The sequence below is a fragment of the Streptopelia decaocto genome (assembly GCF_964273445.1).
Source record: "Streptopelia decaocto genome assembly, chromosome: 3".
NCBI classification, from domain to species: Eukaryota; Metazoa; Chordata; class Aves; order Columbiformes; family Columbidae; genus Streptopelia; species Streptopelia decaocto.
This window is the reverse complement of record NC_138656.1, coordinates 110,277,754-110,562,216: the sequence shown is the minus strand read 5'-3', so window position 1 is coordinate 110,562,216 and position 284,463 is coordinate 110,277,754. Positions and strand designations below refer to the sequence as shown.

The following is a 284,463-nucleotide window of genomic DNA, read 5'->3' as shown; positions in this document are numbered from 1 at the left end:
AAGGCTGCATTTTCATTGGCACAGGGCAACCCCTCTGCCACACAGGACATCTCTGCAGCATCCCCACTCCAAAACATTGTCAAGGAAAGCTCCATGCACAGGGAAATGAGGTGCACCTGTGGGGACAGGGGAGAAAATAGGAAGAACAATGGTGAGAATACTCATGTTGAAATAAGAGCAGAATTGTAAGGAACATTTAATGAAGGAACGTGTTTTCTCTAAACTAAGGAGCTGATGCCTGAGTCCACCTGGGGGGAAGGACCTAGAGACGTGAGACTATGAATCCTTAATGTAAAACAAAGTCTCTTCGAACTAATCCCAGAATGCATACTGATGCCTGTATTTACAAGTTAGTCTAGAAAGAGGGATAGCCGAAGAACCAGAAACCCATATTTTGAATAGATCGATAAGGGGAAGGGTATTGTTCGAATTAGGTGAATGAAATTTGTAAACTGAGGCAGGCATCGGGTAGCCTGTAAACCCTGCAGTACCCAACCAATGGGGAACAGGGGAGGGAAATTGCGGCCAGGATTTGGGGGGATATAAGCAGGGGCTTTTTGCCCTGTTATGTGTGCCTACCTTGTGGTAGAACATCTGATCTTGCAAAATCATCATTAAACTATGCTTCTGAGACATCCTGCCTGGGTCTATTGTATTTGCAAGGTAATTGTTTCCCACAAGAACAACTGCTGCCCTGTGATTGTTATTAGCAAAGGACCCTCAACTTGGGGTATTTAAGTTAATTTTAAACAAAGAATTACTGGTGCAGGTATTGGGAAGTGAAGATGATAAACTTTGGGGCTGATGGGAACCTCATGAATTTCAACAAGAAGTGCAGATTCCTGCACCTGGAGAGGAACAACCCCAAGCACCAGTATATGCTGGGAGCCACCCAGCTGGAAAGCAGCTTGACAGAAAAGGAGTCTGGGGATCCTGGTGGACACCAAGTTGAACATGGGCCAGCAATGTACCCTTGCAACAAAGAGTGCTAATGGTACCCTGGGCTGCATTAGACAACATATTGCCAGCAGGTTATGGGAGGTGATCCTTCCCCATTATTGAGCACTGGTGAGGCTACGCCTGGAGTGCTGTGTCCAGTTCTGGACTCCCCTGTACAAGAGAGACATGGACATACTAGAGAATGGGCCACTGGATGATGAAGGGACTGAGCATCTCACATATGTGAGCTGGGCCTGTTAAGCCTGGAGATGAGAAAGCTCAGGGGGTAATCTTACTTACGTAAGTACCGGAAGGGAGGATGCAAAGAAGGTGGAGCCGGGCTCTTTTTGGTGGTTCCCAGTGAAAGGACAAGAGGCAATGGGTACAAGTTAAAGCTTGGGAGGTTTATCTGAACATCAGAAAATATTTTTTTATTTGAGGGTCACCAGACACTGGCACAGGTTGACCAGGGAGGTTGTGGAATCTCTATCCTTGAAGATATTGAAAAGCTGTCTGGACACAGTCCTGGGCAACTGGCTCAAGGTGACCCTGGTTTCAGTAGGGGACTTGGACCAGATGACCTCCTGAGGCCCCTTTCAACCTCAACCATTCTGTGATTCTGTGGTTCTGGGATGCAACATCCAGATAGTATTTAGCATCATTTATAAGACTTGTACCGGCACCTCAAGCCCAACTGCTTTGTTGTTTGCCTCTTCTAATACTCTCCTATTATTGATCTCATCAAGCTACTCTCTAAATTAGGAACTTGGACTCCCTGAATGAGAGACTGATGCCACAGATCTGAATTCTGCGCTGACATTGCCTGTTGTCCCCAGCTGTGCAGGCTTGTTGGTTGGCTGGGTGCTCAGAGGTAGTGCAATTATTGAGGAATCCATAGATCTCTTAGTGATATATCTGTGCAGCTGTACTCAGGTTTTGCTTGGGCTCCAAATGGCCCTGACAGTATACGAAAAAAGGAATAGAATTTGCTTTATTCTGGATTTGCTGTTTTGGTTCAATAAGATTTGATGTTTTAAAATAACCAAAAAAATGTCCCTAGCTCTGCAGATGTGTTGGACGTATGTCTGTTAAGAAAGAGAGTGCCGCTTTTGTATGATCATTCTTGAGACTTATACCATATTGGAATAATTCTGTGAAGCAATCTTTAAGTCTTCATCTGATAGTAAGAAGGATAATACACATGTATGAAAATACGTTAAAACTACTTAGGTTGTGTAAAAATTCTGTTTTCTGTCCTCAAATCTACTATTCAGAGTTTGCACATTCATTTGTTTCTAGTGTCCTCTTACTACTTCCGCCTCTTCTCCTGTTCTTCACCAGTTACTCTTACTACTTTTTATTTGAGGATGAATATTCATCCTTTAGCACAAAACACTTGGACTGTTAAAAGTTCGAGCATATTGTGCAAACATCTAGGAATCTTGGTAACAAGGTATTGTTTTGAATCACCAACTATTTGGTCAAGTCCTTGACAGTGGATTGCTTGGGCATGTGTCCTTGGAGATTTGTGGAAAAAAATGACATTCAGAGGAAGCTGAGAGGTATCTGTTTGCTGAGTTTTGAAAGATCTGTAACTTGGGCAAGCCTGACAACTGTTCTAGCTCCTTTCTGGGTTCAGGGACAGTGCGCCAGAGTTGTATTTCATTAGTAAATACAGGCAGACTGTGGAGTTCCTTGCAGTTAAGATGCATTTAAATGCATTTCTCGTCTACAATAGAGAACTCCCATTATAACTGTAATAATAATGGTCTGATAGACTTGAAGAGAAACAAGTTTATTGAGAGAAATTTGACTGCCTCGTGAGGCCTGGCAGAGATGTGCTGCTCTCTGGGTCCGTGCCCCGCTGGGCGCTCTGCCTCTGGACATCTGACTGGGGAAAAGCACGGTCAGGCACCCAACAAGGCTGGTGCCCCCACTGAGGCTCTGCTTGCCATCCCCGTTGTCCTCTTCGCTTGGGGCTCCTCAGCTCTCCTGTCCTTTCTGCTGCTGGCAAATTGGGCCTCGCCTGGCCCTGGGAGCTTGGTGCAGGCACCATGGCAGCAAACGAGGATGAGGCTGAGCACCCAGCAGCTGCTGCCTGGCAGAGGAGGTGTCTGTGCCCCAGGACTCCAGTGTCTGGCTGCTGTCATGGCAGCGCAGCTGTGGTGGGAGCACAGTGCGGCAGAAGACTCCCATTCTCAAGCACAGCCACCTCCCCTGTGGCGCACCTACATGCATGCACCCGCTGTGGTTGCTGGGCAGCAGCAGCCCTCTCCTGGCCCTCCTGCCTCTTGGCCCTGTCCTTGGGTGGAAGGCTGTCTTCTACTGTCCCGTCCCTTCCTGCCTGCAGGGCAGTAGCATCAGATGGAGCCCAAGTGTGGGAGCCTTCCCTGCCAGACAGGCTGTGGTGTGGGGCTTTGCTGGGCTTGGAGCAGAGACTGCTGGAGCCGGCTGTGTCCTGGGCACTTCCTTTGTCCTTCTCTGCTCCTCTATGGCCACGGCTCTGCAAGTCACTTGGGAGCTCGGCTGCTGGATCTGTCATTTGGCTCCCCACGTTGCCTGGGGACTGTGCCAGCCGGAAAGGAAGCAGCTGGTTCTGCACGTCTTCAGTAGCTTTTCTAGCCCTGCAGTAATCAATGATGGTTGTGAGGAGCAATTCCAGATGGGGGATCTGAAGGCTGCTCCCTGTCGATTCTGGAGTTGGTGGCAGAGCTGAGAGTCTGTCCTCAGAGGAGGAACACTGTGTCTGTGGGGAACTTCTGATTGGAGAAGTTTCCAAGTCTGATCGCAGCCCAGGTGTCCCCACGTCCTCGTTGGAGCTGCTGTGGTCTTCCAGGGAGGGGTCTACTTGTCCCATGGGGAAACTCTTCACCAAGAGTAACTCTGGTGTCCCCACATCCCCATCGGAGATGCTGGAGCTCTCAGACAGCTGGCCTGATTGCTCCTGGGTATCTCCCTCGCTCTGTGGCAGTGCCTGATGTGCCTGGTTGGAAGGGGAATGACTGTGCACATCCCCTTGTGTCCCAGGGCCCTTCTCCTTCCCATCGGTGTCCCTGCTGGCCATGCTGCTGGACATTCCACTGTGCTCCCTTGTACATGGTGGTGTCTTCCCATGCTCCTGAGGCTTCTCTTGTGTCATCCCCAGGAACATTTCTGGCCCAGAGTAGACATGAGCCTGCCAGCAGGGAAGCACAGTTTGCCTCTGCAGATGGGGAGGCTGAGCAGCTTTTTGCCACTGTGCTGTGTCTTCAGAACTCTTCTCCATTTGCAGGACCTTGGTTGGCCAACCACGGCGCTTCTGTATCTGCAGTTTTACAATGTGACGCTCCAGCCGCCTTTTAACAGCCTCTTTCAGGAAGGCCAGGTCCTGCACCACAGGAAACACCGTTGCATCACGCTGTTCTGACCCCTGAGGTGCTGGAGGAGGTGATGGAGCCTGCATCACTAGCAGGCCTGTCTCCACAGGTTCTGGACACTCTACTTGCAGGAGAGGCAGCTGTCCTGCGGGATTCCTGTTGAGCTTTCTCTTATCCAATTGCCAGAAGGGAGGTTGGTAGGGCAGTCCAGTACGCCTCTGTAGATGGGGAGGCTGAGCCGCTTTTTGCCCCAACTCACTGTCTTCAGAGATCTTTTTCTCATATTGCAGGACCTCGGTTGGCAGCCCATAGCGCTTCTTAATCTGTTTTTGCACAATGTGACGCTCCAGCTGCCTTTTCACAGCATCTGCAAGGAAGGAGAGGTCCTGTGTGATGGGATTCACCATCACATCATGCTCTTCTGGTTGACGAGGTGATGGAACAGCCAAGTTTGGGACATCCTGCAGAGTCTCATCCACATCGGCTGGCAGGCCCAGTTCCCACTCCAGTTCTGTGGCTGTAATGAGGTCCTCCAAAGGATCCTGGTCGTTGTGACGTGTGTTGGGTGACTCTGTTTCCCTGGATTGGAAGTCGAGCACCTCTGGAAATGAACTGGGAGTAGCCGGCTGGATCTCCAGTTCCTGTTGGTGCTGTTGCACACCACTAACCTCAAGGCAGCTAGCCAGGTCTTCCCTGCAAGCTAAGAATGGTTCTGGGCCAGGCTGTTCCTCCGGGTCGGTCCTGGGATGCTCCAGATCAGGCTGGACACTGGAGGCATGAGCCACATCCCGCTGCTCTAAAGGAGAGCGGTAGGGCAGCACAGTGCGCCTACGGGGAATGGGAGCCTGAGTGGCTTTTTGCTGTAAGTCAATGTCTTCTGGGTTCTTGTAATTTTCCAGGACCTTGGTTGGCAGCCCACAGAGCGGCTGTACCTGCGTATTTGTAAAGTCATTCTCTAGTTCCCTTTTCACAGTCTCATCCAGGAAGGGCATGAGGTGCACAGTAATATCCACCATCACATCATGCTGTTCTGGTTGACAAGGTGATGGAAGAGCCGAGGCTGGGATATCCTGTAGAGTCTCCTCCACATCGGCTGGCAGGCCCAGTTCCCACTCCAGTTCTGTGGCTGTAATGAGGTCCTCCAAAGGATCCTGGCCATTGTGATGTGTGTTGGGTGACTCTGTTTCCCTGGATTGGAAGTCGAGCACCTCTGGAAATGAACTGGGAGTAGCCGGCTGGATCTCCAGTTCCTGTTGGTGCTGTTGCACACCACTGGCCGCAAGGCAGCTGGCCAGGTCTTCCCTGCAAGCTAGGAATGGTCCTGGGCCAGGCTGTTCTTCCGGGTCGGTCCTGGGATGCTCCAGAGCAGGCTGGACACTGGAGGCATGAGCCACATCCCGCTGCTCTAAAGGAGAGCAGTAGGGCAGCACAGTGCGCTTACGGGGAATGGGAGCCTGAGCGGCTTTTTGCTCTAAGTCAGTGTCTTCTGGGCTCTTGTCATCTTCCAGGACCTTGGTTGGCAGCCCACAGAGCGGCTGTACCTGCATATTTGTAAAATCATTGTCTAGTTCACATTTCACAGTCTCATCCAGGAAGGGCACGAGGTGCACAGTAATATCCACCATCACATCATGCTGTTCTGGTTGACAAGGTGATGGAAGAGCCGAGGCTGGGACATTCTGCAGAGTCTCCTCCACATCGGCTGGCAGGCCCAGTTCCCACTCCAGTTCTGTGGCTGTAATGAGGTCCTCCAAAGGATCCTGGCCGTTGTGATGTGTATTGGGCGACTCTGTTTCCCTGGATTGGAAGTTGAGCACCTCTGGAAATGAACTGGGAGTAGCCGGCTGGATCTCCAGTTCCTGTTGGTGCTGCTGCACACCATTGGCCTCAAGGCAGCTGGCCGGGTCTTCCTCGCAAGCTGGGAATGGTTCTGGGCCAGGCTGTTCTTCCGGGTCAGTCCTGGGATGCTCCAGAGTAGGCTGGACACTGGAGACATGAGCCACATCCCGCTGCTCTAAAGGAGAGCGGTAGGGCAGCAGAGTGCGCTTACGGGGAATGGGAGCCTGAGTGGCTTTTTGCTCTAAGTCAGTGTCTTCTGGGCTCTTGTCATTTTCCAGGACCTTGGTTGGCAGCCCACAGAGCGGCTGTACCTGCATATTTGTAAAGTCATTCTCTAGTTCCCTTTCCACAGTCTCATCCAGGAAGGGCATGTGTTGCACAGTAATATCCACCATCACATCATGCTGTTCTGGTTGCTGAGGTGATGGAAGAGCCGAGGCTGGGACATCCTGCAGAGTCTCATCCACATCGGCTGGCAGGCCCAGTTCCCACTCCAGACCAGGCTGGACGCTGGAGGCATGAGCCATATCTGCTTTATCCACAAGAGTGGAGAGAGACTCCCGGGAAGAGGAGCCAACGTTGCTTTTCATGAGGAAAGTCCGGGAGCTGTCACTCAAAAAGGAGAGACAGAGCTCTGTGGAAGAGATAGTTTCCTTTGCTATGTGGGAAGAGTGAGAGTCGTCTTTCAAAGCGGGCAGCAAGCCACTTGAAGAGGATTCAACTTCACTGTCTCTGATGGAATTAGTGGAGTTCTCGCTGCCATCAGATGTCTCACAGCTGAGCCTGTGTGAGGAGAAGCAGTAGGAAAAGCCTAAGTCCAACACGCCCCAGCACCCTGGGGCTCTCCCTCCTGCTCTGAAGGAGGCAGCAGGCTGCATCACGGACATGGGGTCCCACCCAGTGCGTGCCCAAAGCCCCCTCCCTGCCTCCCGGACACAGGATCTCCCTTTGCCTCAGGAAAAGCGGGGACACTGTCAGCACTGCGCCACGGAGGTGAATCCCTCCATAGGGGCATCATCCCTCAGGTTTTCGGCTCATGGATTTCCCCAAGTCCCCCTGCAAGTGGGAGACCCCAGCCATGTCCCTGTCTGTCTCTCTTTGTCAGCAGCCTCACTTGTCCAGGTATCTTGTCAGGTTCTCGACTGTCGTGTTGAACTGATCAGCTATTTCATATATGGGATCCATGTCTGGATGTACACGGCAGCTGCAGACGAGCAGAGGACAGTGTTAGTGGGACCTGTCATGGTGGGAGGACACCAGAGAGGGCTGTCACACTGCTTTGGGGACAGCTCCACTTACAGTGTTCTCGAGGGCCGTGAAGTCTCCGGGAGGACAAATGCTGCAGGCAGAGGAGACAGAGTGAGCAGATGGTGCATCCCCTGATGGGGCGGTGGGCTCGTGGGGCCAGGGGGTGTCTTTGCAGGGCACCTGCCCTTGCCCAGGGTCTGCTCACCTCTGACATCCCCCCTGTTGTCTCTGTGCTGGTGCTTCTTCGGTCTCCCTTCCTACACAGGCACAGAAAGCAGTGGGTGAGATGAACATTCCTCGCCACCTCAGCGGCACCAGCATAAAACCAGAGCCCACCAGGGGAGACCTGTGCCCAGCCCAAGGCTGCCGGCCCAGGCTGGCCAGGGCCCGGCTGGGAAACGGCTTCTCCTGCCAGGCTGGGCTCCTCCAGCCCACCCCTGGGGATGCTCCCGGGCCCCTGCTGACCCCCCACCCTGCTGGCCAGGGCTCCGCTCGGCCCCAGCACTGACTCCTACCTGGGGCTCGGCCAGGATCAGCATGAGGCGAAAGAGAAGCAGCACCAGCAGCAACCACAGCAAAGCCAAGAAGGCGACAAAGGCCTCTTGGCTGAGGAACCAGCTCATTTCCCAGAGCTGGACAGACATGTCTGTAGAGTGCCAGAGAGAACCAAGGAGAGCTTGAGGAGGAGCAGCCGGACCCAACTCGCAGTCCACTTGCTCTTCCTTCCCAGCTCAAGAGCCTCTCTCTTCACCTGGCAGGTCGCAGGCAAAGTGCCACCCAGCCTCACTCAGCCCCACCTATGTATGGGGCTGGCGTTTGTGATGCAGGCGTGACACGGGGCTGTCACCCTTTCACCAGCTGCGGTGTCACCAGCACTCAGCTGTCGCAACATTTGTGATGCAGGGACGCTGGCAGCAAGTGACCCTCTCCAAGCTGAGCCGAACCGAGAGAGGTGAGAGTCACCTGAGTATTAGACAATAGCAGCACAGCTGGAGCAAGCTCAGCTCATCTGGACCATGGCCAGCCCACCCCATTCTGAGAGCTGTCCCTGTGCAGGGCCATACAAAGGCTCTGGCCTCTCACTGGAAAGGGCCAAATTCCAGGTCCTGACCTGCACTGTCCCTCTGACACCCCATGAACTGCCTGCTGGTCCTCTTGAGTCCCACCCGGCCTCAGCTCGTCCCCGTCCCCAGGCTGGTGTCCAGTTTCTGTGGCTGGGGTTGCCCCCACCAGCCCCATGCTTGCCCTGCTCCCTTGCTGTGGCTTTGGGACAGGCCCTGGGTGCCAGGCCCTGCCTCTCCTGCCTCCCTGGCTCTGCCAGCCCTCACTGCTGTCTCCTGTCAGCTTGCAGTCCCTGTTCCCCTCCTCTTCCTCTTCTGCAGACCTGCACTGCCCCCAGCCCAAAAACACAGCCATGGTGTGCAGGGGTCATCCAGGCAGATGGAAGCCCATGCTGTCTCTGGAAGCCTGAAGCAGAAGACCAGTCCAAGGTCCCTTTCCTTAGGAACCTGAAGGGCCATCGTGGTCCCCTCTATAAAAGCTGCCATAGAGCTGCTGCCTGACTTGCCCATACAGGGAGGAAAGAGAAGCAGTGGCACCGCGGCTATGAGGGCATCTCCCTTGGGCATTGGCTGCCGGCATCCCCGACGGGCTCTGCTCCACATTGCATGGAAAGGTGTTATTGGAGCTGCTCCGTGGCTCACGGCACAGGACCAAAGGCATTTTCAAGAGGACTGCAAGGTGTTAATTGAAAGGCAGTAAAAGCAAAAAATGCATTTTGACTGACATGGGCCATTCCTACTGCACCTGTTGTCCAGTGACACCTCTAGTGTTGCAGTGTCCTGTCACAGTCTGTTTGAATTTCTCAATTTTACAGGGCAACGTAATACACGAACAAAAATTTACTTTATGAGCTCATTAGGAAAGGAAACAAGCAAAAATGGCGAACAAAAGCTCAATCCCCTTTACACAGGCTAGTCTAAAGTGAAAACACTGATTCAACGCTCTATCCATGAAGTTTCTGGCTCACACCTCTGTAATTCATAAACTGAATACATCAGAAAAGAAGAGACTCCCATGAATTCACATCAAGAGAAACAAGTTTATTGGGAGAATTTTGGCTGTCTTGTAAGGCCTGGCAGAGATGTGCTGCTCTCTGGGTCCGTGCCCCGCTGGGTGTTCTGCCTCTGGACACCTGACTGGGGAAGAACACGGTCAGGCACCCAAAGAGTCTGGTATCCCCACTGAGGCTCTGCTTGCCATCCCCGTTGTCCTCTTCGCTTGGGGCTCCTCAGCTCTCCTGTCCTTTCTGCTGCTGGCAAATTGGGCCTCGCCTGGCCCTGGGAGCTTGGTGCAGGCACCATGGCAGCAAACGAGGATGAGGCTGAGCACCCAGCAGCTGCTGCCTGGCAGAGGAGGTGTCTGTGCCCCAGGACTCCAGTGTCTGGCTGCTGTCATGGCAGAGCAACTGCGGTGGGAGCACAGTGTGGCAGAAGACTCCCATTCTCAAGCACAGTGTGGCAGAAGACTCCCATTCTCAAGCACAGCCACCTCCCCTGTGGCGCACCTACATGCATGCACCCGCTGTGGTTGCTGGGCGGCAGCAGCCCTCTCCTGGCCCTCCTGCCTCTTGTCCCTGTCCGTGGGTGGAAGGCTGTCTTCTACTGTCCCTTCCCTTCCTGCTTGCAGGGCAGGAGCATCAGACGGAGTCCAAGTGTGGGAGCCTTCCCTGGCAGACAGGCTGCGGCGTGGGGCTTTGCTGGGCTTGGAGGAGAGACTGCTGGTGCCAGCTGTGTCCTGGGCGCTTCCATTGTCCTCCTCTGCTCCTCTATGGCTGTGGCTGTTCAAGTCACTGGGGAGCTCCGGTGCTCGATTTGTCATTTGGCTCCCCATGTTGCCTGGGGGCTGTGCCAGCCGGAAAGCCAGCAGCTGGTTGTTTACGTCTTCAGTGGCTTTCTTGCCCTGCAGTAATCAATGATGGTTGTGAGGAGCAATTCCAGATGGTGGATCTGAAGGCTGGTGCCTGTGGAGTGTGGAGATGGTGGCAGAGCTGCGGGTCTCTCCTCATAGGAGGACCATTGTATCTGTTGGGAACTTCTGATTGGAGGAGCTTCCAAGTCTGATCGCAGCCCAGGTGTCCCCACGTCCCCATTGGAGCTGTTGGGGCTCTCAGACACCTGGCCTGATTGCTCCTGGGTATCTCCCTTGCTCTGTGGCAGTGCCTGCTGTGCCTGGTCAGAAGGGGAATGACTGTGCACACCCCCTTGTGTCCCAGGGTCCTTCTCCTTCCCATCGGTGTCCCTGCTGGCCATGCTGCTGGATGTTCTGCTGTGCTCCCTTGTACATGGTGGTGTCTTTCCATGCTCCTGAGGCTTCTCTTGCGCCACCCCCAGGATCATTTCTGGCCCAGAGTAGACACGAGCCCGCCAGTAGGGTAGTCCAATGCGCCTCTGCAGATGGGGAGGCTGAGCAGCTTTTTGCCCCACCTCACTGTCTTCAGAGGTCTCTTCTCATATTGCAGGACCTTGGCTGGCAGCCCATAACTTTGTCGTATCTGCGTTTTCACAATCTAACGCTGCAGCTGCCTCTTCCGAGAGTCTAACAGGAAGGACAGGTCCTGTGTGATGGGATCCACCATCACATCGTGCTCTTCTGGTTGCTGAGGTGATGGAACAGCCGAGGCTGGGACATCCTGCAGAGTCTCGTCCATCTTGGCTGGCAGGCCCAGTTCCCATTCCAGTTCTATGGCAGTAATGAGGTCCTCTAATGGATTGTGATGTGTGATGGGTGTCTCTGTTTCCCTGGATTGGAAGTCGAGCACCTCTGGAGATGGACTGGGAGTAGCCGGCTGGATCTCCCGTTCCTGTTGTTGCTGCTGCACACCCCTGGCCGCAAGGCAGCTGGCCAGGTCTTTCTCACAAGCTGGGCAAGACTCTGGGCCAGGCTGTTCATCCAGGTTAGGTCTGGGATGCTCCAGAGCAGGCTGGACATTGGAGGAATGAACCATATCTGCTTCATCCACAAGAGTGGGAAGAGACTTCCACGAAGAGGAGCCAATGTCGCTCTCCATGAGGGAAGTCTGGGAGTTGACACTCCAAAGAGAGTGACTGAGCTCTGTAGAAGAGATAGTTTCATTCGCCATGATGGAAGAGGTGGAGCCTTCCCTTGAAGATGACAGACACTTGAAGAGGACAGACAACTTGAAGAGGATCCTACTTCACTGGCTGTGATGGAACTACAGTTGTTCTCACTGCCGTCAGGTGTCTCCCAGTTGAGCGTGTGTGAGGAGAAGCAGTAGGAAAAGCCTGAGCCCTGCACTCCCCAGCACCCTGGGGCTCTCCCTCCTGCTCTGAAGGAGGCAGCAGGCTGCATCACAGATATGGGGTCCCACCCAGTGCGTGCCCAAAGCCCCCTCCCTGCCCTCCGGACACAGGATCTCCCTTTGCCTCAGGAAAAGCTGGGACACTGTCAACTCTGCGCCACGGAGGTGAATCCCTCCATAGGGGCATCATCCCGCAGGTTTTAGGCCCATGGATATCTCCATGCCCTCCTGCAGCAGTAAACCCCAGCCATGTCCTTGTCTCTGTCCCTTTGTTGGTGGCCTCCAGTCTCTCTGGAGCCTTCTCCAGGGAGGGCAACCCCAACTCTCTCAGCCTGTCCTCACAGCAGAGCTGTTCCAGCTGCTCTGGCCTCTCTCCAACACGTCCTGGCCTGCATTGCCCCTCCGACACCCCATGAACTGCCTGCCGGTTTTCTTGACTCCCACCCGGCGTCAGATCATCCCCATCCTCAGGCTGGTGTCCAGTATCTCTGGCTGCTCCTGCCATCTCCCTGCCTGCCCTGCTCCCTGGCTAAGGTGATGGGACAGGCTCTGGCAACCAGGCCCTGCCGCTCTGCCCCCGTGGATGCGCCACCCCCGGCTGCTCTCCCAGCCTGGGACCCGCTCAGCTCCTCCCTCCTCAGCCTCCTGCGCTGGGCCTGTGCTCTCAGGGGTGTGTGGGCTCCTCTCATTGGCTCAGAGCTGCCCTGAACTCCCCTGATTGGCTGAGCTGTGTGTCCGTTGCTGAGCTTTCTGGAAACGCCTGCAAGCGGCTGTGAGCAGCACAGGCAGTTCTGGGCTCCCCTCACAGCGCCTGGCCTGCAGCCCTGCCAAGCCCTGCTGTTAATGCCCAGCACAGCCGCCCACCCCTGCACTGATGCCAAAGCCTCGCTCCCTCACACGGGGCCGCACTGACCCATGGCAGAAGCCCCCACGTGCCCACAGCAAGGCTCTCTCCAGCCAGCGGTGGCCCCCCGGCTGTGAGGGCATCTCCCAGGGCAGTGGCTGCGGGCAGCCCCGACGGGCTCTGCGCCACCTTGCATGGAACACAGGGCGCTTTAGGTGCTGCTCCGTGGCTCACGGCACAGGAACAAAGGCAATTTCAAGAGAACTGGAAGGTGTTCATGGAACGGTGTTAATTCAAAGCCAGTAAAAGAAAAGGCTGCATTTTCATTGGCACAGGGCAACCCCTCTGCCACACAGGACATCTCTGCAGCATCCCCACTCCAAAACATTGTCAAGGAAAGCTCCATGCACAGGGAAATGAGGTGCACCTGTGGGGACAGGGGAGAAAATAGGAAGAACAATGGTGAGAATACTCATGTTGAAATAAGAGCAGAATTGTAAGGAACATTTAATGAAGGAACGTGTTTTCTCTAAACTAAGGAGCTGATGCCTGAGTCCACCTGGGGGGAAGGACCTAGAGACGTGAGACTATGAATCCTTAATGTAAAACAAAGTCTCTTCGAACTAATCCCAGAATGCATACTGATGCCTGTATTTACAAGTTAGTCTAGAAAGAGGGATAGCCGAAGAACCAGAAACCCATATTTTGAATAGATCGATAAGGGGAAGGGTATTGTTCGAATTAGGTGAATGAAATTTGTAAACTGAGGCAGGCATCGGGTAGCCTGTAAACCCTGCAGTACCCAACCAATGGGGAACAGGGGAGGGAAATTGCGGCCAGGATTTGGGGGGATATAAGCAGGGGCTTTTTGCCCTGTTATGTGTGCCTACCTTGTGGTAGAACATCTGATCTTGCAAAATCATCATTAAACTATGCTTCTGAGACATCCTGCCTGGGTCTATTGTATTTGCAAGGTAATTGTTTCCCACAAGAACAACTGCTGCCCTGTGATTGTTATTAGCAAAGGACCCTCAACTTGGGGTATTTAAGTTAATTTTAAACAAAGAATTACTGGTGCAGGTATTGGGAAGTGAAGATGATAAACTTTGGGGCTGATGGGAACCTCATGAATTTCAACAAGAAGTGCAGATTCCTGCACCTGGAGAGGAACAACCCCAAGCACCAGTATATGCTGGGAGCCACCCAGCTGGAAAGCAGCTTGACAGAAAAGGAGTCTGGGGATCCTGGTGGACACCAAGTTGAACATGGGCCAGCAATGTACCCTTGCAACAAAGAGTGCTAATGGTACCCTGGGCTGCATTAGACAACATATTGCCAGCAGGTTATGGGAGGTGATCCTTCCCCATTATTGAGCACTGGTGAGGCTACGCCTGGAGTGCTGTGTCCAGTTCTGGACTCCCCTGTACAAGAGAGACATGGACATACTAGAGAATGGGCCACTGGATGATGAAGGGACTGAGCATCTCACATATGTGAGCTGGGCCTGTTAAGCCTGGAGATGAGAAAGCTCAGGGGGTAATCTTACTTACGTAAGTACCGGAAGGGAGGATGCAAAGAAGGTGGAGCCGGGCTCTTTTTGGTGGTTCCCAGTGAAAGGACAAGAGGCAATGGGTACAAGTTAAAGCTTGGGAGGTTTATCTGAACATCAGAAAATATTTTTTTATTTGAGGGTCACCAGACACTGGCACAGGTTGACCAGGGAGGTTGTGGAATCTCTATCCTTGAAGATATTGAAAAGCTGTCTGGACACAGTCCTGGGCAACTGGCTCAAGGTGACCCTGGTTTCAGTAGGGGACTTGGACCAGATGACCTCCTGAGGCCCCTTTCAACCTCAACCATTCTGTGATTCTGTGGTTCTGGGATGCAACATCCAGATAGTATTTAGCATCATTTATAAGACTTGTACCGGCACCTCAAGCCCAACTGCTTTGTTGTTTGCCTCTTCTAATACTCTCCTATTATTGATCTCATCAAGCTACTCTCTAAATTAGGAACTTGGACTCCCTGAATGAGAGACTGATGCCACAGATCTGAATTCTGCGCTGACATTGCCTGTTGTCCCCAGCTGTGCAGGCTTGTTGGTTGGCTGGGTGCTCAGAGGTAGTGCAATTATTGAGGAATCCATAGATCTCTTAGTGATATATCTGTGCAGCTGTACTCAGGTTTTGCTTGGGCTCCAAATGGCCCTGACAGTATACGAAAAAAGGAATAGAATTTGCTTTATTCTGGATTTGCTGTTTTGGTTCAATAAGATTTGATGTTTTAAAATAACCAAAAAATGTCCCTAGCTCTGCAGATGTGTTGGACGTATGTCTGTTAAGAAAGAGAGTGCCGCTTTTGTATGATCATTCTTGAGACTTATACCATATTGGAATAATTCTGTGAAGCAATCTTTAAGTCTTCATCTGATAGTAAGAAGGATAATACACATGTATGAAAATACGTTAAAACTACTTAGGTTGTGTAAAAATTCTGTTTTCTGTCCTCAAATCTACTATTCAGAGTTTGCACATTCATTTGTTTCTAGTGTCCTCTTACTACTTCCGCCTCTTCTCCTGTTCTTCACCAGTTACTCTTACTACGTTTTATTTGAGGATGAATATTCATCCTTTAGCACAAAACACTTGGACTGTTAAAAGTTCGAGCATATTGTGCAAACATCTAGGAATCTTGGTAACAAGGTATTGTTTTGAATCACCAACTATTTGGTCAAGTCCTTGACAGTGGATTGCTTGGGCATGTGTCCTTGGAGATTTGTGGAAAAAAATGACATTCAGAGGAAGCTGAGAGGTATCTGTTTGCTGAGTTTTGAAAGATCTGTAACTTGGGCAAGCCTGACAACTGTTCTAGCTCCTTTCTGGGTTCAGGGACAGTGCGCCAGAGTTGTATTTCATTAGTAAATACAGGCAGACTGTGGAGTTCCTTGCAGTTAAGATGCATTTAAATGCATTTCTCGTCTACAATAGAGAACTCCCATTATAACTGTAATAATAATGGTCTGATAGACTTGAAGAGAAACAAGTTTATTGAGAGAAATTTGACTGCCTCGTGAGGCCTGGCAGAGATGTGCTGCTCTCTGGGTCCGTGCCCCGCTGGGCGCTCTGCCTCTGGACATCTGACTGGGGAAAAGCACGGTCAGGCACCCAACAAGGCTGGTGCCCCCACTGAGGCTCTGCTTGCCATCCCCGTTGTCCTCTTCGCTTGGGGCTCCTCAGCTCTCCTGTCCTTTCTGCTGCTGGCAAATTTGGCCTCGCCTGGCCCTGGGAGCTTGGTGCAGGCACCATGGCAGCAAACGAGGATGAGGCTGAGCACCCAGCAGCTGCTGCCTGGCAGAGGAGGTGTCTGTGCCCCAGGACTCCAGTGTCTGGCTGCTGTCATGGCAGCGCAGCTGTGGTGGGAGCACAGTGCGGCAGAAGACTCCCATTCTCAAGCACAGCCACCTCCCCTGTGGCGCACCTACATGCATGCACCCGCTGTGGTTGCTGGGCAGCAGCAGCCCTCTCCTGGCCCTCCTGCCTCTTGGCCCTGTCCTTGGGTGGAAGGCTGTCTTCTACTGTCCCTTCCCTTCCTGCTTGCAGGGCAGTAGCATCAGATGGAGCCCAAGTCTGGGAGCCTTCCCTGCCAGACAGGCTGTGGTGTGGGGCTTTGCTGGGCTTGGAGCAGAGACTGCTGGAGCCGGCTGTGTCCTGGGCACTTCCTTTGTCCTTCTCTGCTCCTCTATGGCCATGGCTCTGCAAGTCACTTGGGAGCTCCACTGCTGGATCTATCATTTGGCTCCCCACGTTGCCTGGGGACTGTGCCAGCCGGAAAGGAAGCAGCTGGTTCTGCACGTCTTCAGTAGCTTTTCTCGCCCTGCAGTAATCAATGATGGTTGTGAGGAGCAGTTCCAGATGGGGGATCTGAAGGCTGCTCCCTGTCGATTCTGGAGTTGGTGGCAGAGCTGAGAGTCTGTCCTCAGAGGAGGAACACTGTGTCTGTTGGGAACTTCTGATTGGAGAAGTTTCCAAGTCTGATAGCAGCCCAGGTGTCCCCATGTCCTCGTTGGAGCTGCTGTGGTCTTCCAGGGAGGGGTCTACTTGTCCCATGGGGAAACTCTTCACCAAGAGTAACTCTGGTGTCCCCACGTCCCCATCGGAGATGCTGGAGCTCTCAGACAGCTGGCCTGATTGCTCCTGGGTATCTCCCTTGCTCTGTGGCAGTGCCTGATGTGCCTCGTTAGAAGGGGGATGACTGTGCACATCCCCTTGTGTCCCAGGGCCCTTCTCCTTCCCATCGGTGTCCCTGCTGGCCATGCTGCTGGACATTCCACTGTGCTCCCTTGTACATGGTGGTGTCTTCCCATGCTCCTGAGGCTTCTCTTGTGTCATCCCCAGGAATATTTCTGGCCCAGAGTAGACATGAGCCTGCCAGCAGGGAAGCACAGTTTGCCTCTGCAGATGGGGAGGCTGAGCAGCTTTTTGCCACTGTGCTGTGTCTTCAGAACTCGTCTCCATTTGCAGGACCTTGGTTGGCCAACCACGGCGCTTCTGTATCTGCAGTTTTACAATGTGACGCTCCAGCCGCCTTTTAACAGCCTCTTTCAGGAAGGCCAGGTCCTGCACCACAGGAAACACCGTTGCATCGCGCTGTTCTGACCCCAGCGGTGTTGGAGGAGGTGATGGAGCCTCCATCACTAGCAGGCCTGTCTCCACAGGTTCTGGACACTCTACTTGCAGGAGAGGCAGCTGTCCTGCGGGATTCCTGTTGAGCTTTCTCTTATCCAATTGCCAGAAGGGAGGTTGGTAGGGCAGTCCAGTGCGCCTCTGTAGATGGGGAGGCTGAGCCGCTTTTTGCCCCAACTCACTGTCTTCAGAGGTCTCCTTCTCATATTGCAGGACCTCGGTTGGCAGCCCATAGTGCTTTTCTATCTGTTTTTGCACAATGTGACGCTCCAGCTGCCTTTTCACAGCATCTGCAAGGAAGGAGAGGTCCTGTGTGATGGGATCCACCATCACATCATGCTCTTCTGGTTGACGAGGTGATGGAACAGCCAAGGTTGGGACATCCTGCAGAGTCTCCTCCACATCGGCTGGCAGGCCCAGTTCCCACTCCAGTTCTGTGGCTGTAATGAGGTCCTCCAAAGGATCCTGGCTGTTGTGATGTGTATTGGGTGACTCTGTTTCCCTGGATTGGAAGTCGAGCACCTCTGGAAATGAACTGGGAGTAGCCGGCTGGATCTCCAGTTCCTGTTGGTGCTGCTGCACACCACTGGCCTCAAGGCAGCTAGCCAGGTCTTCCCTGCAAGCTAGGAATGGTTCTGGGCCAGGCTGTTCCTCCGGGTCGGTCCTGGGATGCTCCAGATCAGGCTGGACACTGGAGGCATGAGCCACATCCCGCTGCTCTAAAGGAGAGCGGTAGGGCAGCACAGTGCACCTACGGGGAATGGGAGCCTGAGTGGCTTTTTGCTGTAAGTCAATGTCTTCTGGGTTCTTGTAATTTTCCAGGACCTTGGTTGGCAGCCCACAGAGTGGCTGTACCTGTGTACTTGTAAAGTCATTCTCTAGTTCCCTTTTCACAGTCTCATCCAGGAAGGGCATGAGGTGCACAGTAATATCCACCATCACATCGTGCTGTTCTGGTTGCTGAGGTGATGGAAGAGCCGAGGCTGGGACATCCTGCAGAGTCTCATCCACATCAGCTGGCAGGCCCAGTTCCCACTCCAGTTCTGTGGCTGTAATGACGTCCTCCAATGGATCCTGGCCATTGTGATGTGTGTTGTGTGACTCTGTTTCCCTGGATTGGAAGTCGAGCACCTCTGGAAATGAAGTGGGAGGAGCCGGCTGGATCTCCAGTTCCTGTTGGTGCTGCTGCACACCACTGGCCGCAAGGCAGCTGGCCAGGTCTTCCCTGCAAGCTAGGAATGGTCCTGGGCCAGGCTGTTCTTCCGGGTTGGTCCTGGGATGCTCCAGAGCAGGCTGGACACTGGAGGCATGAGCCACATCCCGCTGCTCTAAAGGAGAGCGGTAGGGCAGCAGAGTGCGCTTACGGGGAATGGGAGCCTGAGCGGCTTTTTGCTCTAAGTCAGTGTCTTCTGGGCTCTTGTCATCTTCCAGGACCTTGGTTGGCAGCCCACAGAGCGGCTGTACCTGCATATTTGTAAAGTCATTCTCTAGTTCCCTTTTCACAGTCTCATCCAGGAAGGGCACGAGGTGCACAGTAATATCCACCATCACATCATGCTGTTCTGGTTGCTGAGGTGATGGAAGAGCCGAGGCTGGGACATCCTGCAGAGTCTCATCCACATCAGCTGGCAGGCCCAGTTCCCACTCCAGTTCTGTAGCTGTAGTGAGGGCCCCCGGTGGATGCTGGTTGTTGCGACGTGTGATGAGTGTCTCTGTTTCCATGGACTGGAAGTCGAGCACCAATGGAGGGGGACTGGGAGTAGTCAGCTGGATCTCCAGTTCCTGTTGGTGCTGCTGCACACCACTGGCCTCAAGGCAGCTGGCCAGGTCTTCCTCGCAAGCTGGGAAAGGTTCTGTGCCAGGCTGTTCCTCCAGGTCACTCCTGGGATGCTCTAGAGCAGGCTGGACACTAGAGGCATGAGCCATGTCCTGTTGCTGTAAAGGAGAGCAGTAGGGCAGCACAGTGCGCTTACGGGGAATGGGAGCCTGAGCGGCTTTTTGCTCTAAGTCAGTGTCTTCTGGGCTCTTGTCATCTTCCAGGACCTTGGTTGGCAGCCCACAGAGCGGCTGTACCTGCATATTTGTAAAGTCATTCTCTAGTTCCCTTTCCACAGTCTCATCCAGGAAGGGCATGTGTTGCACAGTAATATCCACCATCACATCATGCTGTTCTGGTTGCTGAGGTGATGGAAGAGCCGAGGCTGGGACATCCTGCAGAGTCTCATCCACATCAGCTGGCAGGCCCAGTTCCCACTCCAGACCAGGCTGGACGCTGGAGGCATGAGCCATATCTGCTTTATCCAGAAGAGTGGAGAGAGACTCCCGGGAAGAGGAGCCAACGTTGCTTTTCATGAGGGAAGTCCGGGAGCTGTCACTCAAAAAGGAGAGACAGAGCTCTGTGGAAGAGATAGTTTCCTTTGCTATGCGGGAAGAGTGAGAGTCGTCTTTCGAAGCGGGCAGCAAGCCACTTGAAGAGGATTCAACTTCACTGTCTCTGATGGAATTAGTGGAGTTCTCGCTGCCATCGGATGTCTCACAGCTGAGCCTGTGTGAGGAGAAGCAGTAGGGAAAGCCTAAGTCCAACACGCCCCAGCACCCTGGGGCTCTCCCTCCTGCTCTGAAGGAGGCAGCAGGCTGCATCACGGACATGGGGTCCCACCCAGTGCGTGCCCAAAGCCCTTCCCTGCCTCCCGGACACAGGATCTCCCTTTGCCTCAGGAAAAGCGGGGACACTGTCAGCACTGTGCCACGGAGGTGAATCCCTCCACAGGGGCATCATCCCTCAGGTTTTCGGCTCATGGATTTCCCCAAGTCCCCCTGCAAGTGGGAGACCCCAGCCATGTCCCTGTCTGTCTCTCTTTTTCAGCAGCCTCACTTGTCCAGGTATCTTGTCAGGTTCTCGACTGTCGTGTTGAACTGATCAGCTATTTCATATATGGGATCCATGTCTGGATGTACACGGCAGCTGCAGACGAGCAGAGGACAGTGTTAGTGGGACCTGTCATGGTGGGAGGACACCAGAGAGGGCTGTCACACTCCTCTAGGGACAGCTCCACTTACAGTGTTCTCGAGGGCCGTGAAGTCTCCGGGAGGACAAATGCTGCAGGCAGAGGAGACAGAGTGAGCAGCTGGTGCATCCCCTAATGGGGCGGTGGGCTCGTGGGGCCAGAGGGTGTCTTTGCAGGGCACCTGCCCTTGCCCAGGGTCTGCTCACCTCTAACATCCCCCCTGTTGTCTCTGTGCTGGTGCTGCTTCAGTCTCCCTTCCTACACAGGCACAGAAAGCAGTGGGTGAGATGAACATTCCCCGCCACCTCAGTGGCACCAGCATAAAACCAGAGCCTACCAGGGGAGACCTGTGCCCAGCCCAAGGCTGCCGGCCCAGGCTGGCCAGGGCCCGGCTGGGAAACGGCTTCTCCTGCCAGGCTGGGCTCCTCCAGCCCACCCCTGGGGATGCTCCCGGGCCCCTGCTGACCTCCCACCCTGCTGGCCAGGGCTCCGCTCGGTCCCAGCACTGACTCCTACCTGGGGCTTGGCCAGGATCAGCATGAGGCGAAAGAGAAGCAGCACCAGCAGCAACCACAGCAAAGCCAAGAAGGCGACAAAGGCCTCTTGGCTGAGGAACCAGCTCATTTCCCAGAGCTGGATAGACATGTCTGTAGAGTGCCAGAGAGAACCAAGGAGAGCTTGAGGAGGAGCAGCCGGACCCAACTCGCAGTCCACTTGCTCTTCCTTCCCAGCTCAAGAGCCTCTCTCTTCACCTGGCAGGTCACAGGCAAAGTGCCGCCCAGCCTCACTCAGCCCCACCTATGTATGGGGCTGGCGTTTGTGATGCAGGCGTGACACGGGGCTGTCACCCTTTCACCAGCTGCGGTGTCACCAGCACTCAGCTGTGGCAACGTTTGTGATGCAGGGACACTGGCAGCAAGTGACCCTCTCCAAGCTGAGCTGAACTGAGAGAGGTGACAGTCACCTGAGTATTAGACAATAGCAGCACAGCTGGAGCAAGCTCAGCTCATCTGGACCATGGCCAGCCCACCCCGTTCTGAGAACTGTCCCTGTGCAGGGCCATACGAAGGCTCTGGCCTCTCACTGGAAAGGGCCAGATTCCAGGTCCTGACCTGCACTGTCCCTCTGACACCCCATGAACTGCCTGCTGGTCCTCTTGAGTCCCACCTGGCCTCAGCTCGTCCCCATCCCCAGGCTGGTGTCCAGTTTCTGTGGCTGGGGTTGCCCCCACCAGCCCCATGCTTGCCCTGCTCCCTCGCTGTGGCTTTGGGACAGGCCCTGGGTGCCAGGCCCTGCCTCTCCTGCCTCCCTGGCTCTGCCAGCCCTCACTGCTGTCTCCTGTCAGCTTGGCGTCCCTGCTCCCCTCCTCTTCCTCTTCTGCAGACCTGCACTGCCCCCAGCCCAAAAAACGCAGCCATGGTGTGCAGGGGTCATCCAGGCAGATGGAAGCCCACGCTGTCTCTGGAAGCCTGAAGCAGAAGACCAGTCCCAGGTCCCTTTCCTTAGGAACCTGAAGGGCCATCGTGGTCCTCTCTATAAAAGCTGCCATAGAGCTGCTGCCTGACTTGCCCATACAGGGAGGGAAGAGAAGCAGTGGCACCGCGGCTATGAGGGCATCTCCCTTGGGCATTGGCTGCCGGCATCCCTGATGGGCTCTGCTCCACATTGCATGGAAAGGTGTTATTGGAGCTGCTCCGTGGCTCACGGCACAGGACCAAAGGCATTTTCAAGAGGACTGCAAGGTGTTAATTAAAAGGCAGTAAAAGCAAAAAATGCATTTGACTGACATGGGCCATCCCTACTGCACCTGTTGTCCAGTGACACCTCTAGTGTTGCAGTGTCCTGTCACAGTCTGTTTGAATCTCTCAATTTTACAGGGCAACGTAATACACGAACAAAAATTTACTTTATGAGTTCATTAGGAAAGGAAACAAGCAAAAATGGCGAACAAAAGCTCAATCCCCTTTACACAGGCTAGTCTAAAGTGAAAACACTGATTCATCGCTCTATCCATGAAGTTTCTGGCTCACACCTCTGTAATTCATAAACTGAATACATCAGAAAAGAAGAGACTCCCATGAATTCACGTCAATAGAAACAAGTTTAATGAGAGAGTTTCGGCTGGCTTGTAAGGCCTGGCAGAGGTGTGCTGCTCTCTGGGTCCGTGCCCCGCTGGGTGTTCTGCCTCTGGACACCTGACTGGGGAAAAGCACGGTCAGGCACCCAAAGAGTCTGGTACCCCCACTGAGGCTCTGCTTGCCATCCCCGTTGTCCTCTTTGCTTGGGGCTCCTCAGCTCTCCTGTCCTTTCTGCTGCTGGCAAATTTGGCCTCGCCTGGCCCTGGGAGCTTGGTGCAGGCACCATGGCAGCAAACGAGGATGAGGCTGAGCACCCAGCAGCTGCTGCCTGGCAGAGGAGGTGTCTGTGCCCCAGGACTCCAGTGTCTGGCTGCTGTCATGGAAGCGCAGCTGTGGTGGGAGCACAGTGCGGCAGAAGACTCCCATTCTCAAGCACAGTGTGGCAGAAGACTCCCATTCTCAAGCGCAGCCACCTCCCCTGTGGCGCACCTACATGCATGCACCCGCTGTGGTTGCTGGGCGGCAGCAGCCCTCTCCTGGCCCTCCTGCCTCTTGGCCCTGTCCGCGCGTGGAAGGCTGTCTTCTACTGTCCCTTCCTTTCCTGCTTGCAGGGCAGGAGCATCAGACGGAGTCCAAGTGTGGGAGCCTTCCCTGGCAGACAGGCTGCGGCGTGGGGCTTTGCTGGGCTTGGAGGAGAGACTGCTGGAGCCAGCTGTGTCCTGGGCGCTTCCATTGTCCTCCTCTGCTCCTCTATGGCTGTTGCTGTTCAAGTCACTGGGGAGCTCAGCTGCTGGATTTGTCATTTGGCTCCCCATGTTGCCTGGGGGCTGTGCCAGCCGGAAAGCCAGCAGCTGGTTGTTTACGTCTTCAGTGGCTTTCTTGCCCTGCAGTAATCAATGATGGTTGTGAGGAGCAATTCCAGATGGTGGATCTGAAGGCTGGTGCCTGTGGAGTGTGGAGATGGTGGCAGAGCTGCGGGTCTCTCCTCATAGGAGGACCATTGTATCTGTTGGGAAGTTCGCAGCCCAGGTGTCCCCACGTCCCCATTGGAGCTGTTGGGGCTCTCAGACACCTGGCCTGATTGCTCCTGGGTATCTCCCTTGCTCTGTGGCAGTGCCTGCTGTGCCTGGTCAGAAGGGGAATGACTGTGCACACCCCCTTGTGTCCCAGGGTCCTTCTCCTTCCCATCGGTGTCCCTGCTGGCCATGCTGCTGGATGTTCTGCTGTGCTCCCTTGTACATGGTGGTGTCTTTCCATGCTCCTGAGGCTTCTCTTGCGCCACCCCCAGGATCATTTCTGGCCCAGAGTAGACACGAGCCCGCCAGTAGGGTAGTCCAATGCGCCTCTGCAGATGGGGAGGCTGAGCAGCTTTTTGCCCCACCTCACTGTCTTCAGAGGTCTCTTCTCATATTGCAGGACCTTGGCTGGCAGCCCATAACTTTGTCGTATCTGCGTTTTCACAATCTGATGCTGCAGCTGCCTGTTCACAGAATCTAACAGGAAGGACAGGTCCTGTGTGATGGGATCCACCATCACATTGTGCTCTTCTGGTTGCTGATGTGATGGAACAGCCGAGGCTGGGAGATCCTGCAGAGTCTCGTCCATCTTGGCTGGCAGGCCCCGTTCCCATTCCAGTTCTATGGCAGTAATGAGGTCCTCCAATGGATTGTGATGTGTGATGGGTGTCCCTGTTTGCCTGGATTGGAAGTTGAGCACCTCTGGAGATGGACTGGGAGTAGCCGGCTGGATCTCCCGTTCCTGTTGTTGCTGCTGCACACCCCTGGCCGCAAGGCTGCTGGCCAGGTCTTTCTCACAAGCTGGGCAAGACTCTGGGCCAGGCTGTTCATCCAGGTTAGGTCTGGGATGCACCAGAGCAGGCTGGACACTGGAGGAATGAACCATATCTGCTTCATCCACAAGAGTGGGGAGAGACTTCCACGAAGAGGAGCCAATGTCGCTCTCCATGAGGGAAGTCTGGGAGTTGACACTCCAAAGAGAGTGACTGAGCTCTGTAGAAGAGATAGTTTCATTCGCCATGATGGAAGAGGTGGAGCCTTCCCTTGAAGACAACAGACACTTGAAGAGGACAGACACTTGAAGAGGGTCCTACTTCACTGGCTGTGATGGAACTACAGTTGTTCTCACTGCTGTCAGGTGTCTCCCAGTTGAGCGTGTGTGAGGAGAAGCAGTAGGAAAAGCCTGAGCCCTGCACTCCCCAGCACCCTGGGGCTCTCCCTCCTGCTCTGAAGGAGGCAGCAGGCTGCATCACAGATATGGGGTCCCACCCAGTGCATGCCCAAAGCCCCCTTCCTGCCTCCCGGACACAGGATCTCCCTTTGCCTCAGGAAAAGCTGGGACACTGTCAACTCTGCACCACAGAGGTGAATCCCTCCATCGGGACATCATCCCGCAGGTTTTAGGCCCATGGATATCTCCATGCCCTCCTGCAGCAGTAAACCCCAGCCATGTCCTTGTCTATGTCCCTTTGTTGGTGGCCTCCAGTCTCTCTGGAGCCTTCTCCAGGGAGGGCCACCCCAACTCTCTCAGCCTGTCCTGGCCAGATTAAAAGAACCAAATGAGTTAATTTCAATATTTCTGATTTCACGGGTTTAAAGGGTTTCACTCAATATATAGAATTTGCCTAAGAAAATAATCTGTAGTCTTGGTTAGAAATGCTAGTCAATAGCAAGAGTTAGTTAATAAGTATTACCTGATTCCTATAGGAAACAATTAGTCATTTTGTCACCAGTGACTTTAATTAGGCAAAGCAAAGCAACCAAAAATATTTAACAATTCTCCATTATCTTCAAGATGTGCCAAGTGATACAGAAAGGACTCCTAGCTCCTACTTTATTGTAAACAACAGAAGATCTGCAAACTCAGCCTGACGTAAAGACAGCTGTCACACAAAAGCTCTTCTGTTTGCACAGCCAGGTAAATAACCTCTCTGTAACTTGGAGAGCTTGCACTGTGCCCATAGACAAGCCACCACAACTTGCAGAAATGATATTAACACCTCAGTGATATTAACCCTCTACACATATCATCCTCTTCTTAACTTACTGTACAAAGTAATTGAGTTTGGAGGAAGAACTTCACCCTTGTCCTTTCACCTTGGGCCCTCATGCTCTCCTAAAACAAGGCTGCTTTTACATTTTTTTGGCAACTGTTTTAAACGTTAGGTCCAAAAGATGCTGTAATATTAACCAACAACTCTGCCTCTTTATTCACAAAGGAAATTTGGATCAGTGATTAACTGTTCACTCTACCCCACTGATGTTTAAACCTTTAGTCTTAAAAACTTCAGGACGGAGCCTGGCCATGCTCTAGTGAGGACTGTGAAACTTTGATCCTTGATGTGCCATCACCACAGTACTGTCAAAGATGAATTCCATCTCAGCATCTGCCTCTGGTGAGCTCCCAAATAAAAAGAAGAGGCAGAAGAGCTATATGATTCTGTGAGAGATATCACAATGTAGTGAGTTTACCCTTTGTACACTGGATACTGTGCTTTAAATGCTAAAAGTGCAGTGCCCAATTCTATCTTGGAGGAACTTTAGTCATGTTATAAATGGTTTTTCAGGCTTAAAAAGAGGGATTTGCAAAGCAGAGATTGCTTACAGTTCTGTCTCTTCCTTTGTAAAAAACTTAAATGGTCACACTGGAGTATTTTGTTCCTTAACATGTCTCACTTTGCAATACAACAAATTTGTGCTGAAATAGGTTTCAATAGCACAAGAAGTTTATGTATGGAACCTGGTCAGATGAAACTAGTCATGTCTGAAATCCTGAATTCTAGAGATGTGCATAAACATTGTTATCTAAGGGACAATACACAATAACTCAACAGAGACTCTTTTTCTAAGCGTCAGACTTTTAGTCCCCAGCTACTCAAGAAGCTGTTGGCTACTACTCAATCTAAAAGCATATTTGTTAACCAGTTTCCAGCAGAGCATAATGACAGCCGAGCCTCCCTGCCCAGCACATCCACGTGCATCTGTTTAAACTGCAGAAACATTGTCCAAAGCCCCACAGCTACCTTCTATTTTCTCCATACAGTAAAAAGCAGGCTTTTGTAAAACTCAGGTGCTTAAAACTCAAATGTGCCAGAACTTAAAGCACAATTAAAAGGTTGACGATTAGACTATTTATTTGTGGAAACTGGTCAAATGGAGCAAGACACCCTGAAGCATCTGTGGCTGTGACCTAATCTAATAATCAAGCATCTTAAAAGAGCTTTAGGGCTGATCTACCTAGTAATCAATTAAACAAATTGAATAGACTCTGAGATTTGTAAAGGTGTTCATTAGCACCAGTTAGGCAGATATCTTTATTGGGTAGTACACAACTAATCCATTTTGGATTCTCATATGTGGTTATGCTGTTCTCCACCAAGGTCATCACGTGTCTATCTAAGATCTTTGTTCAGGGAAAAAAAATAAGCTGTGCCTCACAGTACTGATTTAAGCGTTAATACAGGCATGGCTAAAATGTTTTTACCAGCACACAGTGAAACTCTGAATATATGACTATAATCGATAGAAGACATTTGTTTGAAAGAACCTGTGCTCAATCTTAAATATAGTCTTAGCAGTTGGCATCACTGCTATAGCAAAAAAGAGGATGAATGCCTGTTCCTACAAGGATTATTATTTAGGTACCAGTCCCCATCTATGGTCATTGTGAAACCAACAGCTGGGTTTTGGTGGATTCATCTTCCTGCCCTGCCTTCTGTCCACAGCAGAGCTGAGGTGCTCGGTCATTCCTGGAGATGGTTGGCTTTGCCCAGAATGGGCCATTTCTCAGATGCCCCATCCTGTGTGTCCTCAGAGTGTGGAAGTTTCTAAGGGGCTTGAACATCATACTTCTTTGAAAAAGGAATTCAGCTATACCCTGCCTGGTGCTTACGTGAGGCACACAGAAAACAAACAACATGCTATAAATACATAGATGGGGGTATCCACACCAGGACAAAAGTTTCATGGAACTTGCTGAACCTGAACCAAATGCAATTTTCTTGAGAAATAAGCAAATAACAATTGTGATGAGCCATAACCAAGAGAAAGGAATGCAAAACCTCAAACCAGTCATGCTCTGCTTGCAGTGTCTTTTTCTTTGGCTTATACATACCATCATGATGTACAAGTCTGCCAGCGCTTGCTGACCTTGTTGCTAGAAACTGAAACATTTGCAAAATGAAGAGTATCTGGTTAGAAAGAAAGAGAAAAAAAAAAAAATAGAATTGAAGTTCAGGATGGAACTCCTCTACTGGAATAAGCTAAGCAGGGCCACCAAGCAGGACAGTGCATGAAGATGAGAGTAGTTGGTGGTGATGAATCAGAAAAAGAGCAAGAAGGAATCTGCTGAGGGGGCAGGAGAGCAACCTCATGCCAGCAGCCACCGCACTTGGTGGCATTTCCCGTCTGTCTGTCTGTCCTGCAGCTGCTGTGTAGCGGGTGGCTTTTGAAGTCCAGAGAGCTCAGACTAAAGGAGTCTGTCCTGTGCAGGTTCTCATGTTCGTGTTATTCTTGCATGGTTCTGCTTATGCAAGGGAAGAAGGCCAAAAGGTTGTCCAGAGTCCGTCAGGAGCAAGAATCATGGTGAAATACACCACCAGTGATGAATGTCTTAATTACTGAAACCTGTGTTCTTTTTATGCTTCCCTGGGAACAGATCTCTGGAGGCAAAACCTGACTAATGGAGCAATTAATGTGTCTTCCTTCCTTCCTTCCTTCCTTCCTTCCTTCCTTCCTTCCTTCCTTCCTTCCTTCCTTCCTTCCTTCCTTCCTTCCTTCCTTCCTTCCTTCCTGTCCTGGAACACTTTGGGAGGTTCTCCTCTGTTAAGATTAGAAGTATGGCAAAGTGGATTAAATTAACATAATATACCCTGACTGTCATGGTAACCTACTGTTGATAAGCTGAGTCAAGTAGTACAACACCTGCATAAAACCCTGCATTCATATGGACAGTTAGGAGCCAATAGTACGTGGCAGTTGCAAAAGTCTTTATTTGCCATGGGTTTCATAGCAGTAGGAGAAGAAAGCGTAACTCATTAGTGCCTGTACTGAGGGAAAGGCTACAGTGAATTCAGCCCATATTGGATAACTGAATGACAAGAAAAACAACTTTTAATGTATGCTTCAAACATGGGAAAAGGCCAATTAATTGCAGAATCACAGAATGGCTGGCGTTGAAGGAGACCTCTGGAGATCATCTAGTCCAACCTACCTGCTAAGGCAGGTTCATGCAGAGCAGATCGCACAGGGATGTGTCCAGGCAGGATTGAATGTCTCCAGAGAAGGAGACTCCACAGCCTCTCTGGGCAGCCTCTTCCAGGGCTCTGGCACCTCAAAGTAGTTTCTCCTCATACTCAGAGCCTTCTGTGCTTTGGTCTGTGCCTGTTGCCCCTCATCCTATCGTTGGGCACCACTGAAAGGAGTCTGGTCCATCCTCTTGACACCCACCCTTTAGATATTTATAAACATTGATGAGATCCCCTCCCAGCTTCTCCTCTCCAGGCTGAACAGACCCAGCTCTCTCCATCTTTCCTCATAAGAAAGATGCTCCAGACATCCCACTGCTCACAGGATGACTTGTTTGTCCTGTCAACGCACAGAGAGACAGGAATGATTTGTAAAGAACAGATTAAACCAGCAGGCAGGTTATACTGCAGTGACAGCCCTGGCTCTGCTGCAGACCTGGTGAGGGGCAGTCTTGATGCGCATGGTCCCAGGTAAGTCCTGCACCGTGTTTCGCAGAGGCAACCCAGAAGAGACATGGTCTCCAACACCAGTGAGCCGGGTACATGGCTGTGTTTGTGGCAGGTTATGGCAGCACAGAGAGCTCCTGAAGCCTCCAGCTATTTTCTGGCCACCTGCATGGCAGGGAAAGCAGGAGCTTGATAGGGGATGCCACTCCTGGGGAATCCACATGGCAAACTGAGAGGCAGCTTATCTCAGCTCTTCTGACAGATGTAGTAGGTGCCATTTTAGCTAATGCAGAAGACATTTAAAAGTTGACTTTAGGGCTAAAATAGTGATGTCCTCGAGTTCAAGCTTGTGTGACCAGGCTAGAAATGCTCGTGTTTTTCATTGGCACAGGAAGGGCCTTGTATGGGATGCTCAGAAATCAGTGGCATAGACTGTGAATCACATGAATTGTAGTTTGGCTCTTCATTCTTTTTGCCAATTAAATAAATAAACTACTTTAAAACCCGCTTCTGCCACCACTGTGTAATTAATTCTCTACGTGGAATGCCAGCCATATTATAAATATGTAAATTCAATGTCTTTCTTTTTTTTTTTTTTTTCTGAATGAGAATTATGCAACTAATGACAGATACTACACCTCCAAGCTTTCAGTGTTATCAATTTCTGAGTCCTAAAAATGGTTACAGCTAAGAACTAATAGAGATACCCTGTACACTTCAAGTGTCTCTCACTTGCCTCAGGAGTAATGCAGCTTGTTAATTGCTTGCCAGGCTACAGGTGAATAAGTCCTATGGAAAAGGTTTTAACAGAGTAGTGTTTCATTCCTGCTTTGCTAAGTGCTTCCTGAGAGCCAGGCGAAAAGCCGTTCAGTGCTCAGTCACCACAGGAACCTGCCCATGGGCTTCGGCTGTGCAGGGTTGCCTGGGAAAACCTGGCCAATGTCACCTTCCCACACCCCCATTTGCACCACGGCTGAAGCTATCCGAGTCATGAAGATGTTTAGTGAAGAATAAATAGCAATAGTCTCTGTGGGCTTTTATTTCTTCCTGATTATTTATCAAGCTTATCTAGTCCTGTTAAACCTTTCTGGTCCTTGACCATTGGAGGATGCTGATTAACTTTCTTGTGTTCGAGGGTGCTGATGAGATCACCGATGAAATTTTTTAAAAATAGTTTATGATTCTGTAGGGTGAAAACATCAGTGGCTGTTTGGGTGTTGAAGTTCAGAATGACTTGGTTTTGGTTGAGTTTCCCTAGACCTTGTACTCTGAATGTGCTCTGTCCCCTAAAACATCTGCCTGTGTATTTCTTCTGGTTTTTCTCACCTTTGTAGGTGCAGTTGTTAATTTTTTTCAGGACAAGTTTGCACAGCTTGACACCCTGTTTGACCATAGCCATGAAGTATGTAAGTTGAAAATTAATCAGATAAATTTGGCATAAATTAAATAAATTTTCAAATGTTTACATCCATGCTACTTAGGAACGTATACTACAAGTACCTAGAAGGTGACAGGATTTAGAGGACTAAAACTGGACAAAGTAATTCTCACCGAGTACATCTACACTGGTAAATAAGGTGAGGTTGGGGTGGGGTTCAGCCATGAGCACACAATTGCAGGCATGATCAGTTGTCAACGTGCACCCCGTTATTGTTGGCTTGTAGCAACCTGCACTGTCTCAACAATACCCCAGCACCACCTGGAGAACACCACAGGCCAGTGGTTGGTTTTCGCTCAGCCACAGTGCACAGGAGCAGAAGGAGAGCTCAGCCATATGGACATGAGCTGTGTTGTGCCACTTTGCCTCGGGGCTAGCAAATGGTCCCTGACCTATTTTATTTTACAGAATCATAGAATGGTTTGGTCCAGAAGGGACCTTAAAGATTGCCTACTTCCAACCCTGCTTCCATGGACTGGGACAACTTCCACTAGACCAGGTTGCTCAAAGCACCATCAGTCCTGACCTTGAACACTTCCAGGGATGGGGCATCCACAGCTTCTCTGGGCAGCCTGTTCCAGTGCCTCACCACCCTCATGATGAGGAATCTCTTCCTAAGATCTGATATCTATCTACCCTCTTCCAGTTTAAGGCCATTACCCCTTGTCCTATATGCCCTTGTTAAAAGTCCCTCTCCAGCTTTCTTGTAGTTCCCCTTCAGGTAATGGAACGCTGCTATAAGGTCTCCCTGGAGCCTTCTCCAGGCTGCACAACCCCAACTCTCTCAATCTGTCTTCATGGAAGAGCTGTTCCGGCCCTGTGATCATCTTTGTGGCCTCCTCTGCACTTGTTCCTACAGGTCCATGTTCTTATAAAATCATAGAATTGTTTAAGTTGGAAAAGACCTTTAAGATCATCAAGTCAACTGTTAACCTAGCACAACCAAGTCCACCACTAAACCATGTCCCTAAACATGCTTCTGCATGTCTTTTAAACACCTCCAGGGATGGTGACTCAACCACTTCCCTGGGCAGCCTGTTCCAATGCCTGACAACCCTTTCTGTGATTAAATGTTTCCAAATATCTAATCTAAACCTCCTCTGGTGCAACTTGAGACCATTTCCTCTTGTCCTATTGCTTGTAACTTGGGAGAAGAGACCAACACCCACCTCACTACAACCTTCTTTTGGATTTTCACTTGGATATCCAGCCATTGACTGCAAGTCTTTGAATGCAACCATCCAGCCAATCCCATATCCACCAAGTGGTCCTTCTGTCAAATGCATTTAAAAACTATGAAGTGTAAGTTATTTCTATCCTATAAAAATTATGAAGGAACTGGGGTAGACACATTTAGGCACATGTTTTGGCAGAGGGCAAGCACAGCCAGGATAAATGTTAAGAACTCAAAGCTCCAGAGTCATCCTTCCACTTTGTGGCTGGATTCACAAAAGCTTTGTGCCTGGTGGAACAGGTTGTGGTGCACTGAAGTGTCCTGTCCCCTGCTGTGATGATGTGGCAGCAGCTGGATGGTGGCACAGGTCCCCTCTGCCCTTTCTGTGGAAGCCAGGACATTTCCAGGACACATTCAGCTGGGCCCATGAGTTCAGAGACATCGCTGGCTTCACCAGCCTACCCGAAGCCAGAGTGATCAAGGGAGCATTGTGTGAATTTTTAAAGCAAAGACAGATCTTAGTTTTCAAAAAAGGTTGTCCGCTGGCTTTTGCAGTGCCTGTTGAGGGGCTTTTTCATCATATTTTAATACAGTAGTCAGGCTGCAAAAAACATGCTGGGTCTGCTTATCTGCCCTCATATCTTCTGTAATAAATGCAAGCCTCATCTTTCCAGCAGCGTTGTTGGGAAGAAGATTTTCTTTCACAAAGTCAGTTAAACATCTTTCAATTAAGGATCTTTCAACAAACTGAGTTTTTTTCATCAGTATGAGCAACTACAAAAAGATGTGCCATCAGTCTGCAATGTGCCAGCAGATAGATAGGTATTTGGCAGGTGGGAAGGCTAAAAACATCATTAAAGGAGTGACAAAAATCCTGAGGAATGAATCATAGAATCACAGAATGTCCTGAGTTGTAGCCCAGGCACCTTTACTGAGGCAGTGAAGAGGGAAGAAAGTAATTTACTCTTTTTTTTCATGCACTTTCATCCCTCCACAATTCCCTCTCTGCAGCACCTGCTTGAAGTGTGCTCTGGTGAAGAACGGTTTCCTGGGACCACTGCTCCCCCTTTTTCTTCTGCTGAGACCTCAGCCATGAGGACAGAGTGGTGCCCCAGTGCAGGAGGGGGGAAGCTGGTTCTTCAGGGGTCTGTGGTCCACGCAATGAAGAACAGGAAGGCTTGGGGCAGAGAATGGGCCCTATGGGTTGCTGCATGTGAAGTAAGGGGGCTGGGACATCGAGGTATCAATACACAGGAGTGTTTGTGAAAAAGTCCAGGCTGGGGTTCTAGACCAGTACTCAGAAGAAGGAAAGGATGTTTGAGATCACGTCTTGTGCCATTTCCTGGGCCAAATTGTGGATTTTTGTCTAATCCTGGTGGGGTTCAGGCCCCTGGGGTACTTGTGCCAGGCCAGTTTGCACAAATACAGCCCAAAGGGCTGTCAGAGTGGATGCCAATAACCATCCAGCCTTGGTGGAGGGTTTTTTGTTTTCCAGGAAGCTGCAAAACCTGCCTGAGAAGCCAGGTGAGTGCCTGGGCCTCAGGCAGCCCAAGTGCTTCCTTAAAAGGTGTTTGGAGATGATCCATGGGTGGTGCAACACACGGGATTTTGCAAAGTGCTCGTCTCCATCCTCAAGTCTGTTCCTTCTGCAGTCAGTGCTGAGATTTCACTGAGGGTATGGCAGTAACTGAGAGAGAATCACACAAAACCCTCTACCTAAAACTTCACTGTCTCAGGAGCATTGCTCCATCACTGCCAGCCCAGATGTTCCCTCAGCCTGGAGCAGCCTCACAGCTCCCCGGAGGGCTCCTTGCCTTAGTGCTCAAAGGCAGAACACAGGGCGGGTCCTTCTCCTCCTCCTCCTCCTTCCGCCTAACGCGCTGAGCATGGCACAGGGTGAACGCCTCTCAGAAATGACATCTTGTGTCAAAACAGCAAATAGCAACCTACTATTTATTATGTATTTATTGATAACCTACTGTTCGTCCGGGATAGTAGGATAATGAGCTGCCAACAGACTTGGTCAGTGATTTTCCATCAGCACAGGTTTACACAGTGATTTTTTTAAGACATCAGAGAGGAAAGGGTGCTAATTATATAGTAAATGACATTCTGTCAAGGTACAAAATGCATCATTTTATATACCGTGTAAAAGAATATAAAAGATACAATATTTTATGGTGTGTGGGGAGGCAGGACTGAGGTAGGACTACCAAGCTCACCATCTCATTTTCAGATCAAGAAATCTCTGCCTCACTGCTGCCTGGTTTCTAGCTGTGTATATAGATTGACAACAGAAATCATTTTGGCCATTAAGAAACAGCATCTCTTTCTGAAATGCAGCCAAGTCCTGAGATGAAAGAGCAAACACTAGCAGGGTATGACCAGGCTCCCAGCAGTTCAGGAGAGGAAGTAATAAATATCTCATTTACCTGGAACTGCAGGAGGAACAGAGCATGCTGCATGCAGGGACCCATCTGGGCACTAGGAAGAAACCTTGAGCGAGTTTTCCTGTGCAAAAACTAGGCACAGGTACTCCTACGACCACAGCACTCAGGTGTAATTCTCATGTGTCATTCCTAAAACTTTCCCCTTGGCAAAACAGTGCGTTTTCATGGTTTATGAGTTCATTAGTGACAAACTGTTACCAGCCAAATTCCTCCCCTACAGCTATCCCTGACCATTCCGTGAAGCTAGGTTTACTTGGTTAAGTTTTGCTGAAATGAAGCAGATATTTTTCCCAAGAATTGTTCACCGAGAAGAGCTGTGCTGAGCCCAGATACAGAAGGAGCCACGCGATGCATGTGCCTACTGACCCGTCAGAGTCTAGGAAAAAAGCTGAGACCTCTTTAGGAGAACATACGACACCATGTCTCAGACTGTACTGGAGGTCGGGCTCCAAATCCAGAGCAAATCTACTGTTTGATAGCTTTGATTATCTCAGGAAATCTCACACCCCAGGAATGTGTATCTGAACTACATCTTTTAAAAATACTTTACTGCCTACTTAATGGGGTAGGAACTCAATGATGGGAGTTCGACACTCCCAAACCCACATTCCAACTTCACAGTATATAAATGTGCCTCAGTTTAATTCTCAGTTTAATGTGTTATACCTCTTTGTTGCCTCAACTTTAATAAAATATTTATTGTTTATAATAATAGTGAGGCTGTAACATAAATGAGCACTAAATGACTGGTGTGTTTTGAACTTTAAATAATGGTGAAACATTTTTAATAAAGTATATATTACATTCCTGTATACTATACACACTATACTCACCTTTAAAATGTGTTTTAATATATTAGTATACATGTTTTATGGTGGAAGTTGTATCATGACCAATTACTGAAGATGCTGCAGATCTATAGTTGCCACTAATTGATAGAATCACTTGTGTTCAATGTCTCTTAGGATTTGGTCTTCAGGGATCATGCAGTGCATTAGGGAAATGATAATCAAATATTGGCCTGCTCTTATTCCTTTTAACTTCAATTAAAATATGACTGACATCAATATAGTAGTGTGTCAATACATTTTGTTGATTAAAAATATTGTGTTCAAAATTCCTTCCTTATTTGTGGCTAGGAATTCAGTTTTTGTAATGTTTGCATAGCCAAAAAGCAGCATAGTGTCAGAGTGACTCATGAATGGGCGTTAAATACATTACAGTGGGTGATAATGCAGCCTGAAAAGGTTGGGTAAATATAACCCCCAGAAGGGAAATTTACTATATTTTTTCCACGAAAGATCAGATGAACTTTGTGTTTATCAGTCAGGAACGTTAACAAGTTCTGGCTAGTTCCAATGATTTAGAAACTTTTCATCCTGCAGTTTTGATGCTTTATTTCCAAGGTCCCTAGGAGAATTTCATTTGAAGTTTGACTTAATCTGGATTCTATTATGCTTTCTTCAGATAGAACCAAAGCAGAACTTTTATTTCAATGTGGTAAGTTTTGGTTTTTTTTTTCATGAAGAAATCACATGATAACAGTATAACTCCAAAGTGTTATTCTCCAAGCTGCACCAGCACTTCACTTCTGCCCTGACTTGCATAACCTACTCTTTGCATTGAACAACTGTCTTTAACAAGGGAGCTGTTAAAATGTACTGTGTTCCCCTAGTGGGGAGTGTGGCCAAGAAAAGGAAAGATTTTCAGTTCTCATTAAGAGAATTCTGGCTTCCTCTGACTTATTATTGTCTTTCTTTATCTTTTAAACTCCATATAATAAACCCCTTTGGCTGCTTTTAGGAAAACAGATGACATACCCATTCCCCTCTTTTTATTTCCATGTGTCTCAATGACAACCTGCTTACAAATATCCTCTGTAAGGGGAACAAAAGAAACAAGTTGATTCCTGCATCACGGTCACTTTTGATTTGTGCTCTATCCCAATCAGAATATATATCCACATACATTTATTTTCCTGCCTGTGCTGTGGCACTATGTGTGTTTATTCAGGTAGGGGTATGTTGTCCACAGAAACAATCTTCCTGGGGGAAAGTTTTCACTCTGCAGAATAAAGGGACACCTGGATTATCGATGTACATCTGTGAAAGATGTTGCATTTATTCTCGCTTTCTGTTGCAGTCAGCCTTGTGTAGTATACTTTGAATCATCTGTGGATGGAGGGGTGAAAAACCTTAACTTGGCAGCATACAAGAGACTGGGAAATTGGTGCTATTTACAACTTGCTTGACATTATGCAGAAGAAAATGTAAAAATAAAAAAATCTCCAGCATGTAATGGGCAAATAATTATACTTGTCCCTCCTGTACAGTTAACTGCAAATAATAAAATTACCTATAAATAAGTAGTCACACCCAGGAAAGGTAAAATGCTACTGTCTGTCCGTCTTCATGCATTACATTGACCTTTACACCAATACAGGTGTAATAGTTACAATTCAGGTTCCAAAAGGCTTTTTTCCCCTTCTGGGGGAAATAAACCAATTAAAGGTAAAGGGTCTTTGTGGTATAACAGAGCACACTGTATATTGTGGCATGCATATTGTCTTCTGTGATGCATCAGATGTCAGGTTTGCAAACAGATTTTCAGAGAATTATAGAAAAAAATAATTTGGAAGCAAGCTCTGGAAATGTCCAGCCTGCCCCCTGCTCAGGGCAGGGCAAGCTTCAGAGCTTGATGATTTTGTTTGGAGGGTTTGTCCAGACAAGTTTTGAAAAGTCTTGGAGGCTCAACAGCTTCACATTATCCAGGTTGTAAGTTCTGGAGGAAAAAAAAAATCGTGAGATGATCCCAGAGAAATATTCAGAAAATGTGTAATTAATTACCTCTCATGTGAACTAAGTGTGTATTGCTGCTATAGTGTGGTTTATTTTACTTTAAATTATTGTTATTGTACCTTTACAGAAATGCATTGTATTGCACTCGGTTGGGGCTGCATAAAGGTACACGCATGGAAAACATGAAGAGGTGTGATGAGTGACTGAGATAAGCTGGGAGCTCAGGAGGCACCTGAGAACTTCACCCCCACCCAGCAGATGGGTGATGTTTTGCAGGAGAGAGGTCTATTGCTTCTTCCTTTCCTCTCTGCTGAGCAAACTGAGATTTAGATCTTATCTGACTGCAGACTCTGTGTTGCTTTAATGACAGGCACAATCCCTGGGCTGCGAATGCAAGTTATAAAAAGAGCTCATTTCTTTGTACATTAAAAGTCAGCAGGAAACAGAATAAACTCTGCTGCTATACCATATTTTAATACTGGGGATAATATAGGTGTGCTCATGAAAAATAATACACATGTAAGTGGCATTATGACAGCAGCATGAAAAGAAACTCTGGATGAGAATACAGGTCTGTAATTATTCATTGTACTGAAACAAGTAGAGATCTACATTTAATTATTTCATGGACAATAGAACAGTTTCAGCCAGAAAGGTTGAGGGAGGCTTATTCCAACAATACAGGCTGTTGGTGCATTTACCTGAGAGGAAGGGGATAGAGGTTCAGCTGAACAAAGACATTTTCCTGTGAAAGTTTCCCTGTTTGTTGAGCAGGGACAACTCCCTCATCGCTACAAGCGGCAGGCACGGTGCTGTGTGGAGAGCCTGGGAAAAGCAGCCAACAGCTGCCACCTCAGCGTTCCCACGGAGCGTGCACCTCCATATATACATACAAATATCAATTTGCGTATATTTACATACATATTTGTATGTATATATATGCTCTCTAACTAGGCTTCGCAGCCTCCCTTTCACAGGAGCCCATCAAGGGTTACTTTGGAAGCAATCTTGATGTCTTCCACGATAACAAGAAATTCCATTTGTTCCCAGATCCCAATCCACTGCAAACACTTCTCACAATCCCTGAGTACTCAAAAACCCTTTCAGTGCATAAAGTACATACCAGCCACTGTAAGTTATCCTTAAATATCACATGCAAATGTTTACATATGGGGAAACTGAGTTTCTGCCTCTTCTTTCTTTCTGTCTTGGTCTCACAGCCATCACATTTTTCTGCAGTTATTGATAATGCTCATTAGCATCAAGTTTTATTGTGTGCCCATGGCTAGAAAGCCCGTGATAAATACCATGCTGATCCCTACCTGCTTTCTGTACTTCAGCATGGGCAAGAAGTGTCAAGTTAAGCTCAGCCCACCTGCCCAAGCTGGGCAGGACAGCTGTGGTTTCATGGGGTTATTCATAGCGTGGGGTGCAGCCTCAGTGGGCAGCTTTTTTAATAAAGTAATCCAAAAGTGAAAGGGTAATGTTTACCAAACCTGTTTCAAAATGGCTGATTAATCAAATAAATGGCTGTTTATTGAGGCTGTTGCTAGGTACTTACTGTTATTGAGATAATTGTATGACTCAGCTAAGCCAGACAAAGAGCTCTACTGTTGCTCTAAAGTACCGACCGGTGAAGTTTGGAGCATGACACCAGAGTGAAGGGGAGAAACTTTGCTCTTTCTTCTCAGCTTTCTCACAATGCTAATCACTTAGTTCAGTTATCATCACATCATCCACTTTTACAGCTTCAAATGCCTTCCATAAAACCAAGAAACAAACGCTGACCGTTCTGCAGAACCCCTTCATCCGCAGCGCGGTGGTGATGGGTTTTAATTACTGACACCAAGGTTTGGGGACAGACCTTGCTGTTATGTCTTTTCTATGTTACTATATTTTATTAATTTATCTTATTATTTTAACATAGCATTTTATTATTTTATTACAGTCGTTTATTATTTTATATTTATGCCTTTTTCTGTTAAGCATCTGCATAAACCATAAGGTCCTAGCCATTTAAAGGACTTGTTTAGTAAATAATTGGGGCAAGTTTTGTGGGGAGAGGTAATCTTTTATAAGAGCAAGTGATAAACATGGGAACAGCTGACCAGCTTTCAAGCACACAAGCCCTTCTTCAGGTCAGACTTGTTGCTTGAAAGGCTCTTCCAACCAGATGTGTGTTTCTTCCAATAAAATCTGTTGCCTCTCCCTGAAATTCTCACTGCACTTATTCTTAACTCTCACAGCTACTAAGACAAGGCCACTAATAAACAACAAACAGTACTTGATTAGGCAGGCTGCTAATGGAGATTTTATGATGGAAATTACATCATACAACTCGTGCCTCATATTTTTCATTTAAAAAATGGGAAGCATTTTAAAAAGTCAGCTACTAATGAGTTTAATTACGGAAAACTCTCCTCGCTTCTCAGAGGAAAGCATGAAGTACATGAGTGGTGTAGAGAAATAGATTTATATCTGCAAATTGAGGGGAACACTAAGAACATATATCTGCCCTCCAATTAAACTCCCTCTTGCTTATATATTGGTTTTATTGGTTTTTTTTTTCATTTCAAAGTAGCATTCTGTGTTCTGCTGATGATAGTTTGCATAGCTGAGTGATAAAAGATATTTGAAATCATCGAGGTATGTTTACTTCAAATGTTTCCAGTTCATCAGTCTCAAGTTGTACCAGTTCAAATTTGGAGTAACCCTATCGGCACTAGTGTTATAATCAGGTTTACACTGATATATCTGAGAATAGAGTTTAATGTTGACTAGTCAGATTCTGTAGCAGTATTTTTTTTTTAATCTTCAACAAAATAAATGATATATTGTAATGAAGCATAATTTCATTTGCATTTCAAGATTGCATTTTGATTAGAAAATCTGGTATATGTCAGATCGCTGCTTTTTAGCAACAAACACCTTCACTACCTGGAAATGCTCAACGTCTATTCAAAACACTCCACCAACACTTTCTTTACTGTAACATCCAGTCGTAGCTGATAAAATGAAGTCTACCCTTTTAACAAATTCTGGGGGCTCATAGATCAAGGTCTGAACCAGGCTTTGAACCGGGAAGCGGGCTTTGTTTGAACTGCCTAACCCTCACATTTGATTTCCTGAATTAATGTTTTACCTGTAACTCAGAGTGTTTTCACTGAAGGAAGTGAGCAATCCTGCCGCTGATTTAACACCTCTTACACACCAAAATATGTTATTGAAAAAAAATGTAATGCCTAAGGTGCCTTTTTGCTTTTACTGGTCATGAACATAAATCACATTAAGCGTGTATTGGAGTCTGGAGCCAGGCTCCCAGATATGAGGCTTTATTAATGCGTCTTTGTGGATATCCAGGGGGAGAAAAAGGTGAGAATTATCACCTGAGCGAGCCACTGTACAGAGGCAGGTTTATGGGTGATTTGTGAGTGTTAAAGGAAAGCAAGTGAAGGGTGGAACAGAAATCCCCTCCCGAATTCTGCATATGGCCCAGAGAGGAATAAGTGACAACATGACCCCAACCCTCTCTGTCAGCCCCTTCCAAACTCTGGGATATAACCTCTCATTGTTACACTGGTACATCCAAGAGCCGGTATTTTCTCCTCATATCATCCCTTTGTGCCGTTGGGATGGTCCCGCTCTGCCCTGGGGAAGGGGAGGATTGTTTCTGCTGAGATTGCTGATGATGGGGGGGTATGGAGCAGGGCTGGAAATCTAGAAGCGGGTCAGGACCCAAAGTCTCATGTTTATCTGATTTTCTTCAGAGGACAGAAGGACTTTACAAGCCATTAGCTGTCTTGAGTGATTCAAGACACTCTTTTGCAAGCGTATGTAGAGTGGCCACCATTGGAAGATGATAATGATGTAAATTCAAAAAGATACTTTTAATACTAGAAGGCAGCAGTTCTTCTTCAAGGTGTCCCTTTACACGTCAGAATTGGGCCAGGTCAGCTCCCTGCTGAAAGGGCAGCAAGAGCCTTTGCAGGGTCCCCTATTCCATGTCCCTGCTGTGGGGAGCAGCAGCCATGAACACCTTTCTCCTCTACAGCTTTGTACAGGAGAGAAAACCACCAACCTTTTGGATAGCAAATTATTTTACAGGCCAGATGCTAAATATATGTAGCCCTCCTTCCCCAGTGTCTGCTAACAACCTTCTTGGACAATGTAATTTACCAGCAAGTTCAGTAGTAAAAACTTCCCCTCAGTGCACTTCAGGTAGAAAATTGGAATTTTAACTGATTTTTTTTTTAATCCCAATTTTGATTACACTGCATTTTCACTGAAAACAGTGGGAAACCTATTTGGTGGAGAGGGTCTAAATACTGAAAATGCTTAGTCTTTCAGCCCCTTGAGGCCTGGAAAAAATTGCATACTTCATTTTATAGTTGATTCTTGTTTTAAATTCCCAAGGTAAGCTTTTTTGCCTTTTTTTTTTTTCTTTTCTGTTTGCAAGCAAACAAATGAAACTTTTAGCTAAAAGTTTCAGTTCTCCCAGTAAACACTTGCATTCACCGCCTAGATGGCCCAGCCAGACCTTGCTTACAGACTGGAAATCCTCAAGGGATTAATTCCACCAGAAGACACCGATTCTTTTAATTCCTTTTCCATTACCAGCTCATCGGACAGTGCTAAACAGAGCGGGAATGCGGCTGCATGCCCTTGGTCCTCCTGATCTACCATTTTCCCAAGGGCGAACAGCCTGTTTGCAGGCGGTGTCAATGTTACCGCTTTCAGTATGAGCAAGCACGACTGGCTGAACTGGTGAAATTCTTTTGGATTCAAACTGTCCTGTAGCAGCCTTATTATGCCACGCCTACATCATCTACAATATGAACTGTCTTGATGAAGGACAATTTGTTTATTTTTGTTTTCCTGTAATCCGTTGATGTCTTTGCACAATTTCAAAAAGTGAGTGGGAAGGAGGGAGCGTAAGAAGGGAAAGCTGTATCCAAACTTTGCCATTGCTGAATGACTTGTCTACTGGATGTACTTACCAGAAATAACAGCAGTCATAGGGAAACAAAAAACAAAGTATCTGGTATTTCGTGCCATCTGATTCATAACCTGAAGGTGGAAAGGTGATTTTTTCCTAGTTTTCTCGGTGTGTAGTGTGTGCATTCGTATTGTTTGGATTATATTTATACCATTCAGCATCCAATCTGGGAGCCCAGAATCGCAGAATGTCAGGGATTGGAAGGGACCTCAAAAGATCATCCCGTCCAATCCCCCTGCCGGAGCAGGAACACCTACATGAGGTTACACAGGAAGGTGTCCAGGCAGGTCTTGAATGTCTCCAGAGTAGGAGACTCCACAACCTCCCTGGGCTCTCCACTGACCCCAACCTTTTTAGGCGCCTCTGTGCTGCAGGGAGCACCTACACATGCAATAAATACATTTACTGGGGGCAGGATTGCTGCCTGGGAAAAGCCCGGAGAAGGTCCTGGGTTGTGTGTTCGGTGTCTGTGCCGGTGATGCTCCCGTAGCACCGAGACAGGCTGGTGAGCGGAGACCCCCTGACCCCGCGTAAAGAGCCTGTCCAGATCTTCCCCCAGACACAGCAGATAACTCAAGCATGTGGCTGTGATGCACTTTTGCATGTATCCCTCACTGCAGTGCAAAGGGATGCACTGAGCTAACATATTTCGCAAAATTCCTGTCTTTCGTTGGGACAGTAACTGTGTTTACAGCTCTAAGCTGCTCCGTCTGGCCGTATCCTCATATGTCTCACTGCAGTTGCGTCAGTTCGTCTGTTTTAACCCTCACCTACAATTAACAGTCTGAGCTGCCGTGCATGATATATAGTATAGTGAACTGTGGGGTAAAGTCTGCAATATGTCCTCATTTCAACTTTAAAATCCTAACCTCTTAAATAAAACCAGCTGCACAGAGCAATTAGCAAGCATAAAAAAAAAATAATAATCCTAAACAATTAGATTCAGGAAGCCTCTGAAGAGTGTGCTCGTCTTCCTGGGAACTGTACCCGTTACAAATTCAGTAAATAAATAACCTCTATTTTTCACATCCAGGCACAAAAGAGATTTTATTTCATATAGGAAGATTTTAAAATAAACTTTGGAGACTCATGTATGCATGCACAGAAACACACACATGTGTACACATGTCCTCATTAAGCTGCTACAGATGTAGCTGTAGGAAGCCACATTTAGACAATGGAGAGTCTGTTTTGCTGAAGAGTTATGCTTTGGCACAGTGTTAAACAGCATATATATTGCATGCTGGAGCAATGTAATGCCAAGGCGCTGCTTCTGTAGCAGAATTAGTGCCACTTTTATTTATAATGGCAGCGCATGCAGCTTGCGTTAAAGAGACTGCGGGGGCTGGGTAAATTGCAGAAGTAATGAAAAGAGAGTCCTCCCCAGGAATTTCACTGTATTTCTTTTTCACATCCAGAGGCAAACACTGTCCCTGGGGAGACCTTGTTGTGGCCTTTCAGTACATAAAAGGACCCTGTAAGAAAGACGAGGACAAACTTTTTAGCAGGGTGTGTTACACAGGACAAGGGGTGATGGCTTCAACTAAAGGAAGGGAGATTCAGGCTGGAGATGAGGAAGAAATTTTTTTACAATGAGGGTGGTAAAACACTGGCCCAGGTTGCCCAGGGAGGTGGTAGATGCCCCATCCCTGGAGACATCCCAGGCCAGGCTGGATGGGGCTCTGAACAACCTGATCTGGGTGAAGATGTCCCTGCTCATGGCAGAAAGGGACACTAGATGAGCTTTGAAGGTCCCTTCCAACCCAAACTAAGATTCTATGCCTCTAGTTAGTGATGAAGGAGCATGCTGAGACATCCTTAGAACCTTTCAATTGACCACAGGCGTTTTTCTAGGTGCAGCTATGGTTTGACACCGCTGCCAGGAGCACTACTGCTTTGGTGCTTCCTTTGCTGTCAGTGTGGAGGTGTCACCCCCATCCCCACCACCACAGCCTGGACACGGACCCTGGGGCTGAGGGTGCCCCTTGGTTTTCCACCACACCTCACTGTGTGTTCCATGACTTTGGGGTTGGATATGGGGACACCCCTACTGCTGGCCTCCTCCTCCCTCCCTCCTCACTTTTCTGTTTTCCTAAATCAAAAATAAGAATGTGGTCTTAAGCAGGCACCTAGGGAAAAGCAAACACTGCTTCTCCATCTAATGCTTCTCCAAGTACTTTCCCAGCCTCCAGCTCCTCCAAAATCAGGAGTTTTCTGAGCCTGTTCAGTCAAGCTCTTTTTCAAGCCTCTCCATGAAGCCCTGCAACCTCCTGAATCCACAGAGCCTTTTTGCAGGGGGTGCCACATATCACATATTCACGGAGGCAAAAAATCACTGAGACTTCTTTTTACCTGTATTGAACCTGTCTCCTGTTTATTAGGTGTCCCACTTGCACTCAAAGATGCAGCCAGTGACCCATCTCTGCCTGCCCCATAAGCCGTGCATGGCTTTGCACACCTCCAGTGTGTCCCCTTCTATAACGAAGAGTCAGGAGCCCTTTAGAGTCCCTGTCACACTGGGCATCCGGAGACCACACCATCCCCTGGAGACCCATGTGAGAGCTGCCCGGCCCCTTTCTGGCAAAGCTGGGCACACCAGCTCATGACACCAGCCCATCACTGAGCCCACACATTTGGGGAGCTCAGGGGACAGTGTGTGCCAGCAGCCCAGCAGAAGCCTTGATATCCAGTAATGGGCAACCAGTGCAAACCACTGGGGACAGTACCAGCCTCTCCTGGCAGAGCTGTTTGCAGCAGGAGCGTGTGTCTGTGATTTCATTGCTAAATCAGAAAGGGCTGAAATACAGCAGGGCGGCACATCGGCACATCAAACTAACTCATAATGATGAAATCCTCCTGGCAGGGGCTGTTTCCCAATCCAGACAGGCCAGGCTCAACCGCCTAGAGGTTCCTTACAGAAATATGCAGACACCTGGGAAATAAAATGACATGTGCATCTTGGTGGTGGTGATTGGCACTCACCAATATGCATGTAATGAGCCTGAAGGTTGAAAACAAGCTGAAATTTGTTGGGAAATGTCCAGTCCACTGCCTAGCCTCAATGGGGGTACCAGGGCTTTACTTCTGTTCCAGTAGAAGCAACCACAGAAGGCTCTCAGGTCCTGCTCCCACAGCTCTGAGTCCTCTGAGCTCTTCAAAGCTGCCATTTACCCTCCTAAACTATCTCCACCATCTCTGTTTACACTGAGTGGGTTGTGGTGAACATGTGTCACCTCAGCCCCTCCTGCCAGTCTCAGCTCTGGGCACAACCGCGTGTCAGTCTGCAATGTCCCAGCTCCGCAGAGAGGGATGAGCCAGGTTTTGGCAGAGGCCACACTGCAGCAGACCCTCCCGAGCAGAGCCCTTCACTCTCTGCGTCTTCCCGTGTTTTATTTCTCCCTCGTGCTCCTTTGCCCGATAGCCGCAGGCTACAATTACTAATAGTAACTAATAAAGAGGCAGAACAGCACCAGATGAACCTAGAGAGGTCAACCTAAAAGCAACGGTTTAAGAGCAGACGAAAAGCAATTGTCCTGAAAGCAGCCTGAAAGCAATTATCCTCCAGCTAACATTACTCCTCAGCATCAATAACCCCTCCTGACCTCTCCAAGCCTTTGATTTGCTCCGTTTGAGAAGCTCTGCCGCTGCCGTCCATCCGGTGGGTCTCACCTTTAAACAGCCTCTGGGGCTGGCGCTGGACGTCTGCCAGCACCAGCTCACCTGGAGCCGGTGACCTGCATGGCTCCTGCTCTTCCATGAGCTCCTGGAAGCTTTGTGTGGTGGCATCTAGCTGGCTCCTCACACTGCTCTGCAATCTCCCACCAACACTCTTTGGATTGCTTTTGCCTTTTCCCTGGGGCTCATAAATGTACAAATCATGGCTCGAAGCTTTAAAAACTCCCTTTTGGTATCCGCAAAGAGGAGCTTTCCCGATTTTTTCCAAGAATGCTGTAGAAGTGGAAGCGGTCCCTCAGCAAGTAGTTGAACAAGGTGCATTTAAGCAAAAAAACCCCTCCTTTCCATGGTACTTTATGCATGTTAAGCCTTTACATTATTTCAAAAAAGCAGCTGAACCAATTCGTAGAAGAAAAAAGTCCACAGTTGGTATTTAATGCAAAGTCACCATGTCTGTATCAGGAAGCCCCATGCCATGAGCTACAGGGGCTGGGACACCACATTGGGACAAGCTGGTTGCATGTTGTCTGCCTGGCCCAGATGGGGACAGTGACAGCGATGGGACACTGCCCAGTCTGACTAGATCTGGTTGTGTGCGGCCATCCTTACGCTCTCATGTAGTGTACCAGTATGACTGCCGCGGCAAAAACTTGACCTGATTTTAACACGATAATGGATACATTTGTAAGGGAAATTACATGCTGTGGTGACTACGATGCAGCGTCCTGTATTTTCTTATCTTTTAGACTCCTTCCAGCCCTTTTCTTCTCACTTCAGCTGGAGCCCTTACCTTTTTCCACGTGTCAGATTTGAAGGTGTGATCCACGTCATGTCAAATAAAAGCTCAAATCCCTTGTTTTTCCAGGAGCGGGGCCAAAAGTAAAACTTCTGTGTTTTGTCTGGATTTAACCTCAGTCTCTCACTGAGATTAGAGATGATACCTGAAATTTGGCCCATGCTTGTCTACATGGTTTACAAGTCTCAGGAGCCTTGAGGGAAGTGGAGAGGCCATGTCTAATTGTTCATGAAAGCCTATACTAGGGAAGAAACTTGTGGTTGTAGTTTAAGTCCATGCAGTTATCCCTATTCTGGATGAATCATAACAAATCCCTATCTTAACTGTACTAATGATTTCGTCAGAGAGGTCTCTGCAGAGATTATGATATAAGAGGAAAAGAAAGTGTGTTTGCAATATATGGGAAATGAAAAAGAGACTTTTACATATGCTTATGCTTTGTAACAATGGACTGTCATTGCCCAGATCCCCAGTAAATGTTCAGTGCAGTGTTTCCCTGCATTTTATAAAACCAAGAAGGTCAGAGAATTAATGAGAACACAATTGCTGGATGTTGCAAAGAATTTGGGCTAATTACATGAGCATCCTCTACCCAAACAAAAGGATGAAATGTCACATAAGGGAAGCAGCAATGAGAATCTTCCAAAGGAATGCCTGAATGTATGGTTTTGGTCTATAGTAAGAACCTAAGTTTGTGGTTTGATCTTCAGAAAAGGTGTTGATAAGCAGCGCTGTTATCCAGCATTTTTGAAAATCAAACCACTGTTTAAATACCTCACTGTGGAATTAGGAGCCTATTAAGGTCTTGTTATTGATGCCTCACCTGGTAAATATTTGAGGAATTTGCTATAAAAATATTTTTTTCACATTTTCTCAGTTGTGTATAAGTCAACAAGTCCTGTGAATGTTTAAAGGCAGATGTGTGTTCCTCCCTGCTGCGCAGTATATAAGAACTTCAGGTACTTTGTAGAAATGTTCAGAAACTATAGAGACTTGCATATGAGTTGTTGCTGCTTTTTCCTAAAACATGTTAGTTAGGTGTTAATGTTCTGATCTTGCAAATATTTATGCCAATAAATAACTTGAGTCAAAGGGGAAACATTGCTTATATGTGTAACATTAGTTATAGTCACAAAAATGTGCAGGACTGGGGTTTCATCTTGTAAATGTTCACTTGCTGAAATTAAAATCATAAGAGGTCATGATCCTGTTAACAGTGTACATTTTGGCAATATCATTTGGGATATTTTATCTCATAGGGCACCATCAGTAATTTAATGGCTTAATATTGAAGCAACTCTGTTGCAACCAGGTGGCAGGACTATTCATACCTTCTGTACGAAGGAATAACCTGTCTGACTCAGCCTCCCTTGTGGTTCACTGCAGTTGCCCAGAGTTGATCTGGGACCTCAACAACAAAAGTCTGTTGACCGGGAAATGTCAAAACACAAAATCCAGTGTTTTTCAGAAATATGTTAGTTTTGATCAAACCCACTTTGACAACTGCTTTTGAATTAATTAAAAAAAAAGTCTGGTTAAATTTAGAAAGGCCCATTGCAGACTAGCAGAGCAGACAAGCATTTGCCAGCTTTCAGGAGCCCTAGTTCCATTAACTGGTTTGGCTTGGACAGGGTAGAAACTTAAACCTTATTCTCACCTATACAGGGAGAACAGCCTGACCATTCCGTTTACCTGGCGCTTCACTTTCCACATTTTCTGGCTAGTCCCAAGTATAACGTGTACTCCTGACACATTAGTACATGTTGGGAGTTAAAGCAAAAGCATCCAGCACTGCAAGCTCTTTAGAAGGGCAGCAGCACCGCACAGCGAATACATCCATACACCGGTATTGAATCTAACCTCTTAACAGTAACATTTCTGAAGAACAAAATTATGCAAAATGCAAGCAATTAATAAACGGGTTTTCGTGCTAGGAACTCTTTGTGAAATGGTGGCGCTTTTTTCTTTTTAAGGCTGCCTACCAGGTTATTACAGCATCAGAGTTTCATCATTCCTAAGCACACTACAAGAGAGCACCAATATAAAGGCATTAGAACAATGAAAAATGACCGTGAAAATTATTATGTGGGATGTAACTCTTGCCATATTAAGCAATCTGTTTCCCACTCCTTTAGGGCAACGTGACTATGCTCTCAGCAATCTTGCTTCATTACCTGGCAAGACAAGGATTACAAGACTTTTAGAAAACAGCCTGAGATGGGAGAACCCTTTTTAAACTATTTAGGGACTATTTCAGTCCCCGGTGAAAATTTGTTTTAGGTAAAGACAACGTAAAACCAGATCAGCAGGAAATTCCTGACAAGGACTTAGAAACAAACAAGTGCTGCATAGAGCATCTTAACTTCAAACACCTCAATGCAATAATTTGTTTTTAATCATCCATGAGATGGAAAATATGAGGAAAATGTAATATAAATGTCCAAGAATAGCAGCGGTTAGTTGTTTGGGTTTAAAATCAAAGGAAGTCTCCATGCTGTTGAAGGTTTCCATACCAATGGGCCTGGGGGAACTCAGGGTGCAGTAGGTTTCCATCTGCTGAGAACAGGAATATCATAGAATCAGAGAATCATAGAACAGTTTGGGTTGGAAGGGACCTTCAAAGCTCATCCAGTCCAACCCCCTGCCATGAGCAGGGACATCTTCAACTAGATCAGGTTGCTCAGAGCCCCGTCCAGCTTGGCCTTGAATGTCTCCAGGGATGGGGCACCTATCACCTCTCTGGGCAACCCGGGCCAGTGTTTCACCACCCTCATTGTAAAAAATGTCTTCCTCAATCATCCTAACATCCTCCTGCAGCTCCATGTGCTGGGACAGCACTCCTGGGAGCCGTGTTCATGGGGCAGTGTGGCTTCGTACAGCACAGCAGATGTTCCTCGGGGTGAGCAAGCCTGGTTGGAATCATTCATCTTATTGAGATCCTTACCTACTGCTCAAGTTTTGCTCCGTCCATGCCTTGCAGCAGGATTGCCCGTACCCTTGTCAGTGTCCATGGCCACTGGCACCGTGCTGCCCTGGGCTGCAAGCGCCGGTACCGACTGGGCACTCAGAGAGGGAGTAAGCCTAGAGACAAAGTAGTTAGAGGTCCAGCTTGGAAAAATATCCTTTATTTCCATGGTGATAAAAATAAAACGTTTCTCTGTGGTCACTTCGGAGGAGCAGTTTCTCTCCTTTGCAGGGACTCTCAAGGCTGGTTTGGGATAAAAAGGAAATAAATTTTTATTGTGGGGAAATGGAACACAGAAAATCTCCTACGCACCTGTCTGCTTCTTTTGGTGCCTAAATACCTTTGAAAGTCCTGCCTTGAGTGCCAAAGCTATGATGGATCACACAGTATTTCCTTTTTATTATTGCACTGCATCCTTTGGGCCTCACATTAACATAATTAGGGCCATATGGTGCCAGAATATCTGTTGGTTCAAACTGATGCAGCTCCTTTGAAGTCAAAGAGCCTGTGCCAGTTTATACCTGCTGAAGATTTAGTTTATGGTCTGGGAAATAAGAGGGAGAGGGGTGGGGGAAAAACGGACCCAGCCACTTTTTGTAGCTAATTAAGAATTGCATAGATATATTTGTGCCCTGCTGTCCACTGGGAGCTGTGCCTGAAGTGGCTTCATGACTCTAATATCCTTTCCATTATTACCTCTCGCTGTCAGCTGCTGTGCCTCTCCTTGTGACTCAGGCTGTTTCAGTGGCTGTAGGTAAAACTGCTCACAGTGAGTCAGAGCCAGCCAGCCACCTCTGGGTAGCAATCAAAAACATCCCATTCCCATTCACGGGGCCATAATGAGACAGAAAAATTGCCTGAGCAACTTTAATCTCTATGCAAAGAAATAAAACTCTCATTTTTTTCCCCCTTGAATTCATTCTAAAACCACTTGATAGTTATAACTAAATAAAATCTTATAAAAATAACTGCTGGGTAACACCAAAAAGATATCAAAACTCTGTCGTCTTAGAAAGTAAGTAATCTAAGTCCAAAGCATAAGGCCTTGGATTGAGAGCCAGGGAGCAAGGAAATATTGCGATGGGATGAATTGCCAGACTCCAGGAGTAAAATTTACACTCCTGAATCCTTATTCAATGCACCCAGATAAAAGAAGCATAACTGTCAGAAACGTTGCAATGAACAAATACAACTAGAGTCACTGAAAGCTCTGAGCTGTCAGTACCTGGAAAACCCTGATAACTGGCACCCTGGAAAGTAGAGTTGTGTCTTTTGAACAAGTATAACGTGGGTTTGTGTGCCCACATTCTGCTCAGTTCCTGTAATGATCCTGAAATGATGTCTCAATCCCAAACCTTTCCCAACTTTGAGGCCATTGATACCAAGGATTAGGGCATTTCCAGTTGAATAAAGAACAGTAAATGCTAGAGGGTGGATCACCAGCCTGCTTCTCGCCTTGCAACAGCAGGGCTGTCCATGACGGTAGTGGGAAAATATCACGACAGGGATTGCTGGATGCTGCTCTGACCCGTCCTGTGATGCAGCAGCCCAGGTGACCACTGCGCATGTGAAATGCATCTCTGGGAATCCCACCAAAATGACCCAAATAACAAGTTTTTTGCTTTGTAGTGCTATAGAACACAGGGCAGGTAGGATAATCTGAGAGCTCAGCTGCAGACAGCAATTACCCAAGCCAGGTCTGCAGCCCAAACATGCCTTGGCCACTTTGCAAATGCCACGCTGTGTCTGTTAGCTGAGCCCCTCCATGGTCACTGCCTTCTAAAGAACACTTTATAACAAGGAAGGAGGGCGAACTTTCAGTCTCAGAGGCTCCTTGGGAGGTGAAGCAAAGCCATTCTGAGGCTGTACTATCTTCTTCTAGCTCTATCAGTTTATCTAAGAACATGTATTACCTATCCATGCAACACATGGCTCTTCCTGTGTCCTGGGGTGACAACAGCCACAGAAAGGGGCTCCTGCAGTATTGTCACCTCTCTGTGCCCTCAGGCACTGAGTTGATTGAAAACATTTGTATCACAGGCAACCAGATACAAAGGCAGCTCCTGAGAAAAGGGGGAATATCGGCTCTTCCCGTACGCTGGCAGGGAGAGAGCACCAGCGCAAAAGCCAGAGGATGCTGTACGGAGGTTGGTGTTCACTCTAGGTGTAGCTGATTTTGCAGACCCCATCTGTTCTTAATCTTCTGCTACTACACACGGTTAAATATTTAGCAGTGCTTTTATCAGCCCACCTCTCAGCTGGGACTGGGAGCTGGTTATTCCAAGGAATTTCCTGCTTCTAAAGTAGGCTATCATGGGGCAGAAAGAGCTCATCTCCAACCACAGCTTCAGCACATGAGGGCTCCTTCCATATCTCACTGAATGCAAATTGATTTTATACGGCCATTGCCCCTTTTTGGCAATGATGAAAATCAGCAGTTTTTTGTGGGAAGATGTTCAGGTAACAAACACAGCGTTAAGCTTCGATTGGAGGAAGGAAGGTGGATTTAGACAACGAGACCAAAATTTGGACTGTTACTTGTGTGAGAAAGTGACTTGACAAAAACAAATTTAAAAAATCTCCATCATCTCCTATTTCATCAGTGCAAATCAGTCTAATCCGAATAGAGAAAAATTGTACCATTGAGATGAATAGATTGCAAAATGGACTTGGCTAGTTGGGAGGACTTCTAATTAGAAGTGTAGGTCATCCTACACTTTGGAGTCACTCGTATTATACGCGGTTGTTCAGATTCTCATTCAGGGGAGGAGGGGAAGCTCTGGCTCAGGCGGGTTGGTGGAGTGAGGGACAGTACCTTCCTGCATCCTCTTCCTCCTTTATGTGATGCAGAAAAAGTGGAGACTCATGGCCCAGGGAGTCTGGCACACCTTGCGGAGATACACACGCAGAGTAATTACCAAACCGTGGCGATTGTTTTACCAGAAAAAACAGCAATTGATCCCTTGTCTTCTGCATACACAGTAATGTGAGTGAGGAGGCTGAATTCTTAGCACTTTTTGACATTTTTCCAGCTTGGAAAATCCTAGCTTTTGTTCAATGTTTCGGTGTTGCTGCTGCCGCTGTTTTAATGTGGTTACATAACACTCAGCAATTTAAAGCATTTCATTAAACTTGTTTTGCAGGTTATATATCACTTTATACTTCTCAAGTGCCTTCCATCAAATCATCTTTATACTTTTTGCAAGCATTCAAGCTGCTAACTCATCAAATCATCTTTATACTTTTTTGCAAGCATTCATTACACCCCGAGCCGCTCCGGCAAGGTCAGACAGTAGTGTCGCGACTGAATTGCAGAGCGGTTTGGCAGAGTGGAGAATCAACCACTGGCAGGTGGTGGAAGAGATCAAGAAGATTGTTTTGGGGACTTCAGCCTGCATAATTCAGACCTCTTAAGCCCTATCCCAAACCAGGACAGAGCTGGATATTGAGCTTTGACCTTCAAAAGCCTTTGTGCCTTCGGGTTTCAGAGCAAGGCGCTCTCCTGGACATGGATGAGTAGCAGAACAGGGATAACGCTGCTTAAAATGTAGGCGTTGGAGAAACTGGGAGTGAGAGTTGTTTTGCCTGACTGCAACAGGTCAAAAGATTGCGGCCCAACCCTCTCTTCTCCTGCCAGGGGAGTCTGTAACAACCCACTGCTGTCAGACAGGAGATGTTCTGCTGGGAGGAGGAAGAAATGAGTTAGCAGCAACTGGACACTGTAGGACACACAGCTCCAGGCAAGGAGACCTGGGTTTGCCTTTCTGGTCTAGCTTTCTGTTTTCCCTAATGCTGGGACGATATAAAATGCTCCTGGCAAGGGAAAGACGTGAGTTTCCATCTGCTCACGGTGAGGACAAGGTCAGACCTAGGCTGGTTTCCCCTTGCTGAGGGTGCTGCTGGCTCCTCCACAAGCTGTGGTGTTTCCACACTCGCTCAGGTGTTGAGGAAGCTGCTGGTGCTGTGGTGGGGTTTCTCCGGACTGTCTGCTGGCCTTCATGCCTTGTGTTAGGGCTGCAGACAAATGACCAGGCCCTTAAGTAGACCGTGGCTTTAGGGGAGGCTGACTGAGCAGCATGAGGGAAAGCACAGAACATGGCGTGAGAAATTGTGGAAGGCAACAAACAACAGTGTAAGGAGCTGACAAAAGGCAGAGACAGCGTCGTGAGGGATGGCTGCGTCTCACGGGTGGTTAAGGGGCAGTTGTGTGAGAGATGTCTGGACTCCACAGAAAGCTGAAGGGGAGCACTGGGGACCTATCGGGGAGCACAGCCTGCAAGGCCAAGAGTGTGTAGGTAACCATATCCATAATCCTATATAAAGTTTGTCCTGGCTGGCAAGGGAACAGCTGTATGGAAAGGTGGAACATTGTGGTGCATATTGCCATGTTGGTGCCCATGCCAGGCTGGCAGCATTGGCAACCACACACCAGTTCGTAACACCCAGGTCCTGCCCAAACCCACCACAGACACCAATGCCACAGAGTGCTCTGTGCTCCTTGATCTTGCTCCCACTCCCCTTTTCGGTCTTACAGCAGCTAGAAGTACCTAAGCATTTCTGAAATGCATCAGGGTCCCACCTGCAGGTGACCAGATACCCCAATATAAACTGTCACTACCTGTTTTTTGCTTAAGTCCAGACACACTGAGCTTGTCATCATTGACTCTTCCATTGTAATTTGGGCACCTCCTGAGCTCAGGTCCCTGTCACCTCACTGTCAGCACCAGGCAGAGGTGCATGATGCAGGAGCACAGACACCTTTGCCTCCTCAGGGAAGCACGATGGGAGGGGAAAACTGTCAAACCCCTTTGGGCCTTCTGTCACTGGTGGAATACTATTAACTGACTTGGCAGGAGTAGCATAAGGCTTAATTAACTGCTGTTTGTAAAGACTATAAAGACAATTTGAAGTGCAAGTTGATCTGTTAACCTGAAGAATGAGTCTATTTAAATGCTTGAAATTGCTATTGGATATGTAATGTTATTAGAGCTGAGGCTTTACATCAATATTTTAATGCAAGTATAGTTAAGGTTTGATTACTGTTTTGAAAAATATTAGCATAAAGTCAATTATAGGCTGGTTAGTTATCTTATCCCCATTAATGTAAGAATAGTCAGGTTAAAATAATGTTGGTTTCTCTATGTCTTCCATGCAGACATGACTAACGATGGTCTTTGTTTCTGAGAAAAGAATGCCTCAGCTGAAAACACAGGAACAGATCCAACTCTTTTTTCAAAGTCATCTTTCAAAAGACTGTATTAAGCAAACTTCACTCCACAGCAAAAAGTGGTAGGCACAGAGGTGTTAATGCTCCGTGCAGACAGATCCAGAGTTTTCTGGGATGAAGGTTGGTGTTGCAGAGCCAAACTAACAACTATAGCCCAAGTGTACTTCTGTTCGCCTTTCCCATCCACTCCAGCTGTTGCCCTGGAACCAGCAGCAGTACTCTGACCCCACTGTGAACCCACCCATGGGAGCAATAACCCCACAAAACAAGGAGTAATTTCTGGGGGACCGAATCCCTGAACCAGCTTTGAGGAAAACACCGGGGCAGGACAGACTTGGGGGGAGACTGCGCAGCCAATGATGGAGAGAGAGTAAAGTGAGAGCACTGTTCCAAATACCAAGTGCTTCCAAAACTGGTTTCGTAACACAAAGCCGCGCTGTCAGATGAGAAGGAGTCAGCAACCGCTGTGACACGCTACAGTCAAGCAAAGAGAAAATAATTAATGGCAAAACAAACTGGTTGTGATCAGAAATGCAGTCGATCTCAGTGATCCGCTGCAATATTGATTTGCCATGGACAGGAGCCAGGCACAACAACAGCTCCACCGAAACCTCCCTCTTGTCTCTATGTTCATGCAGTGCTATAAGGAAATGGGTCAACAGCCCATGTTTGATGGTGTAGCACAGCCAAAGCCAAGCAGGCGTGCACCTACACCACATGGGAATGGAAAATACTTATGCCAGCTCCAACTGGAGACCCAGCCAGCCTGTAATCGTGTTTCCAACAGGGGCCAAAAATGGACACCTAAGGAAAAATATAGGGAAAATGGCCGCACATGCTCATAGCTTAGGGACTCAAATACAGTGTGAAGAAGTATTTAATTCTGTGTGTTCAGAATTTATATCTCTTGTCTTTGTTTTGATCTTGTATTGACAGTAAAAGCAGACAGTTCCTCTCCGTTGACCCTCTTTCTTCATGATTTTACAGACATATATCCCAAAGTCCTCAGCTGCCTCCCTGCACAGACAAACTGAAGCACACGTAGGTCTTCCACACGCAGTGACCATCTGAGTCTTCACTCATCCCTGCCAGCCTTCTTGGGTGTTCCCTTTCTGTGGGGAGGAACCTGAATCCTTGATAAATGTGAGAAAGGACAATTTTCTGAAAGGTGCTAAGGTGATAAGCATGACATCAAAAGAGGAAAGCCAGTACTGCAAAAATATTAAGCACTAAACTCCAAGAGCAGATGCAGGTGAGAAGATCAGGGATCCTGCACATGTTCCTTTTCTGTATCAAGGTCTGTCAGTGAGAAATTCTTCAGTATTCAATGGAAAAATTCTGGTGGGTTTTTCCCAGTACAAGACTATTAAAGGAAAATTCTACTGTTGCTTTTATTAGTCAAATATTTAAAGACTTTCCATACAGTCATGGTTAGTCACTACTTACTCATCTCATTTACAGTGGCCTTAGAGCTGCATACCATGCCCACTGTGTGACCTCTAAGGGAGTAATTTAAAAAAGGTTTAAGTGACCTACAAGCTGAATTCCTTTTCTAGAGGTACTCTACATGCTTAAGGTCAGATATTTTAGGGACCTAAAGCTGCAGGTAGGGTTTTACCATAATCTGAATTTAAGGGCCACATGTAGATCACATGCCTAAGCACTACAGAAAACTGCACTAGAGCTGAAACACCCATGAAAGTGAGATCAGGCGCCTAAGATACTGTGGAGATTTTGGAAAACACATTCTATGATTTGTTTTATAAGTGTTTGTATTTCTACTTCTCTTGCCATTTTCTTAGTGTCTCCACCCCATAACAAGAAGCAAGAATATGTGTAATAGGGCATTTAAGAGAGAGAAGTGGGATGCATTGAGTGAAGCATTGCCAGCGAAAAAGGAAAATATTTTAGAACTGTTATGCAAAGCCTTGGGAAGACCTAATTGGTCATTCTAAGGTCAGGAAAGAAGAATTCAAACTGGAACAAGTTTGGAGAAGAATAGCTTGAATGGTTGGAAGAACAGGGAGTCTATTAGCCATGGAGAAATCAGAACACCTTGGCTCTTTAACCAATCACATCAAAGACTGTGTTGTATAATATGGGTGTTAAACAACACAGGAGTACAGGCGAAGGATGGAAAAGACTGCTTAAGAAAAAGGAAAATGTTGATGCAGCAAAATAATTATAAATTAGCCATGAATAAGGTTAGGCTGGAAATTGGAAGGAAGTTTCTTCCAGAGGAATGAGGTTCTCTGAGCCTTTCCCAGAGAAACAAACAATCCAGTCACTTTTAAGCTTGAACAGTTTGTGAAAGGGATTATATCATACAACCACAAGATTATATCACAGCAAGTCTCTGCCAGTCCTATTTGCCAACATGCTTATATCCAGATAGGGCTGAGCCAGACAAAAACACCCTACATGAACAGGGAACTTGGCGCAGGGACCAGACTTCGTAACTTCCTTGTAAAACTGCAATCAGAAACCTCTTTTTGGAGCTCCACAGAAGAAAGTGAAAACATCCGATAAATACTTCTGTATTGGCAAGAAAGAGAACAGTGGGTTTCTATGGCTTCCCAGTCCATTAACAGCACAATGGTGAACATGTTTGGGAGTCAGTAGGTCCAGGTAACTTGAACTCTGGAGCCATAAAGGATTTAGGGGAGGGGAACTTGGCACACTGATGATAAATGTTGGAAAAGCTGGAAAGTTCAAGAGGGCTGGAAATGGGCCCATGTGAAGGCAGTCACACACAGAAATCAAGATTATTTGCATAACTACAGTCCAGCTACCTTGCCACTCTCGGACAAGGTGATGGTACCACTTCCATTAGCAAGATTCAGTTAGGAAAGAAGGAAACAATAAGAACATAATTAATGGCGGACACATGGCTCACCATCTTTTTCAGACTGATTTGATTTCATTACTGGGGGCACTGCAGGGTTGAGTGGTGATGGTAAAAATAGGGCTTTTTAGAGCTTGGTACTCCTGTAGCATTGCAATTAAAAAGAACATCATACGACATCAATAAAGAACACTTTAATTAGATGAACACACTAATTGATAGGTCTCAAAAATGACTGTCAATGGGGAATCGTGATGATGAACTGCAGGGATCAGTATATACTCAATGCTATTCAACATTTTCTGCACTGTTCTGGAAGAAAATATAAGAAACATTGCTGAGGCAATTTACTGTAGATGACACAAAGTTTGGCAGAATGATAAATGGTGATGAAGATAAGGCTGTCATCTAGAATCATTTGGAGAGAGAGCTGAGTTGAGCTGATTCAAACAACCTGTGTTTTAAATCAAAGAGATGGAAAATTACAGATTTCATACCAAAGAGAGCTGACCATCTGCAGAATGAGGCTGCCTCTGAACAGCAGTAGTGCTGGAAGGATTTAGGGGTCCTATCTGACAAGCAACACATGAGCCCCCAAGGTGACAGCAGAGGATAAAGCATTTTTTGTCTGTACAAGCAAGGAAGTTGTTCAGTAGGAGCAGAGAAGACATTTTTCCTCTCTAATTGCCTGAAGTTAAGCGTGGAAAAATTCTTGCAGTTCTGGTGTCCTTTTTAAAGTGCACTGGCAAACTGGAGAAGTCAAGAAATGTGTCACGGGAATTAATTGAGCACTGGAGAAAAAAACACTTCCAATGAGAAATACGAGCTCAATCTTCTCAAATTATCAAAAACAAGAGTGAAAGGACTCTGATTACAGTACGTGCATTTGTTTTGCTCAAATGCAATATGAAAAAAAAAAGCATAATAAAAGCCATGGCTGCACACTGCATCTGGGCAAATTTTGAGGAAACAAAAGGCACATTTCTAACAGCATATGTGCTGCAGCCTTGGAAACAATGACCTGGGGTGTATGCACCTGATGGGCACTGGACACCTCTGCAGCCAGACACGAGCCGCAGGGCTCTGAGGAGGATGAAGTGGGCGATGGGGTGGGTGTGTGACATCTCTGGGCATGTGCCCTCCATGCCCTCATGAAACTTGACTAGTTTCTAGCTCCAAATCGTTGCGGGATGGAAAGAAACAATTTGTGAGTTAGGTCAAATAGCAGGACGGTGCGTAACAGTGATAATTGAGTCTGACAGCACAGCACACTCTAAATGTTGATGAATTCAAGCTCTTTAAAGTACGGGTCATTATCCTCATTACAGCCACATTGAAAATGATTGAAATCCGGTGTTTTCTGCTCCATGAGTGTTCAGGGCTGTGGGCATCCTTCACAACCACCACAGTGGCTGCAGAAAACATTTGTCCCCAGCCCCATTGTGGGACACTTGTGTCAGATCTGCCTCTTGTGTGGGCAGTCTCTACCCCCTCTCAGCCCCCCAAAAAAGCCAGACTGAGGGTGTTTAAATAGAAACTGTAACTTCAGGGGAAATAGCAGGGCTGCAGGTATAGGAGAGCCTGCTCTGGCAGCTGTGGGAAGGTTGGTACCAACTACAGGTGACAGGACACTGGAGGAGATGTGGCTGCAGCCTCTGCGGTGGGTCCCCAGCATGGGGACTTTGTTTAATGTAACTGTGAGATGCCACTAAGGTCTTTCAGGAAATCAGGAGCCTCAAAAGCCCAGTGTGAGCACAGGGAAAGGCTCTGATAACATGAGAATTTTTTAGATTCCGGTGAACCAATTTTACTGGGGATCATTTGGAATCTGAATGTGCAAACAGAGCAATGGGTGAGCCCAAGGCTGAGCAGTGGGGAGCCCCAGCCCTGAAGCTGCAGGAGAGGCAGGCGGACAGCCTGAAAAATCACAGCCACGTGCTGCTGGGGAAAGCGAGCAGGACAGAAACCTGGGAAATGCTCACAAAGTTTGGGAATTGCCATTAAAATAAATACACTTGTGCATGAAGAGTAACTTATTGCTTCTGTGTTCAGGGAAGTAGGACTTTGTGCTTTCTTGCAGCAAACCAGCTGGTATATTAATACAAATATTTGAGCACATCTTCAGTTTTCTCCCTGTAACTGAAATGTTTTACAAGATCCAGAAAAGGTCAATGCGTGATTGAGGGTTTTAACTTTGTGTCTATGTGTGAATGTGAGCTCAGGCACCGCAAATTATGTTTCAGCTTCCAATTGAGGGCAGTAACTTTCCCTGCAATGTCAGTGGCCTGACTGGAAAAGCATGTTTCTAATGAGAGAAATGCAAAGTATAGCCAGAGAGAATTTAGGAGATACACTAGAAAAAGACAACTTCAAAATATTGTTAGAAATGAGCTCATTAGAAGTGCTTGTTTTGATCTCTGCATCCCACACAGTACAAAGGGTCCACTGGCTGCATATCAAGGGGGATGGAAAGATCAATTCATATCAAGGACATCAGCAGAAGTATGCAAGGATATAGGTGTCTTGTTTCACTTGTGTTTTTTTTCATCTTCAGCTTATGACTACATTTCATTTTAAACTTTGAACTCAAGAGCAAAGGTGCACTGAGCGACAGATGTTGGAAGACAAAAACACAGTCAGGCGGCAGGGCCTCGGATGTCACACGATGTAAATACGGGCCATGGAATATAAACATGAGAGAGTGGCAGGGTCACAGGCAGTAAACACGGGCTGTGCAAGGAGATCCTGTATAAACAAGACATGTCTAGCAGGAGGTGCTGTGAACACAGGAGTTTTGGAGAAAGACTGGAGAAGTTAAGGCACTTCTCTCTGGAGAAGACTCATCACATTATTCCAGTACTTGCAGGGCAGCTACAAAGAGGATGGAGGGTCTCTTTTCACAGGGAGCCACATGGGAAAGAAAAGCAGCAAAGCACACAAGTTGCTCCAAGAAACATTTTACCATAAGAACAATTGCAGTATTTAAAGGGTGGCCACAAAGAAGCTGGAGAGTCCCTTTTTACAAGGAGTCACATGGAAAAGACAAGTGGTCATGGGTACAAGTTAGTGCTGGGGAGATTCCAATAGGACACAAGAGGGAAATTTTTCATTATGCAAACAATCAACCATTGGAATAATCTCCCCAGGGAAGTGGTGAATTCCCCAACATTGGACACTTTTAAGATTCAGCTGGACACATGCTGGGCCAGATTGCCTAGACCACACTCTTGCCAAGAAAGGTTGGACCAGATGATCCTTGAGGTCCCTTCAGACCTGGTATTCTATGATTCTATGAATCACTGGAACAATGTCCCCAGGGACGTGGCAGAGTCCCCATCAGTGGAGGTCTTCAAGATGTTTTTGGACAGGGTGCTAAATAACCTCATCTAGGTTCCTTTTCTGACAAAAGGTTGGTCCAGGTGATCTTTTGAGGTCCCTTCCAACCTGGGCACTTCTATGATTCTGTGAACTACACAAGTTGCAAGACAAACCCTGGAGAGTGGCAGGGTCATGAGATACCCACACGGAGAGAATGGGTGAAGGAGGATGCTCATGCATGTGGGAACAGAGCAGTTCGGGACATGGGACAACAGCAGAACTCCAGAAGGCAGAGATTTGGGAAAGCAGCCACCCCTGGTTATGAGCACAGAGGTCCTGTGTTGCAGCTGTAACGTACATCACAGCTCAGGGAGGAGGCTGCAGACCTCAGATCCAGTCAGGGTAGAGAAGCTGTGAAAAGCGTAACTTCCTGAGGATGTGTGTGTTATTGACCATCTAAAGCAGCACAAGACAGGCTGCCTTTTCACAGGGAGAGAGACATCGTGAAAACAACGTCATTATGGACGTAAAGCAGATCGTCTCCTGGAGGAAACTGTTCTGTGGAGAAAACTGAACATCATTCACTCAGTAACTGATGCTTTACTGGTAAAACTGGAATGGATCTCATGTTCTTCCGCTCCTGATCTCATTGTTTCCACTGGATTCCATTGGGCTGAGCATGGGAATCTGAATTCTGTTACCACATCCTTGAAGATGATCCCTACTGTGACAGTGATCCCATATACTGTGCCTGTGCTCAGGTCACCACATTTACAGTGAAGCTGTTCTTGTGCCAGAGTTGTGGGGAGTGACATGGGAAAAGTGAATGTGTCCCTCTGACAGCAGGAAGGGAATTACCTTAAACAGTGGTTAAAGAAAGTGACTGGGTAATTAGGGTTATAACTACAGCACCTCAATTAGGTGGCAGGAATTCTCTCCCATCCCCTCCTGCCTCCTCACACATGACACAAACCCACGACCTGTGGATACGTGTCTCACCTGCACCTCGTCCATGGAAAACACTGTGTAAGAGGCTGTGTGAAGTCAGGTCAGAGATGCTAATGGGCACAAAAACCATCGTGGTAATTTCACTGCTCCACCCACGAAGGACTACAGTATGTGTTTCTATTTATATAATAAGAAAAAAAGTTATTAAATGGGTTTCCAGCCGCAAATGTACTTGTTTGAAATTACATCTGTGTCATAACAGAGGTCATTGACATCTGAATCAAGGAAGATGAGCAAGAATTTAAGAAATCTGGGCATGTATTATTTACGGAAAGAGAGGCTCAGCAAGGAGCTGTGTGGCAATTTCTGGGGGCGGAAAGACTCATGGTGTCTGGGTAAGGAACAGTTTGTGTAATCTGTCTAGGAAGGGAGAAATCATCTGATTCAAGGAGAAAAGTATACAGATAACTAAAACAACTGCAGGAGGCTGCTGCACGAAGGCTCTGAGGGAGGTACAGAAGGGACATTAGGATGTGTTTTGGTAAACACAAAAGCTCTGCAAAACACTGAGCACACAGGAGTGGGATTTCTTTTAAAGACAGCGAAGCCCTCTGAGACATGAGACATCATCAAAAATCCAGTCAAATTCCATAAAAAATGCAGATATTAAGCAGTAGATAGAAGTAGTCTCTGATGTGTTCTATCGGATCCTGAAACGGCAATTGCTTAAAATGCTGGGACAGCTGTTTCGGTGTGTTTATATGCGGGCTCCTGACTGGTTTACAAAGAGCTTTCCTCCTGACCAATGAGTTAGTCTTCCTATCAGTGCATTGGGCATGATAACAAATCTGGCATTAGTATTTTTCTATTTCTGAGCTGTTAGAATAATGTGGTTTCTTGAAAGTCTTCAAGGCTTTTTTTCCCCACGAGTTTCTGATGACCTGTGCTGTTAGGTCAGTTCACTCACGTTCTTGGGTAGTTGCTTCTCGACTGGTTTTAGTAGCAGCAATCTGAAGAGTTTAAAATATGGGACTACAGTGAGTTGGCTCATTTTGACCGAAACCTCTCAGGGAGGCAGCACATGACACAGGGAGGCAGCACAGGTAAGTGCAGACATCGGTCGGAGCATCCGAGCCAGCCCCATCCTCAGAAGCAGGGAGAGATCCAGGGGTTCAGCACTATGACAGCAGAGGAGTTCTGAAACACAAGGACTGGCAAAGCCTCGGAGAGGAAAATGTCTCCTGTGTGTCTTGGGTAGCAGTCCCTGAAAGGGGAGGTTACAGTCCTGTTTTCTTCTGCACCTTCCTGTTGTCAGGGTGGGAACCCTATTTTCACAGAATCATTAAATCATAGAGTAGTTTGGGTTGGAAGGGACCTTCAAAGCTCATCCACTCCACCCCCCCTGCCATGAGCAGGAACATCTTCAGTCAGATCATGTTGCTCAGAGCCCCGTCCAGCCTGGCCTTGAATATCTCCAGAGATGTTTGCAGAGCCCTATTTTCTCTCTTACTCTTTCAGTGTCCCCCATCTCCTCCAAGTCCTGCCCTTGCCTCACCCCCTAACAGGCATTCAGTGCTGATATAAATCCAAACTGAATTTGGCTGATGTAATCCCAGCTTGTCTTCACAGTGCATCCCTACAAATAGACATATTCATTTTATGGGAAAATCAAATAGAAACTTAAAATACAAACTTTTTGGAGGAGATCTGATCCAGAACAAGTTTGAATCCAAGCACATTTTATGGCTGAAATGTAAATGCCTATGACAGGAAAAAAAAAATAAAAGCCAGTAAATCAAAGAGATAATTTAATGGAAATAGTTTTTCCCTTCCCAGTACAAAGCTTCTGGCCTGAGCCCTGGCTGGCGTTCACACAGATATGCTGGCATCAGGAGAACTGCCTACTTAGGTGAGGATCAGGCCCTGTGATCACATTTTATTGAGACATTGATGTAGCGCAAATAAATCAGGGCTGGAGCTGTGGCTGCTACAGGCAAGAGAAAAGAAAACGAGCCAAGTATGATGTCTTCCTACACTTGCAGCCTATAGGAATGTGTTTTGCTGGCCTTATGGTAATCTGGACTTTGAACTCCCGTTCATTCCCATTTCTCTCTCCCATGACAAGAAATAATTCCTCAGGACTCTCTGTAACTCCCAACCCCCCTTGTTCTGTGCGATGTTACACCACCGGGGCTTCTAAAACTATTGTGTAATGGAGTGAGATCACAGACTAGCTCAGTCCACACGGCTTGAGCTATCTTGCCTGCCTGATGGTTAGCTACAGTTAAAACACTAAAAAATTCATGTAGGATTACAGCCATCATTCTTAATAGCAGAAATCCAGATGTACAAGTGACCTTCCATAAGCAAAGAATCCACTGATGTGCAAAAGTTTTCCACTGATGTTTATGAGTTCAGTGACTGCTGTGGCTGCAGTTTGGGAAATCCAGCCTTTATTTGTCTTATGTGCTGTGCAAACACATATGGAAATGTTAATCATGTAGGCAAGGACGACAGCAGTGTCATGTTTTCAGATGTGATGTTTGGCCTCTGAACATTAAAGAGAAACCTGAACAGTATTAATGGATTTAACCTCTCAGCACATGCATCATGATGTTCAGCTTAAAGGGTCTCTGACAATCGAGAACTACCATCCCACGGTTGGATTTTCCTTTGAAATGAAGTCATTGGCCTTTTTCAAAATGTTGTGGTAAAAGGCTATCGACATGCAAGGTACAGAGGACAAGCACTTTAGCTTCCTAGGTTTTTACCTCATGAAAGCATTTGGAACAGTCAGGGGCCTTTGCAGCCCTTTTATTTACACAGAGCCTCTAGGAAATGCAAGATGAAGATGAGCCCAGTGTGTTTTGCTGCCGTGTATCCTGGCCAGGAGGTATGAACAACTGGGATGGGACTCAAAGCTGTAGCCTTGATGATTAATTTCAGTTTCTAACCAGCATGAAAATCACAGTGCACCATGATGTAAAAAGTGAGTGCACATGCTCAAAAATAAGGTTATTTGGGAGCTTCAAATAGTGGTCAGCTGGCTATATTTTATTCACTAGAATGAAAAGAACTACAATTGAAAAAGTTTTTGTGTGGATATATGAATACACTGATGCAGGATGGGCAAGTGAGAAGACACAGTGTGGTCACTAAAAATTATTTAGATCCTCTGAAATAATTTAGATCCTCCGGAGAGTGTGACATCTGCCCTGGATGAGGGGGTAGGACACCAGGCTCCCAGCAGCAGCCTGGCAGCACTTGGGACGATTTGCTTTCCTCCGGGGCCAGGGTGCTGGTTCACCCCTTCTGCTGCCCCTTCCCTGATGGCTGTACCTGTTCTTCACTGTTGACTATATGCAATTAATTAAGCGTGAAAATATGATTTGGAATAAATTATTACATCTGCTTTTTATCACCAGGTCATTTTCTTTTGGCCTGTGTGGCTATAAGCTAGAGGGAATAAATGCCTTTAAAACAAGCTGTTCAGACAGAGAGGTTGAAAAATGCCATGCACTGTGTAGAGCAGGCTGAGAGGAGAAGGTTGCAAATGCCCAAGAGCTTAAACATTTACACTTGAAGGTAAAGTTATGACATGGAGCCACTCTGCAGCCTGGTGCTGGCATTTGCACCTTGCCCTCAGATTATTCTCTTGCCTGTTTTTCTGTAGTGATGCCATCCCAGAGTGATTAGAGACCAAAACCATGCCAGACAGAGGATGGGACTGTGCCTATGGGTCTAACCTGAGGGCCAGAAAATGAAGATTTGATGAGAAACTAGTTTCCTGTTTGCTTGATTAAATGCAACTATGATATTGTGATAAAACATATCCACAGCCCCCTGGAGGTGTGTTGTGAGGATGCACCACTTAATGTTTGTGAAGTGATTTGGAAGTGAAAAATGCTGCAATAATGCAAAGCTTTGTTCTCTTGCAAGAAAGCTGATTGCGTCTTTTATAAGGTAACAAAGTCCAGAAAAGCAGAGTGGAAATCAGCATGTCTGCAGACAGCAACCTATCCCTAGTTAATGCCTGTGGCTGCAGCTCCAATACAACATGATGCTGCAATCTTCTGGGAAGAGAGAAAACAGAAGCCCTCCAGCACTGGGTGACTTCAGGACAGCTGCAGAGTCACTGTTGTTGTTTATACAGAGGGGTGCTGCTGCATCCCCAAAACCGGGAGTTCAGGCCTGGCTGTCACAGTGACTGGCATGGCTTGAGAAAAATCTCACCATCCCTCTATCAGTGTGTCTGCCACATTTCTGACTCGAGGCCTGCGAGCGAATTTTTCCTCAAAAAATATAGTAATTGGTGCCCCGTGCATTTTGAATACTGGAAAAACTGTGTGATGACAGAGCAAGTACTGTTCTTGCTTTTTCAGAAGCGTTTGTGCCATGAGGATCAATGTACACATTTGTGAGACTGTGGGACGCAGGACCATGAAAATCTTGGAAGGGCAAGACCATACACAGTGCCTTTCAACAGTTATCTTGAAGAAGGTTAAATCCTTAATTTTATTGAAGGACCTCTGTAGGATATACTGCCATGGGGACTGGTAACAAGCACAAGCTCCCCCTTGGAGATCTATACCAAGAAATCTTACTATGCAGTGAGGTGCAAAATATCTCCCTATTTTCTCACGTCCAATATCCAGTCGCCCACCGTATTATTTGAAACGTGTTTCTTGATTGAAGGGTTATTGCAGGGACCTACTGCAACTGCAAGAGAGCACCTGTTTATTGCTTCTTTGGCTTCCGAAGGGCCCATTGTCTGCATGCCACCCTCTACCTTCTGCCGCGGCTCACCACAGCTGTGCTGGTGCACAGGAGGGTGGTTTTATTTCCCGTGGGGATGCTTTCAGTGATGCTGTGGATAGGTGCAGCCTTGCAGCCGGGCTTCCACCCTGGAGCAGACAGTGAAGATGAACAAGCAGGAGACAGAGGGCTGTGGAGAAGGAACTTCTGCACCTGGTTTGCTGCTGAAGGAAACATGTCAGGTAATGCCTCTTTCTTTCTTTTTTTTTCCTATTCTATACTGGGTATAAAAGCAGGCATGGACTGACAAGGAGGAGAGATGCTACTTTAAGGGGGTTTTAGTCACCAGTGTGCTCACCATTCCCTTTTGAGCAGGGCCGTGCCCGCCACTGCAGGTGGCATGGCTGTTCATGAGATGAAGCCCTACACAGCCTGGTATGAAGACCACAGTCTAACCCACAGGAGTGGGGTTGTTGTGGGCAGTGGTGGCTCAGCCACTGGGAATGGGAATCCCCTGTACCAGTCCCAGCTCTGCTACACCGTGGGACCAGCAAGGCCCCAGGAGAAACAGGCACAGGGCAAATAGAATATAATAGTCAGCCCCTTCACAAAGGCCTCTCCTTTGTCATAAATACTTTATTGCACATCCATATGTAAAGCTGGGGTAGCAGTACTGACCCACCTGCTAGCGTGTTGGTTTCAGCAAGGAAATTGGCCCCAATTCCCGATTCAAACTTGCATTTCATGTTCATCATCAACCTATGCAGAACAAAACGCCTCCCGTCTCCCCTTTCTATCCTGTTAGTAAGAGGTAAAATTGCTTTTTAGGAAAGCTGTGTAGTTCCTGCTTGAAATTCTCTGGAGTGCTAGTTCTTTTTGGTTCCTCCAAGGTATTTTTTTTTTACAGTTTCATAACCCATAGATGAGAAAGAAAAAAAAAAGGCACAACAAAAATCCAATTAAGGAAAAGCCTTGGGAAAGAGAAAGTGCTTGTTGTTTAAATGTGAGCTGTAAAGAGAGCCAGGAAAGTTGGGTTAAATGCAGAACCTAAATATCCAGCAGCCATAGTTGTTATCTGAGCCTCTGCCCCATTAGCGATGCAGCAATACTGGTTTGGGTTTTCCCCTCCGTTCTCCAGGTTCACTGTGTGAGCAGGTCTCCACAAGCTCCTTGCTTATTGGTTTGATATAAAAAATAAATAAATAAAAAAGAAAATGTATGAAGAAGCAAAGGAGTGATCTCAGAGCTCTGGAAAAAAAATCTTGACTCTGAATTATTCTATATGGAGGCAAATTCATCACTTGCCAAGAAAAAAAAAATAGCCTAAACCAACAGGCTTGTTTTGATTCCCACCCATTCCAGCTGATCACTAGTCTCCAGGCTGAGCTTGTTGTTTTAAGGAGAGCTTCTTATTCACTGAGCCACAAGTTGTGTCTGCAGGGGGAAAGCACAGACTAGTTTTATTTAGTATGTTTCAACTGTCAATAAAATGACACTTCCTTCCTTGAATACCGCAAAACCTACTGACCAAAATATACCATAAGCGACACATGTTGCAAGGATTTCCTTGTGCTCTGTAAGATACAGACGACCTGAGACCCACTCACCCCGTTTGCCCATGGAAAGGGAAATGAGATGAAGAATTAGAAGAAGGTGCATAAGGACGAACATGTCAGCAGACGACACCCACCATTCATTCCTTACCTGTCTTTTGTTGCAGGATCTTTCTGGGGCTCTTGTACCTGTAAGTTTAAAACCTCTTTTGGTTTGCTTGTCTTGGTGGAAGGAAAATCCTGTTTTAGTAATTTAAACTGGTGATAGGCGTGTTTTCTCAGATGCTTGCACAGATGCCAAAGGCCACAGATCAAGCACTGCTGACCCGCTAGGTAAAATGCAGACGTGGTTTTATGGGAAGGAGAGGAGTTCTACAGAACTGACTGAATCTGCAACTATAAAATGCCAGAAGAAAATATATCAGCTCACTCTGTGGACTTAATGCTTTCAGTGACTCCAAAGGAGAGCACAGCTGTACCAAGGGCAGTATTGGGCCCTTTGTGTATATTTGCCTAATTAGAGATTTTTCCTTCTTCCCAAGCAACCAGTATAGCTTTGTTTTATGTTTGCACCTCTCTGGTCTATCCAGTCCCAACATGATGCCTGTTCCCTACTGCTGAAAGGCACAGGGCATGGAGGGATCCCTGTCTTTGGCAGAGAAAACAGGGAAAGTTGATGGATGTATGTGTACATGTGTGTGTGTGTATGTATACACATATATCACCTCTGCTGGAAGTTATGAGGCACTGACAGCCCTTAGTTCAAACTGAAGTAGCTCAGGTATATGCAGGGATCTGTTTGTATATATTATTCAAGTAAGTATGCATGTAGATGTATACAAAACATGCACATATGTCTGTATGTTCAAGGTAATGTATTTTCATATTAACTCACTTATCTTGAGAGACAGGCAAGGAGCAGTCCCTGGAGCAGCTTTCTGCTGGAAAATCTCCAGCCAAGAGTGATGTCCCTTTGGTCATTTAGCAAGTGGTGGGGTCAGATTGAGATCTCTGAGGCTTTGAACATTTAGACTTCTCCTTTCTCCAACCCATTTGCCTTTCTTTCTCATATTATGCAAGAGATGAAATATTCTGATAAAAACACTTCTTGTGGGAGAACGTGACTCAGTTTTCACAGGTGAATACCCCGTGAAACATAGCCAGCATCCCCTCACAGGTTTTCATATAACCAAAATAATATCAGAATTGGAGGCAGGAGAGAAGCAGGGTCAGAGAGGTGAAATGGAGGAGGAACTCATAAACTTCCTTTTGTATTATCTGTACCCAGCTCCTACAGCCACTGAATCACAACTGTGTGCACAAATAACTCACAGTCATCTGCAGGAAATCACCACAATTGTAATCATTGTCCTTTTTACTCAAAAATTTGCAGAGTTAAACTATTAGTGACACAATATAATATAATAGTACATGTCCAAGTTATACCTCTATTGTGTGGGGTATAGTTCCTCTAATCTAACTGTTGAACATATCTTGAATGTAGCTGGGGAACAAATCTAATGCAACAAATCAGACCTTTGTCCACCAGGGGATATGAAAACTCATCATTGCTTCAGACCCAAGACTGAATGTACCTAATTCAACCACAAATTACTGGTCTAAGCAGAGTTCACAGGACAGCCAGGAAAACTAATTCCTTCCCTTGCAGGAATTACCATGTTAAACTCCCTGACCTGGGTTACACAGGAGGTCAGATTAGATTATCGCTGTCCCAAATTCTGGTCTTGGAAACCAGTTTTCGGTGCCCATCTGGCTGCAGTCCCAAGTAAACATCAAGAACAAAATGCAAGCGTGTGGTTAGGGTGTCTTGTTTCTGTGTGCTGCGGTGGAAGGACTCTCATTGTTGTCGGTAAGGAGGCAGCAGACCTTCCTCAAAACAGGAGGTGAGAAAGACTTCAGCAGATATGAAGGAGGCTTTTTAGGGTCAGTGTTGATCAACACGGGGCCCTCCCAGCATGGCCCGTGGGTTCATGCAGGCAGTTCCTGCTGTTAAAACAGGGTTTCCAAATGCCCCAAACTCGGTTAAATACAGAGAAACTCCCCCATGGCATGGTGAGTCCCAGAGATGCAAACCGTTTGCAATGGGCAATGGTTGCCTGTTTGCTCTGTTCTCAGACTCCTCCCAGGGCAATTTGGTCACTGCTGGAGAAGGGGGTACCATCTTGACCTGTGTGGCTATTCAGTGACCTCTTCTGCCATGCCCAAGGGCTGGCCGTATAAGACCCAGAGAGAGAATGAGCAAGTCCCGCAGTGTCTCTTCTCTTAGCAAACAGGCCAGGAATTGTATCTTCCCGTGCCATGGATCTTGTCATGGATATATATATATATGCGCCATGGATATATATGCCATGATCTCTTCTATCTGGCAACCAGTAACAGAACCTGAGGGAATGTCAGGAGGATGTGCCAGGGGAAGTTTAGGTTGGACATGAGGAAAAGGTTCTTCACCCAGAGGGTGCTGGACACTGGAACAGGCTCCCCAGGGAGGTGCCACGGCCCCAACCTGACAGTGTTCAAGAAGAGACTGGACAACACCCTCAGACACATGGTGTGAATTTTGGGTTTGTTCTATGAAGGGTTTGTTCATTGAGTCTATGGATTCAATGATCCTTGTGGGTCCCTTCCAACTGAGGACATTCTGTTATTCTGTTCTATGATTCTACCCACAGCCAGGCCAGCCCCACACATCTGAAGGCCACAATATGGTAAGAGCCAGCAGCTCTCTGCAACCAACCTGAGAAGCAGAAATATGTTTCTCAAAGAGCTGCGTGAACATTTCCTGCTCAATAGCTCCTCATCTTCCAACACAGCCAGCAGAGCCTGTTTCCCTGGTGTCTTGGTGCTCACCTACAACTCACGCTTATCCCTAAAGCTCCAGGATCCCTTTTTAGCACCTCCTGTGTGAAATGCTTAGGCAAATGTTACCAGCAGAGCTGGAGCTCCCTTCAGAGGTGCCATGAAATCTCACGGTGACTGACTCTCCCCAGGGCAACTTGCCTGTCCCTTATTACCAAACAGTCACCTCCATCCGCTTGTCCCACCCCTGGAAGGATGGTGAATTAACATCAGGGCTGTGACTAACGGCAGCGTGAGCAAGCAAGGAAGCCATCGTCCATCTAAATCAGCTGAATCAGAAAGAGCAGGGGAAAGGCAAAAAAAAAAAACCCTATCTGAACAAGGATTAATGGCTTACAAGCTGCAACATGAACAGCCAGGCATGTTAGTGACTCACAGGTGAAACGTGTGACAGTGACTTTGGTGAGCAGCGGAAGGGGAGGGCGAGCGGTGGGGCCAGGAGCACAGCCAGCCGAGTGTTTCCCACGCACATTCCTCTGCTCCGTGTGCTATGAAATTTGGTCAGAAGATAAAGCATGGAAGCAGAAAAAAATTCCTAGGAGGAAAGTGAAAAAAAAAACATAACAGCATGGTAATTTCTTGCTTGCAAAGAGCGGTATTTCCATGTGCGGGCTTGCTCCACCTGCAATTTTACATGTGTACAGTGATTGCTGATATATGCCTCTGGTAAGAAGCTTGATCTGTCTCAGGAAAATCCCTTCCTTGTTAATTTATTATTTGATATATATGTAAAGCAGCATACAATATAGCCTCAATCCACAGAGACTCATGCCTGTAGGGCTGCGGGTAAAGGAAAGAGTACACAAGGGATGAACTAGAGAGACTGAAATAAGCTCACAGCTGAGCACCTGGATTCACAGGAGTCACTGGGGTTATTTTTGCCGTGATTGCCAGCACGATGGTAGCACCCACAGCTTAGCTGTGCGTGGTGCTGGACCTACACTCAGCAGGTACCAGCCACCGGGCACCCCTCGGCTGTACAGCCCAGCTGCTGAACACACACACGCACACAAAAATTCAGCTGAGGGATTTTCAGAGAAGGGTAATGGGATCCACGCCCTTTGGTGGCGCTGAACTGGGTCAGTCCCTCTATTAATGCTGTCATCTGAATTTGCCTTTCTACTCTGCTCTGGTGAGACCCCACCTGCAGTTCTGCATCCAGCTCTGGAGCCCTCAGCACAGGACACACATGGACCTGTTGGAGAGGGGCCAGAGGAGGCCACCAAAATGATCGGAGGGCTGAAACAGCTCTGCTGTGAGGACAGGCTGAGAGAGTTGGGGTTGTTCAGCCTGGAGAAGAGAAGGTTCCAGGGACACCTTATAGCAGCTTTTCAGTATTTAAAAGGGGCCTGTAAGAAAGATGGGGACAGACTTTAGCAGGGCCTGTTATGATAGGATAAGGGGTAACAGTTTTAAACTAAAGGAGGGGAGATTCACGCTAGAGATGAGGAAGGAATTTTTTACACTGAGAGTGGTGAAACACTGGCCCAGGTTGCCCAGAGAGGTGGTGGATGCCCCATCCCTGGAGACATCCCAGGCCAGGCTGGACGGGGCTCTGAGCAACCTAATTTGGTTGAAGATGTCCCTGCTCATTGCAGGGGGTTGGACTAGATGAGCTTTGAATGTCCCTCCCAACCCAAACTGTTCTCTTATTCTCTGATCTGGACCCTTTGCAGCAGAGGAGCATTTCTGAAGGAGCATTGTTCATCCAAGGGCCTGTACACTCCAGACCTCACGTTAATGGATAAATAGCTGAAAATAAACCACTCTGTGATGAGGAAACTGTCATTTGCAAATAGTGACCACACAGCCTGCCATACACACTGTGTCATTCAATCACCAGCATGCTCTCCTGATAGCATTTCAGTCACTGCACTGACCTGCAGGTACCTGTCAAGACATGAGCCCTGCACCCAGCCCTGGGCTGCTTGGTGCTCTCTAAAAATGGAGCAAAGAGCTTGCAGATGAAACAAAGAGCCAAACTGAGATTATGAAAGAAAAGGGAGGTACAAACAAACCCTTAAATAATACAGCAGTGTTGCAAACAGTGGCCCAGAGCTCCCCCAGCCGAATTGCTCACTGCTGTTATCATAGCCAAAAAAACTTTGGAGGTAGGAGTTGGGAAGAGATCACTCCCAACCAGCTTCTGCAGAGGAGGCACAGCCCCGTCCTGGCGTTTTGGAGCATGCAGCCCTTCTGCCAGCATCGGCACACATGATGAGCTTTACATACAGCAAGCTGGGATTGCAACACAATGACTTGCAGTGTATTAAAATTTAGTAAGTAGTTAAATTGTTTGCCAAATCAGGTCCTAACTTGAGACAAGATGCAACGTCAGTCTAGTAGAGGAAGCAGAGGGGGTGGGGGAGAAAGGGAGCAGCACTCCGGATGTGTTGTAAAATAAACCAACAGTACGCCTGACTTGATGGTGACCGATCTGGGTGTTTTTTTCAGACATACCACATAGAAGAGGTAAACACCAGAAGCCCAGGGATACCGAGAGCCCACCACAGGCCCCCACAATGACAAATCTACTGTCTGGTTCTCATGCATCTGCAACCTCTTTCCCACTTTGGCACGCGATGAGCAGCAATGCCTCACTGCAGCAGGGCTCCGTGGGGTTTGCATTCCACTGGCACGACCCAACCTAGAAACTTGCATATTCTGTGCTGTCCTGTGTATGGAGACTGCTGAGACATGCACGTGGTGCCTGCAGCCCCCTGCTCCCCTGCTTGCTGCCTGTGATATTTTCCAGTGGTTCAGCACATCTTCTGTTGTTTATCCCACTGACCTTTGTACAAAAAACAACCTCTGTTCTTCATAGGGAAGAGAACACTAGCACAGAGCTAATATTGGAAACCAGGTACCTCACCAGCTCCTGCAGCATCTTTGGATGCTAAAGGAGTGCTAAACAGCCTTGTGCACAGCTTGCACACGAGTGACTGGCTCTGGGGGATTTTTCGGTGGATGTGTGAGTTTTAGTCCACACTATCTCATACAGATGTCCTGAAGGAGTTGTAAGGGATGTGCAACACCCCCTCGCAGACCCTTTCATTACACACACACAGAGTATCACACAGTATGTTTGGGATTGGAAGGGACCTCAAAAGATCATCTAGTCCAATCCCCCTGCTGGAGCAGGTGGGGGTGAGGTGGAGCAGGCCTAGGTGAGGTCGCACAGGAACATGTCCAGGAGGATTTTGAATGTCTCCAGGGAAGGAGACTCTACAACCTCCCTGGGCAGCCTGTTCCAGTGTCTGTCACCCTCACTGAGAAGAAGTTTTTTCTCAAATTTAAGTGGAACCTCTTGTGGTCCAGCTTGATCCCATTAGTTACCGTGACCCTGGTTTCCAGGTGTGTGCTCAATCCACACCACTTCCTCTCAGGCAGCGTAGCTTGTGCACCTCTGTCATTAGTAACAGCATCTCTAGCACAAATATATACTCATTTTTATAGCAAAAAGATCAAGCCTTCTTCCATCCTAGTGTGAAGATGAAAAGTAACCACCATCCTCCTTTTCTCAGTCTTGCCTCTGGTCTCTCCACCATCATTGTGCGGCAACAAAAACCTCTTACTGTAGCTCCAGTTCTCTGAAATGTGTTTTGCCTCCCAAGTGTGTGCTCTTCTAATTTCCTCCCCGTGAAAGATTCTCATTGTTTCTTTAAATTGTGTTAGAGTGAGGTTGGCCCTGGGATAGATGGGCAGGAGCATGCTGGGAAGGTGCAAGGCTCTTCCTTACCATAATTTCCACAGGGCAGATTACACTTACAGTCCTGGCCTGGCCCCAAACTTAACTGCACAAATAAAATGGGGGGAGGGACCCTGGCCAACACCTGATGCCACCCTGCCATGAATGGCAGATGTTGGAGAGGCTTGAGAGGAGGAGAGACACCACATTGCTCAGCATCCTCTCCATGATGAAATGAGATTGCGAAATCCTGTGTCAAAAGAAGCTTTTGCTAACGCGAGCTGTATCTGGAGCCACTGTAATGAAAACTCCACTGAACACTGAGCTTCTGGTGCCAATGAAGTGCTCTGCCTTCCCCAAACTTCCTGGGAAGTGTTTTGAACTTTATTTTTAAAAGTGCAATTAATCACGGAGCAGAGCTTGAAATCAGTCCAAGTGCAATAAAAGCACCCAAGCAGAGCCTGCTCAGCCCAGCGAGCATTGTTTGCCACGGCCTGACTTCAGGCATCAGGAAACTTCCAGATGTGTTAACTTTGCAGCTCCTGGCTCCTGCAGGAATCTTAACTGCTACCATCTGTATGGGAGAAAGGCTTCAGAAAAGCAGCTCTCCCTCTCCTTTTACTGACATTCCTCAGAGTACCAAGACTTATTACCCCATGGCCTTTGCAATTTCTGTTGTCTTCAGCCTCATCGACTGAAAACTGCCACCCTGCAAAGGTGCAGTGTCTTTCTGCTTCCATCCTTCAGCAGGGAGCATCCTAGCAAAGCCCCTCCATGGGGCAGGGGACAGGCCCCCTCCATCTGCTCCTATTCTGCATGTGGTTTACAAAAGGCTACAGGAAGGCATTTTCTCACGCTATTAAGTTTTCACTAGATGCGGAGGGGGATCAGGAATGCCTCGGACGGCGTAAAAATTCCCTTCTCGGTTTGGTTATTAGGATCTAGTGGCGGCAGCAGGCAAAATTACAGCCTCCATGAAATCCGAGCATGCTGCTCTGCCACGGGTGAGGGGTGCACACTGTCCCCCTTCCAGGTACGCCTGTAGACCTCCTGAGCCAGCCCCAGAGCCTCTTCAGTTGCTCCTCAGGCCCCTAATCACAGCAGGAATTTGTACCTGTGCACACTCCTATGTTCATGTCCAGAGCACGTGGGTCAGGCATCTTTGGGGCTGAAATGCTCCAAAACATCACTTCCATCTTAGTCCCTGCCCTGGGGAAGTTCTCCTTCCCTCAGTCTGCCATGTTTTTCCAAAAAGAGGTTGCCTTTTGCTTTGTGTTTGTCACCTTTTTCGCTTTCCCAAAGACTTGCAAGTAACAACCTCATGCACAAGCTCTGTAGATGGTCTTAATCATTGTGATCACACTCAGCACTTATAAAGCACTCTGTGCATCAAAAGCTCCTCACACATGTAAATTAATTGACTTTTTCAACATCCAGAGGATGGAGATGAGAGGAGCTGTAAACTCCATTTTGCAGATGGGGAGACTGAAACATTAAGAGGTTCTTTGGTTCACCCAGGGCCACACAGGGGTTAGTAGCACAGCTGGGATCCAAAATCTCTGGCTCTTAAACTGTGCTCAAACCACCAGAACTCATTGCAGAGGCAAACTGGAAGGACTGGGTCCAAACCAGAAGCGAGCAGTGCCCAGGATTATAAATAATTTCGTCTGACACGGTTTTTATGAAGCTTGTGCAAAATACAGAAAAGGCTGGTGTTGTTCAGGGGTTTATGACCGTGTTCCCTTCAGAAGCCCTGCGGATCATTGGGCCCTCCAGTACCCAGGGGAGTCCAGGAAATTAAAAGCCAGTGAAATGGTTTGTGACATCAGAGACCTTGTCTACAGCCAGGAGCTTGGGTGCTATCACAGCAAAACCGATAACAAGGTGCGACTGCTCAAAGCAAACCTAAACGCAAGGCCCTGAAATAGCAGAGTAGCAAGTGGAAAAAAAGGAGGAGCAGGAAAGGAAAGGAGAAGCGTGACAGGAGGGACTTTGGTAACCCAGGCTTCCCTGGTGGAAGCTAAAGGAGGTTCTGCTTATCTGCCTGGTAGCAATTCGGCTGGATACGCTTCACTCAAATACAACATTGAACTTAGGTGTTCGAGATGTAACTTTGCCTGTCTCATGCTCCTTGCTGGGAATAAACCAAACAGTGTAAGGCTGTATGATTTTAAGAAATGATCACACTTTTCCATATTTTTCCTCAACACCTTGCAGCTCCAAAATATTTCCCCTTCTGTGGGTTCAACGTCTTGCCCTGCTCCTTGGAAATGTGACACACACACTGTCACACAGGTGAGCTCCAGTTATCCCACCAGCACAGCAGACCTGCTGTCATCAGGCTGTACATGCCCCAGGGCGATGTCTTCTGAGAGGTGGGACATTTTCATAAACACTGTGCCCAAGCACAATCAGGGCACAGAGACATCCAAGTTACTCATCCTGGCTTAAACCACACTGGTTGTCTCAAGTGACTACGTGTAGGCTGAAATAGAGGTTTAAACTATAAATCTGGGGATTTTGGCATTAGGTGACTGGCCACAGAGAGGTCCAGCATGAGATGACCAGGTAGGTAACCTCAAATGACAGCAGAAAAACTGCCAAACAGAGTTGTCCGTTCTCCAGGGGTTTTGGCATCACAAGTGGCAGCTGATGTCTAGGCTTTATTAAGACAGTATCAGAGCAGAGAGATTATGGTAATAGGGGGAACAATACCTATATTTTGCTAATCTGTGGAGGTCTTTTTTCAGCTGTTTAGAAACTTCTGAAATCAAGATGTTTGTTGTCTTCATTTCTCTGCCTGTGCAGCTTTTGTTTCTGAGAACAGTCCCCAAATGAGGAGCATTGGAAATGAGACGTGAAATGAGAATTGAGATTTCACATTAGAATTAGAAGTTGTGAAGAGCTGTTAGGTCACCTTCTCCACTTCCTATGCAGGACAAATTCACTCCCTCCAATTTTCAGTGCTTTCAGTGCTCTTTGCTTAATCTGATGGAACAGTTATTTTACTAGGAGATTGAAATGTTGTAGTGTCAAGATAAAACGTATTTAAGGAACATAGATCTCTCTAAACACGTTAAATAAAGTAGAGATTTTAGTATCTAATCTATACAGAGGGTTGTAAGGGATTTATCTGAGCAGCCATTCTAATGCATGTTAATAGTGGGTGTAATAATGGAAATGAGAAGCAAATGGCAAGACAACACCTGTGACAGTTGTGACATAGTAGAAATAATTCAGAGTCACTCATTAAAGCTGAGCAAAGGGAAAGGAAACAGAGAAGTCAGGAAGATGATACAGCATCAGAAGAGAAAGGGCTGTTTTTGTTTCAGAATCAGACATAGTTTCTGTCGTCTTTGCCATTTCTCAGCTCATTACCTCTAAATTAGGCTCCAGCTGTACTGCATTGACTTAGCAGAGTCAGCCATCGCTATCTCACAACAATCTTCTCATCAAGTTTTTCACTAAAAACAAAATCAAGACCCCTTGGTTCAACTGGCTGCATGTGATAGCTCTGTTAGACTGCTGACTGGATTTGGAAGCCATCACAGTCAAACACCTTCCCAGTTGTAAGGTTTTCCTCACTTGTTTGCCCTTTTCCTTGCAGTCCTACTTTGTTTTCACCCGAATGTCCAGCAGTATCACAGACATCAGCTCCTCCACAGTCGCATGGACAGCAGTCCCAAGTGGTCTCATTAATATCTGCGTAGAGCAGGCAGGATTATTGTGTTTCAAATGCTTTCTTGTGCTGGTTTTATTTACAATGCTCCTCATTTCAGGGACTGTTTGTGATTTCTTTGACTGATGATGCTACAGATGTTGCACAACAGCCGTGATGGCAGCTGGAGTGTACAATGTGAGAACTGAAACTCTGTGTAAAGCTTCTGCAGTAACCCAGGAAAATAATATTCATTCTTCTTCCATCCCATTCAAATACACACGTGTGGACCACTATGCCCAGATGGCAGCCTTTACAATGTTCATTTCTGCAGCTTTTCAATATACTTTAGAGGAGATTTTCTTTAGGATCCACATTGAATAGTGTTCACTAGACCAAACTTGCTCAGTTGGCCTGATGCACTCTGATCAGATGCATAAGGGTATGTTTCAATTGTTTGTTCATGAGAAAAAGTAAATTAGAAAGTACATCCCAGTTTATTGCTGCATTCTGCAATGGCCTGTGCTCTGCACTGTGGTTTGTTTTGGCAGACCAGGGTGTGCAGATCTGCAGATCTGGCTGTGGGTACCATTTCCAAAGATGTTCACTGATAAAATGATCAGCATCCGACCCTTTCCTATTCAGAGGTCAGGTTCCCAATGAGGGTGGTGAAACAGTGGCCCAGGTTGCCCAGAGAAGTGGTGGATGCCCCATCCCTGGAAACATCCCAGGCCAGGCTGGATGGGGCTCTGAGCAACCTGATCTGGGTGAAGATGTCCCTGTTCAGTGCAGGAGGGTTGGACTAGATGACCTTTGAAGGTCCCTTCCAACCCAAACTGTTCTATGATTCTATGATTCTTAGGTGCCTCTTTTCTTAGGGATCTTGAGATGCCCAAAGGTATACAGGGTGATAAGTGCTGAGGATCCAGACAGGAGTAAACAAGAGAGCTTAACTCTATAACCTAGAGCTCTACTGTGATAACACAAATAAATAATAACAGCAACCATAATAAAAGTTGTGAGCAGTACAAGGGTGTTGATTCATGCAAACATCCTCAGGATGCATCTATATATACACACACACATGCTTAAGCCTGCAGGTACCAAAGTTGCATAGATAAATATCTAGATAGTTGTCACATGCATTTTACTTATGTAACACTTTCCTTTCAAGGATTTCAGGGGTCTTTGTAGACATCAGTGAATTGCTGAAGCAAATAAATACTCAGCATGCATCTCAGACGGGAAAATCCTGACCCTGCTCTGAGCAGGGGTGTTGGACCAGACGGTTTCCACAGGTCCCTTCCAGCCCCAGTGATTCTGTGAAACAGCCTAAAACAGCACAGGAAATCTGGGGTAGGATCAGATCCTTTGCCTTCATTTAAGCTTCACGTATTCTGTCTAGCCTCTCACATCTTTCAGGGGATTGCTTTAAGGGCAGGTTGGAGACCACAGAGCTCATCAGTGCACATTGTAGCTCTTTACAGTTAAGTCTACATTTGTTGGCACGTCTCTTATTGCAGTGGTGTTTTTCTGCCTCAGATATGCAACATCTGAAGAGTCCTCCCATTGCTATGCAGAAAGTACTTCACATTCCCATCTCACAGAGGATAAAGCCACCAATTTGTTCCTGTTTGCATTTTCTGGAGCAGCTGAAGCAAAGTACCTGTCTGAATCATGCTGCTCTGAATGTCGGAAAGGAAGTACTGCTCACATGGAAGAGTCTAAATCCTACTTTGATTTATGGACGAGAGTTTCCCAGAAGTCAGAAATCCATGCAGTGTCCCTGAACACTGAATTCTGCATGTGATCCTCTGTCAGCTGACATAGGCTAATTGTGAATTCATGTACATAACAGGCAGAGAACAGCCTTTGTGCCTGAGGGGGTTCCTGTGTGGTACATACTCTGAAAAATGAAATATCTAATGCCTGTTACTGAGTGGGAATGTGGAGTGAAGTTAGAATCTGATGCATGTTAAGCCTTACCAATCAATTTGTGATACATAGACAGAAGAGAGGCTAAATCTGTATGACATAAATTATTAGTTCCAGGGACTATTTCTCCATGAAACTGTTTGAGTGGTCTCTGGCATGGCTTTGGCCAGGCCCATGAGTCAGGAGTCAGTATGGGCCAAGGACCATTCCCAGCAGTTTGGTTGTGGCACCTTGTTTTAGTGGCTACCAGAGGTTAATAGTATGGATGTGGGCTATCCCATGCTGTTGGCCTTGAGATTCCGGGGCATGTGCCGGTTTAATATGTCTAATTAAGTATAAATTGTCTAATTTATTTACACAGAAGTAAAATGAACCATGGCCCACATCAGCACATGTGGTAGATGAGTCTTCTAAGCATGTTGGCTGGACAGTATTTCAAGTGATATCAAAATGTAAATACTCTGCTGAGCTTGTGACACAGTTTTATAAAGGAAACAATCTTTTGTTTTATAAAGGTAAAAATCTAGAACCATTAGGATGAATCTTAACCTTGTTTCCTACTTTGAGTTCCTTTGCTTATATGTAGTCCCACGCTCCCCAGAGTTACGTGAGACAAGAGATGCTGCTGAACCCTCAGTGAGTTGTCCCCATCTCCTCCATCTTCATCACACACCACAGCTGATAGTATCTGTGTTGGAGGAGCTTATGACTTTTGCACAGAGCATGCAGCTTTGCTGCTAGAAAACAGTACTCTGCTAAATAAAAAATGCCTGGAGTAAAAGAAGGAGCAGATCCTCTGATTGCTGATGAGAGATAATGGCTCACTTACACGTCAGTGCTGCTCTGGAGCCCTCCAGCTTACTTAGCTGAGGACTCCAGGGCCACTAAGGCTGGTCGTGTACACACATACACCCATGGAGCCTGTCAGACATGGATGCACTCTCTGTTTTCATTTCCCATTCATGGCTTTTCTTTTCCTAAATATTCTGCTGCTCCACTTGGTCTCTGCTCTTCCTCTTTCATTGAAAACCTTGCTTCTCAAGGACTTCCACACTTACATCTGATGTTGGCTCATGCTCACCAACTCTCATCACCATAAACTCCTCTGTCAAGCAAGTGTGATTATATTGTGTCCTAAGAACAGAATCTGATCCTCAACTTTTTTAAGCAGTGAGTTCACTAGTATTTCTGAGATACTCTTCAAAATTGTCCATCCCACATTTTATTCTTCTCCTCTTTTCCAGAAAATTAACACAATTTTCATCCAAATTTCCTAAAATTTTGAATACTGAGGTAATAGATATTGTTGCGTTTTCATAACAACAATCACCTTCATCACCTTCCTTGACTATGCTGAAGATAAGTCTAAACCAAAACCCCCAAAGTTTCCTGTACCAGCCTAATACAAGCTCAGAAACAGCCTGAGCATCTTGCACAAATAGGTTTGGCCTACCTGCTCCTCAGTGGTCTTCACAGGGCTTCCTTGGATCTCTTCTTGGTCTCAGTTATGGAAAATGCCTTGAGGAATATTTTGAGGGCTAGTAAGAGGAAAGGACAGTTGGAAATGTATGTTTAGGTACAGTGTGTCAAAGCAATTTTAGCTCTCTTTGCTCCACACCAAACTTTAAGGTTACAATAATTAAAAATCTCTGAGTCCTATGTATGGTCAGTTTGCTGCTCACAAGCTACTTACTTCAGTGCAAATACAGAAACTGAATATTTAGTGCAAATAAAGGAATGGAATATTTAGTGAAAATAATAGAAAGGGCCAGCAACAACAGCTACCTGTGCATTTCCCTTATCTCAGTAACAAGTAGGATCTTGGATGACAGTCACAGAGGCAAAACCTCTCTTGGGAATAAAATAATGCTGAACACAGCGTTCAACAGACCACTTCTTAGGACTTGGATGGAAGAAGAACTTCCCATTTAGGAGTTCTGACATGAAGATTCTTATGCTGATCCCATCTATTTCCTTCTGAGGCTGCTAAAACTTAGTCTTTTTTTTGAGTCTTAGAAAAATTATTCTCAACAAGGCAAAGCTTCCTACTCTGGCTGGGTGTTTCCAAAGATCTCAGGCCTTGATTTGCTTCTAGTTGAATCAGTGGGAAAAAAAATAGCACGTTGATGCAACAGGGTGGAGTTAGGCTGGGGCGTGGAAAATTCGTCCATGTAGATTTTAGTGAATAATGAAACCAGTTAATAAAATCCACTTTTCTCTTTTGGTGCAATGATGTACTTGGGGAAATAATCACTACTCATTATGTTAACGGTTATAACAGAGGTACGTTCAGTGACAGGTCAAGTGGGCACAGGATCAGCAGATATTTTGCCTTTATGCTCCGAGTGGCAGCCCATAAATCCCTTTCACACAGGGACAGACATTCGTATGCACATAGCCCAAAATGACTTGATCCCATCAGCCTCCAAGCAGCACTAGTCCATGTTGTTGCATGGGATTATTCATGTTCTCCTTTCTCTCTTCTGTATTCAGAGCTTCCTCATTGCAAATTATTTTCCTTTGTACATTGTATATCTTGTTTCGATAAGATATTCAGTTTCGGATAACTTAGTTGGCTTTTATGGTACTTAACTCCATAGGACCTTCTGTTGAGGTAAATCAAGTCACTTGCCTTGGTGGTTTGGTTTATCCCTGCCATAAACCAGAAGCCTGGTGTGAAGGGTAGGTGTGGGGGTAGTGGGACAAGTTGTGAATGTGCAGAGCAGGACAGGGATGCCACTGCTGAGAATATTTCAGCCACCATTCATGGGAAAAAAGGATCACTGAGAGTGAGCCATAAAGTAGATGAATTGCCCAGGCAAGATATACAGACGCCAAAGGTCATACATTAAACATCTCTGGTTTGAACAGACACCACAAATCACCCTGAGAGCTCCCTGTGTATGCAGAGGCAGCGTGGGGGGGTGAGGTGCAGCGCTGGTTGTTCGATGGGTCTGGGCCTGGTGGGATCTGCAGGCTGGGTTCGCTTTCCAGGCTGTATTTCCAGGAGAGCAACATGGAAAATGGTTTTAGGAGGGGAGAAGCAGAAGGGTGCAATGTATGTGGGACACAGGGTTTGGTGGCAGAATAAAATGGAGTTGTAGGAGTAGGAGGGAGTACAGGGAAATGAGCCCTAGACTAGATGATCTTTCGAGGTCCCTTCTAATCCCTAACATTCTGTGATTCTGTGAGAAGAGAAGGAAAAGGCTGAATTTGAGGAGAGCAAGAAGGTGCTCCAAAGAAAGAAGTGATAAACACTGTGTAGCAGACAAGGAAAATACAGTTCTGCTGTAATTGTTAGTCTCTTTTCCCTCCAAACACAGATGTCTAAACAACTACATGCAAGTTTGTATACATGTGTATGTGTATGTCTATACATGTATATGTAAATAAAACACTCTTTTTATGAAACTCATTTAATGGGGGGTTCTGTATATCCTAAATTTTATTTTTCTCCTGACACGGGAAAATTCCCTTAGGCTACCAACATCAGCTGCTTTCTGTTATGCTGCCATCTGTTATGTAAAATAACTAGAATTCCTTTTTTCTCTTCCCCCAGTGGCTTTCCTGTTTTCCAGCTTTGGTCAGCTCTGGTTAGTCATGTCTTTTTAGCTTTCTTTTATCATGCAAAATAGCCTTTTACTTGTTAAACAAATAAAATATTGCAAAATAGGATAAAAAGGTTTACCTCTACATATAAAATGCATCAAATGAATTTATGTAAGTCATTTGAGAAATACCCTTTGCTTTGCTTTCTAGTTGCTGATTTAAAACACAATGTGTTCCAAAGTGTATGGGGCATTTATGCTGGGAGCTATAGCAAGTCCACTCTGGTGGTATAGCAGTATACTTCAGATCTGAATCCAGATTCACATTTTAAAACATCTTTGAAATGCAGATGTGATTATGGGTTTCAGTTTAGAATTCTCATTCATTTAAGAGCCAATACCCAAATTATTGTGCCAGGAAGTAAATATCCATAATATTTATACTGCCAGTACTTAATAGGGCACAGCACAGATGGCTTTGAAGTCTTTGGAGACTTCTTAGGTTGAGATGGACTTTGAAAATATGTGAAATGCACTGTAAAACAAACTGTACAGTTGTATTGTTATCTTATTTTAATTCTTTTCTTAAAACTAGAACTTTGGGGATTTTTTGGTGACCCTCTGATAAGCTTTTAGGCAAAAGCCTCTTCATGTCTTCTCGTGCAGCCTATACATTCACAGTTTCTTTGAACTGAATAAATATCCAGTATACATGTAGAAAATCCAGTTAGTGTCTGACCAAAGGGTTTTTACAGAATAATGACTTTTCTGCAGGTTTTTAGATGACTGTATTAAAACCAGGATTCAATAGTCCGTATTGCCCTCAGAACACAACAAACGCTGCAATGCCATGTCTATCCCTCTAGCTCACCTTTCCCCTAGGAGTTTGTGCACCTCCCTCTGTTCCCTCAGCTGGTGGAAATTATCTTGGAGACTACATACTCTCTACATCACAAATGTCATTTTATGAATGTAAGTGGTGGGGAGGCTTTGCCATTTTTTAGCCTTGATTTTGAGCTAGATTTCCAGGAGGAGAGAAAATGTGATGGCACTGGAGCAGCTACGGGGTTTTGCTGATGCTCTGCGGATTTAAAAGAAAGGGAAAATGAGAAAAAAGGTGTTCACTGCCTGGTGCAAACAAGTTCTTCAGCTGTGAACTTCTGGGAAGGGGCTCTGGTTGCCCTTCGGAGCTGATCAAGGAGAAGCAGAGAGGGAATGAATGAGAGGATCCGCTCTCATCTGGGACTCTTGTGTCTTTGTGTCTGCTGACCTCCAGCAGATGAGCTGGTGAAAACAGTGGAGCATTCATACAGTTTGTTTTCTAAACCATCTGAAGCTCTTTTTTTTTTTTTTGTCTTTGAGATGAAAAGCCACAAAACCCATGCAAAGCCTGCTTGTGTCTATGTGTAAGTGCTAACTTGCCGTATGCTCCTGCAGACCGTCTTGGGTCCACAAGCTCACCAGCTTCCCTGGATAGCTCTCTGTATTTATATAATCAAGATGTCCTGCCTGGGAGCTGTGAGCATCCTAAGGTCCACCAAAAACGGGCTTGTGGGCCTCTTCTTCCATGAAGGACTAAGAGACAGAGATGATGGATATAATGCCACTTAAATTCAGATATGTAAAATTCATAGATTCATGGAATCATTTGGTTGGAAAAGACCTATAAGATCATCGAGTCAAACCATTAACCTAACATTGTCAAGTCCACCACTAAACCACGTCCCTAAGAACCTACATCGCTTAAGTCTCAGCTGCTTTTCTGGCTGTCCTTTAAAGTCACTATAGGTAAAATAAGAAATCGCAGGACTCTTCTATTCTTATTTGACATTCCCCTTTGAATGCAAAAAATACCCACTCAGAGCAGTCCTTTGATACCACAGATGGCAGAAAGAGCCTAAAACCAGTTTTTACACACTGAAATTTAGATGAACCTGATTCCACCTGGGCCTGTGCCTGACATGTCCCAGGAGGAGTCTTAGTGAGACACAGCAAAGCTCAAAGCCAGTGAGCAGTGAGTCCAGTGGGCTGGGAGATGTCCAGATGTGGGGATGTTGACCGGCTCAGGGGCACCAACACAGACCCAACCAAACGTGATTGAATTCACTGTCTTATGCCACTCACATATGGGACCAAATGCGGCTCCACAGCAACCTTCACTGTCAACCAGGAAGGTCCCCTGGAGCAAATAAGCAGCGTGTTTTAGAGGTTCCTTTGCAAGAATATTCAGCATGAAGGTGTGCTCACTGTGTGGGGAATTACTCAGACTTCAGTCTTGTAGCAACATGACGGGAGACTGAAGACACTTCCCTCTCTTGTAAGAAATCGTGCTTTCTTGGATTACCTGAGGAATTTGGTAATAAATAGTGGCTTTGAACACTACACCCTTAAGGTTACTAAATATGGGAAAAAAATTACAAATATGCAGTTTTTACTCTATGCGAGCCCTCTAAGAAGGGACTACATATCACGTATTTACTGAATCATTTCACAGGAATTCTCCAATTAGGAAACTGCAGGAAAGCTGTAACTAGTAAGCTACTGAATCCACACAGCAGTGCAGTTTTCTCCATGAGATTTGACTTTTGGGGTGTTTAAAGGGAGTTTAGAGAGATTTGAATATTAGGAAATTTGAACTAGGATGGGAAGAGAAACTTTTCTGTTACATGACAGATGAGCTGAGCGCTACGATGAGTTGCTGAAACTCTTCAGTCATGACAGCATGATCAGTATCACTAACAGAAACAAGGGATTTATCAGGGGGAAAAAGACAAAACAAAAACAATAACTCATCTGTCTGACACTTTAGAATGATATATACTTGGATTGCTTCCTCCTCCACTGACTTGTGGCCACCTTCAGGGATGGGACAAGTGCAGCTGTTCAAACAGCGTGTAGCAACCCTAAACCATGCAAGGAAGAAGAGAGATTTATCATTACTCTCCATCTGCGTGGAATTCTAGGAAGACAGTTGAAATTGCTTTGCATCCCCAAAATGCTGTGTCTCTTCTGACAAAAATATGTCAAGGTATCTTTGGTGTCCAAGCATATTTGTCTTCTTTGACCACCAAAGCAAGGGCACATCATTGCACATCTCATGGAAAGAGCCATATTTACTTTTCAGCTCAGTTTTGATAAATTGATAGCAAGAAAGTGTTCTGACTGAGAAAACATCGTTTAATGGGAGTACTGAAAAAAACAAGTTCTGAATTTTATTTTTTCCTAATCTCTCTAAAAATGCAGAGAAGCTGAAAGAGCTTATGAAGAGATCTGGGCAAAAATCCTTTTGTTTATAGTCATTTCTGACTCTCTTGTCAATACCTTCTCTGCAAGCAATATTTTTTTCTCTCAAAAAGAAGGTGGAGTAGTCATTCTCATGTGATTATTTTCAGGAGAATATTTCCAACTTGAAGATACCTTCGGAGTATTTATCTAACCATGAAAAGAAGCTATTCTTCTAGTTGTGTTAAGGAGCCAGAACCATGTTGAGAAGTGCCCTACAAAGGAGATCTACATGATTATACAGATAACATATCTAGCGTTGTACCAGAAACTCTTGCAATCAATTTAGTTGAAACTCAGCCACCGGCCTGGACTGGCAGGGCTTCACTGATTTGTCCAGAGCTCAAAACATGAAGAAAATCACAAGCAGGATGAGTCTTTGCTGTGTCTTCATGATCCAGACATGTTGTACTATTGATACGCATTGTGAATATTACACCAGTAAAGGGGATGAACCAACAACTGGGCTTTGGATCTCTCACACAGGCTCTGCAACACCAAAGCATGGCAGCTGAAAGTGAAAAGCTATCTGAGGCTTCACACATCTTTGATTTCAGACAACGAAGCCTCCCTCTCTGGTTGACAGATCCAATGTTGCTCCTGGCATGGTTTTATGCAGCTGTAATGTCAAGGATTTACAAAAATTCAAGCAGTCAAGTATAGCCCAGGGCTCCAGCAAGAACAGTTTAAATGGTATAATTGGGCATTTACTGAGATGCTTCTTTCTGCAAATTATATTACCTGGTTTTCACACATACTTAGAGCCTTTGTTAGTGTAGGCATAAGATACTATCTTAAACCCTACTGAAGTATTTGATCTATGTTTAAAATGCTGTATTAGTAAAGCCAGTGATTCAAGCATTTCTTAGAAACACAATTTTCAGACCTTCATGTGCAACCAGGAGTTGCTTATTACTAGCCATGTCCATTGGACCTCACATGTTCTCAGAAGACCAGCCTGGAAGTGCAGGGCTGTCCTGGCTGACCAGCACACGTCTTTGCTGGTGACTTTGCCTCCTCCCTTGGCTTTCATCCCTCTTGTCTACCTGGACTGCAAGATCTCCAGAGGAGCAATTCTTCCTTAGTCACAGAAAGTAGTCCCAATGTAAATTGAAGTCTGTGGACAGTACTCTAACATATACATATATAACATTTTCAGAGGAATAACATGACATTTGGAAGCAGGAATTACCTGCTTTTCCTCTTTGAGCTCTCTGCAATGAGACCTGCTTACCAATCTACCAGGAGCCAACACGTCCTGTCATTCTTTTAATCCCCTCTCACCCTGAACTTCCTACAACTCTAAAAATGTCAGGATATAATATTCCTAGTTGTGTTGAACCTTCCTTTCTGAGAGACAAAGTTCTGAAAGTGTGACTTAGAGCAGAAAAACAAGCAAACAAACAAAACAAAACCCCCCAAAACAAAACCCCAAACAAACAAACACACACAAACAAACAAACCAAAACCAAACCAAACCAAACCAAACCAAAACCAAACAAAAACTCTCACAGGAGGTCTACTCTTCCAGATTAATTCCTCTTAATTCTTCTAATTCTTGAGGTCAGAAAATTGCATAACACAAACAAAACATGGTTTAAAGGGGAAACTTAGATTGAACAAGTATCTTTCCTGTTAGGATGCTCCTGATGAAAACTGCAAGCAGCTGTCAAGGGCAGCCCTTCACTCAGGGCTGTGCTTTCTTTCCTGGCTTGGGTACTCTGCTCCTCAATAATAGCTCACCTACAGCCTTAGAAAAGATGCTGAATCTGAAGCAGGTAGAAAATAGCTGCCATACAAATGTACCATGTGATTTTTTAAACTATTGTTGGTATATATTTCAATAAAGAACTGCAGATAAGATGGAAGTTACTGTATTAATAAAGGAAACCATTGTGTAGATCAGAAGCAGTTTCACTTCTGTCATTGGGGATACAAGAAGTAAATCACTTCAGCTTCTAGCGACAATATTCACCCCTACCTGCCACTTTTATGTATTAACATGGATGCTTAGGCTACCACTGTGTCTTCATTATCTTCAGGGATACATTCAAGCAAAACTTTGAGAAGCACCATAAGCACCACAAGCCGCAAGGCCGAGCAGCCGTGTCTGTGCTGCTGGGGGGTGTCCAGGCACTGCCCAGCCCTGGCCAGGACGCCAGAACCACCCTTCTGGTGCCCGGCTGCTCTGGAACAGCCACAGGGTATTTCTCACTCGTGACCAACCCACCCCAGTTTCCACCTCTGTGCAGTGTATGCTGCCCTCTGTATCTGCAGAATACGTAAATCAAGAATAACTTGTTCTCAGTTATTGTGGCAGATGAAAGATGCTGGAAAGTAAATCTGGGTTGTTTCAGTTCTTTCTGTGCAATTTTCTTCAGCTTCAGAAAGGAGAGAAACATGCAGCGGCAAGTCTGACTGTGAATGGTTTTAGGGAGGGTGAATCTGTGGGTGTAACTATGTCATCCAGTGTACCCAAGTTCACAGAACAGGCCTATGAGCCTGAGGAAAAAGGCAGAGAAATAGAAAGACAGGGAGAATGAGAGAAAAAAATGGGGATTGAGGTGAGAGGAAAAGGAAGAAAGAAGACAGACAAAGACATACAAAGATCAAAGAAATAAAGAAGGAAACAGAAAGAAAGAAGAAAGGAAAAATGAAAAAAGAGAAAGGAGAAAAGAAAAAAACAAAATTAAAAAGAAAAAGAAGAAAAAAGAGAAAGAAAAAATAAAAGTAAAAGGAAAAAGAAAAAAGTAACAAGAAAAAAGTAACAAGAAAAAAGAAAAAAGAAAAAAGAAAAAAGAAAAAAGAAAAAAGAAAAAAGAAAAAAGGAAAAAGGAAAAAGAAAAAAGAAAAAAGAAAAGGGAGACAAGGAAAAAAAAAGAGAAAGAACAGAGGAAAGCAGGGAAATTTATACATCTTGTTTATAAATTATGACTTACCACATAGCCTTATTTTCATCACTGAGTCAAAATATGAGATTTAAATTTAAAAATGTCTTTAGGAAGTAAAACACAGTAAATACCATCATGATGGAAATATAATCACATGCAGCAGCAAATTGAAATGTCTCCAGGGCAGGCAGACCAGCTCTGCAGACTAGCACCAAACAACACTCCATCCCCAAATACTGAGGAACAATATCAAGCCAAATTAATATCTCTGAACAACTTTTTCTCTCAAACTGTTCAAATCCGTATCTGACCTCTGCTGGCCAGGTTTTTCTAGTCTCTTTACATGATCCATTACAGAAGACCACACACCGGCTTCCTGAGCATGGCTGAGGCTGGTAGAAGTCACCATCCCTGGACGTTTGGACTTGATGATCTCAAAAGTCTTTTCCAACATAAATGATTTTGTGATTCTGTGATTTTGTGTCTGGTTATTTTGCTTGCTCTCTCACCGGAGCAATGACACCAAGTTCTTAAGCAACTAGAAGAGTCCAGCCACTATTTCTAACTGTTTCCCAAACCCCGAGCAGACACCAATACTCTGGAGGATAGTATTTAGTGGGATGAGGTGTGTGAGCGGTCTCCCAGCAGATACCTGGGCAATGTGGCCTTGTTTCTCTCGCCTGCCTGGGAACTCTCCAGGTCAGGTTTCCCACGGGCTCACACACCTTCTGCCACCAGCCATGGGACAGTGATGGCTGGGCTGGCAGAAAAAAACCCACCCTTTGCTGATAGAATACTCTGTGGCCAGACTATTATTAACACAGATTTTCATGTTCGCATTCTTGCTGTGTTTATGTAAAGCACAATTGACACTACTTGCTTGTGTTGAGCTTTTAGCGAGTGCAGGGAGAACGTGCCTGCATGGGAACAGGCTGGACTGGCCATCAAAGAGGGACAAGTTCTCTTTGGCTCAAACATGCACCCAAAATGCATGTGACAGGTAGCTGGCTAGTCTAATACATCACTGAGTGGCATTCTCATGCTGCAGTGATGGGTGTGCTGCAGGGATGTGGTACGACACAAATAAACCATGGTGAGATGCACATTGCAGAGATACAAGTTCCCACAAACACCCCAACCTTGTGCTTGGCCCTCACCGAGAGCCATCAAAGCCTCCTGGGGTTGGGGAAGCGTCCAGAGCACTGCGGGGTGCAGCCCAGCTCTTTGGGAATAATAACCATATAATTTCATGTGAACATCCAACAATGACAGATACATCAACACTAATCACAGGTGGTCTCTAAAAGTAGTTTCAGACACAAATTGCAGCATTCCTCAGAATGGGCAAGTCCCGTTTCAATGGCAGAGCTTGTGAGCTCGTTCGCTATGATATAAAGCATATTGTACACAGGAATCAACAGCTCCATCTGAATTTAAATGTACTTTCTTTTTTCAAGCATCACTATGTATTATAGTTGGGTTTTTACTGTAATCCTTGGCTAGCCACAACAATCTGCAGACTTTTAGTTGCTTGTCCCCTATTAATGAGCCCACAAGTCTGATTTCTTGGTGTTATAACATCAATGAAACTTCATATTTACATGGAAAAAATCACTGGCAAAAAATATCAGCACAAGTCAAACCCTGAAATCCTTTCCTGAGCAGAAACTCTCGTCAAAATCAGCAAGACCAAAGATGTAAGGATCACTCATGCAAGAGTTTCAGGGCTGTTCTTTCATTCTACATATCTAAAAAATACCTATTAAAATGCATCAGATCAGTTTGCTTTGTGTCTTTTCTCTCCAGCATGAAAAACGCCTTGATGATTGCACAATCACAGTCCTTCAAAGAATAGCTCTGATTTGACTTAAAAAACTTCATAATGCTGGCTTAGCCACATAGGCTACACTTGCCTTTGGGACGAGTGAGATACTTTCTGCCTATCAGGCTGAAACCCATGCAGCAATTCTCAGATTTTAATGAGCAGAAAATCTTTGTGGGAAAGACAGGTTAGACTTGATTTATTTTTTTTTGAAGATGAGAAAATACTGTCAGCAGCAGTGGGAAGCAGTTGACGTGTGTTCACTGGTTACGGCAGTTACAAAATCTTGTATATGAAAAAAAGGATTAGAGCAGCATGATTTTCACCTTTTGCAGACCTGGAAAATTTAGTTATGGGTGTATATTTGTGAATAAATGCCATGAGCCAATCCTACTCCTATCAACATTAAAGGGAATTTTGTCATTCATTTTCTAAGGAACAATTCTTAGTTATTTTCTTTATTTCATACCCAAGAATCTTATCAGGACATTATAACACAGACAGCACAGAAGATCTGGTGTCTAAGTTATGTCTTACTATAGGCACTCCTATAGGAACAGGGAATGGAGCCTATTGTGTAGAGAGCAGGCAGCCATGGAAATCACAACTGAATTTAAGGGCGGCAACATGAGCTCCTAATGTAAAGCAAAAGGGGATAATGTGATTCATGGATGTATGAACAAGGAAGCCGTGAGTAGGAGTGAGGAGCTGATCTTATCTCTCCTCACTGCTCTGGTAAGACTAATATTGGCATAGTGCAAAACGTTCTGGTGCCTGTATTTTAAATGGGAAAAGTTGGAGACAGGTCAGAGAGAGGATAAGAGAAAATGTCTCTCTCTAGTGAAAGCCTGGAAGGGCTTTGCTTACCTTATCAAAAAGACGGAGACATGACTTGATTAAAGTATACAAGTACCACCACAACAAGATAATACCATATGCAAAAGATCTCCTTCATCTAGTGGAGAAAGCATAGCAGGAATCAAGAGCTAGAAGCTGAAGCCAAACAAATTCATACAAAGAAACCCAGGCATGCATTATTAATAGTAAGAGCAATTAATCCTGGGAACTACTTACCAAAAGTAGGGTTGGATTCTCTGTCTCTTGATGTTTTCAGATCAAGATTGGATGTCTTCCTAGCAGAGATGCCCTAGGCAAACCCCTATGAAAGGGAAGCAAGGTGAGACATAATAGTCCATATACCATCAGACCAGTTGACTGGGTGATCCTGTTGTTACTACTCACTGGCTCTATCTCTGCTAGTAAATTAAAGTGTCAAGACCCAAGTACAGACTCCAGAACGTGATCACCTACGCTATTAAATTGTTAGGATAGCCCTTCAAATGCTGTTGGTCTGGGTCAGCTAGCCCTCTCCTAGACACACTTTGCACAGTTCGGGAATGAGAATAGTCCAGGGCTACAGGAAATTTGGACATGGGCACCCTATTTTGAAGAGAAAAAAAAATGTAATGTTGGTGCATGCTGACCAGAACACCCTTTGGTTGGAAAAATCAATTTTTGCCTGTATTTCTTGCAAAGGCATGAGTTGGCTATGGCTGCACAAGGTTCAATGTCAAGCAAGAGACAGGCCTGTGAATCAGATATTCCAGAGTAGGTGGAATGATGTTGCCACACTCACAGCTTTGATGAGCCCTAAAAGGGAGAAAGGAAGAATGTTTTGACATATTTTGAATATTCAGAAAGGATAATTGTTTCCTTCAGTAACTGACATTCCTCAGGAGTAGTGTATTCCTGCCAGTCATGCCCATACTAGATAGAGACGTTGAAGCAGCCCTTCCCACACAGCCCTTGCAATTAGGCAACATGGAGCCTGTTAACTGGGATATTTTAAATGTCAACACAGCTTCCTATTCCAGTGCTCACTCGGTGCTCATTAGCAGCACTGAGTTCACGTGTTTTGTTGCTGACAGTGATGATGTACAGGGACCCAAATGCTACCCTTCGATGTCTTCTGTAATAAGAAAACAAGGAGTGCAAGTTCATTACAAGATTTAGTATCTCATTTCAGGGATGCCAGAAGGATGCTCTTCATTGTTTCCAAGGACTGGAAGCACTTCTTGCCTCCTGAATGTTAAATAGATACTAACCCTCAGGCTTTTTATAGGAGAAAAAAATCCCATATACTCTGACTAAAGATTTAGCAGGCTTTAAACAATTTCTACAGTGGAATTGCATCTACAATGCATGTTTACCAGCACTGCTGAAACTGACAGCACAGTAAATATTATGTGGGCCATAAACACAGTTGGGCAGTAGTTGCTGAGCTACCACTGTGCATGTCAGATGTCCCTAATGCATAGTTTGATCTGTTGGGAGACATGGCACAAAACACTGGCATTATAGTGAGCATGTACGTAAAGACATCCAGACTTCATCTCCATTCATAAATCAACCAACGCAGAACCCTCAAAAGAAAACAGAATAGTATCATCCTTTCTTCTGCTTGAAGAAATCAAGATGGAAAGGTGAGGTACTTTTGGCTCATAAGACATCCAAAGAGAGCTGAAGGGCAGGGCTCCACTGCAGGTCGCTGTGCAGACACCACTTTGTGAGCACTGCTTACCTCCAAATCAGATGTTTTCCTCCATGCTGACTATCACAGTGCAAGGACTAACTTAGCAGACAGTGTCTGAATGAGTTTAGCATTAGTTCACACATCTCCACAAAACACTCAAACCTGCCATGTGCTCTGTGTGTATTGCGAGACTCTCCTGACCAAAAAACAAGCAGTTCTGAGACTTGCCAAAAGAGCATGACAGCTGCAGCAAGGGAATGCAAAAAGACCCCCTTCAGTTCTCTTCTGCAAGCGTAAAGATCCTACGTTGACAACAAGGTCATCTCTCTCACATTAAGGTTTATTATTTTTGTGACTCGGATCACTCAACACCTGGAGGCAATTTCCTAAGCATCTGCATTTTTACAATGTGAAGCCAAGGTGGGATGAAAGGGCAAAACCCAGTCAGCTCTCAGAAAACCTGGCACTCCTGGGCTTTGCAAGTTTGCCTTAGCTGAGTAAAGTTGTCATTTGCAGGGTATCCATGAAAAGCTTCTGGTTTAAGTGAAGAAACACTGTCTGGGATTTTCCCTTTGTTGTATAGAACGCCCATCTTTTAGAAAATTTCAGTCACATTTCATCCTGGCCTTAAAAAAACATGTTCTCATAAGAAGTGGATATAGCACTAGAAAAGCAGCACTCTGAGCAGAGAATACAATTATACCAGCAAAATGTAGAAAGGCCCATGGGCTGGCCGTCGCCCATCCCCAGCCTGGGCCAGCTTGCACTCTTGCAGACACAGCTCAGGTACAGTTCGGGAGCTGGACCGTTGCCAACAGGCATTTTGGATGTGGCCACTTGATTTTGGGGGAGAAGGTTGCTTACCTGCATGGACATGAGGCACGTCACAACTCCAGACCATGGGGCAGAAAGCAGTCCTTGAACTATTTTTTATTCACAATTCAGCTTAGTATTTACCTTGCCAGGACATGAGAGGACAAGAGCAAATGAGGCTCTCAGCAGCACTTAAGACATCAGGACTTAGCAGGAGGTAGTGAGTTCCTGTAAAAAGTCAAGATTCAAGTTAGGACACTTAGTTGAGGTGTCTACGTGTGGGTGTCAACACATGAGGCAAAGGAGCAGTTCAGGTTTTACCACCTGAGATCTTCTTGGTGCCCCCTCTGGCTTCTGGACAACCATGTAAAAGACTTCGGGTCTTTTCTGTGCTATGTCATTTCTCACAACACAACACAAATGTCTTGTGCACTCCAGAATATTTTCCTGGGCAACCAAGCTGATCCCATAGCTGTGGGGACCGGTGATCTGAATTGCTTGTTGGGCTTCACTGGCCGTACTGACAAGCTCTCCACTGACCATGACAGTCCCACATGTAAAATGCACACTAGATGCAGTTTGCATGTACACACTGAAGTTCAGGAGTCTTAATATAGAGCTGAAACCTACCCCAGCTTTCTAAAGGATTAATCTTTAAATCCTTGATAAATGTAATGGATTTTAAGACAGACAAATAAAATTATATATTGGTCTTAAGATTATTATAAAGAAATCATAATACTACTCTTATTTGTTCTATTTAAAGCAGAGAGAAGCACAGTTATCAAGGGCTACCAGTGCTGTTTTCCATATTTTGTATTATTCTTCATTATGTCATTCTAGGGACTGCAACTTTGTCTATGGGAGATGGTATTGCATTTTCAGAGAAGGTCATGGATGGATCATATCTGTGAATGTACCACTGGCCTCTACGATTTTCTTAATATTTTTATAGAGCATGGAAAGCAAAGGTGGTAATAAATTCCCAGGTCATATCTAGCCTTCTACTGCCCTCTCTGCAACAGTGACCGTGAGTCTTCTCAGATGGACATACTGCAGTGTGAGAACTTCCAACAGAAGAAATGAAGGGGCAGTAGCAAGAAGAGAGAGGCTTGGCAAGTGGCTGACTAACAGACTTTACTGGGCGTATTCAGACTTGCCAAGCTGAGACCAAATGCATGACCTGGCATCTGTCAGAACGTGTCCATGTCCACTATGTGCTGAGTCTTGTGATGGACAGGTTGTCAAGCAGGGGTGCCTGACTCAGAGATTACTTCTCCACTCAGCCACTGAGCTGGATCTTGGGACCATCCCTCACCTCTTCATGACTTTGCTGGTCGTCATTCAATTTTTTTTTGTCTCATCTGCTTACTTCTGTAGCACATTCAGCGTGTGCTGCTAAGTTGAGTCCATTTTGAACTATGCCTCCTTGAAAAATGGAGCAACCCTGGCTCAATTTCAGGTTCAGAAACTTGGGAGACTAAACAACGCTGTGCATCCCAGATGGAGCAGCGTTTTCCTGGTCACAGCAGCAAGCTTTAACAAAGTATTTTAAATGAGCAGAACTTTATTAGAGGGAAGAGAGGCAAGAAAACAGAAGGAAGCATTAGTCTGGGAAAGCTGAATTAACAGCCAGCAAGCCCCAACCTTGCTTCTCAGAGTGGTTATTAAGGAATTAGCCTGGACTCAGCTTCCTGCCTGCAGCCACTGCCCTCCTCCCTGGTTGCACTTCCCTTGCAGTATGCCCATGCTGAGGATGGTTCAGTGGGGTGGCTGCTCAGGCCATTTCCAGGGCTGTGAGTATCCCATGGACAATGATCCCAGCTTTGCTACTAGTGAAGGATGTCCCCATGGAACCCCCAGGCTAGGGAGATGTTCCCAGGTGCCCCAGAGTGGTGCCCAGTAGCCTCCATGTCATGGGCTTTGCCATGGGCTGCTGTGGCTCACAGGAGTCCTGCAGCTCAGCAGTGCCACCTCTTGCTTGTGGCTGGGGACCTGTTCCTGTCTGCAGTCATCACTCTCTCAGGCCACATGCTCACCTTGTCAGGGCCATCACCACTCTGGTACCCACCTGGAGCTCCCTTGGGAAGCCAGGGGTGGCTTTTCTCCAGGTTCACCAATGGGGCCAGATGACTCCACAACTTTAAAGATGTCCAGCTATCATGTCAACAAGCTTTCTGCAGGCAGCAGTTGTCTCCCACTGTGTGTTTGCACTGCAGCAAAGCCAAAAAAACATAAAGATTCTTGCTATTACTAACATAAGTAACAATTATGGTTTCAATAATACAATGCTACATGGTCCACGAGAGGATTATAACTACCAAATGGCCAAAAGTAATAGGAGTGCAAACAGAGCGGTGGGCTAAAAAAATGTTGGGTAGGTAGTGGTCTTTTGAAGCACTGGCGCCTTTGTGATGGAGAATGTGGTTGATATCATCAGCCCTCTGATACCTGAGAAGAGATATGTGTGCCCAGGTACAGGAGGAGGCATAATGCAAAAGGAGGGTAAGGAAAGGAAACACAGGGAACAACAAGACAAGAAATTATGAGCAGAGCGCATGATGTGAGGCGGGGCAGGAGACCAGATGAGTCAGAGAAACAGCGGATTTGAGACACAGTGCAGCTGTGGGTGCATCCTTCCCATGATGTTCCATCTTCCCTGAGGATATCCCAACCCCTTCCTTCACCCCTTCCAAGTCTTCACGACCTTGGGACTGCAAACCAGGACACCTCCTGCCTGGACAGCCACAATGGCACGGGTGCTAGTGACATCCAAAAGAGCCTGGAGATCCTTGTTTTCAACTCTCCTCCTCCTCCCTTGACATGCTTTGGCACTGATATTAGTCTTGAAGGTCTTTACATCAGGATCAAGTTGCATTTGGTTCTGGCCTGCCAAGTGCTTTCATAATTCATATTTGTATCTCTCCAAAGCCTTTCTACCAGGTCCCAGGATATATTGTCCCTCTTATTACATGTTACAGAAAATCCCTTCGAGCTGTCTCCCCTCCCCGTGCACACAGAGCAGCATGCACAGGGTTAACTGAGTTCTTCACAGCACTCGGATTTATGAAAGATGGGCCATGGGTTTTGCAGCTTTCAGCACGTTTCCTCCCGTGCGGAGGCGCGGAGCTGGAGCGCACTGTGGGTGGCAGATGTGAGTGACATGGTACAAAGTTTGGGCTGGTCTGACTCGGCTGAAGCTGCAGTTGAGTGTTGGCTCATCTCGGGAGTGAAGAAATGTCTCTGTTGGGTATGATAATGGACTGTGAGAGATGTTGGGAGGTAGAAGCTATGGCAGACCAAGCTGGCAGCAGGACCCCACGGACACTTGTGTCCCAGTGTCGCCCAGCCAGGCTGCTTTGCTCTGATTCATGGAGATGCAGTAGTCAAGGGAAACATGAAATATCTGATGTTTCCTCCACCCTCTTGCAGCCAAAAATGTGTTGGCTTTCATGTCCTGCAGGCAGCTCGCTCTCATCCATCATGTGTTTCTCAGAGCAAGGCAACAACCGGCGGTATTTCACCAGAGAAGAGAAAACACCCAAGTGGTGCTAAGGACCATGTAGGATGAGAAGGAGAAGAACAAACAGGCCTCAGCACCCAGAGCTGAGAGAGGCTGTCCTTGGGCCTGGACATGCCAGCAGCCCGAGGGACATCGAGCTGGAGTGACAGTGACATATTCCCTGCAGCTGACAGTGAGGAGTCGTGGGATGAGATGGAGACTCACTTTCTGGAAGAGCCCTGGTTCACATTAAAAAAAACTTAAAGAAAACCCAATCTAGTGCCACACATGCAGCCTGGCCCTGTTATGACTTGCGTGTGATTTTTGAGCAGTCCTCCTCATGGCTGGAGAGGCATCCATCGTTTTGTGCTTAGGCACAAATTAAAGGATGTCTTGTCTTTGTTTTCCCATCATCTGTCCTCTCTGTGCTGCATACAGCTGACCTTTACACATACTTACTTTATAGCGAGGGACAGAGAACCCAAGAATTCAAGTGCATTGCATCAAAGATAGTGCTTTTAAAAAAACAACAAAAACCAAAACAAAATCAATCAAACAAAACCAACCGACCAATCAAATAAAAAACACCAAAAAACCCCCAACAAACCACAAAAACCCACTCTGGGTGAAAGGAATTCTCCCTCAGGTGGAGGTGCGATTTGGGGACTTTGCAATATCAATCTGGCAATTTGGGCTCCTGTTTCAATGTATCTCCTTCATTAAATAAATCCTATTTAAATCTGATTCTCTGTCACCAGAAGAACCACTCTGGGCAAATCCTACCCCTCTACCTTTTGTAAATGACTCTGATGAATTCACTCATGTGCACTGGATTTGCATGGCTTCAAGTTAGTAAAAAAAAATCAGTGAAATAAAATGAGCATTTTAGCCATTTCTTTCTCAGATTCTCATTTCCTGATTTCTCATTGTTATCTACGTAGGAGGAAAGCAAGTGAGATCTTCTTCATCCTTTCTGGCTGTGAAGCAATTAATTCCTTTTTTTAATTCTAAGGGTGTTTTGCCATAAATGGTTTAACTTCTACCCAGGTTGTCTTCTGCATCTCCCACTGCTCCTCAAAACCTTTAAGAAATACAGTGTGTTATTGCCTCATGGGCTCCCTAGCTCCCACACTATGCTACCTCTGGAAAATGCTCCCATAGGGATACCTATTATGTCAAGCTTTTTTTTTAAGTTTATAGGGACACTACACTATCCTGCTCCCTGCCAGTCCTGATTGCATTGCTGTGAGGACAGACAGACGCCTGGCATGTTGTCCGTGACAAGGGTGCCCCTCTAACCCCTTCCCATGGGGAATCCCTGCCTGCCCCAGCAAGGCTGATTTTTGGGGAGCAACTTCTTCATTTACCACCTCTGCAACAGTTTTTTCCCTTGGTGAAACATGAAAGAAAAATAAATTTCCCCACAATGACCCTGGCAGCTAGAGAGGGTTAAAACTTTCCTCCAGAAACCTTCTGTATCTGAAGATTTTGGCTAATATGAACCAAAATTTTTTTGCTAGAACATGTGTGTCCAATTTGGAAGGGGCAAAAGGGGCTTAACACAAGAGAAATTTATTCCATAAAGGTAGCTAATAGGTAAGTGTCAGGGATCTTTGCCTAGACCAGAGTTCAATGTCCTTTCTACAAATAACTAGACGTGAAGACAGGGACTTGACCTTTAGTCTTCTGTCTAGATCTGAGTATAAAAAAGATATCTGTTTAGTCAGCAGTTGAATGAACAGTTAGAGGGGAAACTTTGGCTTGGGTTGAACCAAGAGACAGAAATTTGGGATTTCTGGAGAAGAGAAATGCTTTTGTTACAATCTAAGATATTTTGGTCTAAACCAAAGTGTTTTAAGACTCTTGGGGGAGATAGAACTTAACCCTTCAAAGGTTTTCTTTTATAGACTTAGGAAAATTTTAAAATTCAAGATGCCTTTCTGCAATGAAAAGTGAAAAGTTATGTTTGGCAAATGACAGAAAGAAATACCAAAGGAACAAAGTAATAGTTTCAAAAAATATGTCTCCATTTTGAGAATCAATATTTTTGGCCAAAAGTAATAAATAAATTTGGTCTTTCTAAAGGTTTTGTTTGTTTGTTTTGTGTTTTGTGGGTGTGTTGTTGTTTGCTTGTTTGTTTTTTTTCCAGGAAAAATACATAATGTTTGTAAAAGCAAATGTAAAAAGCTTCTCTCTCCACACTTGGTATAAGGCCCTTCACCATTTGGCTATGCTGGAGTAGGTGAGGGGCTTCTCCCTCACTCACATTCTTTTTTCGTCTCCAGAAATGATGATTTTGTCCTGTGGTGAAACAAGAAATCATTTTTCTGGCCGGGCTGTGCCGTGTCTCCCAGGAGGGGTGAACTCCTTTGCAAACCTACTTTCCCATTAAATGCCTGACCGAGGCATGGGAGCAGATCACGACCGGGAACACAGCCAGCAAGCCCACGTACACTTGCCAGCCCTCTGGCATCTCACCAGATGGCTGACAGAGAAAGAGGTGGCAGAGGAATTATCTAAAACTGTGGTACAGTCTCTCGTGGACCAATTCCAGAGGGAAGCAAGACAAAACTATCCTACAGGTTTGAGGCTCTTACCTTCCAAGGAAGAGAAAAAAAAACCACAAATGAGTTTTGGTGAGCTAAGCACCAGGGCATGTACCTGTAGGTAAGCAAGTGTTTTATTTCTTGAGCTGAATATCAGTTACACTATTGTGAGCAATATCAGCCAGATTATGACTATTCCGCCACTCCTGCAGACTCAAAGGATGGTGAGCCGAAATAAATTGCTGCCCTTATCTGTTCTGCCTGTTTGCTCTTGTGAAGAGCCAGGGACAGGTTTTTGAGTGTGACAGGTTTCCGAGGGCTCATTGTCAAAGGCTGTGACTGCTTTCAGCACAGTTCCCACCCAAAGGCAGCCAGCAAGCATTGTTTTCGTGTTTTCCCTTGGAAATGTACCGAGAAACTGAGATTTTATGTAACGCAGCAATGTGGTACAGCAATCTACAGGCGATTTACTGGACCTTGTGATTTAGACTAGCATGAAGAAGCAAGGTTACTTTCTTAAAAGCTCTCTCCTGCCTCTGCAGTATCGTCGAAACACAAAGTTTTACACGGTCTCAGCATCAGGGGTGCTGGTTTTCAATGGCAGCATGATGCACATGGGAACTGCAGTTTCACAGCCAATGCACATACCATAAATTCACACCAAAAAAAAAAGCTTTCCCTATATTCATAGGGCCAGGATGTTGCCATGCCTATGATTGTATTTTTAGATTTTACAATAGTTCCCTTCTGTGGGCAGAAACCTTATTGCCCCGAAAATAAATACCATGAAACCAAAATAAATGCCAAGGGAATACTGGCTTCAATATAAACCACCTAAATTCTGGCTCCTTGACTGGTACTTTGCTTGTGTAATAATCCCTGAGTCAGAGTATGACCCTGAATGCTCGGTTGTTGCCTCCCCAGGTGTTGTGGGGAAAGCGGGGGCTCATCTCCCCAGCTGCTAATTCTCGAAAGTGTGTAGTGAAATACAACATATGAAAGGGTAGGACGAAGCTTTACATCATTTTTTAATTCAACAACGCATTCATTCACATAAGATTTACAAAGACATTATGCAACTTTGCTGTATGCAGTCATCAAGGGTGTGTAATGAATATCTATTTCACAGCCTGAGAGATTTAATTGGATATAAATGATCTTATGACCATGGTCAGAAAGCAAACAGGGACTGTGCAACAAATGAGCTTGTAACAAAATGTGTTAAAGTCTCTGACTCAGTTGTTGTCTTATATAAAAGAGAAATGCTAGAGGATTGTGAAACCTTGTGAATTATGCAAGGAGGGAATTTAATTACTTTTATTGAATTTATAGATTTTTTTGCACTGCTAGTAGCTTTTAATTACTCATTACATTTTGACTGCTTGAAAATCAGAAATAAGAACTGCAGGTTAATATGTCTTTTACACTGTTTTTAGAGTAATGAAAAATTAAATCTATATGTACCAATTATTTTACAGTAATATTTTCATTCACAGATAATATAATGAAAGAGAAAACAAACAAACAAACAAGAATCTTATTCCCTCATCTCTTCCTGAAAACTAGTCAAGGACATTAAACAAATATTTCTCAGTAATCACATAACGACATTTTCACTTCCACTAGAAAGGCTCCCTCGCTTTTAAAAACTCCAAATGTATTTATTTATGTTACCAAATATTATTTCGGGAAGCTATAACACACACATGTCTATTTTCCAGACTGCAGTTTACTGAGAATACTGGCATAGTTTCTGGCAAAAGAAAAAGGTAGGAAAAACATAGAAATATAATATCAATTGCTAGATGTATAAAAATCTAAACATAAAAACCTGACACATGGATTAATTGGAAGAAAAGCTATTTATTTTTTCACATTTAAAAATTCTAAATGTATTATCAAGAGGGAAAAACAAAAACTTAAGTGTGCCTCCTTGTCTTCCCAAACTGTTCAGCGGTAATGGAGTGAAAGACATGGTGTTTTGAATTTTTTTACATGGACATCTGCAACCATTCATTTTATAGAAAACAGCAGAAGAAAAACAAGTGAAAATGCATTTGATAATGAGTCTTACTTCCATTTGTAAACATGGCATAAGCACTCAACACAAGGAAATGGAAGTCAGATCTGGGGAGTTATGGAAAGAAACATAATGTACTTTAGCCCAGACAATTGCTGATTACTTCAAGTAATGCTAAGCCCAGTCTCCCTCATCCCTTAACATAGTCACTGGACTTAACTGAATTCTGAGTTATATTTGTGTTGCTACTTTTGGGTTTGGATTATGGGGTAATTAACTAATTGTGTGAAACTAAGAGTGGAATTCAAGTGTCTGTGATTATCAATATCAGCATTGCTCAGTACCTGAGATTGCATCTCCATTGATTTTATTGAACAGAAGAGACGTCAATTTGATTTGAGTATTTTGATATCTCCTCTAACATCTTTAGAGCGTGAGCACAACAATAATAAATCACTACCATTATTTATGATTTGGACCCAAAAGCCTTGGCCAAGCTCAGGAGATGACTGCAGCAACTTCTTCCTGCATAAAAGTAATGATTAGGTCTCTGCCCTCAAAGGCGATTAAAATAAATAGTATAACTCCAAGGTTTAGTCTCAATGACAGGTTCTCCTTGTAGCCAGGAGGTGGCAGGACACAGAAGGTGTTTTGGGGCTGGATGGCACGGTGGTCTGCGCCAACACCACGGCGCAGGTACCAGTGCCTGGGCTTGGACCTGCGCCCTGCAAGTGTGGAGTTTGCTGGTGCAAACGTGCTCGATGAGAACAGGCTTTCAGCAGTTTACAAACCATAACCCAAATTACACAGAGCTCATTCATTGCACCGCTGTGTATTGATGCAGTCTTGCCACTCTCAAGCAAAGTTTTCAGCTGAGTGGCGAAGAATTTGATGCAAAACACTGAAGAAAAATAAAGGGGGGGGATAAGTGGCAGTGGCAAAAAGCTGCGGATCCCGGCAGTCTGCGGTGGCTCTCGCTCGCCTACCCCAATTTTGGGTTACACCACGTGTGTGACTCAGACAGGGGGAGCCAGGATGGGTCAGAATTAAATGTGTTTGGAGGAGGAAATTAAAGGAAGAAAAGCGTTTTCTGTAGGGGAATAGAATGTTATGTAGGACTGCATGGTGGAAATCCAACGTAAGCCTCAGGAAAGTCTAACTGCTATGATCCCCCACGACTGTCTTCTCATTCCTTAAGTAACTGAGGCTTCAGCTCAACAAAGCGTTTAAGCTCAGGCTTCATTTTATGCTGTCAGTAAGTCCTTTGCTGAAGAGGGGCTTAAAGTATCAAGTTTGTTGCATGGGATTTATCCCACCTAATTTTAAATGTTTGCAGTGCAGATATCTACACCAGAGCTGGTGACCCCAGGCTCTCCTCATTATTAATGGGGAGAAATAAGCATTTCTGGGGTGCTGTTCACTCAGCCTAACCTACCTTAGCATGAGAAATACCATTCACTAAAAGTGTTTGCAAGCAGAGCTTTAAATAGCTAGATCAGATGTAAACATCTACAATCCAGATAGCTACATTCATATATCTGAACCACAACAACCTCTGATGACAGATAAGTAGGAAAAACCATACCAATTGGAAGGTGTCAGGCAAATGCGAGCTGAATTTTTACAGAGTCAGAGGGAGCAATGAAACTGGAAATTATTTTCTCAGTGAAAAAGTTACAGCTTTAATTGTTTTTTAAGACAAACAGAGGAAGAAAAGAATAGACCATTGTGATTCCCTTGTTTAAGGCGTTATTTCTTTCATGCTTTCATTGTCTGAAATTGCCTCTCTTCCTCCACCAGTTACTAAGGGTTCCTGCTCACCAGCCAAAGCCCTGTGTCTCACTTCTAGAAAGCTGCAGCTAGGTAAGATTAATCTTCTCTTGCGTGGGGCAGATATTTTTGGAGGAGGAATCCCAAATATTCAAGACATTTCTGCAGTGTTGTTCAACTCAGAATTCATGTTTCTCTGAAGGCTTTCCCTGAGTAGGCAACTGGGTTGTAAACTTCTGGGAATGCCTGGAATCCCTGTGGGAAATAAGTGCAAAACCTTTAATCCTTGTTATATCTAAGAGCACGTATTTTTGTTTGCTTGATTAGCAGTGGGAGAGGATGACCGATGAGCATGTTGGGCAGTAAAGCATCGCGCTATTTCTCTGCCCACCTCAGATGGGTGATGCTGGTGCCAGGGCAAACACCACCCAACAGAAGAGCAGCAGCACTTGTTGTGCGGTGGTGGTGGGATCAGGGAACATGTGGTAACTACATAAAACAGCAGCAACAACTGAAGTTGTTGGAAGGACAACACAGCAGCAAACGCACTTTTGTTTAACTTAGGGAGGTGGTGCTTAATGTGGTCTGACACCTACAGCTGGAGCCAAGGACACCCGTTCAAGCACTGAACTGAGGCAGTAAGTTAGGAGTAAAAATCGCTTGATACTTACTTCTACGAGAAGTGGAGATAGCCACCTCCAGAAAACAATTCATCCAATCCCAAGGAAAAGATTTAAAATCTGTGGTTTGAATCGCCCTCTGAATTCAGCAGCCTCTTTCTAACTGGAAGAACATCACCAGAACCTTAACCAAGGTGGATAGTCCAGTCCTTAAATGTTAAAATAAACTGTGTGCTTCTTAGCACTGGAAAAGTGTTGTTTTTTCTGCATTTTGACTTCTACCGAAATGAGGACGACGCTGAGATTTCTGTTTCTATGTGTTATCACAGGGCAGTTGATAACAGAGCTCTGGGCTCTGTGAAACCCGTAGAAGGAAAATTCATGTACAGGACCACAACACGTCTGGCAGTTACATGGGGACCAAATCTGGTAAAGGGTTTATTTTACTTGGGGACAGATTCTGTCTGGGTGTTTTGTGGGCCTCGAGGAAAAGGAAATGATTCACTGACAAAGGAGGGAACAGACGCCTTGACTCACATTTTCCTGATCTAACCACTAGACAATTCTTCTAGCAATTCCTTAGTGCATCAAAATGATGGATTAGTTTCTTAATTCCTTAAACATAATAAACTGGTTATCCTGGATTATACACCCAGGTTTACCGTACAGCCCACTGAGGGAAGATGTTCAGAGTTTATTCTGCAAGGTTGTAGAAAAAGTGCCAAAATAAGACTATTTGCCCAACAATCTTGTTGTTGCTAATGGAACCAAAATGCCAAGTCTGCTGCATTGTCTTTCTCATATGCACAGGGTTGGGGTTCTTGGGGCTGGTATACTCAAATCTCATTTATTTCGTAAAATTACAAACATAACAGAAAACATCTTTTATGTCTAATTCTGTGAGAACCTGGATGATCACTACAAAACACAAAAGGATTATGTCCACATGAAAGCAAATTTAAGGTATTACTGTTCAATTAAACGATTCTGGAGTTTTACTTTCCTTCCAGTAAACAGAATTTCTTTGTATCTATGGTCACTATAAATTTTTTCTGGATCATACAAAGATAATTAAAAGACTGGTTTATGAGAGAGATGTCAAAAAAAAGTTACAATTACATTTAAGCTGTCAGTTGTACTTGACAGTCTTAAACTAAACTTCACTGCTATCAGGTTGCCTCATATATGCAGTTTCTTTTACAAATTATTTCCCTCAAAGAGAAAATACAGTATTTTCAAAACCAGTTTATTTATTTTGACAAATCAGTAGACTTACTCCAGGGGATCCTTTTACAGGAGCTTTCATCCACAGCCCAGGCAGTGCTCCCCCGCCACTGCCTTGCAGGCTGATTTTAGTTTTAGGACTGTGCCATCTGCTGTTGGAATTGCAAATTTCCCTGGGTCTGCACAGTCTGCAACCGCACGCTCCGACAGCCTGGCCGTGTGTGACTGTGATTTGTTCCCATGTGAGGGACAGATGTTGTAGGGTGACTCTGTCTGCTGTCCCCGTCAGAGGCTTCAGCCTTCCCAGGATCGTTTACTGCACTGATTTGAAGGGCTCTGCTTTGGCACAGACTTGTTAAGAGCCTCCCTTTGCCCCTGTCACTCAGGTAATTTTATCAAAGGTGATGCGACACACATAGGATGCAGGGCCATATCTGCAATATTAAATTTTAGTGGAAAATTGAACCTTCTTTCTGCTCTTCACTTCCATGAGCAGAGAAGGTGCACAGACAACTAAGGAATGGGCAATTTCAGCTTCCCAGCATATCTGCTACCTCTAGGTACCATCGCAATTGTTGTTGAGTGAGGCTATAGCTCCCAGTGAATTGAGTGGGAAGGGAAGAGTCACATTGGAGGTTGGCCCCACAAAAGGAGGCACAAGGGGCACCACAGCTTCTCAAGGGCAGGGGGAAGCACCCCTTAGCAACATGAGGATGCTGGGTCTCAAAAAATGGTTTAAGACACTTCTTAGGACGTCCCGTGGCTTAGTCTGTTAGTGCCTTTGTCTGATCCTCATGATGGAGCTACTGCCATCCCTGAGACTCAAAAAATCCACTTGCTCACAGAAGTGTTTTCCTGAGGTGAGGAAAATATGGCCTGCTGGATGGCATTAGCTGTCTTGGCATATGAGTTAGTAACACAGTTATTACAACTGCATTTCTAATCACACAGATGGACTCTCTTAGGTCCACAGCACAGTGGTCTTGTGCTCAGGGCTCCAAAACTTTCATCTGACTTAAGGGCTGTTATTTGGCCTCTGGTGGGCAAGAGGTCTGGAGCTGCAGGCGATGCTCTGCTTTCAAGGTCTGATCTTGCAAAGAGTTATTTCCAGACTCTTGCAATGGCATCTTAACAGCCATAGCCCCCCCATTTGTGCATTTTCACACAGAACCATGTATTGCATCACATGACTGGTCCCTAAGGCACATGTCTAAGGCAGGACTGTTTGCTGGTGGCTTCACATGGCACAGAGTGCCTCGTCACCAGCACCAAACACGCAGTCTCTTGATCTGGAAAGTGCACAGGCACATCACCACAGTACTGCAAATAACCTAATTGTTCCTGCTGGGAGACAGAGTGGGTTAGAATATATATTGTGCAGACCTGGTACAGTTGTACAGTAAGGAATCTGCACTATCTCGGGGCAGCATTTCACCCCCTTGCGTAGACACCACATGTGCATTTGGATCAGCCTGCGATATCTTTAACATGACAATGAATCGTGTGGCAGAGCCATTAACTGAATGTCCTCCACTGGGAACCAGCATGTTTATGAGGGCTTGGACAAGGGCAGCACAGAGCAGGATTGGCCCATTAGGGCATGTTGAATTAACAGTAAAAAAGTGCTAACAAAGTTCAAAATGCCATCAGTTTTCTGAAAAATAATACTTGCTCTGCTCACATATTACCTCAGTTGGGGCTTAGATTGGTGTCATCTCCAGCACATCCAAGTGCCCTCCACTGCGCGCTAACTCAGCACTGGTGGTTTGCTCAGCAGTGTGATAAATTAGTCTGAAAATTAGCTGCTGAGAATTGAAATAAAGTGCTAGTTTCAGTTCTCGAAGCTTGTTGGAGACTCCCATCATTTGTAGACTGGCATCTCAGAGGGGTTGCTTGTGTGTGAGAATGAGAGGATCGAGAACGAGGAATGAACTCTGACTACTACCTTATATTATACCTCAGTTCCCATTGTTTATATGCTACTGGGATCACAGACCTATTAAAAACTAGGTTGAACAATAGAGGCTGAAACTGCACTGCACTCTTAACCACAAGTATCTCTTATCTAATGTCCCTCTTTTTATCTAATTTCTCTCTTTGGGAAAACTGAAAATGTCTGTGCATTTGGGTAGTCAGATTCCTCACAAGGGTAACCCACAGCCTCTGAAGGGGCATTTCTGAGCTCAAAGGTCCACCAGGGAGGACTGGCCAGGGAAATCATCCTAAATGTCTTTTCAATTTTAAAATTTCAACAAGGGGCAGTCACTGCAGAACAGGGACACTGTGCTCCATACCTGTCTATGGCAGCTCAGGAAATCATGTGCCTGGTACAGTAATGAGCTCTCCAGGGGAACAAAGTCATGTTTCAAGAGACACAACTGACCTGGCACCTTTTCATCCCACTCCTCGTTCCTGTTTTAATTACATCCAACTGCCTCACATCAGTAGCATGTTTAACTACGGACACTATTAGGAAAGGAAATGTCTTAAGTTTTTGACAAAGAATTATGTTAGCAGTTAGTTAACAGGAGTTTTTCACTGAGGGTTGAAGAATCTGGCATTTGTGGCATCTAGACTGTATAATGAAGAGGAGGTATATGCCTAGGCATCAAACCAAGAAAGGCCAGCACACCATGCAAGAAGCTGCTTAAACAGGCTGGTTAGAAATACTAAGAGACATATGCCTTAAATCCCATTCTGCTCCAGGTTTTAGGCAGTTTTTAAGGCATGTTTTTCTCTCTACAGCATGAAGAACTCCCAGATCAATAAGCATCATTAATACTGACAGTTGGCATGACACCAGCGCTCTTCCAAATACCTGGCCTCCATGTCCATCCCAACACCAGCAGCTCCCGCACTGAAATGTCACCCCCTGGCCACACTCTTGGGAACCTGCCCTGATGCTACTCAGAAATGTGGAAGTTAAAACTGAGGCTCACAGGCAGAGTGAAGTGTGGTGTTGCCTAGAAAAGTTGCCTCTTATAGACCATGGGCTGGTGGAGTTTGGGGAACACTGATCTGAGGAGACAGGTAGAGGAAGGGTGTAAAAGCGAAGCCATTAACCGAGATTAAATGTCTTGGCCAGAGTTACCTGGCAGAGCTGGGTGGTGAATATGGCCTTCAAATGGCATGTAAACCAAAAGGTTATGTTTTCTGCTTGAGAAATAAAACGGAAAGTAGCAGGAACACTAAAAAATCCCTTTTGCAGACTGAAAATGTGTCTAACATTGCTGTGCCTCCTCCGCTTCATTTAATCATCTTAGAATTTGCCTGTAACAGCAAATGATTCATTTCCAGACAGAGACATGATGAAGTGTCAGCAGAGACCCTTGACATATAGCAATGGCCAGCATTTCCTTCCAGGACTTCAGCTTTTCCCACAGGGCATGCCGTCTACTCCAAACCCTTTTTCTATGGTAGCTGCCATCACCCGCACTGCCTGTAAGCTGACGCTAATTAGAAGAGAGCTGTTAAGAGGTTACATGATGCTGAAGACCTTTCCCAGTCTCCCTGACTTCATGAGTTTTCAGAGCAGACCTTGGATCAGCAGCAGGACTACAAATGTAATGGGAGTCTGAAAGTAAGAGGAAGAATGAGCTGTGAGTTTTTGGCCACAAGGGCTTCAACAAGAGCAAGCCATGATGGGAAGTGAGCTACTCCTGGAGAGAAACTTTGGGGTCCAGCCATAGCTGCCGATGAGGAGGGCTGTGAAGTTGGTGAAGGGTTTGGAGAAGAAGTCATATGAGGAGTGGTTAAAGTCACTTGCTTTGTTCAGCCTGGAGAAGAGGAGACTGAGAGGAGACCTCATCGTGGCTACAGCTTCCTCACAAGGGGAGGAGGGGCAGCTGCTGATCTCTTCTCTTTAGTGACCAATGACAGAACCTGAGGGAATGGCAGGAAGATGTGCCAGGAAAGGTTTAGGTTGGACATTAGGAAAAGGTTCTTCACCCAGAGGGTGCTGGACACTGGAACAGGCTCCCCAGGGAGGTGTCACGGCCCCAAGCCTGACAGTGTTCAAGAAGAGACTGGACAATGCCCTCAGACACATGGTGTGAACTGTGGGGTTGTCCTGTGCAGGGACAGGAGTTGGACTTGATGATCCTTGTTGGTCCCTTCCAACACAAGATATTCTGTGATCTTCAGTGGGTTGACCCAGGCATGGAGTCACCTGCCCTTCTCCTGCCTGTCCCGAGGCCACCATGACTCTACCCAGGGACAGCTCCACTCAGACACAAAGCTTGTCCTGCCTTGCCATGCCTGCCTACCATTCACAGCCTGGATTTCTTCCTCCTGAGATACTTTGCTACCCACGTTCCCTAGCTAGGCTTAAAAATAGGACTGCCTCTGATGTGTGCTGGGTAATCAGAGTTTATTATCTTGTTACCATGCATGTTTTGCATGGTATCTAAAGACCACAGCAAGCTGTGGGAAGCACAGTTATTGATAGCTGAGAAAAGAGACATCTTATCTCTGAAGATGCTCTCTGTACTGAGTTTAAGCTTAACATCCTAAATTTGGGAAAATGTTTTGTGAAAGGAACCTGGGGTGTAGGGAACAGCTGAAGGACTTGAGCTTGGTTTAAACACGCACTACTAGAGAGGCTCAGAAAATTACCAGATACTCCCTTCTGAAACACACCTGCCCAACACAGCCCTCCCTTCTTAAATGGTGCATTATTTGGGAAGAAATGTGGAGGAACAATTAACCCTGTGCATGGGAGTCTCCAAAAGCACTGCTGCAGCAAAATATCACATGGCGCAGCTGGCAGGGTGGTGCAAGAACAGGGTGGTGGGATGGCTTTGGATGCTAAATTATGTCAAGTTTTAAAAAAGACAACCGCAGAAATTAAATGTTGCCAGTCTAAGTTAAAATATAGTTGCCATGGCAATTAAAAAAAGGGAAACCATTGCCGTCATTACTTGCATTGTCACATACCTTATGGTAAAATCATGGCTCCCTGGGTTATGGAAGGAGACAAATAAAGTAGGGTTCATCCCAAAAGGCTGCATATTTTTGTGCAGGGTGAGCTGAGGAGCAGCAACTCCAGTGAAATCTGCAGGTTGCTCTGACTATGGCTGGATCCTCAGGGCACAACTCAGGAACACAAGCCTGGGATCTAGGCAAAACAACAGTTTGAAAAACCTCAGGACTTAGTCATTAACAGAGATTTCTTCTGCAGAACCAGATCCAGAAGATTCTTCATGATGACTCTAGGCCTTCAACCTGGCTGCTCACAGGACAGAGCCTTCAATAAAACAAACCTTTGTTTTAACACTTGCATCCCAGGCAACTAACAACCATGGAGGACACTCAGCCCTTTGCTGGGACATCTCCTTCGAAGGACCCGGGGTCATGTATTTTGTCTCATGCAAAGACCAGCAGGTTCCCTGGGCATGCAGGGTTCACTCATGGGACACTTAGGAACCGAGCATTCATTTCTATGAGTCCAGGAGACCACAGCAGTCCACAATGTCTGAATTCTTTGCGCTTGTCTCGACAGCAATGCCCAAGAAGGATGATCTAATATAAGGAGATCTGGGATTAAAGAAAGATAAGACAAAGCAATAAATTGTCTAGGACCAGGTTGCATCTTGGGGCAGCAGCCCCATAAGTCTCAGGTCTGACTCCTCATGCTGAGGTGATTCATCCAGGTCTCCTGGTCTCGTGCATGAGCACCTGTGATGGGTCAGCTCTGGGTACTTCGCTGTGGTCTTTTATGGGTGAACTTGCAATTTTCTCTGCCTCCAGTGTAAAAGCACTGAACACAAACCAGGTCTGAGCAACCAGCTGCGTATATACCGTGGGCAGAACAAATCGGCAGGTACCTACGGAGCACTGTGTAAATGCAGCCTTCATAAGCTACTTTTATTCTCGGGAGGTATGGCAGGAATATAAGATATCAAATGCATTTATAACAATAGTTCATTACAGAAAGTGATACTGTGAACAGTTCAGAAGTGAATTTTAATCCCCTGACCACAGCTGCCGTACAGATATGATGGGACAGACCATCTGAAAGCAACACTAAGGCATCAGGGTTTTATCTGCTAAGGTTGTCATACTGACCAAGGCTACCAGCCCAGGCAAAAACCATAAATCTCTTCAGTATCCTCAAAAGATCTGTCTGTAAATGCTCCAGATTCCCTGTTAATCACAGAAAGATTAGACTTCTTCTTCCCAACATCATGATGAGATTAGTCTGAGCTGACAAGGTGGACTATATGCTGTAGAAACATTATTTCTCCTTTTCAGAGGAAGGAATAAAGTACAGCGCAGTCACCTGCTGACAAACAACAAGTCTTACTAGTTTGTGGATGTCATTTACTCAAGTAATCCAATAAATACTTTTGAATTGAAATTGGTAAACTGCCTAAGGAGAAGGAAAAACATGAGCAAGCAGTTCCACTGGAGGTGCTAATGTCCTGGTGTGGAAAAGAGAGATAAAAGTGATCCCACAGTGTATATGCCAGGAACAAGTGAATACGTACAAGAGGCTGAATATTACATCTCCACATGACCATCCAGAAAAAGGATGTCAAAGGGATGTACAAAATAAAAGCCTTCAAAAATAGCATGAGACCTGGCAGAAATGCCTTTTTGGTGAGAACTATAAAGAGATTTAATATATTTTATCTATCAGAAGTGAGTTTAAGCGGTAACATGATGCTGAAGCACTTTCTCAGGAAGAATGCAGCAGCTATGAGGATATCTCTGTCAGAGAAAGTCACAGAAATCAGTGGTGGGAAACTGAAACTAGATAACATTAAGAGAGCAACAAGATGTCGGGTTTTTTTCACGTGGAGAATGACTAAACATGAGAAGAAACCATGAAGGATGTGAAGGATGTGGTACACTTTTCAGATCTTTGTGTCTCCAGATCAAAGTGGAGGATCCTCCTCAGATACAGAGGTTATGTGAGCATTTCTAGGGAAAACTTTGTGGCTTTTGATACCTAAATCGCATGAGAATATGATATTGTCTGAACACTGTACCATAAGCCACACTTTTATCGGTGGATGGATACATATTCCCACATTTTTGACACTAAAGCCGCCCTGAAAGTAAAGATCTCTTCTTTCCAGTGTGTGAGCTGCATCTCTCTGAAGGCTGTTTCTGACAGCAATAAACTGTGTGTCATCACTAATTTACTCCGTGTTCACTGTGTCACGTGCCAGTTTGGAATAAAGCAAGGACAGACACTTATCTTGATTTCAGGAGACTCCCTTGTAGTCATCGTTATCTTGAAAAAATGCACACGTGCTGCTGATCTCTGATGAAGGGGCCTTAGAAGTTTATAAAGCAAGAGCTCAAACTGCCTGTCAAAAGAAACAGAAAGTTACCAGCTGGTTTCCCAGACAGCTGGATCAGAGACACAGGCTGAACAGCACTGAGAACAAATATATGTGTAAAGAACACAATAACAGTCCTGATTTCTGCTGCTAGACAAATCCATTTTTTTATTGTATAAAATATTTATAATAGTATGTTGTAGACTGCAATCAGGTTTTCTGTAGAGGAAAACGGAATAAATTCTCCTGCCACATTCTCAGACACCCACTGCCGATGGGATGTGCAGAAATTCTACCAGTGCTGCTGTATATTCTTGCAGCTCTGCACAGACCTTCATCCAGGGGAAGAACAGATGCTAAGGGTGCAAGAGTGCCCTGGGGCACTGTAAGATTCGGTCTGAAGATGGAGCAGTATTTGCCTGAAACATCGTCATCAGGAACTGAGAGAACTGAGGCCCTGACAGAAAGAACAGATGGACGATGACTTGGAGATAGGCCTGTGTTGCATAGGTCTCTCCAACCCAGGGGGCTACTGGTAACAATGGCTGCTGTATGGACTTTGCCTGCTGCCTGCCTGCTGCAAACTAGCCCCAGCCTCCTAAAGGGTTTGCTATATGGGTCTCTCTGACCCGGGAGCAATAACTGTCATCCAGAAGATGGATTCTCACCTGCAGCCTCAGTCACACCTGCCCCCCACCTCCTCCCTGAAACAAAGGCCAATGAAGAAGACCATGCCCAGAAGCTCGCCAAGCGTCCTGAGGTCACCCAATGGACCAGAGAGAGACCCCTGACTGCGAGGCCATGCCGGCGCAGATGGGTCCTGGCACGCAGAGCGGAGATGTTTTGGGCCTGCGCAGTTAAGCCTGGCTTGCGAAACAAAGGCAGAGGTTGGCCTCAAACAATGGGAATGAGGGGGAGTGAAGAAGCATAAAAGATGACTCCCGAATGGACATTATTAAGATCTTCCCACCAGAGGATCCTGGACCATGACGCAAGACTGGCAAGAGTCTGCAGGACCAGAGACCAGAGGGACGCTTTTGGAACTTGTCTGGTGGCAACCAGATCCTCATTTCCACCTTTTTCTTTTCTTTCCCTTTTTCTTTTTCCTTTTCCCTTTTCTCTACTCTCTCTCTCTATCACGTGCCGCTTTACGGGCAAAATAATAAAGTAACACTGTTTGCTTGAATTATAACCCCTTGGCATTTTGGTTGCCTTAATTTTGCGCTTCGAGATCAAGGTAAACAAACCATCATGAGTCCATCACTAAATGGACCGTGACAGGCACTTAGCTGCTTCTTTCTGAATTGTTTGACAGGGATGTAAACTCTCCACCTTCAGAAAAGCCAACTCTGCATATTTTTATGTCTACTTCTGCTTTGCTCTCAAGGCCTTTGATTCTATCTTTAAACCAGCAGTGTTTACAGTTCTCAAGATGATTGTGTTCTGCTAAACAAGTTCTTTTGTCCTATACTGTTGCTGACAAATCTGCCAGTGAAAGAATTTTACTATTCGGTAACTGCAGATTTGCCTCCCATGTTTTCACTGTACCCTTCGAACTGGCAGCGTTGCATGAATGCCTGCTATGACTTTGGCTACCACGCGTGTCATTGCTGTAGCCCATCAAAAGCAGTTGCAGTCGTGCTTACCGCTGTCTTCCTCCCTCCTTTTGAAGCCATTTCCTTTGACTGGTCTCAATTAATACATAAGCTGGGAAAGCGCCTTCTTTCCTTCTTTCAAGAAGTTTTTGGGTTTTGTTTTAATTTCACATCTTTGGCTGAATAGACATTTCCAGCATGTTCTTTATGAAAATGAGAGGGAAACTGAAGCTTGCACAACTTTTTACTGGGGAAAGAAACCCAGGCCATGGTTCTTCTTTGACTGCATTACCAATGCGTGCCTATTGGACTCCATTTCTTCTCCCTATTCAGAAGAGCCAAGTAATATGATTAAGGTCCTCTTCCAACTCAAAGCTTTTGACAGCAAACAAAGACGGATCACTTATCAAGCAAGTGAATCATGTACAGGAAACCAAGGCAAGTGTTAAACACATTTACTAGGGGAATCAGTTAAGAATGGTATGCTGCATATCTGTAGTTAATTTATGCCAGTTCCACGTACTGAAACAAGAGACTGAAAAGCTATTCATTAATTAGTAAAAATCCATACAGCCGCATTCCTAAAAGCAGCCACAGATGCCAAAGGGAAATACTGGACTGCTAGGCCAGATATCAGCTTGTCAAGGAATTAATCATCTTATTTGATGGCAAATGCCTGGCTACATGGGCAGCCATACAAAGATCTGAATAGTCTGAACAGACAGAGCACTCCTCTCTCATTACTGGTTATTGACACTCTTTTTCCAGGTGTGCAGCTAGCACATGCCTCGGTTTCCTCACCAGTAAGCTAAGTAAGCTCCGTAGTTCATGAGCTTCACATGTGTAATTGGAAAGTCACTGGTGCACCGGGGCTTCAGCCAGGATTTAAAACAGGGAAAACTTTGCAAACTACGCAAGTATCTTATGAATACCTCTCCTGCACAACAGCAGATAAGGCTCACTATTTGGTGCAAACACCCCTTGGAGCCTGTAAATAAGTCATGGGTTATGAGATTATCTCAGCCTGTAAATTAGGTTCATTTCAGCAGAGCAAGAGGGTCACAGGAGGGAGCATGGCCCGGGGCACATGTCCTCATTCTGTGTTTCATTACCCGCAAATGCCTGAAACAGAGACATGAGCTTTGATCTTGGCCACATCTGAACATCCTCCCGCCTGCACCAGAAACAACTCCTGACCAAGGGCTCAGAAACGGGCTGCTGGAAGGAAAGCTGCCATGTGTCGCTTAAACCAATGCAAAAGCCCATTGTTTTCCATGTAGTTACCCCAAATTTCCATAATTTCAGAGAGGAGAGGATGAAGCCTTGTAATTTAATGAGAAGGGTCTGTTCTGCACAACCGGGTAAGCACCAGATGCTTCTAGTAGGGAAGCGACAGCTCGTTCTCTCCCTCACTTAAGGCTGAGCAGTGGTTTGGAGCAGAACTCACCTGCCTTGTTTCAGCTACAGTATTCTGAACTGTCAGGGAAGCTGATTAAAGAGTATTAAATACTGACAAGAGGTATTCTCGCTGTCCCTGAAAAGGTGTTTCTTCTGAGGCAGTTCAAAATCTTCCTCTTTACCTCTCTGGCTTGTGTGAAATCACTAGTTTTTCTGTCGCATTTGTTGCTGTTGATTAAACACGAGCGAGGCTACAGAAATTCAGGGTAGGGTACTGCACTTAGGTTTGGTGGGGGAATCATAGAGTGGTTTGTTTGGAGAGGATCTTAAAGATGATCTCGTTCCAACCCCCCTGCCATGGGCAGGGACACCTTCCACCAAACCAGGTTGCTCCAAGCCCTGTCCAACCGGCCTTGAACACTTCTGATGGTGGAGCATCCACAGCTTCTCTGGGCAGCCTTTTCCAGTGCCTCACCACTCTCATGGTGAAGAATTTCTTCCTTTAATCTAAATCTACCCTCTTCCAGTTTAAAGCCATTACCCCTTGTTCTACCACTACATGCTGTTGTAAAAAGACCCTCTCCATCTTTCTTGTAGGTCACCTTTAGGTACTGAAAGGCTGCTATAAGTTCTCCCTGGAGCTTTCTCTTCCCAAGGCTGAAAAACCCCAACTCTCTCAGCCTGTCTCCATAGGAGAGGTGTGCCAGCCCTCTGAATGCCTTTGTGGTCTCCTCTGGACTTGTTTTGGAATCCTTAAGTCTACCGCTAATACATCAGGTCACGATCTTATAGCTTCTATGAAATGCTACTAAAGCAATTCTTTTGTTCTCTATTTTTTTTTAGAAAATGTCATTTTTTCCACAATTGAATAGAAAGTTGAAAGAAAAGTTTACGCTTGGCTTTTAACATGAAAACTCTGCTTTGTTTTTAGCAATAAAATTGGTAAAAAAAAAACAACAACAACAACAAAAAAAAAAAACCAAACAACCTTGCCTTTTGTTTGTTACTTTTTCTAATTGCAATCAAGCTGTTTCATGAAACATTTAAACACTAAGATGACAGGATTTTCCCCCAGAAAAAACTCCCAAAGTCTACCTTCATCACTTCAGCACCTCGAATGACCAACTCTGCATGCAAAAGCAGACAGGTTCAAATAGGGCCCATCAGGCATTACCGACTGCACTACTTTGTCAGTGTATGTTAACTGCATTTTGATCTGCAACAAATTCATGGTTCCGGCTCCTGATTATTGGACTTTCTTTCTGAGTCTGAATGGAGAACAACTCCCCTTCAGAGGTTTGCAATTTGTTTATGTCACACATAAGCAGAAAAATATCTTCTCAGACTTGCAATAAAATTGCAGGCTTTCCATATAACATGAAATCGTGATAACTTGTGCTATTTTCATAGGCAAATACTGTAAGTGACATGCTGTTAAATAAGCCTGTATTCATACTAGAAAAATGTCTAATATGGATATGCTTGTCTTTGAAAATAAATGGCATCACAGGCCAGCTAGAGTAATTGTCTTTATTTTGTGGAGAAAAAGAAAATAAATAGAAAGAAATGGTGCAAAGCAGTAATCTCATAGTCAATTAAGCAATGCTGAGTCCTGAAATGTCTTTAGCTTATGTTTTCCTGCAAAAAAAAAAGAAAAGCAAGCTAATTTAGATGAGCTGAAAGTGGTGATATTTATTTATGATTCGAGGTGCTCAGCTCAGACCTTGAGAAATGTATCTTCATTTTACAAACAGAGAAATCAAGGCAGGGAACAAATCAAAGACAAGCATCAAATTAAAATGTCATAAAATAATCACATAACTGACATCTTTTAACTTCAGGGGAAGCCAGCCCCTTTTTGACATTTGCACATGACTACTCAGTTACCAGCTCAGGGCTCTAGATAGGTACAAGATAGGCATATTATCATAAGAAATCAGTATCATGGCTAGGAACAGAAACACAGACATTTCTGAGGTCTCAGACCACAAGATTAGTCAGTGCTGAACTTTGAGAGATAGGAACAAGAATGGCAGAGAGAAGACAGATAATTTGTGCAATCCATGTTCAAAAGGAAGCTTCCCATCTCAGCAACAGCATTCAACATACCCCCATACCCCTGTGGCCCTCTCCTGCATATTAAGCATTTCTCCATTCTTCCTAAAGCCTTCTTCTCCCCATAAAGCCAGTCAGCACATCATTCTATCAACAGTGCTCCAGTATTTTGTCTGGAGTTCTGTGACATCTTATTGCATTTTCAAAAACTAGACTTATTCAGAATGAATTGAAATTAGGCCCATGGCACAAGAATTATAAATCTTTCATCCCTGAAGAGTTGGTAATCCAGCAGAAGGGTGGCTAATGAGCCTTCCCCATTGCTGTCTCTTGAATGGATACACTTTTGGGTTCCAGCTCCAGTGCCTGGATCCATACTCAGGAGGGAGCAGTCCTCACTGGGTGTGAAATAAATCCAGGACAGCCAGACACATTTTCTTACCAATCCCCTGTCTGCACTGGGTTTACTACAAACATGATTTTTTATGCTGTTCTATTTAGATAAACTTTACATAGTGTCTTCTTTGTAGTAATGCTCCCTAGCCCTGGTGAGTCCCAGAGTTTGTGCCAGTGCAAGACACCATGCTGAGACACATTTCTGAATTAGGGGTTTACTCCTTCCCTTCATTGCTGTTCCCTGCTTATTTCTCAGAGGTTGTCCCTCTAGATTGGCCAAGATAAAATACAACTTGTCACTTTAAAAGAAGCTCTACGTCTTTGAAAAAAAGACTTTCTGAGAGCATCACCTGCACTTACGCATCAGGTGGGTGGAAAAAATTTCAATCCAGCAAAGCAAAGAGGTTTGTGGTTTGAGGCTCTCTGCTTAGTGTTCTGCTAGCGGTGATAAACTGTTATTTCTCTGAGGATCAGCACTAGATGATAACGCGTCACGTGCTGCATTGCACAGGCAATTTTTGTAATCATCGCAGGGATGTTGCTCGATAACGACATATTTATAACAGCACCTGAGAACAGAAGTACATTCCTAAAAACTCTTCTGTCTAGACTGGAGAATTTTGCAAAAAATGAGTCACTTGTGAACAATTCTTATGCATCCCGATCCGCGACCAAACATCTGCTCTCAAATTAACGCTGACGCCCGCGGCTCCGCTGCTTTGAACCGCATCGCACTGGCGTTTAATTCACCACTTTCACTCTTGCAGAGAAAAGATTCATTCGGGGCATTAACTCCTTCCTCCACGCCCGGAATAGCCGGCGACCTGCACCTCCCGGGGTCCCCCCGCCCCCCGCACCGCGCAACCGCCCTCACGGCCAAACCCTTTGCAACGACACTCCCGTAAGCACAGACGTGTCCGCGCCCCCCGCACCCCCCCATCCTCCACCGCGACCAGCAGGTCCCCCCGCCCGGCACGGCTCCGCAGCCGCACTGCCGCCCGCTCCCGCCCGCGGCTGCCACCGCGGCTCCGCCACCAACTTTCCGTGCGCGGGGGAGCGGAGCGGAGGGGAGCGGAGCGGAGCATCCCCCCGGCCCGGGGACGGCCATGCTGGGGCCGGCGGTGCGGCTGGCGCTGGGCGCGGGGGAGCTGGTGCCTGCGGCCGCGGGGCTGCCGGAGCGGCTGCTCGCTCTGCTCTGGCCGGCGCTGGCGCTGGCGGCGGCGGCTCTGCTGGTCCTGCGGGGACTGCGACGTGGACGGGCCGGGCCGGGGCCCCGCCGCCACCGCCGCGCCGCCGGGGACGCGCAGGAGGAGGAAGAGAAGGAGGAGGATGAGGATGGGGATGGGGATGGCCCCGCGGGGGCCGGCGGCCGGGCGGCCGGGGCGCTGCCGGCGCGGCGAGCAGAGGAACAAAGGCGCCCAGCGCAGGTAAGGGTGGCGGAGCGGGGGCTGTCTCCCTGGTCTCCCACGGCACCGGCGTCTCCCCGGGACGAGCATCCTTCCCCCTCTCCTGCCCAGCAGCTTTTCCTCCTGCCTGTCTTGCGCTCTACAGCCCCGACGGGCAGCCCGGGGCTACAGGCATCGCATCCCGCAAGGCCAGGCAGCCTGTCCTGCCTAGAGATGCTCTCGACAGGCTGAGAGAGTTGGGGTTGTTCAGCTTGGAAATGAGAAAGCGCCGGGGAGACCTTATTGTGGCCTTTCAGTGCTTAAAAGGAGCCCATGGGAAAGACAGGAACAGAAACATGTTGCAACAGAACAAGGGTTAATGGTTTTAAACTAAAGGAGGGGAGATTCAGGCTAGACATGAGGATATATTTTTTTACAATGAAGCTGGTAAAATACTGGCCCAGGTTGTCCAGAGACGTGGTGGATACCCCATCCCTGGAGACATTCAAGGCCAGGCTGGTCAGGGCTCTGAACAACCTGATCTAGTTGAAGATGTCCCTGCTCATTGCAGGGGACTTGGACTAGATGAGCTTTGAAGCTCCCTTCCAACCAAAACTGTTCCATGATTCTATGATTCTATACTGTGATCCAAACCTCTCTTTGGGTGGTTTAGGGGCTCAGAGGGTCAGCATTCCTTTCTGAGCCCTGTGGTGGCATCAAGACTACAGTGCAAGGCAGCAGGTTGCTAGAGCACCTGGCCTGGGATTGCTGGTGTTGGCCTTTCTTCTGCCACTTTGTCTGACACTAAAACTCCATATGAGCTTGATCCTGTTTGCAGGGAATTAAGGAAACTCCAGTCAGTGTCCATTATACTAAGAAGGAGGACCCAATTATTGTATCTCTGCTACGGTATAAATGTGTCAGTAATGTATATTTACTCTGAATCAACGCTTCGTTATTATTGCATTAATATATGATCGTTATCTGTGAGCTGATGACCATGGCCACCTTGTTGAATATATGTTGTGAGTCTGATATGATGCACTGCAATGAAGTTTCCATATGGCATTGTCAGGGCTGTGTTGCTTTGACTTGCTGTAAGCTGTCTGTGGCAGAAAATCTCATAATAAATTACAGAAAACAATTTCACCAAGGTATTGCAATATGAAAAGTAAAGCTCTTAGGAGAACACACTGAACATAAGTAAATACATATTTAAAATTGATACATCAAACATTTCTGAACATTTTTATCAGTTACTAGTATTTCCTAGGTCTTAATTCTGAGAAACACAAAACCAAAATTAATTTGCAGAGGTTTTTTTTAGGTGGGCTATGAAATAATTGGTTTTTCTTCTTCATGAACAGTGTCAGCCTTTCCATCACAACACTAGTTTTCAGGGGTTTATTACTTTGTCATGGAAGTTTTAACTTTTAGTGTATTTTAGTTATATTCTTAAAGGATATTCCATTTTAGAATATTTTGTCTTTCATTAGTGAGAACAGCATTTTGGCCTGACAGCGTGGCTATCCCTGAATAAATAAAGAATAATTAAATCAAAAAGCAATTCAAACAGAACTACCTGTGTCAAGGGACAAAGAAGGATTTCAGTAACAATTTTATTATCACATTATAATAATCAATTTTAGCTGATTTGGCTGTATAACAAAATAAAATTTTGCAGAGCCACTAATTACTGGAGGCCATGTGTGACACAAAGGGATGGACACCCATCCTGTTGTCACAGACAGGCCTGGTGCTGTAACAGTAGTGGGGTTATTAGTTCAAGCTGAAGAGATTGATTCAAATACATATTTTCTGGTCAGAGATACTGTAACTCACAGGTCTGAATAACAGAACCCAAAGAAGAGGAAGAAGAGATAAACTGAAGGGGTAAATTTTTTTACGGTCATCTGCAGTTTCTATCATTTATTTCATCACTGACCTGATTCCTACTCTTTACAGGTCAGACTCTAGCAGTCGCATTTACACAGACTATCATCATCCCCTACATGAGAGCCACGGATTATTCTGTAAGTGCAGAGGAGGCAAAATATGGTCCTAAGGAGGTGGAGGATGAGAAGAGGATGATGCAGAAAAATAGCCTAAAAGATCCTAAGGAAAGATAATCCAGGAAAAAAATCTTACACACTGAAATGAGAAAATCAGGCTTGACCTCCCCAAATAGTACCCTGTCCTTTCTCTTCTCTATTTGTTTCTTTTGTTTTCTTTTCCCTACCCCCCTTCTTGGCTGCTCCTTGCCATTTCCCATCATGTTATCTCTGTCTTTGGAACATCATATCCTTAAGGCAAAAACTTTATCTCCTTATGTAAGTGTAAAATGCTGCATACTGCTTTGGCACTTAGCTGATGCAAGGATGCCAGAAAAGCAGAACACCTTTAATATGCCAAAATTTGCATATGAAAATCTCCACCACGGCAGCATCAGATGCATATAAAATGCATATTAAGTCTTCCATCTATAGACTCAGCCAATGCTATAAACTGGGGTATGCAGGTATTGCAGGATGGGAGCCTCACTCTGCTCCCTGCTGGGGTGTGAAGCCAAGAAACTAATCGCCTCCAGTGCTCAGGTGTGTTGATACATCCCAGCAGCCAAACATCTGCATATCCTGGAGTCGTGGATAAATCAGGGTCTTAATTAAAAGAAGCTAGGTGGTTAATTATTTTTTCGGTTTGGGAATGCGTGTTTGCTGGTGATTCCCAGCTGCTGCCCCGTGGGTGGGCTGTGAGATTGCCTCCCCCAGGGAATCTGCTCTGACGGGGCTCCAGTTCCTCTGATGTAGGACTGATCGTTCCTCCGTGTGCCCCTGTGCCCCACAGCATCAGGCAGCACAGGGAGCCTTCACTGCAGGGTGCCCTCACCTCTGCTGGGCTCCTTCCCTGCCTGCAGCTCCAGCCGCAGCCCAGCCCCTGCAGCCACCTCCATCCAAATCCTTCCCAGGTCCAAGTCACTAAAATGCAATGGTGCATGACTAGGTTAGTCTCTCCCTGTGCTGGTGGTGCTGTCAGGCAGCTTTCAAGCTGTTCGTAGAATCATATAATCATAGAATCACAGAATAAGAGAATCAGACAATAGTTTGGGTAGGAAAGGACCTTCAAAGCTCATCTAGCCCAAGTCCCTTGCAATAAGCAGGGACATCTTCAACTCGATCAGGTTGCTCAGAGCCCGATCCAGCCTGGCCTTGAATGTCTCCAGGGATGGGGCATTTACAACCTCTCTGGGCAACGTGGGCCAGTATTTTACCAGCCTCATTGTAAAAAAATACGTCCTTATGTCTAGCCTGAATCTCTTCTCCTTTAGTTTAAAATCATTACCCCTTGCCCTATTGCAACACCACCTGCTAAAATGTCTTTCCTCATCTTTCCTATAGGCCCTTTTTAAGTACTGAAAAGCTGCTATAAGGTCTCCCTGGAGCCTTCTCTTCTCCAGGCTGAACAACCCCAACTCTCTCAGCCTGTCCTCACAGCAGAGCTGTTCCAGCCCTCTGATCATTTTTGTGGCCTCCTCTGGCCCCTCTCCAACAGGTCCATGTCTGTCCTGAGCTAAGGACTCCAGAGCTGGATGCAGAAATCCAGGTGGGGTCTCACCATCTTACTACTTATTAACTTATTAATCTTAGTATTTATTAACTTTGCGTATAGCAGAGTAACAGGATGGAGAATTTTCTAGTCTTGGAGCAGGCTATGTGCTGTAAGATCCAGTCTAAATTGCTTTCATAGCCCATGTGAAATCAGTCTGGTGAATCAACTTTGTTCAAATGCATACATGGCCTCAACACAGTCATACAAGCACATTTTTAATATGATAGCATTATGCATCACACATAACAAGTTACATTCTGGCTATTGTCACACATTAAAAAAATCTCTAGAAATAACGCTAGAGGGCATTTAGCGTTTTTCAGGATAGCCTTTTACCTAATAAAGAGCCTTTTAGAAAATTGCTAACATGACTTGCTTGAATCCAACTGATTTGACCAAGATTGCTGTTGGGTTTTAAGGTTTGTGTTTATTCAAGGTTTTTATGTTGTTCTGCAAATTGGTCAGTTCCAAAGAAAAGCTTTTTGCACAAACTCAGTGATATCATCTTCCTTAGGCAACTTATAAAAATATGTATGATCTGATACATCCCAAAGGAAAGCTTTCTGCTCTTCAGAAGTGCCTTTATAAACTGGAGATAACTTTTTGCCTCTTGCAGGGATAGCTTAACAGCACCAGAACTAAAGATCAGTCCCCTCAGCTTCAGAGATATGCAGATAGACCTTTTTCTCCTGCCTTTTCAAGTTATAAGGTGCTCTTCATGCCAACGCAACACAGTTGCACCGTTATTTTCATATCACTGTCTTGGATGAGAATTGATTTCATAAGTTTCCTGGAAGGTGTTGGAGTTTGGTAATTGCCTCCTTAAAATGGAGCCTTGATCCCTTGTTGTAAAGCTGCTCTAATTAATTAGAATAGCAAATCCCAGGATACTGATTCCTTCATCCCTCCTTGCAACGGTGGTTTTAATCTGCTCACACTGGGGAAACTCTTCTGTCTTTCTCCAGACATTTCTTCAGATGACAGGAGCAGCTGACCTGAGGCAGGAACCTGTATTTACAGCTGCTGTCTATGCCCTCGCACATGTCCTGGGAAGGCTGGCCGGCCGGAGGACGCGTAACGGAGGCAGCAGCATCTTTGGGCTGCTTCTCTAATTTTCCTCTTGTAATTGCCTTTGAATATGAATGGCTACAACTGTGGTTCTGGCTTCCGCTCCTTGTCCTCAGCCTGCATTTATTACCTGTTAGTGCCCAGGGGGTTCTTATGGCAGCTTCATCCCTGGGAATATGTTCGGAGGAAGAGGTTTTCTGTGCTGGTGGCTCAGATCCTTTTTCCTGAGGTTCTTGCAGTATCCATTTGATGGAAGCACCACCTCTTTCCTCTGCCAGGTGACTTAAACGAAGGGGAATATTTCACGCATTCCCAGTGCATATTTCCCATATAAATCTGTCTATTAATTGCATGTGCTTCCCTTGTAAGTTTCCCTTCCAAGAGACTCTTATTTCCTACTAGAAACACATCTGTCTGAAGTTATTTTGCCAGGGAAAACTTTGTATTAATGCATATCAATAATACCTGTTAATAATGTGATTAATATTTATAATATTGATCACAAACCAAGGTCTTTCTCCTTTTCCCCGCTCCTTTACAGGTACGTGTGCATAGTGTTCTGAGCAGGCATGGCCCAAAGAAGTTCCCTTATGTTCTTCTGCTACGTATGAAGAACCTGTTTCCTTTGCTAATGAAGCCAGTATGTTTTTGTGGCTTCCCATTGTCACCTTAGCGGAAAACACCATTGTGTTATCCTTTCTCTAGCTATTAGGACTGAATGAGTAATGTTCTTCGAAGCTGGTGCCTTCCTGTCGCTCTGGTGCTCTGCCTAAACCCCATTCTTTGTCCTTTCCCATTCACCTGGTTCCCATCAGTTTGGGAAATAAGTCTCCTAGGCTGAACTCTACCATCAGGCCAGGATCACTTGGCAAAGCCCGACTGGCCAGGATATCTGCTTCTATTTATGAAAAATTAATGAAACTCAGTGCAGCTGCTTTATTTCCCAATGCGTTTGCCATGCAGATTGCTCGTTGTCTGCTGGTGGAGCAATACAAGTTTTTGGTTCGTTCTGGTTTGCTTGCCCTGTGCTTCTGTGCACTGGAGAGAAGAACCTATTTTATTTTATTTTTTAATTTTTCTTGTATTTTTTAATTTCACATACATTGGTGTTGCTTTTGCTGTACCAGGGTAGCCTTTCAGCCTAAGTCCACCACATGTATCTTGTGGCATAACATAAGGTAAAAAAACCAAAAGCTTTTGCACTGGAAATGAGCACTAGGAAACAATTTAGTTGAAGTATTTCTTAAATCTGGAAATGGTTTTGTGTTCACAGACCCCCTGCCAGAATAGGGTAGTTTTTGCTTCTTTTCATTTCCAGTGTCCAACCCACTTAATTGGAGTTTTCTGAAAGTGGTGGCCGAAAACAGCTTTCTGAATCTTTATTCATGTTCTTAAATGAATTCCCTGATTTCCCGTGTGGGAAGCAAATAATAGCTCCCCTTGGGTTTCATACACTGAGTTTATTTTGTCTGAGTATCCCTCTGCTGGGGAAACCATTCCTGGCTTCTTAACGCAGGCAATTTCAAGCACCTTCCCCAAGTGGGACAAAGGGCAGTTAGTGAACCTGAAGGTAATGTTCACATAATTTTTAATTAATCCTGTAGCCAGTTGGTGGCACTGACATTTGAAAGCAGCCTTCCTGACCTGATAGACACTTACAAAGGTGCTTGGTTTTGTAAAGTTGGCTAGTCTTGTGAAACTATTGAAATGCATAAAGGTAAGTGTCTAGGGGTACAGTTTTTTGGCTTTGAATGCGCGCTTTATATATTAATAATTAAAGCCAGTATTTTTTAACAATTGAAGACCTATCACTTTGCCTTCTTTCTTTGTGACTTTATGCAGAACTATATTAACAGTATAAAATAAATTAAATGCTAGCTCAAGAGAATAAAGGTTTCAGAGCAATCATCAGAAATATAACCTGAGGTTACACAAAAAGGAAAAAAAGGCAGGGGGTGGGGGGGAAATCCTGTTCCACTGGGTCACAAACTAAATGGCCATGAACTAAAAATAATCTTTCTATTGTTCCACAGAATGTGAGTAGAAATTAATATGCTAAGTCTGATTCCACTAAAAGCCCTGATTCTATTTCTCTGCATATATTTAATGTATTTGGAATTGAACTGATGACTTTATACAGTTGCTTAATGCGGCAGGTTTAGATGTGTTCTCCCTGTACAAAACTACATTTTTCATTAAGAAAAAAATTACCCTGACAAAATTAATTTCTCTTTAACGAGTCCATTAGGTTGAGTACAATAAAATAATGAAAATTCCTTTTCAGAATGGCCAAATGGCATGATAAAGAGCCATGACTAATTCCATATCCTAAGGGTTTCGAAAGGGAAGAATGGGTTAGGGTGGGGTTCCTCAGCCATACAGTGGCTTAATGCCTGAAAAGGGGATGGATAAAGGCAGGATTTAATACACAAGGTCAGGCTAGAATATCTTTCCACTGAAAGGAAGCTGAACTTGGTAGAAGCACTTGGTGATGAAAGGAAGGGAGTTGCTGCTGTTCCTGGAGGATGGTGGGGAAGCAGCAGATATTGCAGGTTTGAAAGAACAGCATCGCCGGAGCAGTGGGCTATTTGGTGATCATCAGTCAGTGGTCAGATTCGGTATTTTTCGTGCACTCAGCTGCTCATTAGGAAGGATGTAACAAGGTTCTAGAGGTGGATATTTAGGCCTGAATAGCCGGTCAGTCGGCATGAAGGCTCCTGGGATATAGTAAATGACTGTCAACAGTGTATTTTTAACCTCTTAGTCAGTGATGGAGAAAGAGGGACGTTTGCCTAGCAGGTGAAATATCATTTAAGTAGGAAATGTTGTGCTCGTCTGCTAGAAGTTCACAGCAGTCAGACAGGCAAAGCATGAAAGTGCTGCAATTTTTCCAGCTTCTTGCTTGCTGCCATTGATGTGGAGACAAGGTCCAGGAATGCGATGCTGCCCCAGCTGAGATGAGTCTGTCAGAGCCAATATAGTTTGCACCTTCCCTAATTCTCTGTTGCACTCCACATTTTCCCTCTGTGAGGGCTCTGTACAGCCTCGGGCTGGGTTTGCTTATGGCAGCCTGGGGGAGGAAGATACTTGCACACCCTTCATCTTGACACCTCCTCGTTTCCCTGCGTGTAGTCTCTCACGCTTGCAGAAGCATCTTGATGTAAAGAGAGGCTAATAGGAGGTGGGATGTCTCTTATCCTCTATGTGTGTTGGAAAGAAAGCAAGAAAAGCATCCTCCTCCTCCTTGCCTCCTAAGGTGGTATTGCTATTTCTGTTGCGGATGGTGGCAGTTGTGCTGAAAGTGCCTTGATTTGGGAAGTCCGTTGGCAAAGCCTTTACAAAATGGTGAAGATTTCCTTATGAGAACTGGGAAATCGCCAGGGTTTGTTGAGATTGGAAAAGAATATTGAGCTTACATGTTGCGTGGCTTCCCCCAATCATCCCTTCCGGTATTTATCCCATAAAATTCAGTTTTCCTGAAGTCCTGTGTTATACAGTAGAAAGCCACCTCCCCCCAACAATTTATATTGCATAGGAATTCTTGTTCACTAAGACATGATCTATTGGTATTTTTGCATATCTAATTGAAAAGAAGCATATGCTGAGGAAGAAAGAATAGTGTAAGCTCAAGATCTTTCATATTTCAGTGGTTCAAATTTTCACCAAAATTCTTCTGATTTTGTATTTTGTTTCTCATCCTATGAGAGAGCCTGCTTTTCTCTCTGCTCCAGGGAAAATGGGAATCTTGCCTTGAGCAGAGCAGGATATGAAAAATAGTCCGTTTTGTGGTGGGGTTTATGAACCTGAGAGCCTCAGATGACTGCCCATGGGAAAAAGCAAAGATGGCCTTGTTAACTGCTACAAAACTTTGCTGGGTTTTAACACAGAAGTAATTATTTTGCTGGTGAAGGTTCAGAAGAATATAATTGTAAACAATTATGTTGTTTACAATTGACAGCCTAGGTAGACAAAAGAGATACTGACCACTTGGCCTGAGCTTATAAATTGAAGCTGGTGGAATTACTGATGTAATCAGGCAGGGATTTTGGCTGCTGTTACTGTGATATTTTACTGGAAGCCCCAGAATAGGTGTTGTCTGTGTGTTCAGAGTGGTATGTTGCGAAGTCTGCAATTTGGGGGCTTCCCGTTCTAATAATTGTGGTGGGTCAGCTGAACACCATCCTGCTAGGTCCATGCTACACCCCTGCCCACCACGAGCTTGTACCTGGCCCAGGTTTCCAAGCAAGCGCCTCCAGGGATGAAGCTTTTGCCAGCATGCAGGTGCCTATCGTGCTGTCTTTAACATGCTCTTCAAATCAGACCTTTCTGAGACTTGTGAAAAATAGCTCTAAATTCTCCAAAATTCCGAAGAACCAAGCATTAACAGGCTGAAGGACTGCAGCCCTGCTGGGTTTGCTGAGGACAGGCATGGGCAATCACCCACAGGTTTTGTTTACTGGTAATTAATTATTGCAAACATCAGCAGAGACTATTTTTTGGTGTCGTCGAAATAACTCTGGTTCATGTCTTGGAAGAAGCTGCTTCAAGTCCCGAAAAATGTTTCAGAGTGCCTTTGGGATATCACACAAAAACTTCTTGTTGCTCTGTGGAAAAGAGTTTCCGTACGCCCCTGTGCGGCTGTATCAGAGCTGTCATCTCGCCCGTCACAAGGTGGCTCCCAGCCTTCGCCTCTCGCATCTGGGGTGGCGTCCCTGTCACCTAAAGGCATGTAGCCACCCAGTGAGCCTTTAATTTAAGCAAAATAAAATTAAAAAAAAAAAAAAAAAGGTTTTAGCTTTCCTGATTAATTGTAGAGTGTTTTGCAGAGTGTGCTGATTTCTATCTGTCTTTTCCATTAATTCTTCAGCCCTGCAATGACACCTGTGGTGGTGCAGAGCGGGTACTGCTGCTCTACAGCTCAGTCAGAGCAGGTTTCTTCACCCAGTGTGTGTGTGGTTAAACTCACCACAGTGTCTGCAGGGTCAGAGGTGACTTGTGAGGGGACAGAGATGGCACTGTGAGGGTGGGGAGGAGGAGCAGAGGGTGGAAAGCATCAGCAGTATTCCCTTCCCCAAGAGAACTTTGGGCACCTGAAGCCCCCTTGTCACCAGGTCCTGAGAGGGTGCCTGCTGTCTTCTGATGCCAAGGGGACAGCTCTGGCCTGCAGCAAGGGGTTTTGCTCTTTGCAGGGCTGCCTTCACCTGCCAGACATCACCCTGGCTCACTGTCACCCCTCGCTCCAGGCAGAACTCAAGGGAATGGCAGGAAGATGTGCCAGGGGAGGTTTATATTGGACATTAGGAAAAGGTTCTTCCCACAGAGGGTGCTGGAGCACTGGAACAGGCTCCCCAGGGAGGTGTCACAGCCCCAAGCCTGACAGTGTTCAAGAAAAAACTGGACAATGTCCTCAGACACATGGTGTGAACCGTGGGGTTGTCCTGTGCAGGGACAGGAGTTGGACTCGCTGATTCTTGTGGGTCCTTCCAACTCAGGACATTCTACGATTCTAATCAAACTGTAATTTGAAAAGTCCTTAAACTTTCATGGTTTACTTTACAGGATCTGGGTAGGATAAAAACTATTATTTTGGTTGGTCAGATAAACTTGAGGGGGAACATGAGGGCCACTCCAACTGCAAATAAGAATTAAAATAAGCCTTCTGTCTATGCTGCTTTTTTAAGACAGGCTTATTCTAGTTGAAAAACAACTTTGATCCTAGACAAATATTAGGATAAACCACAAATATGTCTGCTAAATATGTCTGAATAAATCTATGTGGAGTTTCTGGATTTACATTCATAAAAGCTTAGCTAACACTAATTAATTTGGAATAAATTAACTCAAATTGGAACATGGCCACAAATTCTAGCCCAGATTTGTACTGGGGGTTATTTAGCTGTGTCTGTCAGCCATCATATGTATTATATAAAGGTATTGAAATAATTTGGTTCATATATTTATTTTCATTCATTTATTTATATTTACACATAAACATGCGTGCATGTATATATTTCATAATGCATTTTTATTGTCCATCTTCTAGGTTCCAGTGAATGGCCAGCTTACGACATCAGCTAACTTCAGAGAGAAAAAGCTCCTGAAGGTACCAGCGAAAGTTGTGGAGTTTATATATGGTCTTTCAAGAGACACTTTTTTTTTAAGAATGTTCCTATTTGGCAGACCTTTTTAAAGATATTTTGCCATTCCTGATGTTGGAACACTTAAGAAATGACTTAGCAATATAAGCCCAAGTAACTCTCTGGCACAGTCACACTGTGGTGCTTGTCACTGCCACCACAAGTGGGACATTCTCATGATCCAAGCCAAGAAGTGTGAGCTGGGATCTCCTGTAGTTCAGTTCCAGCTCTGAGATGGGACATTTCCTTGGTTCTGGGCAAGGGTTTTCTCTTGGGCATTGGGTACTTGTACTGGTGTGGAGGAAAGTGTCTGAGCTTTCCAGACACTTCCAAGGGAGGAGCAGCCCCCAAGCCTGAGCAGGAATATCCCATCTTGGAAAAGCCAATAATCGCTGTGTTAAAACTAGAGCATTCAAAATGGAAGGCTTAAGGTTAGCTCTACTGTTTCATCGAGCCATATGAAAGTGGACTCGGCCACTGCTGTGCCCTTTCAGATAAGTGTAAACTACAGATAACTTCCATTAAAAATAGGCTGTGCCATAGGTATTTTTTTCTTTATCATAGGCAGGGTCCTAACTCTTTAATTTCAGCATTGCTGATTGTAAAGGGGGTAAATAATTCTAAGTTTTCCCCCTTTACAGGAACAAAAATAGGACTTAGGAATGATGAATGCAAATCTTACTATAGAACTGAACAGCCTGAATTAAAATGTGAGCTTTCTAACATAGTAGATGAGTCAAATTTTGTAGGCCAAAAGCTATAACATTCATTGCTTTGGAGTTTGCAATACAATCTGCTCAGGAAGACTTCTGCACCCACTTCAAGACTCCAGCAACCTGCTGCTCTCTGAGTACCACCATGTGGTCTCCATTTCAAAGCTATCGGCTTGACTTTCTTCACAATGACATGTAACAAATACCTGTTTTATCTCTCTGCCTTGTATCTCCTGTAGCCTAAGAAGAAGAGGAAAGCCCAGTGCTCAGACAAGGAGCTGCCAAAAGATCTGCTTTCTGTGGAAAAAGACAAACTGCAAGAGGAGGAAGGTAACAAAATATCTGGTTCTTCTGTTATCTGATTTATATTATAAAGTAATAACATGGGATTAAATATTCCAAAAGGGAGGCCCTCTCTACTATTCTAGTGTTCTGCATTATTGGGGAAAATTGCCAGTTTGAGAGCTGTTTCTGTCATCTGCTCCTTATTATGTGTAGCTATGTGGACAGGGACCATGTGTTTTCCTGCCACACTTCTCAGGTCCTTTTTGCATTCACAGGGATGGCAAATCTGCGGATGAGGAAGCCTCTCTGAAATGGCCAGAGGTCCACCGGGTAGCAGGGTCCAATCTTCATGCTCTTGCTCTAATCCTGTGGCCTCTGCCATGCTGATCCACAGCCAAAGCTGTGGACTTCCCAGGCAGCATTTTCTTGTGCCCATGACTGAGGCTGGTAAAGGCACTGGGGTAATATACAGCAAATTTCTTGCACACTCATGAAAAGAGCCAAGATCTCTGGTTACAAGCAAATACGCAGAGAAACCTGGCACAAGCTAGCAAGGCTCAAGGAGCTGGAATTTCACTGGAAAATATATTACATCCCATGAGCCCCTCTCTACTTTCCCTACCAAGGGCTGTATTGAAAACAACATAATCTAAGCTTTTGCAGGCTTAAAAGATTATAATGTGATTAGTGTGGTGGTAAGAGCAAGAGAAGCCCTCGCTGCTGTTGCACTGGAGTCCTCCCCGTGGCCCTTGTGTCAGGAGCAAGGCTGCTGGAGGAGAGGTGGAAACTGCAGAGGTTTTCTTCAAATGGGTGTTGAGATGTTTGAACAGATGAGCTGGCCGAACTGTTTTATGCGTTATCCAGGAATGCTTTAGAGAAAAAAAAAGGTTTGTCTGGGTGAAATCTGCAGACCATGTTTTTTCCTTTATTAACTATTTGTGTCAGTCCCTTCCCTGGCTTCTTGGGTCATGGAGAGCATGGATGGAGCAGAACACGGCCCCATCAGTGTGAATGAATGTGTGCGGAAACCAACTGCATGGCAGAGGGTCTCCACATTGCAGAACAAGTCCTAGGGTATGGTTGGGGCTAGGGAAAACCAGTAAATTGAAGCTTTATTTGACAGTTAAGCTTTTCATGAACTCCTTTCCGCTGTCAGATGTACAAGGCAGTTGATGCTCTGTTGTGACATTGCCCCAAAGGGAAAGGGGGGGTCACATCAGGCTGACACAAAGGCCAGGAGAATATGTGCAGTTACATGAGTCAGGACACATGACAGACAGGTTTGTGACGGGGTTTTCTTATATAATGTGTTTCTGCAGAGGCAGCAAAGGCTGTGCATAGGGAAGATGCTCCACGAGACCGGGGCAGCACTCACTGCCCTGGTGCCACTTTTACAGCCATTGTCAGAAACTATCAGATAGCTGTTTACTTTGGTGCTAAAACATAAAGGCAGTAAAGGGAGTTTCTTATTTGCTTAAAGATGAACTTTGCTCTGTGTTGTAGGAGTTTGGCAGACCAAGATCAGCAGCCGAGAAAAGAGACACTTAAGGAAGGAGAGGCTGAAACAAAAAGGTAAATGTACAGGCTCAGTGTACACACCTGATCTGTTTGGGCTGGTCACCCCTTCTCACTTCCCAGCAGTTTTCTGTTTGCTCTATTTGTCATTCAGCAGCAAAATCTTTATTTACTTAGGAGAAGACAGCTTTGGAAGCTCTTACTTGGGAGCTTGCATTTTACTCCAGGCTTTCATTAAAACACATAGTATTACTTGTGTTTTGAAAGCAAATGTTTCTTAGATCTGAGATCTGCTAAAGGTTCGGTGTAATGTGGATTAGTTACTTTTGCGTGACATGGCAGAAGAAGATTTCTGATAATGGATATATAAAAACCTGTACAATCTGTTCAGTTCCAAACAGGTTCTTTAATCCAGGCCTGCCCAGAGTAAATAGCTATAAAGGGGTGATATACTCTTATCCTAATGAGCTAAAATGAAACAACGCTTTGTGCTCACTCCACATTTTGCCTTCAGGGATTTCAAAGTGTCTGCCATGCCCTTGTGCCTATATACATTTCTACTAATTACATTATTATAACTGCTGTATGAAAACAGGTCACGGAATCAAGGCATTTGGGAATATTTTAGTAATCTGTGATAAAATTATTAATATAATAGACAAACCTGTAAGTTTAATATATCAGAGTAATTTAGAACCTAAGAGGGAAGTTTTGGACTGGGAGACACAGCTGGATGAATGTGGGTGTTTGTGCACTGTCTGCAGTAAGACTATCTTAAAGTGCTCTCAGGTGCTCTACTAAAACTGAAGATTGGGGTAAGCAAACAGCAAATTTTAATCTAAAAATATACAGACATTTTGAGACCACTTTATCATTTGACTTCTGTAAATTAAGTATTAAGTATCTGCATGACAGTCACTGAGGGCTTAAGGTGCTGAGGTCTCTATTTGCTCTCCAGCAAAGGAGATGGGTCCACGTTTGGCTTTATTCATGTAAGTTGGCCTGTTCAGTGGTGCCAGCTGTATGTGCCGAAGATTAACCAAGCATGGTGTAACACTAGGCCCATGCAGGTGTTAAGTGCTTTGCTGGTCCAAGCCAAGGGAGCTCAGCAGACTAAGTCACCATTGAAGCACCAGAAGTTCTTGGTGCAACCCTGGGTTGTGCAGGAGGCTCAAGCAGGTGACCGAGTGGTCCTGTTTAGCATGGACATTTACAGAGCAGTAAAATGTACTCTTCCAGGAAGAATCCCTAACCCTGCCAAGTGCTGATTGCTATTTCCTAGCAGGGAAGAAGCACAGCAGCATTAAAGTGGGTGAAGATGGGGTTGGTGCCAGCAGTGGTCCTCTCTCCACCACAGTCATAGGCAAATGGAACCCTAAAGTGCTTTGGGAGTCCCCTGGAACAAAAGATGTTGGCAGTAATTGTCATTACTTATAATATCCATCTGCCTGACACTGATTTCTCTAGCAGCCTTGAACTACCAACATCCAAGAGGTCTGCCCTCTTTTTCCTTGGAGGTCCTGCTGTCCCCTTTCTCTCCCTTTACTGCTCTGGGTCCCCAGCTGGACTCTGGAGGCCTTGATCCACCCTTGCAGTCAGGGAGGGATGCCCAAGGCCTCTGCAGTGCAGCGTCATCTCCTGTGGGACTCATTGCTGGGCTGCGTGGTGCTTTCCTTCTCCTGTGGCCTTCATGTTTGCTGCTTCAGCGTCCCATCCCAGGGGCTCTGCTTTAGCGACATTGCGTCTGTAAATAATTTCATTTGGAATAAAGCCATTACATCCGATGGCTTTAGATAAGGCTTTGCTCCTTTGTTTTCCTTGTACGAACTCTTTATTGTAATTAAAAATAATGATGACCCTGTGATAATGTTTATTCCTGAGAAGACCCCAGCAGAGCATCCCTGGGTAGCTCAGCGGTTGAACCAGCCTTTGATTGGGATGAGAAGGGAGCAGCGTGGCCACTCACAGAGGACACTGGTTGCAGTGGAAGAGGTGCTCTCGTTGCCAAGGCAGAGTGTGGGACCACGCTGAAGGCCCCAGGAGCCCTACGGGAAGAATCCGTGCCCTCCCAGTCAGAAGAGGATGTTTTCTCCAATGTAGGTGAGTGTTGACGTTCAAGCATTGGAGAGGGAAATCTTCATGAATTACTGCATCCAGCAGAGTACAGCCCCACTGACATTCATCCTGCACACACGCAGTGTTGTCCACCCACTCTGAGCCCTGCTAGCTGTCATTTATTCTCCAGCAATGTGAAAAGAAGGGAAGGCAGAATTTTATTCTGTGTTGCAGAGTACCTGTTGGGTGCAACTTGTTTTCTACCCACAGGTACTTGGTTCCTTCATGACCAAAGCCTTTCCTTTGGAGGACTCACAGGTGGTCAGAGTTAGGCATCAGGGTATATCTGTGTGTTTCAAAGCAGAAAGAAAGAAGGTATTCCTACATCAGAGTATCTGACAGTAGACTGTTCATATCAGCGCTGTGCTGTATCCACACAGTTTGTCCAGCTTCTCAGCTGATTCACCCCTCGTTAGTGTCCAAACAAGGCCATTTAGAGCTGCCTTCGGTCTCAGTTGTGCTGTTGGGACATTCTCTGTGTAACATAAGCTGGAGGTGGGAGACTGTGTCTCTAAAACCTCAGACACCTTTAAAGCAGTGAAGGGGTGGACTGCCAGGAAATTAGGCTAAAGATTGCAAGATGCTGATATCAGCTCTCTCACTGGTATTTGATGAGTTTTCATTTCCATCATGGTTTAATTTTTATGTCAAAAGGACCTTCTTCAGTCCGAGATCTTTGATATAAATCTTTTACCCACTGTAAGTCAATGTATCTGAGGACCTGTTGTTATATGACAAGAGGTGATGGTTTTAAACTACAAGAGAGGAGATTCAGGCTAGAGACAAGGAAGAAATTTTTTACACTGAGGGTGGCGAAGCACTGGCCCAGGTTGCCCAGAGAAGTGGTAGATGCCCCATCCCTGGAGACATCCCAGGCCAGGCTGGACAGGGCTCTGAGCAACCTGATCTGGGTGAAGATGTCCCTGCTCGTGGCAGGGGGGTCGGACTAGATGAGCTTTGAAGGTCCCTTCCAACCCAAACTGTTCCATGATTCTGTGTTGTATTTCTACTGTGGGTGATACTGTAGATTCTAGAGCAATAGCAATAATTAATTAGTATGTAGTAATTGGACCTTTATATCTTTATATCTCTCTTCCTGACTTCTTGGTGAGGCGGAAGAGTTATGAGTTAAAAGATAAAGTGGTCAATGCAGCTTTTTGGTCAATTTTCAAAAGCATTTGATTTTCATTAAATTGTCACTGATTAATTGAGCTTGATGGCTGGATTGATTGGTATATGATGTCTCACCTTCAGCAGCAGTAATCAAGTACTCTGGTGATTCAGAAAATGGTCTTATCTTGCCCCTATGTGAGTTGCTTTCTCTTCTACAGTCCTTTTTTTGCGAACTATAGGATTGGTGAGGGGAGTACATCAGTACCATTTTTTACTCTAATGCTTTCAAAAGGCCAAATTCCAAGCTGATACAGGATGACAACTTCTGCCAGCTGTGCATAAAAGGGACATCAGTTCAGATGTATGAGGAATTTTATTAGGTCCAGAGAAGTGCCATGCTGGTGTAACATGCACTTGGAAGGGATGAGAAGGTGTATGTGGTGACAGCACTGGACTCTCTCTGTCCTTAGAAGATAATTTCTCCTTGCTTCATCCTTATGCAGCAACAGCAGTGGCTGTGGGCTTGGAGTGGGGAGACCATGGAAGGGCTGTAATGAGATTGGGAGAGTCAGATAGAAACTGTAGTCACCAGCTGTGAATGTGATGTTGCATTCTGGGCTACTGTTTGTTTTTTAAATGCAGGAACATGGGATATTGCAGAAGTAAAATCCTGTCCTGTGACCTTCGGGACATTATCAGAGTTCTCCAGGGAGTTAGGTGAGCCGTTTCTCTTTGGACTTCTATCTGAATTCTTCTATCGCTTTCTTAGATGCTTTGGGTTAAAAGTACTCTCATTGCTTACATATGGAACAATGTTTCATTAGTCACTCTCCCTTGCAGACATTGCTCGCATCTGCAATCCAGCGCTACCAGCGTTTCAAGGAGTGACATCAGATGTTACATTGTGCACTTTCCAAACTTTTGTCTCATCTTGGAAGCAAGAAAAAAAAAATAAAAATTGCCTCCCCAGCAAATTCTTTCTCTGTTAGGTTAACTTGCACAGAAGATTGCTGTTTTGTTCTGGTGACCAAGAAATTCAGGGAATTTCAGACCGAGGGAGGGAGCCAACGCCCAGGTTGGAGAGGCCCTGTTGGAGGCTGCTGAGCCAGCAGCTTCCTCTCCAGCTCGGCCAGGGATCTTCAGCTTTTGCCTCTCCATGTACGGCCTTGAGAAGGATGGAGCATCTTCTGGTTTTGCATTTATCTTAAGCCTCATTTCTGGCTTTCACTTTGCAACTGTCAGTGTTTCTCACTGCCTGGCACTGAGCACTCCTGCTTCACACAGTCTCTGCCTACCAGAAGTTCGAATTTGTCTGGAGGTCCAGCTGGCTGATGAATGCAAAGTCTGGTCCTGAACCTTTTAGAGATGCTAAAGGCAAGTATAGATACATACAGATAGACATCTGTGCACAAAACAGCATGTGCAGTGTAAGCCAGAATGCTGAAATCAGCTTCTGAAGCCAGACATGATAGTCAGCATAATATATGTCATACTTTATCACCTATTTTCAAACACTGCATCAGTGGATTGAGGCAGTTCCTAATTTACAGGTACTCAATGAGGAGAAAGATTTATTAATATCTGCATTTATGCAACGAATCAAGTTGATACAAAGCAAAACTGCATAAACAAAGGAGTTCTTTAGGTGAAAGGAAGAAAGGAAAAGCAGAGACTTGAAAGAAAAATCTGTTGTGTGTTAAAGAAACAAAGAAAACACTGGTCTGTTATGTACAGGCCTTAGAAAGGGGCCAAAGGGAGTTATTCATGGAGGCACGTGTATCTTACTGGTTGTTTTAGTTGTTGAAAATAACCACCTGAAAAACTTTAACTCTTCCTTTTCCTCCAGCAGCTCTCTTTCTCACCTGTGCTCTTGCTTGGAGTAATTCATGTGGTAATTATGGATTTCTGTTAGAATGAGCAGAAGCTTTCTCACCGAAGGTGCTGGGAGTTGGCGCTGCCTTCACTGGATGCAGCTTTTGCTCCACAGGAGCTACAACTCCTACTTACATCCCCAACAGAGATGTGTCAGAAGCTTACATCTCTCAACATTGTTAGTGTAGCCACTTCTGAGTGGGTTTTTTTAATATCTTATGTGTGTAGTGTCCTCACCCAGACTTCAATAAAACCACTGTGATGAGCAGCATAGATTAATGTGTGGCTTAAATTACATAACGTCCAGGCATCATGACACAGTGAGCAGATAAAGGCATGATTAATTTGTTTTAATAATGTGAATATAGCTATGTGATTATCTTTCAGGTTTTGTTGGGATTTGTTGTTGTTGTTTTGTTTTAATTTTTAAAAAGGTGCTTTTCCTGTATGCAGATAACATGAAGCATAAATCATCTGAGGACAGTCCTTCCAGATACAGTTGGCACCTCGGCTCGACTTTCCTCCCCGCAGACGATGTATGGCAGGGGCAGGGTATGCCTCTTTGCTTATTTTCTATTGAAAGACGAGTGTACTAATGCTGATACCTTTTTCAGTCCACTTTGTAAGCCTCAGGAATCAGGTTCCACTTCCCATCTGGCACAATGCTGGCAGAGGTAAGGGAAAAATTCGGTTTGCGTCTGGTTTCTGGGCAGGTGCCCAAAGCTGCCGCACGCTCAGTCAGAGCAGCAGGTACCCTGTGCGGGACCCTTGAGAAGCCCAAGAATGTGCATTTCATATATGTTTTTACTTAGAAGACAAAAAAAAAGGGATGTAGTAGGTGCAGTCTTGTTCAGTGCACACATACTGCTGTGCAAAGTGTAATTAGAGCTTCTGGGCAGCAAGAGCAGCTGTCGAGAGGGTGTCTGAAGGCTCCTGGAGCCCCGTGTCCTCTCTGCAGCAGTTGCACACAGATAAGGAGTTGCTGGCAGATAAGCACAGGAACAGGGCAAGCACAGGGCGACCCTCGTCCCATGTCCCTCCCCACAACCAACAGAGTGGGTCAGGGACTTCCTGCGTCATTTGCAACAATACGGACCCTGTGCTTCAAAAAAACAAATCCCACATGTTAGCAGTCATGTTAGATGACTAAATTTGTGAAAGGAATTCAAAGTTGTGTTTGGTTTTCATAACTGAAGCATTGTGTTTCCCTCTCTGCCATCACTGGGTGGGGAAGGTGGAGCTCGGTGTCCTCAGCCCTGGCTCGGTGGGGTGGCCAGGGAAGAGCCGCAGGGAGGACAGGGTGCTGCTAGAGCATCGGTACCTGCGGACTGTGGCAATCGGGATTTCAGTCTTTTTATGACTGGTGATGTTTCATTTTGTTTTTTACTTTTAAAATCTGCTTGAGAGGCCAGTGTGGGTCCTGAGTGGCTGGAACGATTTGGCATGAGCAGTGTGGGTATTAGATGGCCTTTTCTCTTGACCTTTTGGTCAGGATCGAGTGAAGTATCTATTTATACCCCTGTTGTTGGGAGGCCTTACCCTGCTTTTGCAGGAATGATAGCTGATGAGCTGAGCAGACCCCTTCTTGCTCTAGCTGCTCTGATTGCCTTAACTCCAGGAGAACCCAGAGTGGTCGAATGCACTGAGGAGAAAAGACTGTGGTTATCTTGCTTCTCGGTAACCGGCGGTAACCAAGACTGCAGCAGACACACCAGCTTGGCCATCAGAGGATTTTATAAATAGCATAGTTTGCTTGAAAGCACAACAAAACAAACCCAGCCCCAAGCATTCCCTTCCCTTAGTTCTGTGTTTGTTTAGTCCATGTTGCTGCTGGTGAGCGCCCGGTCCTTTGTATTATAACTCCTGCGCCCAGGCTCGCCCATGCAGCAAGGAGGGAGGTCACGTCAGTGGCTCTTCAGCAGCGTTTTTGTGCATTGCATTTAGCACATGGCACACTTGGCATGCTCTGGATTTGATCTGTACTTGCAAAGCTGGGCAAAGCTCCGTATTTTCGGTGCCACGTCTGTCTGAGGGCAGAACAGATCGGAGCAAATTCAGCATCGTGCTCTTGCAAACGTCGGAGCAGAAGCATTTTGATTGAAAGCAGAAATGGAAGGATTCGTGCCTGCCTTACGGCTTGCTTCTTAGTAGTGGTAGGTTTTTTTTCCTTTGAATCATCAGCCTTGATATTGATGCAGAGAGGAGTGTCACGAACATGTATTCCCTGAATTTAGATGAGGTAATGGTTGGCATTAAGGTCTGTGCTGCAGGCAAAATGAGCTCTTTGACAGTTAAACAAGGCTTGTTGGCTCTTGCAGGCCTGTGAACTAAAAAAAAATGCCATTCATAACCTGAACTGGGGTCATTTTATCAAATCTAGATCAGTACATTTAATGAGACCCTTTGTTCTGTGACGGGCTTGTGGAGAAGAAAGAGCTGGATGCTGGACTCCTGCCTCTGCTCTGGCTCACGGTCCATCCTTGTCCAGCTACCCGCTCCACATCAGGTTATCTTTTTGCAAAGTAGCAGTAGTAATAACAACCTAACTCACAAAAGGTTTGAGGCTGAAGTGTTGTTGCAACTGAAAACATAAATACATAGGGAGAGAAGGAGGGGGGTAGTTAGGGAACTGAGCAGTAGCTGTGATACAGGAGTGTTTAAAAGATGGATAAATCAAACTGGTTTCAGAACAACACACTGCTAGGTTGACATTCATTAATGATACACGCTGCCGATGGTTAATTCTTAATTATTGTCACATTTGGAGTGCTGTGCCCATTTCTGGGATCCACACTACGAGACGGGCATGGACACAGAGTCCATCCATGTGCACGAACACATGGGGTAGTTGCCTCTGATCTGCCCAGAGAGTGGGCAAGAGGCAATGGCTATGAAGTGAAGTATGGGAAATTCCATGTATACGTAAGAAAAAGGGTTTTTTATGGTGAGAGTGGTCAGGCAGCAGAAGAGGTTGTCCAGAGAGGTTGCACAGTCTCCACTCTTGGCGGTATTTGAAACCCAGATGGCTACATCCCTGAGCAACCTGCTGCAACCAGCAGTGTGGGACTAGACAATCTCCAGAGGCCCCTTCCAACCTCAGTGATTCTGTAACCCTCATTCTGTCATCAGTCATTGTCTCTGCATATTCAAACAATTAGCCCTTAGCAATCTAAGCCTTCGTTAGCCAGGGCTATGTAGTGCCTTGGAGCTGAAGACGCATGATTGGCACTGATGACTGCAGTCTCTCATGAGGGAAAGGGGCTCCAAAGTGGGCAATTTCTTTCCTCCTCATTTTTCCCTGCTTGTTGTTACTCTTTGCATGCTTTTCAGCCCTGCCATAAAGAGAAAACCTCTGGTGCTCTTGGCACAGTTCACTTTACTGTCAGGCCCAGGAGCTGCTCTGGTGTCACCAGGCACCTTTTTCGCTTGTTCTGCAGGGTTGTCCTGGATCCACCAGACATCTCCTGCCTGCTCTGCCTCCTGTGCTCTGCCTTGATGTCCTCACTGCTTGCACGCTTCCCCATACTGCCTTTGTGCAACTATACCACACATCTGTCACTGCCTCTTTGGTGACATTTACATACTTATGCTCATCTGCCTCACAAAATGCATTCCAGACTGTGGCTGCTTTTGCTGTTACAAAATGTGTGACCCACACAGTGCGGCCAGCTGGGCTGTTTTACAGCACTTATGTCTGGTTCCAAGGCAAGCAAATACAGATTTTATGCCATGTTTCTGCTTCAAAGTGCAGTAGGCCTGCACCCTGGCAACAGCGCAGGGCAGTCTCAGAAGAGCTACTTTCTGCTTTGCAAATGCAGCACGTCTCATGACCAGGGGGCTGTCTTTTTACCTGTGTCTTGGCATTTTCCCAGTGAATCCTTCTTGTTTGCCAAGGCAGATTTTCCCTGGGACCTTCAGAAAGCTCCCGGGTTTCATGACTCCCATCCTTCCTTCTGTCCTGCGGTTAAAATGAATTTTCATTCGTTTGTTTCATGGGAATAAGCAACTTATGTGGATTGAAAGAAGTCTTCAGTCTGGAATTTGATATTTTTGCATCTACTGAATTATGCTAGAGGAAGGTGCCAAATGAGGAACTCCTACACCCAGCTGTTGGCAGCGATAATTTTGACTTGTAACACATATATCAAGCTTTAGGCTGGAAATTGTCTATCCATTTGCACTGAATCGATTCTATTTGGTCTATGAGTGAGGGCTCAGCAAGGATTTGGGTAGGACCATGCTCATTACACAGCCGACTGACCTTTGCAAAAGGATGGGTTTTCTACAGTAGCCACAGAAGGACTCAGCACCATAGACAATATACAGTGCACTGAAGATTTTGTCCTGACAGGTGAAGGGCTGCTCTCCCTTATGCTTCTGCTGACCCTGCTGGGGGAGAACATGCCGAAGAGGGACGCTGATAGCACAGGATCCAAACCTACAACTCTGACTAGAAAACTGTGTTCTTGGGAACACAGAATGATTTTTGCTGTGGTACTTTCCAGCTTTTTTTTCCATGCCAGATAATTAGGCTCAGCCAGTAGGATACTATTATCAGCTGGCAGAGGGAACCTCCTGACTGTCCCCTTTGACCAGACCCTGCTGCTGCAGGACCCCATTTACCTGCTCCCATCACTATTCCTTCCACTCCCCAGGGTGTACCTGGCTGCTCCTCAGCATCACCCAGGCAGATGGAGACCAAGGGCTTTCTGGTGGCCTGTGCTGGGACAGACTTTCTGTCTGCAGAAGTGCTGGCATCCTCCCTGATTTCTGAAGACACCTTCAAAGTGGGGCCCTTCAGGATCTTAAAGTATTACATGGGGCGTGTGGAAGTCACCTTGGTCCTGAAATACATGCTGCAAATGGGAGATGTTTGCTGCTCGCAGGGAAAGTATGTTTTTGTCCAGGTGGAGCTGCTGAGGTGGGCTGCATGCAAGATTCTACTTGGAAAATGCCATTTAACAGCACTGCTTTTGTGAAAATGAACAGCAGGAATTAAAAGGATGTTGGTCTATACATGCACTGTGGGGGATCACCTCGATTAGTGCTAAACCCACCTTGGAAGCAGGAGTACTTGCTGCTGCATGGCACATTCCTTTTTGTGCTCATGGTTTTGGCCTACTGAAGGAATTACTGAGCAGTTTTCACCTGTGAGAAAAGCTGTGACCCAGGGAGGACCAGTTGCTGACTTAAAAATGTTAGAGGTTATTAAAAGTTTAAAGCTTTTCCAGGATATGTCACTGTAGCTGGAAGGGAAACACACTGTATAACAGGAGAGGTTTTAAACTAGAGATCTAGGATAAGTACGTTTAATCGTATTTTCACATGAAATCCAGCAAATAGTGAAGAATCTTATATTGCACTTAATTTTACTTTCAGTTTATTTTAAACACCCCTGAGACTTTGGAAAGAATAATTCTGAGATGAAGCAGAGTCAGCGCTGCCTGGCTGAGCTTCACGCCTATTCACAACGAGGGAGAAGCATGAACATAAGCCCATTGCAGGATCTTAGCCATTGAAAGTATTTTCATGCTTAAAAATAAGTATGTAAACATACCATTTAACAGATCAGATGTTAAATAAGTGAAAACAATAGCCGTGGTTTCCAGTGTGCTTTCCTTAAGTTACAGTCCATTCTGCTTGCACAGCCACAAGAGCATCCATCGGCAGAGCTGCTGCCGTGCAGCTCAGGAGGGACTGTCACTCCTGAAGTCTCGGTGACATTTCACCAGTTCCTGCATCACGCCATGTACCTTCACAGAATAATAGAATTACTTTCCAACAGTTTGGGTTGGAAGAGACCTTAGAGGTCATCTAGTTCCAACCCCCCTTCCATGGGCAGGGACACCTTCCACTAGACCAGGTCGCTCAAAGCCCCATCCAACCTGGCTTTGAACACTTCCAGGGATGGGGCATCCACAGCTTCTCTGGGCAGCTGTTCCAGTGCCTCACCACCCTCATGGTGAAGGATTTCTTCTGTATATCTAATGTGAATCACCCCTCTTTCAGTTTAAAGCAATCACCCCTTGTCCAATCACCACGTGCCCTTATAAGAGGCCCCTCTCCAACCTTCTTGTAGGTCACCTTCCTGGCAGCCAGAATTTGTCTCCTCACTCTCTAGCATTAGCAGCATAGGTCTGCCTATTCTTTTTGCTGCCACAGCACACTTGTGGTATATTAATGTGGAGAAAGAGCGTGTACGCACGGGCTGCAGAGCTGGGACTTGCTGTGTCCTCACCCTGATGCACCTTCTTGGTATTTGCTTCAACCACAACAGCCAGATCTTCCAGAACTTGTGAGCCTCAGGTAACCCAACTGAGGAGACACAGCAGGTTTTGGCGGTGCTATCCCATGCCACAGCTTACACAAACTGTTCTTCAGACGTTTAAAGCCATTCATTTGCCTAAAATACTTAGACGGGGAATTTTGGGGGGGAATATATTAGAAAATACTGGTTCCTGTCCCTTTTGAAGAAGAAAAGAAATACTGTCTATATACAGGCCATGGATTTTAAACTGAGAAACTTGAGCAACATTTATAATCATGTTTATAACATTTGGCAGCAAACTGGACAGAGCAACTTTTTGGAAAGAGTTTTCTTTTATCATCCCCGGCATGCTTTTGGTTTTGGCCCCGCTTCAGCTAGAAGTTTTTCCATCCAGCCTGGGATTTTTTTATATCTGTTTTTATTTTAAGAGACGTGATCAGCTAAGAGTTATTATTATATGTTGTGTTTTGAAAGTCTTTCTCCCTGTTAGGATAAGACTTAAGATTGTTACATTCAAACCATTAAAAAATAATCAACTAGTCCTTTCAACATCTTATGCTGATTTATCTGCTTTTTTGCACTTCATTCAGTTTGGGCAAATAAATTAGACTGGTCTGTTTTGCCTTGTTGCCTGAGGATCATTTGCCAGTACTTCGTGGAGAGGCAGCTGAGGGCTTGCAGCCAGACTTTCAAAGGTACCAGATGCTGGCAGATACAGAAACCTAAAAGATTTTCAGAACTTTCCTGCCTAGCCCCCATGAAATGATCAGAATTGATGTTGGGTAGGTGTTATCTATTTTGTGCATACTTAGAGTTGCATGTTAAGAAGCTCTGGAAATCTATGTCGTGTTGGTGCCTTTCTGGCTTACATTGAAGAAAAGAAAATGTAAGACAAAGACGAAGTCAAGAATGCAGTTGATACTATTTTTTTATAGGAAAGAAAAGCCAATGAGAGCATTAACAAATGCACAAATCCTTTGCTAATATTACTCTTCTATACAAATAATAGCCCTGAGGATGTTGTGTTGCAGATAGTGGAAGAGCCTGCTATCTCTGCCAGTGTTTCTGGATATGCCTGAATCCTTCTCCCCAAAATTAAAAGAAGAAGTTTGACAAGCCATGCTGTTAGTTTTGTAAAGCCTATTTTATTGAAGCACAGACTGGGAGGGCTTTTGTTCCTTCATACATTTTTTCTGCCTTTCTTTAATTTTCCTCCTGTCCTGAAGAGTGCAGTCACTTATTGTGAATTAGCAATCAATGTATATTTTAAAAATACACTTAAGATGCCTGTGTTTCCATGCGCACTCAGACATCCCATCAGCAAGCAAGATGACAGAAACTCTTTGCATCATTAGTGTTACTAGTATAAGCCTGGAAAGGAGGATGGATTTGAACATAACTCATTCCTGTGCTTGTCCTAATAGATGATCCTTCAGCCATTGACCCAGACTCTGACTGGAAGGCTCCCACGGAAGAGTGGGGAAACTGGACAGGAGATGAGGAGCATCAGACAGAGGCCGAGAAGAAGGTGAGACAGCGGTGTTAATGACCAAGGGAGACCCGCTCTGCTGGGTCAGGCTGAGCCAGACTGGGGTGTCCAGTCCAGCCCTAAAGCTGGACTCCTCCGGTCGTGGGGGCTTTCTCATGCTGGGAGCAGGCACTTGGCGTGGTCACCCTCCTGACCTGTCTGAGATGATATGCTTGCAGGACATCTGAGATGGGTTGTGGGAGCTGGCTGGTTCTGGGAGTTCATCATCCAGATGGCATTGCTGTCCTGAGCAGCAAACATCAGCTGTTTGCCACCCTGCATCCGTAAACTCTGCCTACTGCCACTGATCTTCCTGAACACCTGGGGTTTGACAGAGGTGTAGAGTTCCCAGCTGACACCAGCCTTTGCATCATCCTAGCTGCTGGGATGTGTGTATTTAAGTGAGAGGGTTTGCTGATAGTGATACATAGCTTGGGTAGAGAGGTGAAGCAGAGGGGTTGCTATTTAAATGCTTTCTAGAAGCCCATGGAAATGTCCCTCTTTGGCAGAAGTGGCAAGAGTGTGCTGAGCTTTTTGCAAATGTCTGCCTTAAGCCAAGGTGTGTACCTTATCTAGAGAGACGCCTTGCTTGTACGCTGTCAGTGCATACTCCCGTAGGTAACCAGTCTTCTTGAAAAAAACATGGATCACCCATCCCAGGCTTCTTCTTATAAAATCTCTGATGCTTTCAGGATTTGCCAAAAGGCAAAGCAAGCATCCATTTCTGCCTTTCTGGACTTGAAAGCAAAACGCAGTGGAAGAAGAAGAAAATTGAAGTGAGGGAAGCAAAGGGTGGAGCTGGACTGAGGCATGTGAGTATTTTGTATTCCCAGAGTAGCATCTGGTTTTCCAAGAGCAGAGGGAGGTGTCTTCTCCATTAGATGATATGACCTAAGGGGGACTTTTCTTCCTCTCCATCTTCTGGCTTTCTATTATCTTTTCTCCCTGCCCTCCTGTAAAAGAAGGGTGAACACAGTGGCCAGTGGGTTTTTGCAGCACAATATTCCCTCACATATTTACAAACCAGTTTGATTTTGCAATGCAGAGAGGAGCAGATGGCTTTAATCATGGAAGAAAAAATGCTTTCTAAGGCAAATGCACTCCAAGTTTAGTGTACAACTGGGCTGTGTTTTATCTATGGCAGAAGGTCACCTGGTGGTATTAACAGTAATACAAAGGTGGTTCCCAAAAGCTGTTGAAGATAAAGCAACACCAATGTTATGCCAGTGAAAAGCATATTGAGAGGAAAATGTCTCAGAGTGCAACAGGCAAAGACTGTGGAACATGTCAGTTCATTTGGGATGGGCAGTACAAAGGCAGAGAGTGTTGATTGGGTTTTGGACCAGTCCTTGGCTGTGATGTCCTTGCTGCTCAGTCAGGGGGGAAGGACCCGGCAAAATATCTTAATTGCTTTTCATTCACTTGTCACTGAATATGTTGCTCTGGACAGTTACGGCTGTGGAGTGTCATTTTTCTTCCCCTTGCACCTACTGTGGTCTCTCCTCATCCTTGGGACAATTTTGCTCCCTGATCTCCTGCTGCTCCCACTTTAGAGGAAAAGCTTTTAATAACTCACTGACCACAATCCACATAGTCATTAGGACACTCCATCAGTTACCGGAGTGCTGCCAGGCCACTCTTGCTCTTGCACATCCAATTAGTTGCTTTAGCTTTGTATGTATCTTACTGAATAACCTTAATAGTGCTGTTCAGACGCCTCAGGACACCATTGTTCCTTCTGGCACATTTATGATGGTCCAGAAGGAGTTTGTGCTGCATGTCAGCCCCAAATGCCAGTGTCTGCTGCTGTGCAAACTTATCCTTTGGAGACAGATATAAAAAAATGACATTACTTATGAAGCCAGATACACAAAGTTGCTCATCACACTCCCTGTGCTCCCTCCAGTATTTCTGTGAACTGTGGTCATTTAGCAGCCACTGGGCACATCTTAGTCTTCAGTCGCACTACACAATTACAGTACTTTCACATCTATATGTCTTGCTGTTCTTCTGTTCGTGGAGGAAAACAAGGCAAAAGATGGTAATGAAAGACAATTTCAATACTTAATCTCTTCTCAAACAAATAAACAGGAGGTATGTAGATGACATGCCAGAATATTCTAATAATTTAAATACTAATTTGTCCTGCAGTTTCTTTAAATACCCTAATTCCCTCCAATAATGACATTTTCTCTCATATTTTGTACTCTCATATGCTTGGTTTAATTCACATGCTTAGTGAAGCATATTGTTTCAATTAAGCCCCAGCAAGGTTTGGAAACAAGAACAGAAGGCGGCCCAAGGGACTTGGTATCTACAAAACATAGAAGTGATGCAGTCTGTGCTTCCTTCAAAAAATCATTGGATGTTGCTAATAACTCACCCAATAACGGTAAGTAATTGGTTTTGCACATCTGATGAGTTTTGGTTTCAGAATTAATGCATAATCTGAGGAGCGTTCTCAATTACATTTTTAGGTAAATATGCAAAATGCCTATTTTCTAGCTGTATTTGTTAATTCTTAGAGAGGCTCTCCCCTACTTACAGATTTTTCTGTGACAAATACCTGTACCTGCTCCTCCTAGAGTTAACAAGCAAAATTGCTATTGCTTTTAGTGGGAGTCATTATTGCACAGCACTTTTAAATGTGAAACAGAAGCAAATGTATACGTGAATGAGTCAGAGCCCACTGAAAACATTCAGAGCCATCCCCATGACTTCGGATTACCCCTGTAAGTAGGTGGCCCTTGTGAAACACATCAAAGGACCCCAAAATATGCTTCTTCATTTGAAAAGCCAACAGGGGACATGATTGCACATGGGAGGCTTGTGCACTGACCCCTGTTGTTTGCATGGCAGGTGTACCTGGAAAAAAGGAGAGGAGGAAGAGGAAGAAAATGAAGAAAGAGACTTGAGAAAGCTGTGTGGCTGCCAGAGTGACATCCCGACGGGGCAGGCGTGCCGATGAGATGCAAGGATTCTGCTTTCTGCGCTGTCGCGCTGAGCCCAGTGTGAGGAGAGGCTCTAGGAGACCTCCCAGCGAGAGGGAGAGGAGAAGAGGAGCAGGAAGCCAGAGTGTGAGTGTGTGAGAGGACAGAGAGGATGCTGAGCACCGGAGGTGGCATTGAAATGGAGCAGCTGTTCATTAACAAACTGCTGCCCTTCATTAAAAGCTGTTGAATGGGGTTTGACTGGTTGCATTAGGTACTTTCAGTTTTTCACTGTCACGTTGTTTGTCAACCTGTAATGTTCTATGCCATTGTAGAAATGGTCGGGACGCACCTGACTGTGATTGTACTTCGGTCCCGTGGAGGATCCACCAGTGAGTCTGGTCTCCTCTGGCATTTTTGCAGAGGTGCTTATCAAGAGGCTACTAATGTACAGAAGGAAGCACTGTTCAGAGACAAAGGGAGAGTAACATGGATTGTTCTCAAACCTCCTAAACCTTTTAAATCTTTGTTGGCTGCTACAGTCAGACTTTTGCCTCTTACCTTGACGTGTTTATACTTTTCACCCCACATCAGGCTAGTTTGCTCCACAAGGGAAAATTTCTAAGGAGGTTTTAAGCTTATTTGGAAAGGTGGTCAAAACCCTTTGTTTCTCCTTGGATCCCATGGTGGGCTAAGGTTTTAAGTCTGTATTTCCAAAGCATGTTGCATTTGTACTTATAGTAGACCGAAGTAACTTTTAAAAATAATTTTTCTTAATCTAATGTTTGGAAGTTTTTATCATTTTGTTATTTAAGTATTCTAATATAAGCTAAATTTGTGAATGAAATTTTTTAAAATGTCATTTTAGCATTTATTGAAGAATGTGTATTTCTTGTTGTCAGAGGGCTTATAGTGTGGAGGAGAAAATGTGTTATGGTTGAATATTGCGGTTTATAAGCAGCACCAAGCTGACACCATGAAAAGCTGAAGCCCTTTATCCCTAGAGGAGCTGTAGCTCTAGTGGTAGCTGTGAGGGTTTATTCAGATGGTCCTGAGACTGTGCCTCCACCTGACCCATTCTGGAAGTGCTGCATCAAAGGACGACATAGCGATTGTCAAATCTCTGTTTGCATTCGACTTTGTGCCTTTGGAGATCATGTGCGATGATTACCTTACTAATGCATGTTAAATGTAAGCACGTTTGTAGGCACTGGGCTGATGCTGCTTGTCTGAGCTTTACCTGTAGCACAACCTGCATCTCTTGCATTGCTGTCAGAGCAGCTGTATCCTTCAGAGAAGCAATTAATTGCACCAACATATTTGTGTTTGGAGTTTAGCCACTGTATGTTAAAGGGCAGTTCTCTTGTGCTGTGGTTTTTGGGGTAGCTAGTTGTACGGTGTACCCTGAAATTCAGCACAGCGGGATTGTTTCAGACAGGCAGGTGAAGGGTAAACTTAAGTGACGCCACTTACCAGCCCACTGTCTGGAATCTGCACATCTTGGTGTTTGTGTCTCAGTGTGGGGGAAATACAGGCAGTTTATGAATGGACCGAATAGACCAAATGGCTTTTATCTGGAAAGTAACCGTTTTGGAGCAGATGCATAATAAAAAAAAAATAAATACATGGCCTCACTGGAGAAACCTGTACAGCAAGTTCAAGGATTTTGAAAATATGTTAATGAGTATGTGGGTAATGAGTGAAGTTCTGCTATCTCTGAAGCCAATGGAAAACAGTCATTGACCTCATTGGGGCCAGATGTTGCTCAAGGTCTTTGTTTAGCATTGAAGATAACCTCTGTCATCCAAAACAAAAAGATGGAGATAAAGAGAAGTTCACAAGATGGGTAGACTCCAGATTTCTTCTGCTTTTTATCCTCAATATCTGCTTGCAAACTTTTTGATGTCTGTGTAATTATGTTTTATTTCAACATGTTACCATATTTCAAATGTTCATTGTTTTTATAATAATAAATCAAAACTTTTGCCCAAAGCTGAGCACTCATGAACAGTTTTATTTTATTGGTTTGTATGTGTGTAAGAACACATGTTTTTGACTAAAATTATTTCATTTTCAAGCTTTTTCAAGGTATTGTAAGTGTTTTTTAAGATACTTCCTCCACCTGAACACTTTTATGTTTAGGAAATCCCCATGAAATTCTTCTATTGTTGGGATAAAAGAGCAATTAAGACCCATAACACTGACAGGTTGACTGCGGTGCTGATGACAAGCAGCAGCAAATTGTATTACCCAGTTTTTCTGTCAAATTCATCAGTACCACTCTTACTGCCATCAGCGGTATCAGGAGAGCTGTATTTTTCTTCTGGCTCTGCAGTTTCACAGATGGGAAATCATCACTGTAATACAGATGGGCTCAGTAGTTTATAGCAGCACTTTATTTAAAAACACATTCTAATGTAGGCAAACACTCCTACAACTAAATACCGCTGATTGTAGGCTTTCCTAAATAAATAATTGCAAAGCTCTCTTCAGGGCAGATTTGGTGGCAATGTCCTGTTTGTCTGATTCATCTGCTGTATCGGTACCATTACTGTGAGCAGTTAGGAAGGGTACGTTGGCTACTGCTTGGGTGATGCAGCTGTGGTTGTGCCGGAAGCCTTTCTGCACCGCATCCCGCAGCACTGCCGCTGCCACACGGGCTCCCAGGGATGGGCAGCTGTGCTGAGGGTCTGGTTCCTTGCTGAATGAACTGTATTTAAAAAACCCAAATCACAAAGCATTCAGCCACTGCTGTTCACTTCCATTCTTTCACTTCCCAGTCCTCAGAGGCTGAAAAACCATCACTCAGCTTAACAAACGGTCTTTGCAGATGGCCATTTCCTTGGAAAAGCAGATCTTTGAGTGCTTTATGAAATGCCCCTTCCTCACATCACTGCGTCTTCAGGCTACTCCCTGGTTTCTATGCTTTTAAGACATGTCTCCCCTTCCTTTCTGTGACAATTAACCATTCTGCGCAGATCATCAGCCTGCTGCGCTGCTTCTGGCACCAGCAAAATTAAACAAATGTGCTCAATACGTTCATTCTCCTGGTCGCTGATCTTTACTAGCTGGAGACTAGCATTTCAGATGACATCCCTCCAACAAGTTGTAGCACTACTTGTGCTATAGCTGAATGTTTTTATCCTCCACAGAAGTTATCCTTTAAAGAGTAAATCTCGAGCAGCCTCTCTTTGGTCATTCATCAGCCCAGTGTAGTCTAATTGCCAGTTCATGGGCCAGGTCCAGCTGGCTCCCCTGCCTTTTCCCTGAGCAGTTTGTTAGTTGCTTGAGTAGCTCAAGCAACTAACAGCCAAAAACTCTCCCTGTGCTCACAGACGGCCCAGCAGCTCGAAATCAAGCGTCTGGTGCAGCCCTGGTGTGGGAGGTGGGATGAAGTGTGGCTGGGAGAAGATCTATGACCTGGTTAGGAACAAGCAATTAATTGGTACAGCAGCAGCTGCAAATGATGAAATACACTGGTTTAAGTTTCAACTTTCTCTTCAACTCGGTCTGCTCTATTTTTGTAATGGTGCTCTTTCTTGTGGGAAGCCTTTTGAAGGTGGAAGATGAGCTATATCCCTAATAATAGGGCCATATCTGTAAGTGATGGGTCCAGGAGATGGTATCTCAGGCATTAAGATGTGGTTGATGCTGTAACTGATGAACTCCTGACCTACAAAGCTGTGTTTACTCACAGGCAGACTGCAGTATGTAGACACAGAGGCTGAAGCTTTCCTTCACACTCAAACCAGGCTGTCACACGGGCAGGGTTAAGTGGAGCAACTGCCGAGAGGAATTTGGCTTGCTGTTCCATCATTATCTGTAATTGATCATGATAATTATCTATAATTATCAAGGTTCCACCCAATCTGCAGATCAGTGGCACAGCTGACATATCTGTGTGAGCTGACTATCAGGTATACATGCTAATTGCTTGGCAGATAATTTCTTTACTATGCTAACAACACAGGCTTGTTCCATAATATCGAAAATGCTCTAAGGGGACCTGGCTCCTTGTGAGGAAAGAGGGATTCAAGTCACAGGCTACAAAGATCAGACATAGGAAATCTCGTCCTTCTTCTGGGATCGTGCTGAACCAGACTCAGGGGTATTTTCAAGGCAAACTGGAATTTCCGGGATGTGCCATCCCTGATATTCAGCTTCACAGATGTTCTCATCTGGACTGGAAGCGTCCTCCCATCCTGAAAGGAGACTGTAATACATTGGTCTTGGAAAGAAACGCCCAGTGTCTTCTTGGGAAAAAGCCACTGTAATAGTAATTGACCCTGATATTGTCCCATCACAAGAATATTAGAAACCTAGTAAACTTTATTTCCTGACAAAATTTGATTTCTCTTTGCCTGCTCTATTTTCCTTTGGTGGTGGTTTTATGTAATGGAAGTTACAGAGACGTGTGATAAATGGCTTTATTGAGCACTTTTGGCAGCATTAGCTGCCTACCACTGTGTTCCCCCTGGAAATCTCTGCTGATGTCCCAAACTGCAAACCCATTCAATGTGCAAAGAACTAACGATCACTCCTCCTCCTTCCCTGAGCAAGTAGCTCAGGTCCTCGGGCTCCTCCTGGTCACCCTGCCAAGATCCAGGGAGAGGTGAGTTTGGGCTGAGGGCTGGAAGGTTGAGACAGCCAGGAAGAACAGGACATTTCCCATCTCCAGCGCTCACTCTTAGTCATGTGCAAGTATGGAAATATCTGAAATTGCAAGTACCATTTTAGACTATGTTATTTTTAGGCATTTATATAGCTCCTCAGCTGTGTAAAGGTGGATATAAATGAACCATCACTATTTTACTTCAGCAGATTTTGATTCTGTAATACAAACATTTTTATTCAGTGTTAGATATATTCAGAAAACCTGAGTGTACAGCAAGTATCCCAGAAACACAATCTCATTCTAATAAAAGTTCTACATCATGCTGTCATATTTTAGCTGGTTTTCTAACTCTGACTTTCTGATCCATCTGTTACAAGTTAAAAGGTTTGGAACTGAGTTAAATTGACTCTTGCTGGTAAAACATAATTTATACCGTTAATAGCAATCAACTAGAACAAAAAGTACAGAAGCTTGGAACATTACATTAGGAATCCCAAAGTGATGTTGATTAATTCAATAAACAACAGTAAAATCAAATAACCACAAAACTCATCACGATACATTCTTATTACTTTCCTATCTCTTTTGCAAGAAATGACTGAATCTCTGCATTAGCTTGTTTTCTTCTAGCAGAATATGTCTTGGAGAAAAAGGCTGGTAAAATTAATGCTGACTTCAGGACAGCTAGGATTCCACTGTGTGAGTCACCAACAGGAAAGTTTCCTTCCTGACTAATTTATTTTAGTGTTCTGGGTTTGTTTGTTTATTTTATTTTCCTTATTGATATGTTCATGCTTTGCTTTTACTCCAGTACATTTGTACCTTTTTTAAGGAAGCAAAAAGCCAATCCATGCTCTCAGCCCAGATATTTTTCACATCTTCTGCACCAGTTCTATTGATTTTTCTAAATTCTGTTGAAGGGATCTGGTGTTGTTTAATATACTGCAGTATCTATGTAAAGACATTAGTTTATCTGGGATGTTAAAAACCTTGCTTTTTTGTTTTTAATTTTAAAAAGGTTGTTCAGTGGGGAAAACAACCAAGTCTGAGAAGCAAAGTCACCTTTCCCCCTTTTTTTCTTTTTTTTAATTTTATACTCTAGAGTAGCAGACACAAGCACAAAGTTATAGAAAAAAAAATACACAAGTAGCTTGTTACTGCCCTCACAGTCAAGCACCTTACATTTGGGATGGAAGACCTCCAACACAGCCTGCACTGCACCTTTTATTCCCTGGCAAAGAAGCCACTTGACAGACTTGCTTGAAGTCCTTATCGCTTTCACTGGCCTTTGTGGTATTGATTGAATCAGCTCATTTCACTATGCCTCAGTTTCCCCAACCCCAAACAGGACAATATTTCAATTATAAAGTGATATGAACTCTGTCCATGGAGGTTACATACCATTATCAGCTTGTGGTCTGTAGGTTTTTACACACTCACGCTGAAGCAGAACAGCACCTCATTCTTCACAAGGAAGCTGGCCATTGCTCATTGCGTGCAGAGATTACAGCCTAAGTCTAAACCACCATCTCTTAGCCAAGGACAGACTGAAGAACGGCACAGAAGGGAATTACAAAAGTCAGCATAAAACAGTCTTAGCGCTCTATTGTTTTGACATCTTGCAGGTGTTGAACTTAAATTTTTGAAGAAGCTGAGGGAGAACGCAGCCTGGCCTCTCATTTACATGATCTCAGCTGTTCTGCTGTCACATGGGGTTTTCTATTATTTTCAATTACAATTATTCAAAAATCATAATTTGTGTTTGGTAAAACATTGCCATGCCCTCTCAAGCGAGAAGTTCAAACCTCTTGTCTAGATGTGGATTTTGAAAGACCCGACTAGTTTGTTTAACGAGGAACACCACAATACCAAAACCCCTTCCCTCCCTACCTGCTGAGAGGGAAGGAGTTAAGTCTCACACTGGAAAAGGAAACTGAATCATTCTTTTGCAGCTCCTTCTGACTTGCAGATATATGCAGGGCTTTCTGTTCTTACTCTTGTGGGAGTGGACCATTTGCTTTCACAGTGTCAAGGTCTTTTTGCTATCTGGGAAAAAAATAAAGTTTATTACCAGTACGCCCTGTCTCTGGCTGCCATGACTGTAATCTGAGCCCTTCAGAATTTTTCATCTATTTAGCCTCACAAATCCTCTCTGAACTAGCGAAAAGGAGAGAAGGAAGGCTCAGAGAGGATGAAGTGTCTTGCCTGAGGTAATCTGGGCTGCTTGAGGCATGGAAGACCTTGAAACTTTCACAGAGGATAGGACTAAAATAATTAACCTATCCTCTCTTACCCAAGCACAGGAAACAATGGAATCATTCTCAAAATACTCTCTTCTTCTTCTTTTTTTTTTTTTTTTTTTTTTTTTTTTAAGGGAGGAGAAAGTGGAGAGGTTTTTTATACCCACTCAACAGTTCCACATCCATCTATCCTGCTGTGGAAAGCTGCTTTGTGATGTTAAATGACATTCATATTATTCTTCCCAGTATCTTTGTTGTCCGCAGGGTATAACAAGCAGTGAAGCTCAAGGGAATCACATCAATTTTTATTCTGGGCCTGGCTGACAAAGATATGAACACTTAATTAAGATTTCTTTCATCTCATAAAAATAGCCCTGAGGATCTGAGCCTGACATGAGAGCTGCCAGTGATACGAGCAAAGGCAAAGAGTCTGAGATCTATGATTCCACCTTAGTTGGAACACTTGCCCTTGCAAACCACTTGAATTGAGAATGGGATGTAGGTGTTTCCCAGAGGATGCCCGAAATCAAGCGTGAGGCTCCTGCTTTCTCTTCTGATTCACTCTGGTCCTGTGAATTCCTCTTTCACAGAGGGACAGACCAACAGGAGGGAGAGCCTCTCAGCTCCGCAGGAATAATGTCATCAATTCAGGCATGCATGCTGCAGAAACAGTTGGCTTAGGCTTCCCAACATGCCATCTGTGAGAAAAATGATTTTTTAAATGACTGATTACAACAAAATGCACATTCCTTTTCCATTTATTTACATGCATGCATGTATATTAATTAAAATTAGCCTGTTTTTGCTACATTAAATCAGAGTGTTGATAATTGAGCATCTGTGCACAGGGCTGAGAACATTAGGAGCACTAAAGAAACAAACAATAGTTTATAATAGGATCATTAGAGTAGTCTTAGCAGTACTTACGACATGTTTATTCAAAAATGAAATATGCCCCAAGGAAGAAAAACACCAATTATGGAACACAGGGGATTTGAAATAAAAAGGTCAGTTTTAAAGCCTTTAAGCAAATAATCTCAAACAACTCAGCTAACAGCTCATGTTTAAAAATAGACTGAGTAGCCAGAACAATAAAATGTGTTAATTGTACAATCTGGAATACATCAAAAGGACAAGCAGTGTCACCCTCATTACCTTCTCAGAGTGAAAAAACTCAGTACTGTTACTGACATATGACATACATCTTGGTATATATATGCACAGCAAATATTTATGGTTCTATGAGTGTCTCAAATTGCCTGTACATGGCCAAAAAGGAAACACTTGCAGCTGCACCAGGGTTAAAATAAACTGTGTGCCTATCTGTATCAACAGCTCAGGTCTGCAGAAAACACTGGCTGCCCTTGGGTCAGAGGAGGTTTACAGGTCCCAATCCATATGGGCACAGGAGATCTTATATCCAAGTGGTGGAGCAACCTCTTATCACATATACAAGGGCAGCACTTGGATTTATTATACACAATATTTCCAACTAACACATGTAACTGGCAGTACCTGCAATCTTTAGTGGGACCAATCAAGTATTATTATTATCCACTCACAGAGACTTTGACTCACAAAAAAGCTTCATTGTCAACTAAAACTCACCTGTTTACCCTCTTATCACATACCCTCTCAGCATGTAACACACAATACTAATAGAATCCTAGAATCATTTTGGTTGGAAGACACCCTCAAGATCATTTGGCGCAACCATAACCTAAATCTGGCACTGAATCATGACCCTAAGAACCTCATCTATGCATCTTTTAAACACCTCCAGGGATGGTGACTCCACCACTTCCCTGGGCAGCGTGTTCCAATGCCTGACAACCCTTTCCGTGAATATTTTTTTCCTAATATCCAATCTGCACCTTCCCTGGTGCAACTTGAGGTCATACATAATATATACAGATATTTATACATTATACGTATTTATATGAGGCCATAATAATTTAATCCAAGGAATTAATGCAAAAGAATAGCAAAGGGTTCAAGCAAATTAAAGCCTCTACACTACTGGCTAAATTCCAGGGAAAGCCGTGGCATGCCAGTAGTATCTCGAGCAGGCCACTTCAGGCCCTACTAAGGAGACACCTACACCATTTTTTGTTGGAAGAAAGGGTTGCTGGCAGGACCACAGGGTTTTCCCCACAGGCTTTTGTTTCCCTGCTCGGAGGCCAAGCGCCGGCCCTCCGCCCAGATCAACTGCGTGGAGAAGCACCGCGAGCAAGCACGGCCAGGGCCCGGCCCCAGCGGGACCTGCCCCACCGAGCAGCACCAGCCCTGAGGCGGCTGTAGCAGCAGGAACCGGCCCCCCCAACATGGCGAACGGAGGAGGCAACGCCCCCCGCGCGCCTCGCCTCAGGTGAGCTCCGCCCCGCCCCGCCCCGCCCCGCAGGTGAACGACCGGGCGTTGCCTTCAGCGCTGCTCTGATTGGCCTGTGGCGCCGCCAATCGCCCGTTCACGTGGAAACGCCTATGCCCTCCCGCAGGCACACCCCCGCGCGGCCGCTGTCGGCGCCTGATTGGCCGGGGCGGCGGTGACGTGCGCGGGGGTTGTAGGGCCCGCAGCGAGAGGAGAAGCGGGTAGAGAGGGCGGGCGGCGGGAGCTCTGGCGTCGGTGCTACTGACGCCATGGCGTTCAAGCGGAGCCGCGACCGTTTCTACAGTACCCGCTGTTGCGGCTGCTGCCATGTGCGGACCGGCACCATTATCCTGGGCACCTGGTACATGGTGAGAGACGGGGGTGGCGGGCGCTGCTGAGGGGGCGGTATTTGGGGTTCTGCGCATGCGCGTGGACTCGCCCGTTGCCCAGCCCGGCGCGGTGGGCGAGGGGGCGCGCCTGCCGCGTGCGCCGCTGTCGGAAGCGCGCGGGGCTGTGAGGGTCCCTGACGGCGAGCGGGGATCACTCGGCGTTGTTCGGGCCTCCCTGCCTTCCCGGGGGCTGTTTCGGGCTTGCCAAACTCCGTTGACCCTTGGCGACCTCCCTTGTGGGTAGAACCGGGGTCCCTGAGGGGTTCTGTTACTATTCCTTTTCCTAGATTGGAGACGTAGGCACTTAACGTATGTTTCAAACTGTTTTGAACGTGTGCTCCTTAAGAGGGGAGATGCTAACCGTTGGGGAGACCGCAATTGGGGGTTGTGTTGACAATAGAATGACACAACGTGGTTTCCCTGCGTGCCGTGTAACCTCTGAGAGGAAGGTGAGGGTCTTCAAAACGAGTGTGACCTCTGCTTGTTGAAGAGCGACGTGGAAAGGGAGGTTCCCGGTTATTCAGTGCTCTGTGTTCTCAGTACAGGGGGCAAGGAATGACAGAAACAGGTTTAATTTCCAAAGCACCTCTTGTTTTTTCACTGATGGGTGCTTCTCTGAAAGCAAGCTGTGGTGGTAAAGCTGAAATATTAAAATACAGCTTTTAACTAGAGTAAAAGAGAAATGTGAAATGTGTTAGCAAGTTAAGGCCTGGAGCCTTAACTTCTTTAGTTTCCTTAAAGGGTAACTGAGTTCCCCTTTACTGAAGTAATTTCCTTATCTTCCCTTCCCCTTGCCCTCGTGGGCAGTAAAAATGTGAGGGTAGTTTAAAATGTTGCATCATAGCTTTTCTGTTCTCCTGAAGCTGTAACCAAAGTCTGTATTGGCCTTCACCTTTCCCCAGATCGTAAAAAACAGAATGCTGGGGGCTTTTTTATGCATTGATGTGGTGGAGCCATGTACAGAGACTGCTTTTACAGGCATGGGCATATAAGTTTGGAGAGTTTATGGTTTATTTTCAGCTGCTGAACAAGTCCAGTGTTCAGTACTGCAATGGACTTGTTTTGTAAACCTGCAAAACTTCTGAAATTTTATCCTGTCCTGATGGAAGGAGATCAATGATACGTTTCTGGTACCTGAAGTAAAAGCATAAATTGTTAACAGTAAGGGGACACTCATCTTTGTTACGGAACAAATGCACCTTCCTGCCTTCCCTGCTTTCGTTTCCTGCTCACAGGAGTCTCTAGAAACTCAGGTACTGGGCAGAGGGCAGGGACGTGCTTTCCCTCTGGTACTTCCAGTTTCTACCCCTCTTGCTGTGCTTCTGTTTTATCTTGTTGCCTGGATGCTGCACCTCTTCCTCTTTTCTGATCTCTGCAAATATCTGTAGTGCTTACGGACAGTGAAAAGTTTGCTGGTTGTTGAGGCTGATGGCTTCAGAGGTGGAGCAGTGTCCGAGGCAAAGTGTTCCTTTGATCTCATGTAACTGTAATGGATTCAGTGTCTGCGAGCTGCTAGAGGGAAAATACAGTTGAGTTCAGGATAGGAGGGTGCATACGAAATACTTCAGAGCTGCGTTTTCCTATAAACTGTATCAAAAACTTTTTTAAACTATGCATTGAAAATTGTTATCTGGTTCTTCCCAGCTGTCAGCTGGGAAAAGGTGATAAGTCTGTGAGCTGTTTGAGCTGAAATAACGTTTTACCATGAAGTCTTAGGTGGTCTTGCCTAATGCTTTAAGTAAAAATTCAACTATAATTCATCCCTTTTAAAAGTAAAGTACAGTTTTTACACTAAAAATAAAACATTTGTGCTGACAAAGTTTAAAAAGCAAACAAACCCACAAATTAAATTTTCTGGGGTATTTCAGGTTGTTTAGACATGTTATTAATTAATGCAGCATTTATCACTAACTTAAGTCTTTCAGACACTAGCTTGTGGTATTTCTACAACAATTTAATAATCTGTGCTTATAAGTTAGACAAATAGTAATAACTTTGTGTGGGTTTTTTTGTTTCCTTTGGGTTTGTGTTGGTTTTTTTTGTTTGGTTTGTTTTGGTTTTTTTTGCAAGGGAGGCAGTTTATTGCCGAGGAAGAATGAAAAATCTTTATCAGCCTGTGTTTACTGGATTCGCTTGTGTTCTTATGCTGTGCAGTCCTGAAGGAATTAGAAACCAAACATAAAATGGAGTCTGGTAGCAATCTACTCCAGATGTTTTACTAAGATAAGAGTTTTGGCTATTTAATACATATACATTATTCTTATGTAACCATTTCTTTAGGCATTTTCCTATTCTTTGCTTCTTTGTATAATCTTAAACTTTGCATCTAATTAACTTGTGTCCTCACTAAAAAACTTTAATGCTGCCCTTGTGTACTTCTGTGAGGCTAGAGAACAAGAATGTTGTCTTTTAAAATGTCTGCTGCTGATGCTGTGTGATCAAACCATGCCTTTTAAGCATTCTTCAGTCCACATGCTGCCCCTGTTCCTGACAGATAAAACTGTATTTGCAAAAAGATGAGTTAAGAACATTTCTAGCAGACTCATACTTGAGTTCCAGAACTAATAGAGTTTGGTTTACCCTGCAACACCCACTACTGTTCTGTGTAGGAAGGAAAAAGAAACCTCCTGTTCCTAGCTCCGTAATTGCAAATGTGTGGCTTTGAAGTTTGTTTCTTCCTGTAAACTTTCTTATTAGGCACAGGGCTTTCCAGAATCCGGAAGCGTGAACATTGCACTGGCAAAAATCGGATCAGAGTTCAATAAACAGTTTAAAAGTAACAGCATTGTTTTGGAGGGAGTGGCTGTTTCATTCTGGCAGCAAACTTCTAGTGACGGAGTCAAAATGATGCAATTGCTACTGGTTAGCAGGAAGGTCAGGATGATCTCTGGAGTGGTTTATTCACTGAACAGGACTTCCAGAAACAAAGGAATGTAACTGATCTCAATCTGATCTTGACAGTGCTAGAAGCTCTGAAATACCTTTTTTTTTCTTTTTTTTTTTTTTTTTTTCCCCAGTTTTTATTATTTCAAGAAAGAACCCACTCAAAAAACCCCACACAAGACAAAAACCCCCATCTTGATTTGTTTTTCGGGAATGCATTTAAGGAAAAATACTGGAAAAGTGAGACGAAGATGAGAAAGTGTAGCAGTGCAGGGCAATTTCCCCCTTCTTTCCCACTGATAAAAGGAAATAAAGAAATCATAAGTAGGAATTCTTGTCTAAGACCTGTAGTCACTTGGAGTGCGTGAGGAAAGCTAGAGTTCATGTGCAGGCCTCCAGAGAGTTGACGCACTTACATGATTAGTCATTAAGTTTATACCATGGAGGTAAAACTCACTAATTAAAAAGATAATGCTTATTATAGTCCCACAGTCTTTTGAGTTCTAGTCATATGGGCAGCTAAGATTTCTGTTACCAGGTTGTAAATAAATGCTGACTTTCTCCTTTAATACCGGCTACTAGATTTTTAAAATTTTGATATAAGCTACACCAAACTTCTGTGAAGCTCAATTATCAAAATTGTAAGAGTAAAAAAACCCACTTCTTAACCTACAAAACTAAATTAAGTCTTTTCATCTTAATGGAAATATCATTTGAATAAGAATTCGAACGAACATTTTGTAATTTTTAAGAAATTGTTAATAAGTCAAAAAAAAAAAATAAGACTGGGATGGGAACTGCTGGGATTTGAGAGGTGTTACCTCAGACTCGTGCATTATCCATTGGGTCCTGGGTTGTCAGAGTTGGTGAGTTGGTGTGTTGGTTTTTTGTCTCTCCCCCCCCCCCCCCTTTTTTTTTTTTCTTGGGTTGTGTGTGGTTGGTTTGTTTGGTTGGGGGGGGGGGCTAATCTTCAGATTACACCGGGCCTTACCTGTGTTTTGTGGGTTTTTTTGACTCCTCCATGTAGACCATTTGCAAACAAACTTTATTCACAGTGAATATATTCTCTTAAGTTCTGACAATGCCTTGCAATCCAAAGTGTACTCTTGCCTTTGATCTTGCTGTTATCAAGCTTCTGCGAAAGAAGAATGGTACTAGTTAAAATACAGGTTATGGTTTTGTGCTTGAAAAGACTCCTAAATTGGAGTTGTTGGTAACTCTTAATTGAAATCCATATGTTGATTATGATGAATTACTTGGTGCTATGGCATGATTCACAATTAGAGTACTGGAAACCCTGAGGTGTTAATTGGCAGAGGTTTGGATTTGTTGTTCATTGTGTTTGTTTTTTTTTAAAGTTAGTATTTTTATTCTGTCTCATCAATCCTAATAGGTTGGATTTTGAATGACTCTTCAATTTCATATTTATTTTTCAACCTCAAATAAATGATAAAGCTTTAATACTTTGAACTGCGCTCAGTAACTGGTGAAATTACTAAAGACTTTTGTATGCTAAATTAGGACCATGGAGAGGATGAAAATTAAAAAAGTGACAGATGTAAGATCACAATCTCACAATTCCAAGACATTCAGGTTTTTACTTCTATATTCATTCAACGGCTACTTAGTCTTTATCTTGAGGCAGATATAGCCTATCATGGCAGTACTGAAGTAGTATTGTCTTTTGTCCTGAACTTTACCACTATTTAAGTAAAAATGATGACTGTATGTAAACAAGAAATTATTTAGCAATAATTGAACATCTCTTTGTGTTTTACGAAATAGAAATCAATGTTTCAAGTGCCAGAGATCTGATCCTTGACACAGGCTTTTTAAACAGGTATAGAGCAGGAAGTTATTTTCTGAAGTATAGATTGGTATCTCTTGTTCACTCACAGAGAGGAGGAAATAGAAAGCTTGAAAATATATTGAGAGTAGAAAGCCAGAGTAGACAAGGATGAAACAGGAATGGTGAGAGAATATAATATCCTATACATTTGAACAATGATGAAGCAAAGTAAAAGATTTAGACAAGTGGCAGATGAGAAACTTGACAGTTTGCCCTCTAGGAAGTGTCTTGCAAGGAAGAAAATATGTTCATTTCAAAATAAAGATATTTGTGGCTAAACCTAGTTCTTTACTGCCAACTGTACTAGTTATTATTTTTTACATTCCAAGGAATAAAATGGAGGATACAAGTGGCCAAAAGTAGCTGGAATTTCTAATAAGTTTGTAAAATACGTGATTACATGATAGTGTTTCTACAAAATGATCAGCTTTGATTTCACTGAAGGGCTGCTCTTAGCAGAAAAGGGTAAACAAACTTATTACCATGATATCTCTAAACCCTAGGGGAAAAAAAAAAAAAAAGAAAAAGAAAAAAACTTAAAGGAAAAAAGGGTTTGTAGGAACTATGAGTCTTAAAAGCTAAAACTCCGTCTAAATGTTCAAAAGCTTTTTTTCTTTACTGAAAGCTTGAGTAATTGTGTATAGGCATGCCACTATTACTGTGATTGTTTCCTGGAACCAGGCCAGTAAAAGAAGATATATCTGGCAAATATTCTTAAGTTGTGAGAAACTGCAAATCAGTTTGTTTTTTTCTTTTGAGGCTAATTGTAAGAGATCCTGCTGGTGGTGGTGACCATACTGAATAGCGATTGGAAAATAACTACAGCTTGAAAATACCATAATTACTTTTTTTGTTATGCAGTCTTTTTTTCTTTGGCATATCTCTCCACATATTAGTAACAGAAACTGTGTCCCTGTAAATCTTGAATAGGTTATAAAGGCTGTGAAGGCAATTTTGCAGAGGCTTAAGCCACTTCTGACTTTGAGCTCTTGCTGTTACTGAAAGCATTTCTGGTATGTACTAAAATGGGGAAACAGAAGTAGCCTTCGATGGCAGTGTGAGGAGAACAACTGTTAAGCACATAGCCAGTGCTGAATGCTTACAAATTTTGGGGTTCAATCTTTGTGTAAGATTTTTTTGTTTTAATTTCACCTGTGTTTTTGTAGCCCTTCTGATAAGGACTGATGAGGTTTTTATGAATGGTCTAAGACATGGACAGAGGGAGACAGTTCTCCCCTGCTTGTATTACAGCAGTAACATGGGAGATGCCAAGAAGCAAGTTACATTTGAGGATCAGAGCTGTAGCAGCAGCTTTCCCTCATACACTGAGTATTTACTGTGAGATGCTTTACACATCCCTTTGCCCTCCAGTACTGTTTGAGTGGGGTGCAGTACATTATTTGTGCATTAAATAAACTGCCTTCAATTTGTTGTAGAAAACAGAAACTCTTTCCAGATGTTCTGCATTGTATCTCTTGCACCTTTTCCTTCCTGGCCTCTTTTAACTATTTCCAGTCTTCCTGTTCACAAATCTGTGCATTCATCACAGAACATCAGTTTAATTATGTCACTTGAATCCCTACAAACCCTACCCATCTTAATTTGCAAAGTTATTTAGTTGTGATTTATTAAAACTAGCAAGTGTCCAGTGCTCTGTTGATTGTTTTTGTTGTGGTTTAAGTAAATCAGCTTGAAATTTAATCATAAGTTGGATTTTTTTTCTTCTGCATATAGGCAAAGAGTTATTTCTAATTGAAACAGAAGATTTATTACTGTGTCCTTAAAAAAAAATCATAGCTGTTGCAGTGTAAATAACCTTTATGTTACCGTGATCTTTCTCAGGTGGTGAACCTGCTGATGGGCATCTTGTTGACAGTAGAAGTGACTCATCCAAATATAGTGCCAACTGTTGATATCCAGTATGAAGTAATTGGAAATTACTATGCTTCCGAGAGAATGGCTGGTAGGTGTATAACTGCTGTCTGATTGGGAAATAAAGTATGCAGTGTCATGGTGTATTTGCCTCAGACTTGTGTGTATTCCATGTATACAGCTTTTAAATGGGTCTGTCTTGTTTTCTGAATTTCTCTTTAATTATTCTGGGATTGAGTTGTTCTATAAGAATAAAATAAAAATACTTTTATGGAATGTTATTTTACTTCGTATTACTCCTAAGTATCTTAAAGGAGAACATTTCTAAAGACTTGCCTTCTAATGCTTTGAGTGTTGAATTATGTGTGGAATATCTCTAATTCACTTTCTCCATGAACATTTACTATCCTTGCTGTGTCAGCAAACAAAAAGCAGAAAACTGTTTTCAAAGACTTTGGGGAATATTTGGTGATCCTTGTAGACTTAAGGAAAGAGCTTACAGCTATTGTGCATGAGTTTACTAAGAGGAAAACCATGCTATCTTTCTAAGTAAATTGGAAGAATTGGGAAGCCAAGTACTTGAGTGAAATCAAAGTATTTATATAAGAAGTTTGACATGCAGAAGCAATAGAAGAGAAAGCATTAGGAGCAGAATTAAGCCTACTTTCCGCTCTATAAATTAAGTATATGATGTGTACAAGTGTAATTGGTGTCCAACTCTTGTCTGTAATGACCAAGCGTCTTAACATGTTCTTAACATGCAAGCTTGTGTGCAGACTTTGTGTCATGGTTTTTGTCGTTGGTTAGGTTTGCTTGCTTGCTTGCTTGTTTGTTTTATGTGCAGAAATATGTTTAATGTGGCAATTCTAATGTCTCATCTCAGTCTGTTTTACACTAGAATTTAGGGAGGGTCGGATCCAGCCTGGAGCGAAGATAAATAGTACAGCACAAATCTGGGAATTGACAGTTCTGGTTTACAGTCTTCATGTTAATTGTTCATGACCCGAGTTGAGGATCTGTCAGTTCTGACCGGTGACTGTAACTCATGTTTGTTAGTAATGAAATGGGAGTGGGAACAAAGACCAAATACTTCACAAAGCCAAGACATTAAGTAAAATTACAGCAAATATCTGTAAAATGTCATATTCTATGATGAATGTTGGTGTACTTGGTAGCCTTAATGCCCTTATGGCTGAGAGATGCTTCTAAAGCTGAAGGTGCTTTCTCCACTCGTTAGTGTAAAATGGCTATCATGTGCTTTTGGCATTTAGATTTTTGTTTCCTATGATGGGATATGGGCTAAATGGTTTTGTGTGCCTGAAGGGATATTATATTATGATTTTGACTGTGCATGTGGATATTGTGAGTAGCAAATCATCAGCAGAAAACCACACTTATTAGTTATTACCGAGTATTCTGGGCTCCCTGATCAATGCAATGCATTTCAGGCATGGGAGTGCCTGCTTCTTGATGCCATCTGTATGTAGATACTATCTCATACTGAATTGGGTACATAAGTGCTTCTACAATGTATCATTTTCAAATCAGTTGCAGACTACAAAGTTATGGTTCTCAGATCATTTCTTTTGAGCATGGGAACTATAAAAGTTTGGCTTCAGTATTGCAAAAAAAAATTAGCTTACCACATCTATAGACTCTCAAGCTGGTTTCTTTCTCTGTGTTTGTAAGTGTAAACTGTGCTTGCTGTAGGGGAAGGAGTATAATCTAACTCATGGAAAGCAGCTGTCCTTCTGTCGTCAGGAACTGTGATGCACAAGGCGAATCTTTATCATTCAGTTTCCATGGGTGTCCTGGATTCTGCTACCATTTAGCTTCTGTTCAGCTGCCTTTTCTTATAAATAACGGGATACCTTCCACACAGTGATTTCCTGTTTTCTTTACTGTTACTGAAGGAGCAGTGCTGCTCCCCCTGCCAATGACCAAATTATGTAATAAAACCATTTTAAAGTGTAAAGGTTGATACTTGGGTAGCCTCACTTAAAATTCTTTCCAGTTATAAAGTTAATCACCGACATACTTTTAGCCCTGACATATATTGCAAATCAGCATCATTAAGTTGCATTACTATCAAACTATGTCAGGCTTCTAATTGGTGTGTCTGAGCTTTATTCAGGCTTTTCATTAAGGCAGAGGGATTTTTTCTGAATGCCTGCTGGTTTTCTTGAACCAGATTTTTTTCCCTTAGGAGAGGTCAGAGTTACTCAATTCTGCTGCTACCAGTTTGCACAGATGAAGGAGTTGAGTGAGAACAGATCATAGGAATGGTTAGAGCTTGTGTACTTGTCAGGTGCAGTGTGACAAGTTCAGGAAATGACTGACTCTTATTGTTTTTTTCTTAATGCAGAAAATGCCTGCGTTCTATTTGCTATCTCCCTCCTCATGTTCACAATCAGTGCAATGATGGTGTACGGTGCAATCGCTGTAAGTATATTTATAGTCCATGGTTTTAAACTTGTTACTTGAGTTTTTAACTAAATACTGTGAAAAATGCAGTTGTGATTCGTGCTAAGATGTTTAATGTTTACAGGTATAACCAAATGAGGCACAGACTCTGAACTTGGAAAAGGGAAAGGTGGTTAAGTTCTATGTAAAAAGTTATGAAACTTGTTTAGGAAGTTATATTGATAGAGGGAACTAACATTTTAAGGGTTAAGCAACTATATAATAAGGGCCTACTAACAAGCTAACATTTTAAACCACATAATTAATATCTAGTTTAGAGCTGTATGTAACTGTGCTAAAAAAAAAAAAAAAAAAGCAGGACATCATTAAATGCCGAGATAAGAAGTTTTACAGCACCAGCTGCAACCTTGAGGAGACAAGATAGCCAAGATTTACAGCAAAAAGGGGGTGCCAGTCTGGTTTCAGTCAGTTTGGTAGCTTGGGTTCCAGCCAGTTCCTCCTAATGAGCCAAAGGTAAAAAGTCCACTGTGACGAAGCTGAAGGAGCCTTCATCCAAAGACCCCTAAAGACCCTTCCTCAAATTCACCAAGTGACATTGCACAGGCGCAACAGGGGAGGGTCAAGGAGGGGAATATGTAAATGGTTATCTGAGACTCATTTTAATAAAAAGCGGGAAAGGTCATGAATATGTATAGGCGTTTCTGGGGTCATTATGAATATGTAATACCATACTGTATTTAAGCACACTTCTTATTGTTAAAAGTGTTCGTGTTGGGTGGAGTGAATCCCCTGCGCACCCAGCGCTGTTTTGCTTATGCTCTAATGAACACATGTTTAAAGAATACAATTAAGGAATTGGATTAAACGTTGTTTATCCATAGAAAAAGCGTATGTTATTTATTTCAATACCTTACAGGCTGCTGCTCTTTTTTTTTTTTTTTCATAGCATCGTGTAGGCTGGCTGATCCCATTTTTCTGTTACCAACTCTTTGACTTTGTGCTCAGTTGTCTGGTTGCCATCAGTTCTCTAACCTACTTGCCCAGAATCAAGGATTACCTGGATCAGTTGGTAAGTGTTTAGCTCAAGTTGATACTTTACATTTGAAATTAAAATTTGGTTTAATTGGGTGTCTGAGCTATAGTTACTTTTCTGTGTATAAGAAAGAGGAATTTAGACTGCAGCAGCTGTAGGTGGTGACTGCCAGGGTGGTTATGAGAATGAGAGCTTGCCAAAGGTGTCATTGTTCCCCAAAAGGAGAGCCAGGGAGAGAAAAGAATTGTGATGGGAGCTGTTAGTGTAGACTACCTTTGCCACATTTGCATTCGAAGATTTTCCTGACCATTTAAGCAATGTGGTTCTGTGGCAGGTTTGCTACAAGGGATTAAAAATGTGTTAACCCTTATTTGGTAGGGGAAAGGGAAGAAAAGTGTAGGTAAGGATTGATATGAGGTAGGATTCTACAGCATTTTGGGATGGAACCTGAGATTCCTTTTTGCGTTCTCTGTGACTCTTCTCATTTTGAAACAATACCTTCTAAGTCAAACTGTAATGGAGTTGTCATTAACTCTGCCTGTGTTTACTGCAAGAAAATTCGACTGATAGAATACACTATCAGTTAATGAGGATCACAAGCTCTTTCCAACTTATGTTTAGATCTGTTCAAGTAGATGTTTAAAAAAAAAATCCTCTTTAAAATGGAGATTTAAAAAAAAATGGATCGATGTTGGAGAGGGGCTTTGTTACTGTGGTCGGGGAAGACAGGACTCTGAAATTTGCAGAAGCTCTTTGTTTCGGCTTTTCTGAAATTTGTGGGCAACTTTTTTTCCTTTCTACTCTGCACACATGTATGTTACTGGGTGGACCGACAGGAGGTAATTAATACTAAGTCATTAAAGAGTTATTAAGTAAAGGACCAAAAGTACAAATGCTGTGTTGTGGCTGTTAAAAAGGAAATGACATGGATATCTGAATTGGCATGAGTTTGAGGAAGTGAATAGGGACATAGTACAAAGCTGCTGTAGCGTTAGCCCTTTTCTGCAGTGACCTAATCTAGCAGGACAGAGGCAGGATTGTGTGAGGATAAAGAAGAAACTAGTGAGAAACGGTGCTTTTTGTCATTACTGGGGGAGTAGTTTATGCAAGAATTTTTCATTTGGTGTGAAGTTTGGATGTCCTGTCATATTTGTGACTGTGCAGTGTTCATGCTTATCTCCTCTCTTTCTTTCCCTTCCCTTTTTTTTAACTAGCCGGATTTCCCTTACAAAGATGATCTCCTTGCCTTGGACTCCAGCTGTCTCTTGTTTATTGTTCTGGTGTTCTTTGCTTTATTTATCATTTTAAAGGTAAGTTAAAACTTAAGCATATGTCTATTTAATGAGTTACTATATTAAGATGCTATTAATCTGAGTTAATTCTTGATGCTGAATTAAGAACTTGGCTGACTTCTTAATGCTGAGTTAAGAACTTCTTTGAGCAGAATTGTTAGGATGTTCAATTACAGTATGACTTAAATCTTACATTTTGTGTACTGTTGTCTTTAACTAACTTGTTTGTATGCAGTGGGGCATGTTTGTGCAGCTCTGCCTTTCCCAAGTAGGAAGTAGGAATGCACAAAGACTTCTAATGCTATCTTTTTGCATATGTGGAGATAAATGTAATATTTATAATTAAGCTTTTAGCAAAACAATATTGAGTTACTGCATACAAGTTTTCTAAACAAAACTTAATTTCTCACTGCTGAACAAAACAGGGTGCGTGTTCTGGAAGGAAGATGGTGGAAGGAGGAAATGCATAGGTTAATTCAGAGCTGCATCTTTATTCCTACTGAAGGGTGATATTAACAGTTATTTTCATTTTTAAGGTCTAAATACAGAGGCATTCATTTGAATTACAAAAACTTGTGCAGACAAAGCATATTAGAGAAATTATTTGATAATATACATTGGCTATGACAATATTCCTTTATTGCATTCAGATGGAATTTAAGAAAAAATGAAGTAATGGAGAAGTATTTTGCTCATTTTCTATATTGTCTTTGAGAGGAATGTCTGACTGGAAGCCTAATACAATAGATGATATATTTGTATTGATTGGGAAGTTCGATACCTTGTGTATAACCACGTGCTAACTTGCCAATGAAACATTCAGAGATTAATGTTACATAGATTAATTTAAAAAAATGTAATACTCATCAGAGCATGATAGTATATCTTTCTACAGCAGTTATTGTTGACTTAAAGTCCAGCCTCTTTTGCTCCACCTTGTCACCCCAGTGTTTGTTCATGCTCTGTCCTTTGCACTGGTAGTTGGACAAAGAGCAGTGCCAGCTCAGGGGTGAGTGGGATTGTGCTGTTGGCATCTCCTCTGGCAAGCTTGGCCTGAGATCCACAGCAGTGTGAGACAGTTGGGAATTAATTTGGTTGGCACTACTGAGGCAGAGAGATTAGTTGAATGGATCTGTGAATTTCTTTGTTAAAACCTGTGTGGTTCATCCTTTTCTGAGTCACTATGATAGCAGAGCTAAATGAGGAACAACATAGGTATGTGGCTAAATCTGTGAAACAGCAATCCTTCCTCAGATATGTATCAACTAAGTTGATTTATGCTTCTTTTTGTCATATGAATGTAATCCAGCATCTAATTTCTGAGTCAGCTAATGCATATGAAGTCTTTAAAAAGAGAAATCTCTCTTCTTTCAGGCATATCTAATTAACTGTGTATGGAACTGTTATAAATACATCAGCAACAGAAACTTGCCAGAGATAGCTGTGTACCCTGCTTTTGAAGCTCCTCCACAGGTAAAATATTTTTGAGATGAAAGGAATCAGCATAGTTTAATTTTGAAGTAGAAAGCCACCATATCCATATATGTCTACAGGCCTTGTCCAGCTTTCTGAACGAAGATTGGAAGATTAAAGAAGTTAAAGCAGCTAATGTTATGATGGGTTATTTCTTAGTTATGTTCTTATAGTGCATAAAATAGGAGGTTTTATAGAGAAGGCTTTGAATGTTTTTTCGTGTAGTGAGGGAAGCTTTCTGACTGCACCAGTCAAAACCTCCCTTGCTTCTTTGCAAACCAAGAGGCGGTGGGTGGAGTGAATGACCTCGGGTTATGTTCAGCAGAGCAGTAACCTGCTGTTGCACCTTTTTTCACTTCCTCACCAGCTTACTAGAAACATCAGGAAGTTTTTTAAATATTTGCCTGCAATAGAAAATTAACTTGCTGGTGGGGCATATAGGTTTTTGTTCTTTTTTTATTTTTTTTTCCTCTCTAAACCTTCTGCATTAATCTCTTCAAAATGTCTTCTTTTTAGTATGTTCTGCCAACCTATGAAATGGCAGTGAAGATGCCTGAGAAGGAGCCTCCACCTCCCTACATACCTGCCTGAAGCAATTTTTATGTTAATTAACATCTGTACCAGCTTCCTGGGGGTTTTGTCCTTTAATCTTGCAAAACTGCTTAAGTAATAGAAATATTCAGGTTTTTAGAAGCAAACTGTTCTGTTTAAAATATGTTTGATATAAACCTACTAAGCAAAACACATCTGGGAGTGATTTTTGTTTGCTTTAATTTTTGTTCTTAATGCTTTTAAACATTTTTTGCCTTAGGGCCTTATACTGCAAGAACTTATGCATGTGACTAACTTGTGGCTTTTAATAATACCAACTGGGCCAATCTGTGATTGAAGTTAGCTACAATTATAAGTGTCTGCAGGATCGTGCCCTTAATTTATATTAATTTTTTTGTAAAGTAGTTCATGAAGACAATCTGATCGTGCAGCAAAACGACAGTTTGCCGTTGTCCAGTTTTTGGAGGGGGTTTGAATGTGGTATATACGTGGAATTTTTTTTACTTTGCACTTTTTATCATATGTTATCTTACCTTTATTTTGGGTTCTTTTTGGTTATCCTATGTCTTGAAACATAGTATTTTTTAGGAAGAAGTGAAGATGGCACAGGAGTTGTATTACAACGTGCTGCAAATACAAGAAAAATAGAAATGTGGAAGATGGTTGCATGCTTCTAATCTTATATGTATTTTCCTCTTTGTGATAAATGATACTGAAATAAATCTTTTATGAAACATTTACCAGCCGCCTTGGTTGATCTGTTTACCTTTTTTGTTTGTTGTTTTTTATGTGCTTCAGTGTAGTGCAGATAGTCCCAGCTTAGTGAACACTGGCTTCCTACAGTTATTTAGTGGTTGATACGTGTTCTTCAGCAAAAGTCAACCCATGGGTGGAGAACGGTGGTTCCCTTTATCAGTTTGTACTGCAGCTTTTGCAGTTCAAGTACTTGGTTGTCTTCTACTTGCCTGGTTGCTACTTGCACATAAACTGGAAAAAGGGAATTGTACTGGAGGCTTCCAGCCCTCAGCATGTATTCAATGTCTGATGAGCTCAGGCGTTGAGAGCAGGACAGACACCCAGTGGGACTATAACATTATTGACACTGGCAAGTGTCCAAAGTTGTTGGACCTATGCCATAACTTCAGAACTGTTCCTCTAAAAAACTAACCAAAAAAACAACCACAAATGACAACTTTTCTACTGTTCCTCCTCTGCAATAAGGAGTAAAGATAATTTAATGATTTGCTGATATCTCTGAATTAAAAGTGGCTTTCTACTTTGGAATATAAAAGCAATCTGGGATTAAACTCTGGGGAAAAGAGTTCAAGTTGCTGCAGCATACAGGTAGTTGATTATTTTAGTTTGTTAATGAATTTAGCTCTTTCCTGTCCCCAGGTGTGTTTAAAAATCCTCTCTGGCACTACCACACCACCGGTAAAAGGTTTGTTAGTTGTCTCTTTACTGAAGATGCCACCTGCAAGAGCACTTGAAGCTGTGGTGATTAAAGAACATCTTGCACTACTGTCCTGGCAGCGTTGGATATGGACAGAACTCCAGCAAAGGGCTGTGTGGGTGGTTCCTGTTCTAAATTGGGGCTTCTGTTCCCCTTTGGAGGGTGAAGGGAGAAAAGATGGGGCCTGCAGTACATGTTGACTGTGGCTTCAGCCAAAGTGTCTTCTAAAGAAAAGATGGTGCTGGAGACCGCAGTGGATTTGTGCCCTAACCTGTGCTTTCCTGTAAAGCTTGCTGCAGCTTCCCCCAGGAGCTGGCAGGATTTGCAGCGCTGGGATCTGGACACAGATTTGACAACAGGGGAGGCACTTCGTGATCACACGGTGAGATTTTTCTCCCATGCTTTGCAAATACTGCCTTGGAGGTAAAGCCTGATGCGTGCTTGAGACCAGAAGTGCACTTGGCAGACCTGGATCAGATAGCTCCAGTGGGGTTTGAACCCTCGCTTCACCATGCAGTAAACTCACAAATTCAGCTCATCCTTCCAGCCCTTCCCTCCGCGGGGCGGGGGAACGGGGCCTGGCAGCCGGCACCTTCCTGGCCGCCGGCCCCCCCGGGGAGGAGGCGGCGGGGACAGCCGATGCCACCTCGGTTTCTCCCCCTTTCAGCGGCCAGCAGCTTTAAATACAGCGCCGTGGGGCGCGGGGGGGCGGCAGCAGCAGCACCATGGGGCGAGCGATCGGCATCCTGGGCTGCAGCCTAGCGCTGCTGCTGCTGCTGCTGCGGGCGCCCCCGGCCCGGGGGTCACCGCACCGCCTGCGCCGGCAGCCGCGGACGGGCGGCCTCTCCCGGAGCCACGGGCCGGCAGGTACCGCGCTCCCGCGGGCGGCCGGAGCTGCGTCCAGCCTGCCTTCCCCCCGCACCGCTCCTGCCTTCCCCCCGCACCGCTCCTGCCTTCCCCCCGCACCGCTCCTGCCTTCCTCCCGCACCACTCCAGCCTTCCCCCGCACCGCTGCCTCCTGCCAGCCCTGCCCGCCGGCGACGCGCTCCTGCTCGGTCACTCCGCGCTTTGCTTGCTGCTACCCAGCCGCTCCGGGCACCGCTTGCCATTGCCATTGCTTCTTTGGGATGTTTCCTTACCTGCCGAGTTTTACGAACACTTACAGGAAGATCCTGGCACAGGGACATCTTGTTGGAGCTGCAATAATGCGTGGACCATTAGCTCGTAGGCAGAAGTACTAACTAATTTTGGGTTTGTTTGTTTTTAATGCAAGGTTGGCCTTCCTAATCTTTAAAACCTACATAACTCTTCTCTAGCTGTGTTAATTTCTCAGAACGTCTCTATTTCAGACTCAGAATCAAGCTGCTGAAAAGTGGCAGGTTTTCTTTTTTTTTTGTTTTGATTTTGGTTTTCGTTTGTTTTTCCTTAATCTAAAAATAGAATTCTACCTATAAAGCTTGGATTATCTATTTATTTATTGAGGACAACCTGTGTGGGTCTTTTTCTTTCATGTCTTAAGCTACTGTGTGCATGCACTAACTTTTCTTCATATTTTCTCAGCTTCCCAAAGGGCACAAAGCCATTTGACTAAATCTTTATGCAAAATCTAAGTTAGGGAATGCGTGTAGAATTGTATATAATATACCTGGACGAGATCCTAGATTCATCCAGTGTGTTACTGTGTCCAAAGGCAAAATGAACTCTACTGCTGTGTTTCCCGATGGAAGATGTATCTCTGCAATTTTTTTTCCTCTGTTTTCACATGCACAAGAGAAGAAAACAGCTCTTCAGGGAGTATATTCAAACTGAACATCTCGCATTTTGCTATTCAATGCACTGTTGAGCAGCAATGTCTCTTTTGTACAAACATTGTGCTTGTGGGTTGTCTGTTTTTCAGAAACCAGGAGTACAAGTCCATACCTTGATGGTATCATCAGTGTCAGGTCGTCAGGACAGCAGTGTGCAGCTTCGCTTGCCTGCTGTTGCTGCCCTGATTATTTTTCATCTTCCTTGAAGCAACACTTGTGTCTGATATGAGCTATAGCTTTTCTGTTTCAGTATAGATTTATATGTCAGTGAGGAATTTAAAAAGCTAGAAATACTTGTGTAAATGTTCATTTTTACATGTAAAATTACTTCATATGTAGTATATTCATTTATTTCTTTGCCTTTAGACAGTAGCAGCTTCTAAAGAAGCCTTTATCACAGCATCATTTGCATCTTTTTCCTGTTGGTCTTTATTTCTTCTTGTTGTGTACTTTGGGATGTGAATTGCAAACAAGAAATATTTCCTGATTAGAAATCTATGTTTTTACTATCCCAACAAATATTGTTAGGATCTGTGCACTATGTAACCCAGCCAGTTGTTTTACCGTTTTACTTCTGTAGCTTATAAAAACGGAATTCAGGCTTTATGCAAATAAAAAGTAAGTATGTTTATATGTCATTGCTACACTTCTGTGTTGGCTGTTACATTCAACTACAACACTTTGTTTCAAGGATAGTTAGACATTTTGTGGGCTCTAATGTGGACCTATCTTTCAATGCTTAAAAGTGTTCAATTATTTATTACTTGTCAAAATTAATATTTAAGAATTTCTAATGTGTTGCTCACTATAATTTTAAGTCTCTGCCTAAAGAATTAAGAGTGCCGACATTTGTCTGGTAGGAGTAGTTGGCCAGGACAGCTCTCACTGCCCTGGGGTGAGAGCTCAGGTCCTGTGTAGGGGATAACTGAAGTGTTTTCTGTCCTTCTTGACAGGCACCACCTGCAAGAACCAGCCCTTAGACCTCGTCTTCATCATAGACAGCTCCCGTAGCGTCCGACCTGAAGAGTTTGAGAAAGTGAAAGTCTTTTTGTCGAAAATGATCGATACTCTGGACATTGGTGAAAGAACAACCCGTGTGGCGGTCATGAATTATGCTAGCACGGTCAAGGTGGAGTTTCCCCTCCGGACATACTTTGATAAAGCGCCTATGAAGGAGGCTGTATCTCGCATTGAGCCCTTGTCTGCTGGCACCATGACCGGTCTTGCCATCCAAACTGCCGTGGATGAAGTCTTCACTGAGGAGATGGGCACCCGGCCAGCAAACTTCAATATCCCCAAGGTGGTCATTGTTGTGACAGATGGACGACCACAAGACCGGGTTCAAGATGTGGCAGCAAGCGCCCGGGCAGCTGGCATTGAGATCTATGCCGTTGGGGTAGACCGGGCAGACATGCAGTCCCTGAGGATAATGGCCAGCGAACCACTGGATGAACACGTCTTTTATGTGGAGACCTATGGTGTGATCGAAAAGCTGACATCCAAATTCAGAGCGACTTTCTGTGGTAAGGTGGTCAGTCCAAGGGGTTAGTGTAATTTGGCACCTTGTGGCTCCCACTGTGGTTCCGGTCCCTAAGAAAGAAGTTTTTCTTTTTGAAAAGTGTTATGTATCACATTTAAATATTTCCTTTGCCACCCATTGGCAAAAAAGCCAACCCTTTTATTCAGCGGAGGGCAAGTGTGGGTTGTTATTGTCATTTACAGAAAAAAGGTCATGTATCTGGAGTCTTTAGAACTGCCTATAGATAGCCATGACACAGCCTTGCTCACAAAAATCAAACAACTGTTTGACAATTAAAAAACTTGGATGAATTAGATTTTGCTAGTGAATATCTAAGAAAATTACTCATAAATCTCCAGCAAGGAATGGGTAAAATCAGGTGTAAAGAACATTGTAAGAGAATGAAAATAACAGCCATTGCCTTGGGAACTTGGTTGGCAATGTCTTACGTAGTTATTTCAGAGCCTAAAAATTACCACAATTACCATATCTTTTGAAGGGAGTGAACAGACCTCTTTTTCTAGGTATGAAATAAATGTGTAGGACCATCTGTAGACAGGACACTTTGCCCAATACCTAACCTAGGAAATGCCTTGAGGTTTGGCTTGACATCATGTTGTGTTGCTGATGTGACCACATCCTCTCTCTGGCAGCTGGAGGTGGGTATGAGTGCCCACCTGGCTGGACAGGTATGAGTGCTGTGAACATAGCACTGATTTTCCATCTATGTTCTCACCAAAGCAAGTCCTTTCATAGCACCAAAGAAGAACCTCTTGTTCTTAAGAGTAAACAGACTGTTTATTGTGCTGAAGCATAGGAATTACACCTCTACTAAGGCGGAGGAGAAACCAAAGAGAGCTTACACATACACACTTCTAGTGTAAATGAGATTCTTGCATGCAATTAGCCAAAATCTGTGGACAAAAATGGGATGAAGGGAATAGTTTTTCAAAAGGTTCCTACAAAACAGATGAATCTAAGAGGGTCTTGTAAGACAGTGTGGGTAAACTGGGTCTTTTCCAGCTCCAGACTGCTTTTTGGCCAGAAATATGGACTCACCAGTGACAATTAGGAGTTTCTTTGCTTTGGCCAAGGCAAATAAATTTGTAGGGTGAACTGAAAACAGGAAGACTAATGTTCAGGGGCAAAATAGTTGGCTAAGCTTAAGTTCTTGATGCATTGAGAGCATCATTCAACATGAGACCATCCTGGAGATGGAAAATCTTAGCCTTGAATTGGTGTCCAAGTCAGTGGAAGCTTGACCTTTGCTACCACAAAAATCTGACCATTTGAGCCTGAGCTTCTCAGTTATGGTTGAAAATATCACCCACAGATTTTGTTCATAGTCATGGAGATGAATTCTATAATTCCCAAGGGTGTAGCAGAATGAAAAGACACTGTCTTGGTTTGAGGTTTGTTTTTGCCAATGGAAATACAAGACACACTTTCCATCAGCCTTATTAGGAGACATGTAAATCTTCCATATTTTAGAAAATGGGCCATGTTACCTTGCATTCAGAAATACATGAGAAGATTCGAGCATTCTTGCTTCTTATTTCTTATCTCACCACTATTGCTTTGGAGTTTGATTTTACCAGTAGTCAATATCCACATTCTCAGGTAATAACAGACTTGTCTTTCCATTTTTCTCTTTTCCTCTTTCATTTGCTCCTTCTTTATTGTCTTTCTTCCCCCTTCCCACTCTTTTTCCTCCCCCTTTTTTTTTTCACCCCCTTCCCTTTGATGACTAAATTTAGATGACATTAAAAAGTCATGTAAGTTTTAATATCTAGGTTTCCTTTACAGTCTGTGGAGAGAAACAGAGGCATCTTGAGATGACCAAAGATGCAGAAGATCCAAAGCTGAATACGTGTGAGAAAAATTGGTCAGAAGTTAATTAGCTGTGTAGTTAGACCATCTGTGAAGGAAGAGATTGTCAGCACACACAGTGTATTGCAGTGTTACAACAGTAGTTTTGTCCGCCCTGTCACCACAACACACTCATCTTGGCTGCCATCCGTCACACTGCTTTTTGGATCATTGTCATGTGTCTTATCAGCCTGATGAGATAACCTGACTGTGAAGAATGAGCTGGTCCCCAAAATTTGACTCTCATTTCATAGTTTGCAGTTTCAGCTTCTCAATTCTCTGAGGTTTGGACATTATCTATGTCTGTACTGTACTTCAGTTAGGAGGCTCACATGCCTGGAAAGCTGCCTGACTGCAGAAACTTTCCTCCATATCCTCTTTTGGTTTTGACTTTTTCAGCCTGATGGATCAAGGCAGCTGTAGCCTTCACATCCCCGTCGTGCACTGGCGGGTTTCTTTGCTGGCTTATACATCTGAACCATCATTACGCAGAAACACTTTTCATCCCAAGTGCCTCTGAGTCATTTTTCTCTTCCTCCTGGTCTTAATGCTCTTTCTGTTGCAAATTGATTTGATTTTAGTGTAGTTTAGTTTTGTTTGCTTTCTATTGCATTTTAGTTTACGTGTGTAGGGTTTTTTTGTTTGTTTGTCTGTTTTTTTAACAATACAGTAGGAATTCATAAATCATACCAGTGAGCAGAAGTCAGTAAGCTGCCAGACAGTGACAGATACATCTTGGGGTTGTTTAAACTGGTTGTTTGTAATAGAAAGGGACTGGATACAAAAATACAGAAGGTCCTTTTCATTGCCAAGTTCTCATTTCCAGTGTATTGCTACTGGTGAGACCACATCTGGAATATTGTGTCCAGTTCTGGGCCCCTCAGTTCCAGAAGGACAGGGAACTGCTGGAGAGAGTCCAGCGCAGGGCAACAAAGATGATGAAGGGAGTGGAGCATCTCCCATGTGAGGAAAGGCTGAGGGAGCTGGGGCTCTTTAGCTTGGAGGAGACTGAGGGGTGACCTCATTAATGTTTATAAATATATAAAGGGTGAGTGTCATGAGGATGGAGCTAGGCTCTTCTCAGTGACAACCAATGATAGGACAAGGGGTAATGGGTTCAAACTGGAACACAAGAGGTTCCACTTAAATTTGAGAAGAAACTTCTCAGTGAGGGTGACAGACACTGGAACAGGCTGCACAGGGGGGTTGTGGAGTCTCCTTCTCTGGAGGCATTCAAGACCTGCCTGGACACCTTCCTGTGTAACCTCATCTAAGTGTTCCTGCTCCAGCAGGGGAATTGGACTGGATGATCTTTTGAGGTCCCTTCCAATCCCTGACATTCTGTGATTTTGTGAAATGTTTAAAATCTCCCTGTTGCACCCTTTTCAATTCACCTTGTCTTTCTGCCACCTCAGGTGGTGAATTATTTCTGTGTGGTTGTTCCAGTGTCACTTATGACCCCTTTCTTCTGGCTATAGAGTGACACAAAGAAAGATGCCTGTATCTTCTTGTGATGGTGATACAGCACTGAAATTCACTATGCTAATCCAGCAAACAGTGCAAGATGTACTTTTGTAAACATAAATTATTAATGACTGTTTCTTTCCTTTGGGATGACTGAAATGCCTTTTCTGTAAATGCCCTTTGTAGCTGCAAATGTGTGCGCACTGGGGACCCACGACTGCCAGCAGGTCTGTGTGAGTGACGGTGGATCCTACCTTTGCGATTGCTATCAAGGCTACACTCTCAATCCAGATAAGAGGACCTGCTCAGGTATTATTCCTTCAGTAAATGTGTTCAACTAGGAAAAAAAGTCAGTTTTTTGACACCATAATTAGATTTGGGAAGCTACTTGTGTACTTCTGTTGAAACTGTGAACTTCTGTATCTCCTTCAATAATGATAAATCAAATAATAAAAAAATAAATAAAAGTCTGCTGCAAGTAATGGTGAGAAGTAGTTTGAGTCCATCACCATCCTTTTTATTGTGCTTTGTAGATCCATTCATTAGGGCCAGATGCCAATACAAATTCTTCAGATGTAGACACTGTATAGATATTTTCTCCTACCACTTATTCTAATTGCTTTAATTACTGTTGCCATTTCTGACCTGATTCCAAATAGAAATATATTTGAAAATGTGAATATGTGCCCTATCCCATATGATATTTTTTAATGAACAATGAATTGTTGCTCTAATGTGCATCTTGCAGCTGTGGACCCGTGTGCACCTGGAAGGCACGAGTGTGAGCAGGTCTGTGTGACTAACAATGGATCCTATGTCTGTGAGTGCTATGAAGGCCACAGCCTGAATCCAGATAAGAAGACTTGCTCAGGTAAGAACTGAAAGCTGCTTTAATATATGAAACTCATGGAGACATGGATATGTTTTCTGTGAGTTACTTTCGTTATTTCTAATTGAAAAATTGCTTACAGAAATCAGCTCTTAAAATGAGTGCACCTGTAGACTTTCCCCTTGGTTCTAGTAATAGTAAAATCACATTTTTCTTATAACATTTTTATTATAAAAGTGCAATTTGGCCCTTACCTACCATTTTATGGTCTTCCCAATGCTTCATAAATATCCCTTGTTTTCTGGGAGAGCATGAACGGATTCCAGAGATGCCCACCAGCACTGTGTCTCCATGGGAGAATGAGTGCCACTTGTTCACAGAGAACTTAAAACTGGATGATTTTTCCATGACCTCTCCATCTCTTCCGTCAAAACTCATTTTTCTTTACAGTTGGCTGCTTCTGCTTCCACGCTGTGCTGGGATTTGTGATATAGCAATCTCAGTCTTACACCAGCAGCAGCTTCTTGAATTGTCAGCCTGAAAATTTAGCCTAGTATAAAAACTCTTTTCCCCCTCAAATACTTCTCTGGAGTTGTTTCTTTAAATCCAGAAGTTTTGAGCAGCACCACCCTTAGGGTAGCTGTTTCATAACTGGGAAGTGCATCCTTCCTTTTGACAGCACGTAAGGATTCTTCTCACCGAAGTTTTCACTGTTATTTCTGAAGGGAGAACATAATCTTCAGGCACTCCTGCTTGATTGCTTTTGTTCTCACTAGGCTTTATATCTTTGCCATTTAATTGCTTTTCTACATATCACGCCTGGCTTTTTGTGCCTGCCTTCAGCTCATGGATGAAAATGTGGAGTTAAATTTTGATACACCACAGTTCCTGCTAACATGGCAAGAAAAAACAATTTCTGCCTTGATGCGTGGCAGGTCATCTCAGTATGATGATTTGGCTTCATCCTTACTGGGGATATTCAGGACTGTTAGAATTGCTGATGAAAATCAGAATCACGTGAGATGTGCTATAGTAAAGTCTTGGAGTCCAGATATCTGCCTCCTCTATTAAAAAATTAGTAAATTAATTCAGTTGTCTGCAGTGTAATATAATAATATAGTAGGTTGAATCTTTATTTCAATCTTAATGAAATTGTATTTATAAATGTTGAAGTATTTAAAATGCTTGAGTGCCTGGGAGGGATTAATAGTTTTTTTCTCTGAAACGTGGTTCACCGCAGCCATGGACATGTGCACACCTGGAAGACACGACTGTGCCCAAGTCTGTCTGAGCAATGATGGATCCTACAGCTGTGATTGCTTTGAAGGATACACTCTGAATCCAGACAAGAAGACTTGCTCAGGTAAGACCTGATCAAAGAAATATTGTATTTATCTAAAAGCAATATATTTTAAAAATCAGGTTAATTCATGTTATTTTTTTGATAAATTATCCAAGTGTTTCTGTACAACTCCTGAAAACATGGTGCAACTTTATTTCTTCTTATGTCTAGTAATACAGGGTGTTTCAAAAAGATGGACCCAATTTGAAAGCACTATGTCTCTGCAACCACAAATTGCCCATGAATGAGACTCTTACCACTTGAAAGGGCAAGACATAGAGTTTCAAATGATGACTGCTAGATGTACTCTTTGTAAATTTTTGTGCAATTGTAACATGTTGCCATTGTGAAATATACTGCTTTGAAACTGGGTCCATCTTTTTGAAACACCCTGTAATTTGAGAGCCACGACTCCTCCACAGTTGCGCGAAGCTTTTAATTGGTATAATTAAAATGCCATTTGGCATTTCCCTGAGGACTTCGCAGTATTTTCACACCCATGGAGCACAAATTGCCATATCCACCTGAGAGAGGAGAAAGAGAATATATTAATATTTGGTCAGAACATGAGATGTGTACAATCTGTGCCATAAAACTCTTCAGAAAATCAGTGCAAGGGAAAGAGACGGAGAAGAACAGGGACTGTGCTGGGACAGAGATTACAGTATGTATCATCATGAGTGTGATCACTCTTTCTGGTGGATGTGTTTGGACATTTAAAATACTCCAATCTTAGAGCTCTAGAGGGTGGAGGGAAATGTTGCTTCCCAGTGCTGGTCTCTTGTGGAGAACAGGACCGTAGATGTATATGGTACTTAAGGATGTATATGTAAATATATAGTACCTACAAATTAATATGTATTCTCTACCATTTTCACTTAATTAAGATTTGAACTTCACTCATTTCTTTGGATGTTTCACTGATGATTTATTTACACAAAATCTTTTTGTCTACTTCCATTATAATCCCTTTCCTTACTACATTTTGTGTGATAAAGCATTGAACTTAGACTTCAGTTCCAGGAGGTTCCCAAATCTCTCCAATTAGTCATGAGTCTTGCATCTCAGAGATGAAGCCAGAGGATGACAATATGTCTTCCTGCCTAGTTTAGGAGCTGAGTTTGTAAATACAGGTCCTAAGGCTAACTCTCACCTGGCTAGAGACTATAAACATCTGTGCGGGAACGTGAATTCAATTAGACATCCTCATTGGGAGTCCAGTCCTGAACCTCCTTTCATAGCACTGATTCTCCCCCACATAGTCAAATTTCAGATTATTTCCCTAAGATGCTTGCTTTTATTCTCTTTTGAACCTTATTTTGCGATAGGCTGCTAATGATTTCTCAACCATCTGGGTCTTTGTGATATAATAAAAATAGTCTAAGTCTAGGAGGAGGGGCTCTGTTCTCGCTTTCTCTCTCTCTTTCCTTGTTCCTTACTGAACCTCCTTACTGCAAGGATATCCAAATATAGGAACTTCTTCTCAGCTTGGCCTTTAAGAGTTGCCGTGTTAAATTTGGCAGAAAACATCAGCCCCACACATCAAGTGCCACTTTGTAACTGGCAGCGGGTGCCATGTCTCTTTTTCTTTTTTTTAACCCAGCCATGAATACTCTTCTGTTTATGGTCTTTTCACTCCATAAAACAGTGTCTTATCCAACTCAACTAGAGCTGAAATAATGCCAAATACTCTCTTAAAATCCAGATATTTGTTCTCTGAAATTCCTTTGGATAATTATTTTGTAACTGGGTCACTGCTAGTTCAGCCCCTTTTGCAATCTATTACAACTGCAAAAAAAGTATTGCCAGTGTTCCAAAAATCATATTAATTTTATGACGATGACAGCCAGATAAAAACACAGTCCGTATACCCTACGATGGCTAACAGGGTGCCGACATGCAGCACAAACATCCTGGTTCGAATCCGAATGAAGAGGTGTTTGCAAATGGGAATTACTAACAGTGACTAAACTGAAGTTTTGAGTATTGATTAATATTCTTCTCTTCTCAAATGCCTTCCCCAGCTGTCGACATGTGTGCACCTGGAAGGCACGACTGCGAGCAGGTCTGCGTGAGGGATGATCTGTTCTACACCTGTGACTGCTACCAAGGCTACACCCTGAATCCAGACAAGAAGACTTGCTCAAGTAAGAGCAGATTGCTGTTCCACAGCCCCCCATGCCCTACCCAGCTAATACCTGTGTTGAAATAGCTCTTATTAGCAAGTTAATCTATTTGGATCTGTTGAGAAACTTTCACATGCATTCAAGTGTTACAAGGCCGCTCTATGTCTCTCTGCCTCTTCCAATTTGAGCAACATTCAGAGATATAAAGCACTTTATATGTGAGGGTGCTAGTAACTTCTTACCATTTGGTCTGTCTTTATCAGGTTATAACCGAGGCTTTCACTGTATTTAAAAAAATAATGTGCAATATTCAGCAAAACCAGAACTGAGAAATAATTGTGGAAACAGCATACCACCATGTAGAGGACAGTTCAGAGCAGAGATAACTTGCCATTGCATCTTCCCTTCCAGGCTGAGTTTCATGTTGTTGTAACTTTGTTACAGTAAAAATGTAATTAAAAAAAAAAAAAGTTTCTTTCCTTCCTTGGCTTCTTACTGTAAGGTTATTATGTGCTGGAAGCTGTTCATAGCATGTCTTTGGAGGTGATCTGGCACCTCACATCTGGTAGGGCTAGGGGGAGCATAGACTGTACAAAGGCAGGACTGAGGGAGACCCCAGTTCAGCTCACTGGCCCCGGGCGAGGTCACTTACACATCGCAGTAGGTCCTGGTAAGATTCATAGAATAGTTTGGGTTGGAAGGGACATTCAAAGCTCCTCCAGTCCAACCCCCCCTGCAATGAGCAGGGACATCTTCACCCAGATCAGGTTGCTCAGAGCCACATCCAGCCTGGCCTGGGATGTCTCCAGGGATGGGGCATCCACCACCTCTCTGGCCAACCTGGGACAGTGTTTCACCACCCTCAGTGTAAAAAATTTCTTCCTCATGTCTGGCCTGAATCTCCCCTCCTTTAGTTTAAAACCATCACCCCTTGTCCTATCCTAACAGGCCTTGCTAAAAAGTCCGTCCACATCTTCTAGACCCCTTTCAAGTACTGAAAGGCCACATGTAGGATAGGCTTCCAGCATGGAAAAGGATTGCCATTGGGAAGCATTAAAAAAGAGTTATCTTTCTTCTGGATAACTATTTCTCCAAAACGCATTCTGTAGGAACTGGTGTACATGTACCGGGGACCCATGACTGAGCAGATCTGGGTGAGTAGTGGTGGATTGTATACCTGTCACTGCTATGGAGGCTTTACCTTAAATCCAGATGAGAAAACATGCTCAAGTAATAATTTCATTGTTTTTCCTGAATATATTTTTTGAAGTACCTTTGAATGTGTTAAATCCTTTTCATCTGTTTGAGAAATATTCTATCAACTCACAGACTCCCTGAAAGCACAATCCTTTTTCATTCCCTTCTGCCTGTTGCCTCTAATGTTTTGAGCTATTGACAGTTTCATCCTTCTTGTTTAGTTATGGCAGTGACTGTATTTAAAACTAGAGCTGACTCTTACCTATCACCACACATTTAAGGACTTCACCATTAAAAAAAAAAATCAGTTATAATTGGCATTTCCTTATGAAATGGGAATAACTGGAGGGACTGGCAAGGCAGGGTTCTGGGGATCTATCTCTGGGGCATGGGACTTTATGCTGTAGCAGCATTTGGAGGATGGTGGGAGGCCAGATGTGAACAGAACTGCTATCAGAAGAACTACAGCAGTGCTAAACTGTATGTTCTTGTCCACTCCTCCATGCTGAGTGGGGCAGGCATGAACTCACCAACTGTTTTTGCTTCAGAGGGGCAGTGATGGCACCAGCTGTTGGCAGAACTTCTGCACCATTTTTTGTAGAGTCATAGGGAAAGTTGCATTGGAAAGGACCTCAAGAGGTACCGAGTCTGATCTCTGGTTCAGAGCAGAGATAACTTGCCATTGCATCAGGTGGCTAAGGACCCTTGGTAAGAGCAAAGTTATAAAATAGGGGGATATAGCCAAACACCACCTGCAAAAATAGTATTTTTTTGTAGGTCTGGACCTAAACATAAATGCAGTGTAAAAACACAACTCTAGCATGTTTTGTATGACTTGTTGAGCATCCCAGTGGCAATGAGAGTGTCCCAGATTTTGAACATCAAATAATGGAAGACTCTAAATTTTACAGAAGGACTGTAGAAAACCTCAGGGTACCCTTGGGCAGTTGCCAAAGTGGGTTGGAAAAGTAATTTTGTTAAAACAGACATAATCCAAGGAGGATCTGTATCTGTCATTGGAGAATTTAAATTTAAACATAAAAAATTAACTGGCAGTTGGTTGGAAACGAGCCATGTTGGTGTGATATTTTGAACTGAATTTCCTCCAGCTGACTCTTGAACAGCTCTTCTTTGTACATTGACCATAAAGCTGGTGGAACATTCCAGAGAAGGGAACTGAACAAATACAGGTTCAGTGGAATCAAGGAGACACCAGTTTCAACATTGGCTCTAAGACAAATGAATTTCTGCACTGCTAGAAATGAATCTGTTCATAGATTTTGCAGTTCCCCTGCAAAATGTAAATACCAATGGCATGACTGATAAACAAGAAACCAAAACATTTCAGAAAAGAAGAGCTATTGTGTCCAGGTATAATATTTCTGTTGTTCTGTATAATGCTCACATAATTTGTTTGGCTTTGATCAGCTATGCATTTATATATCTACAGAAGAAGTAATGGAATAATCTCCTGTCATTGCCTTTGCAAGGAACGTAAAAACACATGTATCTAGAGACAGGTATTACATACAGGTAATACCTCCTGATAACTTGTTGAAAGGGTATTTCTTAATTGTAGGCCCTATTTTAAGTCGGAAGCTTGTTATTCAGGTCTTGGATGTAGACAGTAATCTCACTGCAGTACCTGTGCTTCAGTAGCTGTTGATACGTTTGTTCTTAGCCTGCAGCAAGTACTGCAGCTCAGCTTAACTCCTCTTTTCTTTCATGAGTAGGTGAGGTTCAACTACCTTTTGTGTAGCTATGAACATCAGCTGATGCCTGACGTTATTATATTACAATGAAGTCATAATCTCTCTGAGCCCTTTGTGATCATCCCTGGTTTTGTGGTGGATTATGGAGAAAAAGGAATTCTTGAGGACAGCTGAGGCTGCTGTCTTGTCAGTCTGGAAGACTGAGCGCAAGACCTAGGAACAGATTCAATGGCACCACTGTGGAGTATGGCAATGCTTGTTTTTTCTTTGTAAGAGATTGAAGAAGAAATCTCTGTCATACTAACTGGCTCCTCTATTGATATTGCTGTGCCTTTCTACTAGATTTTAAATTCATTTGTGCCTATCTGAATATTGTTCTACCCTCCATCCATATTAATGTGACATTGGAATGGACTTGTGTTCACATGTCTTGATGAATCAAAAGTGATACTCTCTACGCATGTGTATTGCCAGTGTTATAAACCAACAGCACATTGATGATTTAGCTGAACCGTGTTGCTTAGTATTTAAAATTAAAACATGTGTTCCTCCTTTCTTTTTTAATTATTTACCAAGTGGTAAATTAAATTCTTCCAATTCCTTCCCAAGCTGAGACTTAGGTATCTAAATTCCACCTGCATCTCAGAAACTGATGCAAACTGATCAACTTCTGACACTGATTGAGTATTAATGTGCCTAAAATCACTATGTGCCTTCCTGTTGGGCTTGCAAAACTGCTGGAGGCTTAACTTTGGACTAATGCATTCTCAGGAGTGCTGTGTTTGGGAGTGATGGATACCCCAAATGCCATTGTGATCCAGCTTTGACAGGGCAGCAACCTTGATTTTGTATAGACAGATAGATTTAGATTTTATTTACATACATTTAGATATGAGGAAGAAATCCTTCACCATGAGGGTGGTGAGGCACTGGAACAGTCTGCCCAGAGAAGCTGTGGATGCCCCATCCCTGGAAGTGTTCAAGGCCAGGTGGGACGGGGCTTTGAGCAACCTGGTCTAGTGAAAGATGCCCCTGCCTGTGGCAGGGGGGCTGGACTAGGCAAATGGAAGATTCACTTTAGTCCAGACATTAGAGTTGATCGGGGAGGCTGGTTGGTCCCTGCACCCAGGACTCTTTTTATATTGTATTCAATAAAGGTCTAATTTAAAGAGTGCAGAGGATCCATGTAGGCAGGTGAGGAACTGCTTGGTTACAGTCAAGGTCTCCCTTGCCTGTCTCATTTCTGGACTATGACACACGCTCCTCTGGCTGCACCCCAGCCCTGTTCACTGCCCTCCCTCCTTCCCTACTGCCCTGGGTTGCAGCGCTTGCTGCAGTCTCACAGCATGAGTTCAACTCCCCTCGCAGAATCAAGCCTTTCCCTGGGATTTAAATGTTGGATAATTGCCATAAATGTTCTAAATGCTGTTTTCTCTCTTAGGAGCCATAACGAGCAGCCTTGTAACAACTGAAGAGTCCTGTAAGTGTGAAGCCATAGCTGCCCTGCAGGATTCAGTCACCTCACACCTTGAAGCTCTGTCTGCAAAATATATCCTTTTTCTTACATGATCTTCTGCATTGAGCTCTTTACTGGTGTTTTAGAGGGAGTTGCTTGGATGTTTGCTGGGGAAGGAACAGACCTCACAACAAAAACTATTTTCCCGGTAATTTTAGAAATGTTGTGCAGCTAAATCTTGCCTGTTACAAATACCATTATGCTTTCACATTATATTGGAAGGCTTTAGTGTCAAGATAAAGATAAAATACACGTCCTCATCCCCTACGTTATACATGCTATGTTGAACATCAAGCACTGCTCTGTTTGTAATTCTTCCCGATGATTTTTACTGTTACAGCAAATGCTCGGTTTTGAACCCTCCCATTAGTAGTGTGTGTGTGCCCCAAAATTTTCAAGATGCCCAAGAGAGGTGGTGGGACAGCAGTCTGACCATTGCTGCTCTATTATTCCTCTGCATCCCAGCTCTGCAGACAGGCAGTGTCTCAAGCAATTTTCACAGAATCACACAATGTTAGGGATTGGAAGGGACCTCAGAAGATCTAGTCCAATTCCCCCGCCAGAGCAGGAACACCCAGATGAGGTTACACAGGTATGTGTCCAGGTGGGTTTGAATATTTCCAGAGGAGACTCCACAACCCCCCTGGGCAGCCTGTTCCAGTGTCTGTTACCCTTACTGTGAAGAAGTTTTTTCTCATATTTAAGTGAAACCTCCCATGTTCCAGTTTGTACCCATCGCCCCTTGTCTTATCATTGGTTGTCACCGAGAAGAGCCTGGCTCCATCCTTGTAACACTCACCTTTTATATATTTATAAACATTAATTAGGTCACCCCTCAGCCTCCTCCAGACTGAAGAGCCCCAGCTCCCTCAGCCTTTCCTCATACAGGAGATGCTCTACTCCCTTAATCATCTTTGTGGCTCTGCACTGGACTCTCTCAAGCAGTTCCCTGTCCTTTATGAACCTTCCTCTGCTTCTCCATGAGAATGTGCTCCTCTATGGACATCCAGCTGCTGGGATACAGGAGGAGAGCTGCGAGGCAGGGTGACGAGGCTGGAGGCACTGGGCTTGTGTCCCTGGGACATCCGAGGTGCAGGCTGGTGGGTGCCAGCTACACCGTGCTGGAATTTACTGGCTTCATTTGCTGCAGTGTGCTGCCTGCGCCAGTGAGGAGAAATGTGCTTAGTGCCTGGATTAGACATGTCACAAACATGTGGGAGAGAAAAAAAAACAACAACAAAAAAAAAGAAAGTGATGAATGCTTTGGTACCACAGCAAACCTGAATGCTGGAATAAGTGCCCTCAGATGGCATTGCAGGAATTAATTACTGGAAGTTAAAAGTTGGGCGAGCTGTGATTCATCATAAGGCACAATGTTTAGAACTGTGTTTGATCACTGTTAGAATTTACCAAGGGTTTTGGTAGATTTTCATCAGTGGAAATTTTTGAGACTGCACGCTTTTTTCTGTAAAAGGTGCTCTTGTTGAAATAGGAATTGATTTATAGCAGCACTACCTCTATGATTGTCATCCTGATCCTTGGGGATTCAAAATCAAGGGAGAGTGGGGTATTTTAGGATTAATCAAAGAACAGAGCAAACCAGTAAGTTTTATATGTGAACTCATCATTTATACAGATAAATGAACTTTTCAGTTCATGAAAGTTTCTGAAAGCCAAATGAAAACTTCTGCCAAGGACACAAGACTCTCCCAGTTCTTGAATAAATTCAAGTTTCTTTTTATAAACCCTAATTGCAAATCCCTTTTCTTGCAGTGTGCCTAGAGTTCACTTTATTCGCTTCAGAAAGGTGAAGGGAAGAGTCTGATTTTCCTTGGATTATAACATATAATTCCAGGGAATCTAAGTAGTTAAAAATGAACACCAAGATAATTAAACCTGTAATGTCATCTCAGTAGCAGCACGTCCTTCAGAGAACAATCTTTCTGCAAAAAAGAGCTAATGTTAAGCAAGAAAATCTGATGGTTTCAAGTCAGGAATATATTTTATTACAAATAACTGAGGCTTTCTTTCAAAGTCACTATTTGGGGACAATTTGTATCCCTAGCATCCTTTCAAGACAACTTGGGAAAAGCAGCAGAGCTGATCACCTGCTGCTTCTCAGCCCTGAATGTCACTTGGTTCAGCTCCTAAGAAATCAGGGCTTGAGATCATGCGAGAAGTTACCAGACCTTGACAGATCTCTACAACATTAGAATGTATTGACCTCGTTAGAAAACAGACTGGTTTTTTTTTGAAAATGCAGGAATGAGAAAGATTATAAATAAACCAAACCTTATAGTTATCTGTTATATTCTCCTTAACAACTGACCACTAGATGAAGTGTCTGAGAAGCTGCAGGCATATCAAGGCAGACAGCAGGTTGTCTGAGTTATCATTCTACTTAATTCCAAAATAATCTTCCAGAAGCTATCCTTTTTGTTGTGTTCAGCAAGCTTTATTTTGTTGCACAGCTTACAAAACAGCAGTTGGTTTGTTATTATTGACAAATATCAAGAAGACTTCAGGAAGACACCAGTCTTGAAAATAGTGACCTTGAGGATCTTCGTGTACAGTCACTTTATAACCATAAAGCTACCTATACCTGCTGTGCTTCAGTTTGTACTACAAGTATTACAGTAACTGCATTTTTATTCTTTTATTTAAAAGCAAATACAGAAAAAAAAATGGATACAGTATATCACATATAAAACTGTGAAATGGCAAAGCAGAGTAAAAAAATGGGCCTATGTCATCTGTCCATTAAATAGGAAAATAGTTTGGGGTCTTGTAACTTATTTTAATAAAATAAAGTATGATGAGCACACTGATGTTGGGAGTATTTTTGTGTACAACTTAAATACTTTATTTCATAACACATCTTTTAACAAAAACAAGGAAATAAAAACTCAAAGGAGGCATAAATGGAAGAAATCCACATAATTAAGCAAGATACTATCCCCAAGTCACATAGTTGGAAAAAGAACCATTTGATTTTAAAACCTAGAAGTCCTTGCTAATATAGATAAGAGGTTTAATAGTAATTTCAAGTATTAACAATATTGTTTAATGCTCAGAAGGATGAAAGATGTTCACCAACTTCAGGTTTTTATCCTGGAAGACTTATTTATGTTAATAGTCAGTCATTTCCTGTTGTCATACCACAGACTTTACTGGGACTACTTGTGTCAATTGGGCTTGTACAATAAAACACTCAATTAAAAAATCTAATTGTTAAAGGAATCTACTTGTTTTCCACAGATGGCATTTGTAATCATCCAAGTGCTTTATAAACTACACTTAAATACACTTGAAGATGGAGGCAACCTATGATTATTAATTTTTTTTTTTTTAGAATTGAAAAATACAACATAGTTTGTAGAGCTTTGCAATATAATTATACAAAATATTACATCAGTAGCTGTTATGACAAGGACATGTTATAATGACATCTGTGCTTGCTTCATATCCTGCACATAATAGATACAAACAATTAGAAGGAAAGTTGGGCAGAAGTTCAGTTATCATGTTCACTGCACATACCAGTGAGACTTCAAGTATGTCTGTACAGTAACGTTAAGTTAGAATATAATACACAGATAATATTATAGCACAGATGAACAAAAGTGAGATTATAAAGCCTCCAAGACTGCTGGATTGGTCTGTGGTTGATATTTTGTGATGTGTCCCCACTGATACTAATTTGCTTTACTTCAATTAAAGTTAGCGTGGACGACCTAGCTGTGCTACACTTGCTTCCTCAAAGTGCAGCGTATGCATATTTTTTTCTGTAAGTCATGTTTTATATCCAGCACTTTATTTTGCTTACTTTCATGTCTTCCACTTAGACGTGGGTATTATACAAGGATTTATAGGGCCAGAATTATGCCTTGGCCTGTGTATTGGTAAGAATAAACAAGTTGTAAATCTAATGCAAGACTTTTCAGCTTCTTGGCAATTGGGCGTACATGACATCAATCCCATTTACACTAAGGCCAGTTGTCAGATCAGATGTATAATTTTATACAATAGTGGAAAATTGTCCTGGAGGCCAGATGTGTCTTGCAAGCCGTCAGCTGGGCAGGCTTTGTTTCATGCATTAGTATTTGTAACTCCATTTTACATTACAAATGATAGTATTTACGTTCAATTCCTCTGAGAACTTATCTCATCTCACCTTGTGTTTGCGAGCATCAGATAAAATTCCAAGATGATATAAATTATTTCTTTAAAATAGGACATACGAGCAGGTCCTATTGACTGAACATTTTTATTTTAAATATCCAGGGTGCTTCAAAAAGATGGACCAAATTTCAAGTCACAGTAATTTCAAATTATATTTAGTTATTGAGGCAGTAAAACTTTGAGACTAATGCAGAGAACTGTTACGAAAAGAAGTAAATTTAATCTTTTGGGTGGTATTTTAAAATTATTTTTATTTTGCCTTGAAGAGAATAAAATAGAAAATTTCAGTTGTAAGGGACATACGGTGATCACCTAGTCCAACTGCCTGACCACAGGCATTTTTTAAATTACCTTTAGCTATCTTACTCAGCTCTAAGATGTTTAGAGGTGTTCAGCCAACTTTGTTTTATAGTTCTGTCTTATGTATGTGTTTCTAAGTTGGCATCAGTGAAAAAGCTGTATGCCCAGAGCTCCTCACTGTTGCACGTTCATGTAACGTCAATAAAATGACGTGACAATAACCTGTGGCTTGCTCTATTTCTCTGCATTTCCAGTCAGCATCTCTGAGAGGAGGGGAACAGCACTAAAACTTGACGAGACACAGGTCTGAGAACTTGGCTTCATTATGATTCTCCTTTGACACTGAACAAATTGCTTATATTTCAGTGTTTGTGTTGTGGATAATTGCACTGTGGAGTAGTCAGCTGCTATGAAAGCAAGGGGGATGTTCTGGGAGACATGGCACTTCTGTTCCTCCTGTGCCAAGCAGGCAAGTTTGTAGAGCAGGATGCAGAAGACACAGTGCAGACTGTTTTCTGTACGTCTCTCATGTTCCCCTTTGCTGTTGATCAGCTACAAAACAGCTTTCAATATGGAAAGTACTTATTTTGCAGTGGGGTACAACCTAGCTGGGAGTCAGTGCCACAGATCCAGGCTGCTCTTGAAGCCCCCTGCATGCTTTGTGCAGGCACAAATCCAGGCTTGGGCCTTACTCCTGTTAGGGAAGTTTCTTTTCCCTAGGTTTCCCATAGCAGAGACTCAGGTTTGGATTCCAGAAGCTCTTCTTAAATAAATAATTGATTTGCAAGTTAAGTGAGTCAATTGGGGCCAAGCGCAAAATCAGAGCCTGGCGTCTCCCTGTTCTTCATCAGATCTCTTAATTTTGTCAGGCAGGCTGTCAAAGTTCTAACCTTTAGCTGCTATTTTGCACCTGCAGAAAATAAGTTCTCAGCAACAGCCAAAACATTCTTCTATTAGGTGCTGTTCTGCTCCTTGACTTATCTCCAGGGATAAAGCTCCCCTTATCTTCTAGCTTGAGGACTCTGAGACCTTTTTTACTTAACAAAGTAGAAACTTCAAAGGTTTGCAACTTGCAGAAGTTACGCTAAGGAAACTTATGCTAAGCAAATTCTATATCAGCAGTTTCTAAAGAAGTTCTATAAGAATCAGTATACCAAATCATTCAATGGGGTAAGGCAGACTATTCCATAATACCCCTGCCCTCTGCACTGCTCAGTGTCCAAGAGCTTTGTAACAGCAGCCATGGCACTTGCTTGCCCTCTCTGACCCATCAAGTCAAGGCACTATTCATCTGTGTGAGTGACTGATCAACCCGGCTGTGGGTGCCGTGGCACCTTCTGAGGGAGCAGGAACGGTGACCAACACCTGTGGCCTTGGCTGGGGCCACCAGTTAGTGAACAGCAACACCTGGGGCAACTCTGAGGATGGCACTAAAACCATGGCACGCACACACTTTGGCATTTGCAAGGTTTCAGGTTTTCCTTCGTGTATAAGCAGAGTGACCTCTATTAATCATAGAATCATTTTGGTTGGGAGACACCCTCAGGATCATCAAGTCCAACCATAACCTAACTCTGGCACTAAACCATGTCCCTAAGAACCTTGTCTAAATGACTTTTAAACACCTCCAAGGATGGTGACTCCACCACTTCCCTGAGCAGCCTGTTCCAATGCCTCACAACCCTTTCTGGGAAGAATTTTTTTCCTAATATCCAATCTAAACCTCCCCTGGTGCAACTTGAGGCCATTTCCTCTCATCCTATAACTTGCTGCTTGGGAGAAGAGACCAACCCCCTCCTTTCAGGTAGTTGCAGACAGCCATAAGGTCTCCCCTCAGCCTCCTTTTCTCCAGGAAAACAGCCCCAGTTCCCTAAACCGCTCCTCACAAGACTTGTGCTCCAGACCCCTCAGCAGCTTCGTTGCCTTTCTCTGAACTCTCTCCAGCACCTCAATGACTTTCCTGCAGCGAGGGGCAGAAAACAGAACTCCGGATTCAATTAATTACCAGTGCTTCCTACCCGAGGTGAGTACGAGTGTTAATCGCTGTGCAGATTGGGACTGGGAAACCGCCAGCAGCCCTTCGCTCTCAGTGGGCTCCCCTCGCCGTCGCTGCCGTCCGGGAAGCTGAGGAGCCGGCAGGCCGGACCGGGCGGGAGGCGCCCGCCGAGGCTGCCACAGGGATTGTCAGCCTCAGCCCGCAGCTCTGGGGGCGGTGCCAGAGTTTGGCTCCACCCCAAAGGGGCGGGATCTCCCGTGCCTGGCGCCAGCGTGCGGGTGGCAGCAAATGCGTCTTTTCTTTTCCCGCTCCCGGAAGCGGAGGAGCGCGAGCGTGGGGTGAGCTTCCGGCGGCCGTTGCCAGGGTGACGCGGTTACCAGGGAGGCCGCGCCGGGCCCGCCGCCGTGAGGAGCGGTGCGGGTCGGCCCCCCTCGCCCGCCGGTCCTCCAGGATGTTAATCTACCTGTACAAGAAGGTGCTCCTGGAACGTGGAGGAAAGTCGGGGTGGCGGGGGACAGGCAGCCCTCGGGGCAGGGGAGGGCAGAGGCCTCGGGGCTGAGGGGACTCTCGGGCTGGATTTAGTGGTGCGGCCGTGGGCTTGGGCCCTGCCCGGAGTGCTGCTCTGCCCGCTCCTGCCTGCGCCATCTCGGCCTGGCCTTGAGGGTTTGAGTTTCCTTCGACGTTCAGCTGTCTCCTCAGCCACTGCTCCCCCAGGAGAGTCTGGACGTGGCTCTTCAGCTGGAGACCAGCTCGTAGCAAAGACCTGCACACTGTGTGATTCCTCTCACCTGTTTTGTTGCTCATGTCACCTTCTTTGTGCATCTTTGAAGATGTCCCGTTATTATTTACCGCATATATATTAATTTCCCTTTTCTCAAGTGCTGCATTGGAGTTTCACTACAGCTTGTAATGCTAATTGCCTTCTGTGTCTTTTTGCATGTACTGATCTGTCAATAAAAATTAGTTTATTTTGTTTCCTAGCACAGCTGTCTTTGAGGTGTTCAACTAGAATACTTTAAAATAAAACATGAGTCTTACAACTATGTAGAGATACAAAATATTTCTTTTTCAGATTGCAATTCCTGGTAATGTTCGATTAAGATCTATTGCCTGGAGTAAGGACCAAGGTTTCATAGCCTGTGGTGGGGACGATGGGTTACTGAAAGTTTTAAAATTAGAAACACAGACAGGTAAATGAATATTTTTTTTTTCATTTTAAGAACAAAATCTACCACACTTGAGAATTCTGAAAGCATTACTCCTTCTGCAAGTTACTTGACAATATTGCTAATGTTTTCAATCTGTACATATTTGTGTAAACATCAAATATGCTCTCACTTTGTTTTTAACACTCTTTTCCTCCGGCTTCTCTTATGTGGCACACATGGAATTTATCTACTTATTATTATCTGCTGAAGTTATCTTCTTATTTTTTGGGGGGCATATGTTTCATTGTTATTCTTTTTGTATAGGCTTCCAGTTTATTTTGGAACTTATTTCATTATTTCTTGATTTTGTTTGTTCTACTGTCTTAATAATTTTAGGGAGAAAGCTGTGTAACTTTGTTTTTAATGAATATGGTTCAAGAAAAGGAAAATCTAACATGTTTTTAAAATCTTTTAAACCTTTTTTATTATAACAATGTGATACCCATGATTTTTGTTGTTATGAGGTTTTTTGTCTCTTTCACTGGTATTTTTTCCTGAAAAACTGCTAGACCATAAAGATTATATTAATTTGGATGCCAGAGACAATACAAACACATTGAACTGAGGGGTGGAAAATTCATCCTGCAGTTACATTTCACATACTTTTAGGTGAATAATTTGATGTATTGAAACAGTGATTAGAGCTGCAGTATTGATAGAGACATAGTAATATGTATACTTTATTAGGTTTATTTTATAGGTATTTTTGTTATTTTTAGATGAAGCAAAAATAAAGGGAATTACAGCTCCTAGCAATCTTTCTGTGAATCAGCATCTTGACGGTCATAGTGGTAAGTATCATTGGGCATTTAAGGAACATTTAATTAGAATTTTAAAAATACAAGATTTTGTGAAGGTGATAGCGTAATTTTGCTATAACTTTTTGTTATGAGCCTGAAATAAAGATTTTCAGTATTCAACTGAGGTATATAACAGCTTGGCTATCTATTTTTACCAAGTTATCTGATGAAAGACCTACAGTCACTCTTTTATATCTGTGAGTGAATTATTGGGTGGAGAATCAAACTGGTCTGGCCTTACCTCAGTTCTCCTGGCTGATACCGTGTGTGTAACACAGAATGCACGCTGCACAAACCAAGCTCTGCTCTACCTGTTACAATTTGAAGTTTGCTTATGGTTTTTGAAGGTTGAGTCTGTGAACTTCGACATTACAGCCTCACTTGTGTTTTGTATTATCCAGACTTTGCTTTTTCCAAATTATTTGATCCGCATTGATTATCCTGAGAAGGAAGTATTGATTTCTATTTAAGTGGATGCTGCTCTTTCCTCTCCTCCCCCTCCCCCTCCCCCTCCCCCCCTTCTTTTTTTCTTTTTTTCTTTTTTTCTTTTTTTCTTTTTTTCTTTTTTCTTTTTTTCTTTTTTCTTTTTTTTCTTTTTTCTTTTTTCTTTTTTCTTTTTTCTTTTTTCTTTTTTTTCTTTTTTTCTTTTTTTCTTTTTTTCTTTTTTTCTTTTTTTCTTTTTTTTCTTTTTTTCTTTTTTTCTTTTTTTTCTTTTCATCATGCAGTGCTTCTGGAATAGTACTTGTTAACTCTGACTTCAGAATGGTTAGTCTGGACATTTTAATCAGTTGTGTGGGACTGGGATATATTTTTAGGTATTTACATAAAATATCATAATACATTTGCTCCCACACATTTGTTCACATACTACCTTGGTACATGACAGATAAAGAATTCTTTATAGCAGAAGAGAAAAATAAAACTGATGGGCAGTTGATGCTGGAATTGCTGAGTTAACCAAACAATGATGTTCTACTGCGTTTAAAAAAAGGAGAACAATTTTATTTTACACTGTATTTATAAAGTTTTAAACTCAGTACAATAAGCTAAAATGAGAAACGAGACTAAAAGCTTTCTTAAGCATTTTTTTCTAGTGACACTTATGTGGATAAGACTGTGTTGTTTCTTTGGTTTGTTGTTTTTTGTTTTTTGTTTTTTTTTGATAGTGTCTTTGAAATTTGCTTATATGTTATGGTGGCCTTACATTTTCTTCTGCAGAAATAGAAGTGAGTTTGGTAAACTTGATCTCTGTTAAATAAGTCTTTATTTTCCCTTTATTGGCAAATTACAGAATGTGTACTAAGTAGACTGGAGTATGGTATACAGATGAAGTTTAGAGAGGTTAGAAAACAGGCTATAAAAGAATAGTCTGTGAAAGTAAAAACTGAATGCAGGGAAATTAGACAGTGAGGAATTAAACTCTTGCGTGGGAAATGATAAATGTTTATCATCTCTGGACAGCGAGATATGAAGAGGATGCTAAAATCCTTACATTATTTGAAGAAAGGGTCTTTTTATGAGGATTTGCAATTGAAACCTGATAACAGCCACATTATTTTAGGAGCCAAGTTAAATATGATTGAAAGCATGAATTGTGAGGAATTGAGGTAGTGGATATTTTGAATTAATGTGTGCAATTCTGAAAAAAAAGATTACTGTTGCCTTAAAAAAATCCCTGACATTTGGGATATTTTCAGTTGCATTTGTTGATAAAGTTTGTGACTGAAATGCTGAAAAATTGAAAGAATACAGAGGAAAAGGATGACCAGTGGTGAGGGCATGAAAGAGTGTGATGCTTGAGGTGGCCAAGTTCATATCCAGTGTTGAACTGATGAAATAAGATGCTGCTTAGAAATGATTTGAAGATGATTCAAGTCAAGTCAAATATTTATGAGTAGGATCCCACATGAGACTCGAAGGTCTGAAGGAATTGTGTGTAGAGTGCTTTTTTGGGTAATTGTGAGGGAGATTTTGTTTTGAAAGTGCAGCACTACTGAAGATCAAACTACTAAGAGGAAGAAAATGGAAAACTTCTTGCTACAGTAAAGTTTTGTCAGCTTCCAAAGCTAACAAGTCAGAGGTGAAGAGAAACTGTAAAACTGTGATTTGAGTTTTGTGTATTGAAGCAATATTTGGAGAGGATGTTACTCAAGTGGGTGATTACAGAAGCAAAAGGAACTATTTAGCAGAATTTTGGAAGAGGAAATGAGTGATACTGAAAAAATACCTATTATGAAATAAAAGTCAGCAGTGTATATTTCTGAAAAGCTCCAGGTTAATTAAGTTGGAAGTGGTGGTTTTTATTAACTTGTTTAAATAATGTAAATTTAAAAAAAATGTGTATAATTTTCTAGGTTCTGTGAAAGTGGTGGCATGGAATGAACAGTATCAAAAACTGACTACCAGTGATGAAAATGGACTCATCATTGTGTGGCTGCTGTATAAAGGTATTCTACAGGACAAATTAGAAATGAGATAATATCCCATGTTGTGAGAAATGTTATTTCTTTTTTTCCCAGCAATTTTTACAATTCTTCTTCAGTCTTCCATAAAGCTCAAAATAGATTTAAAACAATTTCCAAGATTTTATTGTAATGCTTGTCTACATATTCTGACTGGAGCGAAATATAAAAAGGCATTTATCCTGCAGAACTACCTTGGGAAAAGATATCAGTGCTTAGCTATATACTTAGTGACCTACTCTACATTTCTTATTTTCTTATCATTGTTACTTTATTCCCTTGGAGGAAAATAGTATATTGAACAAAAATAAAAAAAAGCAGCAGTGTTTCTTTGTGTAGGTTCTCTTCTGGGTATCATTGTAATATTTAAATAGTTCTGCAAAGTACATCAAACACAGACATGTTGGTAGAACTACAAGAACTTAGCAACCCCGCTTAGAACACCAGTTAAATACTTTCATAAAAAACAAATTTTTAAAATGTTTAATTAAGGCAGTGAACTAGTATGATGAACCAGTGTACTGTTGTAATTGGCTTTTACTGTTCTTGACCTTTTCACCTGTACGTATACTTCCAAATTCATTTAGAAACCAGTAAACCTCTCAGTCAAATTAACCACTGCCCAACACATGTGGGAAAGAAAACCAAAATAAAGCGTTTACTTTTTGTCTTGGGGAATTTTATTTAGTGAAAAATGGAAACAAAATCTGAGCTTAGCTTCTTATTTCAGGAATAAAGAATATAACTTGGTGAGTCTTTCTGCCTAATATGTGGTGGCTACTATCACATAAATCATCTCTTAGTTTTGGAAAAGAACCAGAAAATTACTTAATACATATTAATATCAAAGATGATTGTTCCCTCCATTTACATTTCCTAGTGTTTTCTTATCATTTCTGAAATTACATAAGCACGGATCTCTTCCTCTAGGGCCCTTCTCGGACTTTGGCTCCCCTCTCCTTTTCCTCATTAGTCAGCTTCTTTTGGAAATAAGTAGCTCACGTCTGAACACCGTGTTACACAATAATTATGTCTGAGTAGTCTGGGGGACACTATAGCATAATCTTGCTAGAGTTTTACTGAAAAGTCAGAACAACTTTCTGTTTAATTCCTTTCCAAAACTTACTGCTTCTGCAGCTTTTTGTTGTATATTAGGTTGCAGAGTCATATGTAACCTACTGTTTCATGTTATCAGCAGACCATTCTCAGGTTTCTCCATTTCACTGAACACCGAATTTGATTGCTTGGTAATTTTTATAAACTTTTAATATGTATTTTATTTTATTTTATTTTATTTTATTTTATTTTATTTTATTTTATTTTATTTTATTTTATTTTATTTTATTTTATTTTATTTTATTTTATTTTATTTTATTTTATTTTATTTTATTTTATTTTATTTATTTTATTCTTTTTTACAACTTCAGAAATTCATATTGCTAGGAAATGTCATTATTATCCTATTTGCACATAATTTTACTATTTGAATTCAGTGTCTGGCGTGTACCTTGTATCCACTAGAGGTTTATCAAATCAGAATATAACTCAGATTTCGTTCACTACTAATAGGTGCTTGGTATGAAGAGATGATTAACAACAGAAATAAATCTGTTGTTCGAAGCATAAGCTGGAATGCTGATGGACAAAAGATTTGTATTGTATATGAAGATGGAGCTGTGATTGTTGGATCAGTGGAAGGTGAAATTTAAGCTCTACTAATTGTTTTATTAGATAGCTTTTGTTTTCAACATTATGTACATAGTGGCTCTGTTTCTCTAGATAAATAAAACTAATAGTTATTTTCTAATTGTTGCTTTTACTTCCTTTAGCTGTTTTTGTTTTCACATTGGTGGCTTGCATCCTATTTTAAATTTTGTGGTATGTTTACTAAGTTAAATCAATATTCTGTTACAGGCAATCGCATTTGGGGAAAAGACTTGAAAGGTATCCACCTGTCCCACGTGGCCTGGTCCTCCGATAGCAAAGTTTTACTTTTTGGGATAGCAAATGGAGACATTCACATTTATGACAGTCAAGGAAATTTTATTGTAAGTTCATGGTGGGATAATAAAGGTATTAACTTCAACAGGCATAAAAACTTACTTCCTCTTAATTCATTTCTTGTTTGTTTGTTTCATTGATGGACTTCAGTACTGAGAACTGGACAAGGTCTTGTACACAAAGTTTGTATTCAAGATTTATACAACTGCAGCTTTATAATGTAAATATCAATTTCTTTATAGCTGACAGAATATCACATCAACTAATACCTTTTTGCCTTGCAGTAGTTATTGAAAATGTACAAATATTTATGGTAGCACTAATTGAGTCCTCCTTGCTGTGATCCAGGTGCACTCTTATCTTTCAGAAAAAGCTCTTACCTGTGTTACCAGATGTACAGGGCTAATTATTACAGAAGAAAACTTATTTAAATAGTATTCTAATTTGAACACTTATTTTTTCAAATTACTTTTATATATTATTCTAGAGACTTTTATCAATAAAAAACAGACAGAGGGTTTCTTTTTTTAAAAAAATCTCATGGCCAGAAGTGGTCTGAACTTACTTCTATTTTTTGCAAAGTTTCAGTAAGGTTCCTTGTGTGTTTTCTTTGTTTTTAAGTTACTTTTCAAAGAATGAAAATGCCAACATTAAATTACTTCTTTGTAGTTAAAATATATGTTTACATATGTCTCATCTGTCATTGAATAAGGGAAGTTTTTCAAATTCTTAAAATTTTGAGAATGTGATAATTTTTCTTGGCTCAGGAAAAAAAAATGCATAGACATCTGGTCTTCTGCAAGGTATCAGTAGGAATCTAAATTGTTCTTCTAAATAGCATGTTCTATATGACTTTAAATAATCAACCCTTCTTGTCTAGGTGAAAATGAAAGTGAGTTGTTTGGTTAACGTAACCGGACCATTCGAGATCGCTGGGATACACTGGTATCATGGCACAGAAGGTTACGTTGAACCAGATTGTCCTTGTCTTGCTGTCTGTTACCAGAATGGAAGATGCCAGATAATGAGAGATGAGAATGACCAGAGTAAGTACAACATGAGGGCTGCTGGTTACTGAGCTCCTCTCAACCCAAAATGTGTACTCATGTTTATATTCTTCATGTTTATTCCTTAAAAACTAGATCCTGTTTTGATTGACACCGGTATGAGTGTAGTATGTATTCAGTGGAACCATTGTGGAAGTGTGTTGGCGGTGGCAGGCTCCATAAAAGCAACTCCTCAAGATGTAAACATTGTGCAGTTCTATAATCCGTTTGGTGAGGTAAAAATCTTACAGTAAATAGTAGATGAATATATTATTTATTATATACATCTATATGATTTGCAAACAAAAAGCTTCCCACAAATAAGTGCTCTGTGGGACTAAGTTTATAGTTTTTGAAAACATTTTATTTCAGTTGTTTCCTTCATGCAGCTTCAAATTTTACAGCAAAATAAAGGTATAAAAAAGAAAGAAAGTGTATTTCTTTGCTAGCTCTTCAATTATAAAGGGATATCTAACTACCTTTCTTAGACTTTTTTTGAAAGGGAATAGAGCAAAGGAGAAAGTCCATTGCCTCACTGCAAATGGTGTGCCTCTGCAGCTGATTCATTATGTGCTTTTGACATAGATGAAGTTATACGTCTTCATTTGTTTAAACTATCAGCTGTAGTTTTAAGGGTGTTATACATCAACTGACTGATATACTTCCAGCATAAGTGAAACTTCTGAGACATGTCAGGTGTCAGTACGGTTGTAGTGTTTATTTTAGTAGTGACTGAATTTTATAAAGGTGATTCAAATTACCAACCAAAGGAAAAAAATGTTTATGCTGTCATTCTGTATCTCTTATTTATTTTTGTATGTTTGAACTATCACTGGGTCCTGTTTTTTCTTTCTCTCTGACAAAAAAAGAATTGAGGCAAAAGAACACTTTATGGTAATCTATGTTAAATATCTCGTTCACATGTGTATTGTAATTTGGGAGGCATCATGGGGTAAAGAAGATTTATTTTTGGTTTTCATCAGTTATCAAAACTATTGTTATGTATTTTAGAGTAGTTTTCCTATGATAAATTCAGAATATTTGTCTTTCCTTTTTTTAAACAAGCATTTGCGCACACTGAAAGTTCCTGGCAAACAGATATCAGCCTTGTCTTGGGAGGGAAGTGGACTGAAAATTGCATTAGCTGTCGATTCTTACATATATTTTGCAAACATTCGTCCAGATTACAAGGTATGTAGTAATATGGCACCGTAGCAATAAGTTTCCTGTTATTTATTCTCTTTCTGGATGGGTAGAAAAAGCAGCTTTCTCTAATACATAAATCAATGCTTAACTTATGATTATTGCTTGATCAACACTACTGACTTGAAGTTTTAGTGGAATGTGTTTGTCTTGCTGATGGAATGAATTAGCCATTGCATTTGTGATGATTTTGTGATTTTATTTTCATTATAAGGAAACATGCTTCGTTAATATTAACAGAATTGGGCATGATTCTAAATGTGGTAGTAATTAGAGCTGTCATGTTGTCACACAACATGGACTCCAATGTTTGCATTGCTGTTTGGTTAAACTGAGTGGGCAGAGACAATGGCACTTATTTGAGCCTTAATTTTACTGTCATTTTTTTTGGTGGTGAACTACTAGTTTGAACAGGATAATTGTATAGAAACCTCAACAGTAGAAATGAACGCAACCTGATAAGTGTACTTTCTACTTGTATTTGAATTCCCAATGCATTTCTTACAAGTGTGTATTCAGCTAATTTAAAATAATGTTTATATCTTGCCTACCATATGGGTTGTTTTGTTTGTTTTTAAAGAATTAGGACTATTTCACTTAAATTTACAGTTTAACAAAAATAGTGATTATTGCCCAGTCTACACTATTGTGTACTTTTTTTTTTTCCCCAACACAAGATATGTTCTTTAATCATCAATGTGTAACCACTGTGATTAAAGAGACAGAGAGTATAATGTCAGGAACATGCTGCAGTTATGTTGAAATGTATTGTTCCACTCATTTGTGAAAAATCGTTGGTCAGGGAGTTATAAACACAAGTCTGCTAGGAAGCAAACTCAAATAGTTTGTTGTAAATCTGCTGGAAAAGACTTCGGAAATTTGAGCCGAAAATTAATCTTGCAGGAAATGCTACCTAATGTTTATTCTGGGAAATGTGCAACAGCTGGAACACAGGCTTATTGCTTTTCCTTAAACTCATCAGTATCTAAGAGACATGTGTATTTCAAGATCTGGCATAGTTTGCAAATGAATAATATTTTTGAAACCTTAGTTTTAGAAACTACATATGTAAGCTCTGGCTTTTTTTCCTTTTGCATATTTAAAGTGGAAAAGGATGTGGTCAAATTCATTTATTTCTGCAGCACATAAACTCTTAACCTGTTGGTAGTATATTCAGTTTCAATGTTAAATATTTTTATGGTGAATGATACCTGTTGTCCTTCAATAAATAATACACATTACTACCTCTATCTTCTTTCTGAATATATCAGTAACTCCCTTTTAGGAACTGGATATTTTAAAAGGTGACACTCATTAAATGGTAGCAATTCAAAGCTGTCATTAGCTTAGTCTGGATTGGAATTAATGACCTGGAGATTAAGTGTTAGTATCACATTAACAATCTGCTGAATATTCCAGTTTCCTGTATTTTTCAAGTGTTATCATAATAAGAAAAAGGAGAATCTAAAATAATATGACAATAGAAACTGTGAATTGAGCTGATCTTCTTTAAACTATTCATAGTTTGCATCATATCTTTTTGGAGTTTTAGTACTAATTTAGAGTCTATAGCTCTAGTTACATTTCTTCAGGTATATATTACCTTGTTCAAGTCTACATTCGATTTCACTTTATATCCTCATCTTCTGGCATCCTTTGCTGCTTCTTGAAATCAGTTTTAGATTTGACAAACATGATTTACAGTTTACTGACTTGTTACCTCATAACTTACTCCTTTCATATAAATTTTGAATACTCAGAACCAGTTTGCATCTCTGGGAAGGATCCTGTGGGTAGTGTGCTCTTGGTTGTCCAGAAACGACCTTTATTCCAATCCTTTTATTTATTTTCCTGTATCCAACACGAGCTTGATTTTCTTGAAAATCCAAGTAGGTCATATTAGTTGGGTCATCTTCATTAGCATGCCTTTTGCCTCTCTGATAGATGATATAAATAAATGAATGAGGTACAACTTCCAAGGCTAAAAGCATGATGACTGTCCAGTGTGTTGTATTTATCTATGTCCATCTAACCTTCAGGTTCTGACAATTTATTATCTTTCAGTTTATAAATCTGCCCTGAAAGTTCTTTTGCTGATACTTCAGTTTATTGCCTTAGTTTCATTCCTGGTAGAGTGAGGTAACCCTTCTGCCTAACTCTCTAACAAGCTTTCTTTTCTCTCTAGTAAATGCTAATACAGAAAATTCTATTAGTTTTTCTACAATTGCATCATCATCCTTAAGTGGTTTGCTTTATATCTCAGTTGTTTGTCAGCTTCACCTCCTGTCTGAGATATTTTCTGATTCTGCTGTGTTAGAAAGGGTTTTCGTTATTAATTTCTATAATTTAAGTCAGTTGAATGCAATAAAATAGTATCTTCATGGTTTTTACAGTATATGGATATTCTATTTCTTCTTTTGCCTTTTTGCCCTTTCTCTGACTTGTTACGTGAATAATTATGTTCTGCTGGGGGAAGGGAGGGTTTTTATCATCTTACTAATGTGGAAGAGGTGATGTGAGTTATTATAGTGCTCCAACATAATTGCTTATTTTTGTCTGCTTCGGGAATTCCACTGTTTGAGGTGTTTATTGTATTTCCCTTGGGAAATGAACTTTGTGTTTCCAAATCAATGGTCATTGAGCAAGCATTTTCATGGCAAAAACCATTATCACAGTGGGTATTTCTGTGTATGTGCTGAAAAAGGAAGAAACAAGGGGAAGTGAGATCTTGTCACATTTTGAGGTTGATCCTCCAGTTCTGATTGTGATAGGTTATTCTGCATGATGGGAAGGATTCTTTTGCCAGTTTAATAATATGCAAATAACTTATTACCAGAGCTCTGTTCACATACTTTTAATAAGTCAGGTCATTGTTTGACACATAAAAACATTGAATGCTGATTGTGTATATGAAATAAGCACTTTTTGTCATAACTATGAACATTTTATTATTGAATTTCTTATAATTTCTGATAGGCTTTATCAAAATTTTCTCTCATGGCAGTGGGGTTACTGCTCCAATACAGTTGTTTATGCATATACCCGACCTGATCGTCCAGAATACTGTGTAGTCTTTTGGGACACAAAAAACAACGAGAAGTATGTGAAATATGTCAAGAGCTTGATTTCCATAACAACTTGTGGAGACTTCTGTGTATTAGCAACTAAAGCAGATGAAAATCAACCTCAGGTAAAGTCTTTCATTTTTCACTTGAAAAGCTCAGTGCTTTACAGCCAGAATAAGATGAAATGTAAAATTCTGAAGCTGTCTCAGAGCGTGTCATTCAGTTGTCATTTGACAGACTGGCACTTGAATGGACTCAGTGTTTAAAAACAAAGAACCCCAACAAAAACCAAAGTAATAGCAAAAATGTGCAGAACCGATTAACTGCCTCTGTATTTTAGCTTCTTGTAGCCATTAGTAACTTACTGAAAACCGCAGCCTTCTAGATTAATGTTTTTTCAGAAATGTTTAGAACAGTTTTTCAAAGAAAAAGTAAAAGCAGGAAAGCATCAGAATAACAAATATTTAATCAGCCAGAAGTGGAAAAAAGGGGAACTTTTTAGGTGATATAAATCACACATTACTACAAACTGCTCTGTTTGTTTGTTTATTTACCTATTTTAAATGTAATGACAAATGATATGATAAAATTATCCTTTGGATAATTTCTGTTTGGTTAGCCTCATGCTAACTAACTGTTACACAGTTTTTCGTACTGTGTTCACCTCTGAATTATTTTCTGTATCACTTGTATATTGCTTGCCAAGGAGGAGAATGAGACGGAGCCAATTGGTGCAACGGTAAAAAAACTGCTTTAATACTGCTTTTTTTGATTGTGCAGTAAATGGTGTACTGTCACATGGAGTGAAAATACAGTATACATGGCCAACCATTTGGTGAAATTGAGGGCAATAAAATGAGATTTTTCTGGGATGTATTCTTAAAGTAGGAAACAAACAGTACAGGGACTTCAGTGTAACTTTCTTTATTATAAATAAGTGATTTAATTTTAGCATCTGAAAATTACAGATAATAAGCATCTTTCAATTCTTTCTAAATGGCTCCGGTGTGATTATTAACACTGTGGGGGGGTCAGCTTTTAGGAAATGAAGTGAACAAGCTTATCCTTTGGGTAGCAGTTCATTAGAGTTGCTTTCTAAAAAACAGGTTTGTTTTACAATAGATTTTGGTTATTAGAATTGTGATTTCAAGATGGCAGAATGCACAGCAATGGCTGCTGGGGCAAAAAAGACTTAATTTCATCAGGAACTGTTTAAAGGTTCTGCAAGTGGATGGGAATGTCAGTAAGTTACCAAGAACTTGCTGCTGATACCCATAGCAAGGCCTGAGCTTTCTGCTTGGATCCACTCACACGATGTAAACTCCCTTGTCCTGGCTCATGCAGCCTCTTGGTTGGACACTGTTACTCCATCACCTGGTGGCAGTCCCTGAGCTACTGACTTAGAGTCTCAGAAATAAGTAAAAAGGGCATGAAAGAGAAAGTGATTAAAGAGTGAATGTTGGGGTAATTTAGCAGAGAAGAATTGATATAAACAAAATGGAAACAAACAGTAAATAGTTTAAAAAGCCAGGTGTGGTTTCCTGCAGACGTGGAGGCTCAATGTATTTTTTGGAAAAGAGAAATTTGAGAATGCTGGTGGAAAGTTTAACTCATGCACAAAGAAATAAACTATTTTTGAGAGGTGTTTATTGGTGGCAGAACCAGAAAAATAGATTATTTAATTAAAAGAAATCCTTGTTCAGATTGTTTTCTTTGAAGGAATTAAGTTCATACAGTAGCTGAAAACCTAAATTCTGCCATTCTCATGTGATTAATAAGCTGTCAGTCTGTCAGTTTGAAGGGTTAAGCTGTATAGTTGCAGTAGTCTGCTACCACAATTACATTAATTGTTCAGGACTGAAAGAGCTATGAAGAACTAATCATCTTCCATTTCCTGGAGAGTCAGAATAACAGCTCTTAGGTGATAAAAGTTTTCGCAGCACTGTATTTTATTGTATTTTTTAAAATCTGAAGACTTTACAGTAGAATTTGCTAGTTCATTTCCACACTTCTCTTTCAAGACTTCCTTATTTTCCCACGCAGTCATCATAAAGCTATCTAATCCTTGTTTTAGGTCTAAAAAAATAAATTTTGTCAGCAAGCATGCAATTAAATAAATTCATCGTGAAGCATTGGTGTCTGGATCAGTTCTTGTTTATTTGCCTTTTCCTGAGTTTAACAGACCAATCTGAGGTATCTGTGCTACGAAAGCCTTCCCACGCAGGATTACAAGATTGGCAAAACTAATGAAAGTTTTGTAGTATCTGTGATGGGGGAGGGATGTAGCCTTATTCACGGTTCTCATGTTGTAGCCGTCTTGAATGTTCAAGGAGAACAAGGAGAAAAAGGGTCCTAACCTGTGGGAGCTAACAAGGCGATCTATTGCGGTTTATTAGATTATCCTTTGCATGAGCAGCTTGGAGATAGTTGAGTCACTGAGAAGTTGCTGGTGTATCCTGCTATTAAATAATTGTAGTAAGGTGTGAGCCCCACAGACCAGGGGTGAGACACTGGCTGTGTTGCCCACATGTTACCTGTAGACCCTGCTGGTGGTACCTCCTGTGTAATTTTTTTTGTCTGGTAGATTTGCTCCTTCACTTAAAACAGCTGGTCATTTTCCTGTTCTGTGTTTGTTTGTAGCGCTAATTGCCAAATGTCTCATTACTCTCATGCTTATGCTGCTTTATATTTACTGCAGTCACGGTCTCTGTTTTCTGTTGCTGATCAGTGTTAGATTGTGTGAAATGTGGGTTATGAGATACGTATTATAGAATACCTTACACAGCTTACTAATTTTCAAAAAATGTGGTAGTAATGACACTTGCTTTTATTTCCATACAGTATGTGCTGGTTCTCTGCAATTCCATTGGCACTCCATTGGACTCAAAATATATTGATGTTGGTAAGCAACTTGCAGTAGTCTTATCTGTTTGTTGTTTGTTTTTCCTAGACTTTATAATGAATTTCTTATGCAAGTCTGTTGTTCAATGAAACAAATGCTGTCTGGTAAGACCCCTTACATCCAAATGTCGTGACCTTCCTTTCTATATGTGGTTGTAACTATGACTTTATATTGGCTTGTCACTTCTACTTCGGCTCTCACTAAATGTAATAAACATGTAATCAGGGGTTCCTGTGTTACGAACTGTAATTTGTGTTGGTAAGATAGAAATGATGAGGAAAGTAAGATGAAGAACTGTAGGATAAGGAAGTAATAACAATTCACAGAATAATATAAGTAGAGACGAAAAAAAAAGAACAAAAATAGTTGAGATCATAGAGGTTATTTTCCTCAACCAGTGCTACTAAACAGTTTCATCATATGTTAAATAAGTTTCTAAGTGTCATTTTCTAGCATTGTTCAGTTTTTCAGTGATAACAGGAGGAAATAAGTGGTGAGTCAAATATATATTGTAGATCATAATGAAAATGAAGAGTATCCAGCTCTGATGAATGAGTTTGACTTGTTTGTCCTGTGGAACGCATATAAAGTATGGTTGGTACTTCTTAGTCTCATAATTTCTTTGTTAACTTGATGCCCTCTTGCCACCTTTCACAATAGGGGTGGCACGTCAGAATCTTAAGGAATAAATTGCCCAGGAAATTCAATACCAATAATTTTACAATTCATAGAGGGAAAAGAACCAAACCAAACAACAATTAAAACAACAACAAAAAACCCCAAAACTGAGCACTGAATGTGGTGGGTGAATGATGTGGTGGGTGGTAGTGGTATGGGTGGGGTGTCTGTTGTGTCTCCCCTGTCCCTTCCTCCCTCCTGATCAGATGTCTATGCTGCATGTGCCTACTGTTCTCCTGGATTTACTTGACAGGTGGGATTGAGGCAGTGGGAGGAGGATTCAGGGTCTTACAGGGAGCAGCTCATCTCATTTCTACAGCTGACATGTAAAATAAGTTCAGTGAATCATTCCTGAAGGGGTCTTTTTGCTCTCCATTGGGTACAAACAAGCCCAGGGCAGCCAGCTCATCTCTGTCAGATATGTCTAAAATTAGGTGAGACAAATCCCACTCAAACAGTCAAAATTAGCTGTTCATGTACACCTCTAACTCTGTATTTAAACTCTTGCATTTTTCTAGTGTATATGTGAGCTTCTGAAATCTAGCTGGGATAGTTTCATTTATTTACATTATAAACAAAGGTATCAGTTTCTTTATTAATCCCCCATTACAACTTCTGTCCTAAAGCTGTCTGTGCAGAAGAAAATAATCTTCTCCAGTGACTGAAAACAGGTCATAGAATGTCCTCAGTTGGTAAGGACCCACAAGGATCATTGAGTCCAACTCCTGTCCCTGCAGATGACAACCCCACAGTTCACACCATGTGTCTGGGAGCATTGTCCGGTCTCTTTTTGAACACTGTCAGGCTTGGGGCTGTGACACCTCCCTGGGGAGCCTGTTCCAGTGCTCCAGCACCCTCTGGGTGAAGAATTTTTTTCTTATGTCCAACGTAAACCTCCCCTGGCACATCTTCCTGCCATTCTCATGGGTTCTGTCGGTGGTCACCAGAGAGAAGAGATCAGTGCCTGTCCCTCCTCCTCCCCTTGTGAGGAGGTTGTAGACCATGAAGAGGTCTCCCCTCAGTCTCTTCTTCTCCAGGCTGAACAAACCAGGTGACTTTAGCCGTTTCTCATACAGCTTCCTCTCCAAACCTTTCACCGACTTCATAGCTCAGTTAAAGAGAAATGCTATTTAATTGAAAAATGCTGTTGTTGTTCCAACTGTATTTGAATTGTACTGAAGAAATGAAACAATCTGGAAAAAGCTTCTCTTTGGCTTAACTAAGCTTTCTGCACTCTGCTTCTGTTCTCTCCAGTGTCAGAAGGACCAGTTCAGTGCACAGATATACAGTGCTCTTCCCTAGTGTGAGTTCATCTGTGAAAATCCTTCAGCCTCATAGATGGGCAAATACTTGAGGTTAGGAATATTTGCATTTTTCACAGAATCACAAAATGTCAGGGATTGGAAAGGACCTCAAAAGATCATCTAGTCCAATCCCCCTGCTGGAGCAGGAAAACCCAGATGAGGTTACACAGGAATGTGTCCAGGCGGGTTTTGAATGTCTCCAGAGAAGGAGACTCCACAACCCCCCTGGGCAGCCTGTTCCAGTGTCTGTCACCCTCACTGAGAAGTTCCTTCTCAAATTTAAGTGGAACCTCTTGTGTTCCAGTTTGCACCTATTACTCCTTGTCTTACCATTGGTTGTCACCGAGAAGAGCCTGGCTCCATCCTTGTGACACTCACCCTTTATATGTTTATAAACATTAATAAGGTCACACCTCAGTCTCCTCCAAGCTAAAGAGACCCAGCTCCCTCAGCCTTTCCTCATAAGGGAGATGCTCCACTCCCTTCATCATCTTCATTGCCCTGCGCTGGACTCTCTCCAGCAGTTCCTTGTCCTTCTGGAACTGAGGGGCCCAGAACTGGACACAATATTCCAGGTGTGGTCTCACCAGGGCAGAGTAGAGGGTAAGGAGAACCTCTCTCGACCTACTAACCACCCCCCTTCTAATACACCCCAGGATGCCATTGGCCTTCCTGGCCACAAGGGCACAGTGCTGGCTCATGGTCATCCTGCTGTCCACCAGGACCCTCAGGTCCCTTTCCCCAACACTGCTCTCTAATAGGTCATTCCCCAACTTATACTGGAGTCCTGAAAAACTTCTGTAGTCTCAGTAGTTCAAACATAACAAGCAAGACTTTTATTGCTGTATAATGAACACAGGCAAAGATTCAACCTTTATTTTTTAATATATACATCCTGTAAGGCTCCTTTAAAGTTAGCCCGCCAAACTTACAGAAGGGATTGAAGGTGGAAGTGAAAGCCTGTAAATGCAACATTTTTGGAACACATTGTGCTGGTTTTATCATAGTTGCTTTCCTTTGAAGATATGTTTCTGTAGAACGACTTGAAATATTTATAATGTAAGGTCAATTTATGTGATGTGTAGACATTTGTACACATTCAAGGTCTTAATGTGCAGTACATCATGCTGTTTATCACAGCTGGAGCTTCTTTGCAGTAGGACGTATAATTATCCCAGTTTGACAGGGTGCTGAACCCAAGCAGCTGGCTGGCTGTGCTGAGGTCATAGAGAGAGAAGGCCTTGTAAAACCTTAAAAGCAAAAGACTTTTCTGTAAATTCTTTTAAGATTCCAGTTGGTGCATAATTTCTGACAAAATCATTATCCTTTTGTCCCATTTATAAATGAAAAAAATCAGCTTTAAATCAATTATCAGGTGAGAGTATTCATTAATAGTTTAAGATATAAGCAGTACAAAAGTAAAATTAACTATATATTTTACTTAAGATAATTGGAGAAGTGTTATTGACTTAGGAAAAACACATTATATGTCTGTGAAATTCTTTTTCTTTTTCTTTCTACCAAAGCAGTTTTTCAGGCTAAAGCGATAAATTGCTTCATTGAGTTCTGTCCAGAAAATAAGTTCCTTAGGTAATTTTCCTTTTGAACTCTTGTTCGTGTTTGAGACTTCCAAGTGCCATCTTTCATAGTGGTTTAAAAATACTTAGATTGTTACTTTATTTGATTTTCATAAATACTTATGAAAAATGCCTTGTTATATAGTAGGATGTTTCTTAACAGACCACTTGGTATCTGTGTGCTCCTGCCTGTTCTTAAGTGAGTGCTTTTGACTGCCATGAGTCCAAACTATGTTTTTTGATTGGCTGTAATCACTGCAAATTGAACACACAATATCTTTGGTGTTTAGGAGACTGCACCTTATTGGAATAGCAATCACCTGGCGCTCTACTGAGCATAAAGATTTTATTCCTCGAGATTTTGGTGCCCTGCTGGTCTCTGGGGCTTTGACCTAATAGGAAATAAATAGTGGAGAAAAAAGATGACTATTCTAGGGATGCCAAGTACCTGACAAAGTGTTTGAATAATGCTTCTAAGAATGCGTGTTAAGGCACAATTTGTACAAATTATTAATTTATAAAATCCATCACTTCAACTTTCTTTAAACACTGATGGCTGGTTACACTTTAAAGCTTATCCTCATGTTGCTCTTTACTTTGTCCAAGGGCATTTTTCTTCCTGTGCCTTGTTTTTAGGGTCCTTCACAACAGCTAGTGTTTGCTAACCCATAAATTAGTCTTTTCTCCACTATCTAGTATTATTACATTCCACCCTGCTAAGGTACAAAAATTAACCATCACAGTTTCTTCTGTGCTTGTTTCACAGGCTTTCTGTCAAAGTCCTTTCATGAATAACTAAATATAAACTACAGAAGGTTAAATATCTTGTTATATAATATCTTTTTAATGGAAACACAGCAGATGGTACCTGCTAAGAAAATGTCACACAGACTGGGTTATGTCATCTTCTTACATGCGCTTAGGAGCACTGACACGGTAAAATGTTGAGTTATCGTTCACGTGTGTGTTGGTGAAATGACCACAACAGCCTGGTCAACATACAGGTGAATTAAAGGCAGAGCGCTGGGGTCATGCCCAGGTGTCTCACCTCCTCCTGGAGGCCTTAGCAAGGGTGACTGAACCACATGTGAAACAGCACTTGAATTGCTGTTGAAGTTGGTCATTTTAAAGTAAGCTATAACTGGTTTTTAGTATTTCTTGTTATTTTGTAAACCGTGGTCATTCATGAGTTGTCCCGTGTCCCATTCAGTTGGGACAGAGAAAACTTAAAGGGCAGTTATTTCACATGTTGGCATTGTTTTGATGGGATAGCGCATTTAATCCTTTTCAGTATTTGATCACTGAAAAGTAAGGCACCTGTTTAAATGTTTTTCATACATATTTTCAAGGTCTGGAAATTAAGTATTAAGACATTAGTATTGAAGTTAGCTATCTGCAAAATCAGTGGAGATGGCTAGACAATATAAGAAGTCCAACTTTAGCATGGAAAGCTGCCATGCACTGGAAATGCTGAGCAGAGAGATGTCGAAATCTCTTCTCTCCTTCTGACCGAAAGCACTTGCTTTTCTGTCTGCTTCATAGTCAGAGCACGAATTCTTTGAAGGGCACTGGTGCCCGAGCGAGCAGCACTTGCTGCTAAAATCAAGGCCACCATATAAGATGATAATACTTCCTACACTAAAGAAACTGGGTAGTTAAATCAGCTGTCTAGGAAGGGATTCTAGATCTTGCTGAGCCTGAAGGAATTGAAATGAGCATCTTTCCTTTTGCGGGAAAGGACAAATCTCTTCCTTCTCTGCTTCAGCAACAGCCCAGACTTGGAGTGGCTGGGGCATCCTCTCCTTGTATTGCAGCTGTGCTGCTTCGTATAGCTTTAGGAGTGGAGTGTAGCCCAATGACTAAGGTTCTGAGGTGAGAAGGGGGAATGGAATGGAATAGAGTAGAATAGAATAGAATAGAATAGAATAGAATAGAATAGAATAGAATAGAATAGAATAGAATAGAATAGAATAGAATAGACTATTTCAATTGGAAGTGACCTACAAAAATCATCTAGTCCCACTGCCTGACCGCTCCAGTGCTGACCAAAAGTTAAAACATGTTACTAAGGGCATTGTCTAAATGCTTGTTAAACACTGACAGGCTCAGGGCATCAACCACCTCTCTAGGAAGCTTGTTCTGGTGGTTGACCGCCCTCTGTTTGAAGAAATGCGTCCTAATGTCCAATCTAGACTTGGATTTTAACTTTTAACAGCTTTCTCTGCTAGTATTTTTGTGTGTGTGTGTTTGTTTAATGCCTGTCTAGTATAAAACACTAAAACAATTCTAGAAAAAAGTCCCCTATGTCCTGATTTCATGCAATTGTTTACACTATATAGGCAATTTTTTAAAAGTGTAGTTTCCCATATAGATGGTGCTCTCCCAGTTACGTTTTTGAATGGATCTGATCCTGATGATTGTGTCCGTGTGCTGTGTGTCCATCTCCCTGCGACTTCATATTTGGTTTAAATCTAATCATCGTGCAGCCTGCTGTTGCTAAGAAGGGATGGCCCTGCTCTCTGTGCTGGCTGCTCATTCCTGCCCTCCAACATTTGTGCTTTTCTCTTTAATCCAACTTAAACTAATCTTTTCTTTATTTAATTTTGAGGTCAGTTAGATGAATGGACTGATCTAAATTATTCTGTGGTCAAGTTAGTGCTAGAACTGATATAAAGGAAGTGGCCAGAAAATGTATCAGCAATTGGTATATGGGATTTTTTGACAGCTACAATCAGTTTAAGTCTTAGGCATGTTCATAAAATGCCTAATTGATTCTGTTCCTCTGGATAAAGCATAGATGTGTTGCCATCTTTTTTTGATCACATAAGAGCTTAGGTGAACATCCTTTCTTCCCAGATCAGGGTACTTTGAGATGTGCACCAATGAGTAAGTTTGGGCTCCATGGAAGCCGTAGGCCAAATGGGGAGTCACCTGGTGAGTCTGAGGAATGCCCATGGCTTTCAGATGTGGGCTTGGTTTAACGCTGTCTTGGAGTAAAGTGTTTAAACATTGACTTAGCTGAGTCCAAATATAAGGCTTAGTACTAGAATTTTGTGATTTGAGCAAGAGGAAACCTTTTTCTCTCACAGATCAGGAGATTGTAATGTTTAATTTTTAAAGGATAAAAGCATAGATTATTCTGGCATGTACAGCTGCGAGGTAATAAAACAACAGAGGAAATACATGGAATTCATTAATGCTGTTAATAAAACAGAGAAGACTGCATCCCTCAGTTGCATGTGACTAATTATCAAAATGAATGTGTTATAAGTCTATGAAATACACTGAGTTGCATAGAATGTAAACAACTGTACTGCTCATTTATTAAGCATCATCACTAAGCCTTTTTATCCAGTATTTACATATATACTAAAAAGTATTCTAGAGCCATCAGGTAGCTTATATAATCCTCTTGGTTTCAAAGAAATAAAATACATTCAACCAGACTTCCCCCATCTGTCTCTTGTAGCACCGCTCTCCTTTATGGCAGGCTCATAGCTCCCCCCAGAGTTCTGTTCTGTGCTAAGGTACAGAAAAACTAAGAATCACTCTAAAGGATCAGATTTTGTGTTCACAGTGTGTTAATCTGTATGACTTAGTGTTTCACTAACAGACTGGGCTACACAATTCTTCTGAGTATGCCTGTTTTGTCTGGTAGCATACTGATTTACTTGTAGAATTTGGAGACATTGGGGGATTTACTTAAAAGGTTTCTACATTTTTCTATGCCTTCTTATATGCATTCAGTGGTTTTCAGAAAGATGAAACAAAGGATTGTAAAAGGAGGAAAAAAGAGAGCCACAATACAGTCAAGACAATATATTATGAAGAATGATCTAGTGGTTTGAGTGCAAATATATATATATATATATATTTTTTTTTTTTCTTTCTTCACCGAACATTAACAGCAGGAATGAGATGACACTCAAATTATTCACATATTCTAAATGGGTTTAGGCCTAAAGGAAAGAAAATGCCCTGCTTTCCTACACTGTGATCTTTGGATACAATAAAGACTAAGAGCACACTTTGCTAAATATTTAATTTGCTGCCATGCAGATAAAGAACTGTTATATGACCCAGCTATTAACTAAGATACAAACAGCATTTATAGATCTTGTCTAACTCAAAATTTAGCTATTTTAAGTGGTGTAAAAAATGTCTTCTAGATTGTCAGCTTCTGAGTAGTCTTCCTTGTATTTATATTTGAATAATTACAAATATATCAGGTATGGAGGTATTTTATAGATCTTATTAGAGATTTGAGATGTTCTCGAACTGGTCATTAACCTGAAAATTCTTCTATGTGTATTTGATGTCTTCTGCATTAGAACATCCAAGTTTGGAAATAATAGGGAGAAAGGTGTTAATTTTCGAATCAGAAGTTGTAAAGAATTTTTCTCTTCTTCTCAACAAGGCTACAAGGCCTCAGTGAAATTTCTGAGCAATTAATGAAAACTGCTGCTAGGTTCTGTGTGGTGGTTTGTTTTGTTTTCCTTTTAACCTATGGACATATGGCTTCATCCATCTGGGAGAAAGTTTACAAATTAGCATCTAGTCCATTACTTTCTGCACTAATTTTACGGCCATTTGGGTTTCATAACAGGGCCCTTGTTTGTCACAATGACCAAAACGCATGTGATAGCAGCTTCAAAAGGAGCATTTTACATCTGGCAATATCGTGTGGTCAAGAAACTCACAGCAATGGAAATTAATCAAGTAACACGGACCAGAAAAGAAGGCAGGGAAAGGTTTGTCTTCAGGCTTTGTCATTTTTCTCCCTTTGTGTTGATATAATTAATGAAGATGAATTCTCCTATGCCTAAAATATGAACTCCTGTCTTCTCAATTTTCTACTCTGATAGGTTGACTTGCAGGCCTGTAAGATTAAATACTACAGAATAGCTTTTCATAACAAATGTTTGTTATCCAAATCTCTCAGACTTTTTGGATTAGTTCCTGTTCAGTGTCTCCATTTGCTTTCTGCATCCTTCCTTTACAGAGCTCTGTGTCTTGATGCTTTTATTCCTCCTCCCCTTTTTCTCCTCTGTACTCTCAGTTTCTAGGCAGGTATATTCCCTCTGATAACTTCAACAGCTTCTTGTGTGTCAGTGACTGTAAAGACATAGTTGTCCATCCAGTTGGGTCTTCTCTAAATACACTTGTGTCTGATTGGATTTTTAACGTCTAATCCTGTATGGACTTTTATCCTCTAAAACTAAACAAGCCAAAGTCAACATCATCTTGCCTCAAAATTATTTCTGAAGCTCTTCAGAAGTTTGGAGAAGAGCCTGAGGAAATATGGAAATGCATGTTTGAAAAGAGACAATTGGTGTGGTTGATGGTTTGCAGGAACTTCTTGTTGCAGAATGAAAGTTTATAGATTATATGGGAATAGACCATCAGGGGCTGTGAAAGTGAAAGCAAGTACCATATCTTTATATCAATACAATGCAGGGTTATCAAAGTGGCTACTGATGGAACCTAAGAACAGACATGGCTTTTATTCTCTTTTATTCTCTTTGCTAGTTGCTATGGTTTCTTCTCCAAGGACTATGATATGCTGTCAAAAATGTTCCTTTCTTTGGACTCACTTTGTCTTCTAACTTTCTTTTTCTATAGGATTTATCATGTTGATGACAACCCTTCAGGGTCTACAGATGGACACCTTGATTACAACAGAGCTATTGTAGTGAGTGATGTTTTTAACTAGTTTATTGTGGTGTCAATTGCAGCTTGAAAGAGAAATAGTTAGCATGGCTTTCTTTATTTTCATAGATTTTCATTCATAGAAGTGGTCATACTTAAACTTTCTTTTACTTCTACCTTTTGTACATGAGTGTTATTTTTCTTCTCTCTGGTTAGTGCGTTGTTGCTGTGTCATTATGTATTACTGGAAATATACATCAAACTGTAGGGAACACAATATTCTAGGGTCCAGTATGTAGACACCACCTGTCCTCTTGTTGCAAAGCGGTGCCCCTTACTTCAACAAAGTGTAAGCTTGTTGAAACTCAGCGACCCTTATAATCTTTTCTAGTACTTTCAAGCTTTTTCACTTTATGTGTGTGTGTGTGCATGCCCATGCTTGGTTTTGTACTCACCTGTACCTGAAATTAATTACAGGCCTCACAAGTCAGGGGTAGTTGCCACCTTGTGTTTTCTGTTAAACACCTGTTACATTTTGGGTTTCTTATTTTTCTGGAGGAGGGGCAGGAGAAGAAAGGAAACTGTTAATATTATTATTGTCATGATTGCCATAACAAGGGCTATCAGTGAACTGTTTTTATTTTCATGATTGCAAAAACAAAGGCCACTAATATCACAATCAGTTTACTGTATGCTGACAAGGTTTGATAGCCCCTTTTCATATGGATACTTAGCAACATTCTTGTATATTTAAATAAAATTTATTTCTTTAGCAGTACATTCTTTGTGTGGCATTAAAACTGATACTGATATTGCTTGTATACTTTCAGGTAACAAGAGATCCAATTTGTGCAATAACAGCATCTGATAAGATACTACTTGTGGTAAGTTACATGATGAACATAGCTCCTGATTGCCTCTTGTGCTCGTAGCCAGGAGATTCTTCTGCAATGTGTTCATAAGCAGTCTTAATTTCAAAACATTTCTGAATTTAGGACTTACTTTGATGAAATTTCTTTCTAGATGTCTTCAAAGATAACTTTAACAGGTTCTTCTGTTAACCTGGACTCTTTCTTTAGGAGGACTAACTCACTAAGAGCTTACAGTTTAAGTACAGACTGGTTGCCTGAGTTAGTACTTTTACAGAGGGTTTGATAAAGTCCAGGTCAGAACTTAATGCTGTAATCTGAGTTCTGGGAAGTCTCTCCTAGGCTCTATTTAAATGCACAAAGATTTACAAAGTTTGTCTATTTACATATTAATGGTATAATGTATGAAGACAGACAGTATCACATGTATGCAGTATGCTGTATACATACTAAAACATTTATGGCTTTTGCATATGTATTATGCATGAGGTATTGTGTCATGTCAAACAGCTCACACTTTTTTTTTCCTGATCTGTAAAGAGTGATCTTATTAGATGAACAGACATACAGGTGGGACAAGGATCTTTTCATTGTTCTCTTTCTCTGTAATGTAGACCATGCCTGAGGGTTCGGGGGAATTGTTTGGCTCCTGAAACTGTTCTGTGGGCCGTATGTGGACTATGGCTTTTCATTTTAACATCCCTGATTTAAGCAGATCTGTAAATTGTAGCATCCTAAGAAAAGCATCTTGTTTAAATAGCAGAATTTGAAACTCTTAGGGTAATGACATTCCCTCTCTCCACTTCTGCTCTGTCATTTATCCAAAAACTCTTTTGTCTACGACAGCATATAAAGCCTTTTTAAAGAGTTTATTGATGGAATGATTCTGTCAATAAGCACACATTGGTTTTCTCTAGGCAAGAGAATCTGGCACAATTCAGAGATACAGTCTTCCTAGCGTTGGTATCGTACAGAAGTACACCCTGAACTGTCGTGCATATCAGCTGTCTTTGAATTGCAACTCCAGGTAAGTTACAGATCTTATAGTGCAGGTATCCGCTTTCAAAATAAACCACTACACTTTGTGAAAATACTAATTCTATAAATTCTATGATTCTGTAATAATTATGTATTCATTTTACTTTAATAGTAAATATTTATTAATTGTTGTTGTTGATTAACTATTTATTTATTACTAATTAATTACATCTGGCCAGTCACCAGGTTGCTCTGAGACTGTGTTAGTAAAGCTGTCTTATGTTTTAAACTCTTTAGGATCTGTGTGAGAAGTTTAAGGAAACATATGCATGAAAGTATCTTTGATTTATTAGATGAACCAAACATAAGCTTCCTATGATCATGACATGAAAATTGACAAAATTATGTCATAACCTGGAATTTTACATCTCTAAGGCTTCCTTATCTTTCTATGTCCTTCTAATGCCTGGAAACTTTGTTCATCCCTTGTTAATTTACAAGCTGTAGCTGCTGCAAATGCTTCTCGCAAGACTGGTTTTCCTAAGCTTCAGCTGTGGCAACACTGAAGTTGCTTTCTACTTAATAGCTATTTTTTTGCAAGAGAGAGCACAAGAGTCTTGGCAGAAAAGGCAAAAATATACTGACTAAAGAGGACTCATAAGACAATTTTATTCACTTCAAAATAACTTTATAATTTCAAATAAAATTCATAATGTGTGTGTATATTGCTCACCTTTTTATGTATTGACCAAAAGTAGATTGCTTCACTTAAAAGGCAGTGTGATCTAGTCAGAGCCATGTTAGTTTTGTTTTGAACTCAAGCTGTTTCCTTCCTGAATGACTTTGTGCTAGTGAAAAAGGCTCAGATCCCTAAGTGTTCTGAAGTTAATTTTCTAAATTGCTTTTAAAATTTTAATAGAGATTAAGGGTGTCTAAGTACTTTTCAGTATTTAGATTTGCTTTTAAAATGGCATTGTAATAAATACAAGCGAGTATGATTCATTGAATACCTGTGTAACTGGAAATTTCCAAATGTAACCCTTTAGAAATTGTATTTTTTTCCCATATTGTAAATGACTTCAAAGATTAATTGGATTATACTTCATGTTGTCGGGGAAAAAAACCCTACAATACCCTTTGTAGAAATACAAGAAATCCCATTTTAGAGATTAACAGTCTGCATCACCACACTGTCTTTTTAATTTAAGAATCTCCTTCATTACCTAGTAAATAATGAAAAACAATTCTATTCAGCTATCAATTTTAGGCTCTGTCAAGGGAAGTTTGGTGAAGGGCAGAACCTGCGATTTCCTCAAATCGATACCTGAAGTACTATGTATCTTCAAAATGCTGGATGAAAAATGGGCTTATTTCAGAACTTTGCAGGGCCAGATCAGATGAAAAACTTCTTTGTGTGTCTGTGGTCTCTCTCTGCTGTGCAGATCCATGAAAATCACATGCATCTCACTGAATCTATGGAATTATACTGGTATTGGATTAAAGGGGAAAGTTGGCCTGAGCGTGCCAGTTCAGGGAAAGTATTTCAGATTTACAACCTTGAATGGTATTATTTAGCTGTCTTATTTTTTCTTCCTCTGTTTTTCTATAGTCGTGTTGCTATCATAGACCTTTCAGGTGTTTTGACTTTCTTTGACTTGGATACACGGGTGGTGGACAGTACAGGACAGCAAATGGTAGGCGAGCAGCTGAAACTGGAACGCAAAGATGTCTGGGATATGAAGTGGGCCAAAGATAACCCAGATTTGTTTGCAGTGATGGAGAAAACAAGAATGTATGTTTTCAGAAACTTGGATCCAGAGGTAAACATTAACATACCAAAACTACTCATTTTCCAAATTTGCTTGTAAGTTAATGGCTCTGTGTTGAAAAGTGTTAATCTTGTGCTTACCATTCAATTAGGCAAGTGTTTATATAAATAAGCTTGCTTCTGGAAATCTCAAAATTTTGTCAGCTCTGCTGTGGGTGTGTTGTTCAGGAATAAATAAGTAAAATGAACTATCAGTCCTGGAAAGATAGAAATGCTGTCATATTTTTGTTAAATATATGAGAAATTTTCTGGAGCATATTTTTTGGTATGCTTTGGAAAATATAAACACAATTTTAGAAAATATATTTGTAAAACACAGTTCAGTTGAATCTAAATATTGGCAGGCGTTCCTTTATTTTTTTCACATAATTTAGTTATAGAAAACACGGGGATTTTTAATTATGTCTGTATATGGAATGGTCAATAATGTTAATGATTTTAGTATATGTTTCCTGTTGGAAATGCAATTAAATCCTATTTCAGAGAAGAAGGAAGTCTCTTTATGGATACCTAATAGATTTGTTTAGGATTTAATCAGACAGAATACAAGTTCATTCCTTTGTAACTTATTTACCTTTAAGGAACCTATACAAACTTCTGGATATATTTGCAACTTTGAAGATTTAGAAATCAAATCTGTTCTTCTCGATGAAATATTAAAGGTAAGTTTAATTAATTCTATTTTGTAAGAAAACTTGGTGTCTGTGTTAGTGATTTGTACAGTAGATATGAAAATGAACATGACACAGAATAAAATTATGTTTCTCTGTGCTTCATTATGTTAGAATCCTGAACATCCTAACAAAGATTACATCGTCAATTTTGAGATTCGGTCATTACGAGACAGTCGAGCATTGATTGAAAAAGTTGGCATCGCAGAATCTTCTCAATTCATAGAAGATAATCCACATCCCAGACTTTGGTAAAAACTCTTTATAAGCCAACTTTGTTTAACCTTGTGTTCTTTCGTATTCTTTTCCTGTTCAGACAGATAGAGTATTTAAGTACAAAGCCTCAAAACCAGCCAAAGTAGTATACACTTTTAAACAGAATCCTTTAAAGCAGGGGTGTCAAACTCATTTTCACCGGGGGCCACATCAGGCTCGTGGTTGCCTTCAAAGGGCCAAATGGAATTTTAGGACTGTATAAATGGAGCTACACCTACATTTATACAGTCCTAAAATTCCATTTGGTCCTTTGAAGCCAACTGCGAGGCTGATGTGGCCCCGGTAAAAATGAGTTTGACACCCCTGCTTTAAAGAAAGAGGAAAAGAAAAAGGTAACAGTGCCCAGCTGCAATGTGAAGGGCAGCTATTATGAGAACATCTCTTCATCTGAATTGCCCCCAGAGGAGAATGATAGCACTGAGGGAAGACCCAGAAAGAGCCTTGCAGTCCCCTCTTAGCCTGGTTTCCCCACCTCCTCTGCAGTTAGGGTGTTTTTACCAATTCAAGCTGTGTGGTGTTAAGATTTTCCAGAATGCCAGAAAGTGAGGTTTTTGTTCCTGAGCATTTGAGAATTCACGTTTCAGGAGATGCTGAGCAAGTGTTCAAGACCCCTCAGCAGCCATCTTAAAAAAAGAACTTGGGGCCAGTACTTCCCCAGGCTCCTAGTTCTTGAATCCAAAAGTGTGGGCTGTTGTTAAATTGGAACTCTGTGATTTTATGAATGCTGTAGTACCTAGAATGAAAGGCGTGCTGTGGGTGTCATGGTAGTGCGTATGGGGTACAGGCTCATGACACTTTTTTGCTCTGTGGTGTATGAGCCCAAAAAACACAGTGCTTCCTGCTTTTAGGGACAAATAAATCTAAAGGAAATGAAAATGCTGGCAGAAAGCTAACTTTAAGTTGGTTAAATTCAAATTCATCATAAGTTGAGAGAGTATTTATTTATTTACATACTTTATATGGAACCTTGATGACAAAGAGCTTAAAACCCAGTAAAGGGAACACATGAGAATGGTAATAAGATGAGAGCAGTTGACTGACCTTGTAGCATTTTGGACTGGCCAAAAAGGACAGAAATGAGAAGGGCTGGGTGTGTTAATTACATTATAATGCAGCCTATCAGCAGTAATCTGAGAAAAGGAGATGTTGGCATGTTTAAACTAAACATGGACTCAGCTATTAAACTAAACTTGAAAAGCCTGCACAGCACACATGTAAGAGTAAACCCATGAAAACAGGAGTTCTGAAAATCTATTTAATACCCTGTGTCATAAGGGCTGGAAGAGTAAATGCCTCAGTAGATAATTTAATGAAAAGTCAGTAGCAGAAACTAAAACTTCACTGACAAGTTACTGGTTGAATGATGCCAGTTCTCTCTAACTTTCTGGAAACTGTTTCTCCATCTGGCTCTGTTTTGAAGCTGATTTCTTGCAGTATTGGATATCTGGCTTGCATCAAGGTGGGTTCAGAGCTCTCTGTTAATTCTCACAATTCTGAGGTGAATTGAGAATTGCTGAAAGACAGGCCAAAACAACTTGCCTTAAAAGTTAGTCCCAAAAAGCATTTCTTCCTATTCAGTTGTGCTTTCATTTGTAGAATGTACATTCTGAAAAACAAGATATGGTAGCCACATGTTGAAAGTTTCTCTTATAGTACTGTAATTTTACTAGTTTGAGTTTGTAGGGTAAAATTTAGTTTTTGAGTCTTCATTTTTACTAATGTCTTGAACTAGCTGAAGATATTTGGAGTTTTGAAGTCATTCATGCTTTTTTGCTAGTACCATCTATTTATTAAATATAAAATGACTTGGTTTTGAAAGTCTGTGTCTCAGTAAAAGTTTTATGTCATAAAATCACAAAATATATGTCAAATGCTGTTCACCTTGCTCTAAAATTGCCATGAACTTAATTTTCATTAGGCAAGGAAACATACGATATGTCACGTTTATAGAGAAGAGATGGATTAGAAGTGCTGGATATAAAGCAAATATATTCTAGATCAGAACGGGACAGTGCCCTTAATGCTGGAATGCAACAAACAGGATGATGTGTGTTGTAGATCAATTAAATTTGCCATACTGGTTTTCTCCTGATTTCACTGGTGTCGGTATTGAGCACTTGAGTTGAAGTGATACTAACCTTGATTCAAAAATTGATTCAAAAATACTGAGTTGATACTGCCAAAGCACGGCGTAGGTCACTGAGTACAGCAATAATATTATTGGTTTTGTCAGTGCCCAGCTGCACTGACTTTGTTTCACAGTGTCAATCAGACAGTCTAAATTTACCTAGCCTTAGTTTTGCAGAAAATTCTAGAGCTCATTCAAGCACCTGATGGATGTAGATTGGCCTGAAGGTAGAAATTCGCTATTGGAGAACTAACCGACGAAGTAGTACCAGTACAAGGTTTCCCAAACCGCCCTCCTCTCCCAGACTGCTAACTAGACAAGGAACATCCAGATGGATTAGAAGGACAACTTATTGTTCATAGCCAGTTTAGTTGAGACCTTCAGACTGAGGCTGCCATCAAGGCTTAAAGTTAAGATATGTGCATAGACAGAAATGGAACTGCAACACGTTTCACATAGGACAACTGTGATACTCAAATCCTGCTCATGCCTCCCAAGCCAGTGTCCATTTGAACAGCTGAACAAAAGAATATTAGCAATTATTTGAACATCTTTCCCTGAGCAAGTACTGGATAGATCACAGAATGTACTGGGGACAAACATACAACTGCATTAAGATTAGTTAGTAAGCAACACAATTGCAGTAACTTGAATGTCTTCTTTAAATAATGACTAGTTAAATGGATCCTCATTTAATTTACTTTATAAGCTGCTTTTCCATCTGCCATGTTTGTTTTTCACACAGGCGTCTCCTGGCTGAAGCTGCTCTTCAGAAGCTGGATCTACAGACCGCTGAACAAGCTTTTGTACGTTGCAAAGATTATCAAGGTATTAAATTTGTGAAGCGTCTGGGCAACCTGCAGAGTGAGTCAATGAAGCAAGCAGAAGTGGCAGCCTATTTTAGCAGATTTGAAGAAGCTGAAAGAATGTATCTGGATATGGACAGAAGGTAATTGCATGTAGTCATCTCAGCAGCAAATTAAAAAAAAAAAGTTGGAAAAAAAACCTGCTTGCCTTAATAAGGAATGGCTGTTTTAGCACTGGGGACTCTTTAGTAGATTCTGGAAAGACAGAAAAGGATCAGATGGAGAGAATTTTGTGGTATCCATAGATAACCAGTTTTGTATGTAAATCAGTGCATTCCAAACTGTTTGCGGAACCTCAGCTGCTCAGGGTAGTTCTGTGTTTCATAGATGTTTTCGCAAGTATTTTGCCAGTATTTCAACTGGGATGCCAAGAATACAAACAGACAATCTTAACCAATGCTTAATTTATGTACTGTTGCTCTTAGCTAGTAGCCAAGTACACATTCTTTCTAATTACATACACAAACAACAGAGTTCTTAATGAACTGTAATCTCTGGAGAGACAGAAAGGACTCTGGTTGAAATTGTGGACCAATCAATGGAATTTTTGCTCAGGAATGATAACAAACAAAGTAAAATTACAGTATTACTGGGAAATATAAATTAGAGCTAACTAATTAGCTAGAGTACTGTCTTTACTGAAAAAGGACAATGAGAAATAACAAGCAGCAGTTGTCTGAGGTAGCCTGTAGGTGGTGGTCAAACATGGAGAAGCATGAATCACCTATGCACATGTGAAATTTTTAAGCTTTAATTAATAGAGCCATGAAAAAAGTAGAGAATGATAGAGAAAAAAAAATATTCTTTCATGCTATAAGAATGAGAAACCTTCCTATTCCCCAGTAAAGCAGGAGCTGGGGAGAGGTGCATGTTAGAGCCTGGTAATGGAAAACTTACTTGCACATAATTAACTAGCCTATGGCAGCATGCTGTTTTGGAGAGGCTGACTGCACTTCACTCATACTGCAACACCAATTTTTAGGTAAGGCATATTCATTTTCACATGGCTGAAGAGAAATTTGGTCATTATAGGATTGCAGAAATCAAAGACTTTTTTTAAATTTGACTGGCTTCTTCAACATTATCTTATTGTCCAGCTACAAGAATACAGGGTTCTGTATTGACCTTATGTGTCTCCTCACCACCAGCAAAAACATGATAAGGATCTACTATTAACCTGGCTGAAATAAGTCAATTTTTCAAATATTTTTTAGATAGATGCTTTTATTTAGCTGACTGCACTGACTTGCTATGGCCTTCCTTAACTCACTTGTAAGTTCAGGGTATTTTTAAAAGAAGTGTACATATCTCTCCCATTTATTTTCTATGCATCTGCATAATTATTTCTGTATGAAATAATACAGAATTATTCTATATGGTGGAAAAAACATGCCAGACGGACACACAGTGGGTCATATGCATGCATGAATAATAAAAAAGAAAGACTACTTCCGAGTCTTTTCTCCTTCATCCCAAGTCATCTTGAATCTGAAAGAGGAGTCTCTGAAATCCATTTTATTACATCTCAGCTTTAGCCTCCATTATTCACATTCCTGCTCCCGGGCCTTTCCACTCATCCCCCTTTTGCTTTTAGTCTTTTGCAGCTGCTGCCATCTATTGTAGCAGTCAGCAGTGAAAGATACGGAAGGGTGTACAGAGTAAGAGGAAATCTGAAGTAGCATCAACCCAACTGTCTCGCTAGCTGTTCATTTACCTCCTAACACAGGAGTGTGGCTGCTAGGGAAGTGTATACGTATGACATTACATGTGAGCTTTCTGAGCATTTGCTTTTGTGGAATACTGTTTCAATTGTAAACAAGATACCTGGGATTATTGTGATACTTGGGATGTAGATTATGAACATGAAAATACTTTCGGATGCTTTTTGCAACACTTTCGTAAGCTATTTTATTGTATTTAACTTTTTCCTATTTTCTGTTTATATTAGAGATCTTGCCATCGGACTACGGATAAAACTGGGAGACTGGTTTCGAGTGTTGCAGCTATTGAAAACTGGCTCAGGTGATTCGGACGATGCCCTTCTTGCACAAGCACACAATGCTATTGGAGATTATTTTGCAGACCGTCAGAAGTGGTATGTTCTATAGAAGGAAATTACAAAGGAAATTATAAAACTGATTACAGGACTTAGGAGGAGGGACAGATGTCAAGAAAATGTCAGGATGGGATAATTTTGAAATTATGAGATTTAGCTCAGACCTTCATGGTTCCACCACTGCATGTACCTTTAAACAGCAAGCCATTGATAAACTGTCTAAAGAATGAAGGTAATGAAAATCTCCGTTTTGCCAGAAGTCTGTTTGCTTCAAAGGAGGGGGCAGAAAGAAAAATACCGATGCACTTGTATTAGTCTCTTGTATTAGTCTGGATATAGAAAGTATTAAAGAAAGAAAACCAACCAACCAACCAAAACAGTTAAAAAAAAGAAGTAGGAGAGAATTATTAAACATCAGTGAATTTCAAAACTAACCACAGACTTTCTAGAATGCTTAAACCCACAAATATTTGAAAAGGTCCAGAGGTCGCTCTGACCTGGATCTGTCTCCAGCTATTGCCCAAACTGGGCAACCAAAGATTTTAGGAACAGTGAACGCACATAGTGGTATTTCTCCAGAACAGATTTTGCAGTCAGGTACTTACTGAGCCAGAAGCGATGTCTTTGTAGTTAGTAACTTGCAGAGAAATTTTCTTTCATGAACTTTTCTTGTAGTCTTCTAAGCCCACGTAAACTTTTTAGCATCCAGAACACTCTGTCTCACAGAGTTCCACAGCTCCGCTATGTAATGCAATTGCCCAAACTATATTATCACAAAGAATCTGGGTCCCTAAGCAGTTAAGAACTTGTGATTAGATTTTTGCAAGTTGATTTTTAGATGCTTTAGGTAACTTTGGAGAATGGTCTTGGAGAGCTCAGTGCTTGTGTTTTAAAATACGGATGCACAACACTAAAGCCTTTTTCTGAAAGTTTAGTTAGTTAGAAAAACAGTGAAGTTCTAGCTACAAAAGCTCTCTCAAAGTTACCTGTTTAAAATAATATTTTAAATTTACAAATGCAAAAGGCTTATAGAATGAGAAGCTTCACATGTGTTTATATATCAGAAGCCACAACTTTTTTTTTCTTATTAGGTTAAACGCGGTACAGTATTATGTACAAGGACAAAACCAGGAACGTTTAGCCGAATGTTACTACATGCTAGAGGACTACCAAGGACTGGAGAATCTAGCTAACTCGCTTCCAGAGAATAACAAATTGCTCCCTGTAAGCAAAAACCACCTTCATATTTCCTTGTCTTATGCTCAACTATTTATTTAAAATTTCCCATATTGGGAGGGTTAAGAAAGAAAGAGAGAAAGAATGCAGCATATGACCTACTCAAGCATAATGGTGTTACTTTGGCATTGATCTCCAGTATTACTGTTGTTTTCATACTCCATCATTCTTCCTTTCTCGTATTGTCCAGGTTCCCCAGAAAAAAATGATTATTCATCATACTTGTGGGCCACATGGCTAAGTCGTGATTCACTGCTTCCTTCCCCAAACGGTGGCATTTCTCACTAAAACAGCTACGCTTTATTGAGAATTCATGGCTGAAAACTTACTTTAGCTTTCATTTTGTTGTCTAGTCTACAGCGGGGGGTTTTTGCCCCAAATTCTTCCTGTATGCTATGCCTGGTTTAACTTCTTACATGGTGGGAATGCAAATTTACAAGGAAAATTGAAGCTACTCTGCTGAAAGGAGGGAAAGTAGGTGGTATGGCCTGAAATGACCTACTGAGTAATAGCCAATTTAAAACTATTATATCGTTGATTAATGCAAAGTGCTTGAAAATGTCAAACATCCTCATTTATTGATATTTTCAGTTGTTTGAATAAAATAAGACATAGCACTTTGTTTTTAACATCTTCCTAATAGCGAAGTTGCATGAAATACTCTAAATAGTAAGAACATAGTCCTTCCGGTATGATTTGATTTGAAAGAAATTTTTTTAAATAGCTTTTTAAAAAAGAAATCAGAAGCAGCATGTGAAAGGAGGACACTGTTCTAAAGATTTGCAACAGTGTGCGTTGTCTTCACATAATCCATGACGCAAACAACCCCTTTCCCCCAACTTATTTGAATTAAATTAAACAAGAATATAATAGTATTGCAGTTGTTACACAACGTACTAAAAATCTGGAAGTGAATTTAACATGATGCTGTTGCTTTTTGCAGGATATAGCTAATATGTTTGTAAGAGTGGGCATGTGTGATCAAGCTGTGTCAGCCTTTCTGAAATGTAATCGACCAAAGGATGCGGTAGATACCTGTGTGCATCTCAACCAGGTAAAACAGCAGCAGATAAGCTGCTTGACTGATACCAGTTTAACAGTGAGATTTCTACGCTAACGCCCAGATAAATACAAATCTTTGTTAAGTGTGTGATGATTTGTCATTATTTCTGGCAAATTCATCCTTCAGTGCGTAAGGCAGTTATCTGGCTAGTTATCTGGGATTAGACTACTGGAGGGACAAACCTATAAATATATGGAGGGAGGGAGTCCAGCGGTGGGCTACAAAGATCATGAGGCGTCTGGAGCATCTTTCTTTTGAGGAAAGATTGAGAGAGATGGGTCTGTTCAGCCTGGAGAAGAGAAGGTTGAAAGGGAATCTCATCAATGTTTATAAATATCTCAAGGGTGGGTGTGTCAAGAGGATGGGACCAGACTCCTTTCAGTGGTGCCCATTGATAGGATGAGGGGCAACGGGCACAGACTGGGGCACAGACTGAAGCACAGGAGGTTCCATCTGAATATGAGGAGAAACTTTTTTACTTTGAGGGTGCCAGAGCCCTGGAACAGGCTGCCCAAAGAGGTTGTGGAGTCTCCTCTGGAGACATTGAAACCCACCTGGACACATTCCTGTGTGATCTGCTCTGGTGAACCTGCTTTAGCAGGTGGCTTGGACTGGATGATCTCCAGAGGTCACTTCCAACCCTGACCATTCTGTGAATCTGCGACATGCAGCAGTGTTACTGCTGTGTGTGTGTGTGTGTGTGTGTGTGTGTGTGTGTGTGTGTGTGTGTGTTAAATGTGCTCAGCCTACAGAGGCTGTGGATGGAATAGGAAGAAGACTGGAGAGTTTCTGGCTGCTCATTTTCCACATCCCCCTCCTTCCTTGTACAGATGCAAATGTATTTGTCCTTGTGTTAGGGTGTAGCTGGAAAAGAACTGATCTGAAAAATGATCTGTATGTTTACAGCTAGGGCTGTTCCCCAGTATGACTTACCTGTGCAAACATTTGTGTCAACACAAGAGAGACACTGAAGGTGGCTACGAGGAACATATGGGCATGGCAGGACTGGCCAGTCTTTATGTGAACGGTTTCCTAGTTTCTGGATCTGAAGGGCTATTAGGTATGAGATTCAGCTGAGTTTCTCAGTCCTGCCAAACTTTTGATCTGGGGCAAAAACAACAGCCAAACTGATGAAGATCAGGAAAATTCACAGACAAAATGAGGTGTATAGAAGGACAAGCATAGTGTTATTGTTTGTGCCTTAACTTTATGGACTGAAGTCTGTTCTGTGATTCTGTGAAGTCCTCTTTTAGACATGCTTTTGAGAGTCTGGGTTTTAGTAATGTCAGAAGCGTTGAAATCCATGTGTCCAGCTATGAACAGCAATGAAGTGATTTTGCAAAGCTTTTACCAAAGCAGAAGCAAGTGCTTTGTATGTGGTTTTGGACAGAGATCCAGCATTTGTTTCACAGGCCTGCTGTATCACACAGTTGGCAATGCTGTTAGCATTTGTATTCTCTTGATTTTTACTTTAGATTTATAGTAGTGTGGTTCTAAATGGTTATGAAGTACTGCACACAAGTGTTGCAGACTATTCATGGATAACCAGCTTGTTCTGAGAATGTACTTGAAAAAAAATGAGGTTGATAATTGTCTGCTTTCATTTATAGTGGAATAAAGCTGTGGAGCTGGCTAAAAATCACAATATGAAAGAGATTGGATCCTTGTTAGCCAGATATGCAAGTCATTTACTGGAAAAGAATAAAATCTTTGACGCTATAGAACTCTATCGTAAAGCAAATTATTTCTTTGAAGCTGCAAAGCTCATGTTCAAGGTATCACAGGTTTTATTTTTATGTCAAATAACTGGGTTTTTGGTCTATCTCATTATTTCCATGCAATTTTTATTTTTTTGGGGTTATTTAAGTGTTAACAATGTCCAGGCAATAAGCAGATGTCATTGTACAGAACACTGCAAAGATGAATCCAACTCCCAAGTTGAAGTATCTATATCTGAAATAGTTACCCTGGATGTCCCCTGTAGCCAGAGGAGACTCTTGGGACACAAACCATCAGATTTAGAGACTTTCAGTTCAGAACAAGATGAACTGCACCTCAGAGAAGGTCCTGTTGCCACACATTGCCTAGTAAAGAGGTATAACAGACTGACCTGGGTGCAATGTCCACATTATTTTATACATTGTGTGGATTAGTTTTATCTCTCTTAGTTTTAAAAATAGCAATGTAATTAACTAGAAGTTAAATGTATTTATTCAGTTGGTGCCTTCAGTTAGAAACTGCTGTGGGGTGCTTTCAAGATAAGATTTTGCTTAGATTTGATCTGGCTGCGGAGATTTCTCTACATAGCTTACAAAGTCTGTAAGAGTGATATGGAATTTTTACAGCAAATATTTATAGTAAATATATATATATATGTATGTTACTTTTAAAAGCCACTCTTCTGGGAAAACCACCAGACATTGTTGAAAACTATATATTTCTTAAACTTCAGTGTTTAAAAATCACTATTTTCGTAGTTTATTTTTATATTAAGTCAATGGACTTATACGTGGTTTGACTGATTTATCCTTCCCAAGAATCTGGCCTTATATACTTGTTAGTTAAATAAATATAGAATAATATGCATTCTTCACTTTTACATTTTCATTTGTAGTTCTGCTTGCAGTCAGAATTATTACATTCAAACGCAGAACTGTTTTTTGGCATGATTTCCTAGGTTTGTACAAGCATGCATTTGTCCAAGAGAATGGAGCAATTCTTGTAATATATATTTTTTTAAAAATCTACATTAAATTCCTTGGTTTTGTTTTATAAGATTGCAGATGAAGAGGCAAAGAAAAGGACAAAGCCTTTGCGAGTTAAAAAGCTTTATGTATTATCAGCCTTACTTATGGAACAGTGCCATGAACAAATGCAGAATGCACAAAGGGGAAAAGCCAAGGGTAAAGGTTCAGAGGTACAGTATCTCTCTCTTCCCCCCCGCCCCTTTCTGAATTCTGATATGTGCTACATAGTCCAAATAAATAAAGCTATCTTTATATAAGGCTATTATGCTTTTTAAATAATGCTTTTTCCTACTAAGAACAATGCTTTCCTTAAAGCAAGCCTTCCATGAAAACATATCATTTAAAGTACTATTTTAAACCATTTAAATACTATGTATTAATAGATAGTTTTCTTCTGAAAGTTAATGTATTTTTCTTGATGTTTTCACTGTAACAATGAAAGTCATACTAAGAAACTCCAGGTTGTGTTTTGTTTTGTTTTGTTTTTTTCTTCCCGTGAGACTCTCAGTGTCTTGTCATTTAGGAATACATCTCAATCCCAAAGAGAGATCTGTGATTAGATTAAGCTATGTTGGCTATAACTTAGCAGGGAGATGGCTCCAGATATGGGGGAAGCAAATGGAAGAATTTTTCTGCTTATGCTTTCATCTTCATATGTACAAATGAAATAGTTTAAACAAATTTTTAAGAGATGTGGTGTTGAAATGCAATATTAATCTAAACTATGAACCAGTCTGCAGATGTGCTCAGTATATATTTGTTCACATGTATATTATATTTATCATTGCAAATCTGCACCATATGTTCTGCCTGTACACTGTATAAAATATCTAACAATGTTCACTTTAGGTCCATGTATTTATATTTTCCTTAGTTAACAGAGACAGTGGTGTAATCACCAAGTGTAGAAAAGTTCTTTTCACATATCCTCATTTCCTGCTGTATCTGTTTTGTATAAAAACTACTTGTGATACTGCTTTGTTTTCAGACTGCTTCAGCTTTGGCTGGTTTGCTAGAAGAAGATGTTCTTTCTTTAACTGATCGCTTTGCAGACAATGCTTGGCGAGGAGCTGAGGCTTACCATTTTTTCCTACTTGCACAAAGACAGCTGTATAAAGGTCCTGTAGATGCAGCACTTAAAACAGGTAGGACTTCATTTCTAACCCTGTAAAGAAAATGTTCTGATTTTACAGACCTGCACAGCACATAATTTCATTTATAGTTGGCGCATTTTTCTATTCTTGCTAGATCCAAGGAATTTAAAACAAAACCATATAATGAATTGAATATGGCTGCAGAAGACACCTGGAAAGTATTTTCTTGGAGTTAATGCAAGTCTAACTTACAAAATATCACCTGGTTAAACTGGACAGTCTCTGTAGATGTTCTCTTGACTGTTTTGTTTAATTCTTTAAATTATAAGACATGCCTGAATTTACATCAGACCTCCCTGTAGAGCTTCATAAAATATTTGTGGGAGTTAGAGAAGCAATAGTGCCTTATACTTAGTGTGGGTAATGAAGGTCCATTTCAAATACTTCTAACGTGTTAAAAAAAAAAGGTGTCTCAAAAAGACACTTGAATTTCCCAGTCAAAACCTCTTATTTTTATTTACTTTTTAAAAGTGTTGATTGAACCACACATGCCTCACAGTCATGTCAATGAACAGACTTTTTCTTCCATTTCTCAGCGCTTCATTTGCGAGATTATGAAGACATTATCCCTGCGGAAGAAATCTATTCCCTTTTGGCACTCTGTGCCTGTGCAAATAGAGCATTTGATATTTGTTCAAAAGCCTTTGTTAAACTAGAATCCTTGGAAACTCTTAGGCCAGAGCAGAGGCAACAGTATGAAGACCTTGCTCTAGAGATATTCAGGAGACATTCTCCGAAGCCTAACAAAAAATCTGATCTGGATGACTTTCTTGAGAGGTGCGTTTATATTTATAAAATACTGTAGTAACGCTGGCATTTGTTTTTTCTCCTATTGTCTGTATTTTGAGTTTTAGCAGGTTTTTAGTGACCAAGTTAATTAGATGCTTTGCTGCTTAAACCAAATATTGCAGGTGTTAGCCAGTTTGCAGAAAGGGTATCACAATATTTTATATGGGAGAATAGACACTGACTGTATGTGAGGAACTGGGCATAAAGATATAACTTCATCTTAATTTGAAATGCATGTGGACAGAGCACAGGAGCTGTAGGACCTTTGATACCGTGTCATGTGTCATTAAACTAATAATGTCGCTGTTTGCATCACCATTGTGGTGTGATGCAAACGTCAACAAGTGAATGTTTAACCATTATTAACCAGTAAGTCCCCAGTGTTTTGTGAATTACCTAAATTTACATGGTGTGAGAAGATGAATGTATCAGGTGAAAGAATTAGAATATGAAGGGCACACTTAAGGGGCGAGTCCTTGGGGTGGCTGCACCCACAATGGTGTCTTTGACATGCGTTTCCTGCTAACAGCATGGAACTTGTCAGTATGGAAACTGATTGAGAGTCAATTTTCTTTTTAATGAACAGGATTTTAACCTGCCTTGTTTTATTTTACTGTGCAGATTTACTGAATCTCACTAGTTGCTTTCGTGTTGACTCTTCAGAGCAATAAATAGTAGTGCATGTGTCTAGATGGACCTTACCTTTATGTGGCCTTCACTGCTTCTTTTCAGTTAATCTTTTGGATCTCTTGGTCCTGATTTATTGACTGTACCGTTCTGGGGCTGTGCATTATGTGAGGTGTTACATGTTTTAATAACTTCTAATAAAAAAGTGGTGCACATGTGAATAGAGAAGGAACATTTTACAGAGGAGCATCATAAGTTTTGTAACTAGCTGTAGGCACACAATTAGGTATTTATGCTGTTTTGCAAATCTCCACAAAACAAGTCTTTGGTATTTTAAAACCATGTTTTCATTCTTTCAGCTTTATTTACTCTTTTTTCTTTTTTTTTTTTTTTTGTTTTTAATAGTGGAGATGGGAAACTTCCTGTGTGTGTTGCAACGGGAGAGCCTATCCTGGAGTATCGGTTCTGGATGTGCAGTGTGTGTAAGCATTGCATGAAAGCCAAAGAAGCAAACAATTATAACTTCTGTCCTCTGTGCCACAGTACGGCATAGCAGAGGAGAAAAGACTGTTTATCCTCATATCTGTTATGTCTCCTAAAAATACTCTCTAAAATGTTACCCATGTGCTATATTTTAAAATACAACTCAGGTACTGTATTGTAACAGATAGTGCCACTATTAAAAAAGCATTTAAAAAAAACCCCAAAAAACAAACAAAAAACTAAAAGCCCCACAAGAGAAACCTTGACTGGTTCCATTTATGTGAAGAAATGACTGTGCTAATAGACTAAAATTTTTTATTATGTTTTTTTATGAAGTTTTAAAGTAAAAAGATTCTTTTCTAATTGTAAATTGAGCCTTGTTTCAAAACCATGCAAATTGAATGTAGGTTCATCTTAATGTTTTACTATGAGCAAGCTCCATTTTTTTGTAATTCCACAGGAAATGATTTGGTTTTCTCAAAATTCCCAATTTTTTGAAGGAAGTAATTCCTGAGTTGAAGTGCCACAGTAGTTGTGATAATAGTATTGTATATATTTTTCTACTACTGCTTTATAGAGTGATGGTACCAGCTTAGGCATACATGTGTTTTCTTTTTGCCGAGTGTATTTAAACCCACCATAGCAATAAAGGGCTTGCAAACATTTAGCAATCGGTGCCGCTGGTCTGCATCTGAGTTCCTGAGCTTTGCTGGTGTCTTCAACCAGTTCAGGAAACTTCTATGAACCTTCAAACTGGAATCTGGTAATGAGCTGAGGTATTTTGGTGTTTGTTTTTTTTTTTTTAAGTAGCTTGAAGCGAGGAGCTGACATCTGTTGAACAGCTGTCAAGAGCTGAACTCTCTTCCCTGTTAGACGTGAAGGTTTAAGGAACGTTTTACTTAGAACTGAGCTGTTTTATTGCTGGATATCTACTCTGCCCCGGTGAAGCTGCATCTGGAGTACTGTCCAGTTCTGGGCTTCCCAATTTAAGAAGGACAAGGAACTAGTGGACAAGTCCAACGGTGGGCTATGAAGATGATGAGGGGTCTGGAGCATCTTTCTTATGAGGAGAGACTGAGAGAGCTGGGTCTGTTCAGCCTGGAGAAGAGAAGCTGAGAGGGGATCTCATCAATGTTTATAAATATCTCAAGGGTGGGTGTCAAGAGGATGGACCAGACCCCTTTCAGTGGTGTCCAACGATACGATGAGAGGCAACACGCACAGACTGAAGCACAGGAGGTTCCATCTGAACATGAGGAGAAATTTCTTTCCTTTGAGGTGCCAGAGCCCTGGAACAGGCTGCCCAGAGAGGCTGTGGAGTCTCCTCTGGAGACATGCAAACCCACCTGGACACATTCCTGTGTGATCTGCTCTGGTGAACCTGCTTTAGCAGGTGGGTTGTACTGGATGATCTCCAGAGGTCCCTTCCAACCCCAACTGTTCTGCAGCTCTGTGGATTTGAGCCCAAGTGCTGAAGTGCTACAGGTCCATGTGGGCTCTGAGCTCTCCCCATGGTCCTTGACATTCTTGTGGTGGGTTAATTCCTGATAGGAGAGTGTGGGGCATCTTCTGTGCTCTCTTTCATGGAAAGTGGTGCCTCTCTGTTACACTTAGGTGAAAAGACATAAGTATTACTTACTTATTTTTTCTGTCCTGGTAGTAGGCTGGACGGGGCTCTGAGCAACCTGATCTGGCTGAAGATGTGCCTGCTCATTGCGGGGGGTCGGACAGGATGAGTTTTGCAGGTCCCTTCCGACCCAAACTGTTCTATGATTCTGAGACTCGAGCTTTTATTTTTCCTTCGTATCAATGTGTTAGGGCTCTGTGCCAGTGACTACAGGCTACGAGAAGCACACAGGAAAATGGAAACTAAACAGGATCATTTTTATATGCTGGTTTTAACCTCATTTGGGAGCTGAATTTGACGTTATCATAACCAACAGCCTGAATCATGAGCAGGAAGAGTAGAAGAGAATGTGATTGCAACAGCAAGAGATGACAATCTGAACCACAATGATACAGGGATGGTACATTTCTGGTGACTATCAAAGACTGATTCTTTAGGCCAGTGCTATTATGAAATGGCTATGACCACTTTGAAAAAAGATCATTTTTAGCATTAGTTAATGTTAACAATGATTAATCACAGTGTCTCCAATACGAAAAAATAAGGAATAAGAAAAAAAATAGCCAAGAATGCTACAGGGATTTGCCATTTGTATATGAGGCATTAATGTTCACAAAAGTAATAAATCATTTAATTTGCACTAGGAAAAAAGTGGCATTGATATTTTATTTAAATGCAGATGACTAATAAAAGTTGGTTTGAATTGGGAAGCAATTCAAGAAAATATACGCATAAGACAAACACCAAAAGCGTAACACAAAAATGTGCTATTCTTTGGGTGAACAGGATCATCCCGTGCTGTGCCAGTGACGTCACTGCGGGCTGTGACAGTGGCGTCATTCCGCGCTCCCCCCGCAGACCGTTGGCGGGGGGCGGGTACCGGGTGGCGCCCTCTGCCCGTGCCCGTGACGTAACGCCGCGCCCGCCCCGCGTGACGTCACCGCGGCGGAGGCGCCGCCATGGAGCGGGAGGCGGCGGAGCTGCTGGCGGCGGCGCAGGCGCAGTTGGCGGCGCGGCGGCTGGAGGCGGCGGAGGAGCTGTACAGCCGGGTCATCGCCCGCGGCGCGGGGCGGGGGTACGTGCCGGGGCGGGTGGGGGGGGCGCGGTAACGGCCGCTCTCCCGCCGCTAACGGCCGCTCTCCCGCCGCTAACGGCCGCTCTCCCTCTGTCCCCGCCCAGCGCCGGCCGCGACCTCGCCACGGCCCTCAACGACCGCGGGCACATCAAGTACCTGCGGGTGGAGTTCGCCGCCGCCGTGGAGGACTACACGGCCGCCATCCAGTGCCAGCCCGGCTTCGAGGTGCCCTACTACAACCGGGGGCTGGTGCTCTACCGGCTGGGTACGGGCCGCAGCGCCCTCGGGCCGTGGGGCCGTTCCCCCGGGTGACCAGGGCAGGGTGACCCGGGCATGAGCCTTGACCTCCCGCCTGCCCGAGGCACGGCCGGGGAGCTCCCCCGGAGCTGGTCTGACCCAAGGTTCACCCGAAGCTGCAGAGCGATCCGCTTGGTTTTACAGACGGAGGGACCTCCCTGGTGCTGGCAGGGAAGGACGTGGCACCAGAAATCAACGGTGACACGTTTTTCTCAAGTAATCACAGGATGTTTCGACTGCGATCCAGCCCTGTGTGTGCAATTAGATATCCCAGTTTGCAGATGCATCAGTTGAAACAGCACCGTTCAAGGAAAAACGGGGATAGTTGCAGTTTCAGCTTAGGAAGAAATTACATTAGAGGTAAAACTAGCCAATTCTGAACACTGCCATTAAACCTAAGGTAAAGCAGGTGCACCCATAATGAACAACAGCCTCTTCAACTTAGGGTGGGCTGTCAGCCACCTCTGGGGAATTTGCTGCCTGATTTTTTAATGTGCCAAAAGAAGGTGACACTGCTGCTCCTTCTGCTGGAACTTGGCCATTGCAAAGTCAATACCCAGAAGCCGAGGGACTAGGGAGCAGTAGGAGAACAGAGCCAGACCCAGAGTGTCAGCTGGGGAGCAGTATGCCTGGGCTCTGGGTTTAAGGCAGCCGGGCTACTAGTTAGTGGCTCTTTCTCTTGGAATAATCTAGATGAATTGAGCCTTACATCCATTTAAGGCTCAAAAATAGGCACTCTGGTTCTTGCTCTGATGACCTTTGACTTCCACTTGGGGCTCTGGAGACTCCGAATGTAGTGGGTCCAGTAAGTACAGCTGCTGGTTTTTGTTAGTGAAAGTATTAGGAGTCATTCTTCACTTGCGGTCTGTTAGTTTGAGCAGTTACAGAGAGATAATTCATTCTTCCTTTCTTTTCTTTTGGGACAGGATGCTTTGATGAGGCCATGAAAGACTTCAGGAAAGTATTAGAGTTAAACCCCCAGTTTGAAGATGCTGCTTTGAGTCTAAAACAAGCTATTCTTGATAAAGAAGAAAAAGAAAAGCGAGGTTATTGAAAATGCAGCTAGTGGTGTGAAAATGTTTTGCTGGACGCTTATGTGATTCTTGTTATCGATGGATGAAACACAAGATTGTTTACATTTGTTATGACTACTGGAGAAACCTTGTTGTTTGGTAAATAAGAATGGATTATGATTGCAAAGTCAACTATTTTTGGATATTGTTAGTGTTCAGGAAAAGCATCATATTAGGTCTCTGTGAGATACTTGTACAGATTTTATACAGAAGTACTTGATAAAGACACTAGAAGCTCAGTAACAACAAATGAAATCTGTAGTTCTTTTATTAGAACTGTGTTTCTGTACTCTTTCCCAGATTGTTTTGAACTCCTGGGGAAGAAAAGTCATTATATAAAACATTCAAATACTTGAGATTTGAGCTTGTGAGGAGGACAGTGGTTTCATAATGATAGTTTTTGTGCACATTTTAATGTAAATTTGATGTAAGCTGAAAGTGCAATTCTTAATTATAAGGTGTTGTCCTTGAGATGCTATGGTAACTGATTTCAGAGTGTTTCTGTATTAAAAAACAAAGAAAACAAGATGTTTTTAGGTGACACCATCTGTACCTTGCAGGAGGAATGTGGTAGAAGAATTCAGTCCATATGTTCGTTCACTCCTAGAGGTAGTTTTACATTATGTAAACAGGTAGGAACAGAGTATACTTATTTTTTTGTAATCCCATTGTGAAAGTTAATAATTGAATTAATAAAAATGAACATGTACTTTTTATCTCACAATTGTCTGTAAAGAGCTTATAGTAGAGAGTGTAGTTGGATTAATCACAGTACAAATTGTGACTTTTCCTTTTTACTGAAAAGGTCAATTGCTTGAAAAATGCAACATGAAATCAATCTGATTGAACTCAGGCAGCTTCATTTCTCACATGATAGGAGGCATCATTGCTGAAATCTATAAATCATCAATAAGAAACACCCATGAATGTTCAGAGCAGTACAAGTTCTAATAAAGGAAATGCTCTGGTTGCCCACATGAGCATTAGGATTATTTTTCAAAAATAAATTATGCTAATGACAGTTCTGCTTCTTACAGTGAGTTTCTTTGTGGATGGTCCCGGAGCCTGCACAAGGGCAGGGCCTGGTCATGATGGTGGAACCCTTTGAGGTGAGTCACAAGAACAGACATGAGCCTCTGAACACGTCCCGTGCTGCCCGCTTTGGGCTGAAGCTGCAAAAACCACAGTGAGCAGACCTGGAGCATGGGGCTGAGAAAATGCTGTGTTTACCTTGTGATCCATGGCACTTGACAGCAGCAGTTTTGAAGTTACATAAATATGATTAGTGACAGCAGAATGTAACAATGTACAGTTTGGAAAGCATGCTGTGATATCATAACAGTGGCCGTTTTTTTAATCAAAAGTGTAATTTTGGATTCTCTGGATATATTAAGCACATGCTTTGTTTCCCGTTTTTATATCCTAGTGGTCAGTCTCCGAAACAACACTGATAATTTAAGGACTTGGCGTGTTTCATGCCACCTCAGTCTCAAAAACTGAGAAATGACAACTTTTGGTTGATGGTGAGAAGGTGCGCTAGAACTACACCTGCTGCTGACTTACCGTGCCAAGAAAATTAAAAAGGTGGTCTAAGCAGTTAAATATGACCTGTGAAATTTTACTTTGAGAGGAGAGATCGCAGCTGTGGTTCTGCACAGGACACATTAAATTACAAGATGCAGATAAAAATCAAATTATTAACAGCAAATAAATATTTTAGAAAAAAAAATACTGGTAATAGTATCCCTTCTTACGAGCTTACATTGTTCTGTGAATGTTGCTCAATTAGTTATAATGCATCCATTGTTGGCAGGGAAATATTTCGCTGGACTGGGAGCAGTTTTATAGCAGATTCTCCACTGTATTTCCTTCGTTCTCCTGTAAAAGGATGAACTGTCACGGTGCATTTTGTCATAAACTGGAATTATGTCAAGGTAATCTTGGCCAGTGAGGTTCTCACACACATTTTCCTCTTTCACGTGCATGTATGAGTCACTTGGTTCTCTGGCTTTCTCACAAGACTAATTGGGATTTTCAGTCTGAAATTATTAAATAGTACAGTGTAGTGTTCTTTCATTCAGGCCTGTTGAAAGGGTATAAACCACCATTATTGATATAAAAAACAAAACTTGAAAAGGAGGATGTGTTTAGTAGCTCCCCCTGTCCTTCAAGGTTTCCCATTGATAATCCTTTAAAAATTAGAAGTCTAATTGAGAGTAGTAAAATTCTCTTTATGTAGAGTTTCCATTCAGACAAGCTCTTGGCTTGTAAAAGGCGCAGGGCTGTGTGCTTTGGATGCTTCGCAGTGCAGTGGTACTGTGGCTTCACACCTTCCGCGGGCTTTAGGGGTCGTCTCTGCCCGAAAACAATAAACCTCTGCAGAGCGTCTGGTCCATCCTGTGCCTGCACCATCGTCCTCGCCAAGCGTTTGCTGGTCAGTCGTGGCCCTGTACCAGCAAGTCCAACAGGTGCTTGATGCTGATGGGCATTGACAGTCTCTTTGGCCAGAAATGTTCCAGACGTGAATAATTCACAGCCACTTTCCCAAGGTTTCCTACCTATAAGCTCCTCTCTGAAAGCCTTTGACTCTTTCCTTCGCACAACCTTCACTGGCAGCCCCTCTGTTTAGTTTGTTCCCTGTAGCTGGGATTAATTTGTCAATGAGTAACACTGTGACCCAGTGGTTAACCTCTAAATTTACGGAAAATACCTGATTTCTTCAATACGGAACAGGGTGCTTTTTTCTTCAGTATCTAGAACAACAATCTCTAAGATCTTGCTCAGAGAACAAGGCAAGAAGTAATGTCATCACCCCATATTTTTTGCCTGGTACATACCATTTGTCCTGCCGAGACACAGGTGGAGGAGTTGGCAGAAAGGCAGGAAAAGATGACAAAAGCCCAGGTTAGCAGGGCACAGAGCAGTATGAGAAGTGTTTCATATACATTTAGTGTGAGATGCAGCATGGAGAACGAGGGGAGCCATTCCAAAGGGGAAGCTGCAGCACGTTGAGGGAAAAAGGCTGGCTGGTCAAGTGGCCAGAATATGTCCTTCCATGTGCATTCCCTCTGAGTGCACAACAGAAGTAAGTCAGCATTAAAAACCTGACAAATCTTTGGCTGTTACAACTGAGGACTGCGGTCCATACTGTTCTGTTTAGTAGCTAACCTTGCTAAAAAGTAAATTACTAGTGAAAGGTGCACTGTTAACAAGCTGTGGGAAAGGAACACCTTTGTATCAGTCAAGCTCAGCTCTGCAGGTTGTGCTCTCCCCTGACTATCAGAAAGGGACGGGTTCAGAAAGAGGCAAGAACAATGTTCAAAACTGAAGATGACTAATAGAAAGATAATCTATTTTCTTTTGTTGGTCTGTCTAATCCTTTTAGTAGAGACAGAGGCTGGATCAGTAGAACAGATGCAGCCTCAGCCTGTGACTTTTGTCCATGGCAGAAGGCCTGGTTGCTTTTTATAAAAAACGTTTGCTGTGAGATCCAGTAAGGGTGGAGACCCACCTGGCAGCATGCTGTGGTCATTTGGGTTGAACTCCAGTCTGTCTCTGAAGATTAACTGCTTCCAAGACTTTCCATGTGGGATCCCTTTAGTCTATGAGCAGAGATTGGATGCAGCCACAGCATCACTTCCTACAGCTCATCATGATCAGCTTTTTCATCATTTATGTCTTTGTGTTGCACAGTAAGCATGTGAAATGCACCTGAAGGTTATTTTCATCTCCCAGCGAGGAGCAGCTGGTCCAGCCCTGCCACAGACATCACAACAGCAGGTTTCAAGTCAGGTTCACACTGCTCCTACGGGAAACTCTGATCCAAGGCGCAGTGCTTTCCAGGCTTGCATGGGGACTCCTGTGTGCCTGGATCTGTGCATCTCTTGCACCTTCCTATTTCCTTTTTTTCTATGTTGGCTGAACAACAAAGGCTTTTTCAAGTATGACCAGAGTGGTTCCTGAAAGCCTATATCCAAGGAAGAGTTTAAGCCCATAGGCCTGAAAACTGGGATCTAGGACATGAGTTAAGTGTAGAAGCACCTGAGAGGAGGGCGTGATCTCAGGAGAACCTAGATGTAGAGCAATATCCCATGCAATAGCATGGCTGAATTATAGCTTGGGAAAGACATGCTCAGAGCTAAACGATGAATGCTTAGCCCTAACAGATTTGTGTGAAAAAACATCATCTGCCATGAGCAGGAACCACGATAGGAGGAGGCAAGAAACAATGTGAAATTTTTTCTGGCTTATCTATGAGAATGTGTGAAACTGAAATACCTGTGGATGTGGGAATGCAGTTATGTCTCATTTCCTACCTTTCCCTCCCAAAGCACTTGAGGAGAGAAAGGTCTCCCCATCTGCTGGGTATGGAACAGGTATGGAACACTGGTGGACTCATTTCTGGCTTCCTAGGGTGAAAGGGAAAAATCTGGGATATCCCACTTGCTGCAGAGGAGTTTACTTGAATCTGCCCTGCAAGACTGCAGAGGCAGCAAACCTTAGTGATACAACATCAGGCCTGCTGCTCATCTCTGTGGAACGGGACAGCGTCCCGTGAGCACTGGCAAAAGAAAGGCTAGCATTTAGTCATTGTGATTTAACCTTCGTGTCGGTTTAGAAATGCCAAAAGGACTGCTTTTTTACAGGAAGTTAACCTAAACTGGTGAGTCCGTTAACATTAAAAGCGGGGAATGTGCTCTCTCGGAGGAGGTGCAGGAGCAGTGCGCTGCGCTGGCTCTGCAGTGTTGGCCGCGGTCAGCAGAGTGCACTGCTCGTACAGCAGAGACAGAGGCGCCTCCCAGGCTGCTGCTGGGGGGGTCTCGGGATCCCAGTACCCTCCGGATTGCTTTTTACAAAACTTAGTTCTTCAGTAGATACAGCTTTAAGACTACATTTATTCAGCAATCACCACAGGCATGACTGCAGCTTTTGGGAAGCGTGCCATGTACACGCACTGATCAGTGTGTGTCACCCAGTCGACCTGGGAGGACACGGGCTGTGCGAGCTGTGCAAACCCGCCAGAGACAGCACATAGAGTCACAGCATGGTTGGGGTTGGAAGGGACCTCTGGAGATCACCCAGTCCAAGCCACCTGCTAAAGCAGGTTCACCAGAGCAGATCACACAGGAATGTGTCCAGGTGGGTTTGAATGTCTCCAGAGAAGGAGACTCCACAACCTCTCTGGGCAGCCTGTTCCAGGGCTCTGGCACCTCAAAGGAAAGAAGTTTCTCCTCATATTCAGATGGAACCTCCTGTGCTTCAGTCTGTGCCCATTGCCCCTCATCCTATCGCTGGGCACCACTGAAAGGAGTCTGGTCCATCCTCTTGACACCCACCTTGAGATATTTATAAACATTGATGAGATCCCCTTTCAGATTCTCGTCTCCAGGCTGAACAGACCCAGCTCTCTCAGTGTCTCCTCATAAGAAAGATGCTCACATGTGGTTGTTATCACCCTACATTGGCATCCGTGCAACTGCCCCCTCCTCACCTCTGTTGAGCAGCTGCTGACACTGCAGGCACACCTTCAGTTACAGTGTGAGCACATCCTGAGAGCGATTACAAGTGGTCATGTGTCTGGTTTGTCCTTGATTTCTAGAAAATAAACCTTCTGGTTTTTATTCTCTTTAAAAAGTGTCTTCCGTGGGCACAGGAAACAAGATACCAGGTGAATTGTCTGTTTTACTCATCTATATTCTCCCATTTTGTGGATTAGCCTCTTCCATACTTGGACAGGTGAAAGGAAAGTGGGGAACTAACAGGTTTCCAAGAAGTTTAGGTCAATATGTAATGTTAAAGACGAAATCCTGAATTGATGAGAGAAAAAGAGTCTGGTGTTGTGTTGCATGTGGAAGAGACCTTAAGTAGCAGGTTGCTTGGCTCTTTGAAGCCAGTGGTGGGGTACCAGATGGTTGCTGTTGCCCATTAGCACGGAGATGTTCTGCACTTACATTACTTTTTATGTATTTTTATTTGACTTTTCAGATTTGCACTTTTACTTTCACATGGGAGGATTGGCAGTCACTTTATGAAATATTACAACAAGCAGCCGTGATCAGGGTTGGAATAATTTTAGTGATCTGCAAGTCCATATTTCAACAGGTGGAAGAAACAAGAAATGTTATTTTGCAGCACTGGGTTGTTTTCTGATAAGTTTTCTTTTGTAGCTGCTTCAGAGAGGCAACAAATTACAACATTTACTAATCCTGTTAGCAGACCTTGGCACTTTCCAGTGCTGTAGTGCTGTCCCGAGTCCCACAGTCTGGTCTTTTTGTTTCAAGCAGGATTGTTCTGGTGGTCACTGGAAGAGGTAGCTCCTGTGTCCAGTTGCACCATTTAGGAACCGGCCAGTACAGCAGAACCTTCAGGTGCTGTTGGAGACACACAGCGCAGTGAGGAGCAAGGCTGGAGACCAAAGGCAGAAAAAGCCATAGCGTAAACCTGAACAATTTGGGGGGTTTAGACCTTTCAAAAGAATTTGGAACATGGTGGTGATTTATGCCTTATTGTTTATTTTTTAAAATTTTGGATCCATTTTCTTTCAGCTGAATGGTGAGGACTCTGGGGACAGTCCAGTTGAAAACCTGTTGAAATAACATCTGGTTCCAAAAGTGCCTGCTACAGCTCAGCTCCAACATGCCCTGCTCTACTGCTGGCATCTTCTCCAGAGCCATGCCACCTGTGTTTGGCTTGGCGGGCAGCTCTCCTTCTTCCCTCTGTTACAGGCTCAAACTTTGAGCAGGAGACTGCAAACAGTGCCTGTTCCCTAGTTCTTGTCCCAGAACTTACTGTTCTAAGGTCTTGAAGGACAGGCCATGCATCAATTGTGCCACAAAGCATGGTGACCTCTCTAGGTGAGCATACAGGGCCTGGCATTCTTACCAAATTCAGTTTACCTGCATCATCTTAGTTCTGGATCAACAATCCAGACTGGTCCAGCAAGTACATAGCCCTGGAGATTTGCTGCACGGTGACCTGGAAAGGCTGAGAACGACACGCAGTGTATTTGTTTAGTTTTTCAAGAAAATATAGATGCTGCATGTTAAGTGCCAATGTATTAAAGTATGAGCTAAAGGTAATTTTACACAATCCATGTTCAAGGCATTTCAGATGCTAAAACCAGAGGTTCTAACTCTCTTAAAAACACCAGGTCAGGGCTACTGTACTGAACACCTACCCTTCCTCTCCTTGCTTGAGCTGCACTGTCCTCTGCAGGGGCTGGCAGGTAGTATGCTGGTAGGAGAGCAAACAGACACCAAGCAGTGCACGTACATCTGAGAAGAAGAAAAAATACCACTTGTTCCACATCAAATCGCTCTTTGCAGAGCGTTGTTTTGTCTTTTGTCCACCTTCTGCAGAAGTTAGAGATGATTAGAGTTAGGCTTGTCTGGAGACTTGCGTGCGGCACCTTCTAGCTGAACCTGCTTTGAATTTCAAATTTGGTGTCAAAGAAGCCCTCGGGCAGTATGGTAACTGAGGAGGCTGAGATAGGAGAAGCTAAAACCTCACAAGCTGCAGTGAGGCTATGTATCAAAGCCAGACAGAAACTCGATCTAGTGCTAGATGCAGCTGCCCACTTCGGAAGCAGCACAAGCCAGAATTGCATCATGTTCGCTTCTATAATAGCAAGTTCATGAGTTGAACCGCTTATGAAAGGCCAAGTAAAAATTTACATGGTTACTTAAGCTGCCCAGGCAGGGGTACCGCCATGGCTCATATCAGTACATGGAAGCATTTGGACAACGCCCTCAGACCCATTGTGTAAATTTTGGGGTTGTCGTATGTAGGGGCAGGAGCTGGACTTGATGACCCTTGTGGGTCCCTTCCAGCTCGGGACATTCTATGATTTTATGTGCTAGAGTCCACTCAACTGGCTGCAGAAGGAGCAATGCTCAGGTCACCATCCTGGGTTCTCTTTGCTGTTTTTAGACTCATCAAAGGAGGACAGAACCTCAACAGTATAAGGCCAAAACCACATGCATCTTCTTCTCTGCCCATTGGGCTGGCATCTGAGGAAATGGCTGACTGGCTGGGACAGATGGCGGACAACAGAGCTGAACATTATGGGGATGTTATGGCATATAAGCTGGCTTTTTTGTTCTAGATATTTGGAGTTGAAGTGAAAAGTTTGAAACACCATATAAAAGTCATATTTGCATACCAAGCTCTTTTATTTACTCCAGTTAGTCCAATCTCAAAACTGTGTTGCAGAGCAGATTTGACAAGAGAACTAAGTTAAAGCTCTGCACCAATCAGGCTGCTTGGGTTGAATGCTGACTAGGTCCTAAGTCTGCAAGGTGTTTAAATTGGCTATTTTTTAAATGGTTTTAAGAAGTTCAGAGGATGGGGTCCATGAGTGGGAGGTGAGCCTTTGACTTAATCTTACCTGTTCCAGTTGATGTGCCAGGGTCCTTACTGCTAGCCTTTTAAAATGAGAAGGATGTCTCACCCTAGGTCCAACAGCTACCGGACAGACCTCTGCAACGTACACACTGCCTTTTATCTCACACCTATTTGAGAGAACAGATCAGCAGCTCTGGGAGAAATCAGGGCTGTGCGGTTGAATGCACTGGTTGTTCAATAACTACTTGCCCATCCACAGTGATGTTCCATCTTGGGGTGTTGTTGAAGTCCAGAGAGCCGGTTACCCAGCAGTTTTCCAGGTGTAACTCTGCGACAGGGCTCTCGTCCTTCAGTTCCACCTCGAGAAACACAGGCTCCACAGGTCGCTTGAGTATTGCCACATTTGGCTCGTAGAACTCCACAAAAGAGTCATCTCAAGAAAATGTCAGCAGAATTTGTTGTTGTTTAATTTTATTTAAATCAAAAACATATTTGAAAAAGTTCTGATTTTCTTAGAAGGAGACTTACCTTTGGACACTCTGGAAACGACATTCAGGGCTTGTCTTGTCCTTCTGTATGCTGCAGAAAAGGAAATGTTAGTGAGGTTCTCTAGCAGGAAGCAGGTCATGTCTTAGCAAGAGAGCTCACAGCTGAAAGATTCACAAAAGTTTAAAAATGGATGAAGAGAATTGCCTACCCACAGTGTTTGATCTTGCTACCATTGTACCCGAGCCAAAGGGGGATGATGTGGATGGATCACTAGTGAAAGCACCCAGCACTAGCGTCTCTTTTGCTCGATAGTAGCACAAGACTGTTAATCTGTAATAGAAGAAACGATAACTTTTGTGTTCACTTTCACTTTCCAGCAGCTGCACTGGTGTCAGTGAGCAGTAGCTCCCACCTGTAGTCTGGATCTCTTGTGATTGTAGGTACGCTCTGTCCTGGAAGAGTCTCTTTTTCATACGAGATTTCATTTTCATAAACAATGTAATCGCCTTCAAACTGTGCATATGGGAAGCTCATTAAAGACTGAATCTTCTCAGGAGCTGGGGTAGGGGAACAAAAAAGAAAATGCAGGAGAAAGAGAGAGACTCTGAGCAGAAGTATCTGCTCCAGCCATGGGCTTACCCTTGCTGAAGTGCCACAGGTAGTGACATGGAACTTGAAGAAGGCATGTCCTTCATTATACTCTCTAGGCTTGCAAGAGCTATCCCTCAGTTTGGTTTTACTCATATCAATGGCAGGAACTGTCTTCATTTGGGCAGATACCGATACAGTACCATCTGGGTGGCATACTGAGGAAATCAGAGAGTTGGTTATAAACTCAAGGAAAGAATCATGGATCTTTTTATTGATTGATCACTTGTATAACTTACTTATAAATGCTGAAGAATTAAAATTGCAGCTAACAGAGAACATCTGTAAGATCTCCATTGTTCTCACTCTCCTTAGGGCAACATCAAACCTTGCTTTAATTTTCTGAAAGGACACGTCCTGTGAAGGAGTTGATGGAAGAGGTCTCCTGTTAAGGCATGTGATCAATATGCACAAAGTTCTGCTCTTTAACTTGTGACACTTGAATACTAGCAAGTCACAAGAATTAAGTAAGTGTGAAGACTCCAGCCTGTTGCAACATGGGGGCAGATGTTTTCTGGTATAAATTAATTGGTCACTGTCGCAGAGTTAAATTTTGGCTGATTATTGTAGAATAGTTCAGATGTTTATTACAGCATCAATTTTCCCCTGCCATGTCTTAACATTTCTACAAAATGTTCCTTTGAAAGAGCTTCTTTCATAAAAGCTGTATTGAAATATTGTTTCTGGCTCAGTGCAGCTGGGACATTTTGCCTCATCTTACTAAAAATACTGAGGAGTTTGTTTTTGAAGACTTGGTGCATATCTTTTAGAGGCAACTTAGCACTGCAGATTACATAATACATGGCATTACCAGAAGGGTCCATGTCCGATACCTCTCGTCTTACTTGCACTGGCGTAGAGTCCTTCCCTCTGGAGGCTTTCCAGTACATTTAATACTGCAGCACTACAAACTGTGCCTTTAGAACTGTGGATGCACGAGCAAACAGTCCTACGTGCTTTAAAGAAAGCATTGCTATACAGTTCATGTACCTCATAGATAACTCCTGTGGCAAACAGTGGTATTTGCAAGATGAGGTGTGTAGAATTGGTAGCTGCAAGATACCCATTGGTAAGCACAATGAGTCGGTTCAGGAGCTTGTTACCAAGATACAGGTTCCAATACTGGTGCAAGCCAAAAGTAGGGATGGCCAGATACATGTTTTCTTCATCACAGTAACCAACTGCTTCTGGTAGTTCTGTGTGAAGAAGGTGGGATGAAGTCAGCAATGAAGGAGGGTGATGAAGTTTGGCCCAGGCAGAGATTTCCATGAGGGGTAAATTTTGCACTGGCACTGCAGCAGCACTCTTAAGTGTGAATTGGCATAATCTACAGGGCTTTGGATGTCTCGTGGATGTAGCAGCTCACAACTGGTGGGATCGAGAATCCTCATGCTTTAACAGTGCCCTGCCAGCTTGCTTTCAGGACTACTGCTTGTTTCAGTATGGCAAGCTGAGCGAGGTATGTAAATATGTTTTTTTGGTCAGCCCTTTTTGGGTTGAACCCAGAACTATTTCAAACATAAAGTAAGACAGTGAGGAGACCCTGTCACCTTTGTGGCATCCAAAATCTAAGAAGTCTGAGAAAATACCAATCAGACCTCCTGACTGTTTCAATAACTTGCTAAGCACAGCTCTCAGTGGATCATTGTTTCCTTACAGAAATGCTGTTTTTGGAGTTCACAGCAATTTATTTGAGTCAGTTAAGTTCTACCCTGGACGCAGAGGCAGAATTGCATTTGAGGACAAACTGAAACTCGTAGCAATGTCTGAAAGTTTTGCCAGTAGATGTATGTTCTGGTTATGAGGCATCTTGTTCGCTGAGTACGCAAGCCAACTTCTTTTACACACTCATTTTTATTGCTCTCAGTGTCTCGGGTGCAGACTGTCTTGCCAGTATGCAGAAGAGCTGCCATCAGAAAAGCAGCAAGTTGGCTATGTTACCAATAATGAGCTATTGAAGGGTGGGGTTTTCCCAAAAGCTCTCATCCTCAGCCTAAAGCCATTCTCACTGAATTCAATGAAAATCTGATCCATGCTGTTGATGCAAATCAGTTAATATCAAAGGAAAGCTTACCGATATCAGCAATCACACACTCCACCTCTGCAGAATGATACCAGAGTGTCATCTCCGGACCCACACTTAAAGTGTAGTTGACAAGGAGGGTGTATTTTGTTTCATTTCTATTCACATACTGAAAAAGACAGAAATATAAGGCTGCAGTAGCAATGGCTTCCAGCACAGACAGGAATGTATATCCTGAGCAGCACTAAGTAATTATTCCAACACCCTCCTCTCCCCTACAAATAGCTCAGTCTTCAAAAACATTGCTTCAGTTGGCCTAAAATTATTCAGAAATCTGGACTGGATTCAACAGCTCTTTCAGCCAAACATGAGTTATGGAGAGTGTCGTGCCTGCTCAGAAAATGGAGGCAGAAGTGAATACAATGGCGTTTTCTCTGTAGCCCACTGGTGAAACAGCTCATAGAAGGAGATCTGGGTCTAAATTCTTATTCTTCTTTACTCACAGTATGGGCTGAACCCAGGAAAGTGAGTAATCAGTAAGACAGAAGGCGTGAGGAGATGCTACGTGAGATCCCTCTCAATATCATCATTTACTTCACTAAAAGTTCCCCCAAAGCAAAACCTGCTGTTCAACCTGAAAGAAATACTTCTGTAAATTTTTGGCTTGCTTTGATCCTTAATGCAATTTAACTGTGGTTTGACTGCAGCCTGAAAACTATTTGCACAAGTTCTGATCCTGTGTGTTCACAATGTTGTTTCTTGTAAGAGAAAATAGCATCGCAGCTTGGTGGTAGAGGACTTGCAGTTATGCATCCTCCCACTAAAATTAGAGGCTGAATTCCCTGTGTGAGTTTATACTTTTTTACAAATATTTAGATTAGAAATAGAATGAAACTTAACAAAATTGCATTTAGAATGACCTGAGCCTGCCTGTATGTGCTTGCACGGTGCATGGCCTGTGCCAATGGTCAAATGGCCCTGCATGAACAGTGGGTTCAGGAATTAACTGGTGTTTGCAGGATTGCAATAAGTGATCTATTTTTCCAACACACTCCTGTTTCAAGGCGCAGCACTTAACAGAGATTTGACAAACCTCTTACTGCCAGGCATGTGCTCGGACATTAACCGTGCTGATGGACACTAAAGGAAGTGATATCTCATACCAAATAATCACATTTGGTGCTGCTTGTCTCGAGAGACCTTGGGAGGGCGAGGTGGGGACATACAAGCCTCTAATCTTAATTCAGTTGAGCTCAGACTCATTGACACCTTCATGATCAAGGAATAGTTGTTGGTTAATAAAAACCAGACTGTGTTCTGAAAAGGGACTGCCCTACCTCCTCCGCTCAGCTGCTGGAGTGATCTGCTGTATCTTACCTCCTTTAGGACATATGGATCATCAAAAGAGACTTCCAGGATAAACTCTTTCATTCTATTAGAAATGGGAGTTTCATAAATCCTAAACCCATGGTGCTGTGCTTCTCTCAGGGTAAATGGCACATTTCCTATTGCGATTGCCACCAGAGAGACATCGGGAAGAAAGCGTCCAAATGCAATGTTAAATAGCCTTTCCTCTGGCAGAGTATCTGTAGGGAGAGAACATCAAATTACTGTTGATGTGGATCAAGTAACGAAGATGGCTGGGGTGGCCTCCCAGGCAAGTTCCAGGAAACTTAGCCAAGAGCCATCGCTTTAATGGCTCTGATTAATGAGTGTTTGTGTTCTAGTCAGATCTGAAATACTCTGAGTACATGAGAATTGCTTCAAGCTGGAGGAGATTAACAACAAATACATACAACTTTATAGAAAGTGGGTTCAGCAACTTTTGAGAGGTGCACTATGATGTGCAATGACTTTCCTATAAAGAAATCTAGAATCTAGTTCAGCCACATAAAATACAGAAAAGACATCATCATGTATGTTAAGAGGCTCCCTTTTCTTTGTTTATCAATTATTCAGACAGCTCCAAAGATGTTTCATGTCTTAATGCATTGGAAAATATTATTTAAATAACATTACTGCACCACTGGTTGGCATAATTATTTCAGTATGCTCCCGAATGCAGGTAGTTTTGGGGAGAAAATGTCACCAATGAACGCTGTCCTTAGATGGTTCTTCTCCCCAGTGTGATACTTGCACAACACAACATCTTTATGCCAGCGTCCCAGTGCTTACTGAAAAAATCTGGATGTCAGTGTGGAAGAAATGTTTATGTTCTTATCAGCAACTTATAATTTTAATTTATACCTAGAATGACAAGTGATATAATAAAAGGTACATCCACTAAAGCTAAAGTGTGGTTTGTTTGTTTGTTTGTTTGTTTTTTTATGATACCTTGAATCTTGACTTTTCTAGCAAATTGAAAGTGGGAGTTGAGTACACGGTGGTCAATGTAGGTGTGTGGCAGAGGTCAAATGGAGCAACATATAACACAGCAAAAGCGAGAGATCAGTAAAAGTCAATGAGAGGAATGACTTACTGTTGGTAACTGTTGGAATTTGTGGCATGAAAGGTGTGGTGATGGATCTGATGACAGTATACTTTGTGGTTTGCCAGTCTGCAACTGTCCATGTGTGCTCCAAGAACAAGTCAATACTGTAAATTACTCCATATACACCACCAGATATGGAGCTCTAGGAGGCAAAAATTGTGATTAAGTCCTAATTCCAGTAGCTCAATAGGGAAATTACTGAATATGGTTAAAATTCTTACACTAGAAAGAGAAAATGGTATTCTAGTACAGTTTGGGGTTAATTTTGCAAGGGGAGCTTGTTTGTTTGCTTGGCCCATTTGTCTGGTCCATGTTTGGCTCAGATACTGCTGAGATTCTCAATAAGGAAGTATCAAGTTTGGGGAGGGGTTGTGTCCTCATTTGTATTTATTTTTTTGCTGGACTACCAGTCATGTCTCTCATCCTGTCCCATTTTGCTCAGAAAGCTTGTCACTGTTTCCAACAGTTCTTCAAACGCAGTTTGTCTGGTGTTACTATACATATAGTGACATAAGTGTCCACTGACATACAAAAAAGTGAACTTCTGAAAGGGATAAGTCAAAATCACACAAATGTCATCTTCACAAATGGAACTGGTAAAGAGCCTTGTGAGAATATTGCCAGCTCCTTTCTGAATGTTCAGAGTCGGGTTGGATGGTGTTTTGAACAATCTGATCTAGTGACAGATGTCCCTGCGCATGGCAGGAGGGTTGTACTACATGATCTTTAAAGGTCCCTTCCAACCCAAAACATTCTATTCTGTTCTACTGAATATTTCTTTTGACACTGCCTCTGTACCTGTAAATTATAGATCGACAAGGAATCTATTATGACCAAAGCAGGTGGCTGCACCAAATCTACATACTGGGAACCAGTCCCATGCTGAATCAAACTGTCTGCCTGGAAATTGTCTGGGAAATTACTTCTTGACCCAGGCCAGAATTTTACCAGGACCAGTTTCATAATGTAACAATACAGAAAATTTAAATCCATTGCCCAGGAACCACTTCACTCTTAATTTATTAGTATATCTCACAGATTATTAAAAAAAGAAAGTCTCTCACTTCTATCATGTTTTGTAACCAGAGATACTTAGTTTCTGAGCGTTTTCAAAACACAGGGAAGGAATATCTAGGTCTTCAAATATTTCTTTTATCTAAGAATTTTAAGCAGCAATCAATCACTATTTGGAATGATTTGGAATGATTGTGATTGAGAAATGTCTTCCATTGTGCAGGCCCTCAAATGTGTTAGTGTGTGACAGGTTCATACTAACCTTTAGCTGCCCTCCTTCTGCTCCGATAGGGATAGTTATTCCGATGTGCGTCTCGTTGTGCTCCAGTAAGTAGTTTTTCTCCTCTGGGTTTACTATGACTTGACCATCGACTCCCATTAGAATGTTTTTAGACAAAAAGGTGGATTCTTGAACCACTAACGTGGGAATAACACTTGGCACAGTCCATGTTAGCGCACTTTCAGTGAAACTGGTGCCATCTGTTGAGTTAGATAGACAGTCCCAGAAGGACAGGCAATTGGAATTACGGGTGACTCTTCACTATGCAGTGGCTGTTGTTCCCTGACTCCTTGTCACCAGGGTAAGTTTACAGCTCTCACTACTGAAACACCCTGTAGGATATTAGCCAACTGATGGCTATATTGTCACAGAAACCCTGGTGGTCAAAGTAGACTTGAATTGTATTGGATGAGTAATTAATTTATTCAGAAGGACTGACAGTCACGGTCCCAGTTACCTGCTCTGTTGTCCTTCTGGTCCCAGAAGTTTTGCCTTAGTGGCAAAAGGAGTGGGGCACAGCCACCTGTTTGGGCCTTCTCCTTGAAATATGGGCTTCAAGATCACGACAACATAAAACACCCTCCTTCCTCATCAGTTGTTCAAATTAGTACTGTTCTGCAGGAGACAGAAGGTGCAGCCACCACTGTTCTGCAAACAACCAGGCTATTTCTGTCTCTCCAGAGAAGAGGACTAGGTGAATCCCAATGATGCAGAGCTGCATCCCCTGCATGCAGTTACATGAGGGCCAAGGCTGTGGGGTTAGTCCAGGGGAGGCTCCCTGGCCCTTCTGCAGCAGTTTTACTTGTCTTCAGTTCACTGTATCTAACGTGGGGGTTTGAGAAACCAGAGATGAAGCACAACACTGCATTGGGAACACAAGTAATGTAGCATCACAGCAGGGAACGTGTTTGTCCGGGACTAGAGCCACGGACTCTTAGCTCATGTTGCTCCGAGGGCAGCTTGTAAACCTCTTCTCTTACAGAGTAGGTCACAGGGAAATGTGGAGACTGTGCTTTTGACTAGCTTCTTAGGCAGTTATTTTTGGTGAACAAAGAATAAATCCTTACCAACAGGACAGGAGACAGTCGTGTCAATCAGCAAAAGCAGCCACCGCTGCCTGTACATGGAAGTGGAAGTCACCATGTTCATATTTACGCCACTGACCTGTTGGGATGCAGGCAGAAAAGGAGAACTGATGTCCTAGTGGCAGTGGAAATGGCACAGTTTTGTGTCCGATTGAGAGCGACAACTCACCAGGCTGACGTCCGACTCATTGCTGTGGTAGGGCGCACGGAGGTACACTCGGGACAGCGTGTTATTGAAGCTGTAGCCCAGTTTTCCTGCATCGCTTACCGTTATTCTCTTTCTCCCTGATGGAGAAACAAACATCAGTTGCCATAGCTGGTATGCAACGTTTTGCGTCTGTAAGAGAGAGATGAGCTGCATGAGATCTCAGTCTAACAAAGTCTCTTAAAAAACTATTATATTTCCTTTTAGAAGCTGGAGTTACTGGAGTGGCACTGGACACTAGTGGACCACTGAAGTCAAGAAACACCTTTGATATATATAAAAGTAAGGATTCTATAGCTCTTTAAGGCATCTTTAGAGATAGTCTTATAGCAGCCCTGGAAGAAACTTAAACTGGTGGCCTGGAACAAATCCCCCTGGACAAAATTCCTGTGCTGTTAATAAAATGATTGCTTTCATGCCTATCGATTGCTGGAGTAGTCCAGAGGCCAAATGACAGACTACCTTTTATAATATATAGCCATACTGTGTCAAACATAAGAAAAGACGTACATCGTACAGATGTGTAGAACAGAGTCTCCTGAAATGCTAACCATTTGTGAGGATAGTCAAAAGGAAAAAATGGGCACAAGGAGCAAGTAATACATAAGAAAAAGAAAACTTCCCCCTAATACTTTCCAGCCTCAAATAATTTTCAGCTCAGTGACTCCTGAGCTATCTGTAGCTTCTTTGTATTTTGTATGTCTTACTGGATTTCTCTTCAGTCAATTTTTCCAGACTCTCCTTGAGATCAAGCAAGCTTTTAGCAGCAACAACATCTTTTGGCAAGGAATTTGACAGATTCACTACCCATTGTGTGAAGAACCACCTACCTTTGTTTGTCTTGAACCCAGTTTCCACTAATGTAACAAACATGTGTCTCTGTTCTCCCACCTAAATGTCTTTTTGCAGTCTAGAGCTCTAAGAAAACTTGAGAGGCTTTTCAATACTTGATGGCATCTTCACCATCTCCCTTTTTTTTTTTGTCAGAGATGGACCTATGCCCCAAGAATGACTCATGAGATCAGCAAGAAGAGTCAGGCTAGGAACTGTTAGGAAAGACTTGCCGTCATACCTCTGGCAGCGCTGACATCCATGCTACTGTGTAGTCATTTGAAACTGCAGGGACATCGGTCTTCACTGACACCTGGGGACACAGAGGAAATTCTTTGGGATCAAACGAATCTTTGGCACTATTACAAACATGGGGACCAGACAGAGGGCTTTCAGATTGCTTATCCAGCATCTGTTGGGATTTAGAAATTTATATTCACTGGAGATAAAGTGTTTCCAAAAAGGTTCTCGATAGTGGTAATTTTTGTGGCCTTAAAATGAAGGTTAAGGCTATGGCAGTTGTGGTGGTGCATGTACAGTAGAGGGAAAACTGTGTATAACCAGGTAAATCAAAAGTCCTGTTTCATATCTGGTAAGTTGTAAACTAGACCCTACTCAGGAGACTTTCAGGACCATATGGGTCTCTCCACTGGAGACACGGAGAAGCAGGCTATTGGCTTTGACGGGATTGATTCCCTCTTCCCATGCAGGCTGAACACCTGCAAATGCAGGATCCCCAGTAGTTAAGGTAGATGCTACGGTGTAATGCTTGCCAGCACGTGCTGCAGCAAGAAGCAAGCTCTGGACACTGAGCTGGGAGTGTTTGCCCCAGACATCTGTACCACAGTTTCAGTCTGTTGCAACAGCCAGACGTGACTACACAGCCTCAAGTCCTAGTAGGAGGAATATGTTTTCTTTGTCCTGCTTCTAGCAAATGCATACAAAAGGCAGTGAAGTTTGTTTTGTTCAGTGCCTTATTTCCACATTAGTGTGTAGATGCTGGTAGCAGGCTGGACAGCCAATTCATACCTCTCAGCGGGAGGCAGGTTCTGTCTCACTGGTGATGTCTGAGAGTCGTGTGACACAGCAGGGGTGCAGCTCTGCAAACTCCAGGTTTTATTATTTCAAATATAAGGATGACTTTCTCACAGATGCTGCAGCACTTTGTCACATAAAAATAAAGCTCTTATGAGCTTAACAGATTGGCCTGCCTGGATGCTGGTTTGCTTGTAGTGGCTTCACTTACATCATCTGTACAGTTAACTGAATTTCACTGTACGTGAAATACCTATCACATGTAAATCTGTTAGTAATAAGCATCTCCCCTTACACCCTCTGCTGAATATCAGCAGGTTGCTATTATGCCTGGTACATAGTTCTTCCCAACTTCTGACGGGAGTTTGTGGAGGTTGTGCCTGGCAGGGAGCTTGGATGTAGCTTTGCCTTCTGTGGGAGAACTTTTACCTCCATGTAGTTTTCTTCACACACAATTTCTCTTGAAGCCCAGGAAGAGTAGGAGCAGTACATAGGGTGTGTGTAGGTCACAGCTGCCCTCATGCTTGAAAATGAGGAGACCTTGATATTCACAGTTAGTGAAAACAGCTCGTCTGCCTGGCAAGAAAAAACAGGCGATTCAGCAGATGGTGTGGAAGGTCCCAGGAGGGGCTGTGTGGGACTGTCCATCCAGTGTTCTGTTTCTGAGAGGGGTTTACAAGGCTGAGAACACGTTGAGAGCTCTAGTGGCAGCTCCTCCAACATCCACCCTGTCTTACTTAAGTGGTTTGTGCTCAGGGGCTTTCTGAGCTATAAACACAGTCTCAGCACTTATGGCCTTTGCCTCAGATCAAATCTCAGCACTATTCTTGTCACGGTATTAAGGAACAGCTATTCAGGGGAATATCTGACCTTCATCACTGTGTTGTTCACGTTCCTCCCATTCATGACTGCAATGTGCCTCCTCATGGAGAGAGAATACTGGAGCTTTTAGTTTGTTGTATGTAGTTCAGATCTATCTTACATATGCTATTTAGCGTCTGTCTTGACTAGCTTCTCTAAGAGCTCCTCTTGGTCCTTTTGGCTCTCCAGGAGCCAAACATGAAGCCATGGAGTTTGCTTCTATCTGACATGGATGTATATTTTTCTACAGAAAAAAAGCAAAACCTTTCCAGAGAAATTTCTAGTCTGGAAATCCTGGTCATTGCACAGCACACTCTACAGCCCAATTCTTGTTAGCATAACCTCTGCCCATAAAGTTTTACCTTATTTTTTCTGTGGGGCTTCCAGGATCAACCAGACTAAACATGGACAAGCAATGAAGTTTCTACTCTGATATGTTCTGGTTTTAGGTTCATTTCATCTCAACTAACATTCAGAAATTAGAAATCCAGGCCACACTTTTATACATATTTTAGGAACGGGTGAATCACCTTCCGGAGATGCCTGTTTCTCTCCATTGACTATTGTGGAAGCATAAACAACCAGTTTAGACTAGACATTATCTTTTAGATGGCTAAAGTTACATGAGACAAATCTGGGTCTAATAGATGTGTGTGATCTACGTTCCTAGGCATGTGTTAACAGGCACATTACCACACAAATTAAGCCAGGAAATGATCTGCCAGAATCACACAGCAAATGTTGCTTTTTCAAGCAGATGCCTACTTCTTTCCAGAGAGGCTTTCAAGAAACTCTCTGGCAAATCAGCAGCTACAAGGATATGCTTGAGAACTGGCAGCTAGTCAGCAGCATTAGGCTAAGTGTCATTTCATGGAGAGAGGAAATCCCACGTCAGTCACACTGAACACACCTCATACCGGAGAGCCATTGCTTGTTCGTTTCTACACACCATCAACACTAACTCCTTGAGTTCACTGCTTCTTGAGTTCTCCAAACATGCTATTGGAATGACATATAATATCTCAGCCTTGTCTTTTTGGTGAAGACGTACTGTCTGAAGTTGTTTTCAGCCCATTTCTGGGTCTTACCTCGTTGGTGACGTGACAGCCAAGCACCGATGCACGAAACACGGGGTTGCCCCACACATCTTCTGACAGAACATAGCCGCAGCGAGATGCTAGTTTCTCATCCAGCAGAATGGGGCCAGCATAAGGATCTACAGAAAAAGGAATGACATGTGGGATGGAAAGCTCAGGGCATGTCAGCAGGCAGAGTGGTCCTGAGGCCCCTCACACCGCTCTCTTCTGGAAAGAGGTCCAGCTGGGCTGGGGGCTCTCTGGTGACGTGTGCTGTTAAGGAGCTGGGGTAGCTGTGTTGGTGTGTGTTAGAGTGCATGAGACAGTCTGGCATGTCTTGGGCTCACCCACATTATGTTCACTTTAATACCCATTTCCTTGTGAGCAGAAGCTTGTGCCACAGCTACCTTGAAGTACTATTATGGAGAATGTCTCTGAGGCATCACACACATTTCTCCCTCCCTGATTTTGCTTTCTAGAAAAGAGTTGTGGGCTATTAAGCTCATCCATTTCTAAAAATCCTCAAGTCATGTTAATCTGCTGCTCATTCTGATCAAAAGATGCAGTCATGGACCTATTTTGGACGGACACTTCTACAGATTGGTCAGGTTTCTGTTCATCTCTGCTTGGCAAGGCACTGCCTGCTCTTAAACCTATGGAGGAGCCAAGTAGAGGCACAATGGGAGCTGGTTGTGCTTAGCTTTTGCTGCTGGTAGAGTTAATAACATCATATTCTGTTAATTATCTGCCCTCTGATTAAGGAATAATTTTAGTCTTGGGTTAGACACAAGAATCTTTACAAATAGATAGGGTTTAACTAGCTGACATTGTAATTTCTAGATTTGTCTGTCATCTTTGTATGTCGAACAGTACTAAGAACTGCTGTTTCAGTAGATGTATTCTTGCAGCCAGGATAGACTAAGGAGATAAGTGAAGAATTTTGGAAGAAGAGGGAATAGCTTTTATGAGACCAACTGATGGAGCTGGAAGAAACAAACAACCTTTTTGTGCCTGAAGGCTGGTCTGTTTTTTCCAGCGATATCAGTTGCTCTCATAAATGCTATCACTTCCCCCCACACCCTTGCTGTACTTGACTTTTTCAGTTCTGCCTCCAAATCAATTGAAAAAACCCAAAGCCCAGAAAAAAGTGGACTGATCTCAATAGAAAGAAATCTGGTTTGGGGTGAAATCACATACTTTGTTCAATCTGTTGTGAACGTTTTCTGGTTTTCATTTTGGTTAAGTAGATTTTTGTTTTCCTGAGCAAAATGGAAACCCTTTGTTCAATCTGAAATAAGGTATTTAACTGCCATTGTGATGTTAAGTAAAAAGGAAATTAAAAGTCCTTTAATTGCTGCAGCACTCAGCACTCGTTGAGAGAGTGTTTTCTGGGTATTACCCAGCCTACACTGCTGTTGTCATTTGCGGTGTCCAGGACATATCCAAGCTGCAATGTCACCTCTGCTTTCCTAGCCCATGTGTAAGGGCTCAGCAGAGGAAGGAATGAAACCCAAATGTCAGTCCCTCCTCCCTAGTCCATCTTTGCTTCTTTCCCAGCATGTTAGTTGTAGGGGACAAAGGGGACTGTGGCTGTAGATATGAGCTTTACTCATCTGCACGGATATTGGCCAAATCGAGGTGTGGGAGGCCAGGTCTAGGATGTTCTGCACATTCTTTGGAGTCAGTTATCAATTATCATGTAGATGGCAGCAGCACCCAGATCACAGACACTGTGATCCCTGGGGTGATTCCCTGGCCTTCATGGTTCTCAGGGCAGCCACTTGTGACTCACCGTTGATTTCCAGCTGGAAGAACTTTCCCTGGAGCAAGTGTTTATTCAGTTTCATCCAAAAAATCCTGGAGCGGCAAGTGCTCTCTACAAAACCTGGTGGGAGCACATATAGAGCAGATGAGCCAGAAGGGCTGGAGGGCAGAGGCACTTATTTTTACAGGCAAAATAACAAAATTCTCATCTTTGCATCTCCCCACTAGCCTTTTATCACGTTTCACCAACCTGGAGGAGCCATCTGCCTCCCTTGTACCAGCCAGAACAGCAAGAAAAACAGCCAGATCCTGCAGCATAAGTACATGAACAAATGATGGCATGAACAGAGAAAAAAAAACGTCAAGGTGGAAAATGAACGAGGCAGCAGCCAAAGCCTCATTACCTGCATAGCGAGTAACCCACAGACTCCATCTGTTCCCAGAAACCTGTGCCTGGGCTTCAAAATCCTCCTCCCTTTGAAGTAAAGCTGACCCTGCTGTGGAGAGGGAACTCGGTCAGACCCAGGACATAGACCTTTTACAGCAGAGACTGTGCTATCTTCTCCAAACCTTGTGTGTGAATCAGGAGAGGCTGGTGGCTTCTGCGGTGGAGAAACGCCTGGGCTGAATCCTGCAGTGTCCTCCAACGTTATCTGAGCTCCTGGCAGTGGAGGCAGGTTCCCTCTCACTGGGAGGGCAGAACACCCTTCTGCCAGGGGTTTGCAAGGTCAGATGCTGCTGCCGAGCCTAATTTTAATGAGTGTAGCAGAGGGTGCTTGGTGCTTTCCATCAGACCCTGGGAAGTAATCACATTCCTTACAAGCCAGTTGGGTAGCTTTGGCTTCAGGTCTTAGGAGCACATGATACATTTCCCCGGAGGTATTTTAATTTGGTCTACACAGGAAATACATTTTTGTTTCTGTGAAATGTCCCAGTGACCCAGCCATGCCAGAGATAACAGCAGTTCTTTGGCAGCTACACATTTTTATTTTGTGGATCTAGTTAGGTCGCCCTTTGATTTGTTTGATTATTGGAGAGTGTTTTGATGAAAACATCTTGTTTTCAGAAGTGCTCTTATATTACTGAATTGGTCAGACCATGTGCGGGTCTTTACATGGCCAAACATATTGCCTGGGAAGAGAAAGTCCCTGAGCCTGGTGGGAGCTGTGGCTCTGGAACTGCATGTGCCCTGGCAAGCAGAAATGACGAGAGGTTTGGCAAACTAAAAGTACAGCTTGTGTGGCATGGATGAGCTATGGTGGGGTGAGGAGTAGGGGCCATTTAGGTTGACATTTTAGTGATGGAAAAAACAGGGGTCAGTCTCCTTTAGGTCTGCATTTTGGGGCATTACCCCATCATTCTTGCCTCACTTTGGTTCACATGCAGGGGATATGCTGTTTTTACAGCACACTTCATGCTACATTGGGATGAACAAAAGCCAGTAGGCATGTCCACTCCCAGAACACATTGCAGTCAGTGTAATTTCCTCCTTTTTCCCCCTGTCTGACGGGACCTCTGCAGTAACAGCAGAACCCACACCACCGCCCTGCCAGACATGTTATACGGCAGGGAGCTGGTCACAACCTTATGTGAGTCCCCCGGAGCAGAGACCTGGGGCTTTAGCAGTCTCCTAATTAATGTCCTTTGGCCACAGGAACCTTTCTCATTCAGTGGGAGCTGAAAGTCCAAGTTCTGCAACAAACTTCTTGTGAGCCCACGCTGGACTCGCTGCATGATCCTGGCCCGAGTCAGCTCTGTGTCCCTGGGCTCAGAGTGACTCTTCATTGAATCCAGCTGGGGCTGGAATTCGGCTGGAAATGGTGGTATTCAGATACCACAGTGATGAGTGTGGTGTAACAATGAGATTTTGAATTTTGAGTGAAAACTTCAGTGTATTTGAATAGCAAACCATTCCAATTTTGATAAGCCACTTCCAAGAGCCATGTAGCATCTCTCTGAGATACTGAGAGTCAAGGTCTGAGGGAGACATGTTTGAGAGAGCGCAACTGCAATTTATTAATGAACAGCCAACCATCAGGACAGGTACACAACTGCAGTTAGCTGCTTTCTTTGCACAAGCAGTGGGGAGATGAATTTCTGGATCTTTGGACAACTCAGAGCATCGTGATTACTTTTTCTGGCATTAATAGTGGTTCTAAATGTGGCAGAAATGACTTTGGATGTGACATAGCAATTGTGGTCAGTGTGCAATAGCCAGCTTTTGGCCTCCTCGTCAACCAAGCAAAGCAAAGCAAGTCCAGGTCAAATGCTTTTGGCTTCCAAGGATCTCTTAAGTGCTGCAGAAAGCTTTGTTAACATTGGGCAGCTGGAAGCAGCGGCTGCTTGTGGTCCCTAAAGGCCCTCTGGTACTTATTATAAAGGTAGGGAGGATAAGCTTCTGCATTCCAGGTTATTATATTTGTCTACTCATTTTTCCTTGCTGTTTTGGTTGTATAAGAGCACCCATCTTAATGTTGTTTTAGGGTAATAAACAGCTGCTGAGCGGGGTGATGGCATACTGTGGTGGATAAGATGATTCATGGCTTGGGTTGTTTCAAGCTGAAAGTTATCGTATGATTGTAATGTTTTGGTTTCTCTTTTATTCCTGCATGGGTTTGGAACTGGGTTTGGTATTATATAATGCGATTGAAAGTTTAAAACCAGCCACTTGGAGCAGTATGCATATAGCACCTCTCCCAGTGAGGCTTGCTTTTAGTGGTAGAAAAAGGCTTCAGCCCTTTGAGACGTGGTGTTTGTCTTTCTGTTGTTCTGTGGCACTGAAATATCCATGTTACCTGAATGCTACAGAAAAAGACTTTTTCATTTTTTCTGTCCCAAGACTTTTAATAATAACCTTATTTTTCCAGTTGGTTAAAAAACAAAGAAGGTTTTATTTTTGTTTGTTTTCACTGGGTCCCATGTGACAATCTTAAGTCTTATAGTTTGATACTTAGTCTGAGTGTGTGATAATGTAAAATGGCACTCATAATTGGAAAAGAAACAACTAGTGAACAATGGGAAATGAAATGGCATGAAATCTGATTTTAATGTACCAAAAGCAGAATCTTCGCTTATACAAAGCTGAGACAAGCCAAGATAAGGGCTCCCTGTCCTCCTTGTCCTCTTGCAGCTGCAGGACTTGTAAGTTTGAAATGGAGACAGATAGAAATATTGGTATGTCAGTATTTCTAAACCTAGAAATATCTGTCCAAGAGGCTGACCTAAGATGTGACGAACAACTAGAGAGATACACTCAGAAAGCTTCAAGAAGGTGATGCTAGAGGAGATGCTTCTCAATGGGAAGAGCTGTGCCTTGGAGTAACTGGGAATTAGACTTCCAGGTTGTGGTTCTGGTGGGTGAGAAATGGGAACCATGCTTATCTTTATTTCTAAGAAACTTTTTCTCAGGGTGTGTGTCTGTGAAACACAGAGAAGTGCAAGCGATCTCCACCTGCAGGGTAGAGCTCTTGTTCTAGAAGAAGCTTGATCCCCTTGGCATGGACGTGAGCCTGAGCTCTGCTTCCACCTGCAGACACCAGGAGCTCGTCAGTGCATTCAAAGGACCTTGAAATCCCTAGGGCAAAAAATAACATACAAGGATAGTTCTGGTTTCACTTCATATCATTCCACAAGATAACCTCACTGATGCGGCTGAAATACTCTGCCTGTTTTTGTGTGCACACAGCGTGTTTCAGAGGGCTGAGCCCTTACTGCTATGTGCAGATAGTGCAGAGGAAAACACACCTTGTAAAGAACAACTGTAAAATAACCAGCTCAAAGAGGCAATTTCTTCCTATACCCATGAGCTAGTAGTTGGCTCTTATCCTGTACTGTGAGGGATAGCATTCCTCATTTGTTATTATAAAATTATTATTATTATTATTATTGTCTGTATAATGTGTGTTTAGAAAATGTCCATGTGTTTATGCCATTTTTATCTTTAAAATGTGCCACACTCAAATTCATATGAATTCCAAAAAGCAACACTTGCTATCATTGCATGCCACTAAAATCATTAGTGATGGAAAAAGTGCAAATAAGCAGACCTGTAAAATGATTGGCTTTTATTTTATTTTTAACGTGCTATTGGTGTTAATTTCTATGTGCCTGTAATGTTTGTGTTCACTGTAACCGAACAATAGAATTTTGTTTTTGTTCTTTGTGTAAATTAAAAACATCTGTTCTCTTTATATGAAAAGTTGTTTTTTAAAAGAAGCTGGTCTGATCTAACTAAATACCAATGCTGTGTCCACAATGAGTTACTATTAATATTTGGGAAAGGCAACCATCCAAAGCAAGTGTAATGTCAAATCACTGGCAGGAGTGCATATTTATTGCTCAAAGTGACAGATAAAAATGCAGAGGTTACAAAAACAAAATTCTTGCTGATGACTAATGATGCATATATATGCCCCCAATGCCCCATCACCACGTTTACAATTGGCAGGGTGCTCTCCGCTGCCTCCTGCCCCCCAGGAGTAATTGACAAGGGACTGGTAGCTTGGCACCCCCCAGAGAAGTGAAGCTGCTCTCACCTTCCCTCCATCGGACCCTGCACGGAGTGACCTTCAGGGCACGCTGGAATCTGATCTATTTAATCTGTCTCACTTTTACTCCACCTCACTCTGGTATCTGACTGCATGGGTTTATTTTCAGACAGAGGCACGTGACTGTTTTTTTCTTCTGTGCAAGTGGAGGAGGCAGAGCATCCTTTGCACCTTTCTGTAGTGCCCGTGATGCCAGCATGATGCTGGTCCTCACAGTTGTCTGTAAAGTCCTGGTATGAAGGAGCTGGCAGCTCCAGGCAGGAGTCCGTCAGCTTTCTCTTGAGGAGCAGTCCTGTGTCCAGCAGCAGTATTGCTGAAGTAGTTGCAAGTGATCTCAGAGAAAAAAATATACTATTTGTCATGAGGGGTCTGAGAGGTTTGGCTCTCTCCCTGCCCAGGTGGCTCTGTAGCCTTGTCACTAATGTACTTGAGCAGCTCAGTGATGATGAAATTGTCCTCACAGACAGATGTCTTTGGAAGGAAATAGATCTAATTAACATTTCTTGATGAAGGGCCTGATTCAAGAAAGCATTTTTATTGGGTGCAGCAGTTAAGCCTTTGCTTAAACCTCATTTATTTCAGTAAGATTTAAACACAAGTAAATCCTTTCCAGACCCTGGGCATGCAGAGCCCAGACCCACTTCTCCTCTTCCTGCTACCTCCGATGTCCTGGGCCAAAGGTGTCCCAGCCTTTCACTGGCAAGTACCAAGAAAAAAGCTTCACTGTGTTACAGAATTAGATATTTTGTTGAAATGCTTATTGCAGTCAGTGCCACAACAGATATTGATTTCTTATCAGCGTAACTTCTCCATTCCCTCTTAAGATGCCCCATCTTAACATGTCCTTCCCCTTTCCTCCTGCAGATGAGCCCTGTGCTCCTGACTTTCCTGTACCCTTTTCCCTGACTACACCTAATACCCGTATTATTCATCTCCATCTCTTTCTATGTCATCTCTGCCCTCTCTCTGGTTCGTCCCGCAGCATCCTCCCATCCCATTCCCGACAGGTACCCGCATCGGCGCTGGCCACAGCCCTGGCACATGGCTGCCTCCTGCAGACACCAGCTATCATCAGCCGGTCGGTGGTATTTCACCTCCGTCTCAGACACCAACGGCCGCCTCCAAGATCCAGCTGAGTGCAGAACTTGCTGAGTCATATTTTCACCACAAAAACACTCATGTGCTTCCCGAGAGTCGTGCAGTTATAGGCACAGCTTGGCCGGAGAGGAGCAGACAGCTCTCACCCTGAAGCGCATCCAGGAATGCTGGCAAGAAGTTGCATTATATTTCCTATCTCGAGTTACGGCAGCATGGGTGAAGACTACAAAAGCTTAAAATCCCTGGGAAGCTAATGCTGTACATCTGTCTAAGATGATGGCCAGCATGGACAGCTATGGGCTTCGGCCCATGACCAGTGTGAAGCACTTTGTTCCTTGCTGAGCAGCTGTCATTAACAGTGATCTGTGAGGTTACTTCCCAGTTTCACTCGGTGATTCTCATGGCTGCTCTCTTCTCCTGTGAGATCTCCATGCTTACCCGTGTGGCTGTGGAGGTGATCTACTGCTTGGCCTCAGCAACTCGTCATACTCATCATTTTGCTGTCAAGGGGGCACATGTTGTTTCCATCAGCCTGATGAGCTGCAGCCCCCCGCATCCCCTGGGCCAGGGGCAGGCACAGGGACAACCGCACTTCTTTCCTCTGTAAAATGGGCGCAGCACTTGCTCCTCAGGGTGGTTATGAAAGATTAGCAGTGAACGCTTGCAGGGTCACTTGAGACAAGGCTTTAACTGACCAGGTTCAGTCTCTCCATGAGGTGAGGTCTGTTTGGGAAGAAGATCTGTGGAGTCATGCCCTCATATTACTGGCAACTTATGTGGCCTTTCTATGGGCAGAAATTGGTGAATTAGATTGGTGCTGCACTAGAGGAACTGGGTTCTGTGTTTCATGGGACCTGTCAGACTTCCCTTCCTCTCAGTAGGACCTGGCCCTTGTGGTCCACAGTGAGGGGTAGAGTAAGGTGAAAAGCCACCTGCAGTGTCCTCTTTTGTACCCTTTCCAGTCTGATTGCTGTCGGAAGCAACTTTGATGCTGATTGTCCTTGGTTATTCAGACTGATCTTATACATTATACTGGTGTCACCTGCATCCATGACATTTTTGATGTAGGGGTAGGACATGAGCTTCCTGGGCTGACCATATTTCAAAGAGCAGCATTAAGAGCAAGAGCTGCCCACAGCTTTGAGGGTCCTTTGCCCCCTCTTTGCTCTCCTGACAGTGCAGCTGTGGTGTGGCTGGGACAGTGCCAGTGCCATAGCAGCGGTGCTGTCCCTCAGCTGGCCAAGACAGCCATCCATGGGAGGGCTCAGATGTCCTGCAAACCCCCTGACCACTGCCTGTGGGAGCAATGCCAAGGAGCTGGGTGCAGGAGGGGGTCACACAGAGCTGGGATCCATGTGTGCAGTAGTTGAGGGACAGCTTTGCCACAAAACCAGCACCTACACTGTCCAAGGCCAACCCCAGCAGAGCTGCAAGAGGCAGCATGGACGTGGGGCTGCTGGCACCAGCCCCTGCGCAGATGCTGCTCTCCAACCCCTGCCCAAATGCCTTTAGTCCTCCCTGGGCCACAGCAGACAAAACTATAGATTTTCACCAGTGCTTTCCCATCCCTGGTGCAATTGTGCGATGGGTGCTTTTTTTGCCTGTTCCCATTAGGTGTCTCCCTTTTCCTCCTTATGAACCAGCTGGAGCTGTGTGTATTCTGGTGGTGATCACCCTCAGGCGCTGGTCTGAGTTGGGGCACCAGGGCTCAGCGTCATCCTTTCCCTCCGGGGCTGAATTCCTGGCTCGGATGGTGTTGCCGGATTTTACTCCGGGATCTTTGTACAGGAAATTTCCTTGGTGGGACAAGGAAGCGGGATCTGCTGCCAGCCTCACTGTGCAGGTTTATGTCTCCCTCTTTTCACACCTTCAAGGCTGCTGCAGTGTGCTCCTCGGGGGCTCTTCATGGTTCGGGACAGCGAGCATCTCCCCGTGAGGAGGTGGATGTGTTTGCAGGCAGTGGCAAATTGCAGAGTATCCATACAACTTATTTGCAGCTCCGTCAAACCCACATCGATGGAGTTTCTGGCTAAGCCAAGATTTCCTGCTAGCAGGAAGGCAAGCCAGTAACATGGAAGGAAGGTGTAGAGGAGGTCTGTTGCCTTGTTGCAGGTACTATTTTCTGTCCTTGTTTGGGACCCAGAATGTTTCCTTGGTGTTACAGAAGCATGAAGAAAATGTGTGCAGAGGGATGCCTGATAGCAAGCCAGGCACGAAGATGCCTGCCCCCCTCCCTAAATCCTGATGTGAAATGATGGCAATGATATTCCTGAGCCTGTATATGGGGAGAAAAAGACCCTCTCAGCAATAGGATGGACATGAAGCTTTTCTCTCTGCAGCTGATTTCTAACACTGCCTCTGCTCTGATCAGTTTGGGTCCCTGTGTAGCCCCTCTGACATCCCATGGAGCTGCATAAAATTATTCAAGTTTTGTGCATCCTGACACTGGACACAAGTTTCTGCAGTTTTGATAATAACTGGTGCTCAAAATATAGGAGGCTGTGAAGGCAAGAGCAACGTAGCACCCTGTGTGCTGTGTCATTCATAGAGATCAACTATTCACTGCTGTAGCTTGCTCCTCATCCTCAAATCACCTTGCATAGAGATTTATATGGCACTAAAAATTTTTTTAGCTGATTGCATTGTTTTATTCTTAATTCACATGCCGCACTGAAGTGCCACCACTGGCACTCCTGCAGTACACAAATTTCAGTCATCTTGTTATAATTTTGTAGAGACAAGGACTTGAGACTAAGACAGTATCCTACGATTAAGGTACTGGGGTGGAACATCTTTGCGGAAGTATTTTTTTAAACTTTATTTTGACCTTTATTTATTTATTAATCCTGGGCATGGGCTCCTGTTGTTGGCAGTGCTGTGAGTTCGGCTGTCACACAAACAAGCTTTTGCCCCAGCTACAGCTGCATCTATAGTTTTTGGGATAGGCTGACTTATTTAAACAACATGTAGCATCTGGTCTCTGTGGCTTGGGCGACTTACTGGAGGTCACACAGCAGAGACTGGGAACCAGCCCAGCTGTCCTGCCTCTGATCTCTGAGCTCAAATTTTTGCAACTGCTTCCTCCATCATGGAGTAATGTCAATGTCCCCAGGCAAGGGAAAGATCATATAATAGCTTGAGCCAGGCTGGGGAGATGTGGAATATGAGGTGACTGAAAAGCTGACTGGACTGCTGGGCTTGGAGGTGAGTGGTTAATGAGCTGAAGTCTGGTCAGTGCTGAGTGGTGTTCCTCAGCTGCAGGTACTGGGATGGATAGTGTGTAACACCTTCACCAGGTGCCCCAGGCACCTCAGTGGATGATGCCAAGCTGAGGGGAGCATCGGGCATGCTGGAGATTTCACTGCCATTCAGAGAGACATGACTAGCTGAAAAAATGGGTCTATGGGAACCCCATAACACTCAAAGAAAAGGAATGCAAAGAAAGTTCTGCATCTGAGGTGGAGTAACCCCATGCAGTACTGGCTGTGGGCCAACTGCTAGGAAGCTGCTTTGCAAAAAAGGACCCTGGAGGTCCTGGTGGACACCAAATGGGACAGGATTCCACAGTGTGCCCCTGTGGCAATGAGGCTACTGTGCACTAGCCTGTATCAGCCCAAGTGTAGTCAGCAGGTTGGGGGAAATTATTATTACTTTCTGTTTGTCGCTTGCTGGAGTACTGTGTCCAGTTTGGCCCCTTGGTGCAAGAATGACATGGATGAACTCAAATGATTTTGGGGACTGGAGCACACAAGGTAGGCTGAGAGATCTGGGTTTGCTCAGCCCGAGGAACAGGGGCAGAGAGGGCATCTCAGTGTTGTGTCCAGCTGCCTAAAGAAGGGTTGCAGAGAAGATAGAACTAGGCTCTACTCAGATGTTTATAGCAAAAGAACAGGAGGCCATATTCACTATCTGCAGCAAGGGAAATCCTGACTGAATATAAGGAAAAGAAATCACAATCAGTGGTTAACCACTGGCATAATTGCCTAGAGAGGCTGTGCAATCTCCACCTCTGAAGATTTTCAAAACATGACTGAACAAAGCCCTGAGCAACCTGATCTAACTTTGAAGCTCTGAGCACAAGTTTTGACCAGATGACTTCCAGAGTTCCCTTCCAACCTAATTTGTTCCATGACTCTACAATAGCTGGATACCTTCAATATAATTCCCGCTGTATTCCCCAGTGAGCTGAACGGAATCCTTTGTCAGTATTGTTTTCACAGGCACACCTTTCCTAACCACCACATATATCACAAAAGAGAAAAAAAAAAAGTTCAACACTGAGAGGAAAAATTGAAGCAAAATAATGTGCAAGAGCTACACAAAAACTCCAGTGTCTCCAAGCTGCTGGTTGCTGCTAGTGTTGGCATGAGAGGAAGCATAAAGTGGATTAAGTGCAAGGACAAACAATCGGAGGCATTCTGCTAGCGGTCTCCTGTCATACTCCTGCTTCCCAACATGACAGTGATCCAAACTGTGCAGTCTTGGATGAGGCTCCAAGCACTGAATCACTTTGACTCCCCTGCAATGATCACACATAGAAAACAGACATGACTGAGAGAGACTTGAGCCAGTTTATAAAAGGAAAGTCACTTTTCAACACAACCCTCCGTGAAAAAGGATTGTTTGGTTTTGTCGCTTAACAAACACTCTGATGGTCTGATGAGAAACATACTTGTCAAGCTGAGTTTCCTTCCTCAGGCTTGAGAAAGGTGGGTTTAAGAAAGTCTAGTTGCTACTAAAAGATGGTGGTAGCCTTGAGATGGGATCTATCTCTTGGTGGCCTTCCCTCCCTTGGCCCTCCATCATGTTTCAGTACCAAGATGCTGCCTACAAGGGACAAACTTATCCTCCCTGCTGCCAGAACAGTGCATTGACAGAGTAATTTCTATATGGCATGAAACCTTTTTTATTAGAAGAATATTAAAGCTGCAAAGTGAAACTCTCACAGTGATGTAATATTAACTCTGTTCTCTCATTAGTATGAAAGAGGCTATATCTAACTGGCGTTGGCTCCTGTGTACGTTGGAAATGGACCCTGGGCTAGATCAAAGTGGTAACACAGCAGATGGTTAGTGAATGGGTGCTTGGGTGAAAAGCCTCTGGGCACATTTATATTGGTATTTTTAATGGTGACAGGGCACAGGTCACTTGCACACTTCTGCCATGGGCAAATTTGTGCACTTCACATATGCCAGGTAGAGTCTGAGACTTAGCACAGGCAGATAGAAGATCTGCAGTGGGAGCTAAGAGTGTTTAATGGTATGGATACAACCAGAGAAGGCTGAATTTTACTAGTGTAAATGCATTTCTGTGCTTGGTTCCTAGTCCTACTTGTCCTGGCTCCTTAGACCTCATCCTCAGCCTTGATCATGTCTTCCTTGACCTTTGCCTTCTCACCAGCCCATTTCAGCCCTGCCTGCTCCCATTTTGCAGTGTGTCCCTTCCCAATGAGTTCTGCAATGATCCCCCTTTCCTTCCCATCGCTTGCTTTGCCCCATCCTGTCTCCTGGATGTGGTTTAGATTATCTCCTTGACTTACAGGCTTTCCCTGTATTCTTCAGTCATGATCTTGCTTCGCTTCACAACGGACTCATTACTCCTGTGGTGTCACACCTCATTTTACCTTCATTTTTACCACTGATTCCCAGACCGACCTGACTAGTAGGCAGATCTGTGTTGATACAGTAAAGCTGTTTTCCTCAGGCTGCAAATCAGAGAAACACTTCAATATGTCCTTACTTCTATCCCCCTTGGTGTGCTTAAGCACGTTCTGCTGTTGCCCCAGGGGAGGAGGATGCCTGCCATTGAACGAGGTGGGATCTCCTGGTGAGTTGATTTAGGCTCCTGAGCAATGTGGAACAGTTCAGAGCCTGGGCAGGACTGATGTTAAATCACAGATGAAAACAGCAATCTGTCAGCAGTGCTTTTCCTGTTGTTGTTGTGGCCCAGACAGTTGCGCTGCTGAAAGGCCAGAAGTGACATATATGAAGAAAAGAGACCAATAAATAAAAGTCAAGGGGAATACTCAGTATACTGTAATTTAAGTAATAAAACACAGGGAAAGGAAAAAGGGGTAGGCTTTACTAGGATGGGCCTAATCTATGCTCAGGGATAACTCACTCTAGAAATTGGTGATGTGGCACAACCTGAAGAAAATGGGTTTGCAGGCAGCCGTGCCTAGAGCTGGAATTAACACTAGCTCAGTCAAGGTTGCCCTTACTTACACTTAGTATCATACCGAATCCAAGATCTACATCAAAACTGTTTCAGCTGTGTTGGCCAGACTTTGAGACCTTGATAATCATTGTTTCCTTCTTTGCACCTCTGGAATTGGCCTTTTGTTTTTTCAGGTTGTTTTTCTTTGCTCTTGCATGATTTGCCCTCCATGCCACCCTCTCCCCCCAAACAAGCAAACAAACAATAACAACAACAAAACTAAAAACAACCAGCATAAAACAAAATTTCAAAACAATTTTTTATAAGTCTGAGAATATTCTCTCTGCTGAAATGAGCCCACATGAAGCTACAACATCTCACTTCCCTTGGCAAGGAAGAAATCACTAATTACTGGGCAGAGTCCCCTTATCTCTTTGATTTGGGCAGCTTCAGGCAATGACAGGTAGTTAGCAGCTCCATGGTTAGCAAGAACAGTTTCAAGCAGCAATTACAACCATTTCTCACTCCTCTCACCTAGAGGAACCAAACTGCTACTACCTCCCACCTTGCTTCCTTCAAAGCCTTTGGACTTTGCTTGGGCATCATCATTTTGAAGTTCTACTCATTACATACATGCCAAATAATCCCACTTTAACAAGCTGAGCCCATTGACTCCAGAAGGACTGCTCGTGTGCTTCAACTTACATGTGTTTCCATGAACCGCTTGACCGGGCTTTACCTTGGATTACCACCATGGAGATTGATGGGAATCTGTTCAGAGGGCAAAAAAAATAATGAAGCATATGTCTAGCAGGATTTTATTCCAGGCTTAAATTATATAAACACTCTTATAATAAGCATCTTTGGCAAAATCTGTTACCCAGCTGTGCCACTTTCCTTGCAGTACTTCTATTCCTGGATCCATTCTGCTGAGCTGTAGAAAATTTCTTGAAGCGCCTAAATAAGCACCTTCTCAGGTGGCACTCCCACAGCAGTTGGTAGAGAGGGGTCAGCTCCTTCAGACATCGTGTCCAATCTTCCCTCAGCTCTGCTCTGGAGGTGGATATGAAGCCTTTTTCTGGGAAATTATGCAAAATTTTTCTGGGAAATGATGGAAAATGATGCAGGTGATGGAGCAACTGTCCTGTGGCAGGGGGCTGGTAGAGTTGAGGTTGTTCAGCCTGGAGAGGCGAAGGCTCTGGGGGGACCTTATTGTGGCCTTTCAGTACTTAAGAAGGGCCTATAAAAAAGGTGGGGACAGATTTTTTAGCAGAACCTTTTGCAATAGCACAAGGGGTAATGGTTTTAAACTAAAGGAGGGAAGGACATAAGGAAGAAATTTTTTACAATGAGGGTGGTGAAACACTGGCCCAGGTTGCCCAGAGAGGTGGTGGATGCCCCATCTCTGGAGACATTCAAGGCCAGGCTGGACAGGGCTCTGAACAACCTGATCTAGTTGAAGATGTCCCTGCTCATTGCAAGGGTTTGGACTAGATGAGCTTTGAAGGTGCCTTCGAACCCAAACTATTCCATAATTCTATGACTGTACTGGGAAATTACAATGACAGGGCTCCGGAACTATCATCGGTTAAGTCCCGAAAGCTGGGGGCACAAGGGAATACCCTCAAGTCGTAATGACCACCTATAAGTGCCCTTGCACCCAAAACTGCCCCTGGCCTCGAGCTGGTTGTTGAAGGTTTCTGAACTGGTGCTGCTCCTGCCGCAGCTCCTCGCGTGTGTCCTGAGCCAGAGCCAGGGGCTCGAGCGGGGCCGCGGGTGGCTGCAGCCGTCTGTCCTGTGTGCCCAGAGCCGTGAGATCAGAGTCTGAGCATCCGCAGTCTCCACGCCGATGGCTTTGCACTACACGTATGAACCAGATTGTTTTCAGCGAAGAATCATGTATCACGCAGCAAGTTAAAAAGGCAAAAATCTTGCCCTTCAGGAATTAATTTCTAGCTATAGAAAATAACAGAAAACGTGTATCCACAACAAAAAAAGTAGAAAATAACCTCAAGAGTTAAATCTGATGAATACAAAATACTGCATGAACTGTAACTCAAGATAGTCACTACATTCGTTGAAATCTCTCTCACGCAGCATTTTAAAAGACTTAACATTTTTTAAAGTAATCTTTTCCCAGCTATTCTGTATTAATAACTATTTACATAATAAGTTACTGGTATATACATAACATACTTCTTTGAAGATATGCACTGGATAACTTGGAATAAATCCTACCTCATTTAATACAGATTTTCTGAGACAAGTAGAAAAATGAGAGTCATGAAAAATCTGGGAAGAATTCAAATCTGATGAGAAACAAAAATATTATATATGATTAAATTTTCCAACCAGCTTTAATAAATACACTGATATTTAAAACAGAACAAAACAGAATAGCGAGGTATGTCAACATTTTTCAAGGCTTCTAATCATTTTTCAGAATATAAATACTGCAAATTTATATCCAGTTATCATTATTTCTTTTTATTCTAAAAATGGCCGTAAAGTAATTGAAAAGGTAAAACAGTACTGGAACACACTGTTAAAAGGTACCGGAACACTCAGATCCTCTTAACTAAAAACAAAATAAAATGGAGACCACTATAATGATCAAATGATTTTAAAATTAAGCTAAATACAGCAAGAAAAATATTTTTTTATAGCAGGGCAGCAAAAAGCTAAAAATAACATTTTCTATATGAGATTGAGGTTCATTAATAAGATAAAGAATACTTTTGCCTTTTCAGTCCATATCATATGTAAAGAATTCTAAAATGTATATTTTAAAAAATCCTGGGTTTTTTTTGGCATTTCAATGTTTGAACGTATTTTCTGCTTGTAGAATTCAGTCCTTCATTCGGTGAATGCAAGTTTTTAAGACACAGTACCTGAGGTTCTGGAAATATTTCATTATCTATTTCAGAGCACTATTTCTAGACTGTCAGTCATACTTTTAAAATTTAAACAGGGTTGAAATAGGGAAATTAAAGCAAAACAGAAAAGAAACTGAAACTTGAGTCTGTTCAGCTGTGGCACAGCCTGTCTGTTGAAGGGGATCTGGACACTAATCACGTTGTTGGTTTACATCAGATTCCTTTAACTTGTGTCTGAATCTTTACTGAAGCTGTTCAAATCAGTTTGTAAATGTGGATTGAAGGAGTAATTTATACCATTATCTTGACAGGCAGCTCAATCAGGATAGTTAATTGAAAATATCTATTTAAAACTCTTCATAGAGGGAGAGTATTTAATGCTTTTCTTTTTCAAATAAGTAAGAATCATTTACTAAGGAAATGGGAAATTGAAACACTTAAAAAAAATATTTTCTAGAAAACAGATGTACTTAGGTCTTACTAGCTTTCTTTGCATTGATGTGATAATGCATGATGCTTTCCAAGTTATGAATGAGCCTTTTTAAGCCTTTTAAAGCAACCTATAAAAATTACTTGCAAATTGTAAAGCTCAATTTTTTAATAAATAAATGTTTATTAAGGTATAGTAAGAGAAACAGTGTCCAGAATAACAGAGATTTATTATGACTTTAAAACATAGGTCCCAGTTCAGCAAATCCCTTTAAAATGTAGCTGGTAGATGAACAATTCGCTTAAATGAATGCGTAATGAACTCTGTTGCTGCCATGAAGTACAGACATCTAAACCAGGAATCTTTCCAGCGATTAATAAGTCAGGCGCTCACTTTCAGGGACCTGCTTTCCCACATGCTTCCAATTTATGTCCCGGGTAGGAGCGCAGGTTATCTGGCTCTTGCCTATTTGGGGATAGATTTTTTCCTGATGATTTTACTGCTCAGGTGGGCTTATTTGCAATTCTCAGTCAGGTGGATCTTCTCATCACCTTGTAACATCAAGAAGTCAAAATCAGAGGGGCTGGCAGTGAGATGCAGGAAAGATTTTTTTACTTAGGATGCTAGTGCAGAGCAGAAGGCTGCTAAAAGGGACTTCTGTATAGAGTTATGGAAAGCAAGCCCTAACTGTTTGGAAAACCTTTATTGTCTAACAGAACATAATTCTTCTTTATAGAAAGAGCCCAAATGTTTTGCAGACAAGAGTCCTATGAAGGAGTTAATATGTTGTTATTTCAGTAATGAAACTAAGGTACAGAAAACTTTTTTGCCTAGTACCACAGAGGCAGCCAGTAGAAAGGCTCCTGATCTCTGGTTCTGTAGTTCTCCCAATGGGAGTGGAGTTATTAATGTGGAGTTATTAATGTATTTATGTCTTGTAATAAATAGATATCTATGGTATTCTTAAATATACTAGGGAAGAAAATGGGAGCAGAGTGTGTCAGTTTGAAACTGCCATTTCAGTAAAAACATCTTAATCTTTTTGGTTTGCCAACAGTGGAAATGTTGATGAAAAAAGTGAAGGCACAACAAAAATAATAAAGTTTTTAGTATCTATGAGAGAGGGCTTTTTCATAAATGCATAGACAATTGGACAGGAGGAGGAAGGAGAGAGTTTTGGGACAAGAACCTCTTCTCTTGTCCAGTGGGTCACCTGCCTCCAGCAGGTTTCCCTGAGGGCGCCCAAAACACCTTTACTATGGAAGCTTAACCAATTTTTGGAGGAAATTTTAAGCAGGTAATGGCTGTTTAAACCTTTTCAATTTAAAGGGCTGCTATTCAGCCCAGAATGAAAATGATGAATTTTCCAAACAGCGAGATACAATGACAGGAATTGCACAGCAGCACTGGGGAATAAATACATGCATTTCAGGCTGATAAGCATCGGGGTACAGACTGAGTATGAAGATAATTTATATTTGTTTTTCTTTGGCTATTATGAACTTTGATGATTTTCATCCTAATTTATTAGCACAATAAATCTTTTTTATGAACATCTCGCTCTTTAATTGCTTCCTTGTTAAAATGTGAGCTAATTGTCCTTAGTCTTGGAATAAAACTTCAGGGAAAATAAAATCCTGTTCTGAATAACTCGAGTCTCTTAAGTTCAACAGACTTGCAGCAAAGTGCAAATGTCAGAACAGCCTGCTGTTACATGATAAAACTGAAAAACGCTGCCGTGTGTTAGTCGTAGCTGACGGGTAAATGGCTGTGGCTGAAGAAATCCCAGCACTAGGACTGAACCTCTGACCACCGCTGCCTTTTCCAACTGCGACAATGACTAACATGGAAAGCCCACTTACCTCAGCAGGCCTGTACCCCTGCCTTGAACATGGTAGTGCTACCCACTCAGAAACATAGCGCTTTCTGTAGAGAAAGAGCTTTGCTGCTCAAAGACTCGTGTGCCTGCTCCTTGGGAATGACACCAAAGAATACCTTATAAATGAAGTATGCTTCCCATTAGGGATTACAGCATCATTTGATCAAAGTCCACTGGAAATAGCTCTTGGCAGCATAGATGTTCTCTGTAACTCTTCACTTGCTTGAGTTCGATTGGCAAAGTTGGGAAAAATAAAGCTGACTTGAGGGCGAGAGGAGAGAAGGACACAATGGGGGTTTTATTGTTGTTTTTGATGTCTTTCTCCTTGTTTTAAGGAATGGCTGCATGAAATTGTTTTTTTGGATGCAAAGAAAACATTGGCAATGGGCTTATTCTTCTATGAAGTTGATCATGCCCTACATGCTGGCTCAACTTGTAAAAAGTAATGCAATGCAGGCATAACTTAAAATTAAACAATTTTTTGGCAACTCTGGTGAAATATATTGTCATCGGCTGTAGAGCACCGACACAGTTGATAGAGTTAAAGAATGTTTGGAAGACTTCAAGCTCTCTCTGGTTTGAGTTTAATGAAATCTGGGCAATCAAAATGTCTACCTGGCAGCTCACAAGAGACACTTCATGTTCATTATTTTGTAGTTAAACTATCTATCTGCCCCAATGTGTAAGGCTACAAATTTGTATACATTTTTATATAGTCTATTTCCATTGTAAATTACCCATAAATTAGATGCAGACATTTAGGCACCTCAGAGGAGTTTTTCAGTCTCTATTTTGGTATTAGGGATAGATAGTGCTGAGTTTTGTACATTGGTCCATCTCTTGAGAAGATCAGTGCTTGCAGCTGGGAGAGAAAGGCACCATTCCACTGCCTCTTCTTCCCATTCTGTGGGCTATAAATCATAACACTTGAAGAGATTAAATACCGGTGCAGTGCCATTATTTATGGCTTTTGTTTGAAGACTGCGGAGCATCTGACAAATGTAAATCGATCCTGACAAAACCTCAGTGAGTTATTATGCAGCTAAACATGTCCTCCATAGAGATGGCAAAACACAAGTGATATGATTTATAAAAATCCTAAATACCCCATAGTACTCCCTCCCCAAATACATTGTAAGCATAGTCCTAGTTAAACAGGTTTGAGTCAGTTTTCATGTTGCACATAAATCTACAATGCCTTTAAGACCAAAGGCAGAGATAGAAGAAGAGACCAGATCCCTCTTTTCTGCCATATTGTGCCTGCCTCTTCAGTGTTTGCACTTCAACGCAAGAAAAACATGTTCACTGAGTTCATTGGACTTTGTGTTGATCTCAGGTGATTATATCTAGCTAGCTGGTTTGATACAGAGATGCATTTGCATTTGTTTTCCCCCCATCAGTGAAGGTGAAGTCCTACTTCCAGCTTCCTCTCCTTATTTGAAAATTGTCCCATTGTTAGTCTATGGGCTATTCAATTTAAAAAAAAAAAAAAAAAAAGCTGTAAAAATATGGCTCCTATAGAGCACTGTAGAGAATGGAGGATAGGAGTGCTTTCCTGCTGAAGCAGGTCCTAGAAGAATTTCTATGAGAGGTCTTCACACTTCTCTCACCCTTTTTCCCGCCAGACACACGTTCCAGTTCATTTTGCTTTTATTTCCTTTTTGTGAGTGTAATGTGCAGATTACACAGATGTCTTTTTGGTTATTATATGGGATTTTATAGTTTAAATATATCTCATATCCATGTATATAATGGTCCCAACATATTTATGACAGGTTATGTCATTGGTTCCCTTGTTAGGGAGACTAACAAAGCTTCTCCATTAGCTTAAGAGGCCTGGGAATTTTGTGCATCCTGTTCTTGTTGCTGTGTGTCAGTGCTGGGCAGATTGCCATTATACCTCTGTGCATAATTCACTGGTTAGGAACATGCGAGTGTGTCTCCCTGTAATGTGTGGCTCCAACAACAACCTGCTCATTCCCCAAAGCCAACGAAGGCAGTCTTGCCAACTCTTGTGATTTTATTGTGACTCCCTTGACATTTGGTGTGTGCCTTAAAAAACACAGCTCCTGGACTTGAGATGAATGCATAAGAACCTCAGCTTTCATTTGACAAATAACATAAAATAACATATTCTGAGCCTTCCTGTCATGAAAGTGTTTGGAAGTGAACCCCAGCAGTTAAAACCCTAGAAAGTAAATGTGAGCAACCCCAAATGTGTTATTAAAGATATGTCTCATGGTGTGGTTTTTATTTAAAGACAAGTTCCTGAGTATGGGAACCTGTCTGTAACTTTTGGATGGCTCGAGCTGGCAGTGTAAGAGATGCTGTTCCTGTTCAAGTGCTGGGCTTTTGTACTTTTGATGCTAAAATTCCCATGCTTGATTCCCAGTGACAAATATAGTGCAGATCTATGTGCTGCTTGGGATTTGTCTCATCTGCAGCCAGCAGCCTCGGCCCAGCCTGTGGAACTTAAATCCAGGTACGTTGTACTTAGTCAATGACAACTCTGCTTTAGTTCATTCACTTGGAAGGAAGATCAGACCTGTGCAGGTGCTAAGCAAATTCCTCACTGGTTACGTCTGCATGGGTCAGAGAGACCTCAGCTCCTTTAGTCTTAGCTCCAGAAGCCACACAGCCATGCTAACCCAGCAATGCTCTCCAGTTAATATATCCTACTTTTCAGCATGGTAGTTAGTCTGGGCACTCTGCTACACTAATACAGCGATACAACTGCTAGACAGAAGCTGGGTTGCATCTTGTCAGTTTGGAATTTGGGGTAGAGCGCATTGGCCTGTCTGCACCACATAAGTAGAGTTATCTTAACAGCATCAGGGGAATTACTTCTTTGTGTTAAACTGCCAATAAGAGGCCCTTTGCAACTGAAGCTGAAGGCTTTGACAACCACTGTTTTCAAACTTGTGCAAAAATGGAGCATCCCAGGCTGGATTTGCAGGTTACATGTTGGGCTTGTAGATATTCACGTGTCTGTAAAGCATCCTCTTACCTGGACTAGACTTTGTGAAGATCACAGTCCTTCCATCAGAAATTGGTACTTGTAGCAAATTCAGCACTGGCTTGATGATACTTACTGCTCCAGTTCCTGATGTTCTTCATCTTGCTGCTTTTTTCCCTCCTGTTCCTCCTTGGGCTGAGCCAACACCTGTGGTCTCATATGGGCAAATTTGGCACATCCAGGGTATGGATAACAAGCTCTGGAATATATTTTTCCAACTGTGTCATCTGGCTTATAGGAGAACTCTGGCTTAGCTGTACTGCCAGTACTGGAACGATCCTGGAGGCGTCTACTAGTCAAATGGTTGTAGAGCTGG

The 284,463-nt window shown here is 43.3% G+C and overlaps 6 protein-coding genes across 11 annotated transcripts; 5 read left to right on the top strand and 1 right to left on the bottom strand.

Moving 5' to 3' along the window:
- Positions 1–138,004: 138,004 nt before the first annotated feature.
- LOC309437482 (uncharacterized protein) lies at positions 138,005–150,397 on the top strand. The gene is made up of 6 exons (XM_082047939.1): positions 138,005–138,078; positions 139,687–139,785; positions 146,926–147,029; positions 147,722–147,841; positions 149,292–149,421; positions 149,889–150,397. Exons 2-6 carry the CDS (start codon positions 139,692–139,694, stop codon positions 149,942–149,944), a joined length of 504 nt encoding a protein of 167 aa, XP_081904065.1. The 5' UTR covers positions 138,005–138,078; positions 139,687–139,691; the 3' UTR covers positions 149,945–150,397.
- An 8,961-nt stretch (positions 150,398–159,358) lies between these two features.
- On the top strand, positions 159,359–173,689 carry LAPTM4A (lysosomal protein transmembrane 4 alpha). Its single transcript, XM_082047310.1, has 7 exons — positions 159,359–159,550; positions 166,146–166,266; positions 168,541–168,617; positions 169,546–169,668; positions 170,847–170,942; positions 172,299–172,397; positions 172,914–173,689. Exons 1-7 carry the CDS (start codon positions 159,452–159,454, stop codon positions 172,986–172,988), a joined length of 690 nt encoding a protein of 229 aa, XP_081903436.1. The 5' UTR covers positions 159,359–159,451; the 3' UTR covers positions 172,989–173,689.
- A 1,384-nt stretch (positions 173,690–175,073) lies between these two features.
- MATN3 (matrilin 3) lies at positions 175,074–193,340 on the top strand. The gene is made up of 8 exons (XM_082049305.1): positions 175,074–175,269; positions 177,164–177,733; positions 181,249–181,371; positions 181,811–181,933; positions 183,132–183,254; positions 185,258–185,380; positions 189,710–189,817; positions 192,117–193,340. The coding sequence occupies exons 1-8, from the start codon at positions 175,128–175,130 to the stop codon at positions 192,170–192,172; spliced, it is 1,368 nt and encodes a 455-aa protein (XP_081905431.1). The 5' UTR covers positions 175,074–175,127; the 3' UTR covers positions 192,173–193,340.
- Positions 193,341–196,604: 3,264 nt separating this feature from the next.
- Positions 196,605–238,595, top strand: WDR35 (WD repeat domain 35). The gene is made up of 27 exons (XM_082048995.1): positions 196,605–196,737; positions 197,335–197,452; positions 198,190–198,261; positions 200,625–200,717; positions 202,302–202,430; positions 202,647–202,780; positions 203,614–203,779; positions 203,876–204,015; positions 204,845–204,970; positions 207,987–208,172; positions 210,889–210,949; positions 219,115–219,259; positions 220,131–220,200; positions 220,988–221,041; positions 221,944–222,053; positions 223,614–223,824; positions 224,414–224,494; positions 224,618–224,754; positions 227,653–227,856; positions 229,722–229,868; positions 230,921–231,053; positions 232,009–232,119; positions 233,739–233,903; positions 234,905–235,045; positions 235,864–236,020; positions 236,566–236,806; positions 237,851–238,595. The coding sequence occupies exons 1-27, from the start codon at positions 196,714–196,716 to the stop codon at positions 237,996–237,998; spliced, it is 3,504 nt and encodes a 1,167-aa protein (XP_081905121.1). The 5' UTR covers positions 196,605–196,713; the 3' UTR covers positions 237,999–238,595.
- A 1,901-nt stretch (positions 238,596–240,496) lies between these two features.
- Positions 240,497–243,707, top strand: TTC32 (tetratricopeptide repeat domain 32). Of its 6 annotated transcripts, none has more exons than XR_014183732.1 (5): positions 240,497–240,630; positions 240,735–240,895; positions 241,854–242,099; positions 243,038–243,109; positions 243,427–243,707. XR_014183732.1 is itself a non-coding variant. In XM_082049302.1 (3 exons), the coding sequence occupies exons 1-3, from the start codon at positions 240,515–240,517 to the stop codon at positions 241,979–241,981; spliced, it is 405 nt and encodes a 134-aa protein (XP_081905428.1). In that variant the 5' UTR covers positions 240,497–240,514; the 3' UTR covers positions 241,982–243,021. The 6 variants fall into 6 exon arrangements, 1 of the variants encoding a protein (XP_081905428.1); XR_014183734.1 differs by adding an exon at positions 242,561–242,632 and having other exon boundaries at positions 243,038–243,707; XR_014183735.1 differs by having other exon boundaries at positions 241,854–242,632.
- Positions 243,708–248,142: 4,435 nt separating this feature from the next.
- Positions 248,143–260,951, bottom strand: LOC309437790 (zona pellucida sperm-binding protein 2-like). Its single transcript, XM_082048489.1, has 19 exons — positions 260,874–260,951; positions 259,651–259,722; positions 258,543–258,710; positions 258,356–258,452; positions 257,271–257,488; positions 255,983–256,136; positions 254,881–255,089; positions 253,555–253,672; positions 252,471–252,676; positions 251,720–251,837; positions 251,472–251,638; positions 251,245–251,345; positions 251,041–251,162; positions 250,872–250,922; positions 250,593–250,776; positions 250,387–250,510; positions 249,178–249,274; positions 248,897–248,984; positions 248,143–248,371 (listed from the first exon to the last, which is right to left on the bottom strand). The coding sequence occupies exons 1-18, from the start codon at positions 260,934–260,936 to the stop codon at positions 248,902–248,904; spliced, it is 2,352 nt and encodes a 783-aa protein (XP_081904615.1). The 5' UTR covers positions 260,937–260,951; the 3' UTR covers positions 248,143–248,371; positions 248,897–248,901.
- Positions 260,952–284,463: the final 23,512 nt, after the last annotated feature.

What these genes read in the sequence shown, in the direction of transcription:
- LOC309437482 (XM_082047939.1), top strand. Translation starts at nt 139,692, where the DNA reads ATGAAGCATAAATCATCTGAGGACAGTCCTTCCAGATACAGTTGGCAC. An exon ending in GTGGAGCTGGACTGAGGCAT is followed by an intron (nt 147,842 to 149,291) that starts GTGAGTATTTTG and finishes GTTTCAATTAAG; the next exon opens with CCCCAGCAAGGTTTGGAAAC. An exon ending in TAATAACTCACCCAATAACG is followed by an intron (nt 149,422 to 149,888) that starts GTAAGTAATTGG and finishes TTTGCATGGCAG; the next exon opens with GTGTACCTGGAAAAAAGGAG.
- LAPTM4A (XM_082047310.1), top strand. Translation starts at nt 159,452, where the DNA reads ATGGCGTTCAAGCGGAGCCGCGACCGTTTCTACAGTACCCGCTGTTGC. An exon ending in TCCTGGGCACCTGGTACATG is followed by an intron (nt 159,551 to 166,145) that starts GTGAGAGACGGG and finishes GATCTTTCTCAG; the next exon opens with GTGGTGAACCTGCTGATGGG. An exon ending in AGGATTACCTGGATCAGTTG is followed by an intron (nt 169,669 to 170,846) that starts GTAAGTGTTTAG and finishes TTTTTTAACTAG; the next exon opens with CCGGATTTCCCTTACAAAGA.
- MATN3 (XM_082049305.1), top strand. Translation starts at nt 175,128, where the DNA reads ATGGGGCGAGCGATCGGCATCCTGGGCTGCAGCCTAGCGCTGCTGCTG. An exon ending in AGACAAGAAGACTTGCTCAG is followed by an intron (nt 183,255 to 185,257) that starts GTAAGACCTGAT and finishes TGCCTTCCCCAG; the next exon opens with CTGTCGACATGTGTGCACCT. An exon ending in TGAAGCTCTGTCTGCAAAAT is followed by an intron (nt 189,818 to 192,116) that starts ATATCCTTTTTC and finishes ACAACTGACCAC; the next exon opens with TAGATGAAGTGTCTGAGAAG.
- WDR35 (XM_082048995.1), top strand. Translation starts at nt 196,714, where the DNA reads ATGTTAATCTACCTGTACAAGAAG. An exon ending in TGTGTGGCTGCTGTATAAAG is followed by an intron (nt 200,718 to 202,301) that starts GTATTCTACAGG and finishes CACTACTAATAG; the next exon opens with GTGCTTGGTATGAAGAGATG. An exon ending in AGATGCAGCACTTAAAACAG is followed by an intron (nt 236,021 to 236,565) that starts GTAGGACTTCAT and finishes TCCATTTCTCAG; the next exon opens with CGCTTCATTTGCGAGATTAT.
- TTC32 (XM_082049302.1), top strand. Translation starts at nt 240,515, where the DNA reads ATGGAGCGGGAGGCGGCGGAGCTGCTGGCGGCGGCGCAGGCGCAGTTG. An exon ending in GCCCGCGGCGCGGGGCGGGG is followed by an intron (nt 240,631 to 240,734) that starts GTACGTGCCGGG and finishes GTCCCCGCCCAG; the next exon opens with CGCCGGCCGCGACCTCGCCA. An exon ending in GCTGGTGCTCTACCGGCTGG is followed by an intron (nt 240,896 to 241,853) that starts GTACGGGCCGCA and finishes CTTTTGGGACAG; the next exon opens with GATGCTTTGATGAGGCCATG.
- LOC309437790 (XM_082048489.1), bottom strand. Translation starts at nt 260,936, where the DNA reads ATGTACTGCTCCTACTCTTCCTGGGCTTCAAGAGAAATTGTGTGTGAA. An exon ending in GTGAAGAAAACTACATGGAG is followed by an intron (nt 259,723 to 260,873) that starts GTAAAAGTTCTC and finishes CTGTGTCCCCAG; the next exon opens with GTGTCAGTGAAGACCGATGT. An exon ending in TGGCACATCAACTGGAACAG is followed by an intron (nt 249,275 to 250,386) that starts GTAAGATTAAGT and finishes TCTTCTTCTCAG; the next exon opens with ATGTACGTGCACTGCTTGGT.